Source organism: Numida meleagris, chromosome 2, assembly GCF_002078875.1.
Source record: "Numida meleagris isolate 19003 breed g44 Domestic line chromosome 2, NumMel1.0, whole genome shotgun sequence".
Taxonomy (NCBI): domain Eukaryota; kingdom Metazoa; phylum Chordata; class Aves; order Galliformes; family Numididae; genus Numida; species Numida meleagris.
This window is the reverse complement of record NC_034410.1, coordinates 125,523,144-125,811,501: the sequence shown is the minus strand read 5'-3', so window position 1 is coordinate 125,811,501 and position 288,358 is coordinate 125,523,144. Positions and strand designations below refer to the sequence as shown.

The following is a 288,358-nucleotide window of genomic DNA, read 5'->3' as shown; positions in this document are numbered from 1 at the left end:
TGACTGTGGGTTGTTTGGTGAAAGGTTTTTAGGCTTGAGGAAGGAATAAAGCTGCAATGCAGAAATATTTTGATATGAAATGTTTACTTTCAGAACTGCAGTAATGTTTTACACAGCTGTTCTCCTAATGAAACCTTTCAGCTCATATTACAAAATGTGAAAAGAAATTAACCCAAGTTAAAAGATGAAGCAAAATCAGAAGATTTGGTGACATAAGTACTTCCATTAGTTTATCAGTCTTCACCCAAAACACTCTGCTTTGATTCAATTCAAGTCAAGTATTTGTCTTTTTTTTCTGATACGAAACACAGAATTAAGAAATTCACATAGCTGAATGATCCTGAAAATGTTAATTATTTTTTAAAGACATTAAATTTGAAGAAAAACAACCAGTGAATACAGACTCTAAGAACTGCATGCCTGTGAAAGTGCTGGATTGCTGTCATGAAAGACTTTCAGTACTAGGGTCAGACTGTCAACATGGGAAAAAATGTACAGCAGAAGCTACACAGAGCAAGGTGAACAGTGAGTATGATAGACTGATAGAAGGTACATCACTGTAAACTTACATGCAGAACTACTAAGAGTCTTTGTGTTGATGCAAGACACTTTCAGAAGTCTAATACCAGAAAAAAGAACATGAGAGTAACAAGAGAAAAGATTAATCCTAAATACAGAAATTAACTACTCAGTTGAGGAAACTCTTGTACTGTCCTGACCTACACAGTCTTACAAGGCTTTACAAGAAGCTAAGAGCTTCTCTCTGGGAAATTAATATTCCTGAAACCAAAAAAAACCCTAGTAGAAACCCAGACAAAAGCTGCAGACCACCATGCAGTAAGGGATGAGCTCTCCCAACATGCAGGCATGGGATGGGAAAGCAGTAAACGCTGGCACTCAGCATATGCTTATGAATAGGGGACCTTGGGTGGGAAAAATACAGCTGTATGATGCACTCAAAACCTGGCAATGATGACCATTTTATTTGGCAAAGAGAGTGTCTGGTCAACCTCTGGAGACAGCAGTAGTCCTTGTTGTTTGAGTGTGCCAGAGATAGATGGACGTGACCTGTCAAAACGGTCATGCGAAAATTGCCCCAAAGCCTTGGGCCTGAAATGCTCAGTGCTTCTGACATGCGCTCTGATTCTGCAAGCCTGTGCTTTTGCAAGAGGCTGTGAAGAACCCTCTGTGTCACTCAGCAGCCTGCTCCACTGAACTCTTTCCATTCCTTCAGCCACTGCTTTGCAGGGAAGGCCTGCTGCCTCTGCAGCCAGAGTCAGGGATTGAGCAAGCTTTGAGCTGATAGTCTTGACAGGACAGAAGTCCTCCAGAGGACAAGTCTCAAGAAAATCGGAGGCTCATTATCCAGAATTAGGTTATCCATGTTTTGTGCAATCCAATTTCTACCATATCTATCCTATTTAAAACAAAAAACACAACACTTAAAAAAAAAAAACAACCCACAGTGATACTTTAAGAGACTATTCAGTCAGCATCATAAGAACGGACTTTGCAAATAAACCAAGTAGAATTCTAGGGAAAATCAGAAATAGAGACCTCTCCCTTTTTAATAAAAACAATCAGCTTTTGTTAAATGAGCCATCTTTAGTAGATTAAACTGAAACCATAATGAAATGCTTGACACGTAATTTTCTATTATGTACTAATTCTAAAGCCACATCATCCTTAAAAAGCAACAATTGGGCAGCAATAGCAATTAAAACCCAAGAAGGAAACAAACAAACAAACAAACAAACAAAGCCAGATGGGCCAAAGGCATCTTTTCAGATGAGCATGAGCACATTCAGACTGAGAGGCACTGGACCATTTCTCAGTGACTTTAGCTTTTTGTTCTTATCCAATAGTTTAACAAGCTGCAAACTGTGCTCCAAACCCTAAGCATCCATTAGGAAGTAATATCTCAGCTTGTGAGATGAATGCAATCCCATGCAATGTGACAACCTCTGCAAACAGGTAGTACCTGGAAGATGCATGACCAACGCAAAATCAACCCTGACATTTCTAGGTGGCTCTCAGCTGAATTCTGGCACCATCAAAGTCACAGGTTTGTGTTTTCACTCTTTTATTCATTTATTTGTACTTACCTATATTAAGTAAGACTATTTTAACTATCACTATCTAGGGAGTCACAGAGAAAAATTAATCAAGACCGCTAACATCTATGAGTATTTTACACAAAAGTGTTTAGGATTTGATTGAAGAGAAAGTTCTACTCACTAAAATTAGTTGCTTGGCAAATGGAAACCATTCTTGGCTTTTGTGATGACAGCACTGAATCCTGCTGAGATCTTCTCTGACTACCCATACTCACAACAGTGAAGGTTAGGACTGGGTGACAATGCAGGTACTTCAGAGCTGGCCTGTGGGGTAGGAGAGGTGAATGAGGTTGCTAATACCTTTCTCAGCTGTACAGCAAAGTCATGCCTCTTCTGTCACCTGTGGATGGTGTGGGACGGCGCTGTTGCCAACTCTGATCACCGGTGACAACCAGGCCCTTCCCTCCCACGGACGGTAGAAGCAGTGTGAAGCTGTGCACACATGACATGGAAGGCACGGTCCTCCTGGGGTTGTGCCAGGCTCTGCAGATTGGGCACGGCACTGCCTGCCAGTGTTTCAGAGAATCTCAGGCGATGAGGAGCCTACATCATCTGTGGAAGGGGGACTAAGGTTTGTATTTACCTGTGGAGGGTTCAATCCCTTGAGGCCCCAATTCAAGTGCTGTGTTCAGTTTTGTGCCCCTCACTACAAGAAAGACATTGAGGCCCTAGAGCATGTCTAGAGAAGGGCGATGAAGCTGGTGAGGGGTCTGGACCACAGGCCTCATGAGGAGTGGCTGAGGGAGCTGGGATTGTTCGGTCTGGAGAAGAGGAGGCTCAGGGGAGACCTTATTGCTCTCTACAACTGCCTGAAAGGAAGATGTGGTGAGGTGGGGGTCGGCCTCTTCTCCCATGTAGCAGTGATAGGACGAGAGCTAATGGCCAGAAGTTGCACTGGTGTGATTCATGTTGGATACTGGGAAAAATTTATTCTCAGAAAGAGTGGTGAAGCATTGGAACAGGCTGCCCAAGGTGCTAGTGGAGTCACCACCCCTGGAGGTGTTTAAGAAAAGGCCAGATGTAGCGCTGAGTGACAAGATCTAGAGTGGTCACAGGCATGATTTGGAGGCTGGACTAGATGATCTTAGTGGTATTTCCAACCTTAGTGGTTCTGTGATTCTATGATTCTATGATAAGTGGTACTGTAAAAACCACGTGATGAGTCAATAGAAACTACAGTGTTGCAGAAAGACCAAATGGACTTGGCATTACGGGAAGAAATCTTAACCACTCTGGACTTTTCTCCCTGCATGCTTTCCCGAGAATGTTTTCCCCAGGCCTTTTTATCAGAAGGTGAGCAGGGTAACTTTCAAAGCAGCTCTGAGGAAGGGGGAGCTGAGCGGTTGGAGAGCCAGAATTTGCCTCCAGCCTTCTGTGGGATATTTCATTCTGTTTGGATTAACACAGCTTCGGAAATTCCCACAGATTTGTTTTATGGTATGTATTTCCTGCATTGCCCAGACCATATGATTTCTTTCAGTTAATTTTTAATAACAAAACTGAACCCAATAACCTGGCATATAACCCACTAATTCTGGAGAGCAGCTAATGTCCAATCCTCCCTGGGGCTTCAAGCAATGACTGTAAAAATGTAACTGTAATGCACAGATGAAACACAGAGAGCACTGTGGCAGAGCAAGCAAACATTTCTGGTTCTCTGACATGGGCATACAACACAGTCTACCTGATCTAACTCTGGCTCTCTCAAAATATCACACTTTTAGCTTCAGGCTTCTGGTTTCTTCTCCATGCACACAACCAAGCACTTGCCTCCAGCCTAATTTTAAAGTAATAAGGGTGTAGGCTACATAAGGTATAAATGAGGACAGAGCAGAAATACAGGTGGGGATGTGTTCCCGGGGCCTGCCCTGGAAGTTGGCATGGTATCGGAGTGGGAAGGGGAACTTCTCAAAGTCAAAAGAATCAATTTGAAATTCTACAGGTAGAAGGCAACCCTAGCATCCACTTGGGGGCAGCACAGATGAGGCCTTGCCCCATCCCCAGACCTCCATGGCCTGCCACAGCCATGTGCCCTGCAGGTTGCACGCGTGCAACTGTTCATTCCTCCCATGCTCCATGTAAGGGACAAAGGGTCTTCGCACCTCTATGACTGAATCATAGATTCGTTAAGGTTGGAAAGATCAATAAGATCATCTAGTCCAACCACCAACCTATCATCATCATGCCCACTGAACCATGTCACTCAATGTGACATTTACCCTTTTCTTGGAAACCTCCAGGGACGATGACTCCATCACCTCCTTGGGTAGAAGCTCCAGAATCTTTTAGAGAGAGCTCTTAAATTTCTCTGCCCAAAAACTTTCAAGGATTTTGCCAAAATATTCTATTTCTTAACTGTAAAACGAGTGTTGTTAGGGTAAATAAAATAAATGCTAGGAAATACTCAGACATCACTGCAAGGAATGAAGAAATTGAAATGGCAGCTGTCCTGGCAAAATAAAGGGCTTCTTAAACATACAAGCGTTCAACGAAGCATCCATAGTATCCCGTACCTCCACAGCAGATAGCCCTATTGTACACAGAGGATACAGACCCGAAGGTGCCCAAAGGTGAGTGTTTTGATTCAGAATTCGTAGTTTGTTCCATTTACACATTTTACATTAATCTGTATTAATGCCTCTAAGGGAGTCTAGTAGAAAAGAGAGGAAAATATATACGTGAAAAAAAAAATGTTCTCCCCTCTCTGATGTGCCACGAACCTACTGCAACGCAGAGGCTGCTGTGTTGTCTATCAACAGAGGGTGCCGGGTTTCATAGCCTGGCTGGCTCTGAGCTGCAGTTGGTGGTTATCTCAACAGGGAAACCAGAGCTGTTTAGAGCTATTAAAGGGTTACTGGCAGGAGAGGCGCTCTGAGCACGGTGCTGTGGCAGCGTCTGGTGCTCCATCAACAGCGCTGTGCTAGGACTGCTGCCCATATGAGACATAGGAGCTTTTCTGCATGATGTGTGCCTCCCTTGGAGCAGCGCTTAAAATAATTGCCAGGAGTCACTTTACTGTCTGAGAGCTTTGTTTCTTTGGCTTGTTCTTTTTTTTTTTTTTTAATGTGAGGAACCTTGTCCAACAACAAAAAAATAAAGTCCAAAGATACAGTTTCATTCTATTTTGGGTTCCTCCTTGCCTCTCCTGTCCTGGTTTTACCTTGCCCTTGTTGGAAACAGCATACGATTTGGCTCACGGAGTGGGTGGGAGCAGCGGCTGCTGATTCACCCTCGTGAATCATCTATGGGGATGCTGCTGCTCCGGCTCCGGCTGCAGTGCAGGAGCCCCTGCCTTCCCTTACAGCCTGGCTCCTGGGGCACTTGCATTGCCCACCAGCAGCACCTCCTATCACCAGCATGTCCCACCACCAGCATATTCCACCACCAGCACGTCCCACCACCAGCACGTCCCACCACCAGCATGCTCCCACCAGCTCATCCCGACCCAAACACATGCGATGTTCCCAAACATGGTGGGGAGAGCCAGACAGCAAGGAGTCGAGCGTCCCACCCTGCGCTGCCTTTATGTTACTTGAGGTCAATTATCATAAACTATCAATTTTTCAGGAATGCCATTAATTTAACTGCTGTGTAAACTGGGTTTCTGTTTCTCAGCAATTATAATGCAAAAGATCTCAAGCAGTAGTAATCCCTGAGTTTTGCCTCCTTTTTTTTTTTTCTCTCTTTCCTTCCAGAGTTAACTGTTTCCAGCTGTGTATTCTTTGGATGCATTTCCACTCCAGCTTTTTCCATAATACGGAGCCGGCCCATTTCCAAATCCCAGATGTGCTATTTATTTACTCCAAAGCATCTGGGCCCCGACGTGGTCTTGTCACTGCAACGTGGCAAACTTGTGAAGGATAGGAGTGGCAGCCAGCTAACAAACTGTACCGTGCTGGCGAGCGGTGAGAGCATTTCAAAGGAGGGAGAAGGAGGGGGGGGGCGGCGGAGTGGAAATGGAAAAGGAGCAAATTTCATGTTTTGCTGCACTGTGCTTTCTAAGGTTACAAATGACTAGTGGCATTTCAGTGGCAGGCTAGGGATTTTGCTCTTCTTTAAACCAGAGCCACAGAGACACCAAAGCCTGACAGAAGCAGGCTGCACACTAAACACCCTCTCCTGGGGTGGGTTCTGTGAAGAGCTCCGTGTGCTCTGTTTTGAGCCCTAGCGTGATGCTGCAGGTCTGATGGAAACTCACGCATTTCTTCTAAAAGCCCTCAGAAATGATCACAGATGCTAGAATAAACTGCAAAAGATATTTTAAGTGTGCCTTTGAGTCTCCCTGCTCTGGAAGGCCCCAGCAGGAGGATTTTCCATTTGAACTTTATGCCTGAGAAAATATCTCTGTCACGCCGTAACAACAAACCTCTGGTTCTGCTTTGCAGTGTGAAGGATGAGGGGAGAAACGAGCATGCTTTGAAATGAAAACTACAAGGCTGTGGTGCAATAGGATCACAGCCAGAAAGACTGCAGCACCTTGGCTACAATGGGACTCCTTGGCTTGCACTTAGCACTACCTTTGAGCCAAGGATCTGAAATTGTGTTGGGGTTACTGAGCTGTAAGGCTTTAGGTGGCCCAAGAGATGTTGTTGTTGAAGCAGGTGTCAGCAATTGTTTTGAGAGAGCCCCAGAATCACGTGTGAAAGGCCAAAGGGTCCAAAGGCTGTTAAAGGCAGCCTGGGAGAAATAAATGGTTCTGTGACAGCAGAATGTTACCTCGTTTGAGTTTAATCATGAACATGTTTGATCACACAGAAATGTTGATGTTTCTCTGCTACCATCATAGCTTTGCTGCTCTGCGTCCTGTAGGCCAGCAGCCAGCTCTTTACATCTCACAGCTAGCAAAATAAAAAACGTGTGTCCTTTTTTTGAAACTGAAGCAGGAAGAAAGGCAGGAAAGATGAAAAAGAAATTAGATGTCTTTCATAGAAACAGAAGGGATGGATTCAGGAAAATGGGCTGGCAGCATTGTTTTCCCAAAACTAAAGATCATCTTTGCTTCATGTTAGTAGAAAGCAGTACGTGACCCATGCCAAACGGCAAGAGGAAATAAATCCCAGATCTGTCCCTCCCTTCATGTCCGTCCCACTGTGCTGAGTGAAGGAAAGGTATGACCATCTTGAACATGGAGACCTGTCTTCCTCTGGTTATTGATAGAACCACAGAATGGCTTGGGTTTGGAGGATCTCGAAGATCATCCAGTTCCAACTCCCTTGCCACAGGCAGAGTTTCCAACCACTGGATCAAGTACTAGATCAGGCTGCCCAGAGCACAGTCCGACCTGGCCTTGAACACCTCCAAGGATGGGGCATCCACAACCTCTCAGGGCAACGTGTGACAGCACCTCACTGCATTCTCTCCAAAACTTCTCCCTGATATTTAATCAAAATCTCCACTCCACCAGTTTAAAACCCTTCTCCCTTGTCCTATCACTATCTACTCATGTAGAAAGTTGTTTTCCCTCCTGTTTATAATCTCCCTTTAAACACTGGCAGGCTGCAGTGAGGTGTCCCTGGAGCCTTCTCTCCTCCAGAATGAACAAGCCAAGCAAACTCAGCATGTCTTCAAGGAGAGGTGCTCCAGATCTCTGAGCATCTTTGTGGCCCATTCCCTTCTCTCTGTAACATCGACCACTCATTTAGGCAAGACATGCAGCAGAATAAAAATTCCCAGAAACTGCAGTAGTTCTCTCATGAGCTGCTGGCGATGATAAAAAAAATCTCATATGAAATGTTTATATGATTTTTTTAAAAATTGGACTTTAGAGAATTTTAGAATTTTAGAAATCTTGCTTTAAAAACATGAGATTTTTTCATCTGCTGATCTTGTTACGAAACACTTGGTTATCAGTGTTGGTACTGACACATCAGAAAGTTGTCATTACTCAAAAGGTACAGAACATATGGAAGAGAAGGTGCAAGGCAGAGGAAAAGGCAAAGCCACCATCAGTTATGTAAGACCAAATGCAACACTGAGACACAGGCAATTCTGTCTGACCCCACATGTGTGTTTTTGTTGGGTTTTTTTTGTTTGTTTGTTTTTAATTTCAAAAATCCTACAGTAGCATCAAGAACCTGAAGATACCCCACTTGGAGTACTGCGTCCAGTTCTGGAGCTCCCAATACAAGGACATGGAGCAGTTGGAGTGGGTCCAGAGGAGGGCCTCAGAGAGCTGGGGCTCTTCAGCCTGGAGAAGAGAATGCTCCAGGGAGATCTTATAGCAGCCTTCCAGTACATGAAGGAGGCCTACAGGAAAACTGGGAAAGGACTTTTTACAAGGGCAGGTAGCAACAGGATGAGGGGAAATGGTTTTAAACTGGAATAAGGTAGATTTAGACTAGATATTAGGAAGAAATTCTTTACAGTGAGGGTGGTGAGACACTGGAACAGGTTGCCCAGTGAGGCTGTGGCAGCCTCCTCCCTCGAAGCATTCAAGGCCAGGCTGGGTGGGGCTGTGAGCAACCTGGTCTAGAGGGAGGTGTCCCTGCCTATAGCAGGGGGTTGAAACTAGATGATCTTAAAGGTTGCTTCCAACCCAAACCATTCTATGATTCTATGATTTTATGATTCTAACTCACAAGAAATGAGACACAGAGAAGCAAATCCAGATGCTTCTGCTGGGCAGAGATGGAGGCTGTGGTGAAAGTTTCCATTGCCTTGGGAGCATGCTCTGTAGCAGACAGGGTATGTTCTCTCCATTGAGATGGGAAGAGTGGGAATGGGAGAGGTTATCTCCCTCTTAACTCTTTCCAAGGAAAGAAAGGCATTTCCTAGCCATGTGAAGAAGAGGGCAGGGAGAAGTTGTAGTTACAGCCTCAAGTGCAGGCTGCTTTCTCTCAAATGTCTAGTTCTTTCCACCATTACAAATATAAAGCCATTCACTCTGGCTACCACTTCCTGAGATCACAAAATTGCCGCACAAATTAAATACGCTCTTTCCCGGTTGTCTGAGAGCTTTAGGATGTTTTGTAGGACTGTTTATCAAGCCATCTGCTCAATTCCCATGGGAAATGCAAGTATCACTTATGAGATGGCTGTATGAGGCCTCTCACTGTTAATGGACAGTAGTTATCCAAGTTTCCTTTCATGCTGAAATACTGCTGCATATGAGAGCATACCGCATCACATCACAAGTAGCAAAATGCAATTATTTTTCTTTTTAAGCCTTGAGAACCAGCAATTCTCAGCACAGATAGCAGGTCAGACACCTTTTTGGTTTGGCCATTTGAAAGGCAGTCCTCCAGCCATGGCCTGAGACTCAAGGAGCAGAAAAACATCTGAAGAGTTAGAGCCAGGCTGAAGGTTTTGTCACCTAAATAATTAAGCATAACTACCATTATTCAGGACTAAGATGTCAGTTCTTACTAATGGTTATTCTGTACATTGAGGGGAATTTATTGTGGACTGAATCTATTGCCTTTGAGCTACAGCTGACCCACCAAAAACTTTGAAGCCTGCTTCCAAAACCCAGAGCACAAGGGACACATAATGTACACACACGGTCCCTGGAGCAGCAGGTTCTCTGCAAGTACCCTGCCCCATCTCTGGGCTTATCACTTTGCATGCTCTTTAGAAAATCACCCTGGCTATTACAGCTAACTTTCAGAAACTGGATTGATAGATTGTTACCAAATAATCCAATACACGATAAATGTTAATCTGATTTAGAACTCCACGTAAGCACTCTGCAGATCAGTTCACCTGCCGTCATTCAAGGTCACCAGTTTGCTGTAGCCAAAAGAATAATGTCTCATTGCATCAAACCACGAGGACTTCTGCCACTGTCTGGATTCAGCTCTGGGATGTAGTGCTGCCTCTGGGAGCCTCGGGCAGTGCAATGTGCATTTTCAGCAGTGAAGGATGACTCCCAGGGCCACAGGGTCTCTTTTAGCTTGTTTGGTGTCTAAATGGCCTTTCAGAATCTAAAGGGGAACTACAAGAAAGAAGGGGACAGACTCTTTAGCAGGGTCTCTGGTGATAGGACAAGCAGAAATTATTTCAAACTAAAAGAAGAGAGAGTTAGCTTGGATATAAGGTGATATAAGTAGTGAGGCACTGGAACAGGTTGCCCAGCGAGCATATGGATGCCCATCCCTGGATACATTCGAGGCCAGGTTGGATGGGGCTCTGAGCAACCTGATAGAGCTGTAGGTGTCCCTGTTCATTGTCAGGGGTTTGGACTAGATGACCTTCAAGGATCCCTTCCAACTCTAAGGATTCTATGATTCTATAATTCTAAACATCTGTCTTGGGAAACCTGCCATTTCCTCCTGGGAGGGTAGGAGAGCAGTGCCTCTGCTGTGGCACCGCTTTTATTGCCTGTATCTCAAACATCCCACACAGAGAAGCACCCCTTCTCCTTCCTAAGAGCATGTTTTTTTGTTTTTTTTCTTCTTCAATTACACATGTTGGCATTATATCTACATCCTATCTCCTCCATCCAGAAAGGAACTGTAGTCTTACAGACCACATGGACTGTTCCATAAATCAGTGACCTAGTTATTTAGAAAACAATTAGGTAACTCATTCTAGAATGTTAGGACATGGTAATCTTAAATAAACTCATTAATTTTGATGAATTAGGGTATTTTTCCTGAGCCAGAGTAGTTGCCACAGCACACGTCATCTTCCTCTAAGGTCTTTTTTTATTATTTTTTCCAGAGTCTGTACAAATTAGAATCCAACCAACTTGTTTTGCACATCACATCAGGAACCAGATGTACCCCTGGAGTAATTCCACTGATGCAGAGAGACTTCAGGAAAGCATCTCTGGCACAGTAGAAGGATAAAGCATTGCTGGTGTTGGTAGATGGGCACTTCTAGATCTGCAGCGAGCATGGCTGACCTCCGTACGTCTGTTTTCTTTCCTGCTGCTCTGAGCTCATGGGTGGAAAAGGGAACTAAGGAAAAGTTTATCAGTCCTTTGACAAAAAATTAAAATAAAGAAAACAGAACAATATACCAGCAACATGCCAGTCTAATTCACACTAATAAAAGTCTTCACAGCTGCTGATTATAGCTTCAGCTGGAATGGAAAGAGAGTGGTGGGTACTAAGAATCTCTTCTGTAAATGAAATGAAGTCACAGCATTTGGTTATATTCATCAAAAGCATATAGGGACATAAGGCACGCACAATTCACAATAAAGGTTTATTGGTTCTGCTACAATAGGGATTTTCAGGGAAAGAAGTCTTCAAGTTGAAACAGTCTCATACTGTTTTGCATGAAAAACAATAAAAATTCTGATTTTGCAAGTTGTTTGAAGCAGTTTCAGTAGCTGCTGGTGTTATCAGCTCCTGACATTGACTACTTAAAATTGATCCCATTTGGTGATCTCAATTCTAAATAATCATGCTACTATTCCAGCCCTGCCTCTGTGATGTGAGTGGAGTATTTTTTGCTTAAATAAGAAATAAAGTATTTGATTCACAGGCAGTAGAGAAGTGTTTTTAATATATATGTAATTCAGGCAAAACCAATTCCATTTTCACAGCTAAAGGAGCTTATATCACGTCTGTTGGAGATGAGAGTTTAATGTAAGTCATAAGTTATATCTGACAATTCCTCAGAAGAAAAACCAAAGCTATTTGGAAAACTGAGATTCTCTCAGTAGAAATGTGAAGTGAAAAGTGCCAAATGAAGCATCTCTTTTACTTCAGAAGGTTAAGAATGGATTCAAAATGAGAAACAAATATTTCAGCTATAGGGACATCATCTTTTTTTCTCCTGGGCTAGAAATACTTGATGCAAATGTTCAAAATTAAACCATTGTGTTCAAAATTAAACTACAGTGTTCAAAATTTTCTGCAGAAAGTCTAAACCTTTACACCGAAATTAGCATCTGCCAGTGAGAAAAGCAGATGTGGGATATTTTTGTTAGACAAACCTTCTAGAAATTTCAGAAATTCTATCTGGAAGCCATGGCAGCTGCAGTGAAGGACAGAGCTTGCCGGTGTGGCTGCACCTAGGTTAATACATAAATCAGGTGAAGAGCCTAAACTAGGCTTGTGCTGGGCACTCTCTCATTGCTGCCCATACGGTTTAACTCCAAGCACATTCCCCAACACCAGATTTGGCCATGCCCATGAGCACTTTCCTGGCCCGTGCCCAGTCATGACTTGGGAGATATCAAAAATCTCCCTGTCCTAAGGGTGGAAGTGAGTAGGCTCACTCATGCTAAGTGAGCAGTGCTCTACCCCATGGCCATAGGGCTACCAAATGATCCTGAGATTACTATGTTTAGAAGAACTGCCTGAGCCTGAGGACTGCAGGGAGAAAAGACGCTGCCAGACACCAGGGGATGCTGCAGTTAATAGGGAACCGACCTGTAGGTTTTCTGTGGTAACACTATTTAAATGAGCTGTCTTTTCCAAAAATGCCCCCTTTATGCCTTCTACAAGGACTTTTTCCGATCACCCTCTGGAGCATGGGCAATCAAACATCACATGCATCTGCCTCACTGGGTGTGGGATGCTGGGATGTTTTCTGGTGGTGTTTGTGCTGCCTGGGCCCAAGATGAAGCCCTGGAGAGTTTCTATCTCCAGCATCCTCTCCCATCCCTCTTCTGCCGCCATAGACCAACTATGTGCATTCCTGCAGAGCTGCAATTTGTTGTCCCAAGAACAATTTGGGCCATGGAGCACAGGGGGAACTGCCAGAGGGAATCACATTAACGAGAACCTGAGTTCATTAAAACAAAGCAGTTAGTATGGCTGCAGCAAGATTTTCAGAGCTGCCAAGGATCACTTGCTCTATGCGACAACGAGGTGTTTGGCAGGTGGTTCTGGTGGCTCTGTGGCTGCTTACATACCAGCCATGGTGGTCACAGCAGCTTCTGCTCACTGGTCAGAAGGCATCACAGGCAGGACAGAAGAGGAGAGACATGGTAATGTGGGGGTCGTGGTTGTTCCCAGCTTGTCCTTCCCTGTTTAGCTCCAAATCACAATACCACCCAGGACACTGCATTTTTCTCCCCCATGGGCCATCCTTCATTCATGTGCCTGACATCTTCACCTTTCACTATGCTTTCTCCTGCAGACTTGCTTCTGCCTCTGCAGAAGGTAAAAACCCAGATCTCCAACAGTCGTATGAGATCCTTACTTCAACTCCATAGCACCCAGTGACTGCATGAGCGGGTATCCCATTTGGGTCATGCTGCATGAGTGCTTGCATATCATTGGCAAACATGCACTTTAACAACACAGTTTGCCATCGCTGCAACATGAGGACTGTCAATGCTTTTTAGCTTTGATGGATGGTGCTCTACTGTTTTATCGGGATGTTTCCAGTGATGTTGTGAACCTTAACCTGAAATAGAAGGAAGCTACTTGCAAGGATGGGCTCCAGAACAAAAAAACAGAAATGGGTTCAATATCATGGAAATATCAAGGCGTACTCTTATTTTCAAAGGACATAAAAGGAACGTTAAGCCTTATTCTATCCTGAGGAGAGGCCTTGGCATATTACTGCTCTTTGTCATGTTACATTTTCCGCATAAAAATGTGCACATTCACAGAGAAAACTGCCTTTTAGTAGGAAGAGATAATCACATTTGGTGCTTTAGAAAGTCAAATACTACTTTTGGGTTAAGTCTTAAGAAGGTGCCAGGAAATCCTGGTTGCCTGACCTGGGAGGCAAATCACATGAAGTGCTGGACACAAGTGTGTGTCACAGCCATCTGCTGAACTTTGCTGTGGGCTGCCTCTTTAGAAAGGGTTCTGTGCCTCATTCCTTAAGGAATAAAAAACAAGAGACGAAAGGGAAACACGGATTTAGATATAATGGGTAAAGCAGGGACTGTGTTGGTACAGACAAAGCCATTTCAAGAGCACACAACTCAACGCGATCCAAGCCAGAAAGACGTCATGTAGCCTTGCATAGCACCTTGGTGGCTGTACCTGCAAGCACCTGGCACCCCAAACTGCTGCTGCTTGGCTGCTCATGGAGCCAGGGGCACAGTATACCTAACAAACCCAATGGATGAACCTTGAATAGACTTTGTGGGTTTCTGGGACCTAGCCAGTCCTGGTTAGTGCATTTTAGATTATAATAAGCACTAGCCAGCTGAGGAGGCCTGAAAGTATGGATAACCCTATAAGAGATGAAGGAAAACAACATATTTCCATGAAGTGTCCAGGCTTGCTCCAGTTCTGGGTTAATTCCCAGGCTAATTCAGGATACATCTGGGGTTTTCTGCCAAAAGCAACTTTCACAGACACTATTTCCTAAAGCACAATCTTGGGAAGAGATGGATACACTGCTCTGTGTGCTGTGACCACACAAAGAAAACCAAGAATGCTGATAAGAAAATGCAGCATTTACCTTGTTTTGGTTCATAATCCTTTTTTCTTATCTGAAGTTTTGAATTATTACAACTGCAGGAATTAAGCCAATGTTAAAATGTTCCACAGTTAAGACTTTACTTTGAATAAATGAGTAAATTTAGAATGCCGTTACAGTTAAATGGCCACCCAGTGAATTGTTTAGGTTTAACCTATTACTGGTATCGAATTAAACAACTCAGGACTGATGTTCAGTCCTACCTGCAAATGAGGGAAGTAGAAGCACAGATATGAAACATTGTGCTGAAGGTTGGCAGTGGTTTCCAGCAACAGAAAAAATGCCAATTAAGATCCAGCTACTGTCAAATTGCTAATATGGAGCATTCCTGCATCTTGAGGGAGAACACAGGACAGTTTGTGCTTCTTCAGAGCCTGGATGAGTGGGAAGCATTGAACTGACTTTGTGGAATCATCTTCACAGCTGAAGCAAAACTTCAGCTGCTACAGGGCTCTCAGATTTCACTGACTGTGGGGAATAGTTCACAAAAAAGAAGCTTGAGTTATAAAGAAAACAATCGACCCATTAGTCTGGAGAAGCCCAAGAGTAGAAATCACTGTGTGTATGTGCATGTACTGATTTGCCAGATATAATCGTATTTGCCAAAACAACAAAAAAAAAACCCACATTCTTTTCTTCAGCAGAAAGCATGGCCTGCATGATGTGTGTCACCTAGCAACTGGATGCTGGTTTCCTCTCATGCCCTGAAACCCATCCCCTGCCTCCCACTGGCTGTTCAGCTCTATCAGCATTTCTGCCTGTCACTGGGCAGAACTCATCCACGTCTGCTGAACCACAGAGTTCTACCAAGAAAAGATTCTCCCCCCAGTTTGGGTCCTGAAAATTACCTATTAACCATCCTTTCCCCTTCCTCAAATTAAATAGCAAAGAAAGATGAGCAAAAACTTCTGTGAGAAGAAGGGAAGAATTTCATAAAATCATAGAGTCATAGAATCACCAAGATTGGCGAAGACCTTCAAGATCATCTTGCCCAACCATCCACCTACCATCACATTTTCCCTCTAAACCATGTCCCTTAGTGCAACATCTAAATGTTTCTTGAACAACTCCAGGGACAGTGACTCCACCACCTCCCTGGGCAGCCCATTGCAGTGCCTGATCACTCTTTCTGAGAAGAAATTTTTCCTGATGTCCAACCTGAATCTCCTCTGGCACAGCTTGAGGCCATTCCCTCTAGTCCTATTGCTAGTTACGCAGAAGAGGCTGACTCCCACCTCACCACAACCTCATTTCACGTAGCTGTAGAGAGCAGTAAGGTCTCCCTTGATCCTTTTCTTCTACAGACTAAGCAATCTCAGTTCCTTTGGCTACACCCCATAAGATTTGTGCTCCAAACCCCTCACAGCTTTGTTGTCCTTCTCTGGACGTGCTCAAGGACCTCAATGTCTTTCTTGTAGTGAGGGACCCTAAACTGAACACAGAACTCGATGTGCGGCCTCATCAGAGCTGAGTACAGGGGAACGATCACCTCTCCGCTCCTGCTGACAACACTGTTTCTGATACAAGCCAGGACACCACTGGCCTTCTTGGCTACCTGGGCACTCTGCTGGCTCATGTTCAGCTGAGCATTGACAAACACACACAGTTCCTTTTCTTCCACAGTCTTCCAGCCACTCTGTCCCAAGCCTGTAGCGTTGCCTGGGGTTGCTGTGGCCAAAGTGCAGGACTCAGCACTTGGTCTTCTTGAACTTCGTCCCACTGGCCTCAGCCCAGTGATCCATCCTGTCCAGATCACTCTGAAGGGCCTTCCTAACCCTAGACAGATTGAGACTTCCTCCCAGCTTGGTGTTATCTACAAACTTACTGAGGGTGCACTCAATCCAGATCATCAGTTAGGATATAGAACAGGACAGGCTCCCATACTGACCCCTGAAGAACACTACTCATGACAAGTCGCCAGCTGGATTTAACACAACTCACCACCACTCTCTGAGTGCAGGCATCCAGCCAGTTCTTTACCCAGCAAAGAGTGTAGCTGTCCAAGCCAAGGACTACCACCTTCTCCAGGAGAATACTATGGGAGGCAGTGTCAAAGGCTTTGCTGAAGTCTAGGTAGACTACATCAACAGCCTTTCCCTCATTCACCAGGCGGTTCATTCGATCATAGAAGGGGATCAGGTTGGTCAAGCACAACCTGCCTTTCACGAACCCGTGCTGACTGGGTCTGATCCCCTGGTTGTCTCACACATACCATGTGATCTCACTCAAGATGATCTGCTCCATAACCTTTCCTGGCACCAAGGGCAGGCTGACAGACTTGTAGTTCCCCAGATCCTCCTCACGACTCTTCTTGTAAATTTAAACTACAAAATATCTGTAGTTCTGGTTATTGCCCATATCAGTGCAGAATAAACCCTGACCCAGTAACATAAGGTGACATATCAGCACTTGTCTAATCACCTAGGATTGATAACAGCCATCTTCTGTCCCCAGTGCCCAGACTTCATCCAGGCTTTGCAGCTGGATCTGGGTGTTGAACCTGCCCTGGCTGCTGTTTTGGACAAAAATGCTCTGGAAGGCTCAGACTCAACAAGGGAGGTGGCTCTCCTGAGTTATTCAGCTCAGAAGTGGAGTCAGGTTTATAACTCCAGGAGTTGTCCCTGTCAGCTTTACCCATGACACCAGATTAAGTTGTTTCTCATAATTGAAACAGAAAAAATCATGTATATTCAGCCACTCTGTAATCTCTGAACCCTCCAATTCTGCTCTTGATCAAAAGAAATATCACTTTTCTAAAATCTCGTTACAGCTTTCCATGTGGGTTGGTGTGGTGCTCGCATCCCTTCGGGACAGAGCATTATTCCTCCTCCTGCTCAGCCATCACAGCCTGCTGCTTCATAAGCTGCTTTACAGCTAGGCAGAACCCACGGGTTCCTCTGAACAGACACCAAAAGTACTTCTTCAGTCAGAATGAGTAACAGAAGATTTCCATTTCCTTTAGTCACTGGCATAGTACACAAACACTCAGGTGGACACGTGCAATTGGCCGTTCCTGGAAAGGCCACGCAGGTTTTGCAGCAAAGTGGTGGACACTGGCAGAAGGATGATCCCAGAGGGGGCACCACTTCTTTGCAAGGGAATCCCTGAGAACCTCCTGTCACCGAACATCACCGAGCTCTCCAGACATGCCCTGTTCTTTCTCTCAGGAAAGCATAAATAGTACTAAAACTTTAATGTTTTTTGTTTTTTTTTTAATAAGGAAAGGCCATAAACAAAGGCTTTTCTTTGCTGTGAATGACACATTTTCAAGATTCAAACAAACATTTCACCGTCTATCTTTATTGCTGCTGTGTTCTGCAGAAATAGGTAAGTAGCTAACTCAACAGGAAGGCTGAAGTTTTAGTTATACAATATACTCTGTGCAGAGTACAGCAGAATTAGCTAACAAAAATACAAAATGTATGAATACATATTAGGAATATTAACAAAAGATTAGGGATTTGGTTATCATTTTCACTGCAGCACGTTAGGCTGTATTTCTGCCATATAATCTTAATACATTAAATTGATTTCCATCATTGGATAAGTTTGAACTCCATAAAGTAGCTGTTTTTAACTTCTGAAAGAAGTTTTATTCCCTTTTACAATTTGTTTAGTTCTCTGCATTTTATTACAGATATTTCCTTTACTGCAAATCACGCTTGGTAGTGAGGCTTACTACTAGGATTATGTTTGCACATAAATCCCAATATTACTGAAGCCTTGGAGGAAGGAAAGTATTTGGAGCACTTGAGAATTAGGACAGTTGGATCACTGAGAGATGGGAACCACTGTGAGCTCTTTTCTTCAGTCAAATGCATGATCAGATGATGTGATGCTGAGGGATAGGGCTGCTGTTTATGCAATCAGAATGTCAACTGCAGAATGTTTCTTGCAAATACAAAGATCAGAGTGTGCTTGGTCATTCACCAACCAGGTACCATTAAACTATTTACAGTCATCACCCTACTCATCCTAAAAATCCTTTTGCTATAAGTGCCAGTATGAATTTTGAAACCAACACCACATCAAGATGACTGTTTAGCAAATTGTCCAAGACTAAAGTTGGCAGACTGAGAAGACACAAGAATATTCCTTCATAAGCTTCATAAATGTATGTTGAGTTCCCTTCTTCTCAACTGTAATCAAGAGCTGAGCATCACTCAAGGGCCTCAGTGAAGAGAAGTGTGAACGATAAAACACATATATTTTTCTTGCTTGACAGCATTTCAGTCTGGAAGATGTATAGAACTAATACAGATAGATGTTAGCTATCCTAGCAAGAACTATGAGGGGGATATACAAGAAGATTAAGCCTGCAGGTAAAGATGCTAGACATGCTTAGATCACATTTGGAGTCAGGACACACTTCATTCTGTAAGACATGAGATAAATCGTATTCAGTACAGACACTTGTTTTCAAAAGCTTTCACTACCTGCCCAGTAAACTCAGCTGTGATGATGTATATATAGATCGGATGTAAGTAAAAAGTTTTTTACAATAAGGGTGGTAAGGCACTGGAACAGGTTATTCAGAGACGCCCATCCTTTGAGACATTCAAGGTCAGGCTGGATGAGGCTCGGAGCAACGTGGTTTAGCTGTAGATGTCCCTGTTCATTGCAGGGGAGTTGGAACAGATGGCCTTTAAGGTTCCCTTCCAACCAAAGTGATTCTGTGATTCTATGATATTTAACTTCACCTGGAAGTGTCCATATTTATTCCATGGAAGACCCCAGAGATGATCCAAACTATATAACAAAAATGTTTTCTAAAGTGTTTCTGATTAGACAGTAGTTAACAAGTTGAGATGTTAGAAATCTTGACTAAGTATAGTTTCTGATCAAATTTTGGTGTAGAAGCAAAGCATGGAATTTCTAATCACATATAATTACTTTTTAGGACAGCCGGAGACAGTGGCTTCCAAGCAGTAGGTATGTTAAATGTGGCTTTGCTGCTCCATGTGGAATAAAAACAAGTAACAACAACATTAAAAAAAACATTTTAAGGTACTATGCTTTAAAATCTGTTTGGTATTTTTCTTATATTATTATACCTTAGTTTTATTATAAATCTAGCACCATCCATTACCAGGACACTGCAGGTTCTCCTTGGACAGATGCTCTCAGTCAATATGCTTTTAGAAAAGTATTAAAATGAGTGTCAACAAATCTTTTATAATATAGAACCTTTTCCTTAAAAAATAAAGCAATCTTTCATTTTCACACACTTTTACTTCAGATTAACAACTCCTTTGGACCTCATTATTCACCAAAATCCCAGTCTGGTACTAGGTGCAAATCCAAAGAGTCAAATAGCATTGTTGACTTAGCTTTTCATCGAAACTTATTTTACATTTGTTTTAGTTCACTTGAATTAGAGAACAAGTACCCTCTTACAAACACAAGGAAAGACATTTTTCATTTTAGTATCTATTTGTAAGAGCTGTAACATCTATCACCTCACAGAAATATCAGGGTGTTTGCAGTGGAATGGCTGCTGTGTGCTTCTCCTGGTTCTCCACCCTCAAGGCTCAAGACTAGAGTCAATTTATTCCTTCTCAGCTGTGAAATATGATGCTCTTCACCCACCGTGCTCCCAGTTATACTTGAATTACTTCAGACCCTCCAATGCAATTAGCCCACAGGAGCTGAAGTAGAAAGACAAACAAAATTAGTTTTCTCTCCCTTGCCTTCTTGCGAGCAAAACTAGGATTTAATGAATTACAAACTTAAAATTAAATTTAATGAATTACCTGTTGTTTTAAAATGTGGTCTGCATATAGAAGTAGACACCGTTTATTATTGTTTCTCCCTTCTGAAAAATGACAGAGCAGAACCGACAGAACTCTTGGAAAAGGGAGTGATTATGCGAGCTCTTATTCCAGCATGAATTCACGTGGTATAAAATTTAGTCTCATTCCAAAATTCACTATGCTCTTATTCTTCATTTAAGTAATAAGTCAGAGACTTTGATACTATACAGTGAAAGTGTTTCCAAAAGAACAGTAAAGCTGACGCTTTCTAGAGATCAGATAATTTTTCCCCATCACCACTGACTTAAACAAAACATAGAACTTGGCCAAGGCAGTACGTATGAATTGCAGACTCTGCTGTTTCCATTAACCACAACCCAAGGTCTTCACAGAAAGAGCTGTGCTCTGGTTTGTTTGACTTTCTGACTCTGGGCCCCCTGAAGAATCAAATATCATAGCTTAAAAGCTGTTAAAAAATATCTTGGTTTCAGAGCTTAAAAGTTGGTAATCTGTAACCTGGCACCTGAAAACACACTTATTAGCAGAAAGGAGGGATCCCTAATGATGATAGGTGAATGATGACAGGTATTTTATATATAGGTCACATCATTTTGCAGCCTCTCAGCTGGCAATGTTCTCGACTTCATGCAGAGGTCAGGTCTCTCTGCTTCTTCACCTCTTCAGAGTAAGACTAATGCTTTTCTAAGACTATTACAGATCACTAAAAGGTGACTTCCCAGAAGCCTGTTATACTACAGCGGAACAGTCACAGCACATTCTGACACACAGTTGTCTACTGCTCTAAACTGTTCTCCATGAGCAAGCTCCTTCCACATTGTCATATTGCAGTAACAGGGTTGGAGGTTCATGCAGACGTAGATGATCTTCAGCAGTAAGTTGGTGTAATACATGTGTCATGGAAAGAGTGAGTGCTTTAAGGGTAGGTCCAAAAAAAACCCCACAAAGCACAGAGAGCAGGGCAGGGTCTTTCCCTTCAAGGCCATGAGGAGTTTTTGCAAGTGCACGAAGCAGCCCTCGGAGCTTTCCTTGGCAGATCATTTAAAAACTCTTCCACTTCTGTTGCAGTGTTTAAGAGCCTGAATCCCAAGTGGTCCTGTGTCTTCTTAGTGGTGGTGTACCTGTGCTAACTAGGAAATCAGTGTGCACGATGCCTTGCAAAAATATAAACTTACCTCCACTATCACAGGTCCACTCTGCAAAATGAATGTTGGCAGCAGAGATGTCCTGTGGGTCATGAAAACTGTTTCCTCCAGCACTGAAATTATGGGTGCATTGTAGGGACCTGCACCCCATGTATAGGGGCAGTCACCTTCCAGGGGCTGGCTCACTGCACCTGGGATGGGGAAGGGAAGGACTGCACAGAGCTGAGACACTTGTGTCTCCTGCACGCCCAGAGAAGATGGGGTGCCTGTGACATCCCCATCCTGCAAGGATGATGCTTGAAGGTTCACAAATCTGAATGTGTGTATGGGATGTGTTGGGGTCTGCTGCAGAAGAGGGGTTGGAAATTTGTAGTTGCACGCAGCTGCACTTTATAAGGGACTGGTACAGTGTTCATCTGCTGTATTGCTGGTATCAGTATTGAAAGAATAGCTGAATGATTTCCAGTTCATTATGTGACTTTAATAGATCAATAAACCACTTCAGCCTTGATTTGGTTTGAACTGCATGAACCAGAAAAGTTTTGCAACAGTGTTTGGTTGCTGAGAGAAGCAATGAGCTGAATTCTGTCCCCTACATGGCCAGAACAGGTGTCCTCTGTTCTGGGAGCCATTAGCCAAATCCAGGGACAGCAATTACATTGTTCTGCCAAAGTCCTCAATTATGACATACGGGGTACCTTCCTTAATCTTACTGCATTCCTCCATTTTTGTCATTTTCCACTTCTTTCCAGTGAAACAGAGTATAAAAGTGACACACCAATCCCTCTCCATATACTGACATAGATAAGGGAGCATGCCACACTGCACTTGCACTCTGTATGCACCAGCAGAAGTGTTGCTCACAGAGCAACAGCAATTTGTTTGCAAAAGTGGGTTTGAATACTGTCTCTATTGAGATATACCAGCAGGGGAGATGCAGGGGAAGTTCTCACTGCACTGTCAGCATCCAACACTGATTGTAAGTTACCTGCAGTCAATCTGCCCAGAAAAAAAGGACCTTTTTTTTTTTTTTTTTTTTTTTTGGATGCATATTTATGCTCAGCGGTAACAATCTTACAGAGAAATGGGAAGCAGTTTAGCTTTGATGGCTGATTTTAAGTTTTCCCACTATACCCCATGAAAATACAGTTGGCAGTGTACTCTGTCAGAGAGCACATTAGCACTGAATTCATTCAAACCTACCCGCATGGGCAGGAAAAGGGCTGAAGCTATTCTTACATTATTCATGCCTTGCTTTGGCAACTCACTCAGTGTCAGCATTCACAGCTTCAGCTCTGTGGTGTCCCCATTGTCCCACAGATCTCCCATGCTCCCGTTTCCAAAGGTAATAAATACATTACAGGCTTCCGATGCCATTATGCATAGGCAGGGAGGAAAGCATTAAGACAATCTGTATGACAAAAGGATGAAGAAGGCATCTCCTTCCTCTCTTTCTTCTGCTGGCGATTCTGTGACTTTTTTTCCCAGAATGCAGCTTGTCCTTTTGACAAGATCAGCCCTATTCAAACTCTTTCTCAGCTTCCTTCACTCTCTTTTGCACCATTAAGCAGTTACCCTTGAACTTCTTTTGGTCAGGCAGGAATATGCAAGGAAAAGGCAAGGACAGGGTAAGGAATGGCAACAAGCAGACCTGACAGCATTAAATGGAGGCCTGTGAATCCCCATTACGAAATATGCACCTCATGTTGTCAGCTCATTGTTATTTCAGGTCAGCTCTCCCATATATAATTCAGAGTTTTTATTCTTCCTGTTGGCACATCTTTGATAATTGAAAGCTCTTCAGCTATGCAGGTATATTATATCAATTCACCAGCAGTTCTTAAGAATGTGTTAATTTAGGAACGCCCTTTCTGGACTAATGTGGCATTTCTGATAACAGATGAGTTCCTTTGACAAAAAGGTACAGATTGGCTTTTTTGAAAAGAATACAAAATCATAGAATCATTAGGATTGGAAAAGATCACTGAAGTAATCTAGTCCAACCGTCAACCCATCATCACCATGCCCACCCAACCACATCCCTGAGTTCACACCTACACTTTTCTTGATAACTTCCAGGGATGGTGACTCCACCACCTCCCTGGGCAGCCTCTTCCAACGTTTGAACATGTTTGTTGGTAGTCTGGAGGCTTTGGTTTGGGATGATACCTTCCTTCTCTTTAGCAGAAAGATGTTTCCTTAACTCCTTCTGTTTCTCATTTTGGGAGAGCTTTGTGAAAGCAATCTTATCACTTGTCCTTTAATGTCTCTCAGTCTTGAGTGACAGATAAATATCCACACGAAATTGAATGATTAATATTTCCAAAAGCCACAAAGAGGCTGTAAAGGACAGGTTTCCGGTGTGGTGTTGGATGTCACTTTTTAGATGATTTTGAAAATGTTTCTGTTTGTATCACACAACTTTCTTTCAGAGCATGTGTTTGAGCTGAACTTCAATGGCTTTGCCTGGGTCCCTGTTCACAAGTTTCACTTGTAGCACGTTTGAGATGAAATAAATCTGCTGAGGCTCCTTTAAAGTCACAAAATGTGCTGTCTGAGATTGTTGCCCTGGGGTTTGGTGTGGAAGAGAGACAAATGGAAAATATAATTTTGCTTAAGTCCCTGCTGTCCTTTGTTCGAGCATTTGACTCTAATCCTCCTTAGTCATATGAAGTTTCTTATTTGTTTAATGTTCTTTTTGTGTCTCTGAAAATAACAAAATGAGGAGAAATGGAATGATTAATAGTTGCTCGTGAAAATCAGAAAGTAAATTTTCAGCTCCCGTCCATCAGCTCAGCACTCAGGCCTGTCGCATGAGGAGGCCACAGGGACAGGGACACTGCAAAGCCACAGGGCAGAAACACATGCCGAGCCTCCCACCAAGGACTGCAACTGCAGAGTTGGGGTAAATGCTGTGCTCTGAGTCTGTAATTCAGACTCAAACACCCTTGTCATGGAGAGGACACCACCACTGCCTGCTCTTGGGAGGACCAAAGGGACAAGGCCTACAATTCCCAAAGGGAGGCCTTCAGCACCATTGTCTGAGGAGATGACTCCCCTCCAATATGTTCAATGAGTGTCTTAGATCTTCATTGCAAAGTAGCTAGTGGCCTGTGAAGGCAGCTGAAAACACTGCTTTCTCTATGGCCACCAACCTACTGGCAAGTGGAATCCAATTTTGTATTTAATGAGTGTCCCAGAGGGAAAAGCAGTATCAAATAGGCTTCTTCCATTCCTAACTGCTCTAACACTGATCTCCTTCTTCACATCCACTTGAAGAGCAAATTCAATTAAAATGTACTTACGAATTTTACAAAATCATTAACATGTTAATGATTTAACAGTTTTAAAGAAGGGAACAAGGAGAGAGGAAATAGCTTAGCAAATCCATCTGCACCATTGTGACAAGGAGTTATGAAGGGCCGCTGGCACCAGGCTGTGATTAGAAATCCGAACCCCAGACCGGAGCAGCCCCCAGCTCCCCTCCTTGCCTGCAGCAGAACAGTGCCTTATACCACCATATTTGAAGCCAGGCAGCGCTGGGATAGCAGAGAGGTCACCAAGCAGATGTAGATAGAGGATAGACAAACACTGAGTAATTCTTATCAGCAGGTCAATAAGAGTAAGTGCAGTTACATCGCACCACGGCAGCTCAGTGAGCATCTTTTCTCACACTAGGAAGGATGAAGATTTATTGCACAATGGCACTGCATTTGGTTGAAACCAGTGTTACTGAGAACTGGGCTGAGCTGCAGCTTCTGCAATCAGAAATACAATACAGCACAGCAGGGTACCACCCTGAAGGTTGGAGTCTTGTGTGTGAGGGTGGGAGAGTGTTGCTTCAGATTACACTTACTTCAGCAAACTATTAAGAACAAACAGAGCAAAAACTCAAAACCCCAGTCTGGTTCCTGCACCATGAACGCCCTGGGAGGGCCCATCTGCAGTGTGAGCAGGAAGCAGGCCTCAGCTCCCCCCTTGCATGGCAGCTTTGCTCCTGGCATCCAGTGCAGCAAAAGGCCAAAAGTACCCTCAGTGAGTGAAGCATCAGCTACCACCTGATTTGGAAAGGAATTATATTGTTTTCAGTTTTTTATCATGTGAAGTTTGCACTTGAACATCAGTCATGGCAATTGTCTTTCCAGAGGTGAGCTCTCATTTCAAAGCCTTTCCCCACTCTCAGCCCTTACCAACACCCTGGTAAACATGACAGATGTGGGAGCTGCAAAAGCATGCTATTTCCTTTTTTCCTGACAGGAAATGCTAACACCATTGCCAAACCTCAAATCTAATGTGGCATTTATGCCTTATGCAAGGAAGGTTTAGCATAGCAGAGCCGGGGAACAGCTGATGACCACCCCACACTTTGGCAATGGGATCAAACTGAGTAAGAATATATTTGGTCTGTTACACTTGGAGTGTCTCTTCCTTTACAAGAGAAAAAGAAAAAGGACAAGGAGGTGTTCTTATAAAAAATGACAACACGATGAGCAGTAGGATCATAGCAGCTAAGCCCTAAGTTTTTTCCTGCATTATGTTGTTGATGTCTATGGCAGCAGGACCAGGCGCACTTTCTGAAGCATTCACCAGCCCTTAATTTGTGTTACTACAGCTGAGGCTGCCTCCAATTTTCTGTAAACATACCGAGAGTGGCACAAGCCTTGCCCCAAAGGATGCAGATTTGCTGTTTTAAGAGAGAAGCTGCATTTTGAGCACAAGAGACTCAAACCATGTTTGAGCTGCTTGGAGAAAGTAGTGAGGGATGTCTGGATTTGTACTGCAGAGAAAAGAGCACTCAGCAGCTGGGAAGAGAGGACAGCCCTGGCACCAGAGATCTGGTCTGGCTGCCCTGGAGAAGTTGTTCATCCAGAAACCACCTATCTGTCCTTCCTGAAACCTCCTGTGATTGTGGGCTTCTCCTCAAGAGGACACAGGCAGGAAGGGACCATGCATGGAAGCTTCTTTTCACGGCCACGCAGAAACCAGAGCTGGGTAAGGAAGCCTATGGTGGCTGTTGTGTGCCCTCATCCAGCCTGGGTAGATACAGCTGAAGAGAGCTAACCAATTCCATTAAAAGGACTGGGGAAGAGAAGGGCTGTCCTCCCACTAGCAGAACATCCTTCTTCCCCTTGCTGTACTGAAGTTGCTTTTTAATTAAATAGTCCTCCACCTACAAATACTTATGAAAATGAAACAGAAGTGCCCGCCTCCTGGGTTGGTTCTTCATCATGCAACAACAGAGGGTGAAACATACAGGTGCAGGTCTTGCTGGTCTATGGCTCAGGGATGGCTTAATGCTTCTGTGAATGCCATAAAAAAAAAGGCATGGATCTGAATTTTAAATCAGTAATTGTTTTTTTTTTTCTAGCTTAAATTACAAAAGAAAATGTAGAGGTTATTTTGGTTGGGAAGACGCTCATCCTCACTGTGGCATTCCAGTACTTGAAGGGAGCTTACAGGTAGAAGGGAGACTGACTTTTTCACAATCTGATAGTGATAGGACAAGGGGGAATGGCTCTAAACTAAAAGAGGGGAGATTTAAATTAGATGTCAGGAGGAAAATTTTTACCCAGAGGGCAGTGAAGCTGGCACAGGCTGCCCAGAGAACTTGTGGATGTCTCATGCCTGCAGGCATTCAAGGCCAGGTTGGATGCACAGGTCAGAGGGTTGAAACTGGGTGGGCTTTAGTGTCCCCTACAACCTAAGCCATTCTATGATTCAAATGCCAGTGAGCTGACTGTGGGTCTTGGAAGATTTTCTGAGCTTTCTGAATGATGAGAGGAGAAAGAGAGAAACAGAGAAAGTGTACTTTAAAAGAAAGAATTTTCTGCAGGTGAAGTGCAAGGAAAAAACAACTGAAGGGGAAATTGTTTCAGATGAAAAATATTATATCAAAAGCAAATATAGGTCACTCTACTAGAACAGGAGAGTCAACACGTTAGTCACGGAAGTCCTTTGTGAAATAATTGGCTCTACTTCTTTCTCGTTTATTCCAGATAAAACCTTTAATGTGGACAGAGTGACCTGGGCTCAGGCAGATGAGCTAACCAGTGCCCTTTCAGCTGAAAAACCAGATTTGCCCATCAGCTCTGCCCTCCTGTCCCAGCACAGCCCACACTTTCCCCAGAAGCCCACACTAGCTGCCAGACATCAGATTACTGACATACTCCCTTGACTATAACCTCTTGCTGCAGCCCGCCCAGCGGTACACAGGGGCTGGCATTCATGTCAAGAGAGAGAAAAGATGATATGAAATTGCAAGGGCTGCTTGATCCTGCAGTTCACAGGCGAGCCGGATAATTCCACGGCCTTTTGCTGAGAACAAAGAGGAGAAGGAGACGAGAGGCAATTGTGGTGTCATCAAGTGCAGGAATCTCACACATGACTTTATCCTTATTTAAGTCACACCCATGGGATGGTGCTTTCTTCCATTCACTGAGGTGGGTGAACATAAAAAGCCTCTTGGAACTCCTGCTCTGCTTTATGTGCGTGTTCTGCTTGGGACAGCAGAGAGGAGCCTTCCCTTTCCCACAGCACATTGCTGAGTACAAACCCAAACAAACACAGCAAAGCTAACATCCCAGCACAAGGGCTTCTCCCCTCACTGAATGACATTTCCAAAGGTCACAGTCTTTAAATATTGAGGACAGTCATTTCCCCCTCCACCTCCTCCAGCACATGGCATGAGCTGAGGAACATCTCTCAAGGGAAGCTACTGGAGACGTGGGTCAGCATTGTATGGTACAACTCCTCACTGAACTCTGTGGATAATAGCAAATATGGAGCAGCTGCTCATTCAGGCAGCATTAGTCACCTTGAGCAGGATCCAGGTGGGACCCACGTGGTGTGATGGCATAGGCAGAGCAAGGAGTGCTGGACTCAGTACCATCCTCTGGCTTCTCCTTACTTCAAGAGCTGCTCTTATACCCTTTAAGTTCTCTGAGCATCAGATGTGGTCAGTGCTGAGAAAAGTGGTCTCTGGTGTGTCTTTGTCCCTGCTGAGGTAGAGCAAGGCCCTGCTAAAGCCCAGCTTCCACCCCACCGCCATTTCACATCACCACGCCACATTTTTCTTTCTGAGCTGTGTGTCTTCATGTTGTCTTTCCAGAGCTGGCGCTGATTTCCTGGTCACATCTTACTGTACAGACTTTCAGCTTAGTCCCATCCTCACCTGATTAATATTGGCAGCCCTAAAAGACCGGTATGGGTTTTTAGTCTCCATGTGCATTCACATACATGTGTTGCATTGAACTTCCAAAGGCATCCCTTTACAAACTCCCCTGGCGGAGCAAGGATGAGCAGCCAGGAATGGGGAAGCCTTCCATCCTCCACTTCCTCCTCCTGCTCCCCTTTATGTCAATAACAGAAGGGAAGTGGGCCAAAGCCTGATGCTTTTTAGCGTGAATGAGGCACTTTGATATTGCTGGCAAGGGAGTGGATCGGACAAGCTCTGCTGTTCTTAATTCTGGAACACAACAGAGCAGTATGGTATCACAGCCTGCCTCGGGCAAGGCCAGCTCAGATCAAGCAGGAAACCAAATGTTGATGTTTCAGAGATTTCTTAGCTCTGAGGTACTCCAACACACTGCAATGGTTGTGCCACAGAAATGGGATTCAATGCGCTCGCTATTTTCTCACACTGCCTGAACACCCAGGAGGGGTTCCCATGAATGCTGCCTGCAAGCAGGCAGGGGGTTGCTGATGCCATAATTATCTTGAAATGGCTGCATTGCTTTTTTATTGGATTAGCATTAAAAGCCCAAATATGAGGTTTCTGTTGGATGCTTCAGTGTAATTAGATGCTAGAAGACATATAAATGTGTATCTGCCAGGGCAGGAGCTAACTCAATCCATCGTTTATAAGCAGGCAACAGTGTCACTTTGTTGTCCCAGGATTGCATAGTGTCACCAAGCGAGCCCAAAGCAGGGATGTGCGGCTGCCAGTGAGCACAGGTCTATTTAGGGTCACTTATGACAGGGGCTGAACAGGGAATTAATATGCGTCTGACAAAAATCATGTTTGAAACTATATTTATTGTGGCACATTTCATGAGCAGTAGCTATTTCTCCATTCAAGATGAATGATAGCACTCATCTTGCACACTTACTCATCCTGACAGCTAACACGATAAACATGTCAGCATGCAATTTGCCAAATATCTTCCTGTGGAACTCAGGTGGGAGTTGCCAATGGAGCTGGCTTTTGGCAAGGGCATTGTGACACTCCAGCATACAGACACACCAGCCCCATAAGAGACATTGACCCAGACCAGCCACACCTTCTGTTCCCTGCTGTGCTCCAGCTTTGCCCACCATGGCTCTCTCTTGAGCCACGAAAAAAGCTCCAGAAATCCTGTTATTGCTGCACAGGATAATTGCACAGAAATGATCTGCTTATCCTGCAGGTTCAGCAGGTGCTGGGAGCTGGATGATGTTCATTAGACCTTGGCTTCAAAGGGCAGTGCTGGGCAGCCCCGAACCGACTTTGCCTTTCATCGCAGGGCAGCTCTTCCCAGAGACTGAGCTGGTGACCTTTATCAGAGTGAGTTTTATTTACAGATTGGGAAATGGCAGAGTGTCCTTTAAGATGAAAGGGATCAAAACACAAGGGAAAAGAAAGAGTTTGCAGGAGCAAAAGCTCTGACAGAAGATCGGTTTGGAGAAGTCTGTACAAGACCTGCTAGGCTGATGTCTTACATTTTAGCCACAACTCCTTCGAGCCTTTAAGTTGACAATGAAGGAACTTTCAGGCTTTGGACTCCCCAGTGCATTTGCCTTTTAGTAACAGTGCACCTATCTCCTCATGCGCTTTCAGTTGACTCAGTGCAGTTGTCTCCTGTCTACCCGCTTTTGTGTTCCCTCTCTGTCCTGCTACCAGCAGGGAACACTCACTGCCTTAATAGTTTTTACCTCGAAGATGCTCAGAAGCATTTTGCAGCCTCCTGGCCCTAGCCAGGCACCTATTCTCATCTATAAAGGAAGACTGATGGTTCAATTTTTAATAAGAGCTTTAGTGTGAAGGACAGGGATCATCTCACAGCACAGTCTGTGCCAGCACCCTGACAGCCTGCCCCATTGCCCAAACTCTGCTTTGCAGCCCAGACTCTGGACTCCAACCTGGGGGCTGGGTTTGCAGTTGCCAGTGACACCCAGTGGAAGGGTCCCCCACTCTCCCACCTGGTTTTGGGATGCTCAGGAGAGCAAGCTGCCCTCCCCTGCAACTCCCACATCAGCAGGAGGCTGGTGGCAAAGGCTGAAAGAGCTCCAGAAAAGCCCAGAATAGCCTAGGAAAAGATGTGTTGTATCTGGCTGCGCCAGTGAAAAAGTTGTCCTCTCTTGGGGTGCAACCTAAAGCTTCCCCTTTCATACCACACTCCCACAGCAGCATTCTATATTTTAAGCTGAATCTGCAGCACCACAAAATTAACTGACAGAAATATTTAAATATCAGCACACATCTACATATTATACCAAAGAAAAACAAGAAGGATAAATTATGATTTACTTAATGGTCAACTCTTTTCAAGATACAAATCTCTTTTAAGTGCTGTTGGTGGTCAACACACACCCACATTTCAGGGGTAAGACTTGAGCCTGATCCCTCTGCTGGAAGGTGTCCCCAGCTAAAGGAATCTGAATTAACCACTTACAGCCATACAGGAGAGGATGGAGAAGAAGAGAACAGGACGCTGCTGGTCAACCATCTGAGCTCTCAGCGTGCCCTTGTGTGCCCTCATAGCCTACAAAACCAACTGTATCCTGGGCTGCATCAAAAGATCAAATGATTCTATGATCCTATGATAGGCAATCATAGGCAATGGATTACACCACAAGCTCTAAGGTGTGTTTTAGGTGTGGATCTTGTATTTGGGGTGTTTCTCTTGATGAAGAATTTCTTTGCTTGAAAACTGATCTGGAAGACCCCAGAAGAAAATGGGAGACCCCAGTGGGTCATAGGATGGAGTCCCTCCGTTATTCGGAGCTTCTGGGGACCATCAGATCTCCAGCATAGCTGAAACAGCTGAAGTCTCTGCTTTTTCTGGTGGCAGTGGTGGCAGGACCTGCCCTTTAAGGGCCGAGGGATTGCACCCAGTCCCTCTGTAGAGGACAGGAAAGCACCTTGTGTCCCTTCCCTATGTCTTCTATATGATAAATCAACACTCTGCTTTTCCTTTGATCCACTGGTATTTCCGAAGGAATTTACACAGCCTTTAACGTAGACTGTTTCTCTGAGTTAAACAGAAACAGGTTATAAAATGAGGTCACCCTTCTACCAGAAATCAGTAAGTCACAGCAGAAATACACTGTGCTGTGTGAGAAGGGCCCAGGCTGTTGAAGAAACCTCTTGAAATATTTTGTGTCAGCATGGGTGTGGTCTGACATGTTCAGTGGCAGGATGGTGCAGGAGAGTGCTTGAGCAGAAAGGGAGATGGAAGGGATAAAGGAGGAGAGGCTGTGTGTATATGGACACAGAACTGGATCCTGGAGTACTCTGGAGCTCATGACTTCCCAGGCTCTGAACAGTCAGTCATCAGCTTGCTTTGCAATGCGCTCAGACTCCACACAGCTAACAGAGGCAGGCAGGGATGCACCTGGTAATTACAGATTGCAAACAAGATGACAAAAAGGGAAGAGCGTAGTCTATCATGTAGCAACTCAAATAACAGGGCTAAATATAATTGAAATGTAGCTTAAACTGCAGAGATTTGCTGTAACTGTAAATGCACCGGTGTTTAATCTGTTGTATTATAATTTTACCACAACGTAATGTAATCATAATATATTTTTCAGTATTTCAAGAGACTGTCAAAAGAGTGAGCTGAATAAAGGAAAAGCTCAATATAGAGGACAAATTCAAAGAAACACAACATCTGAAAACACTATAAATCAATACAAAAAAATAAAAATAAAAATGAACGTGTGAGTTTTTTCCTGAACTCTTTAGAATAGATAATAATCAAAGAGTTTTACCTTTCAACTTTCCCTTCGACAGCCTCATTGTTTGAAAAGTTGGTGAGAGAGCAATAAAAGAGAGAAGAAATTCATAGCCCAAAGACTTATGCTGTCACTTTCAAAGAAGAAGAAAGATATGGGGAGAAGAAGGAAAAAATAAAATCCATCTAAGTCTCAAATCTGGAAATACTTAAGCAATTATCTGGGAGGTTTCCCCTTCCTTCCCAAACTTCAGAAGGAAATAAGTTTTTCTCCATAGATGTCAGTCCTTCTTTTGGGAGAGCTGATTCATGCAGAAAATTTCCACGACATCCAGTTGTAACATCTTTGGTATTTCAAGTACCACATAATCAAACCACATTCTTACATCCATTCATAGGTATTTACGTCATGCAAAGTATGCAATGTTGAACTTAGCCATTCAGATACAAGACTAAAAGAGGATATCAGATTAGGTTATTTTACACTATCTTGAAGGGATATTTCACTAACAGAGACCACTGGAGGAAAAAAAAAAAAGAGTATCATGACAAATAAAACTAAAATTAGTCATGGAGATTCTGGTGAAATTGCATATTGGAAAGGTTTCACATGGATGTAAAGCAACACAACCCAGGAAGAGGAGATGATGAACCTCTATAATGCATGAAAATTTAGCTATTTTTCAGGAAAGATGCTCCACAGCAATTTCTCTTTATAAGCATGTAGTGTGCAAGCCAGGAAGTACACACTGTGAAGCTCACATAGCAATTTTTCTTCCACTCACTGCTTCCAAAACGCTGTTCAAATCAATGGCATTTCAGATTTCTAATCAGTATTCTTTGTGTGATAGTTAAAAACAAACAAAACAAAAACCAACCAGCAGTTAGTGGATGTTTAACTGTATGTTTAATTATGGAGTTCCAGTTGTAAATCTCAAGGCCTGATAGTAAGGTTGAACTGTGCATCCACTGAACTTAATGAAATGTTTGCTGAAGTGAAAAATCCAAGGCTGGCTTTGGAGGATAGATGCCAGTTAGAGTCATAGAATCATAGAATCATTAGAGTTGGAAGAGAACTCTAAAGGTCATCTATTCCAGCTCCCCTGCAATGAACAGGGACATGCACAGCCAGATCAGGTTGCACGGACCTGATTCAACCTCACCTTGAATGTCTCCAGGGATGGAGCATCAACCACATCTCTGGGCAACATGTTCCAGTGCCTCACCACCCTCACTGTAGAAGATTTTTTCCTTACATCCAACCTAAATGTACCCTCTTTATGCTTGAATCCATGTCCCCTTGTTGTGTCACCACAGACCCTGCTAAAGAGTCTGTCTCCTTCTTTCCTGTAGCTCCCCTTTAGATACTGAAAGGCTGCTATCACGTCTCCCCAGAGCCTTCTCTTCTCAAGGCTGAACAACCCCAGCTCTCTCAACCCATCCTTGTAGGAGGGGTGTTTCATCACCTGGATCATTTTTATGGCCCTCCTCTGGATGCGCTCCAATAGGTCTATGTCTCTCCTGTACTGAGGACTCCACATCTGGACGCAGTACTCAGGTGAGATCTCACTAGTGCAGAGTAGAGGGGCAGGACCACCTCCCTTGCCCTGCTGGCCATGCTGCTTTCAATGCAGCCCAGGATACAGTTGGCTTTCTGGGCTGTGAGGGCACACTGCTGGCTCATATCCAGCTTGCCATCCACCAGTACCCCCAGGTCTTTTTCAGCAGGGCTGCACTCAATCATTTTATCCGCCAGCTTGTATTGGTAGTGGGTGCTGCCTTTACCCAGGAGCAAGACCTTGCATTTGGATTTGTTAAACCTCATGAGGTTCACTGGGTCCACTGCTCAAGCCTGTCTCCGTCCCTCTGGATGGCATCCTGTCCCTCTGGTGTGTCAACCTTACCCCACAACTTGGTGTCATCATCAAACTTGCTTGTGCACCTCATCAACTTGAGGGTGCACTCTACTGTCAATGTCATTGATGAAGATATTAAACAGTATCGGTCCCAGCACTGACCCCTGGGGAACACCACTTGTCACTGATCTCCATCCAGACATGGAACCATTGACCACCACTCTCTGGACTTGATTCTGTGGCCAGTTTGTCATCCATTGAACAGTCCACCCATCAAATCCATATCTTTCCAATTTGGAGAGAAGGATGTTGTGGGGTACCATGTCAAAGGCCTTACCGATGTCCAGGTAAATGACATCAGTGGCTCTTCCCTTGTCCACTGAAGCAGTGACACCATCATAGAAGGCTACTAGGTTGGTCAAGCAGGATTTGCCCTTTGTGAAGCCATGCTGGTTCTCCCGTATCACCTCCCTGACCTTCATGTGCTTCCAGAAGGATCTGCTCCATGATTTTTCTGGCACAGAGGTGAGACTGACAGGTCATTAGTTAGTTCCCAAGGTCATCCTTTTTACCCTTCTTAGAAATAGGTGTGATGTTTCCTTTTTTCCAGTCACCAGGGGCTTCGCCTGATTGCCACAACTTTTCAAATATCATTGAGAGTGGCTTGGCAGCTACATCAGCTAATTCCCTCAGGGCTCTGGGATGCATCTCATCAGGACCCATAGACTTGTGGATGTTCAAGTTCTTCAGGTGGTCTTGAACCTGATCTTTGCTTACAGTGGGAGATGTTGCTTCCTTGATCCCCTCCTACCAAACCAAACATTTGAGGGCTCTGTGACTAGCAGTTACCAGAGAAGACCTCAGCCTTCTCGTCTGTTGTTATCAGCCTGCCTGTGTCACTCACTAGGGAGGATATGCCCTCCTGGACATTTGTTTTCTGGTTGAGGTATCTGTAGAAGCCTTTCTTGTTAGGAGAGGTGCTCCAGCCCTCTGAGCATCCTCGTGGCCTCCTCTGGACCCCAAAAACTCCATGTCTTTCTTGTGTTGGGGGCCCCAGGCCTGGATGCAGAACTGGGCTGCTCTGTTCCTTCTCCAAAAGGCTGCAAAAGAAACCGTAAGAAGTAAAAATCCTGCAATTTCCACAGTAAGAATGAAAAATTGAGGACTTGTTTTTATTAAACACAGTGATCCCAGCCTGGTTTTCACTTAGATGTCTGTAATACCTCTGATATGAGAAAAAAAGTAAAATGCAGAAGGCAGGAGGAAATTTCTCTGCCTCTCATTTGTATAAGAAAAACCACCCAAATGTGGCCCGGGTACAGCGGAGTGCAGGGCTGCTGCTGAAGGCTCCACATTGTGTGCATCTCCTTCCTGCTCACACAGGAGGGAATGAAGACCCTAGCTCTATTTACTCATAAGGCAAGAGTCTGTAGTTTGGGGAACTAAATGAATGAGAACAATGAAGTACCTTCTGGCTCCCCTTTTATGCTTCTGTCTACAATGCCTGGCCCTGCTGGTTTTCCTCTTCCAAGAACTTCTCAGTATATTTTCTACGCTGCCTTTTGTACATGGAAAAATGTTTACGAGCTCAATCAAAGCAGCTGCTGCCTACCTTCAACTAAATCCTTCCTATACATAAATAAAAGGGTAGACCTACATTGATGTGCTTACAGAAAGCTGTGGTTTTTTTTAAAAAATGCATGTAAATTAAAGCAAGCTGTGCAATTAGTAACTTCTAGAATTGCATGTTCTGATTTTCATCAGGCTTTACATCCTCACCATGTACGTAGCCGTGACTTTAAGTCAGGAATATATCTCCAAATACCACAGGATCAAAAGCACAATAATCTTTGTAATATACATCTGCAAGCAAAATCTGTATTTTGTGTTTAAATACATCAGATATAAGGACACCTCACATCTTTCAGCATCACCTTACAAATACAGGGCCTTTGCTAAGTATCTTTGCTGAATTCTTCCTTAACATTGAAACTACTGATGTTCCCTTTACAGAGCTAGAAAAGAAGAGATGCCAAGGAACATCTTTCAGATTGCCAATGGACAGACTGGGATGGGGTCTCACATGACTGTGCTTTACACTAAGGCTTTACATGCTGCTCCGTCACAGAGCTCACACAGGCTGTCTCAGGAATAATGGAAGGGCCCATTGCTGCCACCATACTTCCATGCAGAAGCACCATCAACCTACAATTTGCTTTTCAAGCAAGTACAAAAACTTGGGCAAACATGGATTTCAGTTAGAAACAGCTGCTCCCAGTGGGCTCAGGTGATACCACTAAATGGATACGACTCACTCAAATTTAAATTCTGGAGATTTCAGTATGAGTGTTACACTGCATTGGTGCAAGAACTTAGGGTGAGAAGACCTCAACAGCCGAGGCATCCGAATTTGGCCATGAGCAGAGCTAGCCAGGCTATGTGCATTCAAGTTCTATGCCTGGCTTTATTACACTGACAGCTTTAAGTACTCCATAAAATACATTATAGGGTCTTCTCAATAAAACCTGAAATCATATTGAATGTAACTGGCTTTGTGCCTCCATATATATTTCATTATCAGGTTTCCTAAGTCTCCTATGCCTTTACACAAAACTAGGTCTATATATAGCAACAACCTAAATTCGCTGAGGAACTTACTTTTTCCACCACATCTTCACCATGAAGCCAAGAGAAACAGCTCTCTCTTCTGAGTTATAAAACTCAGTTTCATAACTGAGTTTTCTTTGAGGGGTATGGTGTTTCTTCAAACTTGAAACTTAAAGGAAAATACAGCGCAGAAAGTTGTGCCCAGCTTAGTGGAAGCCCCCTCAGTCTGAGGAGCAAGGCATGCCAGTAACGTCAATCCTTTCTGAGCCCTATTTCCATGCCCAAATGTAAGACCCAGCAAACAGCACCTGTCTAGAGGGAAATTCAAAGGGACGGTCTCTTTCTCTCCTCTGTTGTTTTTATTGTTACTATTTTTTTTCCAAAGACAGTCAGAATTAAAGTGGTGTTTGCTGTCTGCCACCATTCAAACTCAAAGGAAGCAACATGGGAAATAAAAACATGCAAAAAACTCTAAAAATTAAATTTCAAGAAGTAGCAACGTTGCTAGTTGCTAGTGAAACCATGACACATTGTACCAGAACAGCACAAAGCTGCACCACTACATTATGATTAATATCAAGTGCCCAGAAAGCATCACTGGAAGATGGAGATAGAGAGGAGACTCCTGCCATAAACAGCTTCAAACACAGAGACTGCCTGGGTTTGAGGTAGCTGTTTGAACAAAGAAAGAAAAATATTTTCAAGCCTTAAAATATAACTAGGGTTTGTTGTTGCTGCATTACAATCATGTTTGGTTTGAGGTCTTGTTGGGCTTTGGTAGCCAGGTCTAGGAGATAGGGAGAGGTGGGAAATAAAAGGCCTTTAGAAATACAATGAAAACCAATATGCAGCCCTCATGGGAGGACTGGCCTTCATGTCAGGGATAGTCCTTTCTCATTTCACATGTTACAAAGGGAGTCAGCAGTGAGTTTTCTCAAGACAAAACAAAACTCCATCCATCCCTTTATAGCCAGTCAGGAAGAGAATGCAACCTTTTTTGAAATGTTGCCAAGATGATATACTGAGGGAATGATTTTCACTTTCTTGTGAAAACCTTTGTTTTGCAGAAATTAGTGTTGTAACACTATTTCACAGAAGTTTTGATCATCTTCTTCCTGAGAAACAAAGTGCCCAGGATGCAAAGGCTTGAATTCTTGCAAGCACACAAGCTTGCATCTTATTTCTTCTGTTTTAATGACTTTATATCAGTTTCCAGGAAAGTCATATATTGATTTTGAAGTTCTCTTTATTAACTGCCATTAAGAAACTTTCAGAGGACTTGCTACACTGTAGCTCTCTGATCTTTTCTCTATTTATTAACCACATCATTCTTTAAAATGCAAATTGGCTGGCTATTTAATTTGTCCTGAATTTATGAATCCTTATGACATGAAGTGGAGATTTGTTATAAGATACATCCTCAGAGAATTTCAGTAGAGAAAATGTGCACCTTCCTTTCATCTCACACCTTTCTCCTGCCAGGAAACATGTCACTTCATCTGTGCCACATCTTTTGTTTCAGCCATGGACAAAAATGTGAGGTTCTTTTTTTTTTTTTTTTTTCTTTTGATGATGTAAGTGTAAAAACAATCTTTGATGCACTCTTATTCCTGTTGTTTACAAGGAAGTATTAGATAGCAACCACAGTCCTACATGAAACCCTCTGGGGGGAAGGGAGGCAAGTCTGAACATTTCAGAATCTCCTCTATAAAGACAGGTGAGGCAGAAATGCCCTTTGGATTTCACGAGCCTTCTCTGGATGTGTTATTGAGATATTGAATTTTTAGTGACGTACTGAAGGCAAATAGCACAGCAATATGATGAGCGAAGAGCACTGCGCCTGTGCCTCATACAGCAGTTCTTCCAGCTGTCATTCCCCCACTGCTGCTGAGGTTGCATGAAAGCAGTCCGGACTTTCTTCCTTTCTTCCTTCAATTAAGAATCACTGCATGCAATATAAATAAATCATCAACATCTGCAGTCACACAAACTTCATTTTCTCCTGGAAGACAAATTAAAGGGCAGATTTCTTGTGTCTGAAGATTGTGCAAGCACACTGACCGCCAGCGTTATCCCACTGCTAAGGTACAAGCTCCAAAGAAGTTTGTTGAGAAGATTCATTGCAAAGAAAATTTGCTCAGGGGAAAATGTGGGAAGCCCATCAATTTCAAACTTTAAAGTAAACCTTGACAAAAAACTCAGAACTCACTGCATGAAACAATCCTCTGCAAAAGCAAGAAGAGAAATGAAAAGCCCTGCTATAGCAATACTACACACTGCAGTTTCCAACCACAACTTTGTATAACAGTTCTTCTGGCACCAGGGATTGTTGTTCCCAATTTTCCTTGAATCAAAATTCTAATAAAAGTGCACCGAGATCAGCTTATTTTCACCTACTTGGGTGATGAACGATAATGAACCCATCAGTTATGCACTTCTTCCATCCAGCTGGCACAGGTCTGCTTAAAGCTGCTTTAAACTTCCAAGCCTGCCATCAGCCAACTCAGGTCTTGGTCCTGTAACAACATCTGAGGCAACTGGAGTATTTCCTGGATTCAAATATCTTACTTTTTCATACATTCGTACTGAATGTAGGCATTCTGGTCTGCAGTTTCTTTATTTTTTCCATCCATGAGAATAGGGGAGGGCTTCGGGTATCCTGGTGCTGTGTTACCATACATGGGCACATCAAGAATTGCTTATCTTCCCACTCGCACTTGGTATTTTACCTTATACATCCCATTTCCCTAAGGGTGTTTAGTTTTCTTCCACACTAAATACAAGACATAAATGTGGTGTTCACTCCCTGAACATATGACACTAACTTGTTTTTGTTGGTCATTGCTGGCAAACTGAGGTGGTTTCTGAAATCCAGAGCCTTATTCCAACTTAGAGCAGTACCTCAGATCCATTGTATGCAATTTGTTCTCCTTGTGCTGCTTTCTTCCAGCTGTGTGAATTGTGGATAAGCATATTGTCAGTGACACAAATTAAAATCAATTTTTGAAGAAAGTATTTGGAAACAATATTTGAAGGCAGTGAGTCATCTTAAAGACAGAGTTCTAGCTTCACCTTAAAGTTCAAAGAACAGTTTTATGTAACTAAGTTCTGCTGCAATTTCCTTTAGCAAAGCGATGCAGTTAATACCATGTATCAAATCTGGAGCCAGGGGTTGGCAGGTGAAAAAGCAAGCAATTGATGTATTTGGGAGCTTGAAAACAGTTATCAGTAAACACTCTTCTTAAGCCACTGGCATTACTTCAAATTCTCACTTTAATTTATACCCTGAGAAGTCTTCAGTGTCATTAATTGTATCTACTAAGAAAATAGAAAGTAGAAGAATTTGTAATGAAACTGAACATAGAGGGAAATCCTCTGACATTTCACTAACTTGTTAGTGCTTTATGAGAGATGACTCCTAATTATTTGCACTGAAGGCTCAGTAACCACCATGAACAAAAGCAGAGTATGTGAGCTTTGTGTGGATTTCTGTTCAAGATAATGCAGAAGGGTGCAACCTATTTGCATTTGCAGAATCTTCTCTGAATTTACTTCAGTAAGGCTCATTTCATGCAGCTATAAGAAAATGTGTTAAGAACAAATAAGACATTTTATTAGAATTACTCTACAGTTTTATTGTGTTAACTCTCATTCTTGGGGAAAAACAGCAACACTTGAACTTCGGGATATATTACTTCCTTACAGTCTCGTGGTATTATTATGCATGATGGTTTTTGTACTAAACATTGCTATTTTCTGCTCATGATGTTATTTTCTAGAAGTCTCTGTGCAGAACTTTGAAGGGAAAAGTCTACAGTTTCACATGCAGAGAATCCAATTTTTTTAACCAACAGAAAACACTCCACAACTCCAAGGTTTCATTTGTTTGGAGGTCAAAAAACCACCAAATTCTGATGTGTTTTCCATCCCAGACCACGAATCAGTCACAGTGAAGTAGGGCCATGATGGTATTCAGATTCCAGCCAAGATGAAGTATTATTTAGTCACAAAGTTAACTCACCTACGGAGTGTAATTACATGATGCCAAAACCTCAACTGCTTTCAGGTTATGACCAAGGATAAAAGATGCCTCATTAGGACAAACAGCGTCCCATGCTTTCAACAGCACCCAGTCTAGGAAATGGACCTTTTTAAACTTTTCACAAAACACGTCTGTACAGGAGACATACCTATAGGGTGTGCCAAGACCACCCAGCTTGATGGCTACAGAGCCAGGATAGGGCTTGGGAGCTCTGGTTTATTGTTCTAAGTGAAAACCACCAGACGGAGCTGATCCTAAAGGAAAAAAGTGGTCAGAAAGCAAACTTTTACAGCATGGCAGTAAATTTGGAGCTTGTTAGAACGTTGGGGATTAATGGCAATGGGAGGATATTGAAGAAATCACAGTAACTTCAGGAAAAAGAATGAATCCAATGTAACTGCTTTCCCTGCTAGAGTGCTGAACACCCAATGCCATCTGTACATACTTACAACTGTTTTTAAAGTAATTCCTGCTGATGTGACCAATGGGTGTTTGAAAGCTGCAATCTTCATTTCTTTGTATTTTAAGCCAGTGTAAATCGATGGAACACCGGGAACTCTTTCTACAGTTACTTTTAACTGCACTGATGATCTTTTTCCATAGAAGGGTCTAAAATTGATACGTTAAAAACATAGGTATTCATTTCATTTTGCTGTTTTACAACACTCAGCTTACAGAGATCCTTCAAAACTTCAGCTGGTCAGTAAAATATTTCTGCAGACAGTGCAAAACTCAGACACTTCTGTTTTAAAGGATCATAAACGCTGCACAATAAACAAAGTTGGTACATTTGCAGCTTCTCTGAAGTTTGTCAAATCCCGATGTCTTGTATAATGTTACACCTCAAACAGATTTAGAAGTACTGTAGCAGCAACTCTAAGACTAACCGCGTCAGAAACACAGAAGTCAGGTTTTCCCCATCCATCACTTCACAGATGAGGACGGGAGGGATAAAATGTTCATTGACACCTCATAGAGCACACACAGCAAATGTTTACTCAGTTCTTCTGCTTTGAAGATACCGTCAAGCACTCCACTGACAGCCATTCCTGTTCCTGCTTGTTTAGACACAGTTCTGAAACGCAGAGATATGGAACATGAAAAGTATTCAACTTCAGTGATTTCATAGTGTGATGACAATGTTACATATTACAAATCCATCGCAAATCCAAGTTTAAAACACACACAAGTACCATAGTTTGACCTATAATTCAAACTATTTGGAAGAGAAAAAAAAAGAGCCTGTGGCCCTGAGCTCTTCCTGAACTTCAACCATTTGGAGTGGGAAAAAAAAGTCATATTCACCTCCACATGGCTGCCAGGCAAGAAAACTCTCATTTCAGCACCGTGGATGCAAAGGGACTCTGTGCCCAGTGACTAAGCAGAAAGAGCTCCATGGTGATCTTGTATTACCTGCATGGAAAGATTTTCAGTTCTCCCGATGAGGAGCGATTGTTCATGGGATCAGCAGGCAGTCATCCAGGCCGGCATGTGTGGCTGAGCTACCAACAGCTTGATTGTTGGTTGTTTCCAGGGGAAAGACATGGGGTCAGGCCCAGCATTTCTCCTCAATAAATGCTTCTAGCCCTCACTCCACAAAGTCGAGCCTATATAGTACTTGTAGCTGGAAACACAGTACATCCAGTGTGCCCATGGCAGGAGGCTGGAACTAGATGATCTCAAAGGTCTCTTCCAACGCAAGCCATTCTATGATTCTATGATTCTGTGATTCTGTGTAGGGGATGGAAAAACCCATAACCCTACAGCCTCCTACAGAGCAGCCCCTGATAATACCAACAGACACTGTTGGGAGTTTGATCACCAGAGATGTGCATGCATATTTGCTCTGATTTGTCCTTTCAGTCCATGTGAACGCCCAGTGTGGCAAATCTGAAGGGGGATTTTAATCAAAATTCTAGACTTCCTTCTACCAAGTCTGCTTCCTTCTATCAACTTCCAAATGAATCCTCCTTATTATTAGAAATTTATTCCTGCTGATAAACAGACTAATTTTTGTAACATTGATAGATTGTTGTTTAATGCATATGGTACTTAAAGAGTTTACTGAAATATTTATCTTATGCATACGGAAACACTACTGTTTATGAGATGAACAAAAATAGGTTTCAACAACTACACATGCCAAAAACTAATTTTAGCTATTTAATAGGCAAAAGGTATTCGTACATAAAAATGCACTTTCATCATTCTATGAAGACCTAACAAGTCAAAATTTTTAAGTAGTGACTTCTACTGCTCATACTTATTCTTCCAATAAGCTTGCCATTTAGTAAAAACGATCCCTGCTTGGAGGGAGAGAAACATTAAATGCAAGCTCAGTTCTCAGCAAAGCAATATCCTGTTTACCATTCCAAAAAGGCATACAGGAATTCACAAATACTGTGCATTTCCTTCTCGACATTTCATGTTAAAGGTTCAGGCTACATTGTACAGGCTTAAAATAAATGCTATGCAGAACTCAGCATTAAGAATTGCTGCTGAAGAGAAGCATGCGCTTTCCTGCAGATATTTATAGCTTTCTCTGCTCCTGTGATGAGCAATTTGGAGGGGTAAAGCACTCAACATTTTACATCCATTCAGAAACTACACAATGATTTTATGCCTTTTAAACTCCACAAGCCTAAATGTCCCATGACTCACTTTCTAGTAATTCTTTTCATTAAACTCAGTTTACTGATGAGCTAAAGCTGGATAATAGTTACAGAAAAAACAGCATGGCATTTTTACTAAAAAACGTAGATATTTTGTTATCTATTTTTGAGCAATTACTCGTTTCTCTGTATTGTGTATTCAATTACAAGCTGTGATAATTTTCTGTCCTCATAAGAGAAATTTAAAGCAAAACCAAACATGATGACTTGTAAAAGTACTGGGAAAGTTGCTTTTAAGTACAGTCAATAGGGTATGAATTCTCTGCAGCTGTATCACTGATGTAATATCCCCAGAAAAGGCAGGGGTGTAGATGACTTAGGGTGAGTAACATATTGAATGCACAAAAGTAAAGTCAAAATATTCCAAAAATTATAATGGAAGTCAAAAAGAATCTCAGAGAAATCACAGTTTCCAAGACTCCCAGATATTCAGTACATGCACATGACTTGATCAAGATGCAGACAAGCACTTTTATCTCAGTTCCTACTAAGACTAAAGTCGTCACTCTGTAAATCCAGATATTTTTTGGCAAATTCTGCAGGTGAAGTACATACTTAAAAAAAAAGTAGAAATGAAGATGTAATCTTCAGGATAAGAAAGATTTTCTGTTTTATGCATAAAGAGGGAAACGGGTGTAGGCATTTTTGAATATGTTTTAAGATTCATATAAAGGGTTTAGATCTCCATGCCTTCCTTCCAGAAGTCAGTAACTTTGTTAGCTGGTGGAAAACATAAAAGTGATTTTCTCATTTCTCTCTCATGAATTTGCAGTCCAGACTCAAAAATGTCACTCTTGTGCAAAATATTACACTTCAGCTTCAAAATGATCATAGGATAAAAAGAAAGTCACATCTCATTAATAGGCTACCAGTCTGGGAAAGACAGGAACTTCTGTACCCCAAACTTAGCTTTAGGACTGCCTGGCTGTGTAGCTTTTGGAAAACCATTTGACTTACCTTCTTTGCCCATTAGAAAAGAATTCCCACAATATACTGAAAAATCACCTGTAGGCTGTGGTGACTTTGTGAAAGAGACTTAATCTGCAATTAACTGCAGAACTGGGAAATTAAATATATGAATAGCACCGTGTGCAACTGTCCCACATCCTTCCTGGATGCAAAACAGCATTACTTTAAAACAGACATGCCTAATGACCAATTTCTATTTTAAAGTAGCATTATCAGGAGGAGAAATGTTTCTTACTATTTGTCATGATAAATAGCAAATGCAGATAGTAATACAAATGCAAATAATGCAAGTAATGTAAATGCAAACAGTAACTACTAAACTGCACACATTTTGCAGATGAATTCTCAAGTGGCTAATCATCCTTACTGTCTTATTCTTGTCCTCCAATGGGACCTCAACTCTGCTATTAACTTACATTTTACATGCATTATGAATTTTAATGCTGCGTTGTTAAATCAGGCTACACCAAGCATGAGAGAGTAGGACAAGCATCACTGCCACTTTTTGTTAGTGAATCTGAGGTAGATTCAGGTAGTGCTTCTCAACTCACCCAGCAAAGCAGTCAAAAAGACAGTACTTGAAGCCACCGTTCCTGCCTCTGTGTTGCCTTGCTCTTCGTGGTGTCTCCTCTGGAGTTGCCCTCTTTAATTTCCATCTACCTGTTTTTCAACTTTAGAAAATCTTCCCTGCTGATGAAAACTCACTGCCCTTACCACAAAGCTCTGCCTGCCAGTAACAGAGGCCAAGGACAGCAGCAAGTGGAGGCCTTGATGGAGCTCTTACCCTTGTGCTCTTCAGAGTCATCTCAATTACATCTTTCAGTTCCTGAGCCCCAAGGCACAAAACATGCAAATTTTTTAAGTCAGGCAGTCTTTTCCAATATCCGTATCACTGTACAGACACTGAGAAAGACAGAATAAAATGCCAAAAAGATTTGGAAAAGAAAAATAAAACATAAACCAAAGGAGGCTGGTCTGTCCTGTAGTGAAACCCAACCACAAGCAAAAGACAGAGCGGGATTGTCACAGAAGTCCCCCCTCCAAGTGCCAAGAGGATTAATAAGAAGGGAAATGCCTAAAGTCCTCTACCAGGTGCTTGCACAACATATTTATGAAACAACTGTGACTACAAGTCACTGCTCCATAGCTGGTCAAATATTCATGAAATGGTCTGGAGCTTCCAGAAGTAACTGTGCACAAAATATTATTCCTTTCCACTACACACGTGGTGAACACACGTGATAGATGCCCCATCCTTGGAGGCATTCAAGGTCAGCCTGGATGGCGCTCTAATCAACCTGATCTAGCTGTGGATGTCCTTGCTCATTGCAGGAGAGTCGGTCTAGATGACCTTTAAAGGTCCTTTCCAACTCAAACGATTCTATGATTCTGTGATACACGATCAGGCTCTCATATAATTTAGCAGAAAAGAGAACAAAAAAAATCAAGAAGCTTTTCTTCTGGAAAGTCTTGAATTTTCCCAGTCAAGAGTGCGCTGCAATGCACACATCATTAATTTCTGTGCAGAAAACATTGTTCACTTCAACCAGCAATTAGTGGTAACATTTCTATCCTGTGCAATGATGAGATTTTTATGCTAATCATTACGCAGCAGTAAATTAATCATTTGGGCACATTTAGATGATATGTATATTTCATGAGACAGATATAGATATCAAGATCGGTTTGATATTTACTCACGGCAAATGGAAGAGTCTCAAATTGTTATGGGGGGAGCATACTAACTAAACATACAGCCAGAGATATTTGCAGTGTAACAGCTGAAGAAGCATAGCTTCATCTCTTGTCCCAAGAAATAGCTCTCTTTCTTTGCTTTTAATTATTTTAAGGGAGGTAAAAATCTTGTGGGATCGCGTAAAACCAAATCATTCAAAGAGTGGCCGTGAAAATCCAATAATGTTTTGACATATGAAGAACAAAAGCAGCAACTTGTTTTCTGATCCTGTATTTTTCCTTTTATTATGGGCAAAATTACCAATGTTACATTATGCAGAATTGAAAAGAGACTTTTCATCAGCACTTGCACTATCGTCTAGTCGGGTGAATGAATTATGTATCTGACTCGTCCCTCTGTAACTATGTCTGAAAGCTTTGAGTTGTAGCAAAAAGGAAGCCTACCCAGGGGCCTCCCTTCTCACTGGATGCGAGAGATTTGTAATACCTTCAGGAAAATGTTTATTTAAAATTGGAATTTTTTGACACATATTTAAATACTACTGCTCTTTTTTTCAGCTCCAAGTTCACAGGCCTTTGCAAGCAAAAAGCATTCTAGTCCACAGCTGGCAGTATTTTATTTTATCGAGGGAAAAATATACGTGGTCTCTGTATCTTAGAATGTCATCAAAATACTTACAGAAAGCACACTTTTACGACAGCTGACACTGACAATAACAGTAATAGAAATAATGTGCTCAGCTACTACTTTCTCAGCTAAGGTAAGACAACAGTGCTGCGGTGGTATACAAGTGTAAAGTAAAGTTATGTTGCTATACCTGGATCACTTAAGAAGTGTTCATGAACTGAAAATTGACTATCCTATATACGTTTAATTGCCAGCAATTGGAACAGCATAATTGCTACACTGAGCAGAGATAAAGATGAGCTGTTGCACAGCGACTACAAAAACCCACTGGGAAAAAAATTTATTAACATCTCTCTGTTACAGAAATTTTTGAGAGGTATGTCTCAACGAGCTAGGATATCAGGAGAATAATGCAAGCATCTGAAACTTAAGATCTGAGAACTATTACAGGCCAGACAAAATAGAACAGGTGAATCAAAAAGAGAACATCTTATTTTAATAAAACCCTGCTTTTGGGGGGAAAAAATGATTGGTTTTCAATTCAAGAAGTATAAGTTTCAATTTCATTGTTAACATAAAAATAAGATTGCAATTTTGATTCTTGAACTTATTTTTTTTAATCCGCTCTACAAATCTTCCCTCCCGAACTATGTATCCAAAGTTGCCGTGAAGGTAAAATCTTCATCAGGAGCATTATGACCTTAGTTTTTACAGCTTATCTTATTTAACTGATGAGCCAACAAGCTCATCTTGGGATGTACTGTGGAGTCAATGTGCATACAGCAGCATTGTTCTTCTCTCCTGAGAGCATTCCTGATTCCAAAGACATCAAAAGGTCTGACTTGAGGCATTTAAGGATTTAATTCACCTACAGAAAAAAAACACAAATAAACCCGGTTTTGAGGTGAGCACAGATGAAGACTTGTAACAACACATATAATATCACTGAAAACCCTTCTGAACCTCTGATGTGCAGAGCAGCACATCTCAAGGAAAAAGGATTTAAAACAAAGATGAGGAAGCATCCAGTAATATCTGTGAAGGTCAAAAGGCTGCATTCGGAGGCAGCTGAAGGTCCATCAGTGATGAGCACCACCAGCTACGCTCTCGTCATACAAGTAAGAAAAAAACAAACACACGTCACGCTTTGAAAGCGGAATAAATTTTTGCTACCTTTCTTTAAATAGTATTTCTTCAAAAAAGAAATAGCAGGATATCTCTAGGCAGTGCTTATGTTCCTGAAATGTTTTGGAGGGAAAATTGAAATATTTAATACAGTTGATGTAAAACCACTATTAGGGGGTTTATCATGGTAAACAGGTATCACAGTTATTAATTCCATAAACATGAATGGCTCATCACTAAGCTATTGCTTAGCTACAGAACTCACAAACAACACCAGAGATTGGTTGCCATTCAGTTTAACACTCTGTTACTTTAGTTGTTTTGTGTTGATTAGATTGTAACAGTTGGTCACATCAGTAAGGCTGCTTGCTGCAAAACTTAAAAGAAGAAAAAATCATGTCACAAAGAAATGAGAAGAAATCATATGCCCCAGAACGTTTCCCAAGAGCAGTTATCTCTTGACACCTCTGAAAATTTGAATATACATAATCTTTCAGCAGGAAAACAAAACAAAACAAAACCAACAACAACAAACATACAAAAGCGAAGTATATAACAATCATATTCTCACATTAATTCTTCCTTGAAAGTTCCCAGGTACCAGCGTCCTCTTGCCTCTGTTCCAGCAGAGGAGGGCATTCCATTCTCTGTGAATGGCTCCAGCAGCAGGAATCAAAATCTGCTTTTACCCTTCGTTTGGACATCAGCTGGCAGGTAGTGAAGGTCACAGATCACAGCTGTGATGGCTGTTTCTGGAACATCATGGCGTTTCAGAGAAAAACTGCCACATACAATTCTCTGCATGTCCCTGTGGGGAGTTTTCCATCAGAAAGAAGAGGACAAGGCACAGATTTCTATGGGGAGGTGACCAAAGACACATAGGAGCTGCTGCTGTCTAGAGAGCTGGACATTTTGTTACTGATTTTCCTATCTTTTATCTTGGTTTATCTGAGTCTTGCATGAAGCAACTTTTATTAAGATTTAACAGCAGGAACTGAGTGAACAATTAAAAGCCACACTATTTTACCAATTTGACCATTTTACCATATATTACCATTAAAACAGTCAAGACTAATTTTCTCTAGGCCTGAAAAGCACATTATTACCTTAAAAGTGTAAGAAGAAAAGGTTGTTTTGTTAATTGCATATCATTTGAATGCACAGATTGAAAGAAAATAAACCCATAAATATGTACTCAACACAATGATTATTCTGATGCGATGAATTTATTTTGTTGTATTTTTCCTGCTGCACAGGATCAGTTTGCATAAAAATGATGACTTCATCATACCAAAGAGATAATATACTTTCATCAGAAATTTTAAAAGTACTCAGGAAATTTGAAGTGAAAATCACAAATGGCAAATGTTTAAACAGCAAAAAGAACCAGGAATGTGTAAGAGAGTATGTGCTTTGAGGAAAACAGACAATATAATGTGCAAAATCAGGGTGAAAAAATGAATTTCCCACAGCTGTAGACCACATGTATTAGTGGACTCACAGTCTTTACTGATGAACAGAAATCTTCTCTCTTGATGCTTTATTACCTTGGCAGCATCTCCTCCATGTCAGCAATTATATAGGAGACAACAGTCCAAACAGCAGCACAGAGATTCATCTGGTTTGGATCCTGAACTGTCATCGTGTCCCCTTGAGAATGATGAAACCAGAAGTATTTACTGAGGTCATCATGCAAGCTGGCACCTACCAAGAAAAATGGGCAATATTCCATTATAGGAATACAAACATTTAAAAGCAGAAAATAAAACTTGAACCCATTCCTGCACTGTTTATTATTAAATCCAATCCTAATACAACTGTATAAAGTTCCATATAATAACCACGCAGAACCATGGCATGTGCCATTTGTAGGTTTATGTTAATTGACCAGAGTCTACACATGGCAGCACTTCCTCACAGAGAGATTCATTTCCCCTGTAACAGTGTGCATCCATTTCCATCTAAGAGTACCAGAGTCCAATTAGGAAAATCCATACAATAACCCACACACAGCAGCACTTCCTTCAGTTCTTAATTCCACAGAATTCTATAGTTGTGAGACCTCGTATCAATATTTATGACTACTCTGTCAATTGCTTAGTTATGAGTCCTTTTCTTCTGTTACCTGTGTGGAGAAAAGCTCTTTGATTCTGCTTCTACTTATAAGCCTCAGTTCACTACAATGACATGCTGTTTCAGAGCAGTTTTCCAGATCACCTGAGATAACCCAGCACACTACATCACGGTGGCTGCCAAGAGTCCCTGTCACCCAGGGCAGACACAAGTTGGGTGAAGGAAGCCATGGCTCTTCCTAGTCAGGAACAAATGGCTCCCTCTGGGGCACACTGCTTGAGCTTCCTCAAGCAGTGTGGGCTCAGGGAGCACAAATATTGCTGGTGTGGAGTCACTCAAGGCCTCAAAGAAGACTGAAAGCAAGAGAAGCAGAAGAAGCTTCTGTCCAACAGACACTGCAGCAGAGACACCGGTGTGGTGTTTGTGACTTTTCTTTCTAGCCGTTGTTCACGTGGTCCAGCATCCACTGCCTCACTCTGACAACCTTTCTCCTTGCAATTAATTCACATTGAGTTCACTATCTCTGCCTCTTCTTTCCGGTTTTATCCCAGAACCCCAGGATGACTGAGGCTGGCAGGGCCCTCTGGGCCATCTGGCCTACCCCTGCTCCAGCAAGGACACCCAGAGCAAGGGGCCCAGGCCCATGGCCAAGCGGCTTCTGAAGGTCTCCAAGATCTTCTGATCCCAGGGCCTCTGGGCAACCTGTGCCAGTGCTCTGGCACTGCACCGCACAGCAGCGCTGCCTCATGCTCAGAGGGACCTCCTGTGCTCCAGTTTGTGCCCATGGCCTGTGTCCTGGCACTGGACACCACTGAACAGAGCCTGGCTGTGTCCTCTGTGCACCCTTCCTTCAGGTATTTGTATATCAGCGAGATCTCCCCGAGCCCCCTCATCTCCAGGCTGAACAGGCCCAGCTCCATCCACATCTCCTCACAGGAGAGGGGCTCCAGACCTGCAGCATCTTCATGGCCCTTTTGCACTCTCTCCAGTATGTCCATCTCATATACTGAGAAGTCCAAAACCGGACACAGCTTCAATCTTCTTTCCATTTTATCAGCTTCCATTTGCTTCACTTTACTCTTACATGACTTTACCTAAAATTTGGAAAATAAGTAAATGTGGTACTTGCCAACACCACATTGATTCACTGCTTGTAATTTCTTGGTGTCAATTCATTTACTCTGCAGAGATAGAAGGCCTGCAGCAATCTCTGTAGGAAGCAGCCAGCACAAAAACCCCTTGTTCCTTGGATGGCCACAGAACTGAGAAAACAAGTCCTGACAGAAGTTCAAGAGTAAGAGCTATGGGCCACAGTCAGAAACACAGACTGAAATTACTCCCACTGTATCAAGTAATACATAAAAAAAAAACAGGACTGTTTGATTATAAATAAGAAATAAATAAATTATTCATATCTTTATTTACAAGCACTGGAAAATCAGCATCAGATGATGAGGGCTTTGATAAATTCACATGCATTCATAGGACTCACTATTATGATTTTTTTTTTCACTTAGATGCATGAAGCCTTTGATGAGAATGAAAGAAAAACTTATCACAACATAACTGTACATTCCTATAATACATATCTTTTGATCACTCACATAGCCATTTAGGACACAGTCCAGCTCTTGCCGTGTAATTACTATTGTAATGGGAACTGATCTGGACTGCTTGTTTCACTATTCTTTTACAGAGAAGGAAAATAAAAGGTAATGCATTTTATAATTCCATCTGATATGAAGAACCCTTCATAAGACATGATATGCAGAAAGACCAAAGGCTGCAACATATGCTTACACGGTATTGTGATTTCATCTAAGAGGCTGCTCTTGCTCAAGAGACGTATTTGCCATTGACTTGAACCAATACAATCCTGCTGAAGTCAATGGGTTTGTTACAGGTTCTGAATTATGTTCCAATAATTGTAACATTCAATTTATGTCACCTCATATTCACTTCTAATACTCTATTCCGAATTCTTTTAAATATATACAATCATAAAGTAATTGAGCTATGATAAATTCTTTAACTGATGGAATTCTGCCCTACAGATGCATTACAAGTCAAGTCACTGAGGCAAATCCATTACAATTTTTGAATATTTTAATGAGAATTACGGCAAAAAATTTGTAGCCTGGAATTTGTAGTAGACATTCCACTAATGATAGCAATTATGAACTTAGTGTTTTTTCTCTGTGAATGGAACAAGTATAAATACATTTACTTTGTAATGTTTAACTCCTCAAAATGCTGAAATACCTGTTTCTCTAAATTGATTTAAAAATAAGATAATGATGTAACTTTGACACCAACCAATTAGTGTGTAAGAACTTGTGCAGAAGGATTTGTTACAAAGTGTGTGGGTAGAGAAAATACTGAAGGGTTCCTGATCTGGCCATACTGACTCTTTAAAGTCTGAGGCTATTATTGAAGTCAGTGACCCGTAAACATCTTATGAGACTAATGAAAAGACCCTAAGAATCCAGTTTTATTCTGTGTAATTAGAAACAAACGTGAAAATCTGTATTCTTGGCTTTGAGTACAAGAGAAGCATACAGCAGAGCACCCCACACAAGCCTCTAGACATGAAACACCCTGGGACACAGATATGACTGCAAGCAATTTTCATGTCTCCTTCTCCAAATATGAGACTCCTCTATATTGATGTTAGTTGCCAGAAGATATTTATGGCTTTCAGAGGTCGCCGGGCTGTGGGAAGATGCTGAATATTGCCCCTTCACCACCACATGTCCCAGACTGAGGTCAACCTGTGCAGATGACTGTGAAGAGGGAAGTCCTGAGAGGCTCTGCAGACAGAAGTCATGTCGGATTACCTAAATAAAGTCAGTGGGATACCACAGCCCTTTTTCTAATGCATGAACAGAAAAAAAATTGCTTTGAATATAAACAGTCATCCTACAGGATTTAGGAGAAAAGAAGAGAATTCTGTGTAATACTTTGGGCAGTAAGATTTCGACGTAGATTGGCTGGCTGACCTTAGTGGATCCTATACAGACACTGTATTATTAACTCTTCTCAAGCAAAATCCGGCCAGTAGCCAAATTTGTCACTTCCAGAAGTCTGAAAGGTAGTGAGAAATCAGAAAGAATCACTTACATACAAATTTTAAAACTCTATTTGCCAAGTTATTTTGTGCTGCTGTTTTTTTTTTTCCACCGGAGAGTTTAGTTGTTATTATTTAGATGGTGCCATTTCCTCAGGAACAATAGATACATATAGTAACAAATGGAGGTTTATTTTTGCAAGCTATATAAACTAGCAGTCAAGTAGAACAGGTGAGCAGACATATCTCATAGATCTGCCAATAAATTATTTACCCATCTCCACGGCAGCTACCTACAAAGTGGATAGCAACAGCCTCACAAAAGTGCCGAATGGTCAAATTAAGTACTTAAAAATCCTCAGATGGGAAGTGTTACATAGGTATACGTCAGGTATTTAACTCTGATTTCCAGGTGGAACCAATACACAAACAGAAAAAACAGTGATGGGCTCTGTGCTCCACTGTTATATTTTATGCTCTTTGCTGCTTTCCCTCTGTTCCAGATTGCAGAACAAGAACACCCATAAAGAAAAAGGGAATGTTTGCCAAACAACCCTCTTTAATTGGCCTTTTTCAGTCTGTTCACATTTACAGTGATGCAAATCACATGAGGAACACTGCTGGCCAATAAGGAATTTAGTGAGAAACTGCTTTTAGCTGGATGTAGTAAATGTTATGGTATGGAAACAGGGAATGTTAAAAGCAGCTGCCAAATACTGTACTTATTATTCAAATGCATCAAAAATACTGGAAATCAAACCTGAAAATAATTAATCACAGTTTCAGTAAGATACTACATAGATAGTTCATAACTCCATTACAGAATGGCAGGAATCACTCTTTAGCACAGTGGTGCACTTCAGCTATCTTAAGGCTGCCACTTAGGGCGAGTTGTGACTCCCCAAGTGCCTGGGGAGGACCATGATGTGAGCCACAAAAGAAACATCTCATGTCTGGAGTAAACGCTGAGGCCAGCACTCTGCTCTTGGGTTGGACCATGTGTGTGCTTAGGGGCCTAAAGCACACTCGGTTGGGTTCTCCTTGAGGCAGCGGGGCAAGGCCTCGCTCATCTGCCATTGGTGGGAAATGCTCACAAACACTGCTAACGCCTCTGACTTCTCAGTCTGGGCTTTTGGGCTTCTTTGTTGTGGGGATTTTGCCTTTTTATTCTCCTGCTCTCAACTCCTTCTGAGATCATTTCCTTACATATGACCTATTAGTGAGCACTGAGCAAGCTGCTGGTGAAACAGATTTTGTCCTCAGGTTACAGAGCAGAGCAGCAAAGCTTGTCCAACTTACTCCATAAGGCAATTCTTTTAAAAACATATACAACCAGCATACACCCTTCTGTGACAAGATGCCTGCTGAAAACCCAGATTGCACAGTGGCGCTTGGGGTGATGCTGGTGTCATCTGAGAGGGCAAAACCATTAATCACAGGAGTCCCTTTAGCACAGCTGGCAGGTGTCCTGTGATCAGACCTCACTTCTAGGAAACAATCATTCCCAGGTGTTGCAGGCCTGCTACACACTGCTCAACCAGTCCCTCAAACATAAATCCAGTTTACTCCTACTCCCTTCCCCAAGTGCTGCACCTTCCTTTAAGACTAGTCACCTTCCAAGCTTTGCCATCAAGTGCAAGTGTTTCTTCATGGATCGATTCACCGTCATGAAGCTGCGAGGAAAATAGGGTAATGGTGTAACACTGCACCAAAGCAGTCAATTTCTTTTTATTTTATTAACATGAATTACGGCCACTGTTTCCAGAAGCAATAACCAAACATAACAACCTGCTGCTGCTACCAGTGCAAACCCTGCCACTTTTCCATTAGTTCTGTTTGTGACTTGACTGAGCTACTGTCATGACTACGCCCTGCTCCCAGATGGTGGCTACCAAGTGCAGCAGGAATAACACTTGCCACCTTCTCTGCTGCTGCACTATAGGCCTCATCTGCAGGAACCGCATTTATCGATCCATATGGAGCTCTGTGCTGGAGAGAGTGCAATGAAGGGCCACCAAGATGCCAAGGGGCCTTGAGCAGATCTTCTGTGAGGAGAGGCTGAGAGAGATGGGACTGCTGAGCCTGGAGAAAAGAAGGCTCAGGGGGATCTTATCAGTGGGTATAAATAACTCAAGGCAGAGAGCCAGTCTCTTTGTAGTTCCCACTGACAGGAGAAGAGGTAATGGGCACATTTTAAAACACATGAACAGATGTGTTAAAACACAGATGTTAAAACATCTGTACTCAAGAAAACATTTTTGTTTTCATTGTGAGGGTGGTCAAACACTGACTCAGGTTATCCACAAAGGTTGTGGAGTCTCCATCCTTGAAAAGACCCAAACCCTCACCAGACACAGTCCTGGGCTACCTGCTGTAATTGCCCCTGCTTGAGCAGGGGGGTTGGATCAGATGATCCCAAGAGGTCCCTTTCAGCCTCACCCACCCTGCATGACTCTGCAAACCTTGGTGCCATTTCCTTGGCTAAATCAGACAGCTCTTACAACAGACATGCCATAAATAAATTCTTCAGTTCTCTCTTTTTGCTCCTTCATGTCTGGAACTCATTTCTTGAGTCTCTGCATGACCAGCTATTTTATAACAGTTTGATGCAGTGCATAAGGCAGGTAAAAGCAGCCGCTTTGGTAATTGATAGTGACAGTGTATTTTCAGTAATCAGCTGTGTAAGAGTATCTTGATGAAAACCCACACACACGCGCTGAGGAATTCTGAAAAACAGTCAATTCTTTCTAGCTCTGATCTCAGCATGAAATGCACACTGTGAATATTAATTGGCTGGTGAGCAGAATATTTACCTGTCTTACAACATATCTTCATCAAACAGCAATTTTTCACACGTTAATAAACTGTCTGCCACATTTTTTTCTTGCTAACTTAATTAGATGAGATACTGCTACTGAGATAGAAGGATGAATGAATCACAGAATGAATGATGAGTGTGTCAGTTATGACCACCACTTCTTGTCAATCAGCCAGGCACAGTACTGCCTTGATATACATTGCTCTAACTAGTCATCAATGAAATTAAACAGACATTCAAGCTTTAAAATTATTTCTCATTTGTGCAATGATTCAAAAATTAGTTACTGATTATGAGCAAAGACAGCTTCCGTAAGACCCAGGTATCTTCAAGGGGGAAAGCATGTTATATCTATTGAGTGTTTTTTCAGTGCAAAATGTTTTGCATTATATTTCTCCCTACATTTGTTTTCTTTTTTTTTGTTTTTGTTTTACACACCAAATAAATGTAATTGCCAAAGGAAGCCCAGTGTAAGTCGTGAAGTTGTATGTCTGCTGTACTGCCCTACCAATGACTTCCCAGCTGTTTTTGCTTTCAACTGAATTTTGTAACACAACAATTCAGTGAAACTTTCATATACAAGTGTTTGTGTAAGGTCTCCTGAGTGTGCTGGGTCTTCAATACTATTGTTAGATGTTTGGGATACTGACCCCCATGATCTCTATATATACATTGCCATATATAGTGAAGTTAATATGCTAATGAATAACAATAATGTATAAGTGATGTGTAACTTTTTTAGATCTCATTTTACAGCAATCCCTAGAGGAGATGACAGAATTGCCACTCCACTGTTTCACACAGTATATTTACCTCTCCAAAAAAAAAAAAGAAAAAGACTCCAGTTCAGAAGAGCATACACTCCAAATAGACCAGAGGGACTGCAGGGTGAGAGAGGCATGCAGAGATGAAATGGCACATCCATTTTCTCACAGCAGCTGAGAAAGAAATAAATGCTAAACATCTGAGCCTAGACTAGTGCCCTGGTGAGCAAGCTATACTACCTCCTAACAGCAAAGTTAGAAATGCCTCCACAAAGGATACTTTGCTCAGTGTTTCCAAAAGTACATGAAGCTCAAAGAAAAGCCTTGCAAGATTACTTTCATCTGTACATATCACATCTTCCAAGCGCCTACATCTTCTAGCTTCATCTTAATGTCAAATCTGCAAAAAGAACTGCTGATAGTGAGACGTAAATACAAATACATAATCTCAAACTTTGTTTTTATTTCTGCGCTAATTTTCCTGACTACAAAACAGATTACTTTTTTTCATCTATTTTTCTTGTTTTTTCCTTAAGAAACACAAAAACTCCTTGACTATCAAATGGAATCTACTCTCAGGTCTTTTTAACATCAGTGGCACTACTCAGGAATGTACAAAAAATACAGTGCCTAGGCAATAAAAGAAGACCTGATAAAATCCATACATATATGTTCTTTACATTGAGTACTCAGAAGAAAATAGGCAAAGGGCTACAGCATAGTTTTCTACATAGCTAAAAACTTATGTGTACCAGGAAAGAATAAAATAAGCATTCTCCTGCTTACACCAGAGAGCTAACTCAGCTTTTGTGCTCCCACATACCTTGTGAAATGGGGGCATGAGGTTACGTATATGCCCATGCAGTAACAGAATCAATAGACTCTCACTTTTTGTAAGCAGAGCACTGCTGTCCTGAACATTTTGAAAGGTCGAAACTGCAGGGAAGAGGTGAGGAGAGGCATGATTTTTCCCCAAAAGGGTATGTGTCAAAGAGCTATCAAAGAAAGATATAGATAAAAGATTTGAACAGGAATAACATTTCTTACTCTACTTTTTGTTTTGTGCCTTTCTAAATCCCAGCAAAATCTCACATCCTAAATGGTCAGGCATTAAAACTACTACAGTTACACTTCTGCTTATCAAGGGCTTACTTTTGGAAGGCTACATCGCCAGTGCTGCAGCCCCAAGGGGCATCTCACTGCTTGTGCTGGTGCTGCCTGATGCTCTGTGAGCTGCCCTCAGTTATAAGCAATCTTCAGAACTATTTCTGTTACGAAAACCCAACTTTGTAGACAGTTCCTGCATTTTAGTGCACATATTTATCTCTTCTTTCATGGGACAACCTGTAGTTGATAGCTGGCTGTAATGCCAATTATTTCATTACCCATTTTTCAAGTATGCAGAGACAATGGAGAATGTTACTGCTGTTTAGTGGAGCACTGACAGCATTTGCTCTCCCGTCATTTAGTCTCAATGATGAAATTACAGGCTAAGTTGCCCAAGTTTCATGGCTGGAGACACTGAAATAGTTTCCAGTACAGAGCTTATAAATAACATCAGAAGTCCTGCTGTTTCACCTCCTGAGTCATTCTCTCAAAAGTCTTTAAAATTCATGATTCAAACAACAAGGCAGACGGAAAGCTTTCAGTAGGTTGTTTCAGCAGCTAATTAAATGAAACTGCAGTGTAAGGGAGACAATATGAAGTGTGTATTATTTCTTGTTTTGCCCAATGCATTTGAGAATTAATCCTCTGGATATACTAAACAGACTAAATTACAGCTCAGGATTATCACAGTTATGTTTGCAACATATTAACCTTTCACTCATTGCAGTGGAGGAACAGTGGCAGCTGGAGATTCAATCTACGCTTACAGAATAGAATCCTGTGAAATCAGGTCTCAGGAAAGTAAGCAGTTCTACCCCATACAGCACAGGAAGATCAGTTTCTAAAGTGATATCCTGAACTGCTCTTGACTGGGAAAAAAAACAGCTGAAGATTCACCAAGAAAAGGTGTTGGAACCTCAACTCATTGAGCCTGTTTTAAATCATGAAGACTGACTTGGGGAAAGTGCTCTGTGCCACCCGGCTGGATGTTTCCAGACACCAGAAATTCAGAAATCTGCATGCAGCCCACTATGTTTTGACCACCTCTGCTGGAGTGATCCTCCATAAACTCACTAATCCAATCTTTGTACCTATTTACAACCCTGCTCCCCACATCTTCTATGGCAGTGCACTGTGTGCTCCAGCATATCATGTCGGTATGCTACAGCTCTCACGCTAGGAGCTGCAGCAGTGGTACCCTGCCTTTCTCTGTCGATCTTTTTCATACCATTGATGGTCTCATGTGCTTTTATTATGTCTTGCCTCAACAGTTTTTCCCAAGCTGAAGAGTCCTTCGCACATGGAAACCATGAATATCTCTCAGGATGCAGACTGCTATGACTATTGCTGTTCTTTTTCTCATCCCGTTTCACTGTTTCTGATAAGAGAAGTCTGAAACTCTCTACAAAAGTCAGCATGTGAATGAACCATAAAATCATAGAAGCGTTTGAGTTAAAAGGGACCTTTACAGGTCATCTGGTTCAACTCCCCTGCAACAAACAGGGACAGCTAGATCAGGATGCTCACAGACCGGTCCAGCCTGACCTTGAATGTCTCCAAGGATGGGGCATCCACTGGATCTCTGGGCAACCTGTTCCAGTGTCTCACTGTCATTACTGTAAAAAACTCCGTCTTAATATCCAGCCTGAACTCATGATGTGGTGGATGAGAGGCTGCAGAGCAGCTCCACAGAAAGGGATCTGGGGTTCAGGGTGACAGCAAGTTGAATACAAGTCAGCAGTGTGCCCTGGCAGCCACAAGGACAACCACACCCTGGGGTGCACCAGGCCCAGCACTGCCAGCGGGTGAGGGGAGAAGTTGTCTCACTCTGCTCTGCACAGTGTGGCCTCACCCTGAGCACTGGGTGCAGTTTGGGTGCCGCAATAGAAGAAGGACATAAAAATATTAGAGTGTCCAAAGGAAGGCTACAAAGATGGTGACGGGTATAGAGAGCAAGATGCATGAGGAGTGGCTGAGGCCGCTGGGTTTGTTCAGCACAGAGCAGAGGAGCTGAGGGGAGGCCTCATGGCGGCTGCAGCTCCTCACAGGGAGCGGAGGGGCAGCGCTGAGCTCTGCTCTCTGTGACAGCGACAGGGCCCAAGGGGACGGCATGGAGCTGTGTCAGGGGAAGGGCGGGTGGGGGCTAGGGACAGGTTCTGCTCCAGGGGGTGGTGGGCATGGAACAGGCTGCTCAGGGCAGTGGGCACGGCCCTGGTTTGAATTTTGGGTGGTCCTGTGTGGAGTCAGGAGTTGGATTCATTGGCCCTTGTGGGTCCCTTCCAGCTCAGGATATTCTTTTGATTCTGTGTGACTGCAGCATCTCCCTACAAACTTCCCCACAATGTTTTCTTTTGGCTCTCCTCCCACAGCACACAACTCCCTGCTTTTCACTGTCCCCAGGTACTGAACTGACACTTTCTGACAATTGTTCCCAATGATCTGCAGATCTTTCTTACCAGTTAAGAACTAATCTGGATCCTGTTGTCACATATGCAAAGCACTTGCATATATGCACAGCAAACTGCATTACTCTGCATTCAGTGGCATTGAAATGCCACTGGCTGTTTTATCACTTAAGCACTTCCTATCATGAGATTATTGTCACAGTTTCGGTTTGTCATCAGTAAATGCTGCCAAGTTGCTATTCACTCTATTTGTGACACTCAAAGTAAAAAAAAAAGGTGTTCAGGAAGCCTAATAAAGGTATTCCTCCATTAGGAAAACTGACTATTTCTACCTCCTCTTAATCAGGTACTCTGATAGAGAGTTCTGATAGAACTCTGCAAGAAGGAAATATCTCTTATCTCCTACTAGCGTATTTCTCTAAAAGTCTTTTAAAGTGCACTTTGCTGACAAGATACAGTTAAAAAAACAGTTATAAACTTCAAAAACATTTACTAGATCAGAGAGGCATAACTTCTTTCTTCACAAGCAACACTGATTAATTATTCCACTCCTTTCATATTTTCTGTTCTTGCAACCAGTAGAATCATAGAGTCATAGAATGGTTTGGGTTGGAAGGGACCTTAGAGGCCATTTAGTTCCTACCCCCTGCCATGGACAGGGCTGCTCCCCCGCGGATCAGGCTGTCCAGGGCCCCTTCCAACCTGGTACCACCAGGGATGTGGCATCCACAGCTCTCAGGGCAGCCTGTGCCGGGGTCTCACTGCTCTTATAGTGAAGAATTTCTTCCTAGTGTCTAATCTAAATCTATCCTCTTATAGTTTAAAGCCATTACGCCTTTTTCTGCCACTGCACGCTCTGACAGTCTCTCTCCAGCTTTACCATAGGCCCCTTTAGGTAGTGGAAAGCTGCTATAAGGTCTCCCATTCTCCTGGATTTTTACCACTCTGGCTCAATGATTCATCCTTATTTATGCAGGGCTTTTCAATGTACAATTATATACCTATATTAATTGTAGGAATACATTCAGTATATTAAAATACAGTTCATTTCATTTCTGCTTTATTTAAAATGAGCTATGTGACCACATATACAACATATAGTTATATAGAGACTACTTAACAAAGCTGGTATTTTTAGAACTGTTTTTTGAATTTATAAACTCTTCACATTTTGCATTTTCTTTAAAACATTACTTAAGATGGATGAAAGTCATTGCAAAATTGACAATTTCTCCACTCTAGAATTTGTCTTCATGCACTTATTTATGCCTCAGCTCAGTAAAGCACTTAAAGTTTGAGCATGTAATTTACTGATAAGGCTTTAAATATTGCACATGAGGGTTAAGTGAAGTACTTTGTAAGACTGGGACCCATGTGAACCATCTTTCCCAATCAAATGCATTTTTATATATTTCTATACTCACTATATAACTGTTCTACGGCACTGATGCCGTAGATGATTGATGTTGAATGATTGATGACTGATGTTGAAGTGCTTTCTTCAGCATCCTCCACTAGCCAAGAAGCTTGCTGTCAGTGCCCAGCAGCGGACTTATTCCACAGAGAAACTCTGTGCTAGGATCTTCCAAAGACCCCCAGGCATTCAGAGGAGAAATGCACTTCCTGGGATATGTTAAAGCTCTGATGTGGTGAGCTGGAACCAGGGGAATGAGCCATGTATCAGGGCTTATTTCAGCATGCGTGTCTGCAGTAACCATATGTATTCATATTTTCATTCACTTTAAGAAGCTTCCTTGTATTTCACATATAATGAAGGTTTTACCTAAGTCAAATTTGCAGCCCAGTTTAATACAAGCCTTTAGGTCTGCTTTCCCAGAGGGGGTACCAGATTCAGAAAAAACATCCAGTTTTCTCTTGAAGACTCTAATCTCTGCTGGCCACAAACACAACTGGATGCTTAGTTACAAACTCCCCGCAGGGACTCTTTAGCAATTTGCTAACTCCTAGGAATGCTAAATTCAAAGCACCTGGCTTAGCAGAACTCTCCTCTGTCCAGATGGTGACCAAAGCCTTTTAGCAACTACCCTGGTGATGAAGTAGTCATGGAGAAAAATGATCACCCCTACTGTAAGGAAAACATATTTTAAGGAAACCATGAGTTAGTTATATTTTATACAACAAAAACAACTGTGTATTTATACAAACACATCAGCAGGGTAAGCAATTTTTTTACTGCCTTGTTGCTGTCATACCCAATTGAAACTTCAAACACCTGAAGGGGATGGTGGATTTTAGATGCAGAACTGTCAGACAGGGCTGGTAGAATACTGTGACTACAACAATAAAACATACTTCATAATATCTACTGTTACTCTAATTAATGCATACTATGGAATTAAAGCAATATAAGCTATTTCCTAAAAAATGCTAGATGCTTCAGATATTGATGATGAAATACTTCTTTCATTTGATCTACAAACCAGCGTATATGTAACTAGTTTATTATTAATAGAAAAACAGAGAGGTACTTGAAACAAAGTTCAGATCTGATCTTATCTCAAGGTTCAGGGTAGTTCAGATCCGCAGTTTTGTGCCCTTTCTAAAAAAAAGTTCTAGTAATTCTCCCCATTATGATATGCAGATGGTGGTGTTCTATGGGCTGTGAACAAAAAGAAGCAGGAAAGAAGAAAAAACAATTGAAACCAATGTTTCTGTGTTCTTAAACAATAACGTTCATATATTTTTTTCAGCAAAGCTGCAAAGAAAGATCATATTTTAACCTCAAAAAAGGAATTAAAGTACAATTAAGACACCCATTACAACAACGGCAATTACGGAATCTCTGCTTTCATATTTCATGAAAAGACATGGGGCTCCCTACAGAAAAGAAAAGGTGAAATTCAAGGATGCTTGTCCTTTAAAGGTGGGAAGGACAGAAATTCCTGACACCTGCTCAGACTCTGCAGCATATCGCCTAACTGGATGTGGACTCTGACTAATCCACACGGTACCATTTATATCAGAAAAACACAGTGTAAATAAGGCCACGTCCCTCTCTAGCAAAATTCTTTCTGCCTGTAAATTTGAGTTGATGTGAAAAGCTGTTCTACCACAGTGCAAACATGCTGAGTCACTTGTCACAATGCAAATATATTAAAAGATCAGTCACAAGGCTCAGAAAGATCACTAAGAGATGCTAATAATTAATTTTAAGTTGAAAGGTTGCTTCTTTTCAGTGACAGAACTTCAATCCCATCAGTAAGTGATAATATCATTTGTCTTAAAGACAGTTGTACTGCTTTCTCTGTGCCACACATGCTGGATATACCATTTTTTTCTTAGTAATTTGTCATTTTATTTTATTTATTCATATGAAACCTACATGGGGGAAAGCCCCATGTAAAACAGGAAACTGTTTGGGTGAAACTTTCCAGAAGCAGAAGATGGCACTCGTGTATTCTGCCGTTCCTGGACGCTGAGCTGCGAGTGCGTCTTCCAAACCCTCCTCCAGATACGATCTGATTATCTCCATTGCAATCATATTATTGCACAAATCAAGAATCAATACATATTTTTCAGCATTTGGGAGTAAAAATGTCCAAGACTCCATTTTAAATTATATACTGAGGTTGCTCAGTGCAGCTTTTCCAGAAATTGCGTGAGCAGCTCCAAATGGCACATTTTATATATGATGCAACAAATGTAGATAATTTGGTAAGTGACTGACTTTATGCAATACTAAGTAAACTTAGTTTATTAGTTCAAACACTCCCTGCCACCCTTCTGATACAGTGTGACCGTTCTAAAACTCAGAGCAGTGTTTACAGTTGTATAAATAGAAGAAGCTTAGATTTGAGTTTAAGTCAAAATCAGGGCAAATAACCCGTTGTAAAGCTGTTAGCTGTGTGGGGCTCAAAAACCATCTACAGTCTGATGCAGCAGGGAAAAAGAGCCAGTGATGACGGATGGTAGCAGCCTAGAACAAGTTATGTGACCTATGCAAGATTATTTCTGAATGACTGTAATTAGTTTAATAAAGATACAGTAAAGCCCCTCAAAAAATCTTAATCTCTGTGTTGCTACACTTGCCTCTCACAGGAGAAAGACAAGCTCCCCAGACTCAACTTTTCATAACCAGGTTCCAATTTGACAGACGCTTGGACATTAAATCCAGATATGATGGATTTGGATCTCTATCCTCACCTTCTTGCCCTTCCTTATGATTACTCTACTCATATCCACCTTTTTAATCAATTAAAAGGTTTGCTATTCTAATTTAACCACTAAGAAAAGGTTGAGAATGTCAAAAAATTCAAAACATTCAGGTTTCATTGGAAAAGAGGAGATATGAGTAAGGAATTTGTTTCCACTCAAATACATATATTGAAAGCATCTTTAAACACAGTGAATAAATATACTAACCCCCACATAATTTAAAACCTTTCAGGAGCCAAACTATTTATTTCCATGGAAATTACAACAGATACAAAGAGCACAATAATGCTATTTGATAGAGCAAACTCTCAGCTACAAAACAAGCCCCTGCTGAGGGCTGTGTCTTGAACTTTTTCTTTGATAGGGAATTCACATTGCCACTCCACACACTGCTGTTTTGACTCTGGCTCACAGAGATGACACCACGTCTCATCACCATTAATGATGTGATCCGGGAAACTGTTACCTTCAGCCTCACGTTGGTTCAATAGGTCCTGACAGACTTGCATACAGTGTTCCTTCTGTTCCTGTGCGAGCATTTGTGGGACCCACCTGGAGCAAACTTTGTGATATTCCAATACTGTCATCATTGTTTCCAAAGCATTGAAGCATTGGCTGTAATCTGCCAATTTGTGCAGATGAGCTGATTGAGACACTCTTCATTTTGTGGTATGACAGCTGTGCATGGCCATCTGGAATGTGGCTTGTTTTTCATGTTGCTGCAACCAGAGCTGAAATGCACCACCCACTGCCTCACTGTGCTCACATCCACTGTTTGGTCTCTATGAACGTGCGGCAAGTGTTCATGAATGCCAATAGGTGCAATTTTTTTCCGCATGGAGGAATTTAATGACACGCCTTTGCTTCATACGCACTTCCATGTCAGAGACCATTTTGTCCACTGCTTCTCTGCTGCCATTTGTCACACGGCAACAACATGTAATGGAATGTTGGTGGGAAGGTTCAACCTCTACTGCCATACCACCACCATCTGCCTCTGATGCTGTGGGCCAACATAACAAGATAGGAAGCATTACTTTCAGAGCAGCCCTCGTATCTCTGCTACAGACTAAAGGAATGGCAATGAGTACTCAGTCAAGCTAGAACTAAAGGTGTTGTCTGTAAGTAACATCTGAATGAAAAATATTTAACACTTGTCCAATATGTATTTTACTTTTATATCCTCACTTCTAAACTGTCAGGCATTTGATAGAAAAAAGAAAAGAGGATGATTTTGTCTCTCTTTAAGATTGGTAGTTTCAAAATAGTTTTTGCAAAATAATCATGATCAATGATTGCTTGAATACTTCAGATTTCCCACTCCCACGAAGAGTGTCACAGAAGAAAAAAGGCAGGTCTCATTAGTTCTATGTAGTCCAACCTCAGCCTGGTGGTACCAGATTGCTCAGAAGAGGTGGAAAAAAATACCACCTTCTCAAAGAAGCAGACACAGAAATCACAATGCATTGACTGAAGAATGGAAAGCTTTCTGCTGTCATGTATTCTTTTCAGGGTCAAAAATACACCAGGAATATTTTAAATGAGAAACTCACTGCAGGTAAGTGCAGTCACGTTATTCCTGGGCTGACAGACTGCAATCACTGCCCACTGATGCCAGCAGGGACCAGAGATGGGACTCCAAATGTGGCTCAGGGTTTTAAAAACCACAGAGTAGCACAGAAGGCAATAATAATTATTTCAATAATTAGATTCTGTCTTGTGCTGTGTACCAAGAGTCCAAGGCTTAACTGGAATTAGAAGAGGCACCCAGAGTGCCTTAGAAGCAGTCTGTGAATGGAGAAGCCAAACATCCTTTTCTTGAACAGTGAAAGAACAATCACATTTCTTCATGTATCAGTAAACCTAAAATGCACTACAAATCAAAAAGACCAGAGAAAAGAAGCAAAAGAAGAAAGCACCTGGAATGACACTATCCATGATGGGGATGTGTGTTGAAGGCTGCCCTATTTCTCTTCTGCAGAAAGGATGCTCTACTTTTTCTCCACTGTACCAAAGTTAAGCAGAACCCCAAAACAGTAATACAGGTTTTCCTTTGCATGACTTGCTGATGCAGAAGAAAGAGCAGAAGGAGAGCAGATGATGCAGAGGGCCTGGGAAGGGAGTTGTGAACAGGAGCCCAGGCCACAGACAGGAAGGAGCTCACAGCTGGAGGAGGCAGAGCCGCAGCACAGCTGCTCCAGAGGACAGCATCAGCCCAAGGCACAGCGTGAAGCCAGGGTCCTGCTGGCTTCCACAGGAACGCGCATCCCCATTAGGGTTCTTCTCTTAGATAAACCCTGAGGGTTTCTGGCAGAGGGATGTGAGTGTCAGAGATACACATACAGGTCCCACACATAGCCACGTCCCACTTGCTTGCTATCAGAAACCTGATACCCGGATACTCCCTCGGGCCAAGGGAGAGTAACATGAAGTTGATCCTAGGTTGATTGTACTAAGAGAAATAGCTTTTAAAAGCAGCAAGATAATGCTCGCAAAAAAACATATCTCAGAATTGTATGACAATTAATAGATTCCTTGGAACTTGTCTGATCAAAAGAGAGAATCTACACGGAAGACATTTGCACAACACATGACATGTGATGATCCCTTCGAAGTCCTGAGATATCCAGTCTGTGGTTCTCCAGTCCTGGCTCCATGAAGCTGGAGCAGCCCTGCCAAAGCCACTCTCCTTCCTATTCCCATCAGCTACGAGTTGGAAAGCAATGCTAGTACAGACCTAACTCTCAAGGCTGGCAGTGGCCATAGCTCAGGAGCCTTCTATACCTTTTGTATGGGAAAAAAAACCACCCCAGAAATTAACCAATGTTTTGCCAGTCTCAAGGATTCTGGTAATTTGTGACTGCCGTTTTTCTGTAGCATGCTGTGTACAGGCTGAGAACAGACAACAAAAGGATTATACACTATGGCTTGTCTGAAAATTGTACAAACGAGGTAGGCACAAACTGCAGCTTGTGCAGGGCTGCCTGGTGTCTCCAGGGGGGCTGTCAGTGTGACAAGCAGCCCGAGTTAGTCTGTGAGATGCACCAGGTAGGGTCTGAGCGCAAGAAAAACAACAGTGTGAAGCCTTCTTTTGGTGACATCTGTATCATGTACAGGGGGCTTTAATTCTGCTCTGAAACACAAATGAAAAGATACTGACAACTTTTTTAGTGTTTCAAACCCATGCAGCTTATTTCAGAGTCCCAGTAATTCTGAAGGTCTGCAGTGCACTGTCTCATCTGCTTGCAAATTAGGTTAGCATTTTTAAAGCACAGAACAGAAATAATATGCAAGGAGTCAATAATGGCCACTGGTATCATTAATTTCCTGTTTATCTCTGGCTTAAACCTGGAATGAACTAAAAAATGCTTTCATTTGAAAGCAGTCAGACTGCAAAACTGCAGGCCTACGAATCCATACAGCACTGCCCCACCTACTTCATCATCCCTCTCCCCTTCCCCTCCTCATTTGCCTCAACCTGCCCCTCAGCTTTGGCCAGCTGCTGCACCTCGAGCCTGAAGACACTTGGCTGCAGGAGAGCCTCAGGTTTTTACTGTATGGAGACAAAGCTCAGGGGAAAGGCTCAGCACAATTTACATGCTTGCACCTTAAATAACATCCAGCACAGCCCGGCATCTAAAACGCCAGTGACTATACAGAGTGCCGTGTATGATTATCCAGACTATTTAGCACTATTTCATCCGTATGCAGGCTAGCGCTACTCAGAACACAAGAAGAGTCAACTGGCAAAAAAGAGCAAAGTTTCAACTAGCCTGCTATTCTACCTCTGGTAGCAGCCAATGCTGTGGGGAAGGAATGGGAGAACCAGAGCCAGTTCTTTCAGCCTATCCGTACAGCCATCTGCAGCTTAAGGGCTTTTTTGAAAGAGAAGTTGCATTCCTATCACTGTGTTCAACAGCCCTTGCTGGGACTTTCTCCCTTGCTGTAATCTGTCCTTTTTAAATTTACGTTTGATTCTGGTTTCCAAAACATCTTGTGGTGCTGAAATCCTCCTTCCAAATATGCATTACCTAGAGAAGTTCTTTTGCCTGCTGTCTGTCCTCTGGTTGGACACACTGATCCTTCAGCTGCATAACAAAAGCTGAATAGTTACTCTTTATAGTATAATGAAGCATCATCTATAAAACAGTATTACAGAGGATGAATATTCACCTTTCCTGTGCTGTTCATGCACATCCCTCATATTCTTTTAATTATTTTATTTAGCCTTAAGACACACCAGGCCAATCGCAGAAAACCAGGAACCAGCTTGGTGGTTGTCACATCCCACCTGAGAAGGAAGGGAAGGGTGACCAGATTTTTAACACACCTCCTGGTTAGATTAACATGAAACTGACACTCAAGGTCTTTAAACACAATCATCAACTTTAATGAGAATCTCTGTACTGCAATTATCTTAAAAGTACTGGCACTCTTACAACTATATCTATCTAAGATGTGTGGCTAAACTATGTGACTTTATATGAAATTGAAGCCTTGCATTACTTAACAATTTTCCAAAGGAAAAAGAAAGGAGAGAGATGGAGGAAGGGAGGAGGAAGAAGGAGATACAGTCAGAAAAAGAGATCACCAGTCCAGACTCCAGCACTGGTCCAGCCAACAGTTGAGGGTTCTCAGTCTGTGAGAGCATTTGTCCAGAAGTTCCAAAGTTCCTAAGTCCCTAAGGTACTGAAGTCTCCAACTCTTCCCAAGCTTCTCCTGGGCATCCTTCTATGCCTGGCTAGGTTTATGGGGTTTGTCATCGACAAGCTCACCATCAACAACTTCATCAACAAATTTGACATCAAAAAGTCCACAGTCAAAACTCTGCAAAAAACAACTCTGCTTGAACAGGAGAGTTTTGGCCAGAGCAAGGCCGTTCTGTTTCCACAGGGCTCCTTCCCCTGACCAGGTCTTCAGCCATTAACCTGTTGTCATGGCAATGGTCTTATCTTGCAAGTGTTTGAGACAATTCCAGATACATCACAGATAAAGTGTTACGTTGGTCTATGTTCACATTGGCTTCAAATTCTGGGGTAGCTTTGGCAGTGTAAGGATTGGTTCGCTTTGATTAAATTAATAATTTATAACCCATATTGCATTGCTGCTGCAGTTATATGTGATGCAAAGAACTGTGATTTCACGGCATCAGTATCACAACAAATACAGACAGAACTGGGAAAAGCTGGGATTTTCATTTTGCAACAAATTACACTATTCTGTTTTTTCTTCTTTCCAATTCAAATGAAAATAAGCGGCACCACAAACCGTTCTCACAAACGGAAATAAAACAGGAAAACCAAATAGTCCACTCATGCACAATTCTATTGCTTGATACACGTGAAAAAAAATGCTTCAAAATATAGTTTCTATAATTACTCAAGATTTTAACCAAATGTCTGTTTAGTGTAACTCACCATTCTATTTCCTATCACAATTTCATCTAATTAGATATTATTTATATTAATCAATATTTCACAATATCATTCTTTCCTTAAAAATACAAAGAGCTAATCTACTTAGAAAAACTACTTTTGCAATGAATTCTGAATATGAAGAAACACCGAACCATAAATTTAGGATCAATGCTCAGCCATAAAAGCACAATGATCTCTAGATTCTACTGTTATACTCCTGCACCTTATTCTGTATCATCAGTACGTACAATGTCCCGCTTTGACCTAAATTTCTAATCCCATAAAACACATGCAAAATTCGAAGTTATGTTAATATCTGAGGACACCAAAAGAGTTGTTTGATATATCATTACTCTCACGTCATGGGAGATGAAGTAAATAATGTATGTTACAAGGCTCGTCCAAACTGAGTTTCCATCACAGTAACTCTTCAAAAACAGCATAAACAAATGTGGAAGAAACAACACGGGTCTTGGCGAGATGGTGTTGAAAAGAAGGATGTTTAGAGGATTGCTTAGGACCTTCTTGCCAGCTCAGTGGTTCTTTGAGATGTATGCATTTCTGAAAAAACTACAGGCTACAGATCTTTCTCTGGCTCTTGCCTTGACCCATGACCACAGTCAATCTTGGCCAGCAAGGTGGAGTGCAACTCAGGATCACCAGTCCAACTGGACCACTCCACTTGACAATACTTCACAATAGATTATTTCCTCAGATATAAAAACAGTTTTACCTTTTCAGTGTCATATCTCTAATTTACTTCTGTAGGTTACTCCCAGCCAGTGACACACATTATACATCCTGAGGGAATCCAGGATAGCTGTAAAAGTCCAGTGCTTTAAACCTTCATGTCTCTCCTTGTAGGGATGGAGAATCTAGCCTTTGGGAAACCAAGATGCTAAACTTCTATTCCTCTCCACAATGCCACATCAATGGCTTTCAACTGCTTACAATTTTAATATCCATATACATTTTCCAACACACGGATGATTCCCACCAACAACAGATCAATGATCAAGCCCCTTGACAATAAACTTGTTCTCCTCCTTGTTGCAGATTAAGTTTCAGGAGTAATCCACAATCCCTCAGGAGTCTTGAGACCAGAGTCTGCGCCTCCCTGCTTTCAGCTTTTTCTTTACTTTAGCTTTCTTTAAAAACACCAGCCACCACTACAAAAATTCTGCTGTCCCAGAGGGTCACTGCCCACATTTAATATAGTCAATAGAACTGAACTGTTTTAAAATCCAGTTTAGCCAGCTAAGCAACGGGAAAAGTGCCGATTTTCTTTGGTGGACTTCCAAGTGCTACATGGTGACTGAGAATGTGCTCTGTCACAGGCACTGCAAATAGCCAAGAGCCGTGGACAGAGTGGCCCTGATGGATAATAGTTCTTAATTAGGTTTTCTGGCTCTTCAGATGGAGAATTTGAATGAACTGCTGCTCATATTTAGGTGCACACTTTGTCCTTGCTAACAGACTTGGTTTTTGTGTCCCTACAATACATCTCTAGGAAGCTCCCACTACATTTGATCAGGTAAAGCTATTTTTGGGCCAAATTAATTACAAGGGATGATGATTCCAGCAGAAGATGCACCAGCTAAACTATTAAGGATGGTAATGTAAATTCCTTGCTCTTTATTGCTCCTTACAGACAAAAAGAAGCTCCTCAGCACCTCTCAGGTAACTTATCATTAAGGAAACGAAGGAAGCATAAAATTGTTTGGTGAGGATAGTACCTCAGATATTTTCACAACTTAGGCTGGACAAGGCCCTGAGCAACCTGATCTAGCCTTGACAATAGTCCTGCTTGGAGAAGGTAAGATACTGTGACTTCCAGAAGTCCAGCTCAACCAAAAGAACTATGAAAATTCTCTTGAGCTGAGGTTCTTCTCATCTAACTTCATGGCCTGCACATCCAGTACCTGCTCTAAGCTAATCCTCTGGGACATCTCTGTGAGCAGTGAAGAAAGAGGCACATGCAGAAAGAAATTCGTCTCTTCCTTAAAGTAGACATCAAGTAAGGTCACCTTGGATTAGGTTGAATCATTTTACAAAGTGGAAAAAAAAAAAAAAAAAGGGCTTCTAAAAATAAAGCCATGCCTGGATGATCAGCTTGTTGTCATCATCCCAATGGTATTTACATCAGCTCTGTTTTGAATGTTTTTTAAATAAGTTGTGATTTTAAACTTGATTCCAAACCATCAATGAAAACTCTGAATAGCTGAGGATGTACTAATCCCTAAAGAATCATATTAGAAACACTCACCATATGACTTAATGTAGGAAACTACTTGAAAGCTGTAAGGCGAATCTTAATCCTTTTAACCTGTGCCCTTCCCGTCAGGAGTAGCTTACAAATGGTCTTGCTCTAGTGCTCAGCTATGGAACAGTTTATTTTTTAATTCAGTTTTTAATATTGATGCTATTACAGTTTGTTTTCCAGGAATTAAATGAACTGCTGCTGAGCCATCCTGAATTGTTGCACATTTGGTTAGAAATCTCCCCATATTTCCAGCTTGTGAACCTATCTAATTCCTCATTGCCAAATTCCAGAAAGGAAAAGAAATTGGGCACAATCACCATTAACTTTCACACTTTTCCACTGGCAAACATATTTCCATCTCCAACTTCCTTACAAAACACAAATTAAACTTCTTTTTTTCCTATTTACTTCATTATTTGCTTGAGCTTCAGTGAAATCGAGAACAGTTCTAGGAATAAGGCTTAAAGGAACTTGTACTTCCAAGCTGCATATTTAACATGTTAACACTGAGCTCTGTGTGCTAATGTAGGACACTTGATTTTTTAGGATCAACAAATGGCAAATGCTTCCATATGAAAAGAATATTCCCACCCACAGAAACAGAATTCAGCTTTCCTAAGCAGTAAACAATAGAGAATTAATATGCCCCTCAGAGGCACAGCCAGAAAAAAACTAACCACACCCCACATCCAAATGAGATTCTCAGTCAGATATTTTTTCAGTGTTTCTTTTCTGAGAAAGAGCATGTTCCCCTACTAAAAAAAGGTGGGTGCCAGGCACAAATTCACTGATGTTTTTTGAAACATTTTGGAATTTTGTCTGCTTTGATAAGGAGCATAGACAATAGTAGTGTCTTTTACCCCAGACTATCTCTTGTAACTTTTCTGAAGAGCACAAATCCATAACTAGGAAATAAAATCAACCCCTCTGACATTTACAGACGTAACAGTGATAAAATATCCTTAAGAAAAAGAAGTCCACAAGCCAAAAAGTGCAAGAATCATTAGAATTTATGATTTTGTTCGAAACACTTTATTTTTGCTTTTCATTACTGTGTTAATGACATTACTTAGTATTTGAAAAGTGTTGAATGCAGTGGAAAAATTTACTTCTTATAGATTCATAAAAGCCAAGCAAAACATCAGAGCTTCAAACTGATTTACTGTAACATTCATATAAAATTATTTCAAAGTTGCCTTCCCTCAGTTTTTTGAATGATAAATACAGCAGTATCAGCTGCCAAGCCAGAATGCAGCAGTTCATAGCTTATGACAACCAAGAAAACATTCTCAAATAAAATGCATCACAGGCGCTGAAAAAGGTAATAACTAGAAATAAAAAAAAAATCAAGCTTTTAAGCTTTGTAGGATATAGCTTAGCAAATATTTTTGATTTCACAGTTGAAATTTCCACTGGGATTGGCAAGTTAACAATAATTCTGTGTTTTTAATCATAGTTAAGACTACCTAAATGCTGTTCAAACTAAAGACAAGAGTCTGTGACGTTGAAAAATCTACTCTGCTTGAAATAGATGAGAATTAAATGGGAAGGAGGCATTAGATGATGAAAAATGCTTGTAAAATTTACTGGCAGATTCATAGATTTTTTAAGGCCAGCGAGACCCATTACCATCTAATCAGATCTTCTGAATAACACATGGCACAGAACCTCACCTTGTAACTACTGCATCAAACCCATTCCTCCTGCTTGAATTACCCTTTACTTTTTGAAGGACATTCAAGTCTTATTTTACACATTCAAAATGATGTAGAATTCACCAAGAATGCAAGTTGCTTTCGTAGCTAACCAAACTTACTGCAAGAAGATGTTCGCTTTCATCAGCTTTGAATTTTTTGGGGCTTTCACAGACAAACTGTTAACAAACTATTTCATAAAACAAGGCAGAAAGGTACTGTCATTAGAAAAATCTCTTTTCGGCTTAATATGTATGCTGCGCTTGAGTCATCCCTTTCCATAAACTGGTATATCTTTCCAATAACTGGAAGAGATTCTAATGTCTCCAGCTTTGCAATGTAACATAAAATTTTCAGACTTTCAGGTCCGCCTGCAGTTCTTTTGCAATCTTGCTCTCACTAAAATGTCACTAACATTGCATGTAGTAAACCACTTAATACTATCTGCTAGTAATAGCAGCATTCACCCTTGTTGGTCTTGACATTTCTCTCCAGAATATTCCTATCAGTCTCAAATAAATTACTTTTAGAATCATAGAAACATAGAATTGTTTGAGTTGGAAGGGACCTTTAAAGGTCATCTGGTCCAACTCCCTTGCAACGAACAGGGACAACTACTGTTAGATCAGGTTGTTCAGAGCTCCATCCAGCCTGACTTTGAATGTTTCCAGGGATGGGGCATCCACTGCCTCTCTGGGCAACCTGTTCCAGTGCCTCACTGCCCTTAATGTAAAAAAAACTTATTCCGTATATCCAGTCTAAATCTCCCATGTTTTAGTTTGAAACCATTTCTCCTTGTCCTGCTAAAGAGTCTGTTCTCTTCTTTCTTACAGCCCTCCTTTAGATACTGAAAGGCTCCACTCAGGTCTCCCAAGAGCCTTTTCTTCCCCAGGCTGAACAGCCCCAGCTCTCTCAGCCTGTCCTCAAAGAGAGGTGTTCCATGAGTTCATGAAACAGGTGAGGAGGGCCTTTTTGTGGCCCACATTTAGACACAGTACTGCAGGTGAGGTCACATTAGCACAGAGTAGAGAGGCAGGATCACCTTCCTTGCCCTGCTGGTCATGCTTTTTTTCATGCAGCCCAGGATACTGTTGACTTTCTGGGCAGTGAGGGCACATTAATGGCTCACAGCCAGCTTGCCATCCACCAGTACCCCCAGGGTCCTTTTTGGCAGGGCTGCGCTACATCCTTGCATCCCCCAGATTGTACTGATAGGAGGGGTTGCCATGACCTATGTGCCAGATGTTGCACTTGGATTTGTTGAACCTCATGAAGTTCATCTGGGCCCATTGCTTGAGCCTAAGTCTCTCCGGATGGCATCCTGTCCCTCAGATTTATCAACTGCACCACACAGCTTGGTGTCATCCACGAACTTGCAGAAGGTGTGCTCAATCCCAGTGTTGATACCATTGATGAACATATTAAGAGCATCATTACCAGTACTGACCACTGAGGGACACCACTTGTCACCAATCTCCATCCAAACATTGAGCCATTGATCACCACTCTCCGGGTATGACCTCACAATCAGTTCCTCGTCCATTGAACAGTCCATCCATCAAATCCATATCTTTCCAATTTGGAGAGAAGGATGTTGTGGGGAACCATGTTAAAGTCCAGATAGATTACATCAGTAGCTCTTCCTTTTCCACTGATGCAGTTACACCATTACAGGCTACTATGTTGGCCAGGCTAGTCCTGCCATTGGTGAAGCCATGCTGGTTATCCCGTATCACATCCCTCTCTTCCATATGCCTTAGCATTGCTTCCATGAGGATCTGCTCCGTTATCTTCCTTGACACGGAGGTGAGGCTGACAGTTCAGTAGCTCCATATGTCATTTTTCCAGTCTCCAGGGACTTCACCTGACCACCATGACTTTTCAAATATCATTGGGAGTAGCTTACCAACTACATTAGCCAACTCCCTAAGGACTCTGGGAATGCATCTCATCGAGACCCACAGACTTGTGGAAGTTCAGGTTCCTCAGGTAGTCATAAACTTGATCTTCACTTAGCAGAAGGGACATTGCTCTCCCAGTCTCCACTTTCTGACTCAAAAACTTATAACTGAATAGCAGCAACTCATAGTTAAAGTAGACTTCAGAAAGTTAATTTAAGAAGTAGTCTTCATTTGTGGCAAAATGAATGTGAACGAGCAGTTTTCAAGTATTTGCTGCAATCATGAAATATTTTGCCCCCAAAATGACACATTATTTTTTATCTGACACATTATTTTTTATCATTCTGTGCCCTCACATTAGAAATGTACATGCTCTAATGAGAAACAGATTATAGGAGCCCTGTTAAAGCTACTAGTAAAATTTGCATCCAGGCACTGTTCTTCATCCTGTCTCCAGCAGTACTATTCCTGCTGAACATCTGCATGTCTTCGGACTATTCTACATCAAACAAAAAATCTTACAATTCTGATGCTTTCTGCTAATTACTAGAAGTAGTTCAATACTGCAATATGCCAAAACCAAGACATGTTCAAGAAGAACAAAGGTGAAAAGAACTGCAAGCGAAGTATGATCAAGCTTTTCTGGTAGTCAAATAGCACAACGAATAAGAAAACGTACCACTAGTCCTTTCATTAAACGATTAGCCTTAAAGACTTTATTAATGTTACTAAAAGCAGACAAGGTCATATCAGAGGCTAATGTAACTGAGATATTATGCTAAACTATGAGCATTTTAAGGTATTCACCTTCATAAAAATTTACAGCATATTAAATTCATTTAATTACTCTAAAGCTATTTCTAATTTCAAAAACCTATTTTTATGGAACAATGATAAATTAGCAAATAGATGAATTATTTTACAGATTAACACACACAGTTCAAATTTCAATCAAGATTTTAAATGGTTCGAGTAGCTGTAGCCCTTATAGTAGGTTCCTTAAGTGCCAAGCAATTAAAATTGTTCTCTTAGCATACTGGTTTAATTTAATACCTCCCAAGTTGCAGAAAATTCGACTTCTGCAGAGGAACATACTCATTCACCATATTTCCCTTTGAAATGATAGAATATTTAAAAGGAAACAAATGACCAGGAAAAAGCAATATGATTTTGCTAATTATCATACAACACTGCTGATACACCTATCTCATACTTAATGAGATCAAGACTCAAGAATGACATGTGTACATAGCTGACGTCCTTTACCCCTCATTTCCACACGAAGCAAACCAGGCATCTGGAGGCTGGCACCTGGTGCAGTTTGTGTCTCAATGCCTGGAAACTCTGCAGGTACAGAGCTGAGGCACCTGTGAAGTAACTAAAATTACCAAAATTCTTGGATACAATGTGTAAAGCTAATTTTGTGAGTAGGGTTTAGGAGTTTTGTTCAGCTTTTTGCTCAATGAGTAGCAGAAGCCATTTCGCTTCTGTGAGTCACTTGATGAAAAGACTGGGGCTCTCCAAGTGATACTGTGCACTAAGCATCTCAGATCACAAATCACACAAATACTGTCTATTAAAGTGAGGGAGTTATAGTTAATGTCTCTATTTTGTAAGGAAACCAATTTTTCTTTCCCTCATCTTTATAGGACAGTCTTTGCAAAGGGAAAAATTCACTACCTCTGTGCAATCAAGACAAAGACTCTTCAGGAGTGGTCTATGAAGTCCTAAGCCTAAGATGATCTGGTTTTCCTCTTTTCTTTTTTTTTTCTTACAGTTTCTATTATTCTGTCTATTAAAACAAAAAAAAAAAAAAAAAAAAAAAAAAAGTAAAAGGTGTGTGACCCTCTCCCCCCACCGCACAGCTTTACCAAAGCCTGCCAAGGACACAAACTGATTAAAATGGAGAAAACTTTTTTTTTTTAGAGGACTGATGTGTTGCAGGTCTATTAAAAAAAAAAAAAAAAAAAAAAGAAAAAAAAAGAATCTTAGAAACTGGATCCAAAGATTGCCCAAGTCTGCATGAGTTCATGAAACAGGTATTCTGAGGGATCAAGCATCGCAGCGGAAAATTGCTTTCAGACAGCGACACAGCCAAGAGTTAACAGAGTCTATCCACTAATAATTTGGAGAATAGAGACCCTACCTAACTCTCCACACTCAGCTGGCAGGCCGAAGTTGGGGAGTTTTCCCATTACACTGCTTTCTCAAGCACGCCTTTGGCTGACACCAAGCAGATGACTGGGCTCAGCTGAAGCATTCAGGCAGCCATGAGCTGGTGCTTGGTGCTCTGATGGATGGGAAGGACAGGGGATGAGGGGGGAGCAGGGTCCAGAAAAGGAGTGGAACTCAAGGATTTGACCTCTTATGTGACAAGAAAGAAAATACTGCATATAAAAGTCCAGCGTCCAAGATCCAAAACATCTTATTGTAGATGAAGGTAATATAGAAGTTCTATTGAAATGAGAGAAATGATATATGACAGTATTTGTTTGCCAGCTCTGGGAAAATGACAAATGGCTCAGGTTAGCAATGAGTTTTTGATTTTTGAAGAAATATTAATGTTAGATGAACTACTGGTTTATTCATTTCTAGAAGAATAATTTCTCCTCTCATGTAAAGTACGAAAAAAGCAAGACATTGTCGCTGTGGAGACAGAGAGACATGAACAACTAGCAAGGTTCAGTGTGACACTGTAAAAAGGAGTTTCACCTTTAGGTCCCTGGTTGAATTTTAAATAGAAGAGTTGCCACATGCTTTCTGAGAGTTGTTTGATGCCCTGGGTCAGCTTGGTCTCAAATACAGCTCAGTTCCTCACAGACAAATGTTCTCATCAAAAGAACGGTAGCAACAGATAACCTTCCCTACAAGACCAGCAGAAAGAAGCGAACTTGAACCAACTCTCCAGGAAACTGTGTGTCATAACTGCTTTCCCTTTGCAGAAATGGGAGAGCACCTGTTTTCTTCTCCCCTAGTGTCTGAAGCTGAACTAATGTTCTCTGGATACCATAACACAAATAGAATCACTTCATTTCCCCTTCTCAATTTCCAGAAGCCTGCAGGGAAGCCTGAACCAGCCCCAGTGCTATTACCTTAAAAACTGGTCTAAATAACTTTAGAAGCAGATTTGTGATGATTGTATCTTGCTTTTTGAACAAAACCACTGGAGTGCTGGTCCAGCTGGGCTTGCCTAATGTTTTTTTATTCCTTTCAGACACTGAGCAAGACTTGTGCAAAAGCATGCGCAGAAGGCAAACAACAAAAAAAAGGGCAAACAAAAAAATGACATCTCCTCACCTACATTTGTAAATTCTGGCCAAACTTGACTATGTCATAGTGTTGGAAAAGAATGGCTTTATGTGCAACAGTTTAGATATATGCTTTATTAAAAACAAATACATAATTGAATCCTTAAAAAGAAAAGTGAGGAAGGTAATTGCATAACTAATGAAGCAGTCTAAGGATCAGTGGTCACCTCAAACTGTAAAACTATAGCATAAAATACCATGCCACACACACACAAAAATTTAATTTGATTTATGCTTCATGAAAAAGCAAAACAAATGCTATACAAATATTTTCAGTAGCTGAAAACTGGCTATCACTAGAAAAACAGAGCTCCAGACATTCCTCATTGCTGGGCTGAGCTGTTCGCAAAATAACCAAACATAAAGGCCACTGATGGAAATACATCTAATACTTCGCAGACACAAAGCATTACACTGCTGTGTTCAGCACAGATCACCTTGCTCGTACTTTAGGGGTGTTTGTTAAGCTTCATTCTACAGCTTGCAAAGCACTCTGGACTCATTTGGCCTTTCTTACCTTGAAGCCTCACAGTAGTCAACACCTTTTTCTTACAAAAATTTAAGTAAGGATATTTCATGGCATGTCCTTTAAAAATAAAAACGTTGGAAATGGCAGAGTTTGAGGAGCTGGAGTCACTGTGCCTGTCCCAGAAACAACTACAAACAGCTCTGAATAACACACATACTCTTGTACTCTGTGGATCTTTCAGACCAAACGGAGCAGAAGGAGCAGATTTCTAATTGTATATAAAAGGAGAATCTCAGAATCTATTTAAAAGAGTAAAGGAGAAAAATGCTAGAGAACTGACGTGAGAAACCATTCTTATTGTTCTTATTCTTATTGTTCAAGAAGTAGACCATATTTCCTTGAACTGTTACAGAAAGCAAGCCACCAAGTGTACTTTCAAGAAAATATTTAAATAAAATTGATGAAGTGTCAACACTTGACTGCATGTTTAAATTGGACAAAATTATAAAAGCTGTTACAGGGTGTTCAATTTGTTCCAGTGTTATAATATACCATAAGGACTCATTCAAGCAGCGAGAACACTGCAGACAAGGCGTGAAGATTACAAGATGTCGTAGACTTCTGCCTGGTATAATATAAAGTACAATCCAAAGCAGCAAACACGTTTTTTGTGGAGTTAAATCCTTCCCATCAGAGCTCAGTGGGGAAAAAGGAATATCTGTGCCTTATGCTGTAAGAGCGCTGTATTATTTGCTTAACTGGAAGTTAAATGAATCAAAGCTTCCAACAGTATATTAAAAAAAACAACCACGAATTTACGTGCAAAATTTGTAATTGGAAAGAAAATCAGATTTATTTTAAAACAGAGGACTCAGTGGCAGTGTATTTATTTTTTAAACGAAGGTGTAAATCAAGCTTATAGGTTACAACTTTTTTTACAGCTTATGCTTTCTGAAGACACCAGAGACTTATCCGACCACAGAGCCCACGCTGAGAGATCTGGGCTCCCTCTTTTCCTGAGATCTGTTTCTGAGAGTGAGCTCTTATCAAACACAACTGAACTCCATTATTTAGTATCTTTTTCCACAATCTATCGCCCTCTGACTGGAAGTTCCCAGTTACCGTCTGTAATATCCCTAGCATGCTGTCCCCAGTGTCTCACCTAGGATACTGCTCTGATACACTTGCATTTTCTGGACCACACACCCTTGCACGGATGCTTACAGGGTACAGAGGACGACACACATCACAGCTACAGCCTCTCAGCAGTGCTTACAGTCTCTCAACCCAGCACAAAGTCCTGATACTCGTGTGAGAAGCACAAGCAGAGCCTAGGAACATGAGCACACAGCAGTGTGTCAGCAGTATGTCACTGCACTGAACAGCTCGCACCTCACCTGGAAAACAGCACGCCAGCTGAGGATAGATCTCTGTTTAGCAATATCTACTCTTCCTTACTTCTACTCCAGCGTAGATATTCTGCTTTGAAAATTAGTTTCCTATACATTTATTGCGGTAGTCAACATTACGGTATTTTGGTGCAACCCATATGGGCCAGAAGCAAAAAGTTCTGCCCACAAATAAAAAGAATATAATCCACGACTCACTGTACAAGACAAGTAAGACACAAGGCAGTTAATTAACTACTAGGAGAGTCCAATCACATAGTAAATACTGGTAAAATGAGCATGAGAAATGCACCCACCTACTTCAGTCATAAAGAACCAAGGAAAAAAAATGTTAAAATTTTAAAACTGGCCATAATTTTTTAAGCATCCATGTTATGAAACTTTGTTCTTCACACTATTAATCTGGAGTGGAAACTACCATGGAAATTCACTAAGGTTTCTCCCAGGCTGGCCTCTAACTGGGACTCTTGTTCCCTGTAAAACCTCGTGCAGCATGGGGTGTCCTGGCCAGGGGGACTGCTGGGGGGACTCTGTGCCAGCATGCAAACCTCTTTACCAGCAAGCTGCTCCTTACTGGGACACAGATATAATACTCCAGATAAATCCCCATATCAAATCAAACTTCACAGAATTTTATCTCTTTAGCACTCTTTAATATCCCATAAGCTTTTAAACATCAAGTCTTGAAAATATTGTTTCTTTATATAAATATAAAACAGTAAAAAAAAGCCATACATTTCAAAGTAAAAATATTAATAATGAAAAAATTATTTGTTCTGCACTGTAGAATTCCCCTCTGCCTTAGTTTACTATTTATAAACCACCAGTCTGGGATTAATTATTATAAATCCTTAAGCCTAAAAGAAGATTTCAGGCATGTTATGCTATGTATAATCTATACCATTATTAAACTGAAGCTCAAATACAAATTTTGTCCTATTTTTGTTGGCTACCTTTTAACATTTATGCATTTTATCTGTGGTAAATATTATTCCTCAAGGGAAAGTGTTCCTTACAAGCTTAAAAACACCAGGCTGCCAGAGCCTGCAGGAACTCTCCCCAAAGTGCTACTGTATATGACGGAAGGAATTTTATTTGTAAAGTATTCTCACCGGGCACTCCGTCCCTCATCCAGAAATTGATGTCTGTTCCATCTGCAGCATCATAAACTTCTGTAACGTTGATGGGCAGTAGCAGAGCCATGATCTCTTTCATGATGTCACGAGCTTTGGCATTACCAGTAAAAGCCAGCCCAGATGGCTTGAAGGTGCCCTCATCAGACTCCATGACGATATCAAAGTTAGAGATGTTTTCCTAAACATGAAAGGAAAGAACATACTGGTTTGTGATTTCTATTATAAGTGGCAGCTTATACTGGGTTCTACAAGTAATTGTGACAGCATAACTTCAAATTTGTTTAAGAAGCAGAGAAATGATTCCTATGATTGCATACAGGTAAGCATAAAAGAAGAGGTCCATACAGAAATGTATGAAAACACCAGAATGGTTCAAGTTTAGTTCTGAGGTAGCAATACCCACTAGAAATCACAGCACTGACTGTTCAATCACAAGACTGATGCTGTCCGCAGATACTTTGGGATTTATGAAATACCATCTAGATAAGCTGTTCCCACCTTATTTCAGTTTTCACTTGCAGCAATCACTTCCTACTCAGATTTGCTACTCCAGAAATTCTGGTGCACAGGGGAGGGTATGCAGTCCAGTCAGCTTTAAAATTAGATGCTTGCAAAGCTTGTTCAGACTGTGAAAGACAACCCACTTGACTAAAACAGCTGTTGCCTCTTCAGAATCATATTATTTTCAGTACAGCATGTTGTCAACTCCGAGTTCAGTTAGAGGATTGAAATGCCAAGGTTCTGCCTGACCTGAAGGAATAATGTCTGTTTTAAGGGAAGTCAGTGTTTTGCAAGGTAAGTTCTTACAGGAAACATAAAAAGTTATGATTTCAGGTATAAACGGCATAACAACATTCACTTTTTCTATACATGGAAAATTCTTTTTAGCTGAAAGAATAAAACTTAGCACCCAAGAGCCATTTATTTGCCTCATACACTCAGAGCACTCAGTCACAGAAGTCTAATTGGAATGAAGTACTTACAGAATTCACACAAAGGAAATTTTCCCTCAGTTTGAGAGCTACACAACATTTTCTGCAAAGTAAAAGAGGCCAGGTCAGACTGAAGAAAGCTATATTTCAGAATGTCTTGAATGTGACTGGGAGAACTTACTCGTACGTGTAGGGGACTGTAGGTTTTACTCCTGTGCTCAGATGTGATTCTACAATTTTATGGCATCATGGGTTATTTCAAGAAAATCACTACAAGAGGAAAGTGACATTCATGAGTAACAGATTCATGTCATTAGCAGGTTGTACAAGCCTATGATTCAGTACAGAATTCCTTCACATTTTTTTGGATATAAAACCAAATATGAAGTGGCTGTGAATATGATATTGCACAAATATCAGAACTCAGCCCTGTAAATTTTCAGAAGTTCTTTCTAAGAATTTGCCAAGAATTGTGTTTTATACACTACTTTCCCTAGACTTTTCTCTTTTTAGTTAAGTACCACAGAATCTCAGAACCACAGGGGTAAGAAGGGACCTCTGGAGATCTTCCAGTCCAACCTCCTGCTACAGCAGTGCCCTACAGCAGGTCGCAGGAAAGCATCCAGGCATGTTTTGAAAATCTCCAGAGAAGGAGACACCACAGCCTCTCTGGGCAGCCTGTTTCAGTGCTCTGTCACCCTCACAGTAAAGAAGTTCTTTCTCATGTTCAGATGGAGCTTCCTGTGTTCCAGTTTGTGTCCACTGCCCCTTGACCTGTCACTGGGCACCACCAAAAAGAGCCCAGCCCCATCCACTTGGCTCCCATCCTTTAGATATTATAAGTATTGATAAGGAGCATTTCTGAACGTAAACCACCTTTGTATACCAAGCCCGAACTTGTTCATGAAGCATTTTTCTTCATGAACTGCCAGTAGTATTACTGTGGTCTTCAATTGTTTTCTCATTTAAATGTTCAGGCAACTATAAATGTTGCCAACTATATCCTGGGCTGCATTAAAAGAGGAGTGGCCAGCAGGGAGGGGGAGGTGATCGTCCCCCTCTACTCTGCCCTCGTGAGGCTCCATCTGGAGTACTGCATCCGGGCCTGGGGCCTCCAGCACAAGAAAGACGCAGAGCTCTTGGACCGGGTCCAGAGGAGGGTGACCAAGGTGATCAGAGGGCTGGAGAACCTCTCCTATGAAGAAAGGTTGAGGGAGTTGGGCTTGTTTAGCTTGGAAAAGAGAAGTCTCCGGAGAAACCTCATTGTGGCCTTCCAGTACTTGAAGGGAGCGTATAAACAGGAGGGGGTACCACTGTTTTACATGAGTGGATAGTGATAGGACAAGAGAGAATGGTTTTAAACTAAGACAGGGGAGGGTTAGGTTAGATATTAGGAGGAAGTTTTTCACTCAGAGGGTGGTGATGCACTGGAACAGGTTGCCCAAGGAGGTTGTGGATGCCCCATCCCTGGAGGCATTCAAGGCCAGGCTGGACGTGGCTCTGGGCAGCCTGGTCTACTTGTTGGTGACCCTGCCCAAGGCAGGGGGGTTGAAACTAGATGATCTTTTCAACCTTGGCCATTCTGTGATTCTATGATTCACATGTGTTTTTAATATGAAACCAAGAGAACAAACCACCCACAACACATTACACTGTATTCTTGGTCTGGAAAAATTTTGTTCAGTTCTTAGAATGCACAGGAGTAACAAGAAGAAAAAATGCACTGGGGAGAGAAACTATACACACTGGGGCACAGAAATTGTCAGGTCACAGCTACTTAAGTACCATGTGTCCTTAAGAAAGTTTTTTCCTTATTTTCTTCCACTGGAAGATAGGATTAATTTTACAACTATCCGCTGTCAAGCTTGAAATTAGGGTATTGCAATCCTAAAAAAAAAAAAAAAAAGTAGTTTGGGTTGCTTTAACTATGCCTGTTTTTGCTTATGAGCATTAGCATTGCTACTTACACATGCAGAAATACGCACTGAGAAATACGCTATGTGGAATATGCATCCTTTGTCGTTTGCATTTTATGGTGCGGGGATAACTAGCACTTATCAAAGCAGGCTGAGTCTGTTCAGTGCTCCCTTGGCTAATTCCAGCAAGAGGAGAACAAAACAGCAAGACTTTATAAAATAAAATAACTGTAGGCTCAGCTGTTTCTTTCTTTATTCCCCATACTCAATGCATCATTTAAACAAGTATTTTAAATGCAGTGCACACTTTTTTTCAGAGATTAATTCCATTTGCTGCATCCTGATACTTGCCACTTCTCTTAGCACATACTAGACAATGAAATCTTGGTGGTGTAACTCGCTGTCTAATTTTAACTTTTATCCTTTGCCTTCCAGTCACAAAATGGATGACTTCCCTTTACATTATCACGTTTATCTCTTAGACTAAATATTTAACTGAAACTTTATACCAAATATTGCAAGGGCAAATTGGCTTTTTACAGCTTGCTATTTTCATTGAAGATACAAATAGGCATGATCCTTGCCAATACTTATCCTATTTTTAACTTCTGTATTTTAATTTCTTTAATTTCTGTTTTAGCAACAAGATAATCTTTTTTATCTGTTAACAAAACCAAAACATAAGTGTTTCTCATCTCTAAGGCAAACACTTGAATACATTAAATTACAGTAAAATTCTTTCAATTATGAAGAAAACACCTTGCTATACACACATAGCAAACAGTTACAGGTTCTTCTTTTGATAAGAAACATGTACCAGCGGCAGCTGATGCTGGCAATCCCAATCATTCAGGTAGCTATTTATTCAACCCAAATCCCCATATTTCTAACCAAAAGTTAAGTAGGACTCCAGTATCTCATGACTAATCTACTGAATCACTAATGGCAATTCCTCTTATCCAGCTAAAGCAGTGAGATACCTGAAAGGCCAAAGGACAGAACAGTTGTCCTAAAAGCCTTCTGTAATTTGGGGCTATTAAAACTAAGTGTTATTACTTCTCCAGAGCCTCATTCGCTGGTTTTCTTTTTAATTCCAATGAGAAAAGCCACCACTTTACAGGAAAAATACTGAAGTATTTAATGGCAAAACACTGCCCTTGACTAATGGTTAATTTGTTCCAGTAATAGGGGACATCGGTTAAACTGTCAGTGCATTTTCAGCTTTCTCGTATTGATATACACTTTAAGAAACACCAACACTGGTGTTCTGGCATTTGACTCAGAGCAGTTTGGATCCGAGTATAGCAAGGCAACAACCATGTCACGGAACTTAGGGTGACAGCCATCCCACTTGTATTTCTAAAAGTGTGTTTAAATTAACAGCCAAGTTTGTTAGGCTGGCAACTAACACTACAGGAAAGTCAAGAGAAAACATGGGAAACACAACACCTACGTGGATGTGACAGATGGGAAAGAAATAAAAAACTGATGACATCCTCTAGCAATATAAAAACATGGTGTAGTATAATTTTGAATTGATGGTTAGGATCAAAATAATTTAATAAAGCCAAAAGCACAAATAGAATACTAGAGAAAAAAGTAGAACAACTGCTAGGGAAGAGAGATGTGCCAGCATAACGTGAGGTAACCACAACTGTGAGCATGGTCATACAGCTCAGACTCTCTCTGAATGAGAACAGGGAAAGTCAGAAACACAGAGAGTTGGAAATCTTTGAAAGTCACCATCATTATATGGGAGAAACTTGCTGTAAAGCTGAAGATTATCACTATTTTTGATAGATGATATGGTATGAGTGAGTCTCATGCTTCTGTTAAAAGATGAAATATTTTCCTGCCATACCCTGTAGGAAAGCTGTCCATTAAAAAAGTCCAAGGATTTTATGGTTTGTTCTTATGGGGTACTGACATCGGAGAAGCCAACAACAAAGCTCTCAGTAACTTAATCAGGCTCAGCATGGTAGTTGGTCGTGTCCTTACGAGCATTTCCCTCACTACAAACACGCCACTGGCATGTGTTGCCCTGCACAGAACTGCTGTTTGCTCTGCAGCCATTTGCCAGCAGTCACAGAGATCACATTCAGTACTGTGAGCTTCCAGGGATCATAGACAAGAGGAAGCAGGCAGCTCTGCAGACAGCAGTACTCTCTGTAAGTGTGCATCAGATTACCTGTAGCATTGACTTGGCGCTTTTTTTTTCTTTGACAAAGGGGCATGTCAAAGAGAAGTGCGCTTCCTAGAAAACAGCATACCTTAAAGCCTTCTATGTTCAAATACAGACATGTCAAACACTCTCTGTGACTCTGCATGACTCTGTCCCTTTGTGAGAAGTTTCAGGAAATATGCTCTAATTATAAGCAGTGATTTAAATCAAAGACAACTTCTACAGATGTTTGCATTTTCAGCAGAAAAATGACTTTTGCAACTTTCAACAACAGATGGATGAAAGTATATTGGCAACTCTTTGGAATCTGGCACAGCACACACATCTTTATTGTTTTCACACAGCATGTTTTTAGGTTCTGATCTGGATGAGAGGTGCAATTTTAAAAAGAAAAGAGGTCATGGAGGAGAAACTTCATCACAGCGAGTCAACAGGAGGTGACGGATTTCTGTGTCCTCCACAGCTGTAGGGAACTGGGATAGATGTGTCCCAGCTTTTCTACAGTACAACACCCCAAAGAACTGAGGAGCTGTAGTCAACAGAGAACATGAAAGCAGAGGAGCAGCCAGCCTCAGAAGATGTCTCTTTTAGTAACTCCAGACAGTCTTGCACAGTAACAGAACAGCTGGAATTGGTTCTTCCAAGGACTGAACATATTAGGAATTGCTGAATTTGAGGAGGAGAAAGGATACCTCCAATATGTACTTGGAGGCCATTCCCTTAACATACATGGGCTATCTTTGAAGCTGAAGCTTACAGATAGAGACTTACTATGCATGTATGTGTGTATATATATCTGCATATATATGCTTGTTTCTATGTATGAACACTTTAAAAATTTTTGTGTACCTGAAGTAACACAAGGAACCTGATGTTTCCTTCTGGGCAGCACAGGCAGACTTTCCACTAGTTTGTAAGTTTCAGATGATAGCTCTGCTACTCATTTGACAGAAAGAAACACGATAAAAGATAAAAAGATGAAAACGTTCTCTTAACATCAGACACGTATGAAACCTGCCCAGATGGAACCAAGATCAGACATCCAAGAGACGTACTGCCACAACTGATTCTGTGTCCTTCCTGCTTCTGGCAGGGCAGGGAATCAACTCTTCCTTGTGTGGTAGCAAAATCTGATTTTCATTGCAGATTTCACTAAGAGCATGACAATTCTATATCAAGAATTATGAAATCCTGCTGACCTAGAACTGGTGTAAAATATAATTGATCAATTATATTAGCTTTCCTGTGGTGACTATGATCAAGTATGCTACTGGTTGTTAAATGTAATTCTGGCAAAGGCAGTGCAATTAGGCAGTGCAATTACTTTCTTTTGGTAGCTTTGAACTTTTTTTATTAATTTCTTCTGTTTCTCAACTTAATGATTCACAGCAGTTTTAAAATAGTGCTACCAACCTGATCTCCTAAATAGAAATCACCACATAAGGTTGTTTGCCTAAATCAAAGTTGACAACAAAATGACATGGATGTCAAGGAACTGCCAAAATAAGCACTCAAAGAGCAAGCAGGGTTTGTGCCCGAAGGCTTCAGAGGCTACCTCTTCACTGTTATCCTTCTGCATCCTGTGCAGCTGTATTTTACCCTTTGCCGAAATAACCCTATATCCATAACTAAAACAAATTCTTTTCTGCTCAGTTTCTTGTTTCTGCTTTTTAAATTATTCTCGCTTTTTACGTATTGTACTGCACAAATCTAAACTAGTAGAATGTAGAAAAAAAGCTACGCTTATTGTTAATTTGCTGAGCTCATCCCACATTCAGCATAAAAAGAAATATCTAGAGAGATCAGCAGTAAAGCTGGACAGAAAAGTCTGAGAAGCTTCAAGTTGTTGGGTTTGAGGGCTTTTTTGTCCCATTTCAACCCAAATAAAAAAAAATGGCATCAGTCTTCTGCACAAAGATCGAATTGTGTTAATGATTAAGTTCATTACATGCTATGGTGTCTACAGGAGGCTTTACATCCAAGAACCCATTGTGCTACTTCCTGCATGAACACAACATAAAATGCTAGTCCTTCACCAGAGAGCCTCACACACCTTTTGAAGGTTAGACAGGAGATGGAAGTAAAGGAGAAAGAACCAGGGAACAAGAAGACAGCAGTGGTCAAAACAAAAAGCAGCAGTTTTAACTGTCGATTACAAAGAATATTTCCTGAAAATAGTCGATAGCCAAATGGTCAATATCTCCTGTTGGGACAAAACAGCCCACATTCAAGCCCTGGATGTATTTGTTTGGTTCAAATCACACATAAATCCATGTCTCACATTTCACCAGAGTACTTGGCACCCTGGGATGTGTGTTTTCCAAAAACTCCAGTTCTGAGGAGGCATTTTCTGTGGAAGAATCATTTCAGCTGAAAGTGACAAGAAAGTTTTTGGGTGTTTGCTTCTTGGAGAAAGTAACTCATTAGTAAATTACAGCAGAAACCTCATGTGAACATCAGGAAAGAGTACTTACATTAGCAACGACAAGATACCAACATTTCAGAAAGCCCTGTTTTTATACAAATTCAGTTTGAGGAAAATATCAAACCTTCTAGGTAATAAACACAAAAAAGAAGCCATAGAAAACACTGATGATTAATATTTTCCAGAAAATCAAATATTTCTTAAAATGTTCAAGCAGTGTATGACATGTGCACCAGAAATTTAGGCAAGTATCCTAAACATCATTAAGATAGCAAAAAAACATGCAGAAATACTTAAGCAATGCTTTCTCTCATGCAGCTTGAAACAAATTCTTAACACATTAATGCCTCCAATGATCCCAACAGAATTGTTAAAGAAAACTTCAATTTGGCGTAGTATCTCTTTGCATTCTAATTACAAAATGGTTTTGCATTCCTGGGTGATTGTATGCAATACTTCTATTGCAAAATAATTATCTACCATTCAAACTCCCTTAATTCAAAGGAGTAAATAACTGTAACCTTGTCTTCATGGCACACAGATCTTTAGCAGAGATTAGTCCAAAGCAATGAAATAAGAGTGGAACAAAGGACCAACACCAACCTCAGCAATCTGCGGGCAATGTGAGGTGCCCATCTTTGACCTTTCCCTCTGAAAACCAGGAGCGAAAGCTCCAGAAGTCTCTACTAAGGTAAGACAATTATATATGTTTATTTGTCCCCTCATTAAGACAACATAAGAGTAGTCCTAGGAAATACATAAAACCGTCTGGAGGGCAATCAGTTACTGTTGTTGAAGGGTATATAAGAATCTGTACAGAACAGATGCAATGAGTCCCTCCAGATCTACTAAACCATGTTCCTCCTGCATCTTTCATGCAACTTGGATAGGAAAGCAGCAGCTGCAATGTTTCAAATTTTTTAAGTTATTTATATGGTTTGTAGATAAGAGCCATCCTCAACAACCAGATTAGAAAACTAAGCACTGGGCAGACTTCAGATTTAGCACTGAATACCAAGATCTGGAGCCTGATTTACACTTAAATATTTTTATTTCATTCCTCTTCATCAAAGTAAGGAGTCTTTACTGTGAAGGCAAACCAGGCCTTTTTCCAGTCTGGGAGTAAATTTAAGTACTGGCTACCAATTAAAAGCAGTGAGCACTTTGATGGGTATTTTCTTTGGGAGTATAGATGCTGGTGATTCCCCTGGGGGGCTTCTACCCCCATGTCAAAACTGCTCTGAGATGTACTGGTGGGCGGCAGGCACCCCTGCTATAATGGAGGCACTGAAACTGTTGGACAGAATTTGACTCTCTGCTCTTGGAAACATCTTGGAAAAATCATACAAAGGAATGAGGATCATGAGATTCTCTCCAGAAAAATGTTTCATATAACAAGAAAATGGTTGCATTAGTAATCTATGTGGCTGAGCTTACTCTAACTGCATTGGCTAAATATACTTTTCCTTAGCATCTATTTACTGAATGCTGTCAGGAGCAGGAGACAGGGTTAGACTGAGCTTTTGTCAACCCAATATGGTAGCTCTTACTTTCTGATAAATCTCTGAACAGTCAATATACCCTATGACGAGTTTTAGCAAACAGACACTACAACACTGGGCTCTGCAGGAATACCTGAGTGTGATACAAATAATGCCATTATGTGGGGATACGAGTTAATTATCCTGCACCATACTAAAATCACTTTGTTGCTGCTATCTGTTATTTCTGCAGTAACTTATTCCCTATACACCAGTGGCAACCTACAATGACAGATGAGGAAGAAAGAATAGAAATTAAATTGAAAGAAAAAATAAATAGGCTACAAAAAGAAGAGTATCTGTACTTGTCCAGTACTATATTGTCTTCATTTCTTCTCCCCTGCCACATTTCCACTGACATGAGGGTGTAATTTAGAATGTCAAGGAAATCCATGTCTGTCTGTGCTGAATTACAGCATTCATATTTCTACTTGTTTGTAGCAAACTAAAGTCATAATAAGCCCAGCTATGCAGATGAGTCATACAGAACATCTTTCATTTAACAAGGCGTCTTTAAATAACGCTCTTACTTAAGTTGTACTCATTAATATCAAGAATCAATGTTTTGCGCCATACTACTCTAATTGCCAGAGATTTGCACAAGTGAATCATTAAAAGGTTATGATATTTTTCACGCTAAATATAATGTACAGTATTAATCTGCTTTATTTGTTATTATGAGTAATGTGATGTCCTGTTGTTGTATCAATTTATAATTCTGCCAGATCACATGGCAGGGGGGAAACAAGAACAACAAACAACAGACGGATGTCGTTTCTGCTTAAATTCTCCATGTAAATTACAAATTCATGTTAAGTTAGACTGTACTTTCTTTGCAGAGCAAAACATCCAGATGGAATCACATCAGCACAGCAAAACCTGAGACACCTTTTTCAGTTTAAAAGCAAAGTGATACAGTATATTTCAAACAACACCCAAATCTGCTTTATATTTTCACATTTGATCCTTAAGCCCATTTTTTGATATTACTTCTGAATATAAATCCTAGAGACTATAGTGAAATACACACTTTTTAAAAAAAGATGAGAAGTGTATAAGACAATTTCGTGTGTTGTGACAGTTCTAAAACCATAGGATAAATCTGATTTTCCAAGACAGAAATGGGTGCTCTTTCCAAAATCCTCAGGGGTGATACGCTCCCCACGAGCAGGATGCACCAGGCACAAAATGTTTGCTCTGTCCCTTCCAGTGCTTCTAAAACGCACTTCTGCAAATGAGACGCAGCTATTTCCCATGGGATGTATTCCAGAATATTTCATGCCAGTTTAATCCTGCTGAACATCAGGGCATCTGTGAGTAAATCCAGAGTCCTTAACGCACACTGAACTGCAATCTGCCACCTCTCTGAACCTGAGAAAGCAAGCTCTTAAATTCCTCTTCCAAACTAGAGAGCTGGGTTTCGTCTATAATGTAGAGGTATAAGGAGGGCTACATTATGTATGGGTAGTTAAAACACTTCTTAGTAATGTTAAACAAGTTAGTGGTAGCATAACAATGCTACTGTCTCTGACCAATCTGTTGCAGATGCAAATGGATTTAATTTTGTTCATCACAATGAGGCTGATTCAAAGTGAAGTTTCCATGTACTTATTCTGTTAGGCTGTTTACCACTAAAAGCATCCTCCTAGGAATTCATTACTTTCTTGTAAGTCTGCTTGAGTACAGTTGTACAGCAGGTGACTTCCGAAACAAATTCTTGTTCTTCTTGTCTTTACAGAATCACAGAATTATAGAGGTTGGAAGGGACCTCTAGAGATCATGAAGTACAACTCCCTGCTAGAGCAGGTTTTCCTGCAGTAGGTTGCCCAGGAAAGCATCAAGGTGTGCTTTGAACACCTCCAGCAAAGGAAACTCCACAACCTCTTTGGGAAGCGTGTTCCTTTTGTCTCTCTCACAGTAAAGAAGTTCTTCCTTGTGTTTTTATGGAAATTCCTGTGTTCCAGTTGCTGCCCATTGCCTTTTTTCTATTGTTGCACGCCACGGAAAAGAGTCTGCCCCCATCAACATGATTCATGCACTTTTGATATTTATAAACAGTTATGAGAGCCCCTCTCAGTCTTCTCTTCTCCAGGCTGAACAGCGCCAGGTCTCTCAACCTTTCCTCATACAGGAGATATTCCATATCCTTAATCATCTTTGTGGCCCTCCACTGGACTCTCTCTAGAACATCCCTGTCTTTTTTGAACTGGGGAGACCAGAACTGGTTGCAGTACTCCAGATATGGCCTCAGCAGAGCAGAGCAGACTAGCAGGATCACTTTCCTTGACCTGCTAGCTACTCTCTTCTGGAAGCATCTTAATAAACCATTGGCCTTCTTGTTAACAAGGGCACACTGTCGATTCATGGTCAACCTGCTGTCCACCAGCACTCCTAGGTCCCTCCCTGCAGAACTTAGATATACTAACCACTGTTGAGAGTAAATACTAATAAATTACGGAAAAGAATAAAAGATATCTACTTAACCTTAGTTATACAGGTACAGCATAAATTTCCTGGGAAATAAAAAACAACAAACATATTCTGAAGACTTATCTTCAAAATAGTTTTATGCAGCTGTCCTTTATCTCATGCTGTACTTTGAAAAGGTAGCTGTTGACAGATGAAACAGCTGTGAAAATTGACAGTATTTTTATCCTGATAACAAGTCACAGAGATTGCATCAACAGAACTCAAGCATTTACAATATTCCAGATCACATAAAATTAATAATTGGCACAGAGTATTTTAGAGTAGACACCATTAAAGTAAATGAAGATTTTTCTTGTTTACATTGTAAAATATTATGGGAAAATGCCATGAAGCAGAAATACATAAGCTAAACAAAATTTGTTTATATTACCAACACATGTGGACCATTTCTCAAACATTCTCAGAAAGCTAGTATGTTTGGAAACTATGGCAGATATCCTCATGCAACATCCGCTTCAGAACAGTTTTGTGATAGAATATGTTAGGTCAAGTGGAACAAGTTTATACATGATCACATCACTTTATGTTAGAAACAAAATGAAGTTTACATTTATGATAGAAGACAAAACATTCTTTCAGGCAGAACTAGACCAACTATTTTCAGTTAGATATTAAGCTGAACATTCTGACAAAAGTAATGAGTATATCACAAAACTATTGAGAAAAGTGCTGTCAAGCAAATAATCTGAAGATATTATTTACCTTGTGCAACTGGTAGTACTGCTCAGCACCTATTCCTCCTTGTTCTTCTCCTGTCCACAGCACCAAGCGCAGAGTTCTTTTTGGACGAAGACCTGAAACATATGTTTGAGTGTTATCTCTCCTGTACTTAGTATTCATCTATCTGAACGCGTTTTGCATTGGTCTCCATTGTGCAATGCCAGAAAATCCTGAGTTTCCATTCAATCACCTCTACCTTCACCAAACACAAACTACTTCTATGTGGGTTTTGTTTTCCAGACTACTCTTTGCTTGTTTGGAGGAAGGACTGGAGAGAAAGGGGCAGTTTGTTGTGCTGCTGCTACCAGTTGCTTCTGCTGCAGTAGCACAGGAGAAGCACATTTGTGGACAATGCTGTAGGTGTCTCCAAACATAACATAACTACCTTGATAAATTTCTGATATATATTCTGTCTTTCTGGTGGCCTGCAGTAAATAAAGTATGTATGCTTTCAGCAGATCCAAATCAAATTTTCATGAGGGCTACCATTTTTCATCAAGGTTAATTAATGGGATACAAGATACTGGATGTTCCCCTTTTCTAAAACTGAGAGGCACTACAATATTATTTTGCTTTTTATCAGACAAATGACAAGTAATCTGTGCTTTGGAATGTGAAATACAATTGGCTGCTGGATGTATGCAAAGCAAGGCAAACACAGGGCCATTTAGTATTTTGCTGTGATGGCTCAGTACGAAAGACAAGTTCTCGGATACATTTTGAAACTGTTTCTGCCATGGCAGAATGGAACAGATAGACACTGTTGTCCTTTATTTATTTGATTGATTGTATTCATAAATGAATATATTCGAGACATCAAAACTGAGAGCACAGAAGAGCAAGAAGACCAAGAACAAATAGTGCCCTCTGTACAGTGTAAAAAGCTAATTATGTCTCAGGAAAAATAACCCCCACAAAAATGTTTAAAAAAATACACACATAAACAAAACACAAAACCAAAGAGAAGCCAGACAGTAGAATATAATAAACAATAAAGCATAAATGACTTCCCATACCTCTGTACTGGGGAGAAATAATATCAGTATCACTGTGAAAATGTGTTTTCCTATTTGAAATTGATGACATTTACAAATAGACCTGATCTTCATTACTTTTTTTTTCTCTCAGTCCAATGAAAATCAGCTGAAGGTTTCTCTGTACATTAGGAATTCTAACAATTGAAGACAGAGTGTAAAACAAATATTCAGAATCTGAAAAAAACATCTTGAATTGTCCATTATTTCATTAAAAAAAGGAAGACAGAGAACGGAATTAGGGGATCAAAAAGCGTATTTTCTAAATGTTGATCTGCTGACTGTAAACAGTAAGGTCATCAGCTCTCATTACTTTAAAAACACCCCCTCCCTAAAACCCAGTGGATTTCCTGCTCTCCTCCTAAATCATTACTGTACAGGATTAGCCTCCTTTGCATTTCAAATCAGCCAGATGGCCAATGAGGGAAAATTAAGATGCTAAAATAGTAACTGTATTGATGTTAGAAAGATTTCAGACACGAAACAACCCCAAATGTGTCAGTGGCTTGGTTACAAAAGCTGGTACTTCATTCACAGGTTACGCACCCAACAGAGGTGTCAATGAATGGTTATGTTTGTCATATCACATAATGCAACATACTGAAGTCTTGTCTCCAGCCCACCACACCACAGCTGTGAAGATGAAGAGCTGCTAGTCCAAAAATAAAGAAGTTTGGGTCTGCCACTGCTGCTGTACCTCTGGCTGCTTATACTCTGCTAAACCTTGAGAAGGCCTCGGTTCACACACCCTCCTTAGCCTGTCATTGCATCTTTCCATTGAAGTAGAGGGGGAACAAGTCCTGCAGAGCTTCGGTCTTTCTACACCTGGTGGCAGTGTACCAGCTCTTCCAACCTCAGAGATCTCTGTGAGGAGATTCATTGTGTGTTTTACTGAAGCAAAATGGGCAGGCTTAAAAAAAAAAAAAACACCACCAAAAAATAACAATCAAAAAACTAGACCATAACCTCTGGACACACTCATTTTAAATACAAAGTATACAAAGTACACAGAGGAAAAATTCATTTCCTCATTGTCTGAAAGTGATAAGTATTTATCTACCTGTTATTAACAACACAGGTATTCTGATCAAAGTACATCAAATAAATCCAATATTCACAAGTAAAATTACGAAGAATATTCTGAATGCATGCCTTTATTAAAAGTCTGAGGTATTATACTTAAGCTACAATCTTCTTTTTTTTTTTTTTTTTTAATAAAGTCTAACTATTTTGGTTTGCTTATTAATAACTACTGGTTCCTAAGCAAGAAAACATCATTACAAAATCAGAAGTCTTGCAGATCACAGCACAAATGCATACTGAAAAGACATGATAAAATACCACCTGGAACAGAAAACTATTTTCTGTCCTGAGCGTATCATGCAGAGGGGCATGAAGAAAATTTTAAAATGAAGGAATGTTGTTTCATATATAAAACAGTGTCTGCCTCCTTTTTGAAATAGGACACAGTCTAAAATAAATGACATCAGAGATTTTTTTTCAAGTTTTCCAGAACATTTAAATATACAGATCATTTTGGAAAATGCAGCAGGTTATAATTATATTCTGCATCAGTGCAAGGATCCTACTGTTCCCTCCCTAGGTCACTCAGATCTGAAATAAACTCAAGTGGAAGTTGCAGAGCTCAGCATCTACTCAAAAACAGCAAAATCCCACAGCTTCCATCCTACTGCAGTATCCCAATAAAATGAATAGCAGGAGCTTTACAAGAGGATAACATTCAAAAGGTGACAGCAGGTACACAAATAAAATGTTCTTTTTAAACTCACATACCAAAAAACTCAAAGCCAAAACATCTATAGGTATTCATTCACCTGCAGATTAGTTTAGAAATCCCCACATTTCCAATATTAAAAAAAATGAAGCATCTTTTTTTCACCACCCGCCTTACCCTTGACTGGGAAACACATTCATAGTTTAGCACAAAGGTGCATTTGACTCATCAGTCCCTATATACTTACGGTTTATCTCAAGTAAAATAATTACTATAGGGCACCTGGGCTCCTAAGTTAAAAGATGAAACAAAAACACTGGTATAGTCCATCGTTGACTGAGGATACGTGTAATAAGCACACCAGGACATGTCTGTATTATACTTCCTTGGTGCTGGAGTGGCTGACAGCCTTTTGCCATCTCCAGTGCTGTACTTCATGATTGCTCTGACCAGATCAGCCATACTTTGATGTAGCTGTTAATGATTTGATGCTGTTTCTTTTAAATTACCCTACAGCGCTCAGACTTGCAGAAGTCAGCAGCAAGCCTAGGTTAGCCAAAATATCAAATGCTTGAGAAAAAGAAGATTAATAATTGTACAAAAGGTATTAACTATTCATCCTGATTTCAACCATCAACTACCATGAAGTATTTTACCAAAAGCCTTTCTTTCATAATTTACATAAAAGGTAAGTGCCAGCAAATAACATGGAGAAGTACACACACATATACATGCATATATACACATTTTATATTAATTTGAAATAGAAAATGGATATTTTCCAGACATTATAGTGCTTATTAAATCCACATAGGTTCTTACAACTGAGTGGCATCCCTGTGACAGGGTGCTTAACAGGGTGCTACATAAAATCTGCATTTTATGTCCTACATACTTTGCTCATGCTCAGTAGAATTGAGAGATTCCTATACAGCAAAACTGAAACATATAGTCTGGTATAAGCATGTACAAATTATATGTCACATGTTATGTTAAAAAAAAAAAATGATCCACTCTCATAATAAAACATAAGCCAGTAAGGAGAACTTGAATTGTGTCTTTTTGTAATCAAAATGAGAATCAGCAGTATAAATTCTGAATTTCCTTTAGTAAATATTTACTAGATTTTTTCACTTTATAAACATAAATTTTTACTAATGGGGAGGATTAAGTACAAAGATACAGCATTCTCTAAGAAGACAGTGTATGGAGGCTAGTCAGACTTCTTAAAGAGTCATCATGTTGTTATGACACTGATCATCTCTTAAAAATACAATAAGTGTTCCACCTCTATGTAAAAAGGAGGTTTTTTTCCCCTGTAAACCAAGCCCCTGGTATCACCTACAAGCAAATCAAAAAGCTGCTCAGTTTACAGCTTTCATAAGATGAAAGTAATAATGCAATTTATTTAGGATGTCCATACTTTTTCTTCTGAAGATGAAGAATTCTTCATTGTAAAATGGCAGTATTTGTGCTTTTGTTCTGTTAGTAGAAAGACAATCCCCTATGATTCAGACAAACCTAATCTTACTACTTGCGCTGAAAAGCGCCTAAGACCTTTCATTAAGAAATGTTTATTGCTTCAAAACTGAGTGAAGAACAATGATCTAACAAAGTTAAAAGCTTTGAGAAGACAAAGCACACCTCAAAAAATGTCAGTATTACTTAAAACATGGCTACGATATAGCTGTAATTCTCTGGAGAACCTAAAAGAAGAGTAGAGAAGCAGGTTTTTACTGAGAAACTGCCTTTGTTCTCTTATATAATGTAATCTACTTGATTTTCCTTTGTTCCATTATACAGGTTTTGCTCATAGTACTGAAGACGAGGTGTTGGTTGTAAAGGATACTAGGAAGCGAAGAAATCAGGCAGTCATAAAGGTCTATAGTTAAAAAAACGAGTTCTCCTGGGCCTCAGAGAAAGCCAGGCTGTCTCACAGGGTCAGCTGGAGGAGAGACATGGAATTGCAAGAAAGAAAAGACTGAAAATGGGCAGGACATATGCTGGAAAGTAGGAAAGGAAAACTGAGACAAGCCAAGTGGGCAGCACCAGCAGGTCTGCACCCCCCCACAGATGTCAGAGAAGGGCTCCTCCAGTGGAGAGTTTTGGGTGGGAAGACGACACGCCAGCCCCAGTCACAGAATGGGAGATTTTTGGACAGGCCTCTGAAAAAAGGGGCATGAAAATAGCAAGGGCTGAGGTAAACGGTGTACGAGGCAAGACTCGGGATTTAGGAAGGACTGGGTTCTATCCTGAAGGGGGTTTGAAAGCTGGAGGGCCAGGCAAGCAGCACTGCTACAGCTGAGATTAACCCAAGGAATTTTTTCTTTTTAAAAGAGCAGGCTGATGAGCTTATGACAGACTAGGAAGGGAAGTTTTACAGAAGACTGGAAATAGGAAACATGAGAAGTTTGAAGTAGATTTATTTTTAGAAAGTGATGGAATATCCAGGAGGAAATGTCAAGGAAGGAGGGGTACTTACAAGACTAGAGGGGAAAGCTGTGAATGATTTGCAAGTCTAGTAACTAAACCGAACACATATTAAGCCTTTTAACTGGGGAGATGAAGAGAAGAGGGAATCAAAGAGCAGGGCCCCGTGCTTTGGGCTGCAGCGGGCGTTGCTGTGGTGCTGTCTCAGAGCCACCGGCCCGCACGGCTCAGGGACAGCACCAACAGGAATGTGCTCTTCTGCACTTGCGATTTGGCAGTGTCAGTGTCACGAAGTCCACACTGAAAGTCCACCTTATTTTCCTTCAGGAAAAAACCTTCTTCCTGAAAGGTATTCAGAGATCTCATAAAATTCTCACAGAGAGGAAAAGGCAATGCAGGTCCCTCTCTCTCACTCCCCCCAACATGACAAGCATTAAATGTGGTTTGACCTTTTCCATGTTGTGGCTCTAACTTCTGCTTCTGCTGTCCCTCTGTTTGCACTGACAGCAGCTCAAATCTGTTACGGCATCTATGCTGTCCTCAGAGCTGATAACTCAGAAATGCATCAACCACAACTCGTTTCACCATATGGAAAACATACACCCTAAAAATCTTGACAGAAAGGACAAGAAGCCTCTGACTTCATCGAGAAAGGATTTCAGTATTTCACTGTGTAGTCTGGGTTGCAAATTTGGGGAAAAAAAAGATTGTAAGAGCTTCTGCCACCAGGTTTTCAATATTTTCATAAATAAAGCACACTTTTTAACTTGAATTTCCTCAGTAAATTACAGCTTGCAGTGTAGCAGCAGTCTGAAGGACACAGGGCAACACAGCTAAGGAGGGCAGTAAGCCTAAATTTACTGCTCAGTTAGCAACTTCGTAAGTCTGCAGTCATCTCCCTGCTATGTCAGCTCAGTATGGAAGCTGAAAACTTCAGTATTTGCCAAATATGCATTCAGCTGCATGTTGAAATGAAGGTTTAAATGTAGCTCTAGTGTAACAGCACACGCATATATTTCATATTAAGTAGATTTAGCAGATTTGCAAAATATGATGTTCAGAATAAAATATGCAGCTTTGGGGAAGTGGAAAGAATGTAAGAACAAGGAGTTATTATCAGGGATATTTAATAAAAAAAAGTCTACTAGGAAAGTAGTCATTTAATGATGTTTCACAACATATCTGAGACAGCAACAACTACATCACCGCAGCTACAGAAAATTCAGAAACACATTTAACAACATTTTTATAAAGTAGGTTAAAACTGCAGTTATATGACTTCAATTAAACTAGCAGAAAAAGAATGATTCCAATAAATACTTTTTTAATAAAATATCTCTTTAGTTCTCATATATTAGCCAGTGAATTTGGGACTGAGAAATGTAACTTCATACAAAGACTACTGTGAACTGAATAGAAATCTGTCTTACGGTTTCTGAGTCACATTAGTCATGGATATAATTCAGAGGAGAATTGCATATTCAATTTAAAATAAGTTTTAAGGTGGAAAAATTGCCTAATCAACTCCTTATGAGTTACATAAAATGTAATTCAGGTTGCACCTTGAAATTCTTATGTGCATAAGTTTAAAAACACTTCTTTAGTTTTATGTGTTTTTATGCTAAGAAACAGAAATTTGGTTGTACCAGATCCCTGTATACACCTATAGGAAAATTGACTCATGAAAATCCCATTTTCCTGTAATACCAGTAAAAGGAGGAAAAGGGAGAAGTATGCACAGGACCTATGACCATAAATTTCTCCCTTTCTCATGTGTGCCCAGATCACAGTCTAGGAATGTAGGAAAGCCACGTAAAAGGTGTGATGGCTAGGATAGACTTTGTCAACAATAACTCTTCCTATATCACATTGCTATAGCAGCAATGGCATCTTGCATCCTGCTCTATGCCGAGGAAGAGGAAAATGTGCCCTGGCCATCTACTTGACTCCTAGTATTCACCGTCTCTGGCAGCTCCCTATAGCAAATATTTTTTTTATATGGAAGAACCAGGATTTCCAGAAGCACTTGGAGGAACAGTAGTAGCAGGAGACTTCTGGTCTCAGCTGGCATGCAGACATGACTGAACATGAGCTCAATGCACATGTGACAACAGCAAGAGAGGGGAAATTTTTACTCTGTACCAAAAGCCATCACTGTAGTTTTCTTTGAAGGGGAACTGACTTTCCTGAAGTCTATGCCAGCTACTTCAACACAGGCAAGATATCAAGATAGTAGTAATTCACATGTCTTACATGTTTCTGTTCAAACAATGGAGGGATACGAGGGTAAGTTTGTGATTTGGCCCAGTCAGTGGCTTTCTTCTGAAGATGCACCAGGTAAACACGCAGGCTGGGCAGTAGTGAGTGGACACATCCACCTCTGGGCCTGGGAGAATACCATGAGTTGACTAACAAGTTAGACCCAAACATGGCCATGTAAAGGTAGAAAGCACATCTCTGAACAAGGAGAGCTTCTGCATAAATGTTCCTGAAAGAAACCTGAGATGTGAACAAAAGACCTGTCAACTATTTCATTCTTCTTATATTAGCAGAGGTGAGACTCTGGAAAAAACCCAGACTGTAGTGTCAAATAGCAGACCCCAACGGCTTCTGTTCTCAATGGAAAAAAAAAACAGCTGAAATTTGGCTCCAGCTTTTTCAATTAAAAAGAGACACAGCAGTTACAATGTCTGAATATTTTCAGAAGAAAGCAGTGAAATTCATCAATCAAAACTGAATGTATCACTAACTCCAGTGGGCTCTCTACTGCAGTTAGAAGGCATAAAATGTTATGCTTAGAAAGCTTACACAGCCATACGATCACCTCCTAAAGGCTTTTCAGTGTTATTCTCATTATTCAGTTCCCCAAGCTCTCTTTAAGGATAAAAGTCCTGTGTTTCTAGAGCTGGAGGGGAAGGCGGCTTTGCCAGAGCTTCACCCATGTGTTCCTCTGGGAGGGCACCTGTGGCCTCAGGTGGGAAGTACCCATCCAGGCCAAGAGATGCAGGAATGCAGCTGGATTAGAAGCAAAGAGAAAGCAATGCTACAGCTCCAAAATCATTGGATACGTACTACCTGTTTCTTGCTCAAAAACACTGTCAGGAAGTATTAACCCTGAGGAGGACCACCATGGCAGCAGCACGCTTGAAATGGAGGGAGAGCAGCCCAAAAAAGAAACAGGCAATCATCATCTAGAACGGCACTGAGTCCCACATGCTGTCAGTCCAACCTGCAGGGCTAACTAAAGGTAAAGCAGGGCAACAAGATAATGTTAAGGGTAATTTTATGGAGACTTTTTATGAACAGCTGTTTAATCAGTCTTGCACCTCCCCTGGAAAGGCAAATTCTTTTGTAAACCTCATGTGACACAGGAACAAGAAAACATGATTTATACAACACCAGAGCAGTAACCACTGTAACATCAAAATGCTGAGGCAAATGGCATTTGCTATCTCCAAAGACACCTTTTGCACATGAACTAACAAACATAAAATGGGACAGTTTAAGTCCAGTTTGAATGGGTTTGAGGCATCTAGAAAACATTTGCTTGTGTGCTGTCTCACCTACAACTTCCAAGTACCCTCACACCGCATCACGGCTCACGGAATACCCCATGGATTACCTCTGCTCAAAGACAGGCATTCTTCGGGCATTCCTCACAAACATATCCCAGTGTGTACCCATTATCTCTAAATTACCCCAAAGAATATTCTCTCTACTGCCATAGTAGCATTTGCTACTACCCCACAAAGCTTGCAGACAGAGCCAAAAGAAAATATCCCTGGCGCTCACTCCCGAGTTACGTGTGCTGATTAAACATGCATTTATCATCATACAGAAAGGATAAAAGCAGAGCTTCTTCCTGCCTTTCCTTCTGTTGAGGCATAAAGGCACTCATCCATCTTTCCTCATTCACCCGTTTGTAAAGAACGCTTCAGATCCTCATACTGTAAATATTTCAATGCCTCTATCAAATTTAGTTAGAATTGATCAAAAGGTTAAAGACTGAGGAGGGCTGGGGAAGGCGGCAGCTGACACAGCTTGCAGGCAAACTGCACATTTGCACAAGCTTACTGCCTTGCAAAACCCCGCCTGCAGTACTGAAGAGAATTTTCTTAAGAATCAGAAGTCCTCAGATAACCATAACAGCCACAGCCCCGCTGAAAGAAAGCGACTTTACCAGTTCAAACCAGCTAAGGTGCCTCAGTACCTCTAAAGGTCTCTTTATTCCTTTTTCTAGGAATAAAAAGTACCAACTGGCTGAAACTTTCATCTTTCTTCACATAAACAACTTTTGTGGAAATGCCTCCAGTTCTTTGTTTTTTAGGCAAATTAACTACAAAGTGGCCTGCCAGGAATCTTGCTGATCGGTGGTACATATAAGCTTCAGAAATGCTAGGAAAAAAGTAGCATTTTTCTTTCCTTTGTGCTTTGTTAAACTTCTGCATTAACTGAGAGAAAAGACCTGTTCAGATAACATTGGACAGAATGGCTGCTTATTGGAGGATGCTTGTGATTTCAGACAGGCAGGCAGTGGAAAGAGCCAACAAATGTACAGAGCAGCGAGGACATTTATCAATACACTGTGGAAAGCTTTTTTTTCTAAAGTAAAGCTGCAAACACAGACCAGAAAATGTGGGGTTCAGTTTCTCCACTGGGCGGCTGTGGAATAACCATGTGGAGCAAGATTCACCTCACTGAATTGTAATCCATCCAAAAGTAGGCATTTACTATGAATTTGCTGTGTATGTTTTTTCTCAGGGGAAGGAGGAGAGATAAAAGCAACTACCAGTGGTGCTCATTCTCATCACCAGGGTGTGGAAGATGCAGAACTCGCCTCCAGATGGTTCGTCCTCTGCCTCCAGGCTGACTCCCTTTGTCCCAAAATGAAACAGCGTCCATGTGAAGTTAAAAAGTGAAATGGAAAAAAAAATCCTACCAAAAATAATAACTTCCATTTTTGTCCCTCCAAAAAAGCTGGTGTTGAAGTCTCTGTGTGAAGTTGCTTGAGATAGTGTTATTGTTCTGTGTTCTTACAGTGAACTTGTAGCTCACTGTTACACTGCCTGGGAATCTACAGAAACATCAGGAAGAAAAAAAAAAGATACAAATAAAGCAGAGAAACTGCCAGCTGAAACTAACAAACAAAAAAAGCCAAGAATGAAGAGTCAGAAAATATAAAGCCTAACACATTAAGTACATGATATATTTAGAAATAAAAGTAAAAACGATTAGATAGTTTTAACTGGAGCATGAAAACTGAACTACTTAAAATGTAACCATTTATACTGCAATTTTAATGATTTTTCAATGAATCTAATGTATCTGGTCCTATGCCAAAAGCTACTGAATGGTTTGGGGAGGGGTTAGCTTGAAAGTACAGAATAGTGCTTAAATTACAATCATTCTTCAAGTAATGCATGGAATTAACACAGTCCTAATTAACAAGCATAACTTGTGTCCACTGGCCATCCCCAGGGTAACCTTGATATTATGATGAAATGCTATTAGATCACCACTAAAAAACTTGCTTTAATAATGTAGCAATATCTCACTTCTCTGGAAAGAAATGGACTATAGCAGACGCAGCAGCAGTAATCCTCACTACACATAAAACAAGTTTCACTTTCTGAAATTCGTGTTTTGGAGCTCTGACTTCAGCTTTCACATCAAATATCTGTATTTGTAAGATCTGTTATGCAATATGCAGACATCATGACTTTAAGACTTCCAGTAAACAGTAAAGAACTCAACATGTACATACTGACAAGACAGTTTAGTTGGTTTATTCCCATGCCAAATGTCTATGATATGATCAAAACTAAATTTATCAGAGTCCAAAAGGATATGAAACCAAGCCTCCACGGTTCAAGATAGAATGCTTGTAACTACTGTACTATGAAGAGGCAATTTATGGAGTTGGTTTTAGATAAAACTTACTAATTGATTTCTCACACAACCTGCATATCTGTCACTTTGCTGTCCTTTTTTTTTTTTTTTTTTGTCAGATTTTATGTGCATTATGAGATATAAAACCTGCACTAAACAACATCTTCTCCTATGGAAGATGAAAGGTGCTATTCCACATTACAATCTACAGGTTAGATTTGATGACCTAGATGTTTTTTCCCAGGTGCATGCTCCTGCAGAACACTGCTGTAACAAGAACTCAGTGCAACAGCTAACCAGAATGGAGGGCATGAGCAAAGGCTCAGACATTTCTCTGCTGAGAAAACAGCATTTCACCACAGGTTGTACAGCAAACACATAGGCTACTACTAGAGGAAATCAAATATTTGAACAAGCAGTGAGTGATGCATTTCATTCATGCCTGAAAGGAAACACAGTGAATAAGAATTATACAATGCCACCATGAAGTTGCCTTGAAGGGACACAAAACAGTTTGTTCTGAGTAGAATAGAATCAGCAAATACAAGAACTTTTTTTTTTTTTTCCTGGAGGGGGAGGAAGCGTAGACAATTTTCCAAGAATCATTAAAAAAAAAAAAAAGATTACAAAACACTAAATGAAAGAGTAGGTCCAGATTCTTCTGTAGAAGAACCCTTTTTAGTTCACTTTTAAAAGAACAAAAATTCAAACACATACATTTTGTTTTCAGTCACAGACTGATATTCCAGTCATTCTGCGGCTGTGAAAAAGGAGAGATAAGGAGTTCAAATAATGCAAAATAAATAGCAATTCCCGGGGATGTCTGATGTTCATCATTACAGCATGAGAGTGGCTAATCACATAATAGAGCTTGTCTACAAAGAGCTCTTCAAGAAACACTGAGATTGTTTAAGTGCACGAATTCTTCTGATTAGAACCAGGAAAGGCTAGGTTCTTATGTAAACTCTGCCAGAGCCAAGAGCAGGAACAGCAGCTGATTTTGTTTTTTAATGAATACTTAGAGCATTCCTATTGACCACAGGTTACAGTTCTGGAAAAAAGGAATTATGAGGAAAAAGCGATTTCATCTGATGAAAAGGGGGAAAAGCATCCCTGGATATCAACTCAACAATCTAAGAGTCTGCTTTGAACTAGTTTCGAGGGGCGTAGTGACAAAAGCCCATATGGAAGTAAAAAGAAGCAAAAATCTACAGATCAAGCATAAGATTGGAATTTGTACTTTGGAGATCAGAAATCATATGACAGACAAGAACAGCAGGATACCAGACTAAACTTTGAGAGGCTGTGTGTAAGGAGAACACAGACAGATGAATCTGAATGTTTCACTCCTGCCAATTAGACCAATGTCTAGATTTCAGGTATCAGTACTTGACTGTCGATTCCAGTCTGGGAGATGGCAACCATGAGCTGAAGTCCCACAGCTGGCCCCAGAGCTCTTTTACAGCACTTGTGCCACACTCGTCCTCCAGCCTGAGAGGAATTACACAGAATTTTCTCAGCACAACCAGCACGACCATTTCTTGCTCATGCACTCATCCTTACTCATCTTAACTTGTGGACTATCTCCTGCCAAACACACCCCACACAGGCACATACAGGTCATGCCCTTCTACAACAACATGCTATCTGCAGCCTGCTTCTACCCACAAGTCAGAAGAAACTCATGACTAAAAGAACTCGTCCCTTCAGATCCTACACAGGAGGGATATGCAAACCAGGAGGCAGCACGCTGAGCAATTCCACATTGGAGTTTTACCCGTAGCACTACTGGAAGAGACTGACAGCAGAGTGGTTTACTTCACCTCACACTTCTGTTGAGCAGAAATTTTGGAGGAGGGACACCAGCAACTCCCTGGTTGACAGCGTGTGTGCTGGAATTTCAGCTTCAGAAGTGTCCAGCATCAACAGACCGAATTCCAGAACTTGGTCAACTTGTAACCCTGCTCATGACCAAGACAGGTTTAAAGAAGTGATTCCTGGAAAGAGAATGTTACTTTGCATTGCACAAACCTACTGCAGCATGGAACTATGGTGTGCAGGATCTCTGTGTCACATTACATGATGAGACATATGAGCCCACTGTGCACTCATATGTCAGGACACTATGGTGAAGTGCAATTTGACATAACTATATCCTTGCACTGATGAGACTCAAGTGCATGCCCCCTCTGATCTGTCTTACTTTCTGCTAAGGAAGAAAGTTGTCACAGCCCAAAACAAAGCCCAAGCACACAGCAACATAAAAGCAGCACAGATGATCAGGAAATCAACCCTAAAGTGCAAATCTTAGAGCCCACCATCTTGATAGTATAGCTGTATTTAAAGGTATTTGGTGGAACAAGACTAGACAGGATATAAATTTATTTAGGAAAAACAATCAAGGAAAAGGAACCCTGAAATATAAATCCCTGTGAAGTTCAAGATCAGTTTCGATGACTGTCTTTATATGTAGATGAAAAGAAAAAGACCAGAGGTAGAATCATGGCCCAGATCAAGTCATTGTTGCATGTTCTCGACAGAGACATAGATTAAATTGTCTTGAGAATCTATGAAGACCGAGGTATGAGTGTGGAAATTAAATTCACTGAGCAGCCACTGGAAAAGCAATGTGTAACACAGTGAAAGATTTAAGAACCTTCTCAATGTCAGTGCTGTTTAAAAGGCAAAGAAAAATATCACAAAGCTGATTTTCATGTGACTTCTTGGCTTTCATTCTCTAGTAAGAGGGCTCAAAGCACTTTCTAGATCATTGACTGATGTGTTGCTTTTTGATGACCCCTATGATGAAATAGATTTAACAGACAAACTTGCAAAATATTTACACTAAGTATGAATATTTGTGCTCAGAGAAATGGATAAAATAGAAAGTCTAGTTTATACAAAATAGAAAACACTCTGGCTATGTAATGCATTAATAATATTTTAAATTAAATATTTACCCAGATCCTTAATGAGTGATAATGCTTCCCATGATATAAATGCTCCACCACCGTCATCCATAGCTCCCTGTCCAACATCCCAGCTGTCCAAATGTCCACTGACCAATACAATCTGGAAAAGCAATTATGAGAAAACATATTGATACAAAAATGGTAAATCAGAAAAGTCAGTTCAGCATTTAAGCATTTCAATGATTTTGTCATAAAGTTGACTTGGTAGTTAGTTCAAAACAGGAGGAGAAAAACATTTCACGTAAAACTAAAACATTGTCCTCTGCCACTGAGCATAAATCTGGGATGGACAAACGCATCCTACTTCTTCAGACCACTGCTTAAATCAAATAGATACACTGTGAGGAAAGTTTAAATGAAAGGTTTTGTCTTGAACATTAAGTGCATACTTCTCAGAGATACACGGCTACCATACTGCAGAATGGGGAAAAATTCTTTCATATTCCAGTTGAGAACTGTTCAAGCCCTTAGGTATGAAATTTGATTAACCCAATTTTTGGCTGCATAAGTAAGAAATATGAACTTGGACTGAAGTATTTCCAGACAGAGGTTGTTGTTTTATTGCTATTATCTATGGCTCCTACCACAGAGGACCTCTAATTTATTACTGAGTCCCTTATGCCCTGCAACAATGACAAGGTATTTTATAGCTCTGTTAGCCATAAGGTTATTTTAAATTAAAAACTACATGGCAGCAAGTCCCAGACGGTTTTTCTGCAAAGAGAGTTTTGTGGTTACAGTAGATGATAGCATTATACATGCCTTCAGAAACACTCCCTTTTAGATCTGAGATCTTTTTGAAACACTGATAAACAGCATCACATCAATACCGGAAGTGAGACAGCTGCCTAGCTGGAATTCTAGGGTGATGGATCTGTGACTGGGGAGGTCAAGAAGGGAAAAGAACTCTTGAGCTGAGCAGGCAGGGCCTTAAGTGTGGTAAAATGATGTTATGGGACAAAAACAAGAGCACAGAGGAAAAACTGAACGCGACCCTGAAGCACCTCCCAGTGTCCTACCCACAGCTGGCCATACACGAAGGGATGCTTCCAACTCCTTGGTCTGCTGATGTCAGTCAGATCTCAGAGTTCGGGTATCTAGAAGATGGTGAACAACACTTGCTTCTCCTGCCACCTTCCACTCCCTAAAGAGTTATGGGGTAAGGATCTCCTGGCATTTCACCTCAGCTTTCGTTCATCACAGGACAAATGATGAACTCTAGCACAGAAAATGAGACCAGTTTTTCCTTTTATCATTCCTGGAAGGTGAGAGCCTATGGTGCCAAGTGTGCAGCTAACCTTGCAAGGAACTACTTTCCTCCTCACGAGAAAAATCTTAAGAAGCATTCAATGGCTGCAAAAAATAATTCACAGCAAAGGACTACAAGACAAAAGCATCACATGTTCATCAAAATCACTGCATTTTTTCATCCAACCAAACAGAAACACAGGTAACACAGCTAAAAAGCCCCTTTGCATTTAGCAAGGGCCATGATAAATTACTAGTCACATTTATCATATTGACATGGATCCAATCAGAGTGCACCAAAACCCTTTCCATTCAGAAAATGTATCATATGTTTATAAACGTATGTATCATAAAAAAAATGGAAATGTTATGCTTTAGAAGCTGGAAAATCTTGCAATCAAAATCTGAAGAGCAGCTTACTCTTTCCTTCTCAGATGTTTCAGCTCTCTTGCGCTTATACAGCCTGAACGTGTGTTTGCTTTGCAGCCCAGAGTGGTAGTAGACAGACAGGCTGCAGCCTTTATTCCAAAACCTCCTCTCCTTCAAAGATGAATTTCAACTGCAGGGTCCTCTGCAGAAGCCTCATATTTACTCAGGAGGTATTTCTGCAGTGTAGCACTGTTGTCCTCCCAGGCCCTCTGTGAAAGCCAGCAAACAGCACTATTCTCAGGGTCACTTCTCTGCAGAACTTCTCGCTCTGTAGCTGGTCCCTGCTACAATAGCAATGTAGTTTGAAACCAGATAATCTAAGAAAAGCCATGAGGAAGAAATCTTTCTGAAATGAAAGCAAAACAGATGTAATCACTGCATTACTCATTGCTCTTTTCATTTTCTTATTAGGATGGATGGAGCACACACACATACCCACATGCACGCACTTGCACTGGGATGAACCATGCTTTGAGAGCTTGTGACACATGGGCAGCCCTTCTGCTACGTATGTATGCATGGAGGACAGATCTCAAAGAACACCAGAAATCAAAAAAAAAAAAAAAAAGGAAAAAAAAGAAAAAGGAATAGAAAAGACTTTGAGTGAAAACATAACTGCAGTATAAAGGATGAATGTCTATTCCCAACTTGAACGTTGTCGCAATGTGGTCTGTTTATTTTGAGAAAAATTGGTTTTAGAAAGATAACTACTCACTCTCCTGGGAAATGCAACTTCAAACTGAACTATTTAAATCAAGTACATAAACTCATTGAGAAACAAGTTTACAATAGAAACAATGCCTTGACTGCAGCTGGGAAAGAAAACGGCACTAACGCTGTTCCATGGCAACAACCTCAATATGAGTGTCTGATAGGGAGCTACTTCTCATTTCTGTGAAACAACACACATTGCAACAGCAGGAAATTCTGAATCAGAAGGTGGTGCAATCCCGTTTGGGATTAGACTCCAATCACAAAGCATCTTTACCAACTGCAGAACATCATACCAAAACAGATCAAGGTTCAAGCAGACTGAGAAACTCAGATAATTTTATGGATGAAGTTTTACTTAAATTCACTTAAATGGATGCCAACAGCTACTACATAAATACAACCAATGTACTTCTATGTGAAAGTTTTTGCAGAAACGTTGAATTTAAAATATTATGTTTCTTCAGCATTCGCTCAGATGAGTTTCAGTGATACCGCTGACAGCTGTGTCTTAAAATAAGACACAGTCACAAAACAACAAAAACACCAACACTGTGTTCATCTTGGTCTTTCAATAGATAAAATGTGTCTGGGGCAATGATTGAAATTCATTCTTATCCATTATATTATTTAAAATAATATTCTAATTCTATTCTATTCTAATTCTATATAGAAGTGGGGTAATAAGAAAGACAGTTAAAGCTAACAAGGAGGTATGATTGTTATATTTTTCACATTGTTTTCAAACATATTATGTGGCTCTCCCCTCCAAAACTGCACACAGGCTAATGACTTACATTTGCACAAAACATCCGTATAGAAATGTAAGCACATGCCAAGAGAATGCAATCACTGCAAAACAATTTAAGTATATGTTAGCATTTGCTTTAAATATACAGAGAAACTACAAGTGTTTGTATAAGACAGCCTAAATACAGCAATACATATTTGCCAAATCAACTAAATACACATTTAGGATAAGATAGCGTGCATGCTACATGACAACTTCAGATTTGGCAGTGATGGAACGAAGAAAATACTGTCCTAGCCACAGTCCTGATACAACACACGAGAAGTGTTGTATCAGGAAGAGAAGAGAAACTCCAGGTAACATTTCAAATAGAAGTTGAGTTATCCTATTTCCTTCTGCAACAACATTATAATGACTATTGGATGCTTATAAATCAAACCCAGCACTTCAGTCAAGCATACTGAAATATTTTGAATGTTTTAGTGTATCTTATATATTTATATAACTTTATATTTTTGTATTTTTAAAACAAGACCAGGAAGAGGAACCACCCATACTTTTACATAAGCCACAGAGTTATTTTTTTCTAAGCATGACTTTTTTTGCCACTAAAAATAACCACCCGTTCCATATATATTCACACAACCTTACTCAATTTGTCACATAATAACTCCATCAAATGTAGGTGAACTACCTCCTGCTTGGTTGGAGGGAGTTTTAGAAAAAGTCTATTCCAGTTACAGTTAGTCTCTGTAATGTCACTTATACCTCTACAGGTATGAAGCAAAGGCTTCTTTCTATGCAACATTAGAGATGATAAATGATAAATGTTAGAAAACATTTTCATTCCCAGAATCCAATCTAGAATAATATTTGCACCAAGCTATGAAAACTAGCATGCAGTGTTATTTCATGCCACTGTGGTAGATGGAAATGGGAGAGTAAGAAACTCATCATTCATCTTTGCCCTTCGTGGGTGAAGAAGATTTCATGTTTGCCTCAACTTCAAGCTAAAACAGTGAAGAGCTCCAGACTGTAACTCGAATTCTTTTCAACTGCTTGTCTACATTTTCATCCAAATACAGTCACCATTCATTCATTTGCTCAGGCAACACTGACGTATGGTGTTCCAACCCAGTTCATAAATTACCTAGAAATTTATGGAAAGCATTTTGATTGAAATTTTTGTGGTTCTTTCTTCTTCAGTTTGATTCTAAATAAGTCCATCTTCAGCTCATTCTACCACAACAGGGTCTTATGTTATTTGTCTAGATATTCTGTCTTCAAGAATCATCTCTTTCCAGTGCATGAGGTATTTGTACAATACATAACTTATACCTATGAACACCACACACGGTAGATCCGTGTTTGGACCAAAATTAGAAGACAGAAATTAGATAATAATTAGGATCCCAAGTCCAATGCAATCCAATCCAAAAACTGCCTATAAATTCTTTCCTATCCTAGACATTCATTACTCTTTATACGCACACACACTCTCTCACTTCACCATTTTTTGTTTTCCCCAGACCAAAACAAAAATTTCAGACACTGAGTAAATCACCACTTAAAAACTCTTAATCCTAATTTCTCAGACAGAGGAACCCACTATCTAATACTATCTCTTACTCATAAGCATACGGAGTACATTTTGAGTAATCTACCCAATTGGACAGCGTAACAACTATGAACTGCCAGATGGCTTCAGTTTATAAGAACCTGAAGATTTTCTTCATTTCACTGTGTTAACAGCCTAAGAGCAAGGGAAAAGAGGAAGACAGCATATCACATACCTAACCAGTGGACAAATAAATCAGCTGGCAGCACTAAATGTAAGCCTGTCATGCTTAACTCGCCTTCAAAAATATGATTAAACAAAGTCTAACAAATAACAATTTGTAAATTAATGTACTAAATCTGGCATGGCTTTCAGGCCTAGAATATATTAGCATCATCTGCAGTAGCATTTGCAGATACTTTCTAGAAAATGGCAACACCAAGCAGTATGCTTTTCTACTGCTTACCCATGCAGCAAAGCTGGCACTACTGTCCAAAGTCACATCCTTCTTTTGAAGTAATTCTTAGTCGGCAGACTGTGTTCTCATTTGCATGAGATCTCATTTGCAGGAAAAAAAAAATTTCTATCATCTTCATGGAATAAAATTTTGGTGTGTAATTAAGACTTTTACCCTGACACATTCTGCTCCCTACTCCACCCTAAACCTCAGTTCACCCCTTCAATTCATGCAGAAAAACAAAAGACAAAATAAAGAGTTATCTACCATTCCTACTTGATAGTTCATGTCCAGGCAAATCCACATTCCTTTACACAAGCCAATATTCCTCAAGTTTTAAAATATTTATAATAGATATTTATTTGTATCATCCAGTAACATTCCATAAATCAGTCTATTGTCTTTTCCATCAAAGGCTTTTCTAAACCTAAACAAATCAGCACTTTTAATTCTAAAAGACTGCAGCAAATTTGTCAGACTGGAATCCAACTCAGCTCTTCCAAAACAGAGATACTACAGCCACTAGAAGGGGACTTGTCAAGTGCTGCATAATAAAAATAACCATTTAATTAGCTTTTACTGGGACACTGCATTTGGTATCAATACTGCCATTATTTCAAACCCAGCATATCAAGCTTTGGGGAAAGCAAAACTGCAAAAACTGAATGCCCAAAAGAAACAAAGCACTATATGTCACAGGATTAGAACTAAATTCACAAGCAAAGTTAGATGTAGAAATATATGAGTATTTTTGAATATAAACTCTATTTAAGAAGTGTAGTTCATTAATACCAGAAATTTTCAGTTAAACAGAGATCTATTCTTTTATGCATAATTCCAACAATTTGAGAGCTAAATTCAAACATGTAGCTGTGTCAGAGATGTTCAGTCGCAAAAAATCCGATTACTTGGCAAAATATATTTGTGAAAGTGCACCCCAACCATTTCTTAAATAATTATTCTGGGCTGGAAATATGTGAAACAAAGATGTGTGAGTTTCTGTACTTGCCTTTTAAGAAAACGTTAACTGTCTTCAGTTAAACTGCAGTTGGATTAAATCATGCTCTAAATGTAAATCAGGAACATTACCACATGTAGAGGATGTTATTTTGTATATATAAGAATATTTCTTCATATTAATTCTTAGCTATGGTGTCCAAATAATATGACGCCACTGTACAGCTCCTTTTATTAGATTTCATGCACATTAGCAATGGTTCTAAAATAATCAGTCTTGCTGTCTGAACTAATTTACAGTCCTAAAGACACAGTGATGTTCAGATAGAAAAAAAAAATGATTAAAACAAAAACTGTCTTTTCTACTTAATATGCAGTGGAGTAAGTCTTAACTTCCAGCCTTCTGATTAAGTGATAGATCTGCACATGAAACAGAAGTGACTCAGTCACACAAGAATCAAACCCTATTATTGCTAAAAAGCTGATTAACCTTCAAAGAGTCTGTATGTCACAATATACAGTAAACCCTTTAAAGCAGAATCCACATTTTGCAAAAGTGGTCCAAAGTAAAGTGTTCTCAGAAATTATTGCAACAAAACCTCCCTGTTTGAAGCCAATCAACCTCCCTGTTTGAAGTAGTTAAATAGCATAGGCTGATGGCATTTATGAAATATAGGATGGTGAAGGAGAAAATTACTCTGAAAATAAGTTATTACTGATAAGAGAGTTGTAGTAAAGGTAAAGAGACATAGAAATGATGTAAGTACTCAGAAGATAACCAAGTCCTGAAATGATTACCATTTTCATATGAAATGCTGGAGTTTAAGGCTTAGCATTTCCATATTTAAGTTCTCCAAATTATTTTATTTCCTGTTTCCCAAGCTGTAACAATTCAGAAATAACAGCATTCTTCAAACTACTGTATGAAAAATAAGGAGTTTAATTTATACATTTCAGCCGACCCCCTAGAGGTCTTAAGAGTAAAAATCACAACAAGAACTGCATCTAAACAAAATCACTTATCACTGAAATATCACTTAGATTTTTTTTTTATCTAAAAAAGACTATTTAATCACTTTCAAAATTGTAAAAATTGTAGATTTTTCTGCAGAACATTAAAAAGTTTGTTTTTTTTTTCCAGAACATTAGAGGACTGCATCCCCCACCAGCACTGCCTTTGAGCATTCTGATGACACAAAACATCCTGAAAGCCATTCTAAGTACCCATCTTTCAACTACCCTACAGAAAGATCATCTCATTTTATGAATTTCCATGCTGTTGGAAGCAAGTCAAATAAATCCTTACGTGGTGGTAATAATGTCAAAGGACTACAAGACAGGAAGCTTTAAAGCATAATGTTTATGTCCCAGTGTCATAGACTTCGAGAATACTTGGAAGGGATCCCTGGGTGCTCATCTACTACCACATCCTGCTCGCAGCAGGGTCTTAGACCTGATCGTATTGTCCAGTCAAACTGTGAAAATCTCCAAAGACAGAGATTCCACAACTCTGGAAAAACTATTTCAGTGTCTGCTGTTAGTAAAATATTTTTCCTAAAACCTACTACAATGTGAGCTTTTTTTAAAAAATGTCTTATACTGAGCCCTCACTGTGGCATTCAAAAGCCAGACTGGAAATTGAATGTTGTCAGCTCACAAGTCTGCCTTATAATTTTACATCTCCAGAAGCTCAACCAGCTGAACATAATTAAAATGAAATTCTTGCCTTTTACACATTATTGTCCTTCACCATTATAGATACTTACAGAAGTGCAGATCATGTAATCAGTCACGAGAACCCCAAGATGAGTATGAGCCAGCAGCGTAACCTTGCTGTATACATTTGTACCAGGCAGCAGGTCAAGGGAGGTGATTCTTGCCCTCCATTCTGCAAGTGTGATTATACATTCATGCGTAATGCACATTGATAGAACAAGAGGCAACAAGCACAAACTGAAATAGAATAAATTCTGTTTAAAAATAAGAAAAAATCTTTTTACTGTAAGAGTTTTAAACACTGGAACCATTATCCAGAGAGGTGAAGGAATCTCTACCCTTGAAGAGATGAAAAACACAAGCCCTAAGAAAGCTGCTATAACTGACCTGGCTTTGAGCACAGGGTCAGGTCTCCAGAGATTTAGATCTAAATGACCTCCAGAAATCTCTGTTTTTTTGTAATTAAACATTGATTCCAGGACAAGTAATTCACATTTTCTTGTGGCTCCATAAATAATTTACATTTCTTTTGTCTCTGAAGATTTCATTAAAGAAACCAAAAAGTCGAACACAACTTAGAAATCAATTCTACCAAACCCGAGTACGTCCTTCATATAGATGAAGTACAACAGCAATCTTCAATACAGGCTTTTTCTGACACAAGAAGAAAGATCTTTCTTCTACTTAGGGCAGTCAGAATCATGGTAAAAAATTAAGATTGGTATGAAATGCATTTCAGGGAATCATTTGCAATTTTCGTCTAATATTAACTGATGCAAGAACCCACAGAAACAGAATATGATTTGGTTTGCAACATCAAAAAAAGTCTTTATCTTGCACCGACCCTGAAAGACTTGCTTTACATATTGAATGAGACGTGTCTTCAAAGTCTCAAAAACATTTTCAGATTACAATTCTTCTTTACCATCTACAGTCCCTTTAGTTTCTTTTATTTTCCAAAAATTAAAATAGTTCTTCTTCTGAGGTAGAATGTGGACTAAGAAAATCATTAATTTCTCATTTATAAATTTAAATTGGTTAATTATATTGTATTGATCTTTTTATCAGTAAAATGGGACGAAACAACTGTTTATTATGTAGGGATGTAGGAGAAGATTAGCATTTACTCTCATTTTTATGAAAGTACTCATGCAAGGGGAATAAACAGGAAGAATTCAAGACCTGCGTGTGATTGCAGGGCCATGATCTTACTGCAGTTTCAGAGACTTGGTGAGATAGCTTGCATGACTGGGATGCTGGCATGGACACCTATGTGATTTTTAGGAAAGACGAGCCAAGAAGGCAAGGTGGTAGAGCTGCTCTTTCTATGAGAGAGGAGGTCAGGGAGGATTGAGCTAGAGATCATTTAGGCAAATTTGACACCCAAAATTCAAGGGCCTCGATGGAATGTGCTCTTGAACGCTTAGGGAACTGGTGGATGTTATTGATAGGCCACTCTCCATCATCTTTGAAAAGTCATGGAGAACAGGGGAGCTGCCTGAGGACTGGAAGACCCAGGAAAGTACAAGCCAGTCAGCCTCAACACCATCTCTGGAAAGTTTAGGAAACAGCTCATCCTGGATGTCATCTCTAAGCATGTGCAAGAAAAGAAGGAGATGAGGAGTAGTCAGCATGGAATCACCAAGGGCAAATCATGCCTTAACCAATATGGTAGCCTTCTACGATTCTGGGTAGACAAGGGGAGAGCAGTGGATATTGTCTACCTTGACTTTGGCAAGGCTTTTGACACTGTCTCCTGTAACAACCTCATAGGTAAGCTTACAAAGCATGAGTTAAATGAGTGGATGGTGGGGTGGATTGAGAGGTAGCTGGCTTAATGGTGGAGCTCAGAGGGGTGTAACCAGCTGTACACTCTAGTTGGAGGCCTGCAGCTATTAGTATCAGAAGTCAGCATTGAGTTTAGCCTTGTTTAACTTATTCATCAATGCGCCTGGATGAAGGGATAGAGTGCACCTTCAGCAAGCTCGATGATGATGCAAAACTGAGAGGAGTGGCTGGTACAGCAGAAGGTTGTGATGCCATTCTGAGAGACATGGACAGGCTGCAGAGCTGGGCAGAGAGGGACCTCACAAAGTTCAACAAAGCCAACTGCAGGAAGAAATAATCTCATGCACCAGTATTGGAGGTTGATTTGCTGGAAAGCAGCTCTGGTACTCCTGGTGGACAAATTAACCATGAGACAGCAAGTTGCCCAGGTGGCCAAGAAAATCTATAGTATCCTGGGGTACATTAGGAAGAGCACTGCCAGCAGGTTAAGGGATGTTATCCTCCCCCTCTACTCAGTCCCACTGAGGCCACATCTGTAGTACTGCTTCTAGTTCTGGGATCCCCACTACAAGAGAGACATGGGCAAGTACAAGAGAAACTGGAGAGTGTCCAGCAGAGGGCTATAAAGATGATTAGCGGCCTGTAGCATCTCTCTTATGAGGAAAGACTGAGAGACCTGGAGAAGACATCAGCCAGGAAAAGAGATGACTAAGGGAGAAATCCTATAACTGAATAGAGGGTGTTAAGAGGATGAGGACAGACTCTTTTCAGTAGTGCCCAGTGCCAGCACAAGAGGCAATGGACACAAATTGGAACATACGAAGTTCCATCTGAACATGCAGAAAAGCTTCTCTCCTTTGAGGGTGACAGAGCACTGGAGTAAGCTGCCAAGAGAGGCTGTGGAATCTCCTCTGGAGATATTCAAAAACCACCCAGGCACAATTCTGTACAATGCGCTCTAGGCAATTCTGCTTAAGTGGAGGAGTTGGACTAAATGATCTCCAGAGGTACTTTCCAACATCAATCATTCTATGTGTGTATGTGTGAAAGTACTAAAAAATCCCTGCATTATACTGAAATTATCGGAGCTGTGTCTACTTACACAAATGAAAATTCAGTCCACATCTTCTAGTACCTATCTACAACTCCAAAAAAAAAATCCAATTCATATTCACAGACACACAGACAAGTACTTGCAACTAACACTGACTCACATCCCTGCTCAATTCCCATTAGTGTATTCCAAAAACCCTGAGTTTTGATACAAAGTGATAGCTCACCCTTCATGTTTATTTGTCCCCAATTTCTTTGTTTATATACTATCATGATACTTAAGTATGTTTGACACAAGTTTTCACCCAGATGGAGAATTTGTTGATCTATCAAACTGAAACAATTTCTGTAGAAGACTAGATCAGACAACAGTTGTCAGGATGATTTCCAAGGTGGATTTTCTGCTGAAAATCAAAAGACATTCACTTTATTACTAGAACCAATAATGCAATGGCTCTGGAATTCATCTGGAGTGCAGGGGACTTCGGAAAACTGTGTGCAAAGTACCGCTGCAGTTAAAAAAAAAAAAAAGAGAAAACAGTGACAACACACACTTCAACAGGACAAGGCTGGAAAATAGTTCAAATGCAAGTAACCTGGGGACTGTGTAGTATTGCCAGCTGCCATGTTTTAACTTATGCACACGGAAGAAACAAAATAGTGCTTTCCTTGCACAGAAGATATGGGAGATAGGTAACTCATGGCTCTGAACAAAGCCTGGAGAAAGGTGAAAAGCAAGTCAACCACAGTATCAGAAAGGGAGGAGGTACGCAAGCCTCTTGTTCCGCCTCATTCCAAAACTATGATGTAAATTTCAGGGCTGGGATATCAGAAAACAGAAATATCTTGTATGGAACTGGTCCAGCTTCATAGAATCATAGAATCATAGAATGGCCTGGGTTGAAAAGGACCCCAAGGATCATCGAGTCTCAACCCCCCTGCTAAGAGCAGGGTCACCAACCACTAGACCAGGCTGCCCAGAGCCACGTCCAGCCTGGCCTTGAATGCCTCCAGGGACGGGGCAACAACCTCCCTGGGCAACCTGTTCCAGTGCGTCACCACCCTTTGTGTGAAAAATTTCTAATATCTAACCTAAGTCTCCCTTGCATGAAACATTTGAGTATCCACTGGAAGGGACTCATCCTAAAAGTGGGAGAGGAGTCCTCATGGCCATACTCTGAAGCAGAACTGAACTGTGCTTTGGACAGGGCTCTTGATCTCCCCCTATCAAGTGGTTTAGGAGTGGGCGCAGGTTGGTGTCACCACTGATATTTTCCAGAAGCATAAATTTCTGCGTGTTCTGCACAGCATGAGAAAGTTTCTGAGTTTGTAAAAATGTTCACAGCGTAATTTTTTTCCCCATATCCAGCTGCAAAAATGAAAGTAGAATGAAAAAGATCAGAAACACCAGGTATGTCCAGGTTATGCAGATATGAGTTTGTGTGACATGGGTTTCTGTCTACTTGGACTTAACACCAAATTCAAGTCCCTAGGCCATTCAAAATCTGTCAGTGCTAACTAATATTCCCTGTCACTTCACCTTACAATTGAATCGCTGACCTTCATTTGAAAGGTCCCGTGTCTCACTGCCAATGCCATCTCCCTTTAGGTTCTCTTCCTATGGCTGCAAGTTGAAGTAACTTATTTACTTAACTGCCCTCACACCCCCAGTTTCACACATGATAGAGGAATGTAAATGCATAGAAATTCTGACATCTATATAGCACTGGCTAAACCAGCTGAGAAGCACTACTGACTGCTATTAGGTAACAGTCTTCAATCATCTCCAAAACATAGATAAAAAGACCTCACATACATTCAGCCTTCCCCTCACACTAAAGTGCAATAAAGATGATTTTTTCATGAAATGTCATGTCACACTAAAATTGTTATTGCTATTCTATTTGTACTTCATTTCATATCTGTTTGTGTGGAAATTAATTTAATTGCTCCTTCAGGCACTGTTCTCAGAGGCTTCTATTCTTATTAGATTTTATACCTTTAATTTTTAAAATTAAACACAATGATTATCATAGTAGTACACAAAACTGATGTTATATTCCAGATTAATAAGTCTGAAAGGCATGTTTAGTTAAGATTGTATCAGGACCATAGCTGTTTAAATATTTTAATGGTTGAATGTTCAAAGAAACTAATGCTAGCCTTTAAATAAACCTTTGATGAGATTGCACACAGAGGATTAGGGGCAGGAAGAACAAGATTTTCCTAATGCACTGACTCCAGTCCTTGCTATCAAAAGTAGCTGCATTAGAAGATTTAGTTCATATGTTTATCATTACATCCAGAAATTTTTATTCCCACTTTAGTGGATTTAATAACACAACAATTTCAGAACAACTGATAGAAATCTTTAAGTTCCCTTTAAGCTCTTCTCCTCCCACAGATGTCTTATAAAATTTAATACTGACTTCCCAAGCCATTCTTGGATGCGTCATTCTTGTTGAAAGAAGAAAAGATGCTCAAAGGCTGGCCAGTGTATCTTATCTCCTTGACTTTCTCCTCTAGAGACTGATGCCTTTTTGCATACAAGTTCCCTTTTTGTCTTCATCTGGCAGGGAGAGACAGAAGGGAATGTGAGCTACTGGTTGGTTCAAAAGTGGTAACTTCGGAGGACAGTCTAGGTCCAGCTTTGACAAATGCTGACCACAAAATAATATCAGGAGAAATGGGAAAATCGTTCATTAGACTGGTCTTCTGGCAAGAAAAGTTGTTTACTTGGATTTTGCATGTTACAAATGAAACAAAAAGCAAATTAACTTGTTCTATTATTAAGATCAAAAAAGGCAAAACTACGTTGCTAGTAGGCAGCTATTCCTGTCATACTGAAACATCTGAGCTTAGCAGAATAATTTACTTGAACAATAGGTGTCAAAGATACTCACTTGGAGAAAGTGGCTCCTCTGCAGTGAAGATATCCTCAATACATAGATGTCGCACGTTCAGTCTCTGAAACCACCTACATAAACATAACCCACAGTATATTTGCAGATCTCACTTTGGTAACTAAATTCTCCTTTCCAGCTGCAAGACATCTGCTACTAACAGTGCCATCATAACTACACCATTGTAATTGTATCTGAGCCACAAATAAGTCAAAAAAGACAATGAACTGAAATATTTCTAGGGCTTTGTCTTCCAGCTTTGCAATCTAACTAGCAACTTTACTCTTGCATTCTATTCCACAATTGATATAGTGCTATTCTACATTCCCCAGTAAATATATATTCCTTAAAAAAAAAAGCTAGTTTTTTTTCTTTAAAAGGACACTAGTGAAGAAGTTAGAAGAAACAGTAAAGTCAAATGAGATAACAAGAAAGATGCAGATAAAAATGTTCCTGTGATTTTGTAGAAAGCACAGACTCAAACCGAAGTATGTCACCAGAATTGCCTATGCCTTACTTGTTGCCAGTATCATCGAATTAGCATAAGTTTGAGGGGAAGAAATTCATGTAAATTGCTGCTTGGGAACAGATCTCGGCAACTTACATATTAGCTGGCTGTGTTGTAACACGTCATTTGCTCTGGGAATGTCACCAGTGTAGACACAACTGAATACCAGAAGTTCAGAAAGAAAACACATACAAAAAGCATGCTAGATTGCCTCAGCAGTGGTCTGTGTCTATTTAGCTATAGCAGACTCTTGCACTCAGGAAATCTCTCAAAATTACTCCTGAGAAACACTGAGAAACAGGAGCAGGACTGAAAACCAGGCTGTAAATGTATTTCAGGAAAAGCTACTAAATAGTATTAAGAGACCTAAATTTCCACTGGGAATAAGGATAAAGCACAATAAAACCTCAAGTTACATCAACGCTCCAAGATGCATGGCCAGCAGGTTGAGGGAGGTGATCCTGCCCCTCTATTCTGCGCTGGTGAGACCTCACCTGGAGTACTGCATCCAGATGTGGAGTCCTCAGTACAGGAGAGGCATAGACCTGTTGGAGTGCATTTAGAGGAGGGCCACAGAAATGATCCATGGGATGGAACACCTCTCCTACAAGGACAGGCTGAGAGAGCTGAGGCTGTTCAGCCTGCAGAAGAAAAGGCTCTGGGAGACCTGAGGGTGGCCTTTCACTATCTACAGGGGGGCTATAAGAAGGAAGGGGACAGACTCTTTAGCAGGGTCTGTTGTGGTAGGACAAGGGGAAATGGCTTCAAACTAAAAGATTTAGATTGGACATAAGGAAGAAGTTTTTTACAGTAAGGGTGGTGACGCACTGGAACAGCTTGCCCAGAGATGTGGTGGATGCCCCATCCCTGGAGACATTCAAGGTCAGGCTGGAGGGGCTCTGAGCACCCTGATCTAGCTGTAGGTGTCCCTGCCGATTGCAGGGGAGTTGGACCAGATGACATTTAAGGGTCCCTTCCAACTCAAACGATTCTATGATTAAGCAACAACTGCACTGGCAAAGGATGGGTGTTAAAAAAAAGCATTTTAGGTAATAACAAAAGTTGTGCCAATGATTTTCCATCCCAAGGCTGTTTTGGCATCCCCCCACACCACTTCACTATGTAGCAGCAGCTGGAGTCTTTCCTTCACCCGCTCTCCAGACTATCCTGATTAGCAATTACATCCATATGTTCACAGTGTTTTTCATGAGCAAAACAAGCTTAATTATCAAATTGTAACTAACAGCTCCCTCCTTGCTTTCCCATCCTGACAGAATTTCTCCTACAGATGTAAGTGGTCAGCCAGCTTCAGTGTGTAGCTGTGGCTACCAACCATGAAGCGAGAACATTTCTATCCTCAAGACGTTCCCCTCCTCTCCGACAGCCTGACTTGGGCTGAATCAGAGCAACCTTATCTAAAAGTACTGATAGCAAGGACAAAGAGGAGAGGGTAACCTCCATTCAGTAACCAGAGGTGGTGAAAATTTGACATCACAGCCCTGGCAAGCTACTTTATCATCCAATTTCATTCTTTTCTGCTGCCTCTCCAATATTCAACCACAATTTCCTCTCAATTAATTCAGCCACAAAAGTGTATTTATTGACAGTTGGACCACCATGGAGGAAACAGAGAAGAAAACCAGAAAACACTTCATAAAGCACCATACATCTTCAGTACTTCATAAAGCACCATACATCTTCAGTACTTCATAAAGGACCATATATCTTCAGATATGCTGTGTGTGTATGCACTCTAACCAGAACACGGAACATTTCAAGTACTCCTAAATGTCCCACAAGTTATTAAAATTTTAGTTTTCAGAATCTAATCCCAGATCATCAAAGACTTAACAACAGTTTATATGTAAAATGAGATGCACATGTTTTTCAATATGAGAAAACGCATGAACACACAAAATACAACGGAGTGTTACAAGATTAAAGTTCACTTAGCATGACATTTGTAGCGGCTTCCTTTTCTGATGTAATGCTGTGGAACCTAGAATTATACAGAGAAGGACATTTTCTTATACCTGAGGAGAACTACTGATGGTTAGATTATCTGGGCCAGCAATCACAATGCGTTGAAGTAAAACAAAGAATCTGCCTTCAACGCTTCTGCATTCTGTTATCACAAAGTGTCTGTTTTCCCCCAAATCCAGGACCTTATACACAATTTTTCATAAACTCACAGTGTACTGGGTATTAAATCACATTTCTTGTCTCCAGACTACTATTAAATATTTGTAAAGGCATTTTCCTCATGCTGGCCAGCCAGAGAACTGAAAACTGCATTGCCAGGATTCTCAATAGAAAAGAAATTACTACTGAGTATATTGCTATCACGTTAGAAATTTGTAGTGGTGAACATATGAGTGAACAATTTCAGTGGCTGAAATTCCAGTGAGCATATACCTGTGTTTCAACTACACATGAGAGACAAAGGACCTCTTACACTCAAATGTTTTTAATCCAGACAATACATGATGTTAGAAACATTCTAAGAAATTAATATGTGACCTAAAAATACTTTATTCCCAATTCTTCCTTCCAAATGATCTGCTGAGTCTGGACTCTATTCAGAGTTCATGTATTTTTTTGCTTTTTTTTTCTCCAATTGAAGTTACAACCTAGAACTATTCTTTCATCTCACGCAGTCTCCCAGAACCCATCACAACATTTGAATAACTTCATGCTGTTTAGTGACAGTCCAGCATCCATGTATATTCCTTCCCTCTCCCCATCACAGTGGGAAATCACTTGTTGATGAAAAAGCCCTGTTTGCATCTGTTATGCTCTGATTTGAAGCAATGCAAAAGATGTGTATTTTATATCTGCAAGGGATGGCTACTGGATTTGGTGCAGTCTGGAGTCTGACTGACTCTCAGGAAAGCTGTTTCCTCCATATACAGACAGTATGCTCACGTCTCTTCAAATGAAGATGTCTACCACAACAAGCTTTTGCCAGAGAAATTTGAGTCCCTACAGAGGGTGACCGAACTTTGAAAAATTAAAGCAACAGTCTATCGGAAGCAGGTTAGTAAACAAGGAACACATGGTCTGATGCTTTTGCCTGCAAGGGTCAAGCTTCACTAATTACATTGTGATTTTTTTAAATGTTTGTATATATTTACTGAATAAGATTACTGTTCTCAGCATCAAGGGCTTTGGCAGAGAGCCCTTTATAAGTGAAAGTGCTAGCTAGGTTTATTAGTTGGAACATGTTAACCGCATGCACAAAGAAGCCATTGTGCATGCTTGGTGGTTGGGTCTGAAGTTTCTCCTCACAGTGCTTGCCGGAAGAACTACCCTCGTACAGTATTTGGAGCAACTCAACACTTGCCACATCCCTACGTTGTTTAATAGATGGCATGTTAAATAACATCTCCTACACATACACCAAAAAAAAAAAAGTTTGGACAGATTAAAAAAAACCAACAAAACAAACAAAAACATGATAGAATAAGAGGACAGAGCTATCGGATTACCGAACTAAAATTCTAGTACAAGAAGTACAACAGCACAAAACGTTTTTCTCTGGACTAGTGGAGGATGAGAGCCACATATTTTTTATGAAAGAGGATGCGTAAGACAACTACTGAATAATTCATTAAGGACATCAGTGCAAGTATGAGCACTCATAACAACAGAACAGGAAAGCAGAGAAGGGCACAGATTTTTTCTCATGGCTTTTATGGAAAGGAAACATAAGGAAACTCTGACCCTGTGTGAAAGTCTTTGAAGCTGAACATAAGCCTTCTCTACACCAGCCAAAAAACAATTTGTCGAATCTTGTCTAAACACTTGCAACTGGCACAGTTTAAATATATTTTTGATTAGTCTTCCTGCATACATCTGAACCAAGCCATGTTTACAGTATTTATTATTTCTCTTGGTTTATACGACATGCCCCATGCATTAATGTTCCATGTAAATAGCCAGCAATTAGGACCAATATCCAGCAAATGAACTGTCCTTCTGGAGCGACACTTCTTAGCAGACAGTCAATTCATCTCTCTTTTCCATGAGATGCTTAGATGTAAATACAGCTAGATCCCGGTTTATCCCCAAGTTGGACAAATTCTCTTTAAAACCATTTAGTTGGAGCTGCTTTCACATAGCTCAGCAAAATAAATCCAGTTTGGACAAGTCACTGTTAAAACAGACATGAAATGCAAAATTCCTTGTCTTGAGAGTTACATTTTACTACGCAGGAAGTATCTGAAAGAGTCTTAAAAACAGGTCACCAAAATGCATATTGGGAAAAGATGGATTATCTCAGAAGGTGGATGACATTATGTTCAGAAAGCTGCTGAAAGAGTCCAGGCTAGTTTCAATTTCCATCAAAACAAAAGAGATCAAAGAACTGGATAAGCAAGAGGAAAACATCCTAACTACAAATCGTGAATACCAAAGCAGCATCAAAGATGTACAAGGCTGCAAGTGCAAGGCCAGCAGAAGTTCAGCCAATTCTAGAAGCGTGCTATTAAGACAACTGCAACAGTCTTCTCCCAACAGCTGTGTAATTTCTGTCACTACTACCTTTGACTGTCTACTACATGGATGGGGAATTATCAAATGAAGATCATCAGTCTTTTGCAAGCTGCACATGCAGATGCTTTAAAGCTCCTTTGTTTTTCCTTTGTGGTTTTCTCCCAAATTTTCCAGGTCGCAGAAATCCTGTGTTAAATAAAAGCTACCTCACTACTTCTAACTCACGTGTTTCTGCCATGTTCACTGACTGAACATAAGCTAAAATCATTAGAGGTAAGGAAAAAAGAAAATTCAGCTTGGAACGCAATTCACAAATCCAAGCCTGGGGGATTTAGTGTGATAGTCTGTGGTTCAGTAGCCCTTTGTCCTCTTTGGATCTGGGATAACTGAAGACCTCTCCAGTAAGAAGACAGCTGAGCAAAGCTTGGTCAGTTCAACCGGTTATTTATTCATACAGAGGATTTGTTTTGCTTTTTTAAGTAGGACTTAAAAACACTGAAAATAACAAAAACATATTAAAATTAGAGATAGAAGAGGCATAATGTGACAGCAAACTTGTCTTCTTGTCAGTATTTTGCAGTATTTGAAACATTTAAAACATGAACCAGTGAATCTGAGAGCCAACCCAGTGGCCACTTTACAGACAGCTGAACTACACTCCCAGGAAGCTTTTCATAATTTTTCACCTATATCTTCCCTTCTCAGTTTATCTCAAGCAATTATTCATGCTATGTGAAGAAATTTTGTCCTCCTCCCCAACTAAACCACTCAGTTCTATGGTCATTCATCTCTACCATTCCCCATCCTATGCCTACCTTTTGTGTATTTTCCACGGAATTCCTTAAAAGTGATATTATTCCTTTGCAGGATTGAAAACTGAACGCTAAAGATAGACTTATAGATGAAATCACACCTAACATACCTAAAATGCAAGAAATCTCTGGAACTGCACTACTCAAAGGGATTGAGTGCACCTCATCAAATTTGTAGATGATGCCAAGCTGTGTGGTGCAGTTGGCATCTCGTCCTTCTGATGTGTCATCTAAAGAGACCTAGACAGGCTCGAGCAGTGGGGCCAGGTGAACCTCACAAAGGTTCAGCAAATCCAAGTGCAATGTCAGGCACCTGGGTCATGGCAACCGCTGCTCTCACTGCAGGCTGGAGAATGTAAGGTTGGAGCACAGTCCTGCTGAAAAGGACTTGAAGGTACTGCTGAATGGCAAGTTGAACACGATCCAGCAATGTGCCCTTGTAGCCCAGAAAGCCAAACACAACCTGGGCTGCATCAGGAAGTGTAGTCAGCAAGTTGAAGGAGGTAATCTGGTTGGACCAGATGACATTTAAGGGTCCCTTCCAATTCAAATGATTCTATGATTCTATGATTAGTGTGTGGCAGCTCCAGAAGTTCACTGCAGCCACTCTATGTTAAGCTGGGGAAAAAGTGATTAAAAGGAAGTATGCTGGGCATTCTTGAAAATATTAGTCATATAAAGGGTTCAAAAATACTACACATATGGAATTTAAATCTATGTATGATCAACAACAATAAAATAGCCGAAATGAGAGTTTGTGAGAACCAGAGAAGGCCAACTGGCAAACCCCTGTAGGACCTATATGAGCCTACAAGAAACGCTGGCTATGAGAACAGATTTTGGTTTCAGTGGAGCCGAATAATTAAAAAGACTCTCAAATTTCTTATCTGCTATCTTTTGTTCCTCTTTCTGTGTCAGGACTTCAAATACTTGGGTCTCCTCCCTCTCAATGTCTTCTAAAGTCATTTTGTTTATATCCTTGTGCACATACTGTGATTCACACCTTTATCCATCCTCTTTCTTTACCTCCTCTCCTTTTTTCTGGCATTCCTAATTCTTCAGTTAAACATGACTGAGTAAAAGAATTTCTCTTTCTACTGCCCAACCATGTCACTCCCCATGCCTCAAAATCCTCTTAGTGAATTTAATCCCTCCGCTTTTCCCACTTCTGTTAAATAGCTTTCTGTAGTTGCACTGAATTTTTGGAACTTTTATTTCAAAATCCGTACTGCTAAACTTTTTAAAGAGCAGTATTTTAATTGCTCCCTATGCATCATCCACTTAACTCATCCCTAGCTTTGACTGTAAAATCTTTGGGAGAGTAACTGCCCTGCTATTCTGCTTAAATGTTCTGAAAACTTGGGGTACTACAAACACAACCACATCTATCTCAATTTAGCCAAATAGGGATTGCAATCAAATTATTTGATCTAGATGAAAACACCACTCAGTCTCCTTTTCATATTACTGGACCCCATGCTTAGCAGGTACTAGATATTCCCACGGAAGGTGACAAGAGGTGGGTAACTGCACCAAAGTTGAGAGATTTGGATATGTGAACCCAGTTTTTAGTGTCTGTGGGAATCCACCATTCTACAAGTGAGAGGCGGTTCCTTTTCAGCAACACAGACTATGGTGAAAGCAGTTAACCCATTTCATTAATTCCTCTAGAACACCCATCCAGCTTCAAAATATCAGTCTTTATTTTAAGATGTTCAGTGACCTGAATTCTAAGAACTGCAAAGATCACATGAAACCCGCAGTCAGTGCTCCGACACAGCTGCAGTTGTGTGCCAGAAGAAACAACAGAGCAGTAGAGGTGTGCAGGTGCTGTCACCCCTGGCACTCAGAGGGTGGAACATTTGATGACACTTGTTAAAATACAGCTAATTTTTATGTGCTTTAATGAGACAGAGAGTTGCCTGAGTTAAGAGGACCACTTTCAGAAGAAAAAACAACTTTCTCCCAGGGAAAGAATTTAAGTGCCTGACCCAGGAGGTTCTATTCCCTACATTTGATTTCAAAGTAGCAGTGGGTACAAAGCTTTAAGTAGTTAATTAACTACCGTAACTAACAGACAACATACATTTATGATGCCAAAGAGGTGACTAATGCAGCTCTAAACCTCACCTACTAGCAGTGTTGAAAACATTTTCTGTTTCAGTACAAATTTGCATTAGCTACAAATTATTGATCGCCAAATGAATTTCCAAAAGACATAAATTTGAATGAATGGAAAAGAACTTCACACAGATACTGTTACATCTTAGGCCTAGATTTAGAAGTGGCATCCAGCACATCTTTCAAGTTGCAGATTTTTCCCATCTTTCAGCATCACTCCTTAAGCAATGCTGTTGGGTAAATACCTAATTTTCAAATGTACATATTCTCAAAAAATATTTTATCCTATCTCTTAAAGCTCCGTTAAGTATCTGAAACTATTTTGAATCCTATGGGATTTAAGGTATCAGTATCTTCCAACTATTAACGCTGCAATTTAACTGAATAGCGTAACAATTTAATTCATTAACATTGATGAGATATGTTTCCTTACAAGTTCATTCCATGTGCAATGCACTGTTCTGGTATTATGACAAAATGCTGAAGACACCTCCCTGTTTCATCCCCTGAAATCTCTTTACCAGAGGCTCTACAGTGACAGTTCCCCGTTAACTTCACTTTCTATTATAAAGCTTATTTATATAGTTCTATTAAACTTCTATTAAGTTCATAATCAAAGAATGACTTTTGAAACTCAGCAATAACAATAGATAGTAACAGAGATAATAACATATTGACTATTTCAACACATTTTTGACATATTTTAATAAAGCAACAGTTCATTTCTATTCTCTTAAGTCTCCTAAACAGTTTTACAAGCACAGCGTGCTGGAAACAGTTCTGGGATGAGCACTCGTTTCCCCAACAGTCATTTGTAATTATATGACAACAATTCTGAAAAATCTGAAGTTATATCACAGCTCCTTTCAAATGTTTAGAAAACTGAAGAACAAAAAAGATTGTTGGTTTTTTTTTCCCCCTAAAATCATTTGGCTTTGCCCGCTTCTTATCACAGTCATCTGCATTTCTGTCATTTTGTTTTTAATTCTTTATAAACAATTTATAGAAGCAGAGCAATTCCCATGATCAGATTGTTAGATATAGGTACAATCCCTTGTCCCCTCCTTAATCGCTGTATTATACAAACCATAATCCTCTCACTCAATTTTTAAAACAGGATTGTCGTCCATTAGAACACGTAACGGAAGGCACCCCGCATGGTTCGGATGATAAAGTTCCAGCATGGAGGACAAAGTGAAAGCTAAGCCAGGCTCTTCTGCCTGTTTTTTGCTTATAAAAATATCACACTTAATTAAGGAGCTTTTTTTAATTTTCTGACCGAGCATAATATTGGCAAAAACAAATCAGGCCCCAGTCAAAACAAATAATCCCTTTGATTTACTTCTCTGCCTACTCTAGCTGGTAGAGTGTAATTCATTCTTGAAAGAATTTCGGTCCCCAAATCCCATACTGTGAGCGGCTTTCAGCCCCAGGAACAAAGTGAAGTGGGCTCTGTTTTTAGCTGGGAGGTTCAGTGATGTGGAGAGCTTTGGCAGGGCTACAAAGGCCCTGCAGAATGGAGGCAGTCTAAACAGATACGGCTGTTTGGTTTCTCTTCCGGAGCTGCTGAACACAGAAGGAAACTGTATGAACTGTGTTCACTTGCTCAAAATATCACAAAAAAAGCACAGTTCATGATGAAGTCTGCTTTCTGCTGACAAAAACACGCCATCCCTAAAAAAACCTTATACAACAAGCGTGTACACAAAAAACCTCTGTGTGACAAATGTTAAGCATTCTGTGCATACAAAGGGGCTTTAGCTGGGATTGCTAAAAGCTTAGAGGAAACGTGATCAAAACAAGCAACACAAACCAAGTCAGGAAATTAAAAAGCAGAATGCCTCTGAAGGCATTCTGAATCGTGAAGCTCGGGAGTATACGAGAGCAATTCAAAATTAGGCACTTACTAGGAGTCCTGTAATGCTTGACGTTAATGCTAATCTCAGAAACTTAACACCTTAGCTCAGGGTGGGGGAATAAGTGTGGACCAAAAAGGCCTTTAAAAGCACTGCAAATGGAAGTACACCTCCCCCACGGGGTTCCCAGCCTGCTGCTCCCCAAGCTCCTACCTGAACCCTGCCAATTAGTGGAGCTGCTGCTGGAGCCGTGGGCTGCTCACAACTACCCCTGGAGCAGAACTGCTGCAGCTGGGGCTTGGGCAACCTCCACTCCTCTCTGTTCACAGAGTTCAGGTTCAAATTCACCAAGCTGATCCTGCAGGCTTGCTGTCAGAGTACGGTGCAGTGCGCGAGAGCATCCTAAGGCAATTTCAGTGCTACAATTGCACTGAAAAAGAAGGGCATGTCCTTCTTCAGCTGAATCACTTCTGGCATCATAATAAATCTGATGCTATACAAATATTTCAATTCTGTATGATACGCCAAGTCTGCCTCTCCTAACCCACAGTAAAATGATTTATTCCATAAAAAAGGAGTACATTAGCTTGTCAAGTACAGAAAGTACTTGAAGTACTTCAAGTATTTAATTTCACTGTAAAAATCTTTTGTTGTTGTATTTTTTTCTTAGTAATATAGTTACAGTAAAAGTGATCCTCTCCAAGCTACTAAACCCATAACTTATTAATCATTCTGTCTAGCCTGCTAACTGCTGCATAAAATGCACTAAATAAAAGTCACAAACTCTTTTTTTCCCTTGAGCAATTATCCCTGGATACACGGCAATCCATTTACAGCATGCAGAAATTAGCTAGTGAAAGGATTATAACAATTTCTTTTATCCTTACAAGAGTTATAGTTCCTGAGTGCAGTGTCACATATGCTTTCGAGTAAGACAATAAATCAAAAGTAACAAATCTACTTTCAGTTGCAGTGATTTTTTGTTCATATAAGACAATGTAAAAAGCTGAAAACAGTACCATGGGCTTCAAAAGATGCCTGCATACAGTTAAAAATTGAGTGTATGTTCAGTTTACGGAAGAAAATACACTGTAGGCAGTATCAGTAGTAGAGGGAAGGGAGAAATAACACGCCCCAGCAAACAGAATCCGAATGAGTCACAGCACATTGTCCTCTGCACCCCCTCCTTATGGGCCTTATAAGCCTTAACCAAAGTACAGTTTGCAAATATAATTTTGGTTACTAGATGTCATTTGAAAAAACTCTCAATTAAAAAATTCTGCTGGGTTAGAATTTCAGGGAAAAGTTGGTTGTTCTTAGTTATTGTTTCAAAAATATGTGCTCTAGTCCACACTCAGCTCCGACATTCACTGAATATCTTCCTGATTAGATCGCCAAGAACAATGTAACTCCAAACCCAAGTATGTCACAAATACATTATTTGTGCACTGTCACACCCAGAAACAAAGCATCTTACACAGCAAAAGTTTCCCACAAAGTTTTCCAGCTCTTCTTGGAATAACAGAACTAAAATATTCCTATTTCAGTTCAGAACATGCATCACCACCCAGTCAAAGATTTTTCTAAAAACTGTACATGCCAGGCTGTCAAACACAAAACTTTCAGCAACCAAAAAGAGGATTCAGCACACATGGCATTTTTTTTTAAATGAAAATAAACTTAGAATAGTTTTTCCTTGGTATTTAAGGTCCCCTTCATCACTGTACCAACACATTCTCATGAATTAAAAAACAGAAATCTCTTCCTCCTATCCCTCTTCCTGATACCCTAAGTAAAGAAATAACCCTATTTGTACAGAGACATGCTTAGTTGGGACAAGGAGTACGCAAGCAGAAAGGGAAAGTTGCAACCTTGCTAAATGAAGTCTGATTTTTTTCTTGGAAGAATTCACTTCATCTATTTTCAGTTCCCGCGGCAGTTGTCTCCTACCTCTCCAATGGCTGACACCTTAATTGGAAAGGTTTTGAAGAATGTATTTAAAAATGTACAGCGGAGGCACGAAAGGCATTAAAATTAAAGTAATTGCATCAGATCTTGATTCTGCATTCTGTAGAGAACTACTGTAGTCAGCAGAAGACTGAAAAGGGAGCTCAGCACACAGACTAGTGCTACTTGGTGTTTGCTGAGTCTTTGAAGTGCCACTTAATTTCCAGGTTGTTTTTCTTGTGTTTTTTTAAAGAGATCATTATGAGTCATAGATCTGGCCTCCTGCATCTTTTGATGAACTAAGTCTCAGCCAGTTTACTAGTGTCATGAATATTTGGGCATCCAGGAGGACTAGAAAATCCAAGAGAATTCCTGGGCAAAGGGATGACTTCATCCCAGAGCAGAACGCACATGCCTGGACTGGGTCATGCACGTGAATCCTCACAGGGATGGCAGCTCTGGGATGGATACCACCATGGACAAACATTTCCCTGCAGACGGCAATGTACATGCCAAACTACTCCCCAGTTAGATTCATTTCCACATGCTTGACCAGTCACAGAATCACAAAATCGAAGAATGGCTTGGTTTGGAAAGGACCTCAGGGATCATAAAGCTCCAACCCCTCTGCCACAGGTAGGGTTGCCAGCCACTAGATCAAGTACTCTCTTATGAAGACGTGCTGCAGCCCTTGGATCATCTTCGTGACCCTACCCTTGACCCTCTCCAGAAGCTCCACATCTTTCCTGTGCTGGGGCACCAGACGTGGACTCACTGCCCCAGATGGAGCCTCACAAGGGCAGAGTAGAGAGGGACAGTCACCTCCCTGTCCCTGCTGGCCACCTCTCTTCTGATGCAGCCCAGGATACCATTGGCCTTCCAGGCTGCAAGCACACACTGCTGGCTTATGTTAACTTTTTCATCTACCAGGACCCCTAAGTCCTTCTCAGCAGGGCTACTCTCAAGGAGTTCTTCTCCCAGTCTGTATACATATCCAGGACTACCCCAAGTGCAAAACCTTGCACTTTGCTTTGTTGAACCTCGTTAGGTTCACACGGGCCCACCTTCCAAGTTTATGAAGGTCCCTCTGGATGGCAACCCCTCCTTTTGCAGTATCAACTGCACCACTCAGCTTGGTGTCATCAGCAAAACTGCTGATGGTGCACTCAATCCCATCATCTATGTCACTGATAAAGACATTAAAGATTACTGGTCCCAAGACAGACTCCTGGGAGACACTGCTCATCAAAGGCCTCCACCTGGACACAGAGCCATTTACTGCAATTTCTGGTTGTGACATTCCAACTAATTCCTTATGCATCAAATAGTCCACTCTTCAAATCTGTCTCCCTCCAATTTAGAGATAAGGATGTGGAAGAAAGAATGCATGTTAAATAAAACATGTTAACATGTTAAATAAAAAAATCTTCATTCATACCTTTTTACAGTACTCCCTGGCCATCTATTAACAATGACAGTGAATACATGTCAAACTGACATTCCTACCATTCTGCAGGATGAATTTCTATCGCATACTGTTTTTCCTTTAGTTTGCTACAAGGAGAGAAAGACATGTATCGGAATGTCTTCGTCTAGAAACTTCTGTTTACTTTTTTTGCTTGCACATGTACACGTTGCAGTATTTCCATGGCAGAGAAGGAGAGGTCAAAGGAAATTGCCTTTCTCTGGAACAGAAGGCCAGTGAAAGTCCTTATCTTCTAGAGAACGTAATTTAATAAGTCTTAGAACAACTCTGAGAGATAACGTTTCCTAAACTGGCTTCATCAGAATGTAGTTCATAATATTAGAGAAGCCTACCTACTGAGTTTGTAGTCTTTATCCTGTATTTTCAGATACCACAGCCTATAAAATGGAACAGCAGTAGAAAAGGATCAATACCTCAGACTAATTTCATCAATATAGGGTATATATCTTCAGTAGGAAAAAAAAATCACCAGATTGGCAGAATTTCTTTTGTTCCCATCACAACTATCCTCTGTCAAGTTCACCTTCCTCTAGCTGATCTTCTTTCATAAACTGATCCCTTCTAAGCATAAGAACTATAGGATCTTGGTCCAACTGCCAGCCTGACCTCGGTGCCACGGAAGGTTACGGAGCAGATTGTCCTGAGGGAGATCATGCGGCATTCGCAGGACAGCCAGGGGATCAGGCCCAGCCAGCATGGGTTTGTGAAGGGCAGGTCCTGCTTGACCAACCTGATCTCCTTCTATGATCGAGTGACCCACCAGGTGGATGAGGGAAAGGCAGTTGATGTGGTCTACCTAGACTTCAGCAAAGCCTTTGACACTGACTCCCACAGTATTCTCCTGGAGAAGCTGGCAGCCCAGGGCTTGGACAGGTGCACTCTTTGCTGGGTAAGGGGCTGGCTGGAGGGCTGGGCCCAGAGAGTGGTGGTAAATGGAGTTAAAACCAGCTGGCAACCGGTCATGAGTGGTGTTCCCCAGGGGTCAGTGCTGGGGTCTGACCTCTTCAATATCTTTATTGATGAACTGGATGAGGGCATTGAGAGCACCCTCAGTAAGTTTGAAGACGACACCAAGCTGGCAGGAAGTGTCTATCTGCCTGGAGGTAGCAAGGCCCTGCAGAGAGATCTGGACAGGCTGGATCTCTGGGCTGAAGCCAATCAGATGAGGTTCAACAAGACCAAGCGCCGGGTCCTGCACTTGGGCCACAACAACCCTAGGCAACACTACAGGCTTGGGGCAGAGTGGCTGGAAGGTTGTGTGGAGGAAATGGACCTGGGGGTATTGGTTGATGCTCGGCTGAGCATCAGCCAGCAGTGTGCCCAGCTGGCCAAGAAGGCCAATGGCATCCTGGCTTGGATCAGAAATAAGTGTTGCCAGTAGGAGTAGAGAAGTCATTGTCCCTCTCTACTCAGCCCTGGTGAGGTCCCACCTTGAGTACTGTGTCCAGTTTTGGGCCCCTCACTGCAAGAAAGACATTGAGGCCATGGATCGTGTTCAGAGGAGGGCGATGAAGCTGGTGAGGGGTCTGGAGCACAGGCCTCATGAGGAGCGGCTGAGGGAGATGGGATTGTTCAGTCTGGAGAAGAGGAGGCTCAGGGGAGACCTCATCGCTCTCTATAACTACTCCCTGAAGGGAGGTTGTAGTGAGCTGGGGGTCAGCCTCTTCTCTCATGTACCTAGAGACAGGATGAGGGCAAATGGCCTCAAGTTGCGCCAGGGGAGATTTAGGCTGGACATTAGGAAACACTACTTTTCTGAAAGAGTGGTCAGGCGCTGGAATGGGCTGCCCAGGGAGGTGGCTGAGTCACCATCCCTGGAGGTGTTCAAGAAACATTTAGACGTAGTGTTGAGAGACATGTTTAGTGGGGTTACTGGTGGTAGATGGATGGTTGGACTGGATGATCTTGCAGGTCTTTTCCAACCTAGCTAATTCTATGATTCTATGATTCTATAACTGCCAAATAAAAACGTGAGAAAGAAAGAATATGAAGACTTTGTGAGATCCCCACTTGAGTCGATGCTGTCCTAACAATTCACCCCACAACTTTTTGAGGCTTCACTATTTATGAGGGTGCTTTAGAAACAACCCAAAGTATTTAAGAAGAGAACTCATGAAGACATGAGTGTCATCTCTCCCTTAGCCATTAATGCTGCAACAAAGGTGGCTCATCTTCTGATCTGAACAAGACAATGTCCGTTCTAGAACATTAAATTCTATCAGATGAACTTGCAGTATCCTTTGTACAGTGCGTCTGTGACTCTGCCTTGGAATGAGAAGTTCAGCAGAGAGTACCAGATGGCACACTCACTTTCTTTGGGTTTATTTTAATACTTAAACAAGTGAGCAAGAAACTATTTTCCGGATACTTATCTTTCCTATTTCCTTTCAACACATAAATCAGAACTGAGGTAACAGCACTGGGTAAGAGAGGCCACCTCTGTAGGTCACCTCAAAATCTGAGAGCAATTACTTTGCATTTGTAACTGAAACAAATGATCCTCACATGACTAGCACTGCCATATCAAGTGGTACACTGAAGAGGAAAAATGCCTTTAGAAACAAACAATTGCAGAACTCTGACCTCCAACCGCCTTCAGTTTTCCCTCAGATTCCTCTTTGCAAAGTCGGAATTCCCAGCACAAAGCAGCAGCACTGGGGAAGCCTCGTTCAGGACGCATGTGGGCATTCAGCAGGACAATGGCAGAGCAGGCCTACAGTTAAAGCTTCACAACAGTACATAGTGCTGACAGCAAACACAGAATGAGTATTTAAATACAACTCCCTCACACTGTATGTTCCCTCAAAAACATGCTCCTGCTGGCACAGAAAATGACAGCCTATTCATGGCTGAACCACAGAGCTGCAGGTCACAGTCTTCAGGCCTGCACATCACATCCTTCCTTGTCCCTAAACTGCACTTTACTACAGAGGACCTCATTTCATCCACCACCAAAAAGGTTTTAATCATTTGCCACTTTGCAGGCCATGGTGCAAGAATCTTGCTGCAGCACACAGCTAAAAAATGACCCCTGCACACGGTTTCAAACAAATGTGACGAAGAGGGAAGACTATCCACCCCACTTCAAAAGGGAGCTGCAGTAATCCAGCTGGCCGGGACCAAGTCTGCGGGAAGGCTGTTGATTTACTATGATACGATGAGAGGGGATGGGAGCTAGAAATTTGGCATCTCCACCGCTGCAGACTTCCCACTGCAGTTCATTATCTGTTGTGGGCGTTTTGTTCCAACGGTGAAGGTTGTATCAGGTCAAAGACTGAAACAGTAGGCCACACTGTGGTATCCTGAATTCACATTTTCTTTGCTTTTGTAGATTTGTAATAGGTAGGCTACACAGAGAGTTCTTTTATTCATCACAATTAGATATTTTTGTGCCCTTATGAACATGAAAAGGTGACACAGAACTATTTCATTCTTTTACTCATTATCTGAGTCAATTTTCCTTTTTGTGCTATCAATTTCCCTTCATTTTCATTCTTTCCAAAAAGCATTAAAACAGAGTGTAAGAAAACCTTTTAAAAAAGCTACTAACTTCCAGAACCCTTTTCCAAGGTTCAAGGAAGTTATTAATAAACATTTCAGACTTACCACTATTTTTTTGTATTAAACTCACATTGATACACAAGTCCAATCAATTCCAATCTCACTTGCAGAACAAAACCTTTAAAGATGCACGTTTGCTAAAACTGCAGCAGACTATTATTTTATTTTCTTCTAAAGGCAAAAGTTTTGATTAATTCTGAAGCTCTGCAGAGTTAACGAAGAGAGCTCTAAAAACAGAGAATTTCTTCATGTAGCACTGTCTAGAGAGCCTCAAATGAATAGAAGTTACTTAATAATTTGGTAACTAAGACAGTTTTAATGCAATTGTGCAAATGTTTAAAATAAACAATTTTTGTAGAACGTTATCTGAGAGAGTCTATAACTGAAGTTGGTTCACCAAAGAAAAGACAGCAAAGACAACTCTTATTCTACACCACAAGAGATGGATACCTTGAGTTACATGATAGGAAAGACATCGCATTACCTACTGTCACTGCGTTCCCATCCCAGGTCAATGTTGCATCCAAATAGCAACAAGCTTCTTTTGCTCATGGCTCTACAGCTAATTTCTGGTTCCACTTGGTTCAACATCCCAGCTGTAAATTGATATTAGCAATTATGATCCACATTACAATTAAATATGTGGTTTCAGATAAATGAAAGGAAAAATGCATCATTTCTGCTTTAAAGATTCATCAAGAGATTTTAAAGTGTTCATTGAAGAAAAAAATGAACTTATCTTTTCGTACCACCCTGAGAGAAGAAACTCTTATCTATTTCTAAGACACACATTTAAATGAAAACGCAATTATAGACAAAAAAGATTCTTTAAAAACACACCAAAAAACCACCCATATTTACAACTTAAAATGATTTCAGTGGCACTGGGTATAAGCAGCTAAAATTACTGCAATTAGCTGTTCTGTCTTCAACTTCTTGGTGGCTCTGGAAGATCATCTTAATTGAATGCAGCAAGTGATTCTTTGTTAAGCAGGGAATGGTTTTGCTGGGATTTCTAGTTGGTTTTCCTTTAAATATAATTTTTCCCTAATTGGAAAACAAAACTGTATTATCTTTGTGCTTTCAATAGGAACTTGGATTTCTTGAACAAAATCAAATATAGCAGTAAATGATTTGACAGACATGCAAATTACATATGTTTCCATCTGTATGTTACTGTCTGGATTATTGGCTGGATCTTAAATAGCTAACATTTACGGTTTATGACACTGCAAAATCCTGTGCTTACAGGTCACTTAAACAGCTTTAACTGTGCTGCAGAGACAATTAGATAAACAAAGCTTTTGCAGCAATTACAGCATGCCAAATAATCAGATGCTCTCTCCGCAGCCCGAGCCTTTGGCACTCATGAAAGACAGTCAAATGTCTTTAATTGCTTCTGTACAAATACCTTCTCCAAGTGCCATCCTTCAGTCCCTAATTTGTGGATTTGCCTAAAACAAGCTTGTTTACATGGCAGAACACCTATTTCTAAGGAAAAGCTGGATGTCACCTCTTTACTTTCATGCCTCAAGTTTTACCATGTCTACTCAATCTTAAACATATAACAACTGTGCTCAGCAAACAGGGCAAGAATTCTATATGAGCCACCCTACTGGAGTGTACACTGTACATTCAATTTCTTCTCCCTAAAGGCAATCAGATCATATTTCTTGCTTCTTAGTATTCATGGTCTCTACCAATTTGTCAAGATTATTCACAATCTCTGTTCTGTCCTCCAGAGTACTTAGTACTTTATCTTTGTGACCTTGGTAACACTTGCCATCACATTCTTCTTTCCTTCATGTTTGCTCCAGAGATCACCAGATTTGGAGGGTCACACAGAAGTGCAACCCAGAACATCCCCTTACTTGCTCTTAATTTACACAAAAAAACTGGTACAGGTGAATAGAAATACCTGTTAGCCATTGCTGACTTTCTGCAACAAATAACCTCAGCCATTCTGAAAGGCTTGCTGGTTATTTTACAGAGGGCAATTATGCTGCTCTCTAACTGAATACTGAGTGTCTTACAATGTCCACATGTAAAGGACATAAAGCATTATATATTTTAATATAATGTAGAACATTATCAACACCAAATTTACTGAAATTTAGACATTCTATCAAAGCCAGCCTATTTATATTTCTTTACACTTAGCTGTATCTCTTCCCTGAAATTTGGCATTTAAATTTGTGTAGGCAATTTTAAATGAAATGACCAAATTAATCAATGAAAAAGTCAATGCACCATACTTGATGGTAAGAGTACAATCCAATCATCTTGTTTAACTTATTTGAAGGTTGGAAACTCTAATGAATGAGAAAAAAAAAATCTTCAGGCTTGTGCTTGCTATAAATAGGCTTATTAACTATAGTCTATTTATATGCATGGTGTAACAGCTGCAGACTTCCAGAAAGACTTGCTGAACAACTTGCAGAATGCGTTAAGAGACAGTCAAATGTAGTATCAGCTGAGCATTAATTCCAGTTAAGTGAGCAGATCCCTGCAGCACTTTAGCATATAAACTGATGTCAGTGGACTTCAGGCAAAAGCAAAGAACACAGATCCAAGATATTTAAATCTCTGACTTCAGGTTTGCAATGCCAAGAAATAAAATCATACACGCAAAGAGACTACAAGCTGTACTATCTTCTTGTAAGATAAGACAGAGAGGAACATACTTGTCAACAGTTCAAGATTGTGTTTTTCCTTTCCTTCACAAAGAGCAACGTTATCTCAAGTCCTCTTCTGCATTATTTGAAAGGGGAAAAAGGAGTGAGGACATCACATTTTAGAGCTCAATAATCACTGCTGGCAAGAAGCTGGGTGACAGACATTTCCCATTTGGAATGGTAGAACATGCTCTACTCTGCTGAGCAGCACATCACAGAAGAAGGTGTTCTGTAACTGTAGCTCATATTTATAGCTTACAGCAACAAATTCCATTAGAATGAAGAAATATTATTTCATGAAACAACTTCTCCCACAAGCAGTACATTAAACTTGGCACATGTAAAAGTTGAGAGAAATCTTTGTCCAGCTGACATCAGTGAAAGCACAAACTAAGCCCAATGACCATTAGACCAGGCAAACAATTAAATAATAAAGCCTAGATTTTTAAATAATACAGAAGTACTGAGAAATCATTAACACCCCTCCCTGCTGAGCTAAGGAAAATCCTACTTCTACTTGCATACCAGCAGCTGAGGAAAAAAACACTGATTCGGTGCAATTTCTAAAGTAGCATAGATCACAGAATATTGTTTCATCTTACATCATGGTATTATTCCATTCTCCACCCCGTATATGACAATTTATGTGTGATTAGATGAAATGAGATATGGACTAGGGGGTGGGAGTTAAGCAGTATATACCAGGCCATTATACACTGTTCTTGAGACTAATATTTCACAAATATGGTTGTAAATTCCAACACTGAAATGGAAATCAGATGTCGAGGGACTATGCAACTACCAGAAGAATAACCATTTCAGTTTTTCTTTTGTTCAAATCTGTAAACCAAGTCTACGGAATAAATGACAGAATAAAAACCAATGGGGAAAGCAAATGCAGACTGTGAGAAACATACCTTTCAGCATACCTAAAGAAACAAACCTACAGAACCTGCAGTGCAAAGTAAGTTTTCTGTTAAAGGTCCTTTAATGGGCCCTATGCTTTTTTCCTTTTCAAATTCAATTTAAAAGTGTAACATAAAGAATGAGAACTCCCAGAATTTGTATGCTACAGATAAATTTCTAAATATAAATATTACTAAAAAAAAAAGAAAAAAATATGAAGTAAAGATAAAGATACAATAAAAACTAGAAATTTAGTTGTATTTAAGTCAAAACAGTCATGTATTTTCTTAGGTGTTTTTTCATTAATCTATATGTTTACACTTCCATTTCCAGTTTATGCATTATCAGTGTAGGATCTCAGTCCTTAACACAGAAAGTAGTAACTTTTCTGATGGGTATGACTGAAGAGTCAGAACTCCAGGATGGCTGAGGCTGGCAGAGCTGTCTGGGCCCCTCAGGCCCACCCTCAGCAGGGACACCCAGAGCAGGAGGCCCAGGCTCATGGCCAGGTGGCTTCTGAACATCCCCAAGGAGGAGACCCCACAGCCTCTGGGCAACTTGTGCCAGTGCTCCAGTACCGCACAGCACAGCAGTGCTGCCTGGTGCTCAGAGGGAGCCCCTGTGCTCCAGTTTGTGCCTGTGGCCTCTTGTCCTGGCTCTGGGCACCGCTGAAAGGAGCCTGGCTCCATCCTGTTGGCACCTTCCCTTCAGGTATTTATAGACAATGATGAGATTCCCCTGAGCCCCCTCTTCTCCAGGCTGAGCACTGCCAGCTCTCTCAGCCTCTCCTCAAAGGAGAGGTGCTCCAGGCTCTGCAGCATACTGGTGGCCATGTGTTGGACTCTTTCCAGTATATCCAGGTCACTCAGGGGGGAGGGGCAGAACTGGACAAAGCACTTCAGGTATGGCCTCAGAAGAGCTGAGTAGAAGGGCAGGATGTCTTCCCTTGATTTGCCTAATGCAGCCCAGAATACCATTGGCCTTCTTAGCGGCAAGAGCATGTTGCTGGCTCATGTTCAACTTGGTGTCCACCAGGACCCCCAGCCCTTTTCTGCAGAGCTGCTCCCAGATGGGTGCACCCAGCAGGTGCTGGTGCCTGGGGCTTTTCCTCCCTACCTGCAGGGCTTTGCACTTCTCCTTGCTGAACTTCATGAGGTTCCTGTCAGCCCATTTCTCCAGCCTGTTGAGGTCCCTCTGGATGGCAGCATAGCACTCTGGCATATCCATCACTTCACTCAGTTCTGTATCACCAGCAAACTTGTTGAAGGTACACTCTGCCCCATCGTCCAGATCATTAATGAAGATGTTAAACAGGACTGGACCCAGTATTGAGATCCAGATTATTACACTAGTTACAGATCTTCAACTAGACTTTGCATCACTGTCCACTGATCACCACCACCATGGTTCCAGCTATTCAATGCACCTCACTGACCATCCAGTCAATACAGCAACAGCTTCTCTCTATCGGGATCACATAGGTATACAGTGCCAAAGGCCCCAATGAGTATTCACTGCTCTCCTCTCATCCATCAGGTGGTCATTTAATAACAGGAACTTATCGGATTGGTCAAGCATGAGTTCCCCTTGATGAATCCATGCTGACTACACCTGATCATTTCCTTGCCCTTGTTTTCCAGGATGAGCTGTTCTACCTACCACATTCTCAGGGATCAAGGTGAGGCTGACCAGCCTGTAGTTCCCTGGCTCCTCCTTCTTGCCCTTCTTGAATATACAAGTGACCCTGGCTTTCCTCCAGTCTTCAGGCACTTCTCCCAGCTACCATGACCAATTAAGGATTATTGAGAGTGGCCTTGCAATGACATCTGCCAGTTCCCTCAGCACTCATAGGTGCATCCCATCAGGAATAACATTTTATTAACAATCACTTTAAACAGACTTTTCTGGTATCATGTGCTTTACAATTTACTTTGCTTTGCCAAACCACAGTAAACACTTTTGAATCATTGTGACTACAATTTACAATAAAGTTGCACTGAAAAAGAGCAAGGCCGTTAAGGTCTTAGAAGCCTGGGGGACTGGGTGAAAATGTATAAAAAACTGTGTAACAATGGCATAAAGCAACAAGATTGAATAATGATAACAAAGTTTTCAAGAATATATTAATGAGGCAAACTGTCTTAAACTAACTGTCTTAAAAACCACAGCAACTGTGGTGAGCCCCATTATTTTTACCAACTCTCTCCACATCTTGTTCTCCAAGCAGAAGTGCAAAGCATGAAATCATAACAAGTGAATTCACAGCGTGTGGAGTTTACCCACATTTTTGCTGCTGGTTCAGTATTTCTCAAGAATACCATCTCCCTGACTGTTAAAACTACTAACTGCTATATATTCGAGTAACTGTTTCTCTCAGTTGTTACAACCACAAGCTTCTTGCCGTAACACCTCTACTGCTTAGTTTCTATGCAGCTGAATCACTTTCATTAATATTTCAGCATGACTGACCAAGCCAGGTTCTTTTGCCCTTTCAACTCAGCTTCAGCCTTAACATTTTAGATTTCACTCCTCTTAGTTTCCCTTCTCCACTAATCAAATCTTTGTCCACATTGGTCCTATTTGTTGGAATCTCTGAATGCGTACCAAACAGATCTCTACATCCAACCCACATCCTCCTAGACATGCCATTTTCCATTAAACTTGCATTAAAAGATGTAATTTTTTTTAACACTGCCTTCAACTCCTGGACTGCAAACTCACAAATTCTCTTGGTAGTTCTTCTGTTGAACAAGGTCTAACATATAGTCTGCACCTAACAAATAGAAGCACGTTACTACAGCTATTTGACTTCTACTGTAGTGAACAGATGGTTTTACACTAATCCTTGATACCTGGCAATAGCATTTCTGGCACCTACTTATTCAGAATGAAAAGTACAATATAGTTTCTTTCCTCCTTCTTCCTCAATATTGTGGTTTCTAACTTCATGCTTCAGACGACTACTACATCTGCCAAACCAAGAACTACTCTTTAGATACTCTTGTGTATTAGAATGCAAGAAGGATCCAGTGTAATTTTAGAAGATATCTTTTTCAACGTGGAAAAAAAATGCTTTCACAATCATTCTGTAAACCCTGTGTGTATTTGTAAGTTATTACTGAAATAAAATCCCACAGTAATTCTTCAAACTACTGTGTGGGAGTAGAGACAAAAGAATGAGTGGGAAGAAAAAATATTACAGTGTATCTGCTTATATTGGTGTCATCAAAAGGGCTACAAAACTGTGTGCTTAAATACATTCGCCAGCAAACTAACTGTTCCACTGTCATTTCTAGCATCACAAATACTAGTTGTAGTCTAGGAAGTGAAGCAGCTGAAACCCAACATTCCGAAGATCATAGTCCTCATCCCTGGTCACTGTTATCCTGGCATTTCAGTAACCTAAAACACAACCAGTTGCTTGCCAGCAGTTTGAATCACCCCACTTGAAAAAGGTGCAGCTCCCATTGGACAGCAGGCAGGGAAGACAGCTAAAGCTGATGCTTTTACTTCACAGCGCAGTGGCTCATACACACTGACAGCTCCTGTGCTTCAGTTGGCAAGAGGAGAAACCTTTTAAAGATCTTTTGTCTTGCTTGCACCCCATGGAGCTCATCCCTTGCTTCTGTTGTTGCATTATCAAGTTGAGAGACACAGGAGCCGGAGACCTCTCAAAGATCAGCAGAAATGGCTCAGCAAGCCCTTCGCCTATTCTCAGCTGCCCGTTTGTAGATAGTCTTGTCATTTTGATAACATCTGAACATTACAAACATCATGTTACACTAGTGCACCTAAACCGACGCCTCCCAGCAAAACTATCAGAAGTATCATTTTTTTTAAAGCTGTCTTGAATCTTTCTTCCGTAGGTATACACTCATTCCACTGATATTTCAGACACCATCAAAGCAGTACAGTGCTTTTTGACTGTTGCCCTCTGCATACATGTAAATCACCTACAAGATGAATTTGTTGTGTATACAGATATTTAGATTTATTAAAAAAAAAAAAAAAGCCTACTTGAGAACTCACTGGTCACTCAGAATCTTAAGGGAAACTACTGCCAAGTTCTCCCCCAGAAGAATTAAATGCTTTCAGTCAGCTCTTGGGTTTTTAATGAGCAGTTCAAGTTTTAGAAGAATTGCCAAGCTCTACACACCACAAAATGTAACCTTCACTTTGGACTGAAAATTCCGTTCGCAGACTCAAAAAAAAAATAACAAAAACCAACAAAATTGCCAAGTTAAAAGAAAAGTTTTCATCCATATCGGTTTCATATTAATTTGACTGTTTTAATCATGACAAGACCTCTGTTTAAGAACGAACTATGGAAGTACCCTGATTCTCGCAAGGCACATCATAAAAACAATCCTCCAAATAATAATACAAAGTCCTATTGCTAATAAAGCACACACAAGTACACAGGGTGAAGAAGAAACCAGAGAGAGAGTGAAGAAAGAACAATGGCACTGTTAGGAAATATTCTATTTTCTTTGAGATTTTGGGGTCCATTTTTGCTGAAAGAAATACTACCCTTTCTCTTTCTCCTACTTTCCCATCAGTCTGTTGCTATGAAGTAATGGGCTGGCACTCTGGAAAACCTAATCTCCATAATCATCTCAATTCTGAGGGTAGCTGTGACAAGCATCAGCTTACAGTCACACAAGACAACCTCACAAAAGTGCACTTACAAACCCTCCAACATTTTGAAATGAATAGCAAAACAATCCACATGGAGTAAATGTGCTAATGGAGCCATAACGTGATGGCACCAGGCTCTTAAAACATCACTGCTCAAAACTCCATTGTATGCATGGTTTAGTTTGAACATAGGGATATCTGGAAGCCACATCAAAGGGCTAATGGATAGACATTTTGTTAACATATGTAGAACCGATGCCAGGCCATAAAACAACACTGTACTGAGTATTACAGATCTTCAGAGAAGCCTTTTTTTCCCTGATAATTTTTTTGCAGGAGGAGGAGGGGGTCTACAAATTATTTCTTTCCTTATGCATGCAAATGCCTAGAAGACTCAGAAGCCTGGACATTTTTATGTTCTCTTGTTCCCTGGAGTTTTGCCCAGTATCACAAATTCCAAGAGAGGGCTGATTTTTTAAATAGGGAAAGGAAGAAGAATGTAAAAGCAAATAAACCGCCATTTCCTTTGTGGAACAGATTGTGTTACATCAATCACAGATTGGTAAAGAACTTCACAATCTATTACCTTAGCATCTCTGTTTCTCAGGTCACTCCTAGGACTGCTTCTTTCAAAATGCCATCCAAACATGGCTCAGAGCTACAGCACGTTCTTTAATGGTCTTTTATGCCTGTGGTGTTCAAAACAGAGCCACTTTTCAAATGGTACTTTTTGTAAATATGGCACTCCATAAAAACAGGAGGCAAAAAAGCAGTGTAGAGCGAATTCCTGGAACAGCTATTCAGGATTCTACAAAAGCCACTTATAAGCCTCTCTCTTTGTGCTCTACAGTATTTATGCTAGATCACAGAATAATGAGCAATCATTAAATGTATGTACTTTGTAAGGCACTTAGGAAACTGTTTTCCCATCACTTATTAAGTGTAAAGTAAGTAAAACAGCACTGCACACCATGAAATATGCAGTGCGGAAAGATACTGAAAGTCAGGATTACAGAAGAATTATATCTTTATCCACTTTGATGCCTGTGCAGTTAATCAAATATTTTGCAGTTCCGTGTTTGGCACATTAGGTACACTGAAGCCAGACTAGCAAGAAACAGCCACTCTACGTAGCATTTCCCCAGAGATGGGAATGGTTGCTTCTGCACTTTAAGACCAATCATGCTACATCTGTATTAAAATGAAAAGACAAACATGTTTTACTGCCAGCTCTGCCTGAATTTCAAATGAAAACCACATTAGTTAAGTTGTGAATTTCTCAGTCAGTCAGTCTCCAGTGTCAGCTTACACAGTTTATACAAAACATCTCACCAGTGCATGATGCAGTACAAAGGGATGCTAACAGTATTGTCCCAGGTTCAACAACATGCTTCAAAAACCCCTTCCCCAAAACAAAAGTTAGGAACAGACTGCGAATATCTCTACTCTGCAATAGCCTGGAACTCAGCAGGCTCTGATGCCATATTTTTTTCATTTCACAAACTCTTTGGCTCAACTGTCAAAAGTCATACAGGCTGAAATATGTTAAGTCCCACAGCCCACAGGTTTTCCACTCTCACTGCTGTCCTAAGCACCGTGGGAATGTGATTCCAAGCTCAGGAAGTTTGCCAGGGCATCAAGTCATAGCATGTTTGGTCCCACTGCTTCCTACCTACTTACATGTAGAAAAGCTTGATCTTGAATTCATTACCTTGTACGCACAGCCTCACCTCCTTTGGGCATTTAAAGGGATTTGGGCTTCAGCAGGAACTAAGCAAGCACCTGAGGAGTGACAGAGACAATGCTGGATGTCTCTGGATGTGTCTGCTCAGAACACGCAGCCATGTCTGCTGAGACATCAGCAAGGACACTGCTCAGGAGAGGGAAAGCTGGACCTCCTTGGCTTAGAAAGAGTAACACAAGAAAAAATAGAACACAGACACACACACACTGGACTTTACTGGCAGCATGATAAAGTGCATTTACCTTTACTGTTCAGATTTTTTCTACCCCACTTAAAAATTTAGTAGTGCAAAGTTGCAACTTAAGGTAGGTTTCAAAGTCCACTTATCTTAGTTGGAGCAACTGATGTCAAAGCATTTGTTTACTGCTACTGTCTGGCCAATCCAAAAGAATAGATCAGAACAGAAGAAATATCACTGGGTTAACTGTTCAAACAACTGTTACTGGGTGCATGGGCATCTGCATCCAAGTCACATCACTTGTTTTGGAAGATTCATGCATGAGCTTGATGCCTCACAAAACAGTAATTATATTTCTTGTATTGCTTTAAGTTATTCAGAAATGGAAGTGTACGAAAGTTAAGCATGGGAGCCTAACTAAAGGTTTGCAAGTTCAACAATCTATCAATTATCATGACATCAAACGCTCCTTGCAAAAAAGAAAACAAAGCACTTGCAGGAAAACATGCCAAAAGTATTTCAACTACTTTATTTTCTAATTTTACTTCTTTTTCTTTTTCCTCCTCTGTTGCTACATGTGTGAATCCACAACAAAAAAAAAAGAAGAAAAAATGACCTAAAAAGGAGGCTCTGGACTGGACACACTGCAAGGGTGATCAATGGTTGAATAATAATAAACACTGCTTGCAACAGATAGTTTTTAGACAATTATGGTTTCAATCTTGGAGATTACTTTTAACAAACATGCTAAAATCTCAGAAAAGGAATGAATGATTTACTATGAATTATTATTACTTATAAACCAGGCAGTATATTAAATTCTAGTAAATATGTAGACAAGTACAGACATTCCTAACGTAGTTAAATGTAGAACTGTCACTTCTCACCAGACTTGATCTGTATTCCACAGCGACCCTCATTTTCAATTCTGTTCCAGTGTTTTAACTTATAATTGGCAGCAATGTCTGTGATCGGTTATGTTTCACAGGCTTCAGCCTAATTTGAACTGTACGGCTTTAGACCTTTGTCACAGCTATACCACTCACTGCTGATTTCTTACCCAGAGTTCAGAGATCCAGATTTGCCTTTGTTTCAGTTCAAATCTCAAATTGAAATTTTGGCCCAAGGGAAACAGCACCTTTCTCTTCCTCTGGACTTGTAATGCATTTCTAAACACTCTGGCATAAAAGGCATTGCAAGAATTTGGGTCTGTGATGTATTTTATTGCCTAAATAGTTAGATTTTTCTGGATAACAAAGTCGAATTAGCGTAGTGAAGCATTTATTAAGCTTCCAGGAACTGAGTACTAAAAAACCTAAACATTCACTTGTTTTATTTTTCTGTTTCTTGGTTACTTTTTCAAAGTGTGTACACTACCACTCCCATTAACATCAGCAGGGGGTTTGTAAATAAGTCTTTATCCAGTGTTTCAAAAACCTGAGCTTTTTGGGGTAACAAGAGATCACAATCCATTTCATTACTTAAAGACACAGAGCAGGACAGCAAACAGCCTTTGAAAGCATACTTGAAGGTTATAGTTGGACATTTTTATAATCCAGGTTGAAATGCCATAATTCTGAAATCCACCGAACATAACTCAGGGAAGACAGCACATTAGCTGATTAGCACATTACTACCTCTTTGGATGACATGTACTTAAATTATTTTATAAATTTGGGCACTGTGTTTAACTAACTCAGTACGTGTGTTATGAACCTAAACTCATAGCTGATGGTATGTAAGCCAATCAGCCACAACAGTCATTACTATTCCCCTTGCCCAGTGATCAAGCTTCTGAAATTGTATACTTGTGCTAATACTGAGGATTTGAGACATCAAAAGCCAAAGCTACGGAACTTATATCTTGAAACAGATAAAATCTTGTAACAATTACAGCCACTTTATCCACTGAAATTAGGAAACTACAATGTTTAAAAAACAATCATGGCTCAGTAGATGTACTTCAGAAGCAATTTCTACTGCTGCTGCAAGTGAGGTTGCATCAACATTTTCATGAAAAAAACATACTGCCAGAAAATTCATTCTGTGTTGTAAGCTGACACAGAAGACCTAATGCTAGGCATAAGTCCTCTAGCTCTACAAACGTAGTTTGTGTGATTTTGCCTAAGAAGTTGGGAGAAAGGAGAAAATGACAAGAATGTCTTGAAATTGAAATCAGCAATTAAGGGTCAACCAGTGTGCAAACAGAGCTTGCAGCTACTTTTTAGTGTAGATAGTTCATTCCTCCTATCTGACACACATTCCATTTCAGCTAAATTCAGTAATGTTCTATACAAGTAAAAAATAAAAATAAAAATACAAAGATAAACTGACATCCTATATTCATTTTCAAACTTAAGGAAATCTCAAGGAAACAATTTTATTTCCAGACAGCAGAACATGCTTTATTTGGCTGATGAAGAAACTGCCTGCAGATTACTAAATGAACAATAAGCAAATTCCAAGCACAAATCCTTCTGGTAACTACAACTTGTAACTTATTATTTAAAATAATATTTAAATATATATTAAAAATAATAATATATTATTTAAAATTGTATTGCTGCTAGAATTTCACTTTTGCTTCCACACGTGCTCCGTGCTACCTGTGCAGATGGCACTACTTAATGCAAGCTTTAAGCTATGGAAACGAAGTAACATGTTAAACTGTGGAAAACAACAAAACCTGGAAAACAGCCAAATGCCAACAAGTCAGAAATGAGGAAGAACAGGTGATCAAGAGATACTCATTTGAAGGGAATCTTATGAATGGGTGTTTGTTTTTTTTTTTTCATATTTTTAAGACCAAAATAAGTTTCTTTTTGTATATTCTCACTTACCTGCTCTGGGTGCTTGCTTCCAACTATTTCCGCCACGGTGTTAAAAGAAGTAGAGTCTGGATAGGTCCTGGCTCCCATCTTCAGGTACACAACGATCTTAGTGCCTCGGAAGGACATCCGTGACATCATTTCAGCATCTTCCACAGAGATGCAAGCTGTGGGAATCTGGGGTACGCCAGGCTGGTAGTTCTGCCAGCCAGTATGTGGGCTACAGGAAAGAAAAAATAAAACAGTGTTAACAACTTAGCTTGCAAGTTATTATCACCATTATAGAATTATTAGAAAGAACACTTTCACCGCCACCCCCAGCATGCTGTCAGAAGGAATATATTAGTTATGTTGGAATAAATCTTTCTAGAAAATACCTCAAGCATTTTTATACTAATCAGTCTTTCTGACTGTCATCATTCCTGGGAAGTTATTCCGTGTCAGCACAATTTAGGTACTTTGACATTACAGTAGTAAATCCTCTGATACCACATTTTGCTGCTTCATCAGGAAGAAAAACAATGAAAAGTCAGTAATTGCATCTTTTTTTCCTGCGACAAGTAACAAAAATAAAATTCACTATTTCACCTATTTCAACATCAGAGTGGCTGTCAAAATCACATCTACTTTGAAGAGCACTAACATGAGAAACTTCAGAAAGACAATGAAACCATAAACAAATTGCCTGTTTACCCATTCTCAATACACTTGAGATTTCAGCCACCACCATATGAAATAAAATAAAATATAAAAAAACCCAGAAAGTTATACACAAATTATGAGAAAATGAAGGAAAACATAAACCATTAAAGGGCTCAGATCATTTAGGAAGATTCATACCTTGTGGAGAAGAAAGTTAAAAAAAAATCATACAAAAATCATAAAAAGTGTTAATTCTACAGTTACACATTTTCTTTCACTAAAACAGCCATAGTTCTTCCAGTATTACTCTCTGTTTCCTCCCAGAAAGCTGCAGACGGTTCATTACTAAGTACAGCACATATTCCCCTTCCAGAAGCTCCTTTTGTGCTGCCTGAAGTGAGTGACTCCACATCTGTCACCACAGATTGCTAAAAGTTAATGGACAAGTTCCTTAACAAGTTCCTTCAACATAAGCCTACTTACAGCAGTAGCCACATATTTATACATGTTTAAACAAACAAAAAAAACCCGTCTTTATTAAGCCTTTTAATTTTGAAAAATACATTTGAGATATTCCTGGAGGAGATATGTGGAGAGATTTACTTTCTAGGGATACCGATTATATAAAATGGGAGAGAGATTATTCAGGTCTTGTTCTTTAGAGCAAAGCCCTCTCACCTCAACAACAGTAAGATGTATCATAGCCCATAACACAACTAGCAGACTAGGTATATAAAAGCATTCATTTGAAAATAAATACTAAAAATCATTTACAGAGCTTCCGTGGGAGCTTCTTCATAGTGTGGATGGATCCGTTCATTAGGTGGCAACAGTTTAAGAAGTCATTGCTCCCTGCCAGGAAGGCCATGCAGGTGGGGTGCCCAGTAGCTCCCCTTGAAACAACAGAGCTTCCCCAAACTCCAGACAAACCCCAGGCAGGCAGAATCCTTGTGCTGCAGAACCCTTGCCGAGCTGGATGCACTCACGTAGGCTTACAAGTTCAGATCTTACCAATTTTTTCCTTTCTCTTTTCCCCTGTAACCGTCCCTCACCCTAATTTTTAAACTACAAGAATTTGCTGCACATGTTCAGTATTCATTTGAGTGTTGGGGATATAGTCAGAATGCTAACCAGGAGACCTTCCAAAAAACATAAAACAAACAACACACTGGGAAAAAAAAAAAAAACAACAGTATGACCATTTCATGTATTAACGGTCCAAAAAACACTACATTTCAACAGCTGTGCAGTAACAAACAGTTAAATGAGCCCATTCACCTGCATCTTCTGGCAAGATTATGGCTTAGTAATAACATGCTGTGGAACTGCTGAGCAGTGATAATTCAGGTTTTATCACCACCTGTATTGATTTCATTCCTCTTATTACTTCCCAGATGCTCAACAAAAGAAGTCCCTAAAATCATATTTGTTTCTCCTGTGTAAGTAGCAATCACATTTCTTTTCGATGTTCAGTCCCAACACTCCGCTGTAACTGTGAATAAGGCTCCTGACAATGTAGTGTAGTGAGATGCATGCATGCTAAGACACCTGAAATGAATGACCATTTACCGGTACTGTGCTTACCCTAGCTAGCAGCAAAATCAAACTCAGAAGACACTTGGTCATCTTGTCTTTTTTACGCTTGAGTTATGACTTCGCCAAGATTACCAGGCTAAACCCAAGTACTTAAATCATGACATTTCACCATAGGCAGACAGTCAGCCACTGCTCAGTCGAAATCAGGATTCCAAGGCAATGAGTGAATGCCCAAGTGACTGGACAGACAAAAAGAAGAACAACTCCAAGAGTTACCACTACGAGGTTTAGTGCAGCACCACCATACTGCACTTTCCTAGTGCTACAAGGTCAACTCACAGACTGATACTGGGAGATATCCATGGCAGACTTTGAGAATATTGGGATATACCTGATCAAAGTTTACATGCATGCAATACACACCACGCGCTCAGTGTATCTACATAAGAAATTGTGTAATAAAGTGTCAAAGAGGATACTTAAAAATGCTAAGCAGTGTAAATTAAGTCCCTTTTATGCGGAGATGATCAAAAACTCTAGCAGCTGCTGACCATATGGCAAGACCTAAGCAAGAACTAGCTAAACAAATTAGAGAAATAAGACTGTGTGCGTAAAAGATGAAGATGGACAGAAGCATTCCTGAGTTTGGCTCAGAAGAGAGCAAAGAGGAAGTGGTTCAGGAGAGGGAAGTTTTGTAGCGATGGACAAGGAAGATTTCTTTCACTGTGTCTGAACAAAAATGACTCTGTGGATATTCTTTCTAAAGAAAAAGGATTTTACTGAATAATCAGTAAAAGCTCAAAATGGGAATCACAATGCCAACCTGACTGGTCTTTGCAACACTTGCTCTTCTTGGAATCACAGAATGGTTTGGGTTGGAAAGATCCTTTAAGATCACCTAGTTCCAACCCCCTGCTATAGGCAGGGACACCTCCCACTAGACCAGGTTGCGCAAAGCCCCACCCAGCCTGGCCTTGAATGCCTTCAACAAGGGGGCACCCACAACCTTGCTGGGCAACCTGTTCCAATGTCTCATCACCCTTACAGTAAAGAATTTCTTCCTAATATCTAGTCTAAATCGACCCTCTGCCAGTATTAAGCCATTTCCCCTCGTTCTGTCACTACTTGCCCTTAAAAAAGTCCTTCCCCAGCTTTCCTGTAGGCCCCCTGTAGGTACTGGAAGGCCACTGTAGGGTCCCCCTGGAGCCTTCTCTTCTCCAGGCTGAAAAGTCTCAACTCTCTCAGCCTGCCTCATAGCAGAGGTGCTCCAGCCCTCTGATCATCTTTGTGGCCGTCCTCTGGACCCGCTCCAACAGCTCCATATCCTTCTTGTGTTGGGGGCATCTCAGGTTGAATCCTCAGGCAAATTTAACAGTATCCTAAAGGTACAAGTAACCATGGTATTACAAGAACTCTAACTCCACATCTTTCTTGTGCTGGGGTCCCAACATCAGTACACAGTACTCCAGATGAGAGCTCACAAGGGCAGAGAAGAGGAGGACAACCACCTCCCTCTCCCTATTGGCCACCCTTCTTTTGATGCAGCCCAAGACACTGTTGGTCTTCCAGGCCGTATGCACACACTGTTTGCTCACATCAAGTTTTCATCCACCAGAACCCTTATCCACAGGGCTGTTCTTAAAGTATTCTTTCAGTCTGTACACATACCTAGGATTGCCCTAACCCAAATGCAACACCTTGCACTTGGTATTCTTGAATCTCATTAGGTTCATGTGGTCCCACTTTTCAAGCTTGTCCAGGTCCCTCTGGATGGTGTACGTTCTTTTTTGTTGTATCAACAGCACCACTCAGCTTACTGTAAACTCCAAACCTGCTGACAGTACACTCAATCCCACTGTTTACATCACTGATAAAGACGTTAGAGAGCAATACATTTGAAAAGTAACAGGATCGCATTCTCCTCATACTTCTGCTCCCCCTCACAAACAAACCTTTACATTTTAAAGGAGCGATGGAACATCCTGTAACAAAACAAAAGGGAAACCTTGACATCTCAGTCTCCTGCTTACCTATGGAGAACAGCTAATTGTGACTGCCTCACCACAGTATCCTTCTCTTCATTAGTAGCAGCATAGCAAAGCTAAACTCCACTTGAGTAAATTCCTTTTTCCAGCACCACAGCAGACCTACACAGCAGCAGAGTCCTTACAGAATAAAACTTGTTCTTGTGCACAGTCACACACTGTGTACATTTGTTCAAGATTCTCATCATTGTCTGGATAGAGAGGCCAAGATGTCCTAACCCATAACAGAATAAGTCAAAGTGTTAAAAGCATTCATAATCTTCTCAGAAGAATTAAGTCTTTAAAAATAAAATTGAGACTATTACCCATTTACAGTCACTTGGCAAAATATGAAGGAAATAAATTCAGTCTAATTTTTTGTTTCTGTCATCATTTGTCCCAAGATTCTCTTGCTTTATTTGCTTTTTATGTTGGCTTTGTAGGATTTCATTTGTTGATTTACAGCAAGTTGAAATAATAGCAAGGCTGTTAAACTGAAAATAAAACATGAATACACACAGAAAATTCTGAGAAACTATGAAGCAAAAGTATAATCTTGTACAATTATAGAAGACAATACAGCTGCCTGCTGTCAGGCAAACTAGTTATGCAGTCTCTTCCAGATTACTTGTACCAACCTTTAATTGGTGTAGCATCTGCTGAAAGTCTAACAAAGTGTACAACCGACTCCTGAGACATTTGGTCTTACCAAAGAAAACTCCTTTTGAAAAAGACTACAGCACCACTCTGTAACCATATGGGCTCCATTTAAATCAACATTTGGAAAACTGCATCTAATCAGTGCTAGGCATTCATTAAAATTAGGCTTTACCAAAAAAGCATAATAGCTTTGACGTAATTATATATTTGCTTGGCTACAGAACGCAACTAACGTGTATGTTTGTATTTCATTATAACATTCAGTACCACATATGCCAAGGGAATTCTGACAACCGCAGAAGTTTTTAAAAAATAGCAGAGATTAGATATGCTTTGTCAAACAAGAAGCAGAAAGCAACTGCTAATGATAAAATGATCAAATGGAGCAAATCCAGTGAGTTTCATCCCAGGACTGTAAGACTGCTGGGAAAGTGGAATAGCCTGCACTAGCTTTCCCAAACTTCAGTATGAAGTGGAGGCTTGCATCAGCTGCTGTCCTGCTGAAAGACACTTTCTGCATCCTGCAGGCATTAGGCGGATTCTCCAGCAGCTGACAATACCTTGAGGGAACCATTTAAGCCACACACCTGTTTGGCCTTCTTGTGTTCAACAAGAACAACCAACCTCCTTCCTGCCGTGTTAACATCGCTGCCTTGTGGGACCACAGCTGCCTGCTGCACATTGCCGTAGGTATGCTAGCAGAGGACTCCTGGAGGGAACGCCAGTGACAATCCTAATTGCCAGCAGCTGCAAGACTTCTGGCTTCAGGGATTCCTTTTTATTTTTTTGTTGAACTCACGGCTTCTCAGCCTTGAGCAGAATCCATATTTATATCTTCGGTGACCTCACAATCACCAGAATCTAGTGAGTACACAGGACAGATTAAAAAACCTCCCCGCTAACAGATGTTGTACTTTATACCTACAGGAAGGATGTAGATAAATCCAAACACAAAAGAAAAGACATTTTCTTTATTTGGAAAGAAGAGAATGTAAGAGGAGTCACAGGGCCAGCAATACATAAGCAAACTGTAGTCGGCCAGCTGTCCAGAATACTTTTCTGGCACTCATACCTTCTCCACTTAATGACGTTCATTATTATCAGTAACGAATACTCATGTTAAAATGATCATCCACAAACAGGTGTGAAGCGGCATCACAGCTTCCAGGAAAGGACCAACCACATCAGTGTGTCCAAGTCTCTGCCTCCTTGCAGACTGCGAGGAACAGAGAAGGTGAAGGTGTCCTGTTTTCAGGCACATGCACAAAGTGACACTGGAGCTTTACCTTCCTCTAGTGTGGAATGCAAAGCGTTAGGGCGTGGGAAGGGCAGGCTCCCCACCCTTCTGAGAGGTAACGGTGGTAAAGGATAGCACACAGCCAACAGCTTTCAGTGAGCTGAACAAAAAGGGGTAGGAAAGGAGGATACCAGTCTTGGTCTCACTCACCATGAAAATTCTTCGTTCTCATCAGGTAATTGCAGAGGAAAATAGAGGGGAGTCAGGGGAAAGTTTCAAATCCAAAGATGAAGGAGAGGATGGAGCTTTTCTTCCTTCCTTCTCTACACCTCACACCCTTCAGAGCAGTACACTCTCTGGGCACTGTCCTCCCTAAGATGACTGAAATACAGGCCTATCTTAAATGGAAATATATTTAGGAATAGCCTTTTGCTACAATAAGTTGGTGCTGCAATGCAAGGCCTCACGGAGATACACTTTTACAGTTTAAAAAGTCAGGCTTAGGGGTCAGCAGGGATGCAAGGGAAGTCCAGAAAAACCCACAAGACACGAATGCGAATGACAGAGAGTTAACATGGCCCTGAAAACAGCAGGAGAAAGAAGAGCATCTGAGCACCAAAGGCAACCATTTAGATGGACAAAAGGAGAGAACTTTTAACAGTGAAAAACTAGACAAGGTAACTTGAATACTATCATCATAGATAACATGGAATTAAATGCCAGGAGTGAAACAGAAGACAGGAAATAGAAAACTCTAGTGATCTTTTTTGCTGTTTATGGGTTTTCACAGAAAATCAGTAGAGCTTCCATGACCACTAATTAAAAAAAAAAAAAAAAAAAAAGCAAGCTTTAAAAACTGATTAATTGAAGGGATATAAAGGGTATGAGAAAAAAGAGTAAAGGACCTGACTGGATGTAGCCTCAAGCAGTGAGCAAACCAAAAGAAACCAAAACCTACCACAAGACACTCATTGAGCCTCTTTATTTTCTGAAGAAAACTGAATCTCTGAAACATCTTCACTACACGAATGCTTTTCCTACTCCCATAAATTTCATTTTTACAGAGTACTGAACTACTTTTAGATGTCCTATTTAACAAGGAATTAAGTCCAATACACACTGTGTTTGAGTGAAAAAAAACAACTGTGGGCAAAAGAACAAAAATTATTTTAGTGAAGAAAATACAGAAGCGATACCACCTGTTTATCCCCTACAGTAAGAGATTTCAGTAGCTCCGCAGGAAAGTAGCTATTTTAGCATCACCTGATCATTATATTTGCCCACGCAGTTCATACATTATACAAAGATATTCATGAAATGTAAAAGGAAATGTAAAGTTTTGAGTGTTCAGGATACATTATCTAGTAGTGTACACTAACCTGACAAAATCATTCTCCAATAAAGCAATGTGTTTTTATTTTCAAAACACAGACAAGGCTGCCTGTCACTTCAGAGTTAGATACAGTCTGAATTTTTCAGTCTCAAATTTGACATCCATTGTAAGCAGAAAAATTCCTTTCAGCAACGGAACATATTTTTAAAGATTACAATGTCACAATAACTTCTCAAAATTAGGACTAAATATTGAGCAGCATGGTAAAATGTCATGCCAAGCACGAGCACTCTTTCTCTGGTTGTATTTGTTGACTGCGGCACATTCTCCCAAGAGCTTCGTAATCTAAATCAGATGAAACAGAAAATCTCCCAGTAGGTCTGTATTTCCTCTGAACAGCTCCTCTCCCTGCAATTAGCGCTATGCCTGGTAAATGAAGAGTGTCACGCTGAGCAAAATCTTTCTAGTGCAAACCACATCGGGGAGAATGACTGACTCACTTCTGGATTCCCTTCATGCTGCTGGTGTCCTTGGAAATGCACAGGAAGAATTCCCAGAACACAGTGGCAGCCACAAGGAAATGAACTGGAGATCTGGACAGGCTGGATCTCTGGGCTGAAGCCAATCAGATGAGGTTCAACAAGACCAAGCGCTGGGTCCTGCACTTGGGCCACAACAACCCTAGGCAACACTACAGGCTTGGGGCAGAGTGGCTGGAAGACTGTGTGGAGGAAACGGACCTGGGGGTATTGGTTGATGCTAGGCTGAGCATCAGCCAGCAGTGTGCCCAGCTGGCCAAGAAGGCTAATGGCATCCTGGCTTGGATCAGAAATAAGTGTTGCCAGTAGGAGTAGGGAAGTCATTGTCCCTCTCTACTCCGCCCTGGTGAGGTCCCACCTTGAGTACTGTGTCCAGTTTTGGGCCCCTCACTGCAAGAAAGACATTGAGGCCATGGATCGTGTTCAGAGGAGGGCGATGAAGCTGGTGAGGGGTCTGGAGCACAGGCCTCATGAGGAGCGGCTGAGGGAGATGGGATTGTTCAGTCTGGAGAAGAGGAGGCTCAGGGGAGACCTCATCGCTCTCTATAACTACCTGAAGGGAGGTTGTAGTGAGCTGGGGGTCAGCCTCTTCTCTCACGTACCTAGTGACAGGATGAGGGCGAACGGCCTCAAGTTGCGCCAGGGGAGATTTAGGCTGGACATTAGGAAATACTACTTTTCTGAAAGAGTGGTCAGGCGCTGGAATGGGCTGCCCAGGGAGGTGGCTGAGTCACCGTCCCTGGAGGTGTTCAAGAAACATTTAGAGGTAGTGTTGAGAGACATGTTTAGTGGGGTTATTGATGGTAGATGGATGGTTGGACTGGATGATCTTGTAGGTCTTTTCCAACCTAGCTAATTCTATGATTCTATGATGAACTTAGGGGTTTCCCAATAATATGGTTAAGCCTTAAGAACTCAAGGCATTTTCCTTCCTCAAAAGGAACAAAGAAATAGTCAAGTGGCAACACTTCCGCTCTTCCTGTTTTGTTTTAGACACCACGTTTATCATGCTCTGTAATATACTCTAGTTATTCACACTATTTTGCTTATTATTTGAAAATTTGCTCTGTTTCCATTCAGTCGTCGAGAGATGCTGATTTCTTCATCAGCTGCAGAAAGGGAAAGATTACTCTCCATCCTGCTCTTATATTTTACAACTTGCTTTAGAATCCAATTAGAAGCGCCTACCAGAGTCTCAGTTGGAAGAAAGACTGCCTGAAATGATGCAATTTTCTTTTCAATTTATTAGTTTATCCATGCTCCTGAGGAAAACTTTTTTTTTTTTTTTTTTTGACAAAAGGTAGCAGGCTGGAGGCTTTGGTTGGAAGGTACAGCAATAATCATGAATTTCATAGTCCCCAAGTAAATTTAAATACACACACACTTTTGGACCTCAATGAAGAGACAGAAGCACACAGTCACGTCAAAAGAGTGGTGGAGAAAGTGAATTGGATTTAGGAACATTATAAAATTTCAGACCAAATGAAAAGAGACAGCTGCAGCTCTCCCTCCAAGAGCTCCAGGCGAAGAGGGCTGCCCAGGAAGACCGTGGGTTTCCTCCTCACCCACCTGCTCTGGGTGCTACTCTACTGCTCAGGCAGCCTCCAAGAGGAAGAGCATGCAGCAAGTCAGCTGCATTCACACACATGCACCCACCACACACCAAGTGTGACCTCAAAGCTCAGGATACAAAAAGACCGAAGGCCACCTTTTGCAACACTGCAGAGCAATGACAGAATAAAAACTGGGGATTTTCTTCCTGGTGTTGAAAGGCCAAGTAGGAATAACTTTTTGGTCAAAGAACACTATGCAGGAAAACTGTGTCAATGATTGTTAATGATTAACACCAAGACCACAAACTTCATAAACAGAAAATCTGTTAAAAAAACATATCTACTCAGAATTCTAACATAATTTCAGAGGTGTACAAGTTAATGCACATAGGCTGAATACAGTTTCAGTTGTCAAACAAGAAGTTGTTTCTGTACAACAACAGTAAAATACTCTGTGCTGTACTTACATATAAGCATAACAGTTACTGAAGCTGCTCATTGGAAATGATATTTGTTTCAAATCTACCTTGTCTATGAACAAACACAGAATTGTACAGAATGACACTGAATGTATCCAGTCCACAACTATTCATTGTGTAGTTTAAAGCAGTTGTTCTCTGAAGTGCAGCCAAAGATGACATGCAGTGCCTTTGTACTCAGCCTCCAATGTGGGCTTTTAGTAGTTTCATCTGCATGAACATAAAATTTCACTGATTAATATCAGTATTAACAAAACTCTTGGTTTAAGAGCACAGTGCTTGATCCACTGAATTGCTTCATCTGCAATGGCAGCTGATGGCAGACATGACCTATGGCAACTCACACAGTACCACTTCCTACTGCCTGAAAACCAGAGCTCTGAACCTACTGAGTGGCCTGGTTGCAAAGATGCTGATAAAACATCATCCTCCTTGGAAATTCCTGATCCGTCAACACCAAAACACTTAATGGGAGACAGACCGTTCTGACAGCATCCTTCTAAAATGCTGGTGGCCAGATTGAGGCACAAACTTTCTCAGCTCCTGAGCTGCACTCCTTGCTAACCCCCACAAAGTCTTTCTGAAAAACTCAGGTGGAGGTGGAAAACAGCATGTTTGCAGTCAGAACTTCTCAGCCAAAAACGTATTTCGATTAAAAACACCTTCAAATCTCTTAGATGCTCTCTCTAATACCCCACAATTTCTAAAGTATACCAAACTGAGCTGTGCTTTGAAACACTGTTATGTTTTCTTTACTCATCTAGATCTGAAAGCAACAGCATCCTCCTTCTATGTCGTATCTCCTGCTTAAACAGATACACAGCCAAGACATCACATAATAAGCTGATACTGACCTAAGCATTTCAAATTGCTCTCTAAAAAAAATGTATTAAATATATGACTAATTAGCTACTTCAATTTAGACACCTTATGGGGAAGACTCTCAGAGGAATGAATGGCATTCCCCTTTCATTTCTCTAGAAAAATTTAAGGACAAGCATTATCTGAACATCTCTGATACTTTGTAATGGTGTTCTTCAGTCACTTGTCAACATTTCCCAGTTGCCTGGATTCTGCCACCTTTTCCCTAATTCTCAAGTCTAACAGTAAGTAACACTGTAAAATATCTGAGCAATAAAACGTACTGCTCTATATGGGAAAGGGTTAAAGAATCCATCACTGAGGGTTGCTGAGAAGTACCATACAAAGTTTTATATGATTGAAGCCTAATTTTAGGTACTGAAAAACATTTATGTTTCTAAAATCATAAATCGCAGCTGCACTTACTATTCTAAGTAGCTCTGCTAAGTTTTCTCGTGGGTATGTCTATTCACATCACATTTCTGGCAACAATGAAATATCAAAATTCTCCCCGGTACTGGAGAATACAACTTCTGTTTTCCTCAATTTTCAGCATTATAAACTAAGCAAAGAAAAAAAAAGACAAATAGTTTTGTGGAGTTACATACAGTCTCCAATGACCTCTCAGCTGAACTCAGCAGACCAGGATATTAGATTCCAGGCACTGGCAGCATCTGGACAGTGCTGAATCCCTGCTCAAGTGCAAACTTAGTTCCCTCTAACACCCTCTCCGGAGATATGAAGCGTATACTCAAGCTGCCTGGTCCCTTCAAACACTTCCTGGCTTTCCCCATGCCTCCCCAGGATCAACTGCAGCCTTCTCAGAGCCTGAAATTGGGAGCCCTGAAAATTGTTGTTTTCTTCTTTGGAGACCGCAGGCAGAGAGTGACACAGACTGTCCTTAAAGAAACTACACCCTGAAAAGGAACAAGCAAAACGCAGGTTACTGAACAATTATTAAAGCCTACCTTACCTTCCTCCTGGGAGCACGCTTCTTCCAAACCTCAGACCTCTGCCACAACCACATATCAGTCCCAAGACCTAATCTCTAAACTTAATGTTCTCCTTGATGATAAAGATCTGTTACTAAGAAAAGCCTTGTACTTTTAAGAAATTCCGGCTCCTTCACTCTGTTTCCAGAAGCTTCAAGAATCTCATGGTGAGCTGCTACTGAATTAAACTCAAAATCCAAATACTCTGAGCTACAGTCAACCAACAGTTTTTAAATATTTACATTTGAAAATATGATATTTCAAAATAATGACCTGTATTCTCTGTCATTCACCTCCTGACAGATCCTTCCAGCAGATCTCTGTTAAGGCAACCTGGATTCTCAATCCAGCAGATGTTAACAATCACACACATTTTATTGCATAACAAAAAGCAACGGTTATATAGTGGATTATTTATCAGAAGTAGCCACCCAATACAACTACTACTGGTTTTGGTACAGGCAAATTACAGTATAATCTATTATTGTCAACCTGATCACATTTTAGAAGAATCAACTTCTAACGACGCCCCTTTTCAGCAAACAATGCACAAATGGTACACTGCATTGGTGTTCCAAAAATATTACTTCTGTTTTTAAACAGGGAAAGAGAGAAACAGCAGTGAGCTACTCAGGATCCCAGGGGAAGACAAGGGCAGAGTGAATGGAACTTCAGAATCCCTGGTTTTTATCAGTTCATGTAATTATTCTCCCTCATCACAAGTATCTGTTGTTGTCCCGTGCACAAATGCCTAGAATCAGTCTGGATTTTCCAGAGCTAAATGGCACAATGGTTTCAATATTTTTTCTTAAGATATATTTTGACTTTGTAGTTGTCAGCGCACTAATGTCATGAAGTCCATATAAAAAGAGTAAATCAGAAATTGTATGGATCCCTTTTGTTTCTTATCCTTAGAATAACTGTTCTCTTTTTGAGATCAGAGTAGATAAAAAAACAGGAACTGTAGTTGAAGTTCAAGCGTGTTTAACAGTGAACAGAAGCACATCAAAGACAACACCTCTATGCTTCACAGAGTATTTGCAATATTCACATTAGACAGCCAATGCAGAACTACTACTGAGAGTGACTGGAAAAACAAGGTATTGGTGAAACAGTCCAGCAGAAGTCACAGACCTTATTCACCTACCCAAGCAATGATATGTGGGTACAATCTGTAATACCAAGTCAAAGGTCAGGTTTAAAAAGTAAAGCTGGAAGAGAGCGAAGTTACGCCTTTCAGTGTACACCATCCTCCTAAGCATAAGAAACAGCATGAGAGAGAGAAAGTATAAGGTGCCTGAAGGAGAAGACAAAAGGCAAGTAATCAAAGCTGGCATCACTGGCAGAGCAGAGACAGGAGTTGGCACTGCTCATTTAATAAACCAGATGGAGACGGATCTTCACCATTTATCCTTACCCTGCAGGAAGATCAAAGAATTAGTATTTGATGCAACAAGATGGACACGATGAGAGAGACTCAAGTGACTGATCGGATTTGAAGGGGAAACCAAAGCTAGAGAAAAGGATTTGAGTAATTGTAATGGCTACACTTAGGAGGCAAAAAACATTACTTCTACAGGGAAGAGCCCAGTGTTACTGTTGGCTATCGACATCAGGATATACTTAGAAAATAATTCTAAACAATAACCATGGATGTATTGACTCTGACTTCCTATGAACACATGTCAAAATTTCTGTGCCAAAAATCTCTAGTTCCATTATACAAGCAGGTCTAGCTGATCCTACTTAAATGCCTGAGCGTATATAATACTAGAGTTAACACAGCCGGGTGAGACTGTCCTATGTGAAGACAGCATTTAATGAAATAACATAGAAATATCCTACCAAACTGACAAGCTACAAGCACAACTGTAGGAAGTAGAAGAACTAGCAAAACCAGAGGTCTCCTACTGCCGGAAAACAATACAACTATTCTTGTAAAGAGAAATCATAATATGTTGGAGCAAACAATATATTTGCCCACGTTTGAGAAAACACGGCGAAACAAAATGAGGAATCAGTGCTTCCAAATCCTCTGCATGCCTGGTGCATAAAGCAGAGAGATTATGGATATTAACAGCTGAATACCACATTAGGTGTATTCAACAAGTGGCACTTTGGTTTGTTTACTTGTTTGTGTTACAGGTCATAAGTAAAAAGTTACATATTGGAATAAAACATTTTGTTGCACATATCAAACAGGTTTTAGAGCAAATAAAACCAGTCACAGTCCCTACACAAACGTGTTCACTTTTGGAAATCAGCAGTAAACCTTGAAAAGAATACTTCAGATGTCTTACAGTACATCCAGCATGTTTCATAAATAAAACATTAATGCACACACAATAAAACTGTTAAGTAATTTGTAGATTTTTTTAAAAATAATATCATTACGTCAAGAACAATACCAAAAAGATCTTGAAAAAGAATGAGTAGAATAGGAAGTTGAAACAATACTTAGTGGAAAGTACAGACTGGAAAACCAAGACATGAAAAAAATAAAACTGGATACGCAGGCAAATCTGTACAGTAGATCACAATACAAACTGTTTCAGATCAAAATTTAAAAAAATGAGTTGGAGTATATCTTGAAATTACTAGAGTAACCCCAGTATACATCAAGGAGCACAGTCCCTACTCTCAATACCTTTTTTTTTTTTTTTTTCCCCTCCAATGGTGAGTATTACAATCATAGAATTACAGAATGTCTGGAGTTGGAAGGTACCCAGAAGGATCACTGAGTCCAACTCTTGGCTCCTGGTTCCCCAAACACCAATTCCGTACCACTCTGACACAACCATTCTGGTACTGTTCAAACTCTTCCACTTGCCCAGAGTCATGCGCTCACAAGCTCTGGAGATAACCTCTCCAGATAAAGTCCTCAGTGCTACACTTCTGTGGAATTACAATAAAATGAAATGACATTCTACATGTTTCTCACATCTTATCAGCAGCTGAGAAATAGACACACCTCTTGTGAAAACAATTTGCTGGCACCGTATTACTCAGATTCCTTTCAGAAATCTTTATCTGCAGTTTTGTTGTCAGGTTTTCCCCTTATCCTCTATCATTATGGACTCCACATACTGGTAAGACGCTTGTCAGTTTAATCAAGAAAAGTGAATAACACAAGAGCATTAAAACAGGACCCGCAAGTGATGGAGCAAGACATGATGATGATGCTAGGCGTTTCTGAACTTGTTAAGAGAATTTTCATAGGCACAGATATTCACAGAGACTCAGAAGAGGTCAACAGTACTGAAGAATGCCAGAACTGATTAGGGTTAAATTAACAGGAAATCACAGAAAAGTGCTAAAATTCCCAGTGCTCAACCCTCAGCAAGCACAGCTGTAACTCTTTACAGCTCAGTACAAGAAACTCAAGACGTGGCAGTTTTATAAGGTCAACATCCTTATATATGTGAACCAGCAATGAATGCAAAGGCAGAATAAAAACTTTCCTTTACACCTTATTGACTGTAGAATATTAGGAAATCTTATCAGTGGGTGTTCAGAGTACTTGAAGAAGACCATATTTTATGTACATTACTCATGATTTGAGTGGCCATCTATCCACCAACAAAACATATGAGCCAGTAATGTTAGGAGACGGGGTGAGCCAGAAGGGAAGAAAAAACTTGAATATTACAATGACTGCTCCAAAAGTAATGCCTTCTATTTTCTTCTGTTGGCCCACAACATCAGAGGCAGATGTTGGTGATATGGTAGTAGGGGCTGAACCTTCCCACCAACATTCTGTTACATGTTGTTGTCATGTGACAGATGGCAGCAGAGGGGCAATCTGACAAAATGGTATCTGACAGGGAAGCGTACATGAAGCAAAGGTGTGGGATTGAATTACTGCCATGTGGAAAAATATTGTACTCATTGACATTCACTGATGCTTGCTGAACATTGATAGGGACCAAACAGTGGATGTGAGCACAGTGAGGTGGTGTGTGGTTTGTTTCAGCAGTGGCAACAGCAACATGAAAGACAATCCATGTTCTGGATGGCCATGCTCAGCTACTGCAGATTTTTACAAGCACATCATGTAGGCTCTTCTTCATCACTGGCACAGTTAATGATGGTGACTATGTTGAAAAATAGTGTTTTGAAGCTGACAAGTTGCTCTATCAAATAATGTTATTGTGCTCCTTGTATCTGTTGTAGTTTCAATGGAAACAAATAGGAGGCATTACTTTCAGAGCAAGCTGCATAGACTGATAACGGTCTGCCTTGGGAAGCTGTAAGTGAGGAAGTTAGGATTTCAAAAAGACTTAGAGCAGCTTTCTGGATAACAGAGCCCACTGACATAGATTTTACCTGCCCCTTGACTGCCCCTGTTGAAGTTACAGGACACTGCTGATACTACTAGACACCTGAAGGATTAAACTCTTCCCTACTACAAGAGCATATTCCTGAACAGCCATGGCCAAAACAAGGTGGAGGTAGAGAAAAGCCATGTTAGTCTCACTGACATTTTATTGATTTTGTAAGAAAACAACTATGTCAGATGCATGAAATTACCTAGATGTTTCAGATGTCACATCAAACCCTGCCTACTGGGAAAAAATAATAAAAAAAAAAAAATTAAAAATAAATTAAAAAAAAGAGTTATGCTGTTCAAAGCAAAAAGAGGCAAAAAGTTTGGCAAAAGCCCAAAAGATACTGAGACTTAAGAAACATTACATGCAGATTTCTCACTATTGTGAAGTTACCTGAAATTTGATTCCTTCATCACTGCTCAAACAGCAAGAAACCACTGTATAATACAATTCCCTCCTTAAACACAGGCTCAGTTTCTCCTAAAGACATGCAAGTTATCTGGCTGTCAGCTACGGTTTGCCCAAAAATGAGCAGAAAGACTGCACTGCAGGATGCAGTCTGGCGCGTTGGCCTTCAGGGAACACAAGAAGCAAAGTAAAAATTAATGAATTGCCAGTCAACAACATATTGAGACATCATGTAGGGAAAGTCCCTAAGTGCAGGGCAAGAAAATAAATCCCACAGCACTCTGCCAATTCATACCTCTAAGGGGAGCAAGACAACACAGTGCTATGAACATCACTAGAATCTTTCACAAGCTCACTAGAGGCTTACAAAACATGGTATGTTCTTATTTCCCCTTACTACACTGCAAATGAGAGTTCTATCTTTGTTTTCTGGTCACTTAGGAGAACAGAAGAAAATATTGCTCTGTCCTGTTACCATAGGATATTGCCCCAAGACAGTCTCTCCCTGAAAGGTTTCCTGTGAACAGTTTTTGCGATTGTTCTATTCTTAAGTGAAAAGTGTTCATAGACAGCACTCCCTCCTGCTTCTCCCTTCATAATGCAGAATTTCTGCTACACCTCCATAGCTACCACTCAGCTTCCCGCTGCCTTCATGTCCTGTGCACTCCTCAAGCCTGCACAAAATGGCCAGAAGGTGCTGCCTACTCACAGGGAGACTTTTTATAGAAATTCTGCAGCATCAAAAGAGAGCATGTTGAACATCAGGAAGGGGAGAACCAGGCTGATTAGACTTCCAGTTCCTCAGAGATCAATTCTAAACTATCTTGACCAAATCTGTGTTATCCCCTCTACTGAAAGAAAATAACTCTCTTTCAGTTTGAAACCACTTCCCCCATAGTAGGGTCTGTTGTGATGGGATGAGGGGGAGTGGTTTCAAACTATAAGAGGGATGATTTAAACAGAATATGAGGAAAAATATTTTTACAATAAGGACAGTGAAGCACTAGAACAGATTGCCCAGAGAGATGGCGGATGCCCCATCCTTGGAGACATTCAGTATCAGGCTGGAAGGGTCTATTTCTAGATGTTCCTGTCCATTGCAGGGGCATTGACCAGACGACCTTTAAAGAGTTCCTTCCAGCTCAAAAGATTCTATGATTCTATGATCCACAGCCACCACTTTACCCTGTAAGCATAAAACTCACCTGCTAGAGAGGAAAAAAGCCATCTGAAAACCAGAACGAGGCAACAGTAACAACAGTCTGTCACTGTGATATGGTAACGAGAAAAGAAAGTTTGTAGAGTAAAACAAATGAAGGCATCAGATTCACAAGTAATACATGTAAAGTCTTTATTTTCAGCCTTTCCAACAACTACTAGCTCACTGGAAATACAATTGGAACACCAGTATCCAAATTACAGAGCATTGCAAGTGGTCAAGAAAAATCCCTGATACCAGCTGAACACCATTAAATGAAATGGAAAAAAGGTAAATTTAGGGTATTTTTTTTTTTCACTCAAGGATTACAGAAATAGTTTGTTTTCACACTCACAGAAATGTCTTGTGTCCCAGACATCCTCTGGAAAACATTACTTCTGGAAACTTAAGTCAGTGAGTTTCTCCCTTTAAAAGAGATCTTTCTCCACGTTTTTCTTTGACAAAAAGGAAATCTAGTTCCACCATTCCATCAAAAAGTTTTCAATAATAATGTTTGATTTTACGTACTCATCAGCAACAAGGAGCCACACTCAGCTGACACGCGGTGATGATCATGGAATCATAGAATGGTTTGGGTAGGAAGGGACCCTTAAGATCACCTAGTTCCAACCCCCTGCTATAGGCAGGGACACCTCCCTCTAGTCCAGGTTGCTCAAAGCCCCACCCAGCCTGGCCTTGAATGCTTCCTGGGAGGGGGCATCCACAGCCTCGCTGGGCAACCTGTTCCAGTGTACCACCACCCTCACAGTAAAGAATTTATAAGAATTTCTTTCTAATATCTAGTCTAAATCTGCCCTCTTCCAGTCTAAAACCATTTCCCCTTGTCCTGTTGCTACACATCCTTATAAGAAGTCCCTCCCCAGCTTTCCTAATGATCCCTATGTTCATCTTTCATGACATACAGAAAGCATTGGCACTGCTCATGTCCCCTCCTGGAACTACCATTTGACAATCACAAGCAACAACTTGCCCCCGTGAAGTGATTCTTATATCACAGAAGACACATGTCTGACCACTACTCCACAAATAATTTAAAGTATCATGCAGATTATGTGGCTGTTTTGGAGGTCTCACAAGGTATATCTCTACAGCCTTTCAGTGTGAATAGAGACTGAGTTTTTGAAGCGAACCACCTGGAGAGCAAGTTTTGGATTCCATTCTAGTGAAACTAAGCCAGAAGATGCAATCCATCAGTGAACACAGCACGGCCCAACTTCTAACACATGCTCAGTCTCTGTTGTTGCACCTAAAATAATACAGCTTTAACTGTAGGTTTAAAAACTTTTTTTTTTAATTATTATATGATCAGGTGGAAAAAGAAAATGTTTAAATAAGGATTTGTGTTTTGGAAGGTGTAAATATGGTTAGCAATCAGAAGGGGAGGAAGTTCAAACAACCAATAAAATACTTTCCCTATCCCCAAGTGGACAAGATACAAGAGTATTTCATTGACCAAAATAAGAGGAAAGCAGGTTTACAGATGAATTAAAATATATTTTAAGCCTCTCAAGCCTGCAGACTTGAGAGTCCAAGGCCAGCTTAATCAGAATCAAAGTAAAATTGAGAGGACTGAGCAGAACCACAGGAAATTAACTCATATACCATATCTGCTAACAAGCCAAAATCTGGAATAACTGCAGCTTCCTGAACATACACAGGACTAAGAAAGGGAAACAATCCTCAAGAGCACCCAAGGTCCAGACATTCCATGTATACAAAGCCTGAGCCTTGGCCAGGGAGTTTACATGCCAGCTGCTCTCCAGTTGTGCATCCTGCAGGCATCAGCAAATCTCATCCCTGAAAGCAACCAGATACACCACTGAGGCTGCATGGCTTCCACAGCCCAGATCATGCAGTTACCAGGATGCTATCTCAGGGTAAAAGAAGGGTGTGTGAGTGTTCAAGGGACAGAGGGAAGTGAAGCAAAAACTTACAAGAACTAATTATACAAAAATCCTATTTAGTTTTGTACATAAGAACCAATTTCATTATTTTCCTTTCAATGGGTATCAGATGCAATAAAAAAATTTAGTTAAACAAATGCCCGAGAAAAGCTATTTTTTTTTTAATTGAAGAGCCACATGGATGGCCAGTCTCATGCTTCAACAGATGGTGTTACTGAAGAAAAAGTGATGGCAAACCCAACTCCTATTTAGTGTGACCACAGGTTTACCTGTTCATAGAAATTGCTTTATTAAATACCTAAAATGAAAAAAAAAGATAGCAAGCAAGAAGTAGTTAGTTGCAGAGCTTCTGAAACTATTTTATGATGCAGTTAGCTTTTAGAAATGTACTAATAGCTGGTGACCCAGGCCATTTAACACAGAAGAGAGGCAGACTTCTAGGGCACAGTGACATCTTTTATCTGCTTGACTCACAGGCACTGATACAGGGAAGAGAATACAGGTCTGCTCAGCTAGATTCACACACAGCACTGGAGAGTTGCTGAGCGACTCTCCTACAGCTCATAAGTAGGATGGACTCAGGTCAAGATGACTCCCTTATTAATAAAGAACTGCAAACACACAGGTTGTAGCCCAGTGCTCCTCTGGAGCGCTTACTAGCTGAAATTCGTTTCCCATTTAAACACAGCATTTAAGAAAGACTCCCAAGATGGCAGCAATATTAAGTACACTGGCACACGTGGTGGAAGGAGGGGCAGAACAGGAGGAAAAGGAGTCGCCAGGGCACCTATCAGAACCAGAGGTTATAGCATTTCAATGAAAACACACCAGTTTTAAAGGCCAAATGCATCTCCTTGCTAAACAACAACAAAGAAACAAACCACCCTCAAATACAAGCAAAAGAAATCCTATCAAAACTCCTGTGCTGTTCCAGATTTCAGAAAACTTGACAGAAAAAGCAGAAGTTCAATGTCTCCATGAAACCCTTACTTTCCGTTGACCCAGAGTATCCATGAAAGGAGGAAGCTTCACATCTGGAACCAAGGGCAGCAGACCAAGCATTAGCATTAGGAAGAGGTGATGTGGTAAAAAGTCACCGTGCCAGCACATGAGAGCCAAGAAATGACACTCATGTTGCCAGAGAGATCAAGAAGGGAAAGAACTGTTTACAAAGCAGTGAAGAATGAAAAGAAAGGCAGGAGAGGACAAAAAAAATGCCAGGTACATTTCTGAGGGTACAATGTATATACACAAATGGTATACCTTACCATACATGGCAAAAGCAGATAAAACAAGTGGGGGTAAAAAATGGGAAAAAGAAGAGAAACATACAGTGTTATGACATTATCTAATCTGTGGTTCTCAAGGAACAGAAAGATGTTGTTACAGTCTCAGATTGATAAGAGCACATTTGGCACAGGACAAATTTAATGGACCATTTTAACAGTGAATGGATATCTCTTTTGTCTTGCCTGTAAGGCATTCTAAAAACTTAAAGCTAAGAAGTAAAAGAGTAGACTTATGTCTACCTTATCACAATCACATTTTCTAACTCTGCTTTGTAAATTGAGTATTTTTGCCATAATGTCCTCCACAAACTGAGAAATACTCGTCAGTTCATTGCACACAACAGCAAATGTATGTATTACACGTTTTAATTTGTACGAGACCATTAATCACAGTACAGTCAAGCTACTGAAGCCAAAAAGCCAACATCCTGGTTTCTTGACCACCAGTTTCTTCCACTTGACTCTAACACAAAACAATGACAATTTCAAGATCTCTCCTAACATGAGAGAACAGCTGGACAACATTGTAATGCAAGCCCTGTAACTACTGTCATCTCCTAACAGGCCAAAAGATGTTGTAGGCAATTTCATTTCCTATTCAATTACCATTTCTGTCCTAACCCAAACCAAATTCAGTTTTTGAAACTCAACAAAGCTCTTCACTATCACTAATGAGTTGGCATCAGCTCTAATAAGTTCATTCCTTCTTGCCCTCATTCAGGCTTGGGGTGCCTGAGACCCTAAGCAGTTTTCTGCTCTCCACAGCTATACGACCATACCTTAAAGAAAAATAAGCTGCCCACATTACCTCAGCTCAAAGGTTCCCTTCAGGATCCACAGTTTTTGCCCTTGACAGCAAGGTAGCTGCTTGCCAGCTCTGGACCAAGGAACAGTCAGTGAGCTGCCAGCAAGAGAACACTGATTTCATTCACTCTGGGATTTTACCAATTCCATCCTGTCAGTAAACTTTAATAACCTGCCTTAATAAGCCTAAGATGCTAACTTACTAAACCATACTTCTTTTTAACCTACCAATATTGTTCACATTGGAAGATCACCTAGAAATCACACCATGAAGAGGTTTTCATTGTTTCAGCCAGCTTTATTTGTTGCAAAGAGAGTAACAATAGGCCCTGTTCAAAATAGGTTGCAGTCTTAAAAAAAAACAAAAACAACCACACACACAAAACTCACACTGATATAGCTGAGGGAAGACTGTGAAGTTCTGCCCTTCAGTGACCTGAGGAAAGTGGGACAGCGAGTATTAGGGGGATACTTTCTTCTAATATGTTTGCTTTGGAAAACTGCCATTATACCATTATCAGTTATTCATACGTAGTTGCACATGTGGACATGGGGCCCTCCAAAGTGAAGGTTCTGGTCAACAAAGTAGTAGTGTACAAACTGGAAGAATGCAGGACTTTCTTTCACAATACTAAGAAGCCTTTCATCAGCTCTTTACCTTTCATCTCTCACCCTTCTAACTTGCTGTTCCCCCCAGCAATGTAGCATTTGCCATCAATCACTCCAAAATGCAGCTTGGGCATGTGGAGTCCCAGATGCTGGCTGAGGAGAGGCACTGCATCCCAGCGGAGTCCCCAGCACAGCACAGCTGTAGACTGATAAGGGGACACAAATAGTGAACAGGAGAAAACACAGGAGGAGACATGGAGACAGGAGAATCCATCCTGCCTGCAGCAAAGTCTGTTTCCTGACAGAAACACAACAAACAGATCCATGCATCACCAAGTGGCAGAAGTGACAGACTGGGCCTGAATACCTCTCTCATTACAGGGAAAAGTAGATTAACCAATCCTTCCTCCCTCCCTAAAAAAAATCCCTAAGTGAAAGTAAATGGAGAAAGGACAAAAAGTACATTTCATGAAAAAAAGTGCTTCTTGGCAGCATCTAAATTTGAAATTGCTTTTGACACCTCAGCTCACAGCATAGATTAAGGATTCAATGCTTCTAAACAAACACACATTTGGCAACTGTTTCTCTTCTCTTTTCATTCAATTCTGAAATAACTGTAATGCCAGTATTCAGATCTCATAAACAGGCTTTACTACCTTGAGCCTCTACCTCTGTTCCTCATCTCTAAATTTTCCAGTACATGTTAAAATACACTTCCAGAAACAGTCTGGCAAACAGAAGATGCAAAGAGTAGCTTTCAGATGAATACCACTGCAGGGCACCAGAAATAAGGACTGGAAAGATCAGAGCTCAGATCATCTTCTGGTTTTCAGACAGTCAACAGATCATAGATTGCAATGTTCTCTGATGATAACAAAGAAGACTATTTTCAAAAGATACCTTTTTTTTTTTTTCATAAAACTGTTTTCTGAAGCATATTCCACTTTCTGTTCAACAGTCTTAAATTTATTAGAACATTATTAGTACTAGAAAATATATTGTAAACTGCTACATTTGTGGAGAACTAATACAGTTCGGACAGTATCTGAATTCAAAACACTTTATTTTCAAGAAAGCAATTTAAGCAGGTAATGTCAGCTTCTTTAGGGGAACGTGAAGCACATAAAAATGTTATCAAAGCAACAACAGCAGCAGGTTAGCACATGATCCAATTCAGTTAGCCGGCAGTACTTCATTTCTCAAACTTTCTGAAGCAGCACAAATGATGAGGCTTGCACAATTCTGATACCGCTCAGATGTGACCACTTACATTCTGTCCCCAGTGGCGGACTCAAGAGTGCTTCCAAGTGCCAGTCCCAACCACTTCCCATTGTCAGCCACAAGAAAGACCCAATGCTATGCCACTTCTTCCCACTTCCCAGCCTTCACTTCTATAGCAACAAAACTGAGGAGCACAGATCAAAAATAAACCACACTATTACCCCAACAGGACATGTCTCCAGTGTGGCACGCACTCAGGGTCAGGTTAGCTACAGACAATGATGACTCTTTGGGTAAAGACCTAACAGGTAGCTGGGGGTAACAACAAATCACCTGCACTACTGCAAACACACATCGGCCAAACACAATAATACTACAAAATGTAGCACCTCTTTTATAAAGTTCAGAGTCATTGAGCTGTTTGAGTTGGAATGGACCCCGAAATGTCATCTAGTCCAACTCCCCTGCAATGAACAAGGACACCTACAGCTTGATCGGGGTGCTCAGAGCCCCATCCAGCCTGACCTTGAGTGTCTTCAGGGATGGGGCATCCACCACATCTCCAGACAACTGTTCTAGTGCTTCACTATCTTTATCGTCAAAACCTTTTTCCTTATATCCAGTTTAAATCCTCTCTCTTTTAGTCTGAAACCATTTCCCCTTGTCCTATCCCAACAGACCCTGCTAAGCAGTCTGTCCCCCTCTTTCTTACAGACCCCCTTTAGATACTGAAAGGCCACTATCAGGTCTTCCCAGAGCCTTCTCTTCTCCAGGCTGAACAGCCCCAGCTCTCTCAGCCTGTCCTCACAGGAGAGGAGTTCCATCCCATGGATCATTTTTGTGGCCCTCTTCCGGAAATGCTCCAACAGGCCCATGTCTCATACTATACCGAGGACTCCACATCTGGATGCAGTACTCCAGGTGAGGCCTCACCAGCCCAGAGTAGAGGGGCAGGATCACCTCCCTCACCCTGCTGGCCATGCTTCTTTTGATGCAGCCCAGGATACAGTTGGCTTTCTGAGCTGCGAGGGCACATTGCTGGCTCAAGTCCAGCTTACCATCCACCAGTACCCATGCATCTCTTCAGTGCCGCCTTAGGTAAAGGGTTTTGTTATCAGGCAGTTAAGCTTTCCTTCTGACACGGCTTAAACACCCAGCCACTCCTGCCTCCAAGCACACAGGCACCTGCTCAGCCAGCAACTCAAGTTCCAGAGGGTGGGCAGTTGGCTGTTTCTGGCTCATTCATAGTCCTCAGTCCAGCTCTGAGCCTGTATGATCTCTCATCTCAGCCAGCAGGCTGTTGGACAAAGCCCACTGCCGGCATTAAGCTCACCAATAACTGTGTCACATTTTAAAAATGCTATGTTAACAACAGTGTGTACCTGATGGCTGGACTCTTCTCCATTTTATCTCTATGCCTCAACTTGTGTTCTTCGGCACAGATAAGCATTTTAAGTATAAGCTTTCAGAGTCAGAAAAAAATCTTCAGATAAAAAAGGAATTATCTTACCAATCAGTCAAAACAGACTACTGTTTCACCTAGTACAAGCCAGAAGGGAAAACTACCAATACAGTAAAAACTATGCACGTACATTCTAGTCAAATATATGGATTTATCACCCACAATCTGATACATGTTGCCACCACAGACATTTGATTTTGGTTATCTCAGAATATTCATAGTAGCCTTGAGAATACAGGAAGTTCTTTAAAAATAAAAAAAACACACAATCTGGATCAGTAACAAAAAATGAAAACATTTTGAAAGAATGACAAAGCACAAGGGAGAAGAGCTATTGTGCAGCCAATGGTTTCAAAACCAAACACCCACTCATAACTGGCAACATTTAAGTTGTAAAAAAAAAAAATGCCCACCCAAAAATGACAAGTGAAGTAAAGGCAGAAATGTGAGATGCAGGGAGAAAAGAAAAAAAATTCTTACCTAGCAATAGAAAAAGAAGCAACGGATCTAATGAGGGATGCCACTGCTCCAACCTTAGCAGCTTCCACTGCTCCCAGTGATCTGTACCGCACAGTTTCGCCATAACTGATGAAAGGTTGGTTGTAGACAACAATCTTCCCCTTGGCCTCTTGAGATCTTCTGTGCAGTTCATCAAAAGAGGCTACCACTATGACTTCTGCTGTAATTCCTGAAAGAAAGCATAACAGTGGTTTTACAGTGTTTCCTTATAACTCTCTAAAAGCCAGTTTTAACAGACAGAAAAACACGGGTTGTACAGAATAGAGGAAAGCAGACCCAACTCCTCACTGGCAAAGGAAGACTATGTAAAAAGCTTCACTGGGGACTGGTACTAAATAGCTGTAATAGCACCCTGAACCAAGTACACGCAGTACCACACTTGAAGGGCACAAGGGAGACATGGAGGGAATTTTGTTCTCTAAATGTGCTTTAATGCCTCACTGCAATCATTAACAGTATAAAAACATTTGCAAAAGCTGCCTATGGGATTAATAAGAAAGATGGAATTGTTTTGATATGTTGCTAACCAACTCAGCTTAACATCAGACACATGAAAGCATATATTTATAGACTAAAACACTTACAAAATTATTAAATCCATGAATGAAATGAAATTAAAGCTTTGCAGTTTCAAAAAAATGTTGCAGCATGTCTATAAATCGAAAAAAAAAAAAAAAAGAAAAACTTCATACTTAATTCAGAATACCACAGTTCTATTGAACTTTTTTTGGGAGTTTTCTCAGGAGCCCTTGTTTCCCAGCTTTGACACAGGAACACAGGCAGGTACTTCTGGAAAACTATTCGCACATGCTAAATTACATCCCACCCAGCCGTTTGTTTTTAATACTTGGAATAATTTTAAATAGCAACATTATCTTGTTCAGAAAAAAAAAAAAGGAATTTATATATAAATAGCTTTTTTCCAAAGCCAGAGAATTCTTCTATCTTGTCAGAACATTAATTAGGGAGCTATATTTCATGCCATTTAAAAAGTAATTCATTAAAATCACCACTGTGTTTAAAATCTGATTCTGTTGACTGATTACAGAGATAAGTAGAAATTCCTGAACAATGTGGGCTGGGACTTTTCTTCCAAATATAGAATGGATGCCTGAAATTTTAGTGTTGAACATCTCACCTAAAAGCCAAAAAAAACCATCAGTGTAAGCTTAAACTAAAAACAAGGTCTAGTAAGGATTTGTCGAAGAAGTCAAACTATCAGATTTTAAAAAGGAAATGTTCCTCCTTGAAAGTTGTTCTCTTTTTTTCAGTATAAGTTTTAGAGAGCTTTTAGCCTTGTATTTAGGACTGTAATACTGAAAAGGACTGATAAAAACACAGGAAGATCACCTCTCCTAGCATCTATATCCAGGCTCATAGCTTCTTTAAGATCAAATTATAGTATACTTCAAAACCTTACAGAAACTGTTTCACACAAAAAGTCTGGTTTCTTAAGAGTGCACCACTAAGAGGGCATGAGACTTCAACTGCTGCAGGAAAGGCCAGTGGATTTTAGATACAGGACTAACCTAGTGTGTGAGGTATAAAAATTTTAACCAAATAACTATTCAGACTCTTAGCTTTATGAAAAGAGGCACAGAAAGCCAAAGCAGAGAATCACCTTCAAATTCTACTTCGTTGTTGTTGGCAGGTAGGTGAGAGTGCTAACAGACTCCAGCTGTGTCTACTGAACTGGAGGTCCCAGCGCCTACTAAGGAGCATCCCTCTGACAGAATCATTCTGCAGATGGAACCATGCCACTGGAAATAAAGCCAGCTATCTGCAAAATCTCATTTTCCACAAGAAAATTCAAGGTCTCAGTAGGTTGATGCTGCAATCCATGTTTTATACTAGCTCTTGTTGCAGCTGAGTTGCTCACCCAATACTGCACTTGGGTCATGCAGCATTGCACTGGGAGGGCAGACATTGCATTGCTGCCTGTTCAGCAAGGGAAGCAAGGAGTATAAGTGGTGCTGGCACTGCTTTACTGCATTAATGAGCAAACACCCACTCTGGATGGTTTTTGTAGAATGCCACAGGCAGCTAACAACTATCTATAATACCTAAGAAGTGTCAGGGACCAGTACATTTACCACCCTGCCCTGAAGGCAGGCATCAGGAGTTCATGCAGGGTGCTTTATGGGAATTAAAGTCGAGAACAGAAGCTGCAACCTCCAGCCAGGGGTCTCTGCTTCTCAGAGTTCCCAAAGCAACTAAATAAAGCCGTCCTTTGACAAAATAAAACAAAGGTTCTCTCTGCAAGTTTAACTTAAATGACAGCACGTTATATGTAAAGCATCAATTACAGCACTTTCCATAACAAAACAAAGTTCACTGGTGTAACTTCTGACTAATCCAATATCTCATTTGCATTGTAGCCCCATTTGATTCCATTTCAGTCTCAACTATTAAAGCGACCAGAACAATGTTTAGTTTAAATAAATATGTGAACACACACGTAAAACCCCCTAAGACTTCCAGTGCAAAGGCAGAAATGAAACAAAAAGCCCAACAGTTTCTCTTAAAGGAGAATGAATTGCTCGTTTTAAAAAAGAGAAATGTCTCACCTCACCAAGCCTTTAACCAAACCAACCAAACTCTTCTTGCATCTCCCACCACTCCAGTGCCCCACAGCTCTGCTCCCCATCTCCAATGCTCTTCTGTTCCTTCCTTACTACTGTCATTACCTGGTCCAGAGCTTGGCTGTGTGTTATTGAACAGATGCATTCAGAAAACCTATTTAAGGAGGGAGCTGAACTGCCTGCTTACTTAGGCAAAATACAGAGACTATAACCTGCAAAGTCCAAGAGATTAAAAACATTTGAGAATTAGCTAAGCAAACTGCATGAAGCCTAGAAGACAGAAGTCTGAACACGACAAATTTGGCTGACAGCATGAAGATGAAGCCTACTTAGTTCTCACCATATGAAAGATCATACTTGTTGAGTTGGCCAGTGACAGAAGAATTTGCATAGCGCTACACTTTTCCTTTCATTTCTCATATTAACCAGTAAACTGCACCATGCCATTTCTGAGAACTGAGGTACAGGAAAAGTGTTAATGACAGGAACAAGCAACGAACTGAAGTACTACAGTCTTCTGTACACAGAAGTGTACATTTCTATCTGAACACTTGGCTAAGCCACAACGTTGGTCACACTGCCAATCGAAATAAATGGCACTGCATGCATTAGCAAGGTCTGAAATTCTTCACAGGCAGGAGGAAGCTGAGCTGGATTACAGTTACTCTTGATTGGCTACAGAAAGCCCAATAATATGTATTTTTAAAAAGCACCCATAAATCAGCTGTCTGTACTGTTGCCATACATCAGAAGCCTGATTTCTTGGCATGAACAGTTCTATCAGGAGAGCCATCTCCCAGCACCTGCTTACCTGCCAGCAATGATGCTGGAATTAGATTAGTTCAAAGGGAATTCCCCCAAAAGGCAACTTATTCTCTTCAAGATAAATGCACCAAATAGTTAAGAAATTGTAGTACCTGGAGTTATGCATCTGTCTATGTTAGTAACAGGTTTCAAAGAAGAGCAAGAAAAAAGGTAAAACCCACCCTATAATCGTATTTTAAGAACTGATGAATTCCTATTGGAACAACTCAATGGAAACTTCATATAGAATATTGTTGACATTCTTGGCCACACCAGGGCAAGACATGGCAAGATTTTAACGCATCGAGCGTCACAAATTTTTCAGATTTGGGAATCTAGTCTCCCTCTGTTTTTATTTATTACCATCCTACAATTATTAAATGTATACAAATTTGACCCAGTTAGTTAGTTATCAAGTGCTGTATTAAAAAAAGAATTTAGGTAAGTCAGAAAGAAGTATCATTTGCATACTGTTTAATCTTACTGGATAGTAAATTGCCAATTACTCAATTAAGGTCTATATTACTGTCTTTCTTTTTTCCTCCAGTCTCATTTTTGTCATCCAGGTGAACAGCAACAGTCCTTTGGGAATCTAGTTACAAATACAAATGCAGTCATAATTCAACATATTTTCTAATAACAAGTGAACCACTGATCCATACATACTTCCATACTTCATTAATTCACACTGCTTGTGAATAAGAATCCTAAATTCCCTTACACATCACACAGTGGAATTGTGATGCTGCTGATCTATATTACTAGCGCTGCCGTTGCCAAGCACATAACCTGATGGATAGGGCAATTTTTGCTTAAAACAGTTAAAATACATTATTTCCAGGTCTAGACACAACAAATTTGGATACAACACCAATCACATCTCCACTAAATGTCCCTGTGTGTTATGCATTGAAAATAAGTAAACAAACACTGCCTGAAATCCCAACACAAAAACACAAAACACTTCCAGTTGCTCTGATACTGGTCAAGGCATTTAACGTGGAGAAGAATGCATCTGAAACACGTCCCAGCCTCTGAAGCCACGGCAGCAGGAGGGACAAAGGGCTGCCTCCACTGCCACCAGAACCATCAGGGCACCAGGAGCAGGAAATCAGGTTGCTTCTTCATGGTAGGAAGAAGATAAAGAAAGAACAGGAGCAGCAGCACACCGCAAGAACAGTGTGTGAATCCTCTCTGATGACGGTGGCCCTGCCCCATACAGCAGTGACATCACACTGCTGATGACTTTGTTTCTTGTCCACTGTCACTTTTCCTCAGATTTCTCCATTTCCACCTCACCTCACTCATAAAGCTGCTGAAGGAACCAGGAACCTGCTGCATCAAGGTATGCTGAATTCCAGGCTGATTTTACCTACTAGCAGGTAGAAGTCTCCAGCTTTTGTGACTGGTTGATCACGTTATACTTCTGGAGTTGGAGGGGAAATTGTTGGGATAGGTTAAAGAAAATAATTTTTTTGGTAGAAGAGTGAAAAGGCAAATTTAGTGTTGAAAAATAAATAAGAGAAGGGACTTGCCAAGATAATACTATCAAGGCTCAGCATCCTCTAAAATCAGCTCAGAAAACATTTTTCCCCTTGACTTCTGTCTTACCTCTTCAATGTTTGACCCTTACCCTAAGGTCTGAGGTTTTTTTCCCTGTGTTTATGCCACACCAACCACAATAGGACCTGCTCCAGACTGGTTTGTTTTGTGCTTTACTAAAAGAAAAAACTGAATTTCTCTTTTGTGTGCATTTGCCAGAGCACAGAAGGAGCAAGGCAAAGATCTCTGCTTTTGTGCATTTTCTAAAGTAAACAAAAGTAAAACTATTCTGCAGTGGCACTCAATGTTCGGCGTACTTAAGCTCATCATATTAAATGCCTAGGAGAAGACTTTCTTGGATTCCTGGGAAAAGCAAAGGATTACACAAAGTTATCACTTAGCAAGGGGGCCTATGCCAAATGCTTTCCAACAGAACAGCTTTCAATGAAGAATTAACTTGTATACGCAATTTCTATTATTGTAAGCTATGAATAAGAGCTAGCATCCTTCACATTTTTACATATTTTTATAAGCATGCTGCTTTTGAACTTTCTCCAGGAAGTAGTTCAGCTTGCCCCAAAGGTTCCATAGAATTCAACAAGATTTTCAGAAAAACAAACCCAAATTCTGGGTCCACTCATCAAGCTAAGGTTTGGTGTCTGACTAAAGCAAATGAAAGATTCACATCATCGCATTTTTTCCTCCTTCAAAACCTATCAGCACTGACTAAAAACTTAAAATACCAAGCAACACCTTTGCTCTATCAACACAAATCAACGTGTTGAAAACAATTATAATATGAAGAAAAGAGCAAACATTTTAAGGCAAACTGTGAAATGAAGAAGGGTATTATCAGGAAATATCATTTTGTAAAATATGAATATGCTTGTGGAAAATGTGATCTCACCTACCCTGTAGAACAGAAAATAGAATTACTTCACGAAACTAAAATTACATAGGAGAGTTATCCAAAAGGATATGAGGCTCTTCAGTTCTGTTGCACAGTACAGAAACTAAATACATTACTCATTTCTTTAAGAAGACAGAGAGAAAAATAAACAGTATATAATAGTTACATTTTCAACAAATATGAGTTACAATTTCCAGCAAGTACTAGACCTCACCACAGCAGCTTGGTTTCAATAACATGTAGCTTACTGTGCAGCAGTAAATCCTGCGGCAAGAGGGCTGTACTTGATGCCCAGCACGATGCCCTGGCAGCCAGCAGAGCAGGGCAGTGGATGCACAAATTGCTGTTACAGCAGCACTGCAGCAGCTGATGCTCCCAGGACATCCCTGAAAAGGGCATAGGCTTGCTATACAGCCTGCAGGGAGAGAGTCAGGCATCTCAAAGCAGGACCCAGAAAAACCAGTTGCTGAACATGCCCATGTTGAAGTCAGCAAAAAGTGCTGAGAGCAACCCTTCCCTTATAAGAGAGAGAGATGCCAGTCATTGCAGGCTGTTCCCTGGGAGTGAAGTGGCAGCACCCCGCTGTACATGCATCTCCCATGCATTCAGAAAACCATACACCACTAGTCTGAGGCAGGAGCTTCAGCCCGGGCTTCCAGCTGCCAGGAAAGCACCTTAAGTTCAGCGACACTGTAAAGAGTCACAATCTGAGGATTAATTTTTCTGGTGCTACCAGTCTGTACAGTTCACATGCATATCCATTAAAGCAGAGACTAGAACCCATGTCCTTTCCTGACAGCACGTTCACCCCAAACCACAGAGGTACTCCCACTCTCTAAATCTTCAAAATGCCACCGGCCTAACTTCTGTTCCAGATACCAGGCCGCTGAATACCACAGTGCTGAAAATTCTCAATGGCTAAGAGCTTTTACGTTCCAAGAAAAACAGCAGCGTAATTGTCACAGCGTTGTTCTAAGTAATAAATAAAAAAAGCAATCCAGGCATCCAAGGCTTAGTCTCATGGTCTCAAAACATGACTCTATTGCACCCTACGCACTGAAAAACAGAGATGGAAGGTGGAAGGAGAGCTCTGCCTTGCACTTTTCTCTCAAGCTTCAGACTCTCTCCATCCTGTGCTGACATCACCGAACCCTTGATTACGATGGGTACCCAAGCCCCTTCCTTCTCCTCGAAGAACAGTGATCACCTAAGATTATGGCAACTCACGGGTAATTCCTCCATTACACATTAGAATCACCTTTTTTGCTGGCCTTGTGTTAATCCAGTTGAATTTCCTAATCCATTTCACCACTGAGAATTGAAACAAGAAGGTCAGCACAGCAGGAAAATACATCAGACAGGACTGAGACCAGATCACTACTTTCAGTGGCATCCCTGGCTTAAAAAGGCTGAGCCTACGGCAACTATACACTCTTTCAACAGCTTCATGACACATTATCATCCCTATTTTATAAGTAACAGTCTGGAATTAAATTCTTATTATGTAAGTGGCAAAACTCCCACTACCTTCTGTAGGAGCAAGACTGGACCAAATGTTGTTGATAGTTAAACAAAAAATCCCACAACTCTAACAAACAAACTAGTCTGCCAAGGCATCATTTTTACATTCATATAATTTCAGTTTCACTGCTACAAACAGTACAGAGAAACCAGAGGATGTTCCTTTCTAGGGGAGGCATTTAGGGCAGAATGCATTCTGGGGCTTATTCTCCTTGTCAGTACTTCTTTTAAAATGAAATGTCAGGGTCGAACAACCATCAGGAAAAATAAAGTGCATTTTAAAACACATGAAAAAATATATGATTTCTTTGATACTTTATGGTCAAACATCTGCTAAAGTACTATTTTTCCTCAATTATGGGATGTCAAAGCAACAATTATATTTGCTTTCCTCAGAATTTTTGGGATATAATCAGCACTACCAGAAATCAACACAACCGCTCTATATATATCTGTATGTTTTGCCGACGCTGAAACACTGGAAACGAGACAAGGACATTGACTAAATATGGTAAACCTAGTTTCTCAGCCCCCAAAACTGAGCACTTTCTAACATCTAATCCTGTTTGTAACCTAGGAATACATTTCTTTGAGGTGGTAACCATTTTCAGTCCCTGCTGACTTCTAGAAATCCAGGTCACTCTCTATTTCATGTTTCTCTTTTCCCCAACACTATGACAAGCATGAAAGTTACTCCCTCACTGTAATGAGATCAAAGGAAGAAAAAACTTTCTCTTTGACCCAACATCTTCAAATCTTGGGATACATTAAAAGGCAGTAGAGTTTTTTTTCTCTTAAATAAAAATTTTAATCTTTCCTGCCCTGCCCTTTTTGTTGTGCAAATCAGACTGAATCAGGAAACTTGACAACTTGGCATGTTGCCCAGTTCTGAAAAAGAAGATACAGAAACATGGATTTTATCCACGAGATCACAAGGTACCGAGAAGCTTCCTGCATATCATCAGAACTGTCTCAGCCTCTAGCGAGCCAAGCAGCTCTGTGCCAAACTCTTATCTGGGCCAAAGCGGGCAAATCCAGGCAAATCCAAGCAATGAGCAAAGTTCTGTCCACATCCCACATGGCTTTCAGTCCCAAATGCATGGGTTAGATAGAAGACCAGGAGGAAGTGAAACACTCTTTTTATCCAGGATTCAATGCTGGCTCACGGTCCAAGGCTAAAATACTACTACTACTGAGGGCTTCCTGATTCTTCCCCTAGTATTGTAGATTTTTTTCCACACATTTGCAGCATGCACTGAAATGGAAAGTGAGCAGACTTAGCATGTGCTCTGGCTATTCGGTCACTCTTAGGAAAGATGGGTTTGAATTTCCACAGACAGAAGGGAAAATGAACCCTCTCTTTCCAACATCCGAAGCCAGGTTTCTAACCACTGTTACAGTACTGCCATTTCAATAAAGAGCCCTTCAGACAGCTAGCTCTGGGAGCAGAGCTCCAGGAAGAGCTTGATGGGCACACAGGGGCTGTGGAGTCCAGTATAACACACTCAACACACACGAAGATAAGCAGCTTTTAAACCTTCTGCCAATGTTTCCTATTTTCTTAGCTCATCAACTCTCATGACTGGTGGCACATAATGGAACAAGAGGAATATAGAACATGGCTGAGAGGATGCAAAAACAAGAAACAGCCTCTTGTGCCTACCACTGGGCAGAGTGAGTACCCCCTATTGCCTTCACACTGACTCTGAAGGACAGAGTTCAGCAGCGCTGTCCTCTGGGTGCCAGCAGGGATCAGCAATGCCAAGGAAGGGCTCTGTTGAAGTTTTACAGACAGCACTTTGTAAACTGAGGTGTCTGAAACATACCCCCATGGGAATATGGTGATTTAAACACACAACAACCACTAAGCTAACACCTAACACCTTTGGGATCACCTGTACCTGTCCCCAGAGCATAGGCACTAATGGCCATACCCATAGAGCTGCCATCTTACAGCTAATGCTCATTGTCCCTCTGGCACAACCAAGCGTGGCTGATCTGCACGAGCTCACTCTGTGCAGCAACAGCAGTGCTATGCCAGCAGAATCAGCATTAAACATCTTGTATCAAGTTGCATTATTTTGATTACAGGATGACTCACGTTCCCACAGATTCTTGGCTAAAACAAGAGAAACCAGATATTCCCTGACTGAGGGAAATGGTTCAAATATTTTAAATGCACTTTATGGCAGCCGCCTATCTCTGTTTCTCAAGAACAGGGCAGAGTGACAATCGCTGGTTCAAGCAGAAGGATCTGGGAATAAATTCCTCAGAAGCAATGAAGCGGCGGTTTTAAAAAGCTTAAATACATGATTTTCACTCCATGTTTAAGATGAGGTGTGCTTTAGGGCCTATCTGAGCAGCACACTCCCAGCTCCCAGCCCATGCAGGCCGGAGGCTTCCAATGGCCTTTCTGTCAGTTTGTGGACACTCAGCCCTTGGAGTGGGAGCCAAGGGCTCACCAGGGCCTGGCGATTCCCCGGGCATGGCAACCTGCCACAGCTTGCACACAGCAAGATGAGACCAGAAGAAATCTCAAGAAGCCACAAACAATAGGGTAGATCTTAAGTGAAAAATAAGTAACTTCTTCAAGAGGATTCCACCACATGTAAGAAGCTGTGTGCTCTTCAGAAGATAGCCACTGTAAGCATTGTTAAAATGTGTAAATTTTGCATCTTTCTAAATGGAAAAAAAAAGGTAAACTCAAGGGGAGTGCAAGTGAGTGCACAACTGAGGAAGGGCAGCAGGAAGGAGACTTCCCAGAATGTGAAAATGTTCACCAAAATTAAATTGCAGGTTCTCTTTGCAGGTTCAGTAACGCTTGCCTAACACTAAAACACCATTTTAATTTTAGCTTGCTTTTTAGGAAGCTTGGAATAGGAGTGGAGTGGATATAAAGTAAATTGTAAGTTTAACCTTTGCTGTAAATATTCTACTGAAGCACTAAGCCTTAGACATAAGACACACAGATATTATTAATGGTTTTAGTTGTTTCGCATTTTAGGCACATTTACCTTGATAAGGCAGAAATACCACCAACAAAACTTACCACAGTAGTTTCTCAGAGCAAGTAAGATTTATTCCAAACACATCTTAAATGTCCCCATTTCATTTTGTCCTATTTTGCAGGGCTATCCATTCTTTTCTGAACAAAACAGCTTATAAGCATAATTTAATTTCAAACAGAAAGCTCGCTATCAGAAAAAAACGTACAATTTATAAGAAAATTATGAGTATAATGTTACCTGTTATGTCCTAAATTTAATTTCTTATAAGGGAACATGACAGGAGTTGAAGCTGTCTAGGAGTAACTCTACTGTAATTCATGCAGAACAGCCAGTTCTACACAGCAATCCTGAGAAAGCCCCACATTCACATGTACAAAAAGAGAATCTTACGAATTGGTTCATCAGCAAGCCAGATAATGTCTGAGGGCTGAAAAAAACAGCTTTTTGATGAGCCCTAAAGATCATTCTTGTTCCTGAAGTAGCACATCACGTATGATCTACTAAAAGGCAACACACCTTTCAGCAGCAGGTGCCAAAAACTTACCCATGGAAGCCTGAGACAGCAAGTGGAAAGGAGAAGGAGGAGGTGGGGAGAAGGAAGGACAAACAGACACCAATTGCCATGCTTAGCAAGGGGCTGGCACTTTGCAAACTCAGTACAAGATTCTCCTCCTCTTTTTGACTTTTTTTTTTTTTCTTTTGCCAGAGCAGAGTACTGAGCTTGGCAGGGCAGAACATGGCAAGAAGAGCAGAAATCACTTGTCAGCTCAGCACCCCACATGGAAGGGTTTGCTCTGCCCCCCAACTCCCCTCCCCTCCAAAACAAGGAATGGCCAGATAATCCCAGATCACAAGATAAAGCTGCCCATCATCCTCAGCAGAGGAGCAGAACTCTTGCCAACAAGTTTTTGTGTTAAAGAAGAAGATCTGGATTTAAGGAAGGGTCAGGCATCAGTTGGAATTTTACAGTTCCACTGAACCAAACTAAACTGCACTACAACCATGTCAGGCATGGAAGTACTGGAAAATTACCATCTTGTCTTGCAGAACTATTCTAGCAGGAATTAAACTTTAGTTTGTCCACTGAGAGAAAATACTGTTAGAGCTATGATACAGTTTGGTGTTAAAAAACAAGCGTTACCTTCTGGAGGAGTTGCAACACTGCTCCCAAGTCCCAAAATAGCAATGCTGTGATTCCTTGGTTCCAGCATCATTGCAAACTCTTCTCCTCTTTCCCAGTGAGGTACTTTCACAGGCTCCAGGTGCACATTCTCCAACCCGTCTTTCTGCAGGGCACTGTACATATACTTGATGGCTGCATCTAGATTTTTTGAACCACTTAGTCTAGGTCCTATGGTATCAGCAAAAAAAGCTAATCTCTCATAAGATCTGTTCTGAGCTTTTCCATAAACAGCAAGATCAATAATAGCTTTAGCAATATCATAATAGCCAGCTATCTCATTTCTAATCTCTTCAAATGTTTTGGGGTAGTTGCCCAAAGACTTGCCAGCATATTGTGGCAAAAAGTTCATGAAAAATATTAAGAATAGGTATTTCATTCTTGCTCTCTTTTCTTCTCCACAGATGGCCTGCTGGAAGAGAGAAAAAGAATATTAAAAAGAAAATTATACAGTTATCAGCAATAGTCTCTCTTGTTATTTGGATTGGCAGACAAAGCAAAATGAAAAGTAATCAGTTTATCATGAAAATGCTTTGATCAGAACCGTCAGGAAAGCAAAATCATCTTGAAGACACACTTATTGAAAGCAAATGAAAAAGATACTCAGACAACTGGACACAACCTTTGTTGTGGTCTTCAGGAATGCTTGTGGAATGCAGCATCTCTTCAAACAATCACATCCTTCACTGAATAAAAACCCTGAGCTGCTCCCATCCAATAGAAGCTCCGTAACTCCTTTCTGCTAGGAGCGGGATTTGCCAGAAGTGCTGCATTCAATGTCTTCACGCAAAACATCTGGACAAAAATATTTCTTAAACCATTTGTGAATAAAACTGCTTCTTAATCTCTATCTTCGTAACCAGGAAAGCACTTTCTCTCATGCTAGAAATATGTCAGAGCAATTTAAGTCCAATGAGCCCAGAAAGGAAGTATTAACTTCTTCACTGCATAAACACATGACTACCAGAGAAACCAAACATTTTATTAACACATTTATCAGTTAAGGACTGACTTCCTACAGCAGCACTGCAGAGAGGTGCAGTGCCAGAGGTGCTGATTCTGGGTTGAGTAAAGTAAGCTTCTTTAACTTCATAGTGTATCTCTTTGATCTTTAAAACTTCTCATTTTTAAGACTTCTTTAAAATGTTTGATCCTGTAAAAAAGATGGGTTGTCTATATACTATTAACTAAACCGACAAAGAAGCCTCTGGAATCACTTGGAGTAGTTGCAAAACTCTTTCATAGAACAGAAAGCATGAGTATCCAAATGAAAAATAGAAAGGTCTTTACCGATGTACGCAAAAGGAAATGTAATTGCTTCACTTTCCTTTGAAATTAAATTAGGCTGAAATTTTAAATGATAAATACTAGTATTCAACACTAAACACCTACAAACTAGCATTACAAAATAAAGCTCTTAAATCAGCACTATCCCTGCAGCTATGAAGAGACTTAAAAAATAGTGACGTGACAATTGCTAGTCGGCCAAAAAGATTTTGATCCAGCACTCCTGCCATTCTCATGGACTTTCAAGGACACACTGGTTTTCTTTCCAAAACAAATGAAATTTGCCTCAAAATATAGTAAAACTAAAGACTAACATTAACATCTATTCTATAATAGATGTTTCACTTGGAAACAATTTCTCTACAAACAACAAATGACTAATGAGTTGGATAACATGGATAAAATACAGGTAAAGCAGATCCGTACTGCATAAGTATAACCAAAAGCTTTTATCATTAAGTTTCCAAGTTATCCCTATTTGTATTTATTTAGTACTTCTTAAGAGTTATACTCTTCATTTTATAATCACTGACCTTAGGAATTATGGTAACACACCCACTTAGTGGTTTTGGTTCATAATGTTATAGGCATACAAAGAGCCAGCACAAAAGTAGGTGGAAGGCTGGGAGTACAAAGTATATATATACGTATTTGCATATACTATATCCACATATGATACTCGTCAGATTAAAAAAAAAAAGTTGTTAATTCTTAGAGCATTGCACACAACAGGACCTTTAACTTAGAGTATAAATTCTCAGTCATTTTGTGGAGTAGGCAAGTTTCACAATACCCAAGTAACTCTGTAAATCAAACCGTCAGAAGGGACCAGAATATTTATCTAACTTGACCACCAGAGAACAACAATTGCAGAATATGCCTGAATTAACTCCTACTATCAAAAGCCACAGAGCAAACCAGCAGTCGAGCTGAGGGAGAAGAAGTGAGGTTACAGCAGTTTTGTACTCCTGGAAGTGCATGACACAACTGTATTGAATCCTTTCACTGGCTCCACTCTGAATGAGCTAAGCTAAGAAATTACCTTTCCATCTACACTTGTTACAAGGAAACACAAATAGCTGAACTCATTTTCTCACCATGTTCACTCTGGATTACTTTCCAGCATTTGCTGAAAATAGATAAATAAAAGGAAGCCTTTGAAACAATGAAGGTACCTCAGCATACAATGAATTCTGACATCACATCTAATATACGTCTTGTCTCATTTCCTCTCCTGTCCTCTGTTAGCTTCAGTGTACTTATACTTCCATCTAGAAATCGTTGGCTCAGCGCAAGTTTCAGGAACTGTTCCTTTGACTTCCCCTCATTCAAGAAACCTGTTAAGGTAAACAAGAATCTCAGATATTCAGATATAGTTTTGGTAGTTCGTACAACTGTCACTTCTGGTTTGCGTTTTTTTTTTCCACCTTACTCTTTCAAAGAAGCTTTACCATGACAGAGCATTCCAGGAGGAGAGTGTTATCAAGTGCACTAAAGAGCCTAGCTGTGCTAAGAGTGGAAGCTAAATGCTTATCCTCCCTTTATGTTACTGTAAGAAAGTACTTGTAACTTTGAAGCATAACCTCTGGGAAGTCAGGAAGGCACATATCACAGAACAGGGAGGTTGGAAGGGATCTCTGGAGGTCCATCTGGTCCAAAAAACCTGAAGAGTTTATATCTACCCATTGCAGCATTCCAGTCTTCTCCATGATCACAAGACCACAGCCCCACAACTGCTCACAGTTCTCTAATTCCTTTATTCCCCACATGGCATGTATTAGCATACAGGCACTTAGAAGCACAGAGTGTCAATGGAAGAGGCAGCCTACCCACAGCATCTTTCTCAGAGCTGTCTGACCAGCTCCAAAGAAGGGTGGGAGACCCACCTGGGATGCATTCATAAGACACCATCTTAAATGCCGGCTGGTACAATAAGACAGTTCTGTAGAATGAAAACACAGAAGGAAGGAAAGGATTAAATCACATTTCCAGAATTCATAAATCATCAGAAAAAAAAGACACAAGTTTCTTGGAGTCACGAAGCCCAGCTTACAGGCTAATCAATGCAAACCACCAGTTTTCCTATCATAGGCCTTTATGGGCCCTTCACAAACAGCAAGTTCAACAGTAGCTTGAGCAATACATGAATATTAAGTTGTTCTCTTTAACTACTCAAATGACTCCTAAACTTGAGACCAAGGCAGTAAAAGATTCCTGAGAGTGATGTGCTGTTTTCCCAAAAGAACAACAGAAATCACCTGTGATTTCATCTATGAACAATAAATCCACCACAAAGATCTCCTCTCTCTCTGTAAGACACGGGCAAAGGTCTGACACAAGAAGGAGCAGAAGACTCTGGGGTTATCTCAGGACACTGACAGAGAACTGTAAAAAGCCCGTTACAGTCTGAGCTACTGTTTATTTGTGGTTATAGTACACAGAGAACACTGGTGTATTTTTATTGCTAAGCTCTGTACTTTCCCCATGCTTCTTCCCTTTAGACCAGATAATTACATGCTCACAGACATCCTCTCCTAGAGACATTAGCAATTTTCTCAGGATGACCATGCTTGTCCCTTGATTTTTGCCAGGCTTATCATTCACATGGGAGCAAGGAAGATAATCTGATTTCTGACATAAAAGAAATTCTCGCCAAGTGGAGTAAGACAATTTTTTAGAATTAGTTTAAAAACTTAAGATTTGGGCTTTTGCTTAAGGGCTTGAAAATCTACTAGACAATGCTGATGTACTTAAGTTGTTGAAAGGAAAACACAGAGGGAATTTTTAATTACCATTTAAGACCTCAAAGAGCCCCCAGCTACCAACTTCATGCATTTTTTTTCAGTGGAGAAATGAAACCACAGTTATCACATTCTCCTTAACTAAGAAATGTTTCCTTTGCTCTTTCTAGCTTCATCCAAAACTATCAGCATCCTTGTTCCAAAGACTGCCCCAGAGGATCTGCATTTCAGAGCTATGCTTCTTCCCTGAATTTCCCACTGAACACTGAGAACAGACGTGCCCACAGCTTTTGAGGATGCAGCAAGCAGTGTTCCACTACCTGCCACTGCCCGGTGGTAGAGTACATAACCGATTTCAAATCTTGAGCAAAGGCACAAGGATGGGACCATAATGTGTCTTGCCTTCCTTGAATAGTCCAGCATAATCCAGCCAATAACTAGAAGCATTCAGAAATAATTTCTTGCTGGGTAAAGTAATGCCATACTCTCTTGGACTGCAATACAGGAATCACTCCACTGCTAATTCAGAGAGAAGAGCACATCTGCTGTCACAGTCTATGCAACATCAAGTTTGTCACCCCAGTGAGTCAGAGAGTATGGGTTCTTGCACATTTCACTAGCTGGATTTAGCAAGTGAGCATCACTATGCCTGCCAAAATGAAAAAAAAATAGTAATAGGATATGCACAAATCTTCAATGTATTTAATTATTCATTGAATGTCTTCAGTAAAACTTCAGAGCAAAATCAGATAGGAAGAAAACACACTTTCAGGAAGTACCATCCTTTCTCCAAGTCCTATTAATGCAACTAATTCTGTGGGTCCTTAGTACAAAATAAGCATCTTTTGAGGGTAAGAATCTGGGATCCCCCTTGCTCTTCAAGCAGGCAACGATGCTCAACAGAGCATTACAGTTAAGCTTCCTCTAGTTTATTTCTCCATGCATGTAAATCTTACATTCACAGAAGGGACACAGAAGGGTCAAATTCCAGCCCGGCCTACAACCTCATGTGTAGGGTATTCTAAAAAGCGAAGCTTTCAAATACATGTGAAACCTCCAACTCCCACCTTTCACTTCTCAAAATGGACTTCTGAATGCTTGCACATTAAGCAAAAAGTGGGAAGCACCACTGTTCCTCCTGGTATTTTGAGCAGAACCAATAGTCATTCACATATTGAACACTGCACGTTTATGGCAGATGAACTTGGTCCCTCCAGAGTCTTCAGCAGGGCTCAAGGCTCCAGCGCAGAGGGTTATACAGGTTCCTAGCTCCTAGACTATACAGAAAATCTGAGACATGTTTCAGTGGGAAAGTCTGGAGCAAGGTAGACTTACCCTCCACGGAGGAGGATCAGCTTAGGGAACTGACAAAGTATGGGCTGGATGAGCAGGCACTGCAGTGGTTAAAAATGGACAGAACAGACAGGCTCAGAGGTCTATAATTATTATTACAATGTCTAATTAATGGCCAGCAACTAGTGGCATCCCTTAGGAGTCAATATTTGGTCCAGTACTCTTCAACATCTTCATCAATGATCTGGAAGCTTGGACAGAACGCTGCCTTAGCAGATTCAAGGCGATACAAATTTAAGAAGAGTGGCTGATGTAAGAGACAGTTGTGCTGCCACTCAAAGTGAAGAAATGGGCAGACAGGACCTTTATGAAGGTAAACCCTCTAGATGCCTGAACGGAAGGTGCAAAGAGGATGGAGCCAGGCTCTTTTCAGTGGTGCTCAGTGCCAAGAGAAGAGGTACAAACTGAAACGCATGAAATTCCATCTAAACTCAAGAAAATGCTTCTGTATAGTGAGGATGGTCAAGCAAAGGAACAGGTTGCCCAGAAGGGCTGTGATGTCTCTGTATGGAGATATTCAAAATCTCACTGAGCACGGGTGACCTGGGCAACATGCTGCAGCTGATATTGTGTAAGCAGGTGGGTTTGGACTACAAGAGTTGAAGATATCTCCTCCAGCCTAGATATGTTATTCAGAATATGAAATGGACCCATAAACACATGCTAAAAAGTACTGAAAAAAATCAGGGGAGAAAAGTTAAGAGATGTAAAAGAGAAATAAAAGGCAGGAAAAAGTATTTTCCAGCTCCCATGAGTACGATAAGGGAATAAAATGTACAGCATATTACCTTCATTGAGCAGATAGTGTAATAAATGCATTTAATAGTGGGTAAGCAGCTATTTTAAAAATGCTTGAACCTATTGTCTGATCCATTTGTCCACAGTTAACAATTCTATTTGACACTAAAGGGCAAGATCATTGGGATCTTCATCTTTTGCAGTACCATTATATAGAACAACCTTAGCCCACCGGATCTGTAAACAGCTAACCTTTGTTACAACCATTACAATCATTATAATACAAATTTCTTAGATGTAACAGATGGAAAATCGCAGCAGAAAAGATTTTTTAAAAAGTATCTGCTGAGAATTCTATCTCCAGCAATCAGATAACTGAAAGAGGGGCAGAGGGAACGGAAATAAGAGAAACAAGAAGGAAAGCAATGCTTCTGCTTCAGTGTGGCAAAGTTTTCCTAAAATCCCAGTTGAAAACACAAACAAAAGGATGCAAAGAGTTCACAAGAGTCATGGTTATGGGAAATGAGGAGAAAAAAAAAACAATAAATTAAGGATATTAACCACGTAATGTCTAACTGTCTGCTAAATCTGTAAAGTATCTTATCGGTTTCCTAACTATGTACCATTTGATTTTCCTCCAAGGAATGCAGGAAACCTTGAAATCACACAGTGATTTTGACAACATTAGAATAGACTGGAAAGCCCCAGGGTAACAAACTCACATGCTGCACAGTGATGTCTGATACAGTTAACAGCATCTGAAAGAAAGTTTGTTGTGACAGCTGTGGAGTAGAATGGCTGGAAGGTTAGGTGGACTTGCAAAGTAAGGAGGAGATTTCTGCCTAAAAATAAAGTCACAGAGTTCTTCCATCACTTAGAAAGATAAGGGAAAAAGGAAACAAAAACGCTTTATAATCTGGAAGAGTAAAGCAGGAAAGCAGAGATTTCTCAGATTGCTCTTCCAGAGTTGTTATGAATCCTCATCTGAGAGAACATTTCGTCCAAATCTGTTAAAAAAATCTTGGCATTGGGAATATACACAGTCAAAATTATCATTTGTATTACAAAGTCCTTCAAATAAGCTTTTTATGTCCAAAGCTAAGGAAAGGAAGAGTGTAACACAATTTGGATACAAGACTTTGAATACAATACCAAATCTTATCATATTTGACCACAAAGTCTAAAACTCCAGAGTAAACATCAAATCCTGAGCTGTTCTACTTTTACTGGCTTCATAAGAACTATTGTCATTTACTACAATTTAAGACACATCCTGAAATCCTTGAAAAGGTAAGTATGGCCTAGCAGTTTATGAGCATGTACAACCAGTAGTGATACTGACTTCCACTTCCACAATGGGAAGTGAAATGTTTAAAAGAGAGCTAGGGATCAAAAGAGAAAAAGTCCAAATGTACTTAGAGACACCACAAATGTAGCTCCCCATTCAGCAAAAGAAAACGCTTATACCATATTTACACTCTGTGCAGGAAGTATTACAGCTTCATGCAGGAAGGAAGCAGTAAAAGGAACTGCACTTAACTCTTCCCACACCTCCAAGCGTCAGAATAGCAACAGGTACCTTGCTATAACCTTACTCACCGGATGCTGTTCAGGAAGATAGTAATCTTGAAGAATCACACCATAACCCACACGCAGTTCCCTATCAGTGAAGCTACAGAAACCATTCTGCAACTTACCTGTCAAGCTGTGGCAGCCAAGACAATTTTTTTTTAAGACATTAGCACCGAACAATGCCTAGGTCATTGTCAATGGTTTACGGGCAGGTTTGGCCCAGTTCTGTGACGAATGGGGCAGGGGACCATGCCCGGAAAAGGGAAAAAGGGTAGGGAGATGGGCCTAAAAACAAAACAGCGGCAACGATCTGAGGAGAAACAAACTAATTTACTAAATAAGATATCAGAATGCAAAATAACACACTATAATACAATATAATTACAATTTAAGCTAATAAATCCAATACAGTGAGAGAGAGTGTCCGAAAACTGAAGAGGCCTTACTCTAATACTGACGGTGAGACGGCTGGGGAGCGAGATGCGGCCAGGACAACAGACAGGAAGAGAAGAAGGGCACATCTCGTGATCTGTGAACAGTTTTATCTTTCCCTCTGACCAGAAAATCGTAACAGAGCAGCAAAGTCCTCTGGGAAGTGTAGTTCTTCTTCTCTTCTGAGAACCAGGTACCTGGAACTATCCACGATCCACAGAACTGGAGCATTAACTCTTTAACTCCCAGTGCACTACATGATGTTATGATGTGGAATACCAATAATCAAAAATCATAAAACCATGACAGTCATGCAGCAGCTGATGCTTAATGAGCATTCAAAATACAAACAGCCCTCAGAAGAGAGTACAATATCTTTTCAGAGGCAAAAGACAAGGATTCAATGGGATTATTCGACAAGAGTAACAGAATAGAAAAGAAACATTAAAAGAAAGAAAAACAGCTAGAAAACAATAATAAAGAAATGCACCACGTTGTTCATACTACCTACACTGAATGCCAAAGCATGCAGCCAACATCAGCTTATGGCATTAACAGACAACAGAGTGGGGAGTGATGACTTTGGACAAATAAATCAAAGTGTAACAAAACAAGGATGTAATTAAATTATTGGATATTTAGACGCCTGACTTAACGAGCACTGTAAAACATCTTTCAAACTCTTAAGTACTGTTGTAATGTATGAAACAAGAGAGGTTGTCTTCAGACACAGAAGAACAAAAAAAAAAGAAATATACTCATGCACATCCCTTCCAAGACAAAACTTAGTGGCCTCTTACTAATTTTGGGAACACTTCTTGATTGTGAATGCCCTTTGAACAGACAGACATGTTCAGATGGAACTTTTTGCCTTCAGCAAGACATCTTACATCCCCGACAGGGAGCCATTAGAGAGGGTCCAGAGGAGGGCCACAAAGATGATCAGAGGGCTGGAGCACCAAGAGTTGGGCTTGTTCAGCCTGGAGAAGAGAAGGCTGTGGGGTGACCTCACTGCAACCTTCCAGTACCTAAAGGGAGCCTACAAATAGGAGGGGAGTCAACTCTTTACAAGGGTAGATAATGGCAGGACAAGGGGAAATGGTTTTAAGTTAAAGGAGGGAAGATTTAGGTTGGATATCAGGGGGAAGTTCTTTACCAAGAGAGTGGTGAGGTGCTGGCACAGGCTGCCCAGAGAGGCTGTGGATGGCCCATCCCTGAAGGTGTTCGAGGCCAGGTTGGATGGGGCCCTGGGCAGGCTGGTCTAGTATTAGATGTGGAGGTTGGTGGCCCTGCCTGCAGCAGGGGGCTTAGAGCTTGATGATCCTTGAGGCCCTTTCCAACCCAAGCCATTCTATGATTCTATGATTCTTTATTTACCGTTAAATTATTCCTACGATTCTAATGCCGAATATTTTCCTTCTGAGTTTTTATTAAAAGACAAGCAGATTGCATCTGGCCAAAAGATGTAACATATACCAGGCCAAATAATCCTATAGCAGGACAAAGCCTAAAACAGAAGGTATAACTTGTCCATGTCACTGGATAGCATTACCTACTAAAGCTGATGGATGGAAGTTGTAACAGGAGCAAAGTGATCTTCTTTAACAGCAGCCAGAGCGGGTCTGTCAGTCACTGTCGCAAGCTGGCCCACCCTAATCCTAACCCTAGCCCTAAGCCATCAAAATGCCAAGCAGCTGGCACACCTGGGCACATGGCTCTGCTCCCAGCAGCAGTCCAGCACCACGCTAGCCGGTCCCAGACAACACGTGTGCTTTGTGTTGCTCCACCAGAAAATACAAACATTTTAGTGCCTCCTGACAACAATTAAAGCAGTAAAATAGGTAATTACTTGACAGAATATGATAGACCAAGTTTTCAGAAGACAGGACGCATCGGGCCTTGCTGAGAGTTACGCCAGCTGATAAATCTCAATTATATTCATCATATATCACTCTGGTTTTGTAAGCACGTACATCATACCTACAAAGCATCTGAATAAAATTTTTCATTTTAAGTCAACAAGTTATACACATTATTAAATGTTTTAGAGAAAGAGACAAGAAATACAAACATTTTCAAAAGTATCCAACCACTTTAGCTGCTTTATTCCACCCACATACATAGATATACTCAGGACCACAACTCTCAATTAAGTCAAAAGATATTATTGCTCAGCATTGCTGACCATGATGAAATATTTAATATTAATAAATAAAATTTCCTGATTAAAATAACTGTAACTTTTCTGAATATCTTTGTTCTTTATACCGTCTCTCTTTGTAGTGACAAGAAAAACCGTGTTCATCATACTCTTATAGTATCGACGTTCAAGGGGTTTCGTGAAGCATACACATATGATGAACACACTGCTAGATTTGCTAAAAGCTGATATCCTCGTCTTTTGTCTCCTTACTATAGCATATGTCCACTAAGCCTTCTCTTTCCAGAGCAACAAGTGTGAATTTGTGAATATAACTATATGAAAGGGCATAGCATCAAGAATTGCTCCCTACAATTGACAGAAAAATGATCTTCATGATGTATACATTTCTTTATTCATATTACAAGTGGGAAAAGATATTAATTTCAATGAGGCATGCTATGAAATATGTCGTTTATGATTGTGTCATGTTCACTAGGGCATAATACTAGTGCTCAAATATCATATTGTATTTCCACATATCAGCATCAGAAATAAATTTCTATAGCTCAGTGGCAAAGTACAGCTGGGGCCACCATGCCGAAGTAGACTGCAACGCAATGTAGAAAGAAACAAAAGGTTAAAATGTTTAAATGAAATAATCAAGAAGAGACTGTAAACAAGACAAATACACTTTACTCAAAGAGCTTGACACAAAGCTGGTTTTCAGCCAATTTTGAGAAATAGGTTTGCAAAGCTAGAGCTCAGGAAAGCGCCAGTACCATTTCCAAGCCAAAACTACTCCGCAGCGCAGCACGTTTGCCTACTTTGACCAGTACAGCTACTAGGCACGAGGAGGTTCTGATTCTAAATTTAACTTCTAATTATTTTTCACTGCCATATAAGAGGCAAAAAGTTATTCAACAATTTTGCTACTGCAGGAAAAAAAAAAAAAGTCAGTTAATATAGAAGGAATCCGTCACTACAAATGTTTATTTTTTTTTAAGAGGCACTCAGCCAGCCCAGTTTGGATTAGGTCCATAGTGCTAGCCACTGCAGATACTCTTGAGGTAAGCATGCCATTAAAAACTGACAACTACAAACAGACAAAATGGAAAGGAAGGAACCCAAAAGTGACATCTCCAACTCAATAACACCACAAAATACATTTCAATTAGCAAGGCCATTCAATTTCTCTCTGCTGACATCACCAAGAGGAGCCATCAAAAGCTTTCTGCAGTGTGGCATATGGTGATATTACAAAGAGTCAACTGAAAATCAAAGTCAAAACAAGAAAAAAAGAATATACCATGGAGTACACACACCAGTTACACAGAGAGAACAGTGACAAATGCTGACACAAGTGAGTCTCATTACGGCAATTCCCATTTTTCTGAGTCAAGCAATTCTACTTCCCAAACTGCTTTTTTTTAAGATGCGTTTAAGACTTTGAGCATGGTGAAATATTTCTAAATGTAAACAATTTAAATATCTAGTGTACCGGTGATAAGTATTTCGCAAAGTGCGTTCTCCATTTACTTTGTTCACACTAACACAGCTGGCATATTTCTATCCAGAATTCTTATGCAGTGACTCCAAGGATTCCTCATGCAGGTGATAGGTGGAAACAGCTTACACTGAGCTGTTACTGAGCTGTTACAGGTTAGACAATCCTACTTAAGTATACAGAATTTTCTGTGTAGTCAAAATTTTAAGATGGGAGAATACATACTGGGAAGGCCAGATGTATAAGATTTTCACATGAAAGTACATCAACACAAAATTAAGAAGTTAATTTTGAATATTTAGTTCTCAAACGCACATCTTGTAACTTCCAGCTACAGTACATCATAGGTCCTCTGGTTTTTTTTATGGGAAAGAGAGGATCATAGCGCCCAGAACCAAGCAACAACTGACACCTGAATGAGCTCCAGTTCCTTAATACCTTACTATCTTTTGATGAATTAACATTCTAAGCAGAAGACTGAAAACAGAAGAAACTTCTATATAAAGCAGCCAAAAGTAACAGCATAAACCTGAGCAGATGTTCGAAGTGGAGTCAAGATTGTCTAAAGCATCTTTTGGAGGGCTGTATTTATTTCTCAGCACACATAAGTACCATTCATGTGCTCAAACTGAAATATTTGAGTATAGTTTGAGTATAGACTATTTCAGTATAGACTAATGGTATCACTATAAACTACATCTGCTTTTCATTAAGATGCTTACATAATGAATTATCTCTAAAGTTAAATGTAGATTATGCATATAGTTTTCAGGTTCAGGATCATTAGCCATTGGCCTTGAACAGCATTTTCCAAGAGACTCGAAGCCATCAGCTTCAGGAAATATTTGTTTGTTTGTTTTCTTTTTAAATTTTCATTTAAAAAGTCCTTATAAAAAGACCAAAAATGATATAATTACTATATTGTAATGTATTTTAGATAATGTTGTTATATGAGTAACTCTCCAAGCAAAAATAAATGTCTTGGTCTTCCACAGATGCATCTGCAGAGGTACCACAGAACATACATGCACAAATACCAACAGCAGCTTCAGAATAAATGAAAAAAAGCACCAGTGCCGAAACTTATTTATGAGCTACACTGGCAACAGCCTTCCAAAACGGCAAATGATATTTGTGAGAAGGAAAGTGGCTTACTGAACCATGAAACTCCCTTTTCTCAACACAGTTATTGTTTGAATCTCATGGTATAAGTAAAAGAAATGGAGATCCGTTCTCTAAAATACTCAGTGGTTCTTTGTTCTAGCTGTCCAACTATGTGCGGTACCCCTTATTTGACTCAGATACTTAACATAGTCTTGACCATGAGTATACAAAAGCTGATATTGTACTTCAGCATCATGTCAAGGGAGAATACTGATTTTGGCAATCTGGAGCTGACTAAGTATACATATACGACACTTTCTGGCACACATTTTACAGCATCTGGCACACACTTTGTAGCATCTGCAACACTATTCAAGGCAGAATGTCATCAACGCTCTTTCTGCAAATATTATGTGAACACATCTGTCTTTGCACTGACATGACTTTAATACTGCACCTGACCAATAACACTTGGAGATTAAATAACGCCAAAATAGTACAGGAGGAAACAAAACAGCTAAAGCTTTCCTCCTAGGCCTTAAATACTGCTGCACCATTCAGAAGGCATAATGCAAAGCTGACACCTATCACCTCCCAAACTCCAGTGAAGTTTTCAAACTCGCCATTTTAGAGAAAGCCAGTTCCCTGCTGCTGCTATTGTCACAGCAGGACCAGGTAAACAAAAGCACCTGAGCTCAGGAAGCACAAAGGGACATCAGCCAGCCTGGAGAGCCACAGCTCCACTGCCAGACCCCAACCTTCTCACAGCAATGTGAAGAGGAACACAACAGAAGGTGAAGCCAGTTCCTCTTTAAATCACTATTTAGCTACCATGTTACCAAAGTGGGGAGGGTCCCCTTGTACTGAGACACCCCTGGCTTTTACTCTACCTGTAAGGAGCCCTCTGCAAATACTGCTTTGGGAATGCCACCTCTATGCGTTTCTAGTCACAATACCAACCACTAAGGAGACAAAAGTTTGCAGAATTAACCCACTCAGCACTCCAATTTAATTGGAAGACGTGTGGAGTGGCTGAGTCCCCTGGTTTGTGCAGCCCAGAGCAGAGGAGCTGAGGGGAGGCCTCATGGTGGCTGCAGCTCCTCGCAGAGAGCGGAGGGGCAGCGCTGAGCTCTGCTCTCTGGGACAGCGACAGGGCCCGAGGGAACGGCATGGAGCTGTGTCAGGGGAGGGGCGGGTGGGGGTTAGGGACAGGTTCTGCTCCAGAGGGCGGTGGGCATGGAACAGGCTGCCCAGGGCAGTGGGGACAGCCCCGAGCTCCCGCAGTTCAGGGAGCTCTGCAGAGCTTTGGTCAGCGATGCAGGGATCAGCCCTGCTCCCTGGTCAATGAAGCAGGGATCAGACCTGCTGCTCCCTGACAACTTCCCAGTTATCCACTGGCACAGATCAGCACTAATCCTACAGCCCTAACTCCATGCTTAACACAGTTCTTCTTGTTGAACACAGCACACTTAGACAGGTCCAGCTGGAGAACAGGAAAAATCAGCAAAAAGCCTGCATTTCTTAAACTTGCTTTCCCATTTCATTCATAGATTAAAGCTCTTTCTACAGTAAAGTTACCTCCTGCTTCCAGAAGAGGAGCCAAGCTCACACAGCCCTTCACTCACAGTTGCAGTGATGCTCTCTGCTAGCTGTTCCCTCACCACAGCTGAAAATGTTTTCCAAGAAAAAGGCTAGTATTAGCCAACTTTCATCCTTTCCATGCCACTTCTCTGCAGGGACAGGAGACGTTAGGCAGCATGCTTTATTCAGTTAATTTTGGAAGCTTGTACAAGATGCCTATTCTAGTTATTATTATTTATCCAGTGTGCATCTTTTTTTTTTAATAGAGCGTTCACATACTGATAAGCTCACAATAGTTATTTTTATGTAACATTCTTCAAAGGAACTTTCCCATGCTCTTACTCCTGTTTTCATGCTGTTAACTGGGCTGCACGTTCTAGATTTTCAGAAAACAGACATCTAAATAAATTTAATTCTAAAACCAACACGCTGATGAGAAAAGAAGCAACAGAGAAGTGCCACATCTTCTAGCGCTACCAAAATGAGGAAACGCCAAAGGAGATAAAGCAGCATGTGAAAGGAAAAGAAAAAAAACAGTTAGAAAATGAAGCGCCTATTTATCATTTCTCGCCCCAGAATAACAGCTCTGACTTTGGTAAACACTTGAGACCTGCAAAAGCATGGTGGTGGGTCTGACAAGAGTGCGAGGTATAATTCAGTGCGAAGACTGCTGTGAGGGCTGCACCATAATCCCAGAAAATGGCTCTGGTTTCAGAAAAACAAACGAGCATATAAAATCCAGATATGCTTCACAGACACATATATATAGCCCAAATGGATTTTAGCTGTTGGGTTCATCTTCTGACTTAACATCAGGGCCACCAAAACAGGCCTCACTTTGTATGTTTGTTTTTTATCCTCCTGCTTTAAATAAAATTTGCTGTATGATTTGGATCAAAGAAACATGGGATATATCACCATTGGTAACAGATATCTCTTCAAACACAGCTTAAAGCATACATTAACTTTTTTCAGCTTAAACCTTAAAAGCTTAAAAGCTTAAACCATAATGCAATTTTCACAGACTGTTAAAGTACAAATAACATTAGACAGGAGAGCATGATGTGGAAGAAAAAAATACATCAGGATTTCCAGCTGTGCCAAAATTCCCATTCTACAGAAAGCATGAAGTCTTGCTCGCTTAAGAACTTACTGCTGTTGTGTCAATAGGATTATCTTTACTCAAAAGCAATATTCTGAGCCAAAAACTTAGACCTATGAGCAATGAGAGAACTGCTAACAGGAAAAAAAACCACTGAAAAATACTCTTTTCTCTGGGGAAAAAGATTTGCTAATGAGTTTTCAGTTCACCTGCAGCCATATGTAAACACAGGAAGATAATTTATTCTGATATCTTTTTCCAACGAAACAAAAAATTTGTTGTCTCAGCCAAAATTAAGAAGTGAGGCTGAAGACAGTTGTTACCTGCAATGAGAACAGCAAACTGTAAAGAGATGTTTTTACTATCGCAGTAAGATGCTCCATCCAAATTTCTTATAGATCAGTCACCAGATTTGCTAGAGGAATTCAGAGGTGCCCTATGGTTCTGCAGCAGTCCAGAATGAGGCAACTACCCAACAACTCCATAGGATCCACTCGTGCCAGATATGTTGGGTTTGACTATGTCAGGTCTTTTTAATAATTATGGCTGTACTGTACCCCAGATAAAGCTGCAATGCAAGATGTATCTGCTGACTTGGGCAGCACAACATGCCGGAAACAAGCACATCTGTCCTCATTTGGTTACTCCTTGAAGAGTGGCCACAGAGTGATTTCTGCTCATTACCACCCTTCTGCCAGTTTTCTCTTTAGTCATAACAGGTAAGTCCAAAACAAAACATGAATCAGAGATCTCAGGTTGGTAGAAATGAGTATTAAAATCAGCGCAGGTTTATTTTAACAGCCTACCAACCACACAAAAAATTTGGAACAGTCATGGCTTAACTCCATATAGGTCACAGCTACAGTGGCTCTGCCCTCCAAACTGCCTTTCACTCACACCAGAACATTGCCCATGTGGTCAGGCTGCAAGTTGGTTCTGGGAACAAATCCAGTGAAGAACACATTCATTCTTGTTTCCAGAAATTAATCACAAGCATTAGTACCAGTAGCTTATTGTCAAGGAGAAAATGAGGATGTCCTACTCAAAGCAAGGCTGGACTGTGGCAGCGCAGACATCCTGAAAAGCATCCTGAAAACTGCTCCTTCCATCACCTCCACTACTGAAGAGCCTTGGGCAAAGGGGTGGATGGGTGGCTGAGGTGGAAACCTCTGCAGCAACTGCAGCTCGATTTGACAAGGCAGTAACTCAGAGCTGATGTACAGAACTTTTCCAGCCTGTTCTAGAGATTTTTTTTTTTTTTTTAACTCCTGAACATCCCCTATAACTCTTTACCTAACAACTATTTCAAGACAACCAAACTCAATTAGTAATTAAAATCAAGTTGACTTCTTGTAGGGTATCTCACAATGCATCAAGAAGGTAATAACTGTCTGCTCTATTTTTTGGCAGTGCTGAATACATTACCTGAGGTTAGTGATATACTTTTCTGCCTTAGCTGGTTGTCATAATAGAAAATATTAACAGCTCACTGCATTATATGATCAATCTGAAACAAATGAGTTACTTAATTTTTTTTTTTTTGCTTCCAAAGCAATGAAGAATTTCAACAGACTAGAATTCCAAGAAGTGTTTTTGCAGTCTGCCACGGAAGGACAATCACGTTTTGTATGGGAGAGCACAACTGGAGAGAGTCCTAGAAGGTGAGCCCTATCATTCAGAACAATAAGAACCCACAAGATCAGAAACGCTATCCTCAAAACCTGTGGAGAGTAGAAAGGAAAACTATTTCAGATAAATCAAATTTATGCTTTAGTTTTCAGCAGCTATGGATAAAAAAAAAGCGCAAACTCTCCCAACTGAGCCTGCTGCCTCAGATCTCATTTTAAAGCCTCAAAAAAGCACTGTTTTCTCAAATGTCTATTGGCACACTCACAATATTACGTAAGTACCTTTTGTGGGGCTACTTGAAACACCAAATTACTTTCAACTCACTTGTCTTATGTAAATTGAGTCAAGTGCCTTCTCTGAAAAAAGTAATACAGAAATTAAAGACACAGGATATCAATATACAAGTAACAGATGAAAGATAGAAAAACTGGGGAAGGAGTGATCTCATTCCCTTCCATACATAGTGTTCCAGCAGGAAATGTACTACTGCTACATTTGAATAAAAGATCAGATACCATAACCAGAAATTGAAAAAAAAAAGAAAGAAAGAAAGAAAAAGAAAAATCAAATAGACTAAAAACCAGAACTGTTTTCTTGCACTGATACTAAAATGGGCTTCACAAGGGTGACAGCAACTCCCAGTCACACAAAAGCTAATTCAGTGGGGTCACAAAGCAGGTTTGGGCAAATCCTGAACTGGTGGCAGATGTCACTGTTCTACTGAAGGCAGGATGGTCATCTAAGCAAGTTTAATATAATTCTGCTTCATTGTTTGCATTTCCTGTAATGCAAGAAATGTCTATGACACATTACCAGAGATTAGCCTCCTCTCACTATAGCATACAGCATCTTGATTTGGAATTCATCTTGGCAGGTTAAGAACTGAGATAAATTTGACTAGATTTTTTCTTTTCTTTTACAGACAGTTTTCAAGATTGCAGATCTTTTTCCACAACTCTCAATGCAATGGGTAGTACAGAGAAACAGCTTCTTAGAGATATTTTTTATCCAAATACCTGTTCACTGAATACTTCAACTGAATCTCAATTTGGCAGCAACAATACCAAAGGGATTTTCACTTTCCTCTCCCATACTCACAGCGGAGAAAATTCTTGAAACAGATCTACGTTAACTAGATTTAGAAGACTCTAAGAGAATATTACTATTCTTCATACCTGGACAGAAATAATAAATCCAAATAAGCTGAGTGTCTCAATGCTCTCTGTTTAAAACAAAATAAAACAAACAATACTGGCACATTCTCTCAGTCCCCTCCCCCCCCCAAAAAAAAGAAAAAGCCATGCCTCTTTTAAGATCACGGAACCCAAAGTATCATTTTTAAAACTACAGGCTAATGAGGTTAACATTTTTCTCAAGCTGACATACAGTTTTGTCTTCTATTGTAAAACCAAAACAAAAAAAAAATAGTAGAGCATTCTCCACCGATTCTGTCAGAACTTTTGACTTAACCAAGTAATTGGCATTTAGGAGATTACAAATCAGAGCCAAAAATTCACTACTGCCATCAGAGTGAAAAATGTAAGTGACTGAGGGGTCAAATGAAGAAAGAACTTACATTTATTTCAGTACCCTGAGATTATTGTAGACGTTTGGTAACAAAAACGTGAAAGATTACTGCAATGCAGTTTTTGACAGATAATATTTCCTGTCCAGACAGAACAGAAAGAACTGCAGAACTTCAAGATTGTAATCATTTTGTACATTTCTACACTCAAAGTACTTTTTTAAGCAAAATATTTCACCCCTGCAGCTGCTATCTCTTAGATGTACTGCCATCCTTCATTTTCATCCTCCCACAACTGGAAAGGAAGGAAGAAATGACAAGACAAAGTTTTCAATCTTAAAACAAGAAAGTTTATATGCTATAGCAGGAATAGATAAATGAATCCCACGAGCATTATGAGTTTCTGCAATTGTATCAACAGTAAGAGGCTGCGTAAGTCGCTTCCTTTCCCGATTTGGTGTTAGAGACATGTAGGCATTTGCAAAACCACGTTATAAAACAAAAAAGAATTTATATGAGCTTTTACTGACAGATGTCTCCCAACAGAGGTCAATGCCAGGTTGTTCTTCCCCAGCCCAGATTTGCAATCTGTTCTTATCTGATTTAGTATCTTATTGTTCTGCTGTTCAAAAGAATTATATGTATTTTAAACACCAAGAAACAAGATCGAGTAAGACAAAGGCCTAGTATGAAACTGTAAAGCTGCAGCGGCTCTGATCCAAGTTTATCTGTACAGCCTTCATGTAAAAGTCTGAATCTGAGTAAAGCAACACTGATTGTAAAGCGCAACTCATACATGCTATTTAAGAGCAGATGCGTCTGAAGAAATGAGTCAAAGTTTACAAGGAAACAAGATTTATGGCCTCTCACAGATACAGCAGGCATTGCAAGGTTTCTTTGGGGAAAGATGCACGGTAGAACTTATTCAAAATAATAATCTAACAGAAGGAACATCAGACAATACTGGAAGGTGTTCTAAGGAATGATAGTAGATAAGCAAGAGAATGGCTTTTAACAAAAGCCTTTGTCCTTGCAAAAAAGTAACCTAAGCAAAACCAAGGCTAACCTCTGTCATCCTAGCTTAAACCTTACTGTTTCAAGCAAAAAGGGTACATTCTAAGCAAAGACATAGATGCAAACAGTCCTTTCATTCCCACACAGCGAATCTGTTCTCCAGTCATAGCAAGGATTGCTCTGTAAGAGAAAACACCCACGCACTCCCCTCTCAACAACAGATTAATACACTCTTACCGTTCTTCAATACAAAAAGGCGGCCAGATGTGGAACAGTTTCCAGAAACAGTAAAAATTAATCTAATTTTGAACTGAATGAAAAGCAGACAGACAGTTTTTTTAAAACTAAAACCCACAAAATCAGGATTCCAGCTGGTGAATGAGCACAGCCCTTCCTGAGCAGCCTTCTGGGTACTCTTTCAGCACCTGGAATAATCAGGTCCCCATGTGCTGCAGCTTGAAGGCAGAGGCAAGCCATCATTAATTAAACATAAATCCAACATGTGTATTTTGAACTTTCTCTTCAGTAGTACTCAAGAGTAGACTTGTAACTTGTCAGATACAGACACCAGATTGAAAAGCTCCTCCATATCTAATACATTCTCAAAAAAAATCTGGTTCAGCTTGCAGAACTCAGTGTTTTTTATCTCATTTTCTTTTATTTATTTAGTAGTTCTATGAAATATGTATATATTTTTATGTATGCATATAAAACTCTCTCATATACTTTTCACGTCAACTTGGAAAAAGTAGTCTTTGAAGAATGAAGTCCTGCCAAAACAAACCTAAACTGTACTAGTTACTAGAATTTCCTACTCAGAAGCACTGTGCCATTTTCTACACTTTGATTTCTTCACCACTATGGGCCATAAAACATAGTTGAGTATGTGATTTATCCATCTGATACCTGCGAGTTTTATTTGCGTCTGCTGTCATTGCTTTCATAGCAGCAATGTTCTCCTAAGTCCAGGTGTTTCTAGGAGAGCCCTGAGCAGCCACCCCTCACCTCGTACTGACCATACATCCCTGAAGCATGTGGCCAACTACAACTGAGCATCGACGCACTAATTTCCTCCGAGAGGAAGGAAGCGGGAGGAACCTATTTCTGGCTGTGCGGGGCGGCCCCCAGAGCCACCAACACACAGCCATCTGTTCTACAGAGGAGGAAAGGCGGGAGGGCCGGGCCGAGGGCTCTGACCCACCGACCCCGGGCAGGGCAGGCGGATGGCAGGGCGCCATTTCAGGGGAGCCGCAGCTAGATCGAGCGGGAGGCAAGAGGAAGAAAGGAGCAGAGCCCGGCAGAGGCCCCGTGATGGCGGCCCGCCGCCCCTCCTTGCCCCTAGCCAGGCTGAGGAGCCCGGGCAAGCTCTTCCCTGCAGCTCTCCTCTGCCTCCCGCCCCACCGCGCTCGGCACCCTGGGAAGAGGAGGAAGAGAAGGAGGGGAACAAACACGCACCTTCCCCGAGCAGCCCCAGCGGCGCCAATAAGGCCCTTGCCTCCGCCGGGCCTGCAGGGGACGGCCGGGAGTAGGGGGAGGGGAAGCGGCCGCGGGGCGGGGTAGGGGGACGGGCCGCGGTGCCGTTCGGCTGCCGCTGCCTCGGGGCCGGCGCGGCCGTTCCGGGGCTCGATGAGGCGAGGTCGGCTTTTCTGCTAGCCCTCAGCCCGGGGCCGGCGGATATTTGGCACCATAGTAACGCCGCGTTGTTGGCTGACGGCATCCAGCGCGCTGAGAGCTGTCGCTCATCTCCGTGCCGCTGGGAACGGGGCACGGCTTACCCCTCGGCACATCGCGGCCCATCCACAAGTTACGCCGCATGCATTTAAATAAAGGCGTGTTTATAAAAGCACTTGGGTAAATGGGTGCAATTTCTTCTGCAGATAAGATCTGAAAATACAAACACAGGTCTTAATCTGCAAACACTTGAATTTAAGCACTTGATTAGTTCCATTTAAGTCAATGGGACTACTCTAGTGCTTACAGGTAAGTGTTTTAGGATCAAAGCCCTTGGTGCAGTTCCAAAAAGCTGCTCTATCAGGGAGACAGTGAAGAATTTCCCTCTGAAATTCAACACGTTACTCTAATATTCATATTCTCCCTATGTGAAAAGACTGCAATATTAATGAGCTTCACCAGCGTGTACCTTGGGGAAGGATGTGGAAGAGAGGTGCAAGATAATGGCTGTCCCTGGGGGCCCAGCTCTCCCATCTGTTGGTCTGAGGTGAGGCACCTGTGCTTTTCAGTGGGCAATCTAGATAACACATTCTTGCAGTGTCCTGTTCTGCACAGGTCACAGAGTACTTCAGTGGGATGCAGTATTACATTTCAAACTGCCGCAGTCCTTGAGACCCCTGTTCCACTGAGGGAAATAGCTGTTTAAATGGAACTGTTAACAAATTGTTGTTAGAGATCTGCCTGTCCTTCTGTCTTTTCCCTGTGTAGTTGTCATGGTTTTATGATTTTCGGTTATTGGTATTCCACATCATAACATCATGTAGTGTATGTACCTGGTTCTCAGAAGAGAAGGACTACTACATTCCCCAGGGTACTTTGCTCCTCTGTTACCATTTCCGGCCAGAGGGAAAAGATAAAAACTTGCAGATCACGAGACCTCGGCCCTTCTCTTTCCGCCCGTCTCTCGTCCTGGCAGCACCTCACTCCCCAGCCATCTTATCATTGGTAGTAGAGTAAGGCCTGCCTTGATTTTGGACATTCTCTCTCACTGTATTGGATTTATCATCTTAAATTCTAATTATATTGTATTATAGTGTGTTGTTTTGCGTTCCAATATCTTATTTAGTAAATTAGTTTGTTTCTCCTCAGATTGTTGCCGCTGTTTTTGTTCTCAGGCCCCATTCCTTACCCTTTTTTCCCCTTTTCCCGGGGCATGGGTCCGTGGGTCCCCCGTCCCATTCGTCACGGAACTGGGCTGAACGTCCGTAAACCGTTGACAGTATTCTGTATATTCTTCACGTATCCCCCCTCATAGGCTGTGTCAGAGGCAGGGACTCCATAAAGAAATTATACACAGTGAATGAGGTTATAAGTGAGCAGTTGTGCATCCTGCAAGAAAATATTCCACTCTCAAAGGTTGGCTGTTGCCCCCACAACTTCTGAAACTTAACCACCAGTGCATGAATCTCCCTTTTGCTAGCAAGGAGAAAGAGAACAGAGGACAGATCTGCAAGAAGGAACTAATGTAAAATTACACTTGCATTTGAATTTAGAATTTAGGTTGGTTCCCTGTGACTGATTCCTTCTCTCTTCATTTTCCCCCCTTTCAATTAAATTACTTCCCAAACCTGATTTCCAATTATTTTTTCCCAAATTAGCTCCCTTTAGTAATGCTTCCACAGCCAAGAAGTTAGAAGGATGAGCAATAATGAACCATCTTTTTTCCCTATCAGCATATAGTTAGAAGGATGGAGAAATCGTGACAAGTCTGTCACTAATCCCAGATCAGAGGGAAAAGGAGAACACACTGCTCATGTCTGTTGCTGTCTTTGCTTGTGATGCAGTAAATAAGAACATGTAAAGAGACGTAGTAACACAACCTAGAACTCCACCCTGCTCCTTTTCAGCTAGGAACATGCACAAATCTGTTTATGGGTTTGAAATACATCAATACCCACTTAGCCTCAGGAGAGGTATTTCCATCACACCCATCTCTTACATTATTTTCTCATATTTTGCATTATTCGCTAAATGCATAATTTTGTTTTCCTTTACTTTGCAGCTTTAGGACTTTCAGATTACTGTTTTTCCCTCCTAGGGATTGTAATTTTAAATCAGGGAGAGGCTGGAGCTGAAGAGACCTGTGTTCAGTTTCCCAGACTTTGTAAACTACACTGGGCAAAATTGTAGCCCCTACTCCCATGTGATCTATCTTGCATACATTTGAACTCATTAAGACTATTCAGGTGCTTGAAGTCACCTATATGGGTGTATCTTGAGAGGACTGCTATGACGACACTGGTAGGGACTGTGTCAGAGTAAAGAACTAATTTAATATTCAAGAAAGGGATTGTGTACATATGTATGAATGTCAAAAATAATCAGAATTTTGTGACTGTAACTGTGCTTCAGAGAATAAGCTTGTATCTAACTTCTAGAAAGGAGGATGAAATCTAATGTGAGGATGAATGACACTGCAGGATTTTTTCACCTTCTGTTACACAGTATATGAAGCAACTGGTGCAGTCTGCTATTGGATACGGGATACTGGCTGAAAAGATCTTGAATCTTTTCTGAAGTGACAGCTGCTTGGTACCATGCTTTTCCCTGCATGGCATAGGGATGATATTATTTCTCAGCGCTTTGTTTTTCCAGTCTGTTTATGTTACATACTCTCTGGAGCAAGGGCTGCTTCAGTGGCATTCGGAACTTCACTGAAGTCTCTACAGTGTGACTGTATTAAAATAATAAGAAGAAATCACAAGCATATTCACATACTAATTATTATGCAAAGTCAGGAGAGGGAGGGAAAAAAGTGTGAGATTTCTTTGAAAGGCTGCCAGCACAGGTACAGACACAAAAGATGTTTGAAGTGGGAGCACGCTCTATCAGCCTGAAGGAATTACTGATATACCAGCTCCCCTTGTTTAGAAGCATGCTCTCAACTTTCATTTTATGACATTTGTTTACTTTACTGAAGTATTTTCATTTTTTTTTTTTTGTTACTTTGTCTCCCAAAAGTCTCCTTTAGGTTCACGCTGTGTTTCAGTAATACTAGGAGGTTTTTACTCATTTCAACTTTTCTTTGTAGCTTTCTGCTATAGTCAGGGAAGTATGGACTGCTAATTAATGTAGACTTCAGCTTTTATTTCCTCTTCTTTCTCAGTTAGAGGAGCTGAAAAGAAATATTCTGAAGTTCCCAAGAAGTGCTGCTTTTCAGGTCTTCCTGGAAAAAAAGTGTTCAGGTTTGACCCTGACTTGTATGTCTTTCCATTCATGCAGCCTGGCAGCAAATTAATATATCCTAATAGTGCATATAGCGGAGAAAAAGGTAGAGACGCTATGAAAGAAAAACAGCAAGCACCTTGTGGCATCTATCTTTCTATGCAGTTTTGCTAGCTTTTCTGCTACTGTGTCAGAGATTTTTTTTTTTTTCATATCTCAAGAAGTTCATTGGGAGAGAACAGAACACCTGAAAGCAGTAGGTCGGTAGGGCATGCTTGCTTTGTGTGCAGTGCTATGCAGGTTTGCTGTCAGAAGTCTGCATTAGTTGCCCTGAGTTTCTATGAGTTCTCTAACTAATTTGATATAAGCCAAGAAAATTCAGCCTCTCTTCCTTAAGTGAAATTTCTTCTCTGAATAACACAAACCAACATATAGCTAACAGCAGCACGCCACTGTCTACATATTCCAAGAACATAGCAGTGTTGGCATCTGCAAGCCCTGGGTTCTTACCCAGTGTGCAACAGCCTTTTGCTCTTACAGCCTCTCGCCGTGGGGGCACGCAGCACCTCAAAAAAGCACCGATGAACACACATGCTCCAGGGACATAAAAATATCGGTAACTTGTAACCTAACAAAAGTTCTGGCAACTGAACTTGCTAGACAGATATGGTCTGGCAATGTAAGTTTTCCTGTAGATTACTAGAAGATTACAGAGACGATACCTTGGACATACCACAGAGAGGTTTTTGTTAAGCACCGCCTGAATGTGTTCCGACTTGGATCTCCTCACAAACTGTGTGACCTGTGCTGCCATTGATAGGGAGCAGAGAAAGGGCATCTGATGTAAAAACAGAGATTCAAGAAGCCTGCTCTGTCCATTCCTGTGGATCTCCAGTCTTCAAGCAGCAGTTGGTACACCTATATTCACAAGCTTTTCACTCCTGTGTTTACAAGAAAGAAAAGGCATATAGATACCTAACATCAATTATCACATATTTGCATTAAATATACATTAAATAATACTGCTCTAAATAACTTTCTCATGATGAAAGAATTCAATTATAAGCATTTTCTCAGCAACTCTCTCCACTACAGCTATGTACCTTTACTCATCTCAATATTTTCGTGATTATGAAATCCATGTTCAAATTCTTCAATATGTATTTGTCCTAAATGACTTTAGATACTTCTAAAAATTCAAATGAAATACATCTTTCTGTATATATGGAATTTAAATAAAGGGAATCCTCTATCTTGTCATGTACCAAAACATGAACTGTGTTGAACATGCTTCAGACTGTCTTCATAATGGATGAACCAATAAAATATCCATCCAACAGAGGCAGACAGAAGGCTTAGCAGAAGACTGACTTCATAGAATCATAGGATGGATTAGGCTGGAAGGGACCTTAAAGGTCATCAAACTCCAACCTCGCTGCTGTGGGCAGGGCTGGCACCCACCAGCTCATGCTGCCCAGAGCCCCATCCAACCTGGCCTTGAATGCCTCCAGGGATGGGGCACCACAGCTTTTCTGGGCAGCCTGTCCCAGCACCTCACCACCTTCTGTGTAAAGAATTCCTTCCTAACATTTAATCTAAACTTCCCCTCTTTTAGTTTAAAGCCGTTCCCCCTTGTCCTATCACTATCAGATTGTGTAAAAAGTCAGTCCCCCTTCTGCTTGTAAACTCCTTTCAAGTACTGGCACGCCTCAGTGAATCTCCTCGGAGCCTTCTCTTCTCTAAGCTAAACAAGCCCAGTTCCCTCAACCTTTCTTCATAAGAGAGGTGCTCCAGCCCTCTGATCATCTTCATGGCTCTCCTCTGGACCTGACTTCTCTAGGTCAGCTGTAGTACTGGGAGATGGAGCATTCCTGAAGTGGCAGATAAGAGACAGATGGACAGAAACTGAGTGCCAAAATCGTATTTTACCATCTCAACATGCCTGAAAGTATGAGGTTTTTGGTTTTGTTATTTTTGATGGGTTCAGGATGCAAACAGATAAAACTCCCTATTCTGTACAAGGAGGCACTGAGACCCAGCTTTATCTACGTGTTGTTCTAAGTTCAACTACAAGACTCTGATCTGGCCAGTGAAGTCAACCAGAGATAATAAAGCATTAATCACTCACATTCAAAGAACTGTGATTCTGCAAGGGAGTCAATGGGCTACTATGAAAAACAACAACAGCAGCAAAAACCCTGACGTTTGTGGCATTTATCTGCCACAGAGTACAATGGAAAAGTTTGTCCACCTCTTCTGATTCCCTTTGGTAAATATTTAGAAGATAGCACATTTCTTTTGCAAATTTCCAAATGTCTAACTGACCACAGTGTGAAAGATTTGATGTACCTGGTGAAAAGACACTAAGAGTTTGTGTAAAAGAATATATTACTTTTTTAAGAACCAGTAGAGTATTTCTTAGAATCCAGAAGAAACAGAAGAGAACAATTCTATGGAGTTTAAGAATCAGCATTAAAAATTGTATCAGGAAAGGCTGACGTAAAAATCGACATAGCTTTTAGTGGTTGAATGTGTTGTAAAAAGCAGAGAGTGGAGGAGAGAAAAATGATTTCTACTGTGAGAGCTGTTACAAAACTCAAACCACGAACTGGGAGAAATCACATTGCTGAGCATATGCAGCCAGTTTTAGAGGATAAAAGAAAACTTTAGACTCTCTGACAGCTCTTCTGAAGGTATAAAATTCTCTTTTTTTTTTCTTCATTTTCAGGCATTTTTTTATAAAACCGCTTAGAAGCTAAAAGAGCTTCCAACCTACAGAAAACAATAATTAAAGGTTGTGATGAGACCCATTGGTTTAAAGTCTTAAAAAACAGTGTGATTGGAATTACTCAGTTCAATTCACTTGGCAAAATGCTTTTATCTAATAAATAAGTTACTTCTAATAAAGACAAGTACTTGGAAGCCAAAATGTTTTCGCTAAACTTTTTTTCTGATTTGTTTCATATATGTGTTCTTAACGAAATATCAACTTCCATCAAAAAGCAGGTTGAAAAAACACCTATACATCAGTCAGCTGGTAAATATTTATTTAACATTTTTAACATAAAAGAAAGGAAAAACTAGAATATAAGAATGTAAGTTAAGCTATGTAATAGCATAAATATGTAAATAGTGTGTGCTCCTGAAGAGCAAAAAAAGGACAAAATCTACTGCAAAGTTACATGTAGTGACAAGTTAAGAAGTCTTTTTGTTTACAAGCCAATGACAACTAATTTTTTTCAGGAAAACAGCAGTATGTGCAGAACAAGGCAAAATGTTTTAAAGCAAGGTTTCTTGCAGCTGCTTTAGTTAGAATCAACAATTCAAACTGATTGTGATCCTTAGCGAAGACTTTACTCCAAGATGCAGCTGAGACAATAAAGATTTTCTGGTACTGTTCATCTTGCATCAACAGCATGAATGCTACGGCCCCTTTCCTAGAAGCAGAGCCCTTCATTTGAGATTTTCAGTCTAAACAGAAGTCAAACTGTGCCATCAGCAATCTGAGACTCAGTCCCAAGAGCTGTGCCTTCCCAAGATGTTTTCCCTGGTCAGCAGTAACTCAGCTGGCACTGTGGGCTGGCCTAGGAGGAACACATGCTCCACTTCTCTTTCTTTGACAAGAGATTCTTTGGTTAGTTCTGTGGTAATGAAGATTATAGGGAGGAATGATGAAAACTGAACTTTAGACTGTTTTACATTCTTTCAGTACTATTTAGCATGATGGTTGTTGACTTCTCCCCTGCTCCTATATTTAGAAAGGGGTGTAGGAGGGAGATGAGCGTTAGTATTATGGGTTCTGACACAAAAACATCCAAAGTAAGTCAGTTCCCATTTCTCTTTGGTGTCCTCTGGAGAACTCCAGTATTTACAGAACGCTCCAGTTCCACCACAGCAGTTCAAGAAAATGGACACCCATTTAGACCCCGGGACCACGTAGATCTGCACAAGGTGGGTGGGTAACTGGGACACAAACATTTTTCCTCCACATAGCTTCATTTCCCACCACCAGAGAAGCTTCAAATAACTGCCGTGCCTGGTGGAATTTTTGTTTCTTATATGTCACTGCTTGGTTCGTTTTAGAATTACAAAAAGAAGAAAAAATATCTGAAGCTTCCTCTGCATTCAAAAAATCAACAAAAGATCCATGGGAAAAAAATAATTGCATAATGCCCCAGAAGAAATATAAATGAATTGAAGTCACCCCCTGCAGAGAACTTTGGGTCTGTTTATTTTAAACACAGTATTACGGATTTTGTAATGTTTTTCTGGAAGTTTTTCATAAGCATTCCTACTTCCTCTCACTCCAGGCCGGGCTGAGCTGCCAGACTGGAGTAGCTCTTCGGACCTGACCTCCAGCCACGAGAGCCTCAGCTCCAGCCCAACTGTGGCAGTTTTTAAGCTGCAACATGAATTAAAAAACTCAACAGCTCTGCAGGCTACGCCATAAACACATCTGATACCAAATGTGAAAGCTTGACATCTCCCAGGCATAATAAAGAGATAGATGAAAAGCTCAGCCCTGCCCCACTGCTCCCTGTGAGAAGCTGCAGCCACCATGAGGCCTCCCCTCAGATCCTCTGCTCTGGGCTGCACAAAGCAAGGGACCTCAGCTGCTCCTCATACACCTTGCCCTCCAGACCCTTCCCCATCTATGTTGCCCTCCTTTGGACACTCTCTAACAGTTTTATGTTTACAATTCTGTTTATATTGTGGCACCAAATCTGCACACAGTACAGGAGACTGAGCCTCTCCCAAGCGCAGCCCGCACCCTCACCCTTTCTTCTCATTGCTCTTGCATCACCTCCTGGGGACAGCAGAAGGTGCATGGAGGTCACCCCTGCAGATTCTCTGCCCGTTTTGCCACAGTAATTCCTTTGTGAATGCCGGGGGCCCGTAGCCAGCAGAAGCTGGGACTGGCGAGCAGGCAGCACGGACCTGTGGCTGGGGTAGCTATGTGCAAACAAGAGCCTCTCTGGCTATGGCACCAACATCTGCCCACTCTCCTGCCTACAGATTCTCTCTGAAGAACAAATTCAGTGTGACGGCAACAACTCAAGAAAACAAAAAGCTTTGTAACTTCCAACATAAAGTGTGTGCTGTCAGGAAGGTTTCTCTTCCTGCCTTCTTACCACTCACCCCAAATTAATGTCTGTAGTTCCACATGGCTCCTGCCTCCTCCCCAGTCCTTCAGTGGAAACTAAGTTCAGATACAGCAGACACACAGAGCGTTTTTCAGTATTTCCACCCACACGAGAGACCATTCTGCACATCTGATGTACACATGAAACTGCTTCACGGGGGTCAGGTCAGGAGACCATGTTTCCATTTCGAGCTACACTGAGCCCAGGTTTCATCATTTGTTTCTTTTTAAAGCAAAAATATACAACTCACTTGACTTCACAGGAGAAGAAAGCACTGCAGAGAACCTTTTACGCTGGCAGGGTTGGGTTACAGCTCCTCCACGTCCCACCCACATGGCTGAACCCAGCGCCTGGTCACCAGCAGGAAATGAAACACACATGTCAGCGGCCCCACTCTCCCTTCCAGCTCCCAAGCAGAGCCGTTCTGCTGCAGCCACGGAGATCCCAGGACCAAAGGACGTGCCACGAGGGGGGACACTCGCTGTATCTTGTCTTGGACAAACTGTGTATGGAAATCAAGCTTCCTGAACCAGAAGTTATGAAAAAGCAACGCTCTGAAGGTTTGCAACACTGCATTTTCGCGCCAAGGCTCAGAGCTGTGTGATACATGGGCAAGAGCTTAAATGTAACAAAACTAATATCAAAGCTCATCAAAACCAGACAACAATATTGCAAATTCCTTACAGGAGATTATGCCAGTCTGATTAAGTGACCACTAAGTAACAAACATGACTGACTGCAAATTTAAAAACAACTGCCGTATTTCTTCTGTCAGAACAAGAGTTTTCTTAGAGTTCTTTTCCCCCTCAGATTCCTTTCCTCTTCTCCTTATTTGCTTACCTGAGCAAGATTAAGCATACTGTCATAACCCCTCTCACACCTATAGTTTTAACATTAACATTAATCTGAATAATTCTTCCCTTACAAAATTTTCCTGTATTCCATGTGTTGCTTAAAACCAGCATCTGCCATTTAAGATAGCACTCCATAATAATTTCGATGCACATTTCCAAGGGAAAAAGAGTAATGTGTAGTCAAAGTCATGGATATGTAATTCTTTTGTTAGCAGATCAGTTATTGACAAGATGACAATTGTGACTGTAATTTTTGCAATTTCAATGAATTTTAATGCCCCAAGAAAAAACAAAGAACAACAACTAATAGACAGCCTGTAACTATGAGCTACAATTCACTTCTTAAGCTGGAAAGCAGAGGGACCAGGATGTCAACTTCTGAATTTATTTTTCCATGAATAAAACAAAGGTGAAAAATTCCTTCTAACGTGAGTTTTAGGCTACCAGCACTGGACTTTGTTAGCAAAGAAGCTAAAAGGAATTAACCATTTATAGCCCAGAGTAAATCAAAGCAGAATAGCATTTTGATAAATATTAAAGCCTGTCAATCTCCAGGAAGCACCATATCAAGTTGCTGAGGACTTCTGAGTTGCCACAGCAGCCCCAATGGAGAAGAGCCAAGGGGCTTTGGGGAAAAGCCACACGGGAGCCCCAGCCCCTGCTGCAAGCTACGCATGCGGCACAGCACCCGCAGCCTGGCATGGGACCACAGCTGCCCAGCAACACCTCCTCGCAGCCCGAGCATTGCCAGAAACGCATCCAGGAAGGGGAGAATAAAAGGGAGGCAGAACTGGAGCCCAACCAACGCTAGGAAGTCTCGGTGTAAGAGAAGCACATTCAGCTACCCATTTCTTCTGAATAGTGCTGCGAAAAGATGGCTGTCTGCATCAGCTGGGTTTTTAGGCTGATGAAAACTGAACCGATGTTTATAACTGAGAATATAAGGTAACAGAGAGGATAATGGATGTGTAGGAGAAAAAAAATACGAGTGGTGAAACAGAGCTGAAACTTTACCGTTCCTTCTGCTTGTTAGCAGATGCAGGAGGAACCAGGCAAGCATAGTATTTGACAGCCTGTATAATTACAACAGATGTCTGCGTTGGCTAAAGTGTCCTGGATGTTAGGTATAGAGGCAGAATCTGAAACGTACAGATGAAAACAGCTTCTTAATATCAATTGGCTTATAGAGAAGGAGACAGTTTATCTGGTGTTAAATATTTCTGGCTATTTTTCCACCGAGATTCATTGTAGCCTTAAAGAAAATTCAAATCTACTACCTTAAGCAAAGTGGGCTTCAAAAAACTGGATGTCAGACTATACAAATAAGGTATTAGTTTAGGCATGGTAGACTTTATTTTGGCACTTTAACAAATGCTTTATTTTACAGCAGTGGCACAGCATTTGCCAGAAATGTTCTTTTCTTGGCACAGTTATTTCAAGCAGTTATTTTACTAATTGAATTTCACTAAATATTGCACAATAAGATATACCTGTTAAATTCTTACCCTGTTTTTACTTGTTGAACTCATATGGCTTTGAAAAACTTGCCAGTAAGTATAAGTAATTTAAAAAGCAATATATTAAATATTTTAGCACAGGATAGCGTTCGTTTGTTTCTAAATGACCACTGAACTTGGGACAGCGACAAATACAAGTGACGCAACTCTTATCTGAAGAGCTAACAGCTCTTATTTACAACACGTTGCCATTTCTGAGAAGCAGTTCAGCTCGCCATCCTGAACATCTACTCTGGAAATTTCAAAAATCAAAAGAGCGGAGGTTAACAGAGCAGAAGACGAAGCCATTTGTCTGTGACAAAGCATAATATAGGGAGGCAGACTATCGTCTTCTCCACGTGTCCCTCTATCCGACACCTATCTGCGATCTAAGCAACAGAGCCTTTTATCTTCTACTTGGAATATTTCTTTCTTCTCTTATGAAGACATTCCACTCGTCTCAACTCTTCTGCTGGAGTCCGAGCAGAATAAAACAAATTTCTCCAAAAGGCCAGGGAAAAAAAATAAACAACAGATCCAAAACTGATATACACAATAAATGAAACTGGGTACTCCTTTGAATTTTACAGTACTGAAAACAACATTCGCAGGAAGAACAGGTCTGTGTCAACGCTGCCATTAAATAGAACACAAAGGCCAAATGACTCATAACTCATGCACCAGATGTAACGCTTATACATTCCAGGCTTTCTCTGCCACTCCAGCAGTAAATCTGGTCTGAGGGTCAGCCTTATCAGCAGCCTTTTTGGTTTTGTTTTGGGTGGCTTTTGAAGATCTACTCGATGAACGTTGTGACATTGAAACGTGACCACCGCAGACATAAAACGGAAAACGTACACAAGTATATCACAATGGAATTTTCAGTATTAGGCCACATGATTTATTCAGTAGTGTTTATGATCCCGAATTACAATTATGTCTATCCATGTAAGACTACAAAAGTTACCATTAGAATTGTCTGTGCTTATAAAATACCAACATTTTCTTTTACTGTTATATACTCATTAACACCAGTCTGCGACAAGTTACATATAATCATAGGCACTTCAAAGGCTTTAAAAGACGTTTACAACTTAAATGCGTTTTTAAAGAACAAAAATTTAAACCCCTACGTGTACCTTCAAATTGCAAATAATTAACAAATACAGTGGCCATAGAAATCTGCAGCAACTTCTCAAAATACTGTTAGAGTCTTTGGGTTTGCTTAGGTTTGTCAGTAGCTTACTTCAAATCTTCCTTACAGGAGATTTTAGTAAGAATACGACTAGACAGTTTGCAGTAATAATCCAATTTTACACATTAATTTGCTGTTACAAATCTCACTGAAGCTACAGGTACGCTGAGAAACAATGCAAAGTGTAAAATTGATATTCCGACACTTAAATTTATACAAAGTGGAGGTTAAAGTTTACATAGCTGAAAAATTACATTTACACTAAAAGTTACTGTTATCTGAATTATCTGAGGACAAATTGCACCATGACAACTACAAAAAGGCATTTTTTTGGAAACAGATAAATTAATGAAATAAAAACTAACTCGTAAGATCAATCTGAGACATGCTGACAAAAATTAAACAACTTTCATTGAATCAGAGGATAAAACAATCATTTTCATTATTTTATATTTATGCATAAAGTTTTAAAAATGATTCGGTGAACAGCAATGGTTTTTATAAAATAATGCTTTGCCACTGTTATTCACAGAACACTGCAAATGTTAGGTTTTAATTTTACATTTTTAAAGGAATACATGAAAAGTTTTAAATACAATGGGATTTTTTTTATCATAAAGGTGCCGTGATGGCTCTTGAATGAAAAAAAAAAAAAAAGATCTTCATTATTCTATGCAAAAGCTTTATTTAAAAAAGTTCAGTGATCTCATAAATAGAGACACTAAATAGGAATTTTATGCATAAAACTCCTTAGTAGGTGCCTTTTGATAGGCAGCACTGGATGGTTTACGTTCACCAAGGTCGTAACTGCCTTCATCCTTCTTTCTCATGCGATATACCAGCAGCAGGATAAGGAAGATTGCAAACAGAAAACCGATAACTCCGCCAGCAATAACAGCTGTAATCAAAGAAAAAGAAATTCACAATGTGCTGGAAAAAATGGGTTTAGCACCACCTCTCTTTTTCATTTGCACAACGAGCTTGCCATTATTTTCCAATTGCAGAAAAGGGCTCCCATTCTGCAACTGTCTTGAGCAGGAGCAGCCTGATATATATTCTGAGAAAGCCTGTTTATTTTAACGAAGGAAATCATTTAGAAGTGCATTTCACCTGCAAGCAAGCGATCCAACAACAACAACTCACAGTTCTAAATAAATTATCAAAAGCTTGGCTAATAAAACTGCCAATATTGCCAGTACATAAAGCTGTATTCATTTTTCATAATAAAATTTAAATGCCTTTCAAATTGAGTCTCCAGCAGTTGACATTTTCAGCCTTAAAAGAGCTACTTTGTTGCACCAGCTAGAAATGTGTTATCCCGTTTCTCCATGTGTTCACTCAGTGACTCCCAAGTCAATTCCCTATTGATGAGTAATAGGAGAGAACATTTCATGGAGCTGTAGTAGAGACACTACATTCATCATGTACTTGCTAGAGTGCAGAAAGTAACAACACCAGCTGGACTCGAAGAGCAAACCCGCATGTTTCAGCTGATGTGGACATTAACGGTGTTTCGCATTTCAGTGCTCTCAGAGAGATGAGGTCCAAAACTGTGACATAACACTCCCACCCACGGCTCCCAACAACCCCTCCTGGGATAGAGGGGAAAGGTATATCTGTAAGCACAGGTCTTAGGCCATTAAAAAAGAAAGAAAGAAAAAAAACCCATGAATCATGTGTAGAAAAGCCACTGGAAAAAATTGGAGGCCAGCCTTTTCCTCCTTGGATTATGCACAAAAATAGGCCCTTTACATCCCGATGATGGTGCTCACCCATCCCTCTCCATCCACCCATCCTTGCTGTGAGCTCCCCTCTATCTGTACTAGACTACGCTGTGCTCCTGGGAGAGTGGGTGTGAAACACATTTCTGCACTACAAGCATCAATCCAAATTGCAACTCCTTTTCTGAGCTGTGGAAGCTCCAGATACGCAGTAGGGAGTATTCAATTTGTGGGTGTCAAATCAATCAGCAACAGCTTTTGGTATTAAAGATGCCAGTCTCAGCCTCATCAGATCAACTACCAGCTATCCCCCTCCAAATGTGTCAAGAACACAAGAAAACACAGATGTTGAGCTTGTGCTATTAGATGTGAATGCCTTTTATATTCCTTGTTTTTTTCTGGTGAGGTGGTGGACCTTGGCAAATTACACCTTACCTGCCAGAACTTCTGTTCTCTGGAAGAGGTTTTCTGAATGCTTTTCAGTGAACACATCAGTGTCATCCCCTGGCTCATTGCTCTTTTTCTTGGAATCCACCTCAGACCTTTCCTCTTTATCAATTTCTTCAGGTGACTGTGGCACAGAAAGAAAAACAGCTCTTACAGACAGGATCACCACAGATCTGCATTGTCACTGCCAGCCACAGAACTGTGGTAGCCCCACATGCGTTCGACAATACTGACAGTCACAACACATGGGATGCTTTCTGACCACAGAAGGCTGTCCTGGATATTGAAAACGGATCTAATCCTCATCATGATGGAATGAAAAACACTGTCCAGAATTTTAAAAGCTCCCAAAAATATATTTAGCAAACAGCTCAAAAACATTGCCTGTGTTTATACGAATTACAGCCTCTGACTGAAATAACAATTCTGAAATTAACACATCAGATATGCTATATTCAGAACACCTCTGAGGATAACTTAGCAAATATTACCTACAGTGGCAGAAGAAAACACTGAAATGCTAAATGGAAACTAGTAAGTATTCAAACTACAGTCAAACCAAACAAAATTTTCCTTTCAGAAAGGAGGACTTTTGAATAATTCTTTGAAAGATGTAAAAAAAAAAAAAGGTTCAGATTCAAACGTATTATAAGAAATTGTTTTCTGCATTAAAAAGAAAGTTCTACATGTTTCTCTTCTTTCATGAGAAATCCAGATGTCATTACACAGACTTTCTAACAGACATGAAACCAAACTGCTCTGTATCCATTTAAATAGCTGCAGTAACATTTAACAAGAAGTTTACAGATTTTTTTTTTTTTTTTGCAATTCATATAGATCAAAGTTAACATCAAGGCAGCAATGGGGTACAGCAGAACTATCTGGAATGGTGTTGCTCTCTACCCACGCACCTTTGTTTGTGCAGGCATCTTGGTCTGCATTTTCACTGTGGTGGTCTCATCTCTAGATGCATCGCTAGTTGTTGGTAATTTTGGAACTATTCTGGACGTTGTTGTCACTGTGCTGTCCTCATCTTCCTCAGCACCTGAAGACAAAGCAGATGACATTTCACTGACTTTGTAACAGGTCTGGAAGAGTTTCACTTTTTGTTACAACACTGAAGGTAGGATGCTTGTACGGGCCACCCTTGTCAAATGGCCTAGAAAACAATGCCTGTTAAAAATGTGTGCCCTAAACCATGAGGGGGATGTTCACCCCAACTGATCCCATCAAAGAGGAAGGGAATCATCAGCTGGATTAAGCAGTAATCGGGAAATTACAAAGATATTTTTGCAACAAAAGGAGCCAGCCTGAAAAGAAGTGTGAAAAAAGCACGAATACCTGTAACAAGGGGATGGACTCTGGAGTGGAAGCAGCAGCCATCAGAGCTGGTATGACTCTGTCAGATGTGGCCCTGCATTCCTGCAGCTACCTCCAACTCTCCCATGGCCACCATGGGGAGCAGCACCTTGGAGGCACAGCAAGGGTATGTAGGTAAGGGTCCTGTGTGCCCAGACGAGGGGGCTTGCACACCTCTGGGGCTGCAAGGGAGATGCGAGTGTGCATCCAAGTCTGCATGAGCATGTGGGACGCGCTGGGATCAGTTGCAGAAGGGAGTTGGAAATCTGTAGTTGCATACTACTGTTTCGCAAGGGGCTGATACTGTGGTTATCTGTCGTACGGCTGATACTAATCCTGAGTGTGTAGTTCAATGATTGCCAGTTAATTACAAGTTATAAATCGGTCAATACACGTCTTCAATGCTGATTTGACTTATGCTACATGAACTGCACGGTTTTTCCCTGTGACAAACTGTTTCAATAACAACAACAAAAAAAAATCACTTCTCCAGAGCAAACCCATTAGGCCCTTACCTATAAAAAAAAACAAGTAGCTTCCATCTACAGAAATACTGTTATATTTCAGTCACTAGGAATTCACATATTTTTAAGCCTCACATAATTCAAAAGCCCTTTTCTTTTTAAATGCAGGCTAAAAGGACAAAAAAAAATCCCTAAAGAAGACCTTACGTTTCATTTCCTCCACATTCAAAGCTCTGCTGGAGTATGAAGACTCCTTTATAATAAGATAATGGATATGTCTAATAAATATCCTTTAGTGATACTGGAAGGGAGAAGACACAGACAATAAGACTAAATTATTGTGAGATCTGAGAGATGAAAAGAATAGATCTACCTCCTTCTCAAAAATCTCAATATGTGTTCTGCTCATTACGGACACCAGTTGCCCAAATAACTATTGGTTAATACATCTAGCAAATGTTCTTAAAAGTAATTCCTAACAAATAGAAATATATCTTACAACAGAACAGTATGACTCACTCATTCCAAACTGGCTTTTATCTTATTTTTCTAGAGAGAGAAAACAAGCTGAAAGATGAAGCACAAAAACAAGCTTTGAACTCATGATCAAGAATTATATATGTTTGGCTTTTAAAGAAAGAGTGTTAACAAGGCAATAACTATGACAACTCCTGTACAGTAGAAAGCAAAAATTGCAATAATTAAAAAAGCAGTATATGAAAACTACCAGCACAGAATAATACTGGAGAACCATCAAGAGATACCAAAATTACAATGCAACTGCTAAAATAAAGACCTCACAACAAGAACCAAGTGTTTTCCAGAAATACTACTCAAATATCAAAAAAAACCCATCCTGCTGCAAAACACAGGTGAGGAAAGATATCCAGCAGGAACATTTTTCTGTCTTTGCCTCAAGAGCTTTCTTTGAGAAATAAAGAGTTCTATGGATAGTTCAGCCTGCTTACCTTTCAGAGTTTCTGCAAATTACACAAGATTTTCACAGTCAAGGAAATTAAAACTGATTATCAGATTAGAGATCTGATAAAGCAGGATTTGAGAGTATAGAACGTTATTTTGTTTTCCTCTTTCTGTGAAATGACAGATTTCATTTAATCAAAACTGTTCCTCCAAATCCTTAAATGCCACCTTTGCTTCAGGCAATAGTTGTGTCCACCTGATAAAACAGTGAAAGTTACAGGTCTGAACCTCTCTGGTTATGGAGGATGCAGGTCTTGGGTCTTTCAACAACTGGTTCACTAATCTATCCTCCAGACTGGCTGCTAGACTTGCACTACAGACTTCCTCTGTCTGGCCTCAGAGTAGTCCCTGACAGTCCCCAAACTACTGAAGCTCCTGCCCTCTAGGTCTGACTCAGGTACAATTTCAGACACATCTCCATAGCTCCTGCTATTCCAATTAGCTTTATCTAGACAGGCCTGTGCTTGTCGTATAGCAGGCCTACATGAAAGGAGGCATTTCCCTTCCTAAACAGACTGTAACATTATCAGAATTACCTATAAACAGGACCAGGAGATCAAAAAAGCCCTCTCTAATGCTCTCCAGAACACAGGAGTAGATTTTTATACCGTTTCATGTTCTCTAAAAGCTAAAAAAACTAAAATAGAACAGCCTCCTTCCCCAAATCCAACTGGGAAAGAAAAATCCTACAGAGTGTCATGAATGTAGCTTCCAGCTAGGTTGTTAAGAGAAATACTAGGAAGTATAAGAGTTCACATTTACCTCTCAAAAATCTCTGTCTTTTTAGGTTTCTGGAACTGGTCAGCTTAGAGATAGTACTGGGCATTAATTGCCTTAAGGCTCTACAAGTGGATACAGCCTTCTTAGTGACAGCATCACAAAACCCTGCAGTAATTAAATCCATATCCATGTCTAGGGTAAAGTATTGAGATTTCTCTACCATCACAATGTCTTTTATCCATTGCAACTTCTTCAGGATTCCCAACTGTTATCTTCACAGTGATCAAAATAGCTCTAGATTGCACTGTAGTATCAGAAATATCTAATACAATCCTCGGTGATGTGCCTACTATTAGCTGCCCCCTGAATAACAGCAACACAGACAGATGCTCCTTCACAGTCCTGCTGCTTGAGGAACTTGTCAGCAAATCAAGACTGCGTCATCTTAAGTTACTGTATAATCCCATGGTAGTTAGCACTCCAATTTGCCAAGTAGCCAGTGATTAACTCTTCCTACCAAATACCATCATTTCACACTATCTTTTGGCATCATGTCTGCTTGCTGTTGCGCAGCTTCCTCTGGAAGTACTGCCACCACAAGCAAGCCTGGCAAAAGGCGGGTACACACAGGTCCATCATCTATCTCACATCTTCCATCTCTATCATCAGTGTGGCACATACCTGACTGAAACATTTTTAGCTGGCTTATCTCACTCCAATTCACATGAAAAACTTCCAGCCCAACCCTTACTCAACACAGTGTTATACAATCAGGGATGACACCATGACCATACTAACACTATGTCAGGGAACTGAAGCTGAAATAAACGGGGATTGTGCATGAATGTCCTGTCTGTTACTTCTCACAGGAGGAAGGAAAAAAAAATAATGCCAAACTTGAAGAAAGAATAAAAGGAAGAGTCTTAACTATACTGAAGTACAAGATTGTGTCCAGCACAATAAAAGCATACTTGTAAACAAGATATAGCACAAAAAGTTACTGTGCCAAAGGTCTTGGAGAAGCAGACAGTCGGTGTTGTGAAGCGCGCTCAAGGCTAGCATAGCAAGAGGATGGAAAAAGCCCTGGCTCCAATCCAACCCAAAAGGCACATACAAGCGGGAACTCAGGAAGTGGGGAAATGAGTATTTGCTGCATTACTTGCACCCAGTGAGAAAAAGCACACCAGGAGACAGGGTGCCAATCTCCTGGGGTGCTGCCAGGTGCACTGTCACCCAGGGCAGGGGCACTGAGAATTATTAGGGAAAAGAGAAGAAGGGGAAGCAAAAAATCTGGACCAGATTCTGATATGAATTGCATAGACTTGTGTACCAAGAGTAACTTCAGAGAAGACACAAGAATCAGAGATACTCTTCCAAACAACTTGTAGATAAATCTAATAGAGATGATGCCTTTCCTGAACATAATGGTACTCATGTTGCAAGACCAAGGCTCAGTTAAGATCTTTCACGCCAGAGCTAAAAACAGAAGTAGTTAATAACATTTCAAGCTGTGTCTAAGCAGGAAATCTTTGAAACTAATTAAAGAGCATCCAAAGGAGGACAAGAAAGATGGTGAAGGGCCTACAGTGAAAGATGTATGAAGAAGCAGCTAAGGTCCCTGTGTTTGTGCAGCCCAGAGCAGAGGAGCTGAGGGGAGGCCTCATGGCGGCTGCAGTTCCTCACAGGGAGCGGAGGGGCAGCGCTGAGCTCTGCTCTCTGGGACAGCGACAGGGCCCGAGGGAACGACATGGAGCTGTGTCAGGGGAGGGGCGGGTGGGGGTTAGGGACAGGTTCTGCTCCAGAGGGCGGTGGGCATGGAACAGGCTGCCCAGGGCAGTGGACACGGCCCTGAGCTGCCGGAGTTCAGGGAGCATTTGGACAGCGCTCTCAGGCATTGGGTTTGAATTTTGGGTGGTCCTCTGCGGAGCCGGGAGCTGGACTTGATTATCACTGTGGGTTCCTTCCAACATAGGATATTTTATGATTCTATGATTTTTATTATGCTTTATCTGAAGACATACACTAAAAAGAGTGCTAGAAGAGACATCTCCTCAGATAAGGGGATTGCAAGAAGGAAACAATACACTAAGTAATTCACCGCAGATTTCATGCTGTCAATACATGACCATAAAGATGCAGGCATGGCTCCTTCAAAAGCTGTTAACCAAAATATTTGGACAGAACAGTTGGGTAAATTAATATGAATGTACATGAAGAATAAAGAGGCTATGAAACAAAGCAAAAATGAAGAAAAAAGGGAAAAAAAGCAGAACACCATCTTTTTTGGTCTCCTTAGAAAAAGCCCTCAGCCAATGTTCAGTTTGAAATGTGTCACGCTTACACTGACATTTGTCTGCGTTAATGCTGCTTGCAAACCTGCAAGGGCATTAACAGCAGTGCTGACAATTTCTGTTTATCTCCATAGGCCTGGTGGCAGCTAATAATTTTCATACCAAGGAAAGGAGTCAGCATGTTGTCATCTTGGATCTGTTTGCTTAGAGTAGAATTAGATAGCAAGAAAACCACTTGAGTAGGAAGTCTCTTGCAGCTAGGAACATTACATCACTGAATATCAAGTAGAGAGAGACACATTCAACACAGTATGAGGAAAATTCATCACCGGTACAACCAGAGGACACTTTGTACCTCTTTAAATTGAGATAGCAGTAAATGTATCTAGACTCAGCCTCCTAGATGTAGCCTGTGAGGATGAGTAGGTCCAAAACAGGGTGCTGATTTGCTTCCTTCCCTTTTGAGATTTTTTTTTTTCCCCCGTAAGTGAATAAAACTAGGTCGTACATTGCTCAGGAAAGTATTTGAACTTAAGACTTCTTTCATTGTTCAAAAGAATTAGATTTTGGTACTCTCACATGAAATATCTGGAAGGGCACCTAGACAGCCTCAGTCTACAATAAGACAATTTTTTAAAATTTATTTTCTCTTAGGTAAGAGGTAGTGATTGTCAAAGGCTGCATGAGGTACTAGAGCACTCAATTTTCTTGGTGTGAGTTATACACTCCATCTTCTATCCATGACTCAAGGCTGAACACAGGAAAAAGCAGAAGAGAAAGTAAAGGTATTGCTGTGGGTGAGGTCCAGTGGTTCATTCTGTCCTTCAGGCTCCACTTCTTCCATTGAGATGGGTTAAGGAAGTCTGAAGCCTTCTTGTACAACACTTTCATCTTCAAAAGCAGGACTGCATTTTGAATCATCCATGTTAGAAACTGCTCAAATGCCACAGAGGGATGAAAACAAAAGAAAATAGATCCTTCTCCATACTACAGTTCACGGTCAACTTAACTCCTCTTCTGAGGCTTACAAAATAACCAGCACCTGAAGACATGACAGAACGAGCTGTTGATGGAAAGTGCAATTTTCTCAGAGATCAGAATTTTATTTAGATGGTCCTTGGAACTGTGAGAAACCATTGAATAAATTCTTTTTTTTTCCCCCTCAAATGAAATCTGAAATTTTCCATCAGATAAGTCTGCAGCAGGTAGGTCTATTTTAGCCTCTGATCACAGTGGAACACCAAATTCACCCCAATGGAAGGCTTCAAAACACAGATTATCACTCCGTTGCAAGTGGCCAATGGGCCTGAATTTGTCTGACAGCAAAAAAAAAAAAAAAAACCTCTGATGGCTTCATTTTAACGTATCTTTGAACTTCCAAAGAAAAGGAAAAACAAAAACCTATCTGAAAAATCTCAGCTGTGGGTTACAACAGCAACAAAGACAAGGTGCTACAAAAGAAGAGCTCAACCTTTCAAAATTCAAAGGTAGGTATAAGCATCAAAAGACAGATTACGTGATGTGCAACAAAAAAACATGCAAGTAACACACTTGGTAAATAACGGAGACTTCCACAACAGCTCAGCAAATACTAACAGTAATAAGGAAACGTCTCTTTCAGAGCTGGCACACAAACCTGCACTTGCTTTTACTGCCTGGAGTCTCCCAGTTAGTCTAAAAGACATTCCACAAAGAGGGCTTTCTAAGAGAAATTATTAATGAGGTTTCACTGTCAGTTTTTTTAAAAATGATGCGCTAGCTACATGCATCTAATGAGTGTTTAAGTCTCAGAATTCAGTATGTTACATTTAAGAATTTCTTGAGCTTCTATGTGGATGCAATTACCTCAGAGAAAACTCACGTATTTGGCAGTTTCCAGTCTTCTAAATTTGAAACAACAAAAAAAATAAATGGACCCTATGTTTACATGAACCTGAAAGCATATAAGAGAAAATGAGATTGCTGCTGCTGCTATGATTTCACACAGACTGCTAAATTAGCATTATGCCAAGGGAGAAGTAAGCCTTCTCTAATCCTAACTTCTAAACTCCAGAGAGATCTACAAAAAAAACAAGGAGGGAGAGCAAAGAGAAAATAAAATGGAGTGGGGAGAAGTGAAATGATGCAACTAAGGAGTAAGAGCAGAAGGTTAATATTTAAAACCCAGGCCTCAGGGGTGCTCAGTGCTCTGTAAATAGAGCACTGATCATACTCACTGAAAGTATCATCTCCGGCTCACAAAGGAAAACCGCACAGCTTTCTGCAAATGGCTGCATTGGCAAATGGCTTCTTACACATTGTGAAATCAAACTGTGACATGCTGTCTCACCTGAACCCGACCCAGAAGAATAATCATCATCATCAATGGGATAGACGCCTGATGCTTCTTCAACAGAGCTGTTGTCCAGGTATAAATCTTTATCAGAGGTCAAATCTGCTCTCTGGAAAACAGATAAAAGTGAATGGTTAGAAAGATAACAGTTCCCCAGCACTCCCGGCTCTTAATCTTCTCTCCTATTTCCAAAGTTGATGTTGGTATACTGAACAGTTTATGCAACACTTTTGTTGAAGATGTTAAAAAAAATTGTAAAAATTATAGCATAAGAAATATCCCAGGCTGCCCAATGAAAACCAAGAAACCACCCAATCTGTGGGAAGCAAGTCTCCTTCAGCTCACACTTCATCTCATTAAATGCATGAATGAATAAACAGGATTTGCAATATACTCTCAAGAGCTTCTATAAAAAGAAAGAAGTAAATCCCAGGATTGAAACCTTCTGTCAAGACCTCAAATATAGAAGTCCAAGGGCTGTCATCTGAAGTCAGTCATTTGATCTCCAATGGAAAGCAATAAGAGCACATATCAGAAAACACCTCTGATACACATTGAACCAAACCTCACTAAACTCTTCACAAGGTAGAATGAACAACTGGAACAACAAAATACAAATATCTGAATGACAACGCTGGTGACTAAGGATTATTATATATTTCCATCTGGATCCAATAGCAAGTCTACTAAATTCAGGTCAGGCAAGGTACCTCAACTTCTAAATTAATGCATCTCTCCTAAAATTCAGCTGAAGCTTCAACAAGCTATAAAATTGGATTCTTCTGACTTCTATCAGATATCTACAGATTATTTCCCTGCAAAAGAGAAATTCTGGTAACATGAGCTGATAATAGAACAAGGTATCAGTAATTGCTGTAGACGGACAATTCAAGTTTTGAAAGATTAGAAATTGTCTTCTTCCACAGCAACTTGTGTATTCTCAATAGAGCATAAAATAGCCTACAGGTGCCATCTATTTTTGGTTACTAATAAGATACCAGCCACTACAATTGCTATTAATTTTACCCTAATTTCTGTGAATATTGGTTTGCCACAACTTGATGAAAAAAGGAGAAATATTACAGTCACAAACTGAGGTTTTTCAGTTTGTGCAGTGCCGGAACACTGGCACAGGTTGCCCAGAGGCTGTGGGGTCTCCTCCTTGGGGATGTTCAGAAGCCGCCTGGCCATGGGCCTGGGCCCCCTGCTCTGGGTGTCCCTGCTGGAGAAGGAGTGGGCCGGAGGGGCACAGAGGGCCCTGCCAGCCTCAGCCATTCTGGGGTTCTTGGATTCTTTGAGTCAAAGTGCAGTACTATGCCAAAATACATCTGTTCTGTATCTCACAAAACCACTCAAATCTTTTGCTCCGTTCTAGGTCCCAAGGTTTTCCATTTGTGATTACTTTTTACTGCATGGCACAGATGGGCCACTTTACAGAAAATTTACTGTAGCTATACCAAACTGTGAAAGGGTTAACTCCTGTATGAAAAGACCCGTATCTGAATTTCCAAGGTAATTTTCTTCCCCACAAGTCTAAAGGAATATTTCAGAATAAAAAACATTTGCACTAGAGATATCTAAGACTTCTGAAATGAAACAGCCCTATAACTGCTTTTCTTCTACAAAGGAGAAAATAAAATCGTGCTACTTGGTCAAAATCTGCTCTCGCTACTGCAGCTTTTACCTGCAGGACATGCGCTTGTTGCAGGGAACAGTTTTTAAGACAGGTTTACAGAAGGCAGGTTCTCCACTGCTGCTTCCAGTTCACACGGTCTGCCTGAAACTGGCTGCAGTCCAAAGCAGAAATTCAAGATGATGTCTGGTCACCATCAATTGACTTAATTCCTTTAAAAGATGTCTCCAAAGGAAGCCTTACAGTGCCTTGGTGGGTGTAGAGGTGGTATTGTAATTAAGAGTCAGCTGAGCCTGTTTGCGTATGGGAAAACAACTCCCTGCAGCAGGACAAATATCCTGCTATTGATCACACTGTAACAATGGAACAAGCCACTTTGCCCCACTTTACTATCGGCAACAACCACGGTAAAAACAGCTCAAACCTCAATCAAGCAGGGAAAAAAACATATTTCAAAAGGAAACGCAGGTGGCTGCCAGTGAGTATAGAAAAGGCACACAACATTCAAAAGGTATCATGGATAATAAGTATTACCAGCTCCAAGCTGGGAAAAAAAAATAATCTACCTGTAGAAATCTCGTAACAATGGAAATTGCCAATAGAATTTGAGAACAGCTGAGAAGCAGCTTGAGTTTGCAAACGCTAATTTATGAAAATAAGTCTGCATGACAACAGAAGCATCCCAAATCCATGCCCAGAATTTTTACTGCTGAATAAAAACACAAACTCACCAGTCACTTTCTTTTCCCAGGCCATCTCCCAATTATATCAGAAGCAAATTTAGCAGATTTCAACAACCAACCAACCTGCCCTCCCCCATACAAATGCCCCTCCAAGACAAACAACCCTGTTTTGATGCTCTATCCAGCCTGAGAGGAGTCAGCACAGCCTGTAAACATCCCTGACAAGTTCTCTCAAAGTCTCTCTTTCTGCAGGACAGCTGAGCAGCTAACCCAACCCAGCCACAGCTTTGAGTGCCTAGCCAGCCAGGATCCCCACCATCACATTCACTCCCTTTTTTTCAATGAATTATGGCTTCTTGGCTGCCAAAAGCCATTATTTCTAGCTATGTTGAGATGTCCTCAAGATTTAAGGCAGCTGAAAACAGAGGATCAGAAATGGAAGAAAAGCCTGGGTAGCTTTCAGCAGCAATTTTAGCATTCATTGTATTTTGTCCTGGGGATGCAAAGGATACACAATGTGAAACGTTATTTAATATCCAGTATTGTGGATGGCACGACTCTATCAGAATGAGAAAAACTATACCCCATAGACTCTTATAGATTTAGTATGCTATTTACTATATGGAGAAATGTATGGTACAGTGAATCCCAAGCACATTTAGATTAGACATCAAACTCCATCTGAAGAACAGGCTCTGCAGCTTCTCCAGACAGAGAGAGCCCCTTGCTGAAGCCCATTTCTAGTATGAATGGTACTCCTCTAGGAACCTGGGCAGAACACGAGCCCTTTTAAAAGCAGAGAGGCAAAGAAGTGTTCCTTGGCTTAAAAATCCCCAGGCATGGGCATGAACAAATGCATTGCATGGTCCCCATACAGCCTCTTCGCAGGCTGGCTCATAGAGCTGGCATGGGAGCGTCCCCACTATGCCCACAGCTTGCATCTCTTTTCCCAGTTGCTCAGAAGCACATGAGTCCATTTGGAATAGAAATAACCTTAAGGCAAAAAAGAGAGAAGAAAAGTCCAACAGTTAACATTTTTGCACAGCCATTAAAAATAATTCTGGGAAGATTTAACTTAAAAAAAAAAATGAGAACCAGTTAATGGAAATATAAGAATGCTTCACCGTGCTTAAGTGAGTATCAAGCACTGAAGCTACGCTTTGCAATTTTATGCTAAATAAAAAATAAATTTAATATTTTCTCGACAAATGTTTTCTTGCTGGTCAGCTGGGAATCAGTGGGGGTCCGTGGACTACTTCCAGGATGTCCACAGAAGGTAAGCTGGAAAAACAAGTCTGTTGTCAGTATGCTTGGTCAGAGAAAGGTCTGTACCAGCACTTTAATACATTTAGAAGGAAAAATAAAGAAGTTTGCAAATACTAATTCCATAAATCTTTTCTAAGCTACTCTGAAGGCCAAATATCTAAGAGACTATTTCCCATAGCTAACAAATGAATTGATGGCTCCCATGTCACTTTTATATAACAGCATTATTTTCAGTTCCATTCAGATGGCAGGAACACCAGGCAAGGATGTCTCTGTTATCAGTCCTTTAATCTGACCCTGAAGCACAAAAACTGCTCATTACCTCTTGACAGAGATTGCATTCTCATCCATCATTGTTATCCCACTTACATTTTTATTCCAAGAATATAATGCTGCAAAATCCCGTGACCTGAATACTTCACATAGTACATGTGAATGATCACTGCTTCCTGTCCGGTTATTGACTATACTGGCATAAATCTAGATCTCCTGGATGTAGTGTAGATTAGTACTCATTAAGTACTAGATAAAAGACAATCCCATACCAGTTATATGTTGAATTTGAAATCTCAAAGTCTGTACTTTACTAAAGCTTACATTTTTAATGGTTTTTAACTTAAAATTCATATCATCCAGGGCATACTTAAAAAAAAAAAAAATCTGGCAAAAAAAAAAAAGGAAAACTTTTTTCTGACTCATCTTTTCATGAAAGGCATAAATCATTAATCACAATTGCAATGGCAAAAAAATTGAAAATGATCCTCAGATGATAGTAGGGCTGGAAATGGATGGCACACTTCTTAGAAAAAATAAGAAATAAAAAATAAAAATCCCAAGTCCCCTGTACTAGCGATTCCCTTTTACAGACCTGTTGGTACAGTGAGTCCTCCCGTTATGCGAGGATGATTTAGGGGGTAAGACATGAAAGACATGTATGCTATGCAAATGGAGCCTACAAAACTGTTGGGATGAGCAATGGAGAAGGAAGAAGAGGGGGAACTCATGTCTACCACGCATGGGTTGGCTGCTTGAAACTCCAGCAGAACAGCGATGAGTAACTGACATATGGAAGGAAACATTTTATTACTTACAGATGCACTCATTTATTTCTTTGCCTTTTTTGGTATATCTATGGGATAATGAATTTGAGGTTTGCAGCAGGGTTATTAATGGTACATTGCCTCCCTCTTCCCCCAGACGGAAATCCTTTAGATGTAACCTGTTTAGTATGCACAGAACGAGACTCATATTTTAGAAGTGATATTATATCACAAACCTTCAAGCCAGAATGCTCTAGAAAATTTGCAAGCATTGCAGCTGTTGATTAATTGGAGATCTCATATGTAAAAAAAAAGAGAAAGGAAAACAGATTTTCCTCTTGTATTAAGAGATGGTACTGTTCAATTAGCGCAGGTATAAAAGCACGTTCAGCTGGTGATTCTGAGTTCAAAGTGACGAGTTGTCCATAAAACTACATTTTTGGAAAGCTACATATCTGAACGTATTCATCTACAGCCCGAGGGCCCTTGCACAGACTCTCGTAAAAGGGTGGAGAAAAGGCAGTTGTGTGAAGGAGAAACTCTATTTCCTTGAAAGCCTCCTGCAGAAGAGACCATGAACTGTGCTCTGACAGCAGGCTGACCTAGCAGACCTCAGCCACAAAGGCAGCAGGCATCTTGCTAATGCTGCTTGCCATTTCTCTGTCTTCCCTCATCACACCAGGAAGTCTGGTGAGATCCTTCTGAGTTTTTTAATTTGGTCCAGGAAAAAAGTAATGATTGGCCAGAGAAGCTGGGGGTGCCCCATACCTGGAGGCATTCAAGGCCAAGTTGGATGGGGCCCTGGGCAGCCTGAGCTGGTGGGGGGCAGCCCTGCACATGGCAGGGGGTTGTAACTGGATGGGCTTTAAGGTCCCTTCCAACCCAAGCCATTCTGTGACTCTATGCTTCTATTTTAAACAAGAAACTCTAGTTCTTTCCAGAGAATTGTACTATCCAGATGGCGAGCTTCTCTTGCTGTTCTCTATCATGTTCCCATACACATTCTCAGGGATGAGCTGCTACCAGCTCAGCAGAACTTGCTCACCTCCTGCAGCTCTACATGGCCCGCCTGCACCCCACTGCACACATCTGATTTCAAGGGAGGACTGTAAGTTATCAGATATGACTTTCTAGGCCTGTTTTCCAATAACTGTCTTATTACTGATGCTTTTTTTTCCCCATTCAATGATAAGGCCTGCAGCTGGGCACAGAAGAAAAGGGAAGGAAAGAAGTAGTCTCTACTATCTTTAAGGTAGCCCTTATTATTTCCTTTAAAAGCTGTGGTAGCTATTTTTAAGGACTCACAGGCCAAGTTCTTTCCAACAAAACCCAACTCTATTAGGACCTGAGGTGGAAGAAGTAGGGGGTGGAAAGGGGTTGGTATGCTGGTGGGCTGCTGTGGGATTTCCCCCCTCACCCCCCCCAAAAAAAAGGATGCTAAGAATTAGCAATGTCATTTATGCATAACACTCTGAGGACTCCCCATTTTCCTCCTTGCAGAAACTGTGCTGTCTGCACACCAGTGATGTTAGCAGGGTGGGTGCCGGCCACAGGAAAGCTGCCCTACACAACAGTTGGGGTAATTGCAATCACAGCAAAAATATTCTTCCCATAACAACAGGCACCAGACTGAATTTTGCTCATTTCAGAGCCAATGTTTCGTAGGGATGCTACCATCTGCTTTGCTCATTTTCTCTGAATGTTTCTGACATGGGGACCATCTCCTAGCATTACCTCGGATCTACATGAAACCTTGTATGCGCTCCCCAGAGTACCACCTCCCCGTGCCAGTCCTCCCGCCGTCCCCAGACACAATGTGAAAACCAGCCTGGCAGCAGGAGCCGCCCGCACTGCGTTTCTTAGGCCCCCGCCTCCCCCCACTGCTGATTTTTGGCCTATTAAACAACAAGGCTGGATTTCAGTGACTCATTTTGGTAGGGCTTATTTCCAAAGGTATTTTTAATAGTAAAGAGGACGTTCGCTGCCCTTCCTCAGGTAGAGGTGAAACAGCATGTCAGCTTTGTGTGTGTGTCCCTGCTGACAGCAACGGGGTGTTTGCCTGCGGCCCAGCGCGGCCTGGTGCAGGCAGCGCTGCCCCGGTGCCAGCACCGCACGCCAGAAAGATTCTTCACGCTGCCTGCACCCTGTGTGCAAGAACTCCCTGATGCTGCACAAAACTATAGCTTGAGGCTTCCAGCTTCTCCCGACGGAAGAAGAAAGGCTCTGATCATTCGTGGCTGCTGAGGAAAAGCGCTGAGCCCAAAATAAACCTGAGTAGTGAATAGAGTCTCAGCTACCGCAAGTGCTCAGCAGCAGAGGAGTCCACTAAAGAGCTGATTTACAGATTGCCTAACGTCGGAGCCAACAGTCAAAATATGCATGCTTTTAGGATGCACGCAGTCTGTTTTGGTAATTAGTCTGGCATAACAGAGGCGTATTTGACAGCAATAGAATTAATCAACTCTTGCTCAAGTCAGACATTTCGGCAGCCGCATGGCTCATGTTGAAGCAAACCACCTCACAGCCATGGTGCCTGCAGGAAAACGTTCAAAGGCAAAGAGCATCCCAGGGCAAGAAGACATGAAGAAGCCACTGCCACCGCAGCCACTCCTCATTGGTGGCCATATACCAAAACAGTGGCGGTGCCGCAGTCAGACCACAGTTGGCACACTAAAGAAGTCACAGAAACTTGTGTGCCTGTTTTCTAACAGTCGTGCTTCAGAAATATTCCCTGATGTGCAATTGCATGCCGTACGGCACATCATGTGATAACATAACTTAAAATGATAACAGAGGAACTTGTTCAAGCTTAATTGGAAGTAGTTTTCTTCCCATCTTAAAGGCTCACAGATCTGCATAGCAGGTCTTCGGCTTGCTCACAGCATTGGAGCTAAGGTCTGTCCTGCCTTGAGGACAACATAAATGGCCTGTAATATTTTGGCCCGACTGAAGTAAATTACAACTGAAAACGCTTCTCTCTTTCCACTTCCTCTCGCAGCATCTGATTTCCAGCTGTGCATCATTTATCTACTAAGAGCACACAGAGATCAAAATTCTGGTCTGTTAATCCAGTCCCCTGTCCATAACCTGCACTGCCCAGGGGTGGGACAGGGAGGCTGTGTATGCTGGAGGGAGGCAAGCAAGCACTGCAGCAGGAGCAGACAGAGCTTTCCGTTCTTATACATCTGGGACAAAGGACAGATCAAACAACTTGCTCCACACCCTCCAACTGTAACAGATACTCAGGAGATAAATAATAGAGAGAAGCCCATTTATCCAACATCCCTCCAACGCTACCCAGCTAGGCTTTAGCCCACAAGAGGTTGTACTAAAGGGCTGCTAGCTGAGCAAGACCACAGGTAGGTCTGCCCCTACAAAATATGACTACATCATCTACCCTGCAGAAGATACCTACTTCTTCATTCAGAATCTTCTGAAACAAAGCTCTGCCTCCTCCCTGGACTTCTGTCACTGCTATACCCCAGCGAAGAGCAGGGTGGTCTTCTCAGAAACTGTCCCATAGCCTCAACTCACAACTCAGCAAGTAAAATTACCTTGATTACAGGATACAAAACTGCAGCTTTTCATTTTCTTTCTACAGAAATGAAAGTTCTGCTGTTCGACAGTAACTGATGCTAGAAGCCTACACTCCAGAAGCGACCGGCCCTGTTACTCCCCTGCAGACCTACAGCTGGGAACTGTGTGGTCACCAGCAACAGGTTTGGATTTGGGGGGTCTCTTGGTCTCATGGCCACATGAATTTACTCCAGACCAGAAGAGGCTGCTTAGAAATGATACAGCCGTAAGGGAAACCTGATACAAAAAGCCAAACAGCGCTGCCGTGCTGTTTACATGAAGCCCCTGATGTGACCTTATTTCATGTTCCCTGACTTCACACCAACAGGCCTCTCTGCCTGCAAAACCCAGAATCAAACACTGCACTTCAGTTATCTCCTTTACCTAGAAAACCTCAAGATAAAGCAATTCTAGTTTACCACATAAAAGCAAAAGTTTAACACCGAAGTTCCTCTGGGAATCCCAAAATTAGAAGATTCAAAGCCCCTGCAGCTTTCACACCAAGTCATCAATAAATGCAAAAAACAGTTTATTCCTTGCCTTTGACATAGGCACGGTGTAACAGGGAAACTATTTGAGATGGGCTACAGCTCAAGCAGCTTCCAAAGTGCTACTCCAGACTGAAATACGAAAGGGCAACGTGCAGGCGAAACGGCAGCAGAAGCCAGCAATGGGCATTGCGGATTGATTTATCTCAATTAGCATAGCAATTTTATGCACGTTTTCCAAAAAGTGCTGATCAGTTTCAGCAAAAATAGGATCAAAAACACCATGCAAATTGTTGTCACGGCTCAAAACACTAATCAGTTTCCTAAGGACACATCAGCCCATGTGCAGATAGGTTAAATTTAAGGCACAGCCGTGACCAAGAAGCTAAATGTGCTCCTTTGAAATCACTGAATGAAGAGGTTAGCATGTCTCTGAATCACCCGTCACCAGCCTGACACTAACGACAGGAGATGCAGGTAACTTTCGCTGTTCATGTCGTAACTACTCGTACCTGGCCCCAGCCAGTGTTTTTGATGTGCGCTGACTTTTCAACACACTCCTCCCCTCTGCTTTTATGCTTTACTGATCCTTTTTCCTAATCAGTCAGAAGAACTAACACTTATATTTTCCTCCCTCCTCTTGAGAATGTGGATGAATGATTAAAGCTGCCAGGGCAACCTCCTTGGCATGCATGCCAATAACTTCCCACCTAATAGCCTTTCCTTTGCCTCACTGCCCTGGCCCACTGGTGATTACTGCAATCCCTTGAAGTGGTCAAATAGCAGGGCAGCCCCCATGGAAACCTATTTGGAACTGTTCAAGCTCATACCAAAGAATGATGTTTTTAATACAGATTGTTCTTTTCAAAGCCCTACAAAAGCAGCTGTAATCAATCGTAGTGGGAGCACTGCAAACCTCCACCAGTTTCAAAAGCCCCATATTGATTTCTTTCCAGTACATGGATTCTAACAAAATAACCTCACGTGAGGAGTCCACAATCAACTAACAAGGAATCACTTAAATTAAGATATTTTTGCCATTAGTAGCAACAATTTGCAGTAAGCTATCTCAATCAATTAAATTCCATTAGAATGAATGTGGAGATTACCTACAATTATTAAAGTTACAGTGAACATCAATTAAACGTTACTAGTAAAGGTTACGTACAGCACCTAAGTTTGTTAGAGGCAATGAGGAATTAGTCTTCACAGTTGAAAGACTGAGTATTTCCAATTCTTTGAATGCAGCATGGTGAACAAGCATAACCTGTTATTCAACAGTCAGTCTTTGAACAACAGGGTCCACAAATCTCCCAGTGGACATTTCTATTTGCCACCTACAGTCAACAGACTGTGACATCCCACCAAAGCTTCGTGTGAAGGTGAAAAACAGCACTGGTTGATCTGAAATCTGCTGGATCTTTCTAAAACTGTGTGCTGTTGTGGCAACTACCCAAGGGAACTTCCCTCCATTCAACAGACACACAAAACATTTCAGAAGATGGTCGTAAACTGCTTGAAACGAAGAGAAATGCCGGTGGTAACACATTCACATCCCAGGTTCTCTAGGTGCTTACTCAAGAAGAGTAAAGCTCAAGTAAGCTTTAAGCGTTCCTAAATGAAATGCTATGCTCTTGCTTTAATAGGATATGCAGACTGCACCCTCAACACGAGAGAAAATAATTATCTTTTAAACAAATATCTTAAAAATAAATAAATCAACTAAAAACAAGCATCATCTTTTATGTTACTTTGGGTACTGACAAACAGTTTCCACTGAAAAACAGTACTGCTTAGCAATATAAAATGCAAACTGAACTGCAGTTAATGTGAACTTTGTGTTACCCTGCAGTACACACTGCATACACTGATTTTTTCCCCAAGCCCATGGGAATGAACACCGCTGCGTTTGTTCAGGTGACTGCTTCTAAACTGTCCAATGGTGACTGGAAGCACGCGGCTGGGAGAGCAGTACTGACACATCTGAAACCGGGTCCAATGAGGCCAAGAGCAGACAAAAAGACAAACTGTGTCATTGCTGCTTTCTGCTGGCATGGACTTCTTGGACAGAGATCGAAAGCATGAGGAGACCAGACATCCTCATGAGATACCACTTTGTTATCCTACATTTGTGGGATCTGGGATACAAAGACGTCTTTATTGCTGTTTCCAGTTGCCAACCAGTCTAACGCCCACTCATCTTCCTGGTCTATCAGATGAAGTTGTTGGATTCAGTGCTCTGATCCTGTCTTACTTTACTGAACTTGAAGAGAAATGAAGGGAAATTTGCTTCCCTTGACTTAAAGGAAAGCGACCAGGTAAGTTGTTTGACTGCATTTCGACAATCGTAAAGCTGACTGAAGAGTAAAACAGAACAAAGATTCTCAATTGTATTAAACATCTGTCAACAAAGAGCTAAACAACTCCTTTATTTTTCTTTTTCCCCTTGCATTCATACTTTAAATAAGAGTTCTGCTGGAGGGAACAAGGATTTCACTATTTCTAAGGCCAAACTCTGACTCTTCCTAAGAATGTCCCAGTGCCACCAATACAAGGTTGGCAGTACTCTGCGATCTTTACTGCCCGATCAACAGTTTAATGCTTTTAAAAATCCATACGCCTACAAAACCTCCTGGAGCTGTTGCACATTGAGGATTTCACAGCATTATTGACCTGGGCAGCCTCGTTATCCTCAGTAAGTTATTTTAAGCAACTTTCTGCCAGCAAGCATGTCTCTTTGTTAGGCTTTGTCTGTATTATTGCTAAAGCCCTGCTTACAATACAGCACAGAATGGGGAGCTACTAAGCATACACCAGAAAAAAGTCTGACAAGTTCCATTCTTATTTTCATTGTCCCCATTTTCTTGATATCATTTAATGTCCTACAGATGACTGCACGGCTGCCAGGAGTCTGGCTAACCACCTGAGCTGCCTCATGTGAGGGGGCAACATAAAAGCACAGTAAAAGAAATAGACCAAATCCACATCTTTTCCAGAGCACATAATTTAATTTGCGTGCTCTCTTTTGCATTTTTGTTTTTTTTTTTAAACTATCTGTTGTAGAGAAATAGAAGCAAGCAAATGTATTTATTACCTACTCGGTAAGGAAGCACTTCACCTGGCTTTGGAGGTGAGGAGGTGAAGAGGAAAAAGAAAAGTACGTTTCTCAGATTTCAAACTCGAAAAACAAACACTATGTGTTACTCTTAAATCCCCTATGTTGCCAGTTTGAGGACCACATCTCTGTGGCATGGCAGAAGCAGCAAACCTACATCAGCACACACCAAAAAGCGATCTCATAGTCTTCTGCAGTCTTAAGCCAAAGCCAGCCCATTAGTGTTCCTTGAATCGTAACTTCTGTTCAGACGCAGGTGACCAGCCTATTCTCCTTCTGTGAGGCACTTGGAGGGCTTCCCTCTTCTGCTTTCCCTTCCCATACTTCCGAGGCACATCCACGCTTCCTCTACTTTCCTACTTATCAGAAATACTAATATGGTCAGCCTCCTTGGGACAGCATCTCTGGGCTCAGGGTCAAATGAACGCTCTTCCCATGGATCTGCCCACCAAGGTCACATCCCACAGCAGAGAGCACTGAACCGAATGCGTGCCCACTACCCTGCAGCTGTGCTTTAAGCACTGCTGTATCAGCAGTGCTCCTGGGTTCCACATCAACAGCACTTCACAGTGGAATAATCACAGAAATCATGACAGCTGAAAAGCACTTTCTGCTCTTCAACAGTAAATGCAAAAGCAGGAAAATGGTTGCAGCAAGGCAGTTCTGGCTGCCATGCCTTAACTCACCTATGAGTTCATGTGCTATCATCTACAAAAGCCCATCCTTTCATTTCTAAGTTTCATATCCTCAAAGCCAGTGTGTCCAGTGACACTTGGTGTCATCAGAACTGCTATTCCCATATTAAATCTCTACCTTGCTGAGCGAATGGAAAGAAGAAATGTTTCCTAAGTCCTCATCAGTCCAGTTAAGCCTGCAAATAGCAGAACATCTTTCAACTCGTATTTTATGGAAGCAACCAATTCAGCACTGGAATCTTCATTTTCCTTTACAAAAATAGCAAATAGAATGCTAAGTAATCTGCTAACCTTGGGATATTTTATATACAGCACAGATGTATTTCTATTATCTGCACCTTCTTTTCATTCCAAGAGTTCTGCTTCAGAATTACAGCACATAATCTGCTCCAGGTAGATGTCAGTCAGTTGAGCATGTTCTCTTACAGACTCGTTGTTGATACTTCCCAAGTAATTGTACTCTACAAGGTTATCCCTAGATTAATAACAGAAGTTTTTAATTAAACACTGCTTTTCCTCTGCAAACAATAAAAAAGCTTGCTACATTGCCAGCATTAGAAAGCTCCTTTGTTCCTATTTTTGTTTGCTTCAGTAAAAAGAGTCACTCAGCACTTTGAAATGGGACAAAAAAAAGGGGGTACATCAGCCTACGCGTTAAGGATATCAGCTTCTTAATAGACCTGACCTCGCACAAACCTGTTCACTCCCCTGAGTTCTGGGAGCTTAAAAACAAATCTGAGGACAAACAGGGGAAGAGTAAAGACTGTACTTAAGAAGACCATACGGCACAACCTGCACATCTGCCACATCAAGGCCACAAGTTTTGCACTGCCACAACACTATGAGTGCACTTGCATATCCATATCTAAGAAAACAGAATAGTCAAGGACTGCTTTCAACACAAACAATGTAACACAAAGCTACGATTTTAACACAAACATCTATACAGAGACATGCGTTTGTAACATGGTTTTATTGGGATGTGTAGAGAGTTTTCTCTCGGTAATAATTTCTTTCATTTCATTTCAGATTAGACGCTTAGACTTGGATCAAGAGTAAACGTCGCACGGGGCAGAGCATCGTGGGCAAATCAGCTTTTCTGAGAAACAGACATCAGCAAATTAGATCAAGAACTTGTTGAAAATACAATTCTACAAATAATAGAAATGAAGACTGCTTTATATGATGTCTGGGAAGCACCTGAGAACCGAGTGGGTTGAGAGCACTTCTGCTGAAAACTGCGTTCATGTCTGTCACTGGTGTCTTTTCTTAAGTCACTCAGAACTTCATTCAACACCATAACGACAATCAACAGTGATCATTAAGCAGAAGAATGAAACAGCTCCTGGCGTTTTGATAAAGCAGAGTCATCAGCTCATTCCACAAAAACGAATAATGCTCGTCCAGTGAAATACATAGCCACATTTCACTAACGGAAACATTAGCTTATCTGGTACACTGACACTCCAAGAGTTTGCTTCCCTGAAAGTGTTCATTTACCAGACTGATAGAGCACGATCCCTTCTGGAGAATAAAGGCCCACAGTCAGCTCCTGGCAGTGCTTTTCCTTCCTCCATTAATTACGTGTGCACACGTACATTCATGCTGCAATCCCTAAGAGAAACGTGTGATGGTCTCAAAGAGCAGATTACTGGCTTATGGCTCAAATACAGCAGGTTATGCAACCGAAAGGCTTAACAAGCCTCTATTCCTCTCTTTTAAAATTAGTTGGAAGGGGGAAAAAATGAACAGCTATGAGGAGGAACACCAAAAACTGACATAAATCCAAAAAAATAGCTCAGGCAGGAGAAAACAGGCTGCAGTATAATGCTTCCGTTTCCAATTACCAGAGTGAGGCAAGAGTCACAAGGCACTGTCAACAGCCACATCTGCTCAGACACTCTTCGGCCTGCTGTGAAGCAAGAGCTTGCTCTATTTTTTACCCAAATACCACTTTCTTCATTAGGTTGTTTGCAATTTTAAAAAGAAGGAATAGGCAACTTTCTGCAAGCCTAATGTTCCAAGGTTTGAGGTCTGCTTATGGATGTTCTTCCAGCTTCCAACACAAAGCATGGAAGAGCAGGGAGAAGGACTAGTACACCCAACTTGCTGTACAAAGACAGGTATCACAGAATCATAGAATGGCTTGGGTTGGAAGAGACCTCAAGGATCACCAAGCTCTAAGCCCCTGCCACAGGTAGGGCCCCCAACCTCCACATCTAATACTAGACCAGGCTACCAAGGGCCCCATCCAACCTAGCCTTGAACACCTTCAGGGATGGGCCATTCCACAACCTCTCTGGGCAGCCTGTTCCAGCACCTCACCACTCTCTCAGTGAAGAACTTCTCCCTGATATCCAACCTAAATCTTCCCTCCTTCAGCTTAAAACCATTTCCCCTTGTCCTGCCATTACCTACCCTTGTAACGAGTAGACTCCCCTCCTGTTTGTAGACTCCCTTCAGGTACTGGAAGGCTGCAATGAGGTCACCCCACAGCCTTCTCTTCTCCAGGCTGAACAAGCCCAGCTCCCTCAGCCTGTCTTTGTAGGGGAGGTCCTCCAGCCCTCTGATCATCTTTGTGGCCCTCCTCTGGATGCTCTCTAACAGCTCCCAGTCTTTCTTGCATTGGAGGTTCCACACCTGGATGCAGTACTCCAGATGGGGCCTCACAAGGGCAGAGTAGAGAGCGACAATCACCTCCCTCTCCCTGCTGGCCACCCCTCTTCTGATGGAGCCTGGGATACCATTTGCTTTCTGAGCTGCAAGAGCACACTGCTGGCTCACGTTAAGTTTTTCATCCACCAGGACCCCTAGGTCCTTCTCTGCAGGGCTACTCTCAAGGATTGCTCCTCCCAGTCTGTATATATGCCTGGCATTCCTCTGGCCCAAGTGCAAAACCTTGCACTTTGCTGTGCTGAACCTCTTTAGATTCATCCAGGCCCACCTGTTGAGGTAAATCCAGCCAGAGACTGGACCACTGGGCCACTGGCAGTGTCCAGAGACACTGGGCCACGGCAGGGTGACAGCAGGGACACTGCCACTTCTCACACATGCTGGGTCAGCAGCCTCCAGCATCAGGCAGGTAGCAAACAGCCCTGGATGCCCAACACGGTCCTTTGGAAGCTCCCTTCGCAGCATGGACAAGCGATACTTTTTCCTCACTGATTCCCCACTGGAGCCAGTCTTGGCACACACTCATGGGAAGCGTACTTCTTCTCACTCCATCAGAGTTAGCAAGTCCAGCAAGCGGCCTAGAGGATGGGACCCGATTTTCAGAACTCCTATTTTGTGGAGTTGAAGACAGTTCTGCTTTTCCACTGGTTTTTACTCATTACAGTTGCAAGCCAAAGGTAACAAAAAATGACAAGTGTTCCTTCAGTGTTTGCTGAAGCAAAGTGTAAAAGCATCACTTATAAATTTGTCCACACTGTGTCAGTACACACAGTCTGTACTGCTTTTTTGTTGTTTCTTTTTCAAAGAAATACAGAAGGCTCAAGCAAACAAAGGGATAGTTTAGGATACCTCACACTCTCCACCTTGTACCACCTTATGAAATCAACTCCCCGTTGCTGCTTTACAGCCTGATCATCCTAAAGCACAGCTCACATCCACCCACGATTCACTTGGCGAAATAAGCTGCTGCTTCGCTTCCAGGAGAGCTCCCCTGGAACGCGCAGCCCAAGGTTTCCATTTGCTGGAGAAGGTTGTCATCCATGACATTTTGCAGCGCTGAAGGAGCCAAACAGATTAAATGGACATCTGCCTTCCTAGTCCGCTATAAAAAGTGGTTTAATACCAAGCAGTGTTTAACAGTAAAACTGTCTGCAATTACTGCTCTATAATCTGTGAGTAATCAATCAGTCTCAATGTTGAACTTTCATTATTGCTTCTCTGTAAGCAGCTGGAAAAATATCCAGGGCACACACTCTGTTTTTATACCCCAACACTAAAGATGAATTAATCACAGATTCACTCTGCATTCACAGTGATCCCGGTGCACACGTCAAGTCTCAGGCTTGTATTTTCAAAGCAAAGCACTGCAGATGCCATAAACCCACCCATTACAGTAACTATTTGCCACATTATTTCCCTTCTGCATGCACTATCGAAATAAACACAGGGTGGCTTTGCCAAAGCAGAGCAGCAGATCCTCATCCTCCTTTCTCCTAAACCCCAGCACTGCGGGAGGGAGCCATGGAGCCAGGCTGCTCCAGTTGCAGCCGTCCTGGGCAGCAGCCTCCAACTCCGCGGCTTTTTCAGACTTGTTGCTTGATGCTGTAATGACTCCGGGATTAAGACTGTCATGTTGGGGATTCAAAGGCTTACTTCATTCCTTTTAACAACCTAATCTGTGCTGACACTTTTTTGTTAAGATGCAAGCATCCCTCACTCACGGAGCTACGCAAACCCTGCTAGCAACAGCTATGCAGGCACTCGGCTGACATCCGTGCCGAAGGGAACAAGAGCAGCTTCCCTTTCGGTGGGTGAAGGCAAAGGAGGAGAAAAGGACCCTCTGACCAAGCCATGGGACTGGGACTCTACAGGCACCAGGCAGCTCTGCGGCTCATGGCACCTTGCTGCAGGTCACGCCTGGATTACCCTACTTCTGGGCTCCACGGTGACACAGGACCAAACCTAACACGCCTTCCAGAGTGGATTAAAGCCAAGTCTTTTTATACTCCTTTATTCTGCTGCGTGGAGGTTGCCACACAGTGTGTAAAGCACCTGACTAGCATCTGCCACCTGTCCATCCCATCGTCTCCCTGCAGAGCAAGGACTTCATGCCCTAGAGGCTCTTGCCTCATTTGGCTGGGGCAGACAGATTGTCCCACAAATGCCACATAATTGAGATGTAGCAAAGGTGAGACCAGTTCTTTATAAGTGGAGTATCATCAGCCGGTTTCACACATCTTAGAGGCAACTCCCGTCCCACATATTTATTCACCAGCGGTGCCTGGCACCACAGTGGCTCCAGATGGGGAGCCCATAACAAGGGCACCACTTCCAGCACACCTGCTGCTCAGCAGCCACCCGAGCTGGCTGCTGGCTCTGAAATGAGATGGGGCTTTCAGCTGAGCTGGTGGAAAATGCCTTGGCCTAAAACATAGCACTGGATGAAATATAAGGAGTTTTCCAGACCAGATATGCATCTGTTCTTCCCCCTGTACCACTCTCTGCTTGGCACAGGAAGTTGAAGGATCAAAATGGCTCAAACTGCCACATGTCCTATGGTGTGCCATGGCAAACACACACTGGCAATGGACACGGACAACTGGATTTTGTAAGCAAAAGCATTACACAAATAGTTACCATATGTCCATCATCCAAATCACGGCTTTACTGAAAGCTCATGGGTATTCACATGAGCACAGCTGGTACCTGGGCATCGCAGTCTAAAAGGTGAAATGAAAGATGCAGAGTGAGCTGCTGAGACTGCAGGGCTGCTGGGAAGGCCCAGAAGGCACCACTCAGATAGCACCACAAAACCAATATGTGTGCCCGTCTCTCTTCCTCTCAATGTCGCTATACAATTAGCATGATCACTACAAACAGATGCTGCCTCTTATTTTTTAGCCACTATACTGAGGTTGGATGATCCATTTCAGGGTTTGAGTACAGCAGCGCTTTCAGGTGAGATTAAGGACATAGGGAGACAGAATCAATGTGTATTTCAGGCATCCAACTTCCAGAAGCTTCTTCTACATATCAACGACTGCTCACAGTCCTGGTTTTAGATGTCTGAACTGAGACACCTCTCCTCCATCCATACCCAACTTATTAATGAAAACGTCCAGGGGGGGATATGTGCCTTTTAAAGCTTTTAGCAACCTCCAAAAGTACTTAATTGAACTTTCAGGAGAAAAAAAAAAAAAAGAAAAAAATAATCCTGTGAAGCCACAGGATGCAGCCAGCAAAACTCCTGTTGCATACAAGATGCAAATCAACACTTAACAGCTGAACAGTCCCTCTGACACAAGTTAAATAAGGGTGTCAATCTCTGACTGAACTGGCACCTATGAAGTCAGGTTCTAGTAGGTCTGAATGAGTTTTTGAAATAACACAGTGGAGAGGCACTTTGCAAAGCCAGCAAATCTGTTTTTTTCCAAAGGAACAATTACTGTGACAACAGGGCATTTATGAGGCTCAGAAAGAAACCTCAGCATCTCCGTGCTGTCATAAGCTGTATGGAAAAAAAAACCCAAACCCTATGACTTCAGAGTACAGAGCCATACTTTCGCAGCTGATGGTTCCAAGAAGAGATCTCTGTTTATCGGTAATGACACAGTATAACTCAACCAGCTAGGTGACTTGTCCCTGGACTTGCACAGCGGGTACTCATTTCCCTGGTTGCTTTATAAGGAAAGAAAAAAGAGAAAGCACAGCATAATTCCTGACTGCAGACTTCTTTCGGTAAGAAAAGGCTGTATTCCCCTGGTCAAGCACAACAGCAGCTATTGCAGCCCTATGCTACATGAGCACCCAGACATTGCTGAAGGTAAACGTGCAGAGCTTGGGTGGCTCTTTAACACAGTACTATGTGACAAAGAAGTTCTTAAAACTTTTGCCTGTTCTAATGCTGCTTACAGCCTTTTGATGACTGCTACGGAAGTTACATTGTTTCACATTTAGAGCACTACAACTCTTCCATCGGTTGCTTCCACCCTGCATAGCCGTTGAATGGTAACATACATCAGAATCTTTCCCAATACTATTTACTGTGTATAGGGGGCAAGCACACTGAACACATTGATTAAAAATAAGATTCTCTGTGCACCACTTTGAAAATAAAAATCAAAGGAGTAGCTGCAGTGAATTATAGTAATCAAAATCCACACGGTAAGCAACTATTTAGACTTGCATTATCTTGGAATGATGTAATGCTATATAAAATGTGGAGCTTGCACAAATATATTTTGCTTTCTCATGCACAATGAGAATGAAGTGTAATCTATTAAGAATTAAAACTAAACATCCTACATCTATCATGCAAAGAGACCAAAACGAGTCAAACATTCAAAATTTATAGTTCTTCCCCATACACATTTACCTTTATTCTAAAAATCAACAAGAGGCAGTAAGACTGACATCCAAATGCAAGTGAGACAGCCTCTTGAAATTCTGCAACGTGGTTAGCATCAGAAACCTCCCAGGTGTGAAATGAGAAACTAATGGAGTTTGCTCACAGTGAAAAGAATCAAACCAGAACTGCGCGGCAGGAAACTACTGCAGTTAAACATGCTGATTATCATTTTAGCAACATTTTACCTACTAAATCCTTCATGGACCATAAATATACGTAATGCTCTTCAGTAAGAGTACAATGTACCTATCAATTACAGAAGAGCAGAAAAATTGACCTAAGGCCAACCCGTGTAAACGTGAGATGTGCCTCTGTTAAAAAGTGCTCACAGTTTCTGGTAATTATACACCTATTCTGCCTACACACAACAAGGACCTATTCCTTCAGCATAAGACGGCGCTTCAACTCCTGTTCCTGCGCCACCTACTTCTCTTTCCAGTGAGATTGCTGATACATGCTCGCACAGTATGTAAGCCCTCTAAGGATACCTGCAAATAATGCACTTACAAACAATGGTGTCCTGGTCAGCAAGATGAAATTACTTTACAGTGGCTTAGAAAACCTTCCGAGAGGGACATATTGTCCTAATGTAATAGGAGGCTGTGGGAACAAACAAGAAGAGAACAAAACAAGACAATTATACAAAAGCCACTTCCCAGCTAATGTCTGAGAGGCAATTACAGGATATCGGCGTGCTTCCTGGCCCCAAGCTGAAGTACCATCACTGTTCTTCAGCAACAGGGGAAGAGGAAAATAATAGTAATACAAAAATAATAGTAAAAAAAAAACCTCTAACAACACAAACAAGTACAGAGAATCCAAAACCTCCTCCTGGGGAGCCCCATGGCCCAGAGGGCCCGGCACAGAATAGAGGATTCGCCTACAGGAGGCAAAGGCACCTACTTTAGGCAGGCATTTGTCTTGAACTCAGTGTCTAGAATCCTGTTTCAGATTGTTGGGAATCTAGTCAGTGCAGCCAGCGGAGCCCAGACCCAGCTCAACTTCCTAACCATAGGCATGTGGCCCTGTTCAGGATGTTTTGATGCCCTGTCTCGTCTCCAGCTTCTGCTCCAGAAGGACACACTCCTCCTGCAGGCCCCATCACATCCCCCAGGGCCATGCAGATCTTCTCAGTGCCTAAAGATATCCCAAATGGCACAAGAAGTTAAGGCATGGCAACTGAACCACTGCAGAAGCAGTGTCCAGGCCTGGCTGGCTGAAATGGGAGCTCAATGTGAGGCCCACCCATGGGCATCTCCAAGCAGATAGTAAGGTGTGAGGCCCACACGTAGATGCCTAAACACAAGCATTTAAACTTCAAAGAGGAAAAACCCCCAGTGTGGACTAGAACAGCAAAGCCTTTCCAACACAAGACAATTACAACTTCATGGTAAAATAAAAAGTTTATACAGAATCATAGAATTTCCCACATTGGAGAGGACCCAAAAGTACAGCTGAGTTCACCTCCTATATACCCAAGTACTTGCTCAGGGTTAGCTTCCTCAGAAGTGCTTTAAGTCTTGTTTAGTCTATGTTAACAGAGGCACCGACTCTTGTTTAAGCACCAGAGGCAAATAAATCGCAAGTTCTGCATTCAAAAGCCCAAATCCCATCAGTGGCAGCAGCATCAAGGTCAACCCACTACAAGCACTCAGCTTTGTAAACTCAGTACATACTCCCTAAACACAGATATCGAATATAACATGAGCAAAGCCCAGTTTATCACCCATTAGTGATAGCAGCTCAGGCACAGACAGGCAAGTTTTCGAGAGCACTCCAGGATGTCACCCCACAGGTCTTCCAGAGTCCACTTCAACCACCCAGAAGCTCCTCCCCTGGCTGGCACAAAGTCCAGGCCAAACAGCATTCCTCACAACAGCAGACAACAGAAACTCCTGTATCCCATGTGTGCAATATAATTACACCAAAACAAGAAATACAATTGAGACTGTTTTTCTGTCAGATTGCCTTTTTAATTAAGAATGCCAAGCACAGAAACCTTCCAAATCTAATTTAAATAAGCTGTTGCTTATAGAAGTGAGAAGAACAGGAAAGTCTTTGCCACAGAAATCTATTAGACAATTCTAATATAAAAAAAAAAATGACAATCTCTTTTTTTTATTTTTTATTTTTTTTTTTTTTTTTTTATGTTCCTCATCACAACTTACAGTCACTTTAACTTGCTCCCCTGGCTACCAAGGGAAAGATCTCATGAACCAGAAACAGCTTCCGTGCCAGGGAAGGAGCACGTCTACTCTGTGTGGCACCATCTTGATACATTCCACACATTCCTAGGTCATTCTCATAAGTGCGAGAGTACTGGAGTTTTGCTTTCATGCCAGTGCACATAGCTATGAGATGATTTATGCAGATTTACATGCAGCTTTTCAGCCATTCTCAGCCACGTGGCCCCTTTGCAAACCCAAGCCAAGTCTTCAAGGACTACGGAAAAGGCTTGAGGGGCTGCAGTCGTGAGCTGGATCCTGTCCTTAATGGGCAGTTGAAGACAGCAAAGTGAAGCATTACCAGCTGGCTGCTGGCAATATTAAAACACCTATAAGATCTCCTCCTTCCAGAGCTTCTCATTGTAAAGAAAACCAGCAACATTTTTGTAGAGATTAATGGAAAATCTTGGTGAACTGCTCACTGTTTCTTCAAGGCCGGAAAGACAAGTCCAGGCGGGATTTGCAGAGGATGATCTGTTATTGCTGAGGTTTCCCTCTTGGCTGGATTAAACAACACTTTGGCCAGATGGGGGCTGATGATAGCTCTCCCCTCCTCGGCCAGGTGTTGATGAAAGCTCCAAATAATGCTTCCAAGATAAATGCTATTAATACACTTTTAGGGTATAGACACACCCTTAAACTCAAACCAACAAGAAGGCTTTTGTTCTGACTGAAGACCAAGCATTTCAGAGCACTCCACTAAAAGCTATCAAGTAAGACTACCTATTTCCTTCCTTCTCAGGAAAAAAACGTTCACAAGAGTATTTTTCTTCAAATGTAAATCAGATTGCCTATGACAAACTGCAGCACAAAATATAGAATGTAATTTGCACAGGCAGTAAAAAAAGATGCATGACTGTACTCCATACTGCACTCATTTGTATTAAAAACAGGCATTTTGCTTAGTAGCAATGATTCTAAAGAGGATAAAAGGACAACCTTAGAGCTCTATACACCAAAAAAATCCCCAAACAACAATGTCAGAGGAAGGACAAGTACCAGATTTTAATTCCTGTTTATTCTTGTGGTCTTTGATAAAGTTAAACATAGGAGGAACTAACTTTTACTCAAGCAACATTTAAGATTTCCTGCATATACAGCTGGAAAACTTTGACACCTACTTACAGAACAGGCATTCCCACTGGGGTTTTTAATTTCTTTTTAATACAAGTACCTCTTGTAAGGAACAGAAAACAACATAAAACAATACATGAACTCTTCACAACAGCTTGAGGATCATCAGAGCACAGGTTGTAGGGGACGTAGGTTTTATCAGAGCACAGGTTGGAGGGGACGTAGGTTTTTTGGTATCTTTCTCTGGTATAGACAACTACCATATACTTTCAAATTTCCTTGATTTTCAGATGAAGCGTATTGTTACTAGGACAGTAACAGATAACTAGACATCATTAGCAAGGTACAGACTAGATGCATGTTCTGTCATTTTAAAACAGAAAAAATGCTCTCAAGTTTAAACTTGCTGAATGAATTCTATTTTCAGGGCCTAAAATTTCTCCTTTGTGAATTGAGACATAACCTGAATGTTTCTGCTCCTTTCAGATACATGGGCAGGATGTGCCCGAGTCCCGCTGAAAAAGACAATATTCCTCGAACCAGTATCACTACAGCAAATCTCTCTTATCTTGGAAAGGCATTAATATTTTTTTCAAAACTGATACAGAATTTGCACTGACTGCAAACTTAGACTTACATTGCGATTACTTTCCCCAGCAGCAAAAGCCTAAGGCTGCTGAGAAGAGGAGAGAAGAGCTTTGTTTTATTGGCACTCCTGCCTGAGAATCATTCCCTCTTTGGCATCTCTAATGAAAGCCATGGTACATCAGAGCACAGGGCTGCCCGTGTAAGAAGCAGACTTATGTCATGAAAACCTGCTCCTGATCAATACTGATAAGAGAGGGAAAAGAAAAGTTTAGCCAAATTCAGGCTTTGGCATACCCCTATAAATTCGTAAGTTGGTGAAATAGGGAAGCCAGACGAGAGAGCTTCCTGCACCTCAAATAATTAAATCACATTAGGGAGATTGGAAAATGAGAACAGCGATAGCCTAAAAACTATCTTTTATATTGGACACTAATTGTAAAAGATACAAAACCAAACAAGTTTAGAAAAACATTAACTTTAATTACACTGTGAAAATCCATGGCTGTAAAACAATCATCCTCATCTGATACCTACCTTATTATGTGGCTTAAGTAAAACTGAGTACATGGCTCAAGGGAATACTTGCTTAAAAATTAAACATAAGTAAACTGAAGCACAATAAGCCTCCATGATGTAAAGGCAATACTCTTAAGTACAGTCGTGAAAAAGAAGTCATCCTACACCATCTCACTTGAGATTGCATTTGTAAGGATACTCCATTAGAGGACCTAATCTATCAGCAGAGTATGCAGCAATTCCTGCCAAGCTGTTTGATAGAAACCAGGCACTGATATAACCTAATCTGTACAACTTCCCATTAGCAATACCACTTCCTAAAAGGAAGGCATTAAGGTTGAAGGGCTCTCACAGCAGCTCCCGCAATTCACTACACAGAGGAAAGCAAATCTAGCAGAATTACTTTCCTAAGAGGTAAAATGAGCATTTCGAGATGTCTTTACGAAGCAGAATTATTTAATGCTCCTTACCAGAGAAGGACTTGTAGCACACTACAGGATTTGCAAGTAATTTACTTATTTTCTTTTTACAGGCGCTCAAATGAGACTTGTTACCCAGCCACCCTCCCTCTACTCTAGCTCTTGGCTATGCTGAAGTTAATACTGCTGTCACTTCTGTATCAGATTAAAAAAAAGTCAGTGCTTACTCATTGCTGTGGCAAGAAATATTCTGACACTGCATAGCGTTGTATTTTTCTCTCTTCACAATCTCATTGAAGACTACAGCTGAAGTACCAAGTTTGAGCAAGGAGAATGTAACACTGAACTCTTAGTACCTCCATTTCTTGGAACTCAGATTACAAGGAACAAAATGCTCCTCTCTTATTAACCCTTTTTTTATGAAATAGCTATTCACAGATTCCTGAGATACCTGCAATTCTTTTCATTCACTCTGGAGAAACTCTTATGAAGCTTAATGAATTGCAGAAACATTATACGCTAACAAAGGCAAGATGCTTCATGAAACAGGAGGAATACTCATTCAGTATCTCACAGCTCCAAAGAAAATTACACAGGAAGTTAACTATGTCAAAAAAGTACATTTGCGTAAAGACTTCGTATAGAATATATGTAAAGGATATTAAAAAGATATAAAAAGAAGAAAAATGTAGCTTTTTAATGTATTCACTTTTTTAAAGTGATCAGCTTAAGCTAAGTTATGAGAAGAAAAAATATGGACATCGGGTAAAAAAATACTTGTAGTTTCCATATATAAATATTTCATAAACTATTTTATACTTTTCTCGCCATGTTCCTCAAAAGGCTGGCAAGGCAGACTGAGATGACACACTAGCAGAAACTTACATGCAAATGACACTGTGTTTTCAAACTCACTGACCACCTTTTTAGAGCTCCAATGCTTTGGTGTACCTGAGAGAGGTCTGAAACTTTGCTTGGTAAAGGAGAGGGGAAAAAGTTCCCCTGCTTTCTTGCCTTTATAAACATTACAGAGGCAGATGTCACACATCTTGAGGGACAAATATGGGTCGTATCAACTGCTGGTACCAATACAACTTAGAAATCTGCTTCCCCAAAAGGCTGAAGTAGTAGGAAAAGGCAAGAGAGGAAGAAGGGACGCAGAAAGGCAGATGCAATAAAGGCGTACAGCTTCTCTTCAGTAGAGCTCTTCACATTTCACAGTAGCAAAAGCCACCTACTAGCAGAGATGAGTGCCATAAAAGCTGAGCAACTGAAGAAACAAAACATAATGAATCAAACTGTGATTGCACAAAGGCGGTTTTTCATCACTGATAAACCCCAACCAGATAAATTACGGTGAGAGTTCCATTACATGGAAATTCAGCTACCTGGGGATTCAAACCGTTAGCAGCCAGATCTATTTTTAATCACTCCTCTGCCAGCCCTAAGAGCAGAGAGGGAAGGATTTGGCAGAGCCCAGGGTGGTTCTGCAAACCCTCTGGAACGGAGCAGAATTCACCACAGGCTTTGGAGGCACAGTCTTACTATACTCGCAGGGGTACACAGCCCCAAATCATGCTGGTGTCCCAGTCCAGGGCCCAAGCAAGCAGCATCAAAGAGAAAAGGAGTGAACGAGAAGTCACATCCGCACCTCACACCGCATGGGGAGCACATACCATGGCCACCCAGGCTGGAAAAGCAGCTGCTGCTGTAGAATAATCATCAACACAGCTCAACAGGCACAGTAACTGCAGGCCTTTCACTTCAGCTGACAATCAAAGAAAAAGGGTGTCAGAGAGAAGAGGATGACCCAAATATGGTGGTTACAGCTCCAGGTACCCAGGTTCGGTTGCCCTCCTACTGCAGTCTATTTAATAGATTTTTACCAAGCTGTCTATCCAGACCTGAACTACAATCTGGGAATTTTAAGCTGAGTATAACGTGGCCCAATAATCTAAACCTCATCTGTGTTTGATCAATATGGGATACATCTGTCAGGAAACAGAACAGAAGCAGAAATAAGAGACTTCCAGGAACGGTGAGTTTATAAGAGCAGAATTAAGGCAGAGGCCCCAGCTCATGCATCACACGCGGCATCAACTTTGGAGCACCCAACCCTGCAACACCACTGGAGTCAGTGTGCACAACCTCTACACAACTAGACCAGTACCTACACTCCATACGTGATGGCCAACCCAGCACTAGGCCAAAGTCTATGCAGGCACACACCCAGGTGCTATAATGCAGTTCCAGTGAACCTTCACGTGGGGCACAGAAGAAACACCCTTTCTTCCAATTAGCACGGTGAAAACTTGTCAAGACTTACAAACTTCTGCCACTTGAATTCTCACTCTGAAGGGCTGCTGACCAAAACAAGCGAGTAGCTTGTTACACGAGTCTCTTCTAGAGCTGCTCATCTGTTCCAGTGAAAGGGCACCACATTTATTTCCAGTCATCTGCCTCTCTCCTGGGAAGTGCATTCATAACTAACTGACAAACACAGCACATAAATTACCTTCGGTTTATAGAATCTGATTCAGTTTTTACTTCTATTGTATTTTTTTTAAAGGAGCAGCAATTCTTCAAACAAATTTACAAGGCAGCCAGCTGCCTCTTCCCGATGTTTATCAGCTCCCCCACCCAGCTCAGCCTAGCACGCTGTTCCTCCCAGCACAGGACATGTTGAGTTTTGCTTCCGTCACAGCTTTTTCACTGAGATACAATTCTGAACAAAGCAGCACTACTCCCTGAGTGTTTGTGTCATTTGGTGCTTACACTCAATTTTGTACATTCTGTCCTCTCTCCAGAGCAATAAGAAATAAGTAAATAGCCGGCAGCCAGGAGCATGCTTGGGACATCCAAAACCATGCAATCACTTAGTGGAGCATTTTAACACAGCCAGCAAACCCTGCAGGAACACCGTGGGTCAGCTTTGGCCCACTGCCCTGGCAGCACTTCTGGGTTAGGACCTGCCTACAGCCTGTGGTTCAGCTTGGACCTCTGTCAGGTGCCCTCATCCACACCTCGTGTCACACACAACACGGAATCCCACTGGGGACTCCACTGGGGCATGCTCACTACACTTAACCTGGTAAATGTGCTCAAGTCATGGGTTGCACTGGATCTGTTGTGGTTTTGCCTGCTTATTTTTTAATTCATATTGCAAAGGACCGTTTATAAAATACAAATTCTCTTCATTATTTGGCTTATTTACTCCCTCCCCCTTACTTATTAGCAACTCCAAAATACTCTAATACACTGTATGAGTATGTGTTCATGCTTTAAACCACTAATCTATTTGCCATCCAATTACAACAATTAAGAGGTCCCAGAAAATGACCTAGGTGCAAACATAACATGGAATCCATCTAACCAGAACATCACCATCAACCTCCCCCGCCACACCACAGCTATCACATGCATTTAATACATGAGACCCAGTTGAAACCCCGCTTATACTTGTCACAATACAAACTTTATCACAGTCTACCAAGCTTTATTTAAAGGCCAACCACTGCAAGAATCTAAAGAGAGCTAAGTAAGGTGATGGATCAAGAGTTATTTAGTGTCATGCAACCAAAACACCTTCTTCAGCAGCATGTACCACAGTGAAGTGAATGAAGACTGTCATTGTCCTAAATCTCAGCAAAATTAAGACCACACAGCACTGAGCACACAGCGAGGCATCATCCCATGGGCAGCTGGTGCTGAGGCTGGAGCAAGTTGCCCATCTCACTGCTGGTGTTAGGGACACACTCATAAAATTGAGATGGTAATGCTTCACTGAATAGCCTTATCTTGCTGATTCAAGTGTCTACTTAATTTGGAATTCATTTCCCTACATCATAGCTGTGAAGCAGTCAGCACTCCTCTGCATCCATTGGAAACCAGTGATAGCACCCAGCACACCCAAAGCACTTCACTACAAAAAGGAAGTTCTGCCATATCTGTGCTCTACATACACAGAGGTATAGCAACAGAAGTTGCTTGGAAGAAGGGTGAGCAGAGAACTGTGAGCAAGTAAGGAACTCCATTTTTGGGGATGGTTAAGAATCATTTTGGTGAAAACTACTAAAATTTTATTTCAAAATGCATCCCAATGACTGAAAAGTTTTACTTGCTTGATGCTCAGCATCTGTACAGGACGGACTTCAGTACTTCTGTTCTTCACAGAGAAGACACCTAGACTTCTACCATTCCCATACCACATTTATTTTCACAGTTTAGTATTCAATCCTCTAAAAATGAAAGTAGTATGGAAATAGAAGAGTATTATCTATTATCAAAACATATAACAGGTTAGTTATCTTTGTCATGTTTTCACTCTGTAAGAGTAACTTCTGTGTGCCCCTTTATACCTGAGATGCATCTCCAACACTACAGCGTTTGTAAGGTCTCTGATGACTGCAACACAAACTTGACTCGAGTCAATGACATTTCATAGAATCATAGAATGGTTTAAGTTGGCAGGACAGAGACCCATTCCACCAGACCAGGTTGCTCAAATCCCCATCCAACCTAGGCTTGAACACTTCCAGGGATGTGGCAGACAATACTCTGGGTAAGTGCCAGTATCTCACCATGCTAATCGGAAAGAACTTCTTCCCAAGGTTCGCTTCAAATCCACCCTCTTTTAGACCAAAGTCATCAACCCTTGTCCTGTTACCACAAGTTTGCTCAAATTCAATTAAGAGCAAAAGCATCTTGTTTCTCTTTTATTTTCTTCTTTTTTAAGCAGAAATTAAGAAATTCTCTTCCTCTTGAAAATTTTGCTCAGAAGCAGACAAGGAAAAGTTTGCTACTAACACTATCTAATTTCTGTAATGCTCCCAAAATATTCAGTAGCACGCACAGTCTTGACTCCAAGTCCCCAGTTTTGGTGGCAATAACTAGTAACAATGATGCGATAGTGAAGAAGCAAACAATACTGTTTGTGGGGAAAGAGGGAAGGAAGAAAAATACGTCACACAGCAGTGATATAGTCTACAAAACAGCTCTTTTTCTGATACAAATTCCGAACTTTTTTTTTTTTTTTGCAAAGTTTGAAGTTATTTATTTTCATCCAAGGGATAGCAGCAAAGCTGCAGACTGTTCATACACAAACAGCTTCGCATTCCACCAGGAGCACATCCGCTTAAGCTTCTCCATAAGTTAAATGGATACAAGGTCAATGCTTACTTTGCCAAAACCGAGGTCCCTGTGCCCAGTTCCTGTCCTCCAGGCACCTTTCCCACCAATGCAGAAGGAAGTAGCTGAACTGTCCCAGCACACGATGGGAAGGCACCAAGCAGGGCACCGCACCCCCCACTGCCCTCTTCACCCACACGCATTGCGCACTGGAAGCAGCTCCCACAATTTACTGTGTTGCATGAATGCCTGCTAGCTACGGGATGAATTATGCATCTGGGATAGCACCAGTTTCTATTTTCGCCGTGCTGAGACGGTCATGTGCAGCTTAAAAACTGAACTCTATTTTCTTCCAAGCAAGAGCTTCAAAATAAGTTTGATGCCTGAGGGTGGGAAAGTGGCTCAGGCTATAAAACAAGAACCTTTTCAGTTTGTTACTGTAGATCCTAATTTAATGTAACTGGGGTAATGGGTAGCCAATTTTTAGCAGGTGGTTTGGTTTAAATATTAACCCCCACCATACATAAGGCTTTATTCAAAGGGTAAGTTCAGCTGCACAGTGACAGTTTCCAAAACAAGTGTAATACAGTGGAGAACTGAGCGGTAATTACACTCTTCAGAGTTACTTTTAATCCTCAAAGTTTCATGTGCCATGGTCTCTTATAAGAAAAATAAAACCTCACACATAGCACTGAAAAGGAAATTAATACAATATCTAGCCTTCTTTATGCAGAACTGCCAAAAAGCGATGGCTTTTTAAACAGCAAAAGCATATAACTAGTAACTAAATCTGGCTCCATAATCTGTACAGATTATGCTGATGCATAGAAATCCCTAAACAGCTGGGCAATAGAAAACTTCACTTTTGAAGATGTGAAGTCCCTAACTTCCAAGTGCAGCAAACCGCCACATAACGCATCAAGAAAAATCCACTGAACAACCACTTTTTTTTTTTTTTTTTTTTTAAAAGGGACCCAGCAGCACGTCCCAAACTGTTGTGGAAGGCCAATCTGCTAGATATATCTGATGCAGCATAATCAGTTAGATTTTGCAGTGACTGTTCTCAACTGGTAGTTTGTTACCTTGTCCATAACAGACAAAACAGCACTATTTTGGCCAACTTTTGTGAATTCTCCCTTGTCCTGCATTTTTCCAAACATAAATGGAGTTTTGCCCTTCCCACCAAACAGCCATAATGCATGTGATTGAATTATTGTCTTCTTGCTCTGTACAAAATCCTGCCCACTCCGCTCCCGAAGTAACCAATACACACGCGTATGGCTCATGCTGTCCTGGAAAATGGTATCTGTGGTACTCCCAGAGTCATCATCCACTGCATACTGATGCTGAATCAGTCCCAAAGAGCTTTATTTTAGTACTGCCTTCCTCCTTTCCTCTAGTTCTGAAAACGCATCTGTCAATTCCAGATGCTTAAGCTTCAGAGGTGAGTATATTGACATTTAAAAGCAGACTTTGAAGAGTAAAAATGTATCCAGAGACTGAGCTTTGTAACATGCATAATATCTATCTGAATTCCAATGAAGAAATCACAGCACTGCTTGAATAGATGTTCTGCTTCAACCCTCCTTGCAAAGCAAATGCATTCACATCTCTAAGAGGATTTGTCCCAGAGAACTACCTCCTTTCTGAGCACTGGGAGAGTGCAAGATCCTCACATCTCCATCCAGCCACAGTGACAAGCACCTAAAGGAAGAAATTCCAACCTCAGGCAAAAAGCAGCAGGTGGGAAGGACGTAGCTCAATGCAAAGCTATGCAGACACGGAAGAAAAGATGCCTTTCTAGCTGGATACGTCTCCTGGAGATCCTCACTTATCGGGCATTAATGACTGATATTTAGCAGCCAGTAAGTATTTATTAGGTGAACATTAACCAAGTTTTAATAGCTCTTATATAATATTACCTAATTTTCATCATGTAAGTAGGAGCATTATAACAATATAAACCATGATGCACAACCTTAAACTTCATTAGTTCATATACTGAAAGCTCTGAATCACAGAATTTCAAAGATAAAACACAGGTACCTTATTAGAAGTATACACGAGCATAACAAGGCAGTAACTTATGTACTGGTGTTCCAGTAAGAGCTAGAAGTTTCTTACACTGATCTGAAGTATTGACAGAGCAGCCTTATCTGTGCAGCTTCACATCGGTTCAGATACTCGAAGTGGTGTTAGTGCCTTTTCCACACCAACAGACTGCCCCACTTCTCCCTGTGAAGGCAGTCCACTGCCAAGCAGCTGCAGCAGCAGGGGCACCTCCGCTCCCTGCAGGGCCACAAACCCTTCTGGAGTGATGCCACTCAGCCATGAGCACTGGGTGATTTTCAGCACATGAAGTCACATTGCGGCTCTCCTCTCTTCCCCATGTCTCAGTCTGACTGTCCCAATGCCCTCTATATCCACAGGCAATCAGCAGCAGCAATGCAACATAACTCCATCTTATCCAAGTTTTTAGCAGAGGAACGTTCAGTATTTTTTTGGCAGTTCAGGATAGATCCCTCTACACTGGAAATACAAACACACAAATTCTGCCAGCAACAGTTTCAGTTCAGAGGTCACAAATGCAGGGAAGTCAGTACTCAGCTCTCTTTTCCTCTGTAGAAAGGGCCAAGAAACCACCATTGGAGTTCTGGGCCACTTCGCCCTGACTTGTACTAATTATACTGGAAATCCAGAGTATTTACAGTGAAGCTGTCCAGGCCTTTGTCACAGAACTAAAAAGTCTTTTTAAATTCATGAAATGTGAAAAAAAAATTACAGAAATACTTGACATGAGATCTGTGGCGTTTCAGAGACCACTGCAATCACAGACACACTAAGGAGGGTACAGTGGGACAGGTTCACAGACAATTTCAAAGTCAGGCTCCTTACCAAAATACATATTTACTTGTTTGGCCACGATGCTGCCAAAAGTCACGCTGTTCTTTCTGAAAGCATCCCCTATTTCACAAGTTTTCCCAAATTAAACTTCTACTTTAGTGAATACCTTGCCGAACAACAAATGCAAGTATTGAATACACAAGTAAACAAACTAGGATTCACAAACTGCCTGTTTCTTAATCATGAGGTTCTTATTTCAGCATCAGAAAAAACAAGCCCTGCTCTGCTTGGCATGCCAACGTATTATTTTAAATAAGTAGGAAGGCTGAATGAAAGTTCCCCTTCATCTCTCAAACCTCAAGAGAAAATGAAGGAGTTATTTCCAGAGCACGTACCCAATGACTGCCCAGCAGAGCCTATTCATTTTGGTCAGGCTTCACAAGTCCCACACCTAATGAACACGCTGTCTTCTGACTCCTCTTCCACTGCCAGCATGAGAGGATTAAAAATACATATGGAAAGAGAAAAAAAAAAGAAATTCTTACATGAACGCCTCTGCCTTTCATTTCCATGGTGTTTGTTCCTGCTCCCTCGGAAGAAGCTGTCTCCTCGAGGACAGCCCACGGGATACTTGTAATCAGGGTACCTATTTCTCTAGGCTTTGTAAGAGTAAAAATCATAAGGTACAAAAGCCCTTTGGCATGACATTCATGCCTCCTAAGTACTGAGTGGTTTCTCCGCTTCACCAAGTGCTTCTTCCAACGGGCTCTGCACAGCACAGCCTTGGTCCATGCTGGGTGCAACTCAGTGAAGATAAAAGGATAAAGCAGGCGCTTCGAAATAACCAAACAGCTGACAGTCAGGAAACCTCGTGCTCTACGCGTACCTTAACTCTCATCCCATTTCTCTGTGCTGATGGGAGTATCAGCACCACTCAGCACGTACTTCCAACTCCGGAAACATTTCACATCATCGACCACAAATGAAATGAGATGCAGACACACTTTTCCCTTCGCTGGCTGCAGAAGACTCTGTGGCCAGGGAAGGCGAGGTTTCCAGCTGAGGGGCTGCGAGAGGGAGCTCGTGGTGGGGCTGCCGTCTCCTGCACAGCCCTGTAGGCCGTGGCCTGCCCACCCACCCTCCTCCATCATCCCACCTTCCTCGAGCTTTCCAGTTATGCTGAGAATAGCCATCTCTTAATGCACCCTGCAAGGCTCCTAGTGCTTTTCATCACACCTCTGGGAGTTATGTTTCATGAAGTTGATTTTTTTGGAGCGCTGGCTTTTCCTTCAATGACTTTTAGATCTCTTGTCCCTGTTGACTTTACAAAACCAGGCTTCCCAGTTAAAAACCCCTTCTTCTGATTCTGTTATGATGGACCCTCTGCAGAGGTGTGGGAAGAGATTCTCTTGAAGGAAACCCAGCTTATGGAGAACACTCTGCTGCCAGCCCTCCCCCCCCCCAAAAAAGCCTAGGACTTGTTTTCTCTGAAGAGGAACCTACTAAGAAAAGGCTTTGTGTCAGAGGATTATTCCTAAAACTTAAGTCACAATCCCCCTGTAAAGCTCAAAACCAATAACTCCTTGTGGTCTTCATTTATCTTACCCTATCACATAAAGCTTTTCCCCACACAAGCTTTCCCTTCATTACTGCCCCCCAAACCTGGAAAGGTATTTTTATATTTTCCTGTGGGTAAGACACCCACAGGCAACATTTTGTTTAAAAATATTCAGCAGGTATTATTAGACAGGAGATATAAATAGAGCCCAGGGAGTACTCTTAGGGCCCGTTCCTCGAACATGCTTCTCCCCAGCAGCACACCAATGCTATTTCAGGTGGCACCTCCTGCTTTTCACTCCCAAGTTCTGATGAGGTCTGTCACGTTAAGTAGCCAAAGAAAGAAACAGTTATTTAAGGACAAGCATAAATACACTGTGGCATGCCAAGCAGAGTAGGATTTATATTTTCTGGTGTTGGGAGAAGGACCCCGTGATCAGGAAGCTCTGGTGTAAATACTTAAGGGCAAGTGTAAATAGGGCACATGTCCACCTGCACTCTCAGTCCAGGGATAGTGATGCTCAGCTTTCACCACTGGTAACCACTGGAAAGATTTTGCCCCTAGTGAACAGCGCTAAGCGTTCCAGCAACTTGTGGAAAGAGTAAGAGTGCGGGGGCTTTATTTAAGGGTTTACGATATTTTGTTTCAATATAGCATAGGGAGAGCAGCTGTCACCTTGATTATAGTCCCCTTGTAACCCGACACATCCCACATCTCCAACTAATCCCAGCTCCGGCATGCTCCCCTCTGCTTGGTTGATGCAGTTATGGACTGCTTCAGCAGCTAACTGCTGCTTGTGCACCAGCATGCCCTGCAGTGATGCTGCGGTCCCAGGAAAGCACCAGCTCCAGCAGCTTGCTGCACCTGCTGGCCCATCCTGTGCACGAGAGGAGAGCTCCACAGTTTCCAAGAAAGCCCAAAGGGCAGCAATGAGTGTCAAGCTGCACAGTTTGGCTGCTCACGCTCACTTTCCAAAAGGCAGAGGGGATGAGGGATACCTTGCTCAAATCATCCACATCTGCTGAAACACTTGTCTCGTGCGTGCTGTGCAGTGCAGTGGGTTGAGCAAGCAGAAGTGGATTCCCCCACCCCACATCAGTTTCTCCTCACTTTATGGTTTGGTTGGGATGCTCCAGCTGCTCTGCATCACTCTGTCACCCCCATCCCCTGCCTGTTCCCCTTCCCATCACCACCCACAGCAAAGCCAGCAGAAAGGTTCCTGATGGCGGGCAAAACCAGAGCAGACCCAGCTTCTCACGTGCCTCGTCTCCAGCTCTTGGATCCCGTGCTTGCAACATGAGACTGGAGAGCTGTGCCAGGACTAGCCGTTACCTGGCTGGCTTGGCAGCACTAAAGTAGCAGGGAAGGGGAAAAATATAATAAAAAAAATATATCAGTCTAGTGAGACTGGAAGCACTAGAGACTGGAGAAAAAGAGCAAAGAACTTAAGACAAAAATTACAATTAAGTGCACTACAGTTACTGTGTGCTGCACAGTATTGCTCAGAAATGCCATTAGCACATGTGAGAAAACCACACTGAACAAAAAGCTGCATTTTTGGTAGGAAACCAGTAGTCTTACAACAACGCTGCAGTGATAATGGCATGAGAAAATGAATGAGTGACAGGTTAGACAGAATTTAAAAGCCCTCAGCTGAAGCTGCTTTGTTTATATTTTATCTTATGATAAAAACAGCCTACACCTACACAGCCAGTAATGAGGAACACCTACCTGAACTCTCCCTATCACTGCAGTACTGTACATTGCTGAAAAACAGGACTTTTTTCCCCACTTTCTTTTGAAGATGAAAGCCCATTAAGACTAATGTCATTGCATCCGCTTTGATTTATCCTGAGGAAAGTCAAAGCACTTGTGCTACAACCTATAACAGAAAACAAAATTACATAGCTCAGTGGACAATGTTTTATAATTTAATGATATATTTCCCTGAGAAAGAAAGCAAATATATCTGTAAGTCACTTCCCATTTTTGAGGTGTTGACTGAAACAGCAAAAGCACCAAGCCTACCCTTATGCACAGAGCCAAGCACTGCACTTCAGGCTTTCCAATTACTCACAGAAAGACTCGGCAAAAATAGGCTTAAAAAAATTTAAATGACAACTGCATGGTGTGGTAGAAGGGACTGCCCCAGCTTAATTGAAGGTCATTTCTGCTAAGCTGCATGCTATATTTACCACCTGGCTGGTAATGGATGCTTTTATTCAAATGCTCTGCAGTAAAATACGTGCACATGTAGGGTAGGAAGACTTTATCATTAAAATCTTCTGCAAAAAATTAGCAGAATGAGGAAGGTTCGCACACTTCCTCAGCAAAATTAGGTCAGGACTCCTTTGAACAGCTCCACTTGAACGCTGTGCCAGATTCCAGATCAAATACTTTTTAGTGTGTTAGAACCAACGGCTTAAGAGATGAACTTCTACACTGATGATAATTATTACTAGCGCTGTGCATTGCTGCCTCCCTCTCCACCTGTGGATAATTATAAATAGCCTACATTTTCCAGTCCCTGACATACGCCACCAGATCTACAGCACTTCCAGAAAACATCCTTTGTAACCAACGGTCATACATTTCAAATATGACAACCACGAACTCCACATAGATTGAGGAGTTATGATTTTCCCCACGTGCATTTTTAATTAAACACTCTCTGCACTTGCACGTATAGTAGGTGATTAGTGTCACAGTAATGAGCGATGCTGGGAAGTACCAAGCTGGAGCTCCACACACCCAGCTCTGTGCCATCTCCTGCTCTTAAGCGGCTCAGGGCTATCCCCACTTACAGCACTCTCCAGTAGCCACATTGGGAGGGCAACGACCACAGAACTGCCCCGGATATAAAAATTACGTATAAATATAATTATGCAATCCTTCCTTGCTCATCTTTACAGCTCAACCCTGGTAGTGACTGGCAGTGAGCGTGCTCAGTTGCCTCTTCAGGTTACTGTAAAATTTTGCTTATAAATTAATCCACAATTAACTGCAAGCCCAAAGACTAAAAGTTTTAAGGAATAAAACAAGGAATATACACCCAGAGCAGTAACTTTAGAGTCAGCTACACCTTCTGTGGAGCCTAATAGCAAAACAAACCCAGTGGTAAGAAAATCTTTAGAAGTTCGGCCTTTTCCTTTTTTTCCCCTGCTTTTAAGTTTCACAGCTCACTGAGCTCACTCTAGCAAGCCCGGCTGTCGGGAGGGTTGTTAAGATACACAAAACATCCTATTGCTTTCCACTCCGCTCCCATTAGGTATCACTATTAATTGTGCAGCTGGCACAGCTGTCTGCTCAGCTCCTCTAAAGAAGTCTTGCAGTTGTGTGAGCTGCACTAAATAACAAGAGAGAGGTTAGCTCTGGATTTCTCTGTGACTTTCTGTAAATGCACAGGCAAGGAAACGTTCTTGCTAATCCTCTCTTTGGACACTCGTCTCTGATCACAAATACACAAATGCCACGTGAGCTACCCTGCTTTATAGGAATCGTGCCAGGTCCAACCACAACACAGCTGCGATCCCCACCAAGAGGGACCCTATCTGCTTTTGTTGAGACTGGAAGCGTTTACCAGAAGAATTTTTCTCCACAGTCTTCCTGAGGTTTCTCAGGTGTAAACCTTTACACATTTAAATCAGTTACAAAATCCTCAGATTTTATGTGAAAAAGCAAGTACATGGCAAAGAAGTAACACTGAGTGTCCTATCTATGTATTACAGATAGATGTGATTAATACATAATCATGGCAGCATTACTGAATACTCACAAGGCCTGAAGATTTCTCTAACCTATAGACAAAATACACGGTTCTCAAAAAAGTTTCAGAAAACCTTCATCGCTATTATGTGGAACTCGTTTTTGGCATGTAACAGTTTTTAGGCCACCAAGCAGAGGGCCAATAACAGGTCCCCACCAGAAGAGACCTCCATCAGGATACCAGATCACTAACTCCCTGTTAAGAGGGAGAAATATGCTCAGGAAAGCAGCATTAGTGAAATCACAAAATCCCAGACCAGCCAAGGGTAGAATAAGCTTTTCAAGGTTTTGAATCACAGTACGAACAGGAACAAAAAGGAAAAAGGTCATTTCCCCTTTCTAATGCCCTACAGTAACAAAGCAGACAAGGGATGACATTTCCAGCACAGCAATACTATTAACAGTACCCGACGCTCTTGTGTTAGCGGGAGCTCAGAATTTCTCCCTGCCCAGTGAGGCTCAGCACAGTGTCGCGGGCCTCCTCACCCCATAGAAACATTATTTAGGACAGAGCCTGAGCTTCAACAAAGGTGCAAGGATCCCCCCTCGCAGTGCCAAACACAACCCTACTCTTTGACCATGCATGGCTGCTTGAGCTGAACACAGGGGGAAAAGCATTTCCGATATGCAGCAGGAGTGGAGACATTGTCAGTCATCCCCAACCTTCACATCCTGTCTCTCCAAGTAACGACTGCACCCAGGCATCCTAAGGAAGTATTTCTGTTTAACAGGTGGTCTGTGGGACCTACCTTCCTCACCGTCAAGCCCTGTGCATTCAGGTCATTAAGCTGCAGTGGGTTTTCCAAATGTTATTCAACAGAGATATGGCTGTCAGATTATATCGGTTTGTCTTTTTAATACACTCTTATCACTCTTCCTGCATCCCTAGGGATGCTCTGTGCCGCTCTTTAGGGACAACCACAGCTGCTCTCAGAAGAGCATCCCCTGCTTTGCCACAGGATTTCCTCAGCCGCCTCCCACCTCCTGCCAAACTCTCTAGAAACCTCAGCTGTGTTTCCATGTAGCAGACAGATGTGTCCAGGAAAGAGTTTTGCTCAAAAGCTTGGAAAAGAAGATGCAAGCCTGACAAATTCAGCCAATCCAAGCTGCAACACGGATGGACAATTTCAGCTGAATCAGGAGACCACTGATGCCACAACAGTCCTGGTGTCACCTCCCAGCAAGGACATCTATGTATTCACTCTCTTGACACTATTCCTAGTTTTTCTATTAAGAACTTTTTTCCCCCCTCATCTCATTCATGCTTCACAAACATATTCCTGTCCCCTTACCAGGGCTTTGAGGGGAGAGGGAAAGCTTTGCTGGAGAATAAAAATCAAAAGAACCTGTTAGTGCTATGGAGGATCAAGTCATACTTATGGAAGAATATGTCTAACTTAATACAAAATGAAGAAACCAGAGGAAAAAAATATATGCAGTACATAAAGACCACCCTGTGTTTAAGGCTTTTTTTTTTCCTGATAAATAAGGTTAGAGAAGCTGCTCTTCCCACCCTGATACCAGGACAAAAGAATTTTAAAAATTTGGAGGGCAATTTTGTTCTGTTTATTTAACACTTCATGTGTTCTGCAGGGCACTTCCTTCCTGACACTTGAAAAAAGTATCGCCTTTCATAACAGAAGAAAGGCACACAACAGCATATAACATGAGGACATACATAAAGCAGAGATCTACGCAGGATAAGGATCTACAGACAAAGTTTCAAAGAACTTCCAAGCTTGAGGTGCAGCAGCTACAGAGAGATCAGCGCAGACGTGCTCTGTGTATTTCAGCCTTTACGGACACTTAATTTCAAATGTACTGCAAGAAGTTTCATTTTGTACCACCACAGCTGTTCCATTCAAAAAGTCGTTCTTCACAGATGGAAAATAATGGAAGAGAACATGACTGGAAAACTGTAAGAAACCCCACCAGAGAGAAGAACTTAAGAGATATAAATGGCACCTTAGTAACTTCATTTATATCTCCAGTATTGTTCTGCCATGAAGAGATTTATGAGTTCCACATGCTGCAAATGCTTAAGTCACTAATAATCCTAAAGCATTAGTTTCCTAACACTGTATGCTGCCCCAGCAGCTCTTGAGAACTTCTCACCCTCTCACAATGAGACTTACACAAGCCAGTTGCTAACATAGCCAATTTCCCGTGCTCTGCTCTCAGACACACCTTCTCCCTGCCACACAAAGCCTCACATTAACGTGCCTGCACTGCCACCAGTGGCTTGTGCAAGTGCCCAGCAGCTGTGGGCACCCAGCTGGAAAGGGACGTAGCCCCACAGCCAGGGGAGGAATGGGATGTTCTGCAATGCAGAAAACTCAGAATCCTGTTCCTCAGCAACATTATCTTATGCAAATCCTTGCTGCAGGCATTATACTCTATTATTATTTATAGGGCTGAGCCATACCTATTTTTATTTATGCAACGTCACAAATTTAAATTCAATGGAAGTTGGATTTTTTTTGCACGTCCCAGTGATGGTGCATTTCCATTACTTTGAACTACCTTCACCCTTCCAGTTTGCTTCCCTTGCAGGTTTTCATTTCAAGTTATAAGAACACCGTCAATGTCATGCCTCTGTGACTGAAGACGTGAGTGCGGAGCTGCGCAATACTCGAAAGTGATTTGGAAGGAAAGGCTTTGTGGAGGCTTTTGCCCAGTAATCAGTTTAAGGGACACACCAATTCTGGGATCTCCACACCCAGAGCGAGCAAGGATTATCAACCCAGCAAACGAAGAATCAGTCTTCTGGACAGCTCTTCTCTCCTGTAAGATACACCAAACCACTATCAGCCCTCCCCTGCAGACCCCAATACCAAGAAGCTTTCAGAATTCAGCTCTTAAAGCTGAAAGAGACCAAGAGCACCATGTTTGGCTGGGCACAGCAGCATCCACCACCTGTTTGTTCCAGCCAGGTACCCCAGGGTCACCAAAACCCACAGGGACACAACTGGGATTAATGCAGCTCAGCCTATAGAAAGAGGAAAGCTTACGTCTACTGAGTTATTGTGGGACATGAATAGACATACCGGAGAGGATCCGAGGTAAGGCAGGAGGGATGAAAGGCCTAGTTATGTTATTAGTTCACTGGCAGCAAGCACATTGTGATTTCTCTCTCAAAACATCCTTAGTCTGGAGGCCACTCCAGCCACGCACCCAGCTGCTCCCCGAGGAGCACTGCACCTCCCACGCTGTGCTGCTTCCCGCAGCTCTGTGAGACCATTTACATTCATACTTCCGAAATACTGTTCAGAAAATAAGGATGAGCCTCTTCACACTGCTTTGAAAGGTGACAAGCAACCTCCATCAATGTGGAAGTACCTCTAGAGAAAATTATGCTGTATTACGTTTAATCAAGCAGGAGCAACACGTCCAACAACATAATATTTAAATCCAGAGAATAGCATTCTGGTTGTTAATCACAGTGGTACTTCTGAACTTTTTGATTCAGTTCCTGCACGTACCAAAGGCTGTTTGACCTTCAGTAAGTCCCTTCATCTCAAGTTTAATGAGAGCATAAAGTACGTATCTTCACGCTCACAACTCAAACACAGAGAAACAAGTTTTTATTCAAACTTTCCCCCAAATCATTTCACCTTTGGAACAAAGCAATTTAGCTTAGACGGGAGAATTCTGGGGAAGTTGTTCACATGTAAACTAAAAACAGTGACTTCAGATGTAGCATCCAGCTCAGACTTCAGTTGAGCATGGCTTTTGCGACACGCTAACACAGTCTACCTACAGACTAGGCCAAGTCTTGCAGATTCCTCAACGCCCTATTAATCATTATTTCACTTTAAATGAGCACCCTACTTGAGACATGGTCAAAAATCATTTGCTCAGCACAAGAGTACTTGTTGCACATGGCTGTTAAACACTATTTTTTCTCCTTCTGCAGTCAGTTTTCCAGTACGTTGTAGAATTATGTGTATTTTGTATTTCTGCCTAAATATCTAGTATGCTTTTGAAAGCATCCCTCAGGGCTGAGCTAATCAAGAAAACTACATACATACGGAGAACAGTCATTATTACAGGGTCAAACACTAATGCAGTCCTTACTCAGGAGATTGCAAATTATATTTCAAATGTGAGCAAGAGAAATCTTGTTCCCAAATCACTGAGTAGTGCCATGTAACCTATGAATAAATTACTAGTCCTGAAGAGATTACAGATAGCAGTTTACTGTCATCTTGTAAGCATGAACTGCAGATAACCAAACAACAATCTTTTCACAGCACAGCCTAGAGTAAATCTTCTCATGCCTGCTGCAGTGCCGAAAGTACAGCAACTTGAACGTGGACCAAATTGCTTGCTCATTGTGCATCCCCTCTCAAATGCAGCAACAGAGGGCATATTTATGCCCTACGTTCAAGCAGGGTCTTACACGAGGCCTAGAATAAGCTTTCCATTCTCAAACACAACGTTTCTGTTAAAAATCCCAGTCAGTCAAATCTCTTCAGATGACAAAGGAGCACTTTTCCGTAAGTAGACAAGAGTCCTTTGTTCAGCCTCTCAGCCTTACTAAAGCCTGTAATTCTTTGCCATAAGGAAAATGTTTAAACTGGTCAATGGCAAAAGTCAATTTGGTGAGATAATGCAATTAATAAATGCCATCCATATGCCTCAGCTTGACATTTTATAAAGACAACTGGCCATGAAGAGCAGTGCAAACAGAGGGCTCTGCAGGCGGCTGGCTGCTCCTCAGGGAGCTCATCTACTGCATGACGGATGAGCTCTCCATCAAGCCTGGGGCTCCTGGCCCAACCGCAGCCACATCCCCTGCGAGGACAGCAGGCAGCTCTCCTCCATCCTCTCTGGAGGCATCAGATCATGGCAGCGTGTTTGAGGTGGGGCTTTGCACAATTTGGACCTCTGCTGGCCAAGAAGTCGGGCCTTCATCCGGTCTCCCTGAGACTGCACTTAGATTATGACCACATAGACTCAGATCCATCAAAACTTCATACAAACCCCAGGTTTGCGGCTCGTTATCTCCAGCCCACCATCCTTTTCCCATTAGCTGCAGCAATTGCCACAAACCTACCACAGAGGTATCACCTGCCCAGGAACCACAGCCCCAGCACCCAACTTCAAACTGGGAACTATTTGTCCTGACTTGTCCTTGAAGACGCTCATCTTCTTCCCCGATAGGGATCTAGAAAAAAAATGCAGAGAAAACATCTCTGCACTTTAGGCCTGAATATTAAGTCAGTTCCAATGCAGACCTCAGGGCTCAGATATTAAAAAGAGAAACTGCCTTAGTGTTTGATCTCAGGTCAAGAATCATCTGTTCTTTAATTTTTAAAATATAAGCTAACCTGGGAGGGAAACCTATTCCCAGAGAGGGACTCCTGAGAACATCCAGATAAAGGGAGGCTTCCAGCAGCGAGTTGACTGCAGCACCAGAATGGCAAAACCTGAGGCCAGAGGCAGAAGCCAGAGCCCTCCCAAAGTTCCAGCACGTGGGGGCTGCTGCCTGGCCCGTGATGCTGAGCCAGGGTAAGGGGAGCAGTGGTCAGAGGTGCTGGCTGGCTCCAGGTGCTGCCAGCCCCAGGAAGCAAGGAAGATCTTCCTCAATTCTGCAGAGACACGGCAGCCCACGTGAGCTGAGGAAGGGCGGAAATAAATGAAGATTAAAGAAAAGTTTCCTATCTTTCTTTGGAATTTACTTGGCAATGTAGATTTAAACGTGCTTAGGAGGGACGCTCACAGCATGTAAATCTGAAACACCACCCATCTCTTCCGCAGTTTTCTCTCCTCCTGTAATTACCATCTCCAAAACCTAGCTGCATGTTTCAAAACCAAAACAAATATTCCCTCTCTCCAACATGGTATCAATTTTCCAGATTCCAAAAGCAAAGTAATGATTAGAAACAAATGCAGAAAAATTATAGCACCATGCTTCCAAAGTATTAAATATTTCTGAAAAATACGCAAAATATTACCCAAGTAATCCTTCAATAACAGCACATATGTGAACAAGCCAGTGCTCAGATGCTTACAGAAGGAACAGACAGACCACACAGTTGATGTTGGTGCTGCAGTGCTCTATTTTACCGAACCCCACACATGCAATGCTGGGGAGCTGGCGTGAAGCAAAGTCCCCTGACTCAAGAAAAACCACTACAGAAGGGGAGAGCCACAACTGTTCTCCCGTTTGTGAGAGCAGCAGGATTACAGTGCAGCGCACACAGAAACCTGCTCGCCAGCAAGGCTTCCCTGCACCCCTCTTGGCTTGCGGAGAGGATCAGAGCATCACACAAGCACTGGAAAACCATTAGTCCCACTGATGGGGAGCAGGAAGAAACAGAAAGGTTTATCAGCTTCTGCAGAATGGGAACTGACAAGGACAGCCAGATACTTGGCGCTGCTCTCTGTTGCTATTAAAATCAGCAAGCGCTGACTCCTGCTATCATCAAGACTGAACCCAACCTTGTAAAAGACACACTGGACTCACACTTAGAGAGCTGGCCTTTTTTTTTCCAGCAGTTCTACATCACTCTCTTTCCTCCTCCTAAAAGGGAACCAGAAAAAACACTTTCTCCACAATTCATCCAAGCCTGCATGAGTCTCAAATTGCCTCCACGTCTGCTGATGTTACCAGACCCCACTCACACCCAACACCTCCCCATGCACAGCAAACTGCCCTGCGAGCCCCAGCGCCATTTGCCAGCTCTGATGTGGGCACTTGCCACCTCCTGCAGCTGGGCACGACCAGGGACAGTTCCCTGGCGCCCTCTGCTTCCTGATGCCAGCCCCTAATGTCTGCTCACCCTGCCGAGCTGACACCTCACACCAGGGCACATCTGCAACACAAGAGCCAGCACCAGGGCACACAGGCACGCTGCTCCCACACTACATTTCCAGTGTGTTTTTAACATGACTGACACCAACTGGGTCCACCCCAGTAAATAGCAGGGTTTGGCGGTTACACGAAGCAAAGACAGAACATCTTCAAGAACCGACCAGAGGAAAATAAATTTGGAGCTAAAACCATTTGACAGTACTCCAGGAGCTTGCAGGGTTGTTGTAAGCATCCATATAAAATCCCTCTTAGGACCAGGACAGCGTTCTGCTCAGACAACAGATTCAGCATCCGTCTTTTCCCAGAGACCAGTCTACAAAACTCCTCCTTAAGGGACCACGTAGCTGCCGCCAAACACGAAAAAAAAAAAAGTGGGGGGGGAGGTTGGGGGGAAGAAGGAAAAGAAAATCCACCTCCCTTCACCTCTCCCATCTGCCCACAAGTTTTTCGCAGCAGCGAGGGCGCTGCTCAGGGCCGGCAGCGCGGCTCCCCCTGCACCCGCCACAGGAGCCTGCTCATCCCAAGGAGAAACCATCCAACTTAATACTTTTACTAGTGACTGTGGCAGGTTTCATAGTTACTACGCCATCAGAAAACTTCCTAACAGTAGCATTCCTATGAAACTAAAATATGTTGTACCTCATTAGCAAGGGGGAGCGCACTTAGCGGGAACGGGAGTTGGTGCTCGACACAACTCATTTTAAATTAGCCCTGAAGAAAAGCGTTTTGCAATTGTACCCTTCGAAATCACTAATGATGAGGCGGATCGCACGAAGGCTGCGACGGGGCTTATTTATACAATAGCCAGACAACTTCAAAAGCGAACCCGAGCCGGTGACATTATTTAGCTCAGTGGAGCAGCTCATTTTAATTGGATTAAATTGTCATGGTATTTTCGTTTCATACTGAAACCTCCGTTTATTATTTCCTAGTATTTGTCCAAACGCTGCAACCGCGTTCTTCTCTCGGCCCCCTCCCCCCCGCACCGTCCCGAAGCGCCGCCGGCGAAGCCCGAGCCCTCTCCGGAGCCGTCCGCACCGCGGGGCGGGAGCGCTGCGCAGAGGAGCGGCTTTTCAGGAGGTACAAATCCCGGCAACGGAGTTAATTGCATTAAGCAGAGGTCCCCGCTCAGCGGAGACACTTGTAGCTGGGAGAAGCGTAAACAGCGGCATTATCCCCGGCAGCCCGCAGCCAGCCCGGATGGGCGGGCACCCCGCGGGAAAGCGGGGGTCTCGGGGGCGTCCCGGGCCGCCAAGCCGCGGCCAATTATTCATTTATTACTATTACTTCAGTTATTTTTTTAATTTTTTGGTACCCTCTGTAGCAGCCCGTCGCGGCACTGCAAGCGAGGGGAGCGGGTCTATCCTGCGGGGAGCCGGGGGAAGGCGCCGCCGGGGGGACCCGGACCCGCGCCGCCTCGGGCCGGGCCAGGCAGGGCTGGAGGGGCGCTCCCGCTGCGCCTGTCGGGGAGCTTTCCCGGGGGCAGCGCTGCGGACGGAGCCGAGGCGTCCGCCACCGTCCTGTCCCGTCCCCCCGCCCCGCCGCTCGCTCGCTCGCTCGCTCGCTCACTCACCGGCTGCCCGGAGACGCAGGCCACGAAGCTGAGGGTGAGCGCGAGCCACACGCACCGCATTCTTCCCGCGGAGCCGGCGCGGCGGCCGCCTGGGGCCGGGCACAAAGGAGAAAGCGGGGCCGCGGCGCTCGGCAGCGCCCGGGGGCGCGGGGCAGGGCCGCGGGCGCCCTCCGGCCCGTTCCGCTCCGCTGCTGTCCGCGCTCCGCTCCGCGCTGCCCGGCGGCACGACGCTGCGCGGCGCTGAGGCTGCCCGGCTGCTGGCTCCTCCGCCGCCCGCTTCTCTCCTTCCTTCCCTCCCGCCCTCCGCCCCGAGTGCGCGGCAGCGGCGGCGCGGCTCCCAGTTAAACCCCGCAGAAATTCCTGCAGGATTACAACACAGATTGGCAGCTCCCCCAGCCAGTGGAAGGAGGCGGCGCGTCTCCGCCGCCGGCTCTCGCCCCTCGCAAATTGAAGCAACTTTCCACCTCACCCCCACCCCCCCCCCCCAAAAAAAAACCTCCGCCCCTTCTCTATCCTCCCCTCTCCCGTCCTCCCCCCGAGTGGAAAACATGAGCAGCGAGCCGGGGCTGGCCCCGGGTAGAAGCAAGGACCTGGAAAGCCTCCCTCTGCTGTTTTTTTTTTTTAATTATTATTTTTTATTTTTTTAATTTTTTTTTTTTCAAGGGAAGTCTTCCCGCTGCCGCGTGTTCTCAGCCGCCAGATCACGCTGCGCTGCCTCTCCCATCCTCCCCGGTTACCTAGAAGGCAGCATCAGGTGTCGGGAAAAGGATGGGGCTAAAAATCATAGGGAGCGGGTGCCAAAATGGCAGCTCATGTTGGGGTCCCTGTTTTGCTTTCTGCCACATTTTTTCAGACTTTTCTCTGGAGGCTGGTAACTTTTAGGAATTAGAGAGTGGCTGTGATTTGCACCTCATTACATGGAGCCAGGAAGCATGTCTTCAAAACAAATATTGCAGGAATCAACAGCACCAAGAATGCGCACTCCAGAAGTGAAACCAAGAGGTCTTGCTGTGACTGGCCCATGGTGTTTCTCACGTGAGGAAAATGGTAGTATTGCAGAGCTAGGAGATTGTCCTGACTCACGCACATATGCCAGCGTGTTTCCACTGCCAAGCGTGTCCATATGTTACATCGGTCATTGAACATGGGAAGGTGAAATATATCATTCTTGATTATGAACTGCCACTCGTGATTCAGTTCAGAGCTTCAGGCTGTGTTTGTAGCCTGAGTGCAGTGGTCACCATGACCATAGTGATCGCTCTTCTTTTAGACAAGCCCATCCCACTCAGAGGACCCCAAGGCAGCAATAAGCATGGGGATTCTGGTGCAGATGCTTCTCCATGCCCATCGCCTTGCCTGCTTTGGCCTTTGAGTGGTGCTGAGATCCCAGCTGCCTATAGGCCCTGCTGTAGTTGCTTTCCTATCAAAACAGAAGAACAAAACCAAATGTGGTTAATTAAGCACATGCACTCTGTCGCCTTCCCAGCCTCTCCCAGACAAAGGCACCCCACACACGCCTGTGTGATTACGGCTGTGTGCTGGGGAGCAGCAGGACTCGTGTCCCCATGGGGCAGGTGGCCATGCCCTGAGTGTTCCCGCTGCCAGGAACGTGATACTCCTCAGCAATACCAGCCGTGCTATTTCCAGACCCAACTCCCAGACATGCCGTGTCATTGATTTTTAGGCTGCATTCACCTCTGAAATCTCAGCAGATTTTCAGTGCTCTGCTCCTGGCAGGCATCATGCACAAACAGGTTGTTTAATAGACTCCTTCTCCTTCAAAGGCCGTTGCAAATATTTAGGGCCAGTTCTGTGTATTCTCTTCTTTGACAGGTGGTTGGATTGCAACCTAACAAACTGAGCAACCGTTGCAGCATGGTTCAATGAGAGAGGCTGAAGTGCAGGAAGTAAAAGGAGGAAAACTCCAGTTGCTCCAAACCTGCAGGACCTGATGGGGTCCTACAGGCACCCCTATCTGCAGGGATGGCAGACGTAGAGAAGCTGCAGCTTGCCCAGAGTCAAAGCAGGAACCAGAAATAGCATTCCCTGGGCTGGCAGGTTCCTTAATAGCATGAAACCAGAGCATATGAAACAAGTAACATAAAAGGCAGCATCCTAAGGCTTGTCAAACACCAAGGGGTAGATGATTTACTACAGAAGAGATTTTTTAGCTTTCAAACCTTGCAGGCACATTTCTTAGTGTGCCTACCAAGTTCACCTTTTTTTTTTTTTTTTCCTTGTTACAATCCATGATTATCAGGGATTTATGTACTCAGTAGAATATATCAAAGACAAAATGTAATACACACCCAGCTAAGGGAAGGTGTTCCTCAGGCAAAGACAACAGTGCCTAATGGGCTCTGTATGGAGCACAGGGGTCCACACAGGTGGTGTCAATGAAAGACTTGGAGCTGAGACCTGCAATGCCTGCAAAGACCTGCACACAGCCTCCAAGTGCAGGGGAAAGTCCTCTGATGCCAAGCACAGTGCTGGGCCCATGTACTGATGCTAGAACGAGCAGGGCTGAAGGCCAGAAGCTGGGCAGATAATTTGGACACATAGAAATGAACATGAGGAGAAAGAAAAGGAAAGGAGAGAAAGAGAAAGGGAAAGGGAAAAAAGAGAAGGGAAGGATAACCCCTGTAGCTCACAGAAATAACAGAAAGTTGTATTGAGACCCAGGTGTTGCCTCCCCACAGTCTGCAGCCCCATGGAAAATGGCTGTGACCATATATCACAAGGACCCTGGCACCTGCTCCTTTTGTCACCCTGTGTTCATAGAGATAGAGGCAAGTAGGAGGCCTAGCATGAAGCTGAAACAAAATGTTCGTAACCCAAAGGAATGATGCAATAAGTACAACAGTGAGAATGTAGTTAATGAGGTCCCTGTGTCTGTGCAGCCCAGAGCAGAGGAGCTGAGGGGAGGCCTCATGGCGGCTGCAGCTCCTCACAGGAGCAGAGGGGCAGCGCTGAGCTCTGCTCTCTGGGACAGCGACAGGGCCCGAGAGAACGACATGGAGCTGTGTCAGGGGAGGGGCGGGTGGGGGTTAGGGACAGGTTCTGCTCCAGAGGGCGGTGGGCATGGAACAGGCTGCCCAGGGCAATAGGCACGGCCCCGAGCTGCCAGAGTTCAGTGAGCGTTTGGACAGTGCTCTCAGACATTGGGTTTGAACTTTGGGTGGTCCTGTGTGGAGTCAGGAGTTGGACTCAATGATCCTTGTGGGTCCCTTCCAACTTGGGACATTCTGTGATTCACCAAAGGGTAGTTTTTACAAAATGTCATCTACTGGAAGGAGCTAGCACGAGCAATGTGGATATAAACCACAGAAAAGCCTCAGCTATAACCCAAATATCCATGAAACATGAAAATTTGGCTCAGGGTCTCTCCTAGGGGGAAGTTCATCTCCTGGGTCTGCGGCCTGCCTTCCTGGCTCGATCCTATGTCCACTGGCCAGTCAGAGCACAGAGCAACTTCACAAAAACACAAGCATTTCTAAACCTAGCAGTGCTGTGGAGCACAGAGAAGGCTTTGCAGGACACTTTTAGTGGAATGTACCCTGGGGTTACTGGCATTTTAGGGAAGAGTTGTGGCTGGAAAGAGGTGGGAGCTGTGCAAAAAGCAAGTCGAGAAATCTTGGGAAAGAAAGACCTCAAGCTATGGCTGCCGTGTCACGGGTAGGGAGAAGTGTGTTTAGCAAGTTCCCAAGCATTTCCCGAGCCTTCATTTCTGCGTGGCCATGTCCTCCAGAACTTGCCCCACCACTTGGGGTAAGGTGAGAGAGCTACTGTGGAAGAGAGCTCCTGATAGTGCTGTTTCTTGTTAAAATTCAGCCAATAACACAAAGCGTGGCCCAGTGAGGCGAAAGCCCCGCACTGCAGTGAGGAGGGGTGAGGTGATTGATACTGGCTGGAGCCAGCCTGTATGGTATGAATGATTTGTTCCTGGGATGGGACAGTCTTGGCATCACGTTCAAAGGTCAGAAGAGGTGACAAATGTTCCCAAATAACTTATTCAAAGAGGAGCCAAACTTGTGAAAAGGAATAAATGAGACATATAAAACAGAGAGGGTGATGCTGAATCTCTTTGATCTTCTGCCAGCAGCAATCTGAAATAAAATTGTTAAAATTCATCAGTGGGACAGGCCAATGTGAGATTTATTACTACATCCCCAAAATACCAAATTTTATGCTTCTAATTTTACAACAATAAAACTGCCCAGCTCTTCTATGAAAATATCTCACCAAATATTTGCAAGTACAGTCATGTTAATTTCCATATTATAACCTGAAATCAGGGATGTGGTAGAGTGGGACTGTTGTTTGTGGGACCATTTAAAGGGCAGTCTTTTGAACCTCAGGAGAAGTGGCAGTAATTTTTGTAACATGCCGTTGAATGGTTCTTTTCTGCGTCAGTGCTTAACACTGAAACCTTCTCCAACAAGCTCTTGTTCCAAGGGTACCTCTTCTAAGCATCCTCAAACTGCCCGGGGACATCTTTGTTTCTCTTTGATTCAAAGGCTCTTCTGTTGTGCAGCTTCTGAATCACAGACAGATGCTGGTTTATTTCTTATTCTATTTATTTTGGTTAGATACAAAATACAGAATGTGTCTGCACAGAACCAGGCCCTCCCCGATAGCATGGTAGGAGCTAAGGCCACTGCTGAGCACCCAGCACTTGTTGTGTCTGCTGTGGGAGCACAGAGGCTGTGCAGTAGGACTTCATGGTGTGTTTTGTACAAACACAGTAGAAAGTCTGAACTTGGCCTGCAATTGAGCCATGCAGCAACCAAAAACTTTCAACAAACCTAAATTTTTTGGTTCATTTTTCATGGAAAACAAGAGTGTTAAGAATAGAAGAGAATAGTGAGTTCCCTCCCTGCATAAGAAGGGAAGAAACAGAAGGTAAAGGCTGGCATTATCATCAGAGCACAAGCAACAGCCTTGCAGGAGATGATGGGCAGGGTAAAAGCAAACCAAGAGCAGCCCGGTTTGTGTTTGTTGTTTTGGAACAAGTGGTGGTGGGTACAAAGAGATGGAGTTTTGCTGCAGAAAGACCAGCACTGGGAAAGCAAAGGCTTCAGGTGAGCCAGGCAGGATATTGAGATAATCTCTTCTGTGATGGGGAGGATGTTAACAGGTTTTCTGGAAGATCTACATTCAGGAAGTTTTGACATCTCCGTAGAGGGTGACACCTGAACCAGCCATTCATCCTGATTCAAAGGTGACCTGGTCAGGTTTTAATACTCAGATTTGGCTGCACTCCTGGAAGATGCCTAAGTCCCTGCTGTTCAGCAAATCTCTGAATTTTCTGTTTAAAAACAGAAAATACATGCCTAAGGTGCCTGGCTGCTTTGGAGGAGGGATGCCTACCAAACAACAAGAGCATAACAACTGGTACAATACTGATAGTGAGGCTCTTCAGAAAGTAGGAGACTTTGACACAAAATGTTAATTTCCCAACCTTGGGTCTGGATGTTCACTGCCATAAAGACTTCAGTGTCAGTCTGTGCTGGCCTCCTGAAAAGGTTAAAATTAGCCATTCTGCCATTCTAGCCAAGGCTATTATGCTTTCTATTTTATTAGCACAAAAAGTACCTTTAAAATTGAAAAGATAATTCTTTATCTCTGAAAGTTTCATTTAGAGCCATGGCTCAATATTTCCTTGAGAAATTTGCATACTTGGAAGCATCTCCTACATGACAATCCATGCAAATGAAATGCATTGTTGATTTAGTTTATTATCCCAGAAGATCATATCATGGTTAAGGTTTGTATGCGGTACATCAAGAGAAAAATACAGAAGGGTTGAATTGGAGTAGATTTTAACTCTGCCAGGTATATTGCTGAAGTTAATGAAAGTCAGTTAGACATACATTTGGCTGCCAATGCTAACTGAATAATCCAAGTAATAACAGAGGCATCTATTTAATTCCTGATGAACATGAGTAATTTCCATTATCTTAAACTGTGTAGGAGTTATGAATTATAGGTGAAGAGATTGCCCAACACTTTTTCGTTATTATAGCTTGTTGTCAGTTGCTTATACATTTGCCAAAGTATAATGCATCAAACTGAAATTTCCTGTGCTGGGTATCAGCCTCCAGCTGATTTCTTTTGTTTCGTTTTATTTTTGTTTTGAAAGTTTTATCTAGAATAGCGCATCTGTATCCAAGAGCAAGGTTAGGAGAAAGTATGTTATTTTGTCTATGTTAAGCCAAAGTCTTTCAAGCATTTATTTGAGGAGATGTTTTACCTCCACACACGGAAGCAAAGAGCAAAATTTTGGCAGAAGGAGTCAACCAAGCAAGAGAAATTTGCTTTTCAACACGTTTGGGAAATTATTCCCCAATCTGGACCACGTGTAAGTGTAACTGTCTTTGCAGTTTGTACATGCTTGGTAGAGACTTGTTGAATTCAAACATCTAAATATCTCTGCCAGCCACGTTCCAGCTGAGTACCGCAGAAATGTCTCTGTGGTTGTTCTCCAAATAAAAGAGCTTGCTGTAGACTTCCTCCCAGCCCAGGAGAGACAAGGTCTGCTGTGTGTGCCTGTGCAGCAATGGGGATGAGAAGGAAACCAGGTTTAGTCACGGAGGAAGACAGAGAGGGATGGTGGCTGTAAGAGATAGATTGAGGAGGGAAGGAAGTAGCGTGGTGGAAACAGGAGTGCGAGGGCAGAGGAAGGTGTCAGCACAAGAGGGTTCCTACACCAAGGGGCTGGGCTGGAAGAAAATGTCACCAGGCAGAGGAGGCAGAGCCTGTGGGTGATGGCCAGAGTGGCCAGGAGCAGCCAGGAAAAGAAGGGGATGGAGATGACCCTACCAAAGACCAGGCAGAAACTGCCTGTCATGGGGCAGCTGAGTTCTCTTCCAGACCTCAGAATGACACCACTGATTGTAAGGATCCACGTTCCTCCGCTGTCTGCAGCTGGCTACAGGAAGATGTCTGTGTGCCCCAGCACTCTGCATGGGCTGGTTGACATAAATAATGATCTGTGCTGCAAGAGGTGATGCTACTAGGAGGATCCATGCAGCTTATTGGTGCAGAAGTTGAAAGCTATGGAGACAGTGACAAAGGAGACTATAATTACAGATGGTATCAGAAGGCATTAGCTGCAAGGACAATCTTAATTCAGATGTTTCTCAACTCTGAGCACTTTGCTTTGTAGCTTAAATGTTCTTACAGCAAAGATTTTCTTAACATTTCTCTTAAAACATAACATGTGACATGTCACACTTTGTATAGCAGATTTCTACTGTGCTTTACACATATAAATAAATAAATAAATAAATGTGTATGTATGTACAGCATAAACATATTCCAGTTGGAAGCAGGCATCTATGTCAAGCTTCATCACAGCTGTTTGTTGGTTGTTTTTTCTTTTTTGCATTTCTGTTTCTCTGTCTGTTGCTGTTGTTTTTACCTTCTCTTGATGGAACAGGATTGAGAGCCAAAAAAACAAAATAAAGATGTGTCCAGGTCATGCTTGTTTCAGCATAATTATTCCAATCTCAGGATATACATCCTGTGAGCATCAAAACAAATTAGTCTGCAGTACAAGGAGAGTCTGGCTGTTTCTAAGAGAAAATGCAGCTGGACTTTTTATGTTAGTGAAAAAGCTTCATTTTCATGTTCCAGGTTTTTCTTTTTTGTGTTTGCGCGGAACTGCAAAACCATCAAATATCTAGAATGTCTTAATAGGGATGAAGTGAGATAATGATGAGTGTCCTTCAGTTCTCATAGAGTAGTCAGGCACTCAGGTGAGGGGAAGAGCCACCACCTACAACCACAAGACCATGGGGTGAGAGCTTCCCCTGACTGGCTTCCATGGGAGGCTAGAGCTCTCCTCAGCTGGGGTTTCAGAAATCAAAGGATAGTACTCACACATTCTTGGTAATGACCAGTTCCTAATGATAGTAAAATGGAAATTATGCGGTGCTGCAAGCAAGGGACAAATTCTGAATGAGAGAAAATGAGTTCAAAGCATGTGATTAAATAGTGGTAGGCTTAAGGTCTTAATTCTCCTCTCACACTATGCAAAGTAGCAGTAATTCATTTGCAGTCAGTGAAGCTACAGAGATGTAAAATGGCATCGGAGGAGAATCAGGCCATTGTTCTCTGCAAAATTCACTGATAAGACATTAATTACTAAAGAGAAAATGCCATCAAAAGGGTTTTAAATGCTTTGCAGAACTCAGGAGACAAACTCATTAAATGCTATGTCGTACAGGGAATTAGTTCCAAATTTGTGAATGCAGAGAAGGCAAATGCTGTGCTATAGATAAATGAATGATCACTTTGAAAGCCTGAGTCAGAAGGCTTACTTTCTGTAGGGGAGGGAGCCAATCCCACACATTACATCCAGAGATGTGAAACAATTCCAGATAAAATAAATCACCCTGAACCTTGGTCCATCTTACGTGCTGAATCCCAGCCAAACGCAGTTGTTTAAGGTTTGTGAAAGTTCACTGGACTCTGCTTCCTGCCCAGCCTGTCTCCCTTTCCTCCCCTCCATTCCCAACTCTTGTCTTAGGTCAAACCAGGCTTGCAAGCAGAACGGTTAAACACCAACATGACAGCATCGTGTGCAGTCTTCCTGTCTGAACACACCATTAAAGTGCTGGCAATCTCACAAGACAGAGCAGTAGAGGAGTTGTAAGCAAGTAGTGCAAACACAACCTCATCACAGGACACAGCAGCATGTGACCCGGCCACTGCATGTCCTGCATCCTGCTGGGGATGCTATGTGCTGAGTAGTGCCCAGCCCAGCGTCACAGAGGCCTTGAAGAACATTTCCTCTTCTTCTCTCATGGCAAGATACTTGGGGATCATGGGACTGAGGCCCATGTCAGGCTGCGTGATGTGGCATGGGAAGCAGGACAGGAGGACATGTTTTTCATAAGAGCTGAGATTCAGCAGTGATGTATATCCCCTTCCCTTGACGAAGAGAATACATTTATAACACTTGGCCTTTGTGCAACACTGTCTTGTGAACTAGGGGGGGTCTGCATTCCTACCCCAGGATCTGTGCGAAGGGGAATGTCCTTTTGAGTGTCTCTTACATCCTGGCTTTTTCCTGTGACTGTTATTTGAGTAGCTGTTTTTGACAGTGACAAACCCAGCCACTCAAAGTGGGAGAAGGTTCAGACTATGTCCTTGGCATCATTGTGTGCTGATCACACTTAGGGACTGGTTGCAGGAGCTCAAATGGATTATTCACAGTCACTAAAGATACCAGAGGCCATCCTCTGCGGAATGATAGGAGTGGTTCCCTGACTCTCGGGAGGACACATCTGCCAGGATAGCAATGGGCAGGGCTGCAGGACTTGCATTGTCATCCCCATCCACCCAGTACACCTGTGCTTTACAGCCCTAAGTGCTGCAAAGATTTAAGGTACCTAGCCATGGTCAAAGTGGTCATGATGACACAGTCTCACTCCTCAAAACAGGGACAACTTGTGCATTGGTCAAAGAGTGCCCAGATTATGTCTCTCAATGGCTGGTGCTGTGGCCTTGCAGACATCACATCCAACTTGAGTGGCACAGCGAGGCTGTTGCCTTTCCCTTGCACGCTGAGCTGGGTGCTCTTCTGCTATCAGGCACCTCAGAATTCTCCTGCTCCATGTACTCTCTGCCTTTTCACATTTTGAATGCACTTAGTTGAAGACCTGTGGCTGTTGATCCCGTGGTATAATTCTGGGCAATAATGCAGATGATACACCCAGATATATTTTGTATCTATCCTTCTCCAGTCAAGAAGATGAAGTGAATGTGACCACAGATGCATGTGAACAGTCAATGGAGGTGCAAAGTCTTAAACACAAAATGAGGAATGACCCACAGGTATCCAGCCACACAATTAGAGGAAGGTAGAAGTTTTGGTTGTTGTGTTGCAGTAGTGGAGTTAACTGTTAGAACTGGTTAAGACTGTGGGTGGCAGGGAAGTGTGTACCGTCATCAGAGAGCTGCAGGGCATGAGGTCT

General features: G+C 41.4%; 2 protein-coding genes across 8 annotated transcripts; both read right to left on the bottom strand.

Moving 5' to 3' along the window:
- CPQ (carboxypeptidase Q) lies at positions 46,429-210,232 on the bottom strand. 7 transcript variants are annotated; one of them, XM_021388149.1, is made up of 10 exons: positions 209,845-210,231; positions 191,127-191,288; positions 188,626-189,076; positions 177,079-177,286; positions 151,511-151,718; positions 108,162-108,273; positions 94,096-94,187; positions 81,884-82,085; positions 49,448-49,604; positions 46,429-47,643 (listed from the first exon to the last, which is right to left on the bottom strand). In XM_021388149.1, the coding sequence occupies exons 3-10, from the start codon at positions 189,041-189,043 to the stop codon at positions 47,640-47,642; spliced, it is 1,401 nt and encodes a 466-aa protein (XP_021243824.1). In that variant the 5' UTR covers positions 189,044-189,076; positions 191,127-191,288; positions 209,845-210,231; the 3' UTR covers positions 46,429-47,639. The 7 variants fall into 7 exon arrangements, with proteins under 7 accessions (XP_021243824.1, XP_021243817.1, XP_021243821.1 ...); XM_021388142.1 differs by lacking the exon at positions 46,429-47,643 and adding an exon at positions 47,666-48,708 and having other exon boundaries at positions 209,845-210,232; XM_021388146.1 differs by lacking the exon at positions 46,429-47,643 and adding an exon at positions 47,666-48,708 and having other exon boundaries at positions 188,626-189,073; positions 209,845-210,232.
- On the bottom strand, positions 220,614-278,758 carry SDC2 (syndecan 2). Its single transcript, XM_021388006.1, has 5 exons — positions 278,376-278,758; positions 232,287-232,398; positions 225,054-225,187; positions 224,131-224,266; positions 220,614-222,872 (listed from the first exon to the last, which is right to left on the bottom strand). The coding sequence occupies exons 1-5, from the start codon at positions 278,433-278,435 to the stop codon at positions 222,709-222,711; spliced, it is 606 nt and encodes a 201-aa protein (XP_021243681.1). The 5' UTR covers positions 278,436-278,758; the 3' UTR covers positions 220,614-222,708.

Bases quoted from the DNA above. Each gene is read 5' to 3' on its own strand.
- CPQ (XM_021388142.1), bottom strand. From the start codon at position 189,043: ATGAAATACCTATTCTTAATATTTTTCATGAACTTTTTGCCACAATAT. The intron at 82,086-94,095 runs GTAAATAATATC...TTTCATGTTTAG, and splicing joins AGTACTACCAGTTGCACAAG to GAAAACATCTCTAACTTTGA. The intron at 49,605-81,883 runs GTGAGAATACTT...TTTTCTTGGTAG, and splicing joins GATGAGGGACGGAGTGCCCG to GTGCCAGCTTGCATGATGAC.
- SDC2 (XM_021388006.1), bottom strand. From the start codon at position 278,435: ATGCGGTGCGTGTGGCTCGCGCTCACCCTCAGCTTCGTGGCCTGCGTC. The intron at 232,399-278,375 runs GTGAGTGAGCGA...TCTGTTTTCCAG, and splicing joins CCTGCGTCTCCGGGCAGCCG to AGAGCAGATTTGACCTCTGA. The intron at 224,267-225,053 runs GTGCGTGGGTAG...TCTGTGCCACAG, and splicing joins AGATGCCTGCACAAACAAAG to TCACCTGAAGAAATTGATAA.